Source organism: Callospermophilus lateralis, unplaced genomic scaffold (genome assembly GCF_048772815.1).
Source record: "Callospermophilus lateralis isolate mCalLat2 unplaced genomic scaffold, mCalLat2.hap1 Scaffold_177, whole genome shotgun sequence".
In the NCBI taxonomy this organism is placed as follows: domain Eukaryota; kingdom Metazoa; phylum Chordata; class Mammalia; order Rodentia; family Sciuridae; genus Callospermophilus; species Callospermophilus lateralis.
Window position 1 is genome coordinate 385,935 of NW_027512821.1, and position 226,891 is coordinate 612,825.

Consider the following 226,891-nt stretch of genomic DNA (forward strand, 5'->3'; position numbering starts at 1 on the left):
TAAACCCAATAATACAAAAACCACCTGCATATTTTTTAGAAAATATCAAGATAGATTTTAAGATATATCTCAGTTGATATACTTTCTGATTTTAAGAAACACCACCACCACCCAGCGTCCTATAGGGTGGTCAGAATGGATTTATTGGAGAAATTTTTTCCATAGCTGAAACAATTTCTAATTGGTTCAACAACTTCAAGTTTATTACTGAAATAAAATAAAGCTTTTTCTTTCTATCAAATGTGTGATCATATAGTTTTCTTGCAAACTCTACTTCAGCTTTTTAAAATAATTTGAGACTAAGTACTAAACATTCCTCTCATGCCTATTATTTTCAATAAAATAAGTAGAATAAAATCTAAAGATAACTATTAGACATACTATGCTTATTGGGCATTTATTATTTTAATTAAATTCATTATTATCATAATAATTCCCATTTTTAGATAAATGAATCAAAAGACTGTCATATGGCAGATTATATATAAAGCATATTCTCTGGGAGGATGTATATCTTTTTGTGAGTGTGCTTCCCTTAAAGATATTGTAAATGACAAAGATGGATTCAAAGTCAGGTGTTTCTAAGTTCAAAGGCAATGGACAAACTATTACAAATAATGACTGTCACAAAATTGACAGTATCATGCATACCTTGGGTCTATTTTGAGATCAAATTGTCTTGATTAGTAATAATTTTGGAAAGTGATAGTTATTGATTATAATGTTATCAGGAACCTTGTATCATTATTCATTTAGTGAATATTGATATTCTGTAGTGTTTCAGAGAGGTAAGAATGTCAATTAATTTTACCTATATAAAATGTTACATTTGCATATTTTGCTACATTTGAACAATTTGAATGGCAAAAGTGCACCCATTTTGTAATCTATATTATAGAATGATAACTCAAAATGAAGCGCATTTTAAAACTTTGCAAAAGTTTTTAAAAAATAACAATGCTACCACTTATAAAAGGGTTTTTTTTTGTACTTTGTTAAAAAAAAAATGACTCCCTGGAGTCCTTCATTCAATTTAAAGTGTTTAATCAAATGAGAAAATGGAAACTGTTAATCAAATGGGAAAAATCTAAAGTTTTCCCACTGAGGATGTGCTCAGGGTCCTATTGGTAGAGTTAATGAGATTTGGATACTTGGGTATAAAACCTCTTATTAAGGGGTAAAAATGTGTCAGATCTCTGAAGGATTTTAGTATACATTTAACAAAATCAAGGGCTGCAATAGATAAAAAGCATAATCTTCTATTCTGCATCATCATTTATTTCCAAAAGTAGTCGCTTATTAAAAAATTATCCTGTACATACAGGAATACATATACATGCATGTGTATACACACACACACACACACACACACACACACACACACACACATCTTTCCAGGGAAAAAGTTATTTTTCAAGAGGGCATTACTGAGATTTAAGTGCAATGAAAAGCATGATATAAGTTATATATAAAACAAGTAAGCAATAACCCAAGGCCATAGATATCCACAGCTAGAACTGAATTATACTTATTTTGTGTTACATAAAGCATATTTACTTAAACTTCACATCTTGACTGAGATATGCTCTGATATATGTTCTACTTTTTGAGAACAAAATAATGGTTAGGTCAAAATCTCTAAAATCAATTTAAAAATTAAATTAAAAATTAAAATTAATATTTCATTTTAAGTGTTAAAATACCAATGCCTGCCTATTTGTACAAAGATTTTTTTAAAAATAGGTAATAGGTTCTGAGAGAAGGAACACAGAAAAAAAACATGTAAAAGAATAAATGCAATTTTGTGAAGAACATGTGGAACTTGGAGAAATGTATTTTAAAAGCTAAACAACAGATGCTTTTAGAATGAAACATAAATTAATAAAATTGACATAAATAATAGTTTCAGTTTTATTCAAAGTGATCCAGAATATAGAAAATGTAAAATACTTCCAGTCATTTTACAAAGCTAGCATAACTCAGCACAAATAACATTGCAAATAAATTTTATTTTGAATATATGCCAAAATATAAATAAAATATTATAAAACCCAACCATGCAGAGGTATTTAAATCAAAATGAATCAGGATAAATAGGCTTTATTCCAGGAATGTAGGGTAATCTATCATTAGAAAAACCTATCAGCATTATGTATTATTTTATTATCTATCTTAGAGATGTTTTGTTCTTGTCAATAAGATGTTTGGGAGTTATAAAAGATAAAGAGATGTATTCCCAGTTTGAATAAGAGATGAAAGATCCATGCAAGATGTGGAGAATAAACTAGTTTTCTTTTGTAAAAGATCAAAGCATTTAGAAATATGAGTAAGGTTACAAAGAATTAATCTAAACTTGAAGACAAGAATAAAATGTTGTACAATTTGTCCAAATATAAGTGATAGTATTTTTAAATGTGACCTTTTAAAGAATTTTGAATGAGCTCCCAGAGTTTATTTCATTAAATATAAACTCCCAATTTTGATGGTGTTTCAGGTTAAAAAAAAAAATATTCAGAGTAGCACGTTCATGCTACTATGGGAAATTTTCTTCTATAAAAACACATTTTTTTTACATTTTACTCATAAACACTAGTAATGAGGGGGAAATTATGAATACATGTTAGAATTTTGGTTGTTTCATATCTGATTTTACTAAAGAGGAGCCAACATAGGAAGAGAAAAACTGTAATTCAGAAAAGAAAAAAAAAATTGGCACGTATTTTGCTTGGGTGCCTCCTAGGAAGGGGTCCCTTTGTAGCTCTATTTTAGGAAATTGAAAATGAGTCCTTGAACTCATCATATTCACCCTAGAGAGCCAGAATCACACCCCTGCAGAGTTCTAGCCTCGTGGCAGGTTTTACTTTCTCTGGTGTTCAGAGCTGCATTTCTCTCTGCATTGATTCAGTACCTCCCACAAGCCAGACTTTCTTCTCTATTGTTTTTGTGCAAGTTTAATATTCACTCAGGCATCCTCCTGACAGCTTGTGCTGACTGCCTGGTCTGCCCACATAGTTTCCCAAGGCACCAATTATTGGTTTTGTTAGTGTTATGTTTACATACCTGCATAGGTTTTGGCCAATGACATTTTCCTCCTAAGCCCTGTGACTGTTAGTGGTTATTTTGCAGAATTCAAGGTCTTTCAGGAACATATGTGTTTTATTCAAGGAGATAAGCCATTACTAAGGATAGTGCAGGAAATCCTTCTTCCAGAAAGCAGATATTTTAAAAAATAGACAAGGCATACCTAATGTTAAGGAGCAAATGATAATAGAAAACCCATAGACTGGGCAGATATCATTGAAAACAAAATAGAATAAAAATTAAGATTATCTGGGTTATATTTACAGTCATATTCCATTAGCTTACCTATGCTTTTCATGTGCTTACATAAAAAAAAAACTGCTAACAAGATGAAACAAATATTAAAGCAAGTGATTTTATTAGCATTAGAAACATTTATTACTATATCTCTATTTTTAAATAATTATGTCAGATATTACAGGTTTGCATGTGTCTCTGACCAACCCATAATAAATAATTGTCTGTGTGGAATATATGATTCATAAATATTTTCTCCAATGAAAACATAGAGAAGAATACTTACAGGCAACTGTGAATAAGTCAAGCCTTCCTGGAAAAATATCAGCTATATACTAGAAGCAAAAAGGTTTATGTGCCCTTCATTTAACAACCTACCCCAAAGTGTTAGGTGGACGTAGTATCCATGCCAAATGAAAAGAAGAATCCAATTTCAGAGTTAATGATCTTTCAACCTGTGCACATTTGATTCCGGCTGAATTGCTACATTTTTATGCTGCCTCATTAGATAATACTTAACATCAGTTACCTTGACTATAGTTTATTTCTTCTAAATTTCTAATTTTCACTGGAGTGTCTAAGACAACTCCAGGGGAATTTAAAGGAGATAAAATAAAGGTTATGATTGATTAAAATTTTCCTTCTCAGATCATATCAGATCATATATGGCAAATCATCTGATCAGTTTCTCAATATTTATTTGGATATTTTTTTAACCTTGTGTATTATTCAGCCTTCTCTAGAGGAACAGAACCAACAGGTATATCTCCCAAAAAGAAGCTGGTAAGTGGTATCACAATGGCTGTCCATAGACTTCCTTCTGCAGACCTGGAGGAACCAGTAGCTGTTCAATTAAAGAAGCTGCAGCCTCAGAACAAGAGGGATCAATGATGACACCTCAGTCCAGAACAGAAGCCCTGAAAACTCCTAGAGAGTCACTGGGTAGAGTTTGCTTTGTAAGAGGGAAGAAGCTGAAGTCTTATGTTCTCAGGTGATCCCAGTAGCAACGGAGAACCCATTGGTGAACAATTGAGCTTTTATCTGCTGCTACTTCCTTGTTCTTTTTGTTCCATCCAGGTCTCCAACCTATTAAACTATTCTACCTACAGTTAGGGTGGGTGTCTGCTGTCCCACATGCCAACTGTTTCTAGACATACCCTTACCAAAACAACCAGAAGCCTCCTATTGTTCTGTGTCTCTTAATCCAATTAAGTTAATTCAGATTAACTATCACACATTCTGTTTGAGGCTTTTCTATTCTTTCACATTAATTAAAAGCTATAATCAGGTGAATGACCTCATACTACTACTATCCTTAAGAGCTTGAGTAGAAAGGGCATGAGGATTGTGTTTTAGTATAGAGATAAATTTAAAATAATGTTTTATAGAAATCATATTTAGGGTGTGTGGTTTTTTTCCTGAATGTTTGTAGGTAACCAATTTCAGCTTACTTGAAACAAAGATAATTCACTGCTAGTATTGTCTTTGTAAGCATAAATTTCATCTCAATTATAAATCATATGCAAAACCCAATGATAAAATGACTAAAGTAAGAAACAAAAATTCTTATTTCATTTTATAAATTTCTCAAAATAAAAGCACTTCTGTGGCCCAAATTATGACATATAACTTATAGGCACAGGAACACAAAGTAAATATCAATAACAAAAGCTTGTTATAGTTTGTAGTTTTTCTTTTAGTTTCAAAATTTTACCTTCATAATTTCCACCATCAACTTATTAACCTTCTTGAATTTTGGTATGAACAATAGCAAAAATACATCATTGTCATAATTTGTTATGGGTTGTCTAATCATTTTTTTCTATAAATACTTAGTGAACAGTATCTATATTGAAGTCATGGTAGGCACCAAAGCTGTTGAATTGGTAATGAATACCAATTAAAAAAATTGCATTATTTTTCCTTTTAACTCTGTGCCATTTTTAAAACTGAAGATGCCTTTCTTCATACTATGGGGATTGAGATTCCCAGAAGATAATGAATGAGACAGGGAAAAAGTTTTGGCAGATAATCAACAAAAACAATATTTTTAGAGAAAAAGGGATGGGCAAAAATTCCAAGCTGGCAACTGCTGACTGATTTAGAGTCCTGAAAAGATCAAGGGAGACCACATTTAGAAACATGGCATATGCTGGGGTTTAGAATGATTCATGTCCCTCAATGACTTGTAATTCAAAAAGATCATTCTGGCTGAATAGATTACAGCAGAGTGGAATCAACAGCCTGAGGATTCTAGCCAAACAACACTGAACATGAGCTACAAACTGCTTTTGGCATTTGTTGTTAGTTAGACAATATTGCCATTATAAGGGAAATTTATGGGAAGCATTCATAGAATCTAAGCAACGTATCCCTGAGGTAGGAATAACACGGTTTCTGGGTAAAGAAAGCTAAATGTGATTTAAAGAAAAAAAAAAGAAAGAAAGAAAAGAAGAAAAAGACAAAAGCAGGTCTTGTTATAATGTGATAGATGCAAGTGTTTTCTTGGGTAAAATGATAAAACAGTCTCTGTAAAATATGTTCCATGCACTAAACAAGTTAGAATGCTTGAATTCACTCTGGGATTGTTAAACTAGAGCTTTTGCTGAACTTCAAAACTCTGAATCAGAAAACGGCAATGGTCTCTAACCTTTGTGTAAATATTTTAGAATTTCATGTCTTATAATTTCAGGTAGTTTTCATGTTTTATGAACAAAGTCTCAAGTAATATGCTTCTTACTGTTCTTTTATATAACTGCTAATCATGATCATTTCACACATTCCAATTTATCTTCAAAATAAATGTAGTATCTTTAGATCAACAAATACCCTAGTGGTGATATGAAATGTGCTCCCCCCACCTTTTTTGTTTTAGAAGAGAAGAAAATTCCAGAGACAAATCTGATCTTATTGCTTCACAGCAAAAAGTGGAGCTGTTTTTTCTTTTAAGTTTATACTTACTGGACACTACACAGTAGTTAACAAAGCTGCTGGGATTGGAAAGTAGAAAAAAAATAGCACCACTCATCTTTATTCTACTAAGAAGCAATTGAGAAAGAAGGCTAAATATGGAGTGGGGTGGAAGACTAAATAAGATCTTGGCTATTGGGGAATTTTGAATCAAGAAAGTGGCCAATGAAATTTCTTTTATTGATGCTAATATCTGTATAATTTATCATTCTCAAAATTATATTGCATGAATTCAGTTACTATAGTCAGCTGATATTCATTGAATATTTGTTAGTATAAGACTACTTTTTCTTCCACATTTATTATAATAAATATTATAATCATATAAATATTATAATCATTGTGTGTGTGTGTGTGTGTGTGTGTGTGTAAATCATTCATCAAGTTCTGGGGGGAAACTAGTCAAGCTGAGCAAAGCAAAGAAGCTTCTATTGTACTTATGCCCAATAAACACCTTTAGTCTCTGCATGTGCTTTTTTCATGGGGTCACAGAATGCATCACACATTCCATACACTTTCAATCAATGCTTGATATTCAAGAGCTCACCTTTCAATGCTGTTGAGCCACAGCACTCTTCTCTCCATATCTGTTTCTTACTTCTAGCATACTTTATTTTATAAACAATTTCTAGGCATTTTGTTAACATTCCATCATCAATTAGAACTAATTACCATTAACTTCATCCTGAAAGTCTCTGATTATAATTTGGGAGCCAAAAAATGGGTTAAGGTAAAATTCTGAAAGTCCAATATTCCTATGCAGAGCCAAATAAAATATGAAGAAAAATAGCATTGAATAATAAGTCCATTAGAAAGCTTCTATGACAACCAGTGTTTGATGATTCACAATCCAAGACAGAAGGAAACCAAGTAAGAGATTTTATAATCCTTCAGATGGAGTGAGAATATGAGCAGCAATTTCTAGATGCAGAGAAAAAAAAGAAGAGTGAGAGAGATTTCTTTGACTTTCACTGGCAAGGGAAGAGACCATATTGGTATTTATGACTACTAGGTTAACCAAAATTTGAGCATGCAAAGGTGCCAGAAAACGTGAAGGCCAAAGATAGGAGCAGGAAAAGCAGTTTGTCTGTCTTCCAGCCATTTTGCAATATGTATAAATATTTTTGTGCAGAACAGGGTGTTATAATTCAAGGAGAAAGAATAAAGAAATTCTGTTTTTTTTCCTTTCAATGTGTGTGTGTGTGTGTTATTTTCAGAGTTCAAAAGGAACAGAAATTGGAGTTTAATCCTTTCAAATAAGAATAAATTCAATTATATAGCAATATTAATATTTATTATTCTTAAATATTATAAAACTGAACATAACAGAATCAAAATAGAATGAACTAAAAAAATAGTTTAAAGATTACTTCCTTGGCTTAGGTCAGTATTAATGTGATATTCTTTCAGTTTTTGGTTCCTTCCAGAGAATAGCACTATCCTTCTATGTAGGATAAAAACAAAACTGAAAGTCTTTATAAGTTTCCATATGTAATTTTAATGGTTATTTTTATGTAAAAACTGAATATACTATGGTACCAGATTGTTTGGTCAAATACTAATCCATGTGGTGCTCTGAAGATATTTTTATATGTAATTAATATTGATAATCAGTTAACTTTACATTGAGCAGATTATCTGTAATGATGTGAGTGGACTTCATATCACTTATCTAATCTTTTGAGACCTTCAGAGGAAAAGCAAATTTTTTTCTGGAGAAAAAGGAAATATTATTAAGAGACTAGAAAAACAGCTTTTGCCTGATTTTCCAGCTTGCACACCTACTCTAAAGAACTCAGGTTTGTGAGCATCAACAGGTGCAGGAACCAGTTTCTTAATATTCACCTTCTGCCCCAACTAACTCAAATAATATACCCTCAATTAAAACAAAAGTGATTAGGCATACAAAAAATAAGACAGAATGGACAAAATAATATAAGTAGATGCTGGAACCATAATCCAAGATAAACAACCTACCACAATTAACAAATGTAGATATGAAAATTATTAGGAGTTCTGTGTCCCAAAAGTAAATGATGAATGGAAAATTTAACTCCTAACCAACAAAGAATCAAATGTATATATTTTTTGAATTAAAACTGAGTAATGGTGATTAAAAATAATAGATTATTTGGGCATAATACTGGCCACAGCATGAGCCAGATGCCAGATAAGCAAAAACATTCAGGCTTAAATTCAAATTTAAAAAAGTATGAATAATACAGAAGAGGAAAATAGCATAAATTACATGTGACATATAATCATCAGATTATATATGTATATATTTAGAGTCAAAGAAAAACAACAATGCAACATAGAAACAGAAATAATAATTCAATAGAGATATACTGACAATGTCTGAAGACTTTGATGGGGTAGGTTACCCAAAAGTTTATAAGAATGTTGGGCAAAGAATGCAACTGATTTAATGATTCAGAATACATTTTTTATTTCTTAACTCTGACAAAGAGCCCTCTTTAACTTTTGCCATACACATTTTAATCAAAGAATCCTATGAAAATTTATTAAAGTTACATTGCCCAAATTCAATGATAGTACAAAATGAAAGTAGCAGATAACACAGTTTTCAAAAGGATTTTAAGCACAAAAATGATTGTCTAGAATCAATAAAGTGAGAATTAAATATAAATGTAAGTTTCTTAGTTAAGATAGGAAAACTCAGTTTTAGTAGGAGAAATCACAAACTTTGGATTTGCAAAATTATCCAAGGAAATATTTGGTTCTCTATGAGAACCTGAACACAGTCTGAGCCAATAATATCATAATGCTGCTGACACAGAAACCATGTGCATAAGTTATAACAACATCATAATCAGTCATAAAACAGCAATCATCCTCCTAAATTCATGTTTGAAAATGATATTATGAACTATATATAGCTCTTTAGCAGTACTCTTCTGTGAAATATATTATGCAAGAAATAAGTCAAAGAAAATGTTATGCTTCCTAGGTTGGTATATCAAGAATGTAAAACAGATTATTTCATAATAAAAAATAGTGTTGCATTGATTAAATACTGTGTTTAATGCCATGTTTAGAAATTTTGCCTTACTTGGAGAGAGATAAAGTTGTTGTTGTTGTTGTCGTTGTTGTTTTTTGGGGGGAGGGTTGGTACCAGGGATTGAACTCAGGGGCACTCAATCCCTGAGTCACATCCCCAGCCCTATTTTTTATAATTGATATAAACACAGGGTCTCACTTAGTTGCTTAGCACATTACCAATGCTGAGACTATCTTTGACCTCCTCCTGCCTTAGTCTCCTGAGACATAGAGATCACAGGTGTGCACCACTGAGTTGGCTAGAGGTTGATAATGTTTTAAAGGTTTTTGAATAGAAATTTGCATAATTAGAAAAGTTATCATATAAGTCATTATGTGGAAGAATATGGGATAAATATTTTAGAGGTCATTGTCACTTACAAATATATTAATGGAGTTGAGAATATAAATTCTAAAAGACTGAAATGTGGATAAAATTCAATATTAATGTTTTGATAGTGCATGGAAAGTTCTAAATGGATCTTTAAGATCACAGTGAGAAATAATTTGTATCTATTGCCAATAGTGGTTTTAATAGTGAGAGGATTTATAATAACATGTATTAGATCTGAAAAAAAGGTCAACTTACAGAAATTATGATTTATTTGTTAGTGATTGGAATGGATATTCATTTTTGGAAAACAAATTGCAATACAGAGTACTGTGGACTGGAAGAAATGAGAAGAGAATATGTTGGAAGCAAATGAGAAGTGCAGCAGGAAATTGCAATCAGATGCATATAAATAAATTTTATATGCACCAAGGCAAAAAAACAAAAATATGTAAAAGAAAAATAAGAGGGGAATAATGGGAAAACTGTACAGGTAATTAGTGACCTTGAATGTCAGGATTGATTTATGAAAAATTTGCTTATTTTTTAACTGTGTCTTTAATATGTCCAACAATTCATATCCTCCATTCCACATTTTAATGATAATAATAGGAAGAATTTTTATCTTGAAAAACTTAACACCACTTTCTCAGTGATAAATATAAGAAAGAATATCTAAACTGCTTTTAGTTTTAGTATTGAGATAATAAGGCCCAGAGAAATAGCATTTGTGTTTGTGATAGAAAAGTAAAAGATAATAAAAGGAATATTATAATGCTAGGATCAACACTATTTAGGAGTTAAATAATTTTATTAAAATTAGGTATGCAATGAAAACATGAAGGTTTCAAGACTATGATCTAGAGATATTATAAAAATATTAAAATGAATAATAGTTTCAAGAATAAGATATTGAAAATATTAATTTCATACTGCTCATGCAGAATGTGACTTCCTAAAATGCACAATTCATGGAAAGCGCAACATTCTCTCATACCTCAAGCTGCTGATTGATGAATGGGTTTATTATTATTAGCAACATAAAAATTAGTCTTAAGATAGGGGAATCCTTTTTTGATAAACTATCAGATGAAAAAACCTTGTGAAAGTTCCCCTCATTCTTTTACACATGTGATTTTACTATGCAGATTTTCTTCTTGTTTCGTGAATAGGTAGAGTGCAACTTGCCATTTTGCTTGTGCAGATCAGTGCACCATTGGTATATATGACAGAACTTTAGGCTGGACTCACGCTTTGCACTATGACTTGTCATTTGTGGCTGCTGGGAATCTTCAAATATGGTATGAATGAGCCAGGAGATTATTTCTAGCCATCATATGTCCTATTTGAAGCCATGCTCAATTGTCAGCTTATAACAAGCTCTCCCCTGGAGCAGAACTACTCAGATAACCATAAGTATCCTAAGAGATAGTAAAAGACTTTGTTTTGAAACAATGTATGTTGAGGTTGCTTATTTCACAGAAATTGCTAACAAATATGTAAATTGGGGTCTACAAGTGAGATACTCTCTTAACAAAACCCAAGTGTATGTCCTTGATTTGGGTCCCAAGCACCAGCCTCATACTAGACAAATGATTACAAATACATTTAAAAGTCTAGAACACTGGCAAGGAAAAAGTTAGCAAAAACTAAAAGGTAGTGAGGTAATGAAAAGAAAAGTCTGAAAAAATAACATCTAGATTAAGTAGTAGTAAAATATCTGGCAAAATATTGCTTGCAGTGTCATGCAAAATAGCGCAGATACTAAAAGACCATTTGCTTATTAAAAAAATAGTTGGCTTTTACTAGCTAAATATGATCATTACTGCAAGAGGGAACTAAGCAAAAAGAAAGAATTGTTTAGTTTTAAGGAGTTTATAAAGGCTTTTTCACTTCTGTTATTTCTACTCAACACAATTTCCAAATAGGGAGAGCAAATTTATAATACAACGAATTATAAGCTTGTAACATGCTTGAGGCATTTAAAAGATTTAACATGGTGTGAAGTTGACAAATTTAGCTGGAGGAAAAAAGATTTAAGACTCTAAAAATATCATCTAATTGCAATTAGGCATGTGATCCAAGGTAAAAAATTAAAAAAAAAACTCTGTTTCATTAAAATATGTGAATGTGGCTTTTGATATAGGGAATATACTCAAACATACTTCATAGTTGTTAAGAGATTACCATGAATGGATGTAATGACAAATTGTATTACAAAATACTAATTTGTTTAACTTAAAAATTGAATCTGAGCCCCAAATTTCTACAGAAACTAATTTGGATGGAATATTACCAACTATAATCTTGGGACATTATTATAAAAAGGGAACATCAAATCAGTAGGCAAGTTCAAGATTTTATTTGAATTTAAAGTAAAAAGTAAAAAGTCAGAAGACAATAAACCAGGAATCATGTAGAAGGTAGATGATCATATCCATTGTTTTAAACAAATGTGTATTATGATTATTTGCTTCCAATCTCACTTTCTGTCTTACTTTTGCACGTTGAAAATATGCAAGTTGGATAAATATGACTTTCCTTTCACTGCCTTGAATCAAGAGATAGTGATCATAAGGACTTACATGTAATGAGCTTTATCTGTTCCTGGAACTAATAAAGTACATGAGATTATTAATTATCAGCCCAGTGCCTGAAATGTAAAATAATTTTGATGTTATTGAGAACAGGGTGAATGCATTTTAATGAGGGAGTAACTTACATTGGGTTCCTGGAAATATACTTAACAAAACTCCTAAAGCTCAAAAATAAAACAAAGAATCAACAAGTGGGATGGCATTAAATTAAAAAGCTTCTGCACAGCAGAGGGAACAATTAAGAGCATGAAGACAGAGCCTACAGAATGGGCAAAGAACTTCGCCAGTAGCTCCTCCAATAGGGGATTAATACCACTAATATACAAATAACTCAAAAAAATTAACATCAAAACCACCACTAACAGCAATAAGAAACAACTCAATCAACAAATGGGCAAACAAGATGAACAGAAATTTCTCAAAGAATAAATTCAAGTGGCTAACAAATATATGAAAACCTGTTCAACATCCCTACTAATAAGGAAAATTAAAATCAAAACTACATTAACATTTCATCACACGTCAGTCAGAATGGCAATCATCAAGAATACAAATAATATTAAATGTTGATAGGATGTGCAGAAAAGGGTACACTCATATATTGTAGGTGGGACTACCGCTCTCCTTCAGGTATAAACTGAGGAGTGAGATAATTTGGTCAAATTGTGGTGCCATTCCAAGTTTTCTAATGAATCTCCATACTGCTTTCCAGTGTGATTGCACCAATTTGCAGTTTCACCAGAAATGTATGAGTGAATCTTTTCCCCCACATCCTCAACAATATTTATTGTTACTTGTATTCCTGGTAATTGCCTTTCTGACTGGAGTCAGATGGAATCTCAGTGTAGTTATAATTTGCATTTTCTAATTCCTGGAAGTGTTGAACATCATGTAAATGGCTACTGCCATTGCAAGTTGAATTAGCCACCTTTGTCATGGAACATAATTTCATGTTATGTTATTTAGATGGAATGATGGTTATTTAGATGGGTATTGGAAAAGCTTCTTATTCTTCTTTTTTTCTAAATGAGCAAGATAAACCTGACACTTCTAGGGCAATAATAGTGCTTATTTCCAATGATAAAATTCACACTTCCAAATTAAAATTAAAACCCCCCAAAATTTCTCTGTCACTGTGAACATAACAGCTTTTCAAAATTTGAAGACATTTTCTGATGACTCAGTAATGAAATATTGAAATGAAGAAGTTTGACTTTTTTATTGAGAATTTTGAATAATTCAGTGAACCAATATTTTCCAAATGACCAAAGCCTGATGTTATAAAATCACATAGGGGTAGATGACCCAGCCAAATTACAAAATGGATCAATGGATTTTAATGTAATAGAATCTGAAAAGTTCATTGCTATTATTTCATATTCTACATTGCAACTAACCTTTAAGAAATTACAACTTGTTGGATGTTGGTATGGTAGCAAATCAGAAGGAAGAATGTCAATTCTCTAGAAAGGTCATTAACGTATACATCCCTTTCCTTGTAATTCTCTTTGTTGTGTGATTTCTTCATATACTTCTACAAAAACAAGATAAATGCAGCAGATAGAATGCAGAAGAAAACATATAAAAGTTCAGTGTTTTATCAAGCTGGTTATTGAAAGATTTTAAAAATGTAAATCCAAACTTTTTATTTCTTCATATTTTTTATTTTGGAAAATGCAGTTTTTTCATAAAAGATTTCATATTAAGATACAATGTGTTTGTTGATGTTATGAATGAATTAGTAAACATTTTTTTAAATTTTCTCATCTTCATTCCTTTTATAACAAATAAATACAACCCCCACGTTAAAAAAAAAAAAGAAAAAAGAATAACTAAATAAAATCAGCACACTAGAGTGATTCAGCCACATCGATGATTGTAGGATCATGATTCACAATATCCCAGTCATGGAACCAGTGCAAGTGCCTATGGAAGGATGAATGGGTACATAAAACATGGAATATATACACAATGGCGTTTTACTCAGCCATAAAGAAGAATGAAATTATCATGTTTGCTGGTGAGTGGACGGAACTGCAGAACACTCATGCTAAGTAAAATAGTCAGACTCAGGAGGTCAAGAGTTGAATATTTCCCTCATGAAGAAACTAGAACAAAGCAAGGGAAAAAAAAGAGGAACTCCAGAAAATAGAAGGGATTTCAGTAGAGTATAGGAAGGGATTGAGGGGAAGAAGAAGGGACAGGAAAAGTCAGTAGAATTAAGTTGACCAAATTATGCTAAGTACAGATATGAATATGCCATAGTGAATTACAGCTTTATGTATATCTTTAAAACACCAATTGCAAAAAAAAAAAAAAGAATAAATAGTGGATAAATAGTGGGGAGACATGTAGTAGGAATGAACAGCAAGAGGGAGGGAAAAATTTGGAATTGAATATAAATTGAAATGAATCAATTTATACTCTATAAGTATATTATTATATAAATAAACCCCTGCATTATTTATAATTCCCTTATAAAAGATATTATTATTATTATTATTATTATTATTATTATTATTATTATTATTATAAATTCTTTTGGTACCAGGGATTGAATCTAGGGGCATTTAACCAATGACTCACATATCCAGCCCTTTTAAAAATATTTTGAGACAGGGTCTTGCCAAGTTGCTTAGGGTCTTCTTAAGTTGCTGAGGCTGGCTTTGAAATCAGGATCCTCCTTACTCAGCCTCTGAGTACTGAGCCTAGTGATCCTAATAAAGAAATTATTAAAATAAATTTTTTGCATGCTGTTTATTGAAGAACATTTTCAGAAACTAACCATCAAGGGATTGATGGAAGCCTCCTTCAACAGAGGAAGAATCTGAACTCTAATGAAGTCACAACAAATCCTTCATATTAACAGACAGTACTGGAACAAACATGGACCTTCAAAGTTGAGACATAATATTACAAAGAGGCCAAGGCTCAATACCCAGTATCACCAGATAATTGTTGCCTTCACCGGATCAGAGCAAATATATTAGAGGAAGTAATTCCCAAGATATAAGGACACTTCCTAAAACTAGGTCAAACTTTGAGCTTTTTATAGAAAATTCTCTTGCAGGTAGGGGAAATATTATTTTTGTTTTTACAGGAGAATATAGAGAACAGACAACAGCATCCACTAGAATAAGAAATGTAACTAATTTAATGCCAGGGAACATTATTTGGTAAACAGAAAACGTCAAAAATTTCTTCCATATTTGTGTATCTTTTTTGTTTGAAATGTGATTTAACCACTACTTCTATCAAGAGGAAGTTTCTGATTCTCAAACCTGTAGTTGGTCATAAAACATTCTTTGCTCAGTGAGATGCTTGGAACATGATTTAAAATGCTGATAAGAGATAATTTGGAGAGAGAGCATGAATAACTACATGAAGTGAGAAGCCTAGTTTTCTCACTCTACATTCACCCCAGCTAAAGTCAAAGACATGTGCTTACAGCCATGTTGGACAATCTGCTCTCATAAAGCTGCATACAACCACAACACTGAAGAAAAAATAAATAATGGTTGCATAAAGTCAATAAATTTTGAAGTAATTTTTATACATTTAATTAATAAACACAGCTATTAAGAATAGATATGTGTACATTAACAATTATTTATTTTTTCTACTTTCAAGTAATATCATGTTTTCTATAGTGTAGATTTACATAATATATGTGGATCACATCGACCAGGGGTGAAAAGTGGCTAAGAAGATTCAAGGGTAAAAAATTTATAATTTAGAGAAAAAATTAAAAGATATACTTATTGTATAGTTTGAAAAGTCAAATAATTTGTTGGTAGAATGGTTAATATTTAAAACTAGTAGTAAGTTCCTTCATTATTTTCTATGTGGAGAAACTATAGAAAAAATCTACTTTATATTTTATGTACAATTTTAGTACATACTATTAATCATTTTTTCATAGGTAAAAATAAATGCACATTAGTATAGATGTAAAAATTTTGGAATGTAACAGATGGAATAATTTAAGTAATGTATTTATTATAATAAAGACACAGCAGAGCAAATCAGCAGGATACTTTTTGTGTTTTTTTTTTTTTCATTTTTACATTTAATATTTTAAAATTCATCATTATTATGTACTTTCTTGCATGTTCACCAAGGTATATGACTTTATGGTAGTAAAATATCTTAAAAATAATAACTATAGAATGCATATATAGTAAAAATAGATTTTTGTTTTTAACTTTATGTCAAAAATGACTGCCACAACAAAATATTAATACAGGCTAAGTTAGGTTATACTAAAAAAATCACAGATCTTCTTACTTCATTACTTGGGCTCTTTCCCCATACATCATAAATACAGATATAATGTCCCTCTGATATTTTAACAAAAATAGCCTCTATTTCATTGTTATTATGGAAACTAAATACAGGCTACCATTATATCTGAGAAAAATTTCATTTTTGTTTTATTAAGGTATGTTGAGAAGCAACTGATGACCAAATAGTAATTTTAATTATTCAATGAAATGGACTTAAATGTTTTCAATTATTTTCATTACAGATCTTTCTATAGATCATAAAACACAGAAAGAAATTTAGTTTAAAACTTTTCTGACTATTGTTTTCTACTGTAACAAGGATGTCCATAATTACCACATATTTTTCCTATGCTTCCATATTTTCTATGATTCAGTCTGCTGTATCATCACAGGGGGCAATTCCTTTAGAGACTATTATAAATAGAATTTCATTTTAATTTGATGTCAGTGTATAGGATATATACTTAAAAGCTATTTTCACTAAATATTTCAAACATGATTTTTTCATAAAATATTTGTACAAACAAAAGTATACCAAATTCAACCTTCAAATATTTAGCATGGCTACAATATAAAATATATTTAACAAAATTTTTTTATCAAAAGCTAAAAATTGATTTAGTATTTTGTTATGGTGAGATTGCAATATATTACTGAGTTGATCAGGAGTCGGAAATTTTATTCACCAGCTGGTGGTCTGGATCCACCAACTGCTGGTCCAAAGAGCAGGTGTAGACCCTTTGACCCCCTCCTGGGATTTGTTTATATTTATATTTATTTTGGATTTTATAGTCCAAAACCATATTAATCATAAGTTGTTGTTGCTATCATTCAAAACCATAAACAAATGTCATGAGATGTAAAATCATAAACAGAAGAGGAAGTGGGTCAAAACAACCCTACCTGAGTACAAGTTAAAGAATGGTTACTAATGTCTAGATAGTTAATCTCTAACAAGGTATACTGTTCAAGAAAAATGGGAACAAAAAAAAATAGAATAATTTTTCATTGTGTAAGAATTGCCATTTTGTGTTGCCAAACATGCTATGCTACTTAACTCTTGGTGGGTACGGAGGCAGAATGTTCCCATGGGAGAAGCATTTCTTACATGATATGGAGTCTCAGTGTAAAATGGAGTCTGTTTAGTCACTGCCCTTAAAACCTGGCTCATAACAATTTGCCAAAATATTTTAAATTCTATGTCAAGATACTGAAAACACAGATTTAATGATTGTTAGTTTATATTGTATCAATCATTGTCATGTTTACCTAAATATCTATCCACTCAAAAATTATATAGAGAAAGCATAATACATTATATTCAATAAACTTTTAAAATTTCCTTTAAAAAACATCAATATTTTTTATGGCTGCATAACATACCATGTTTTCTTTATCCATAAATCCACTGAAGGGAATCTTAATTGATATCATAATTTAGCTATTGTGTATAGATCAGTGGATGAATGAATTAAAAATAATGTTGTATGTATTCTTTATAAATTACCCATCCTGTGAAATTCAGATATAGGAAAAGATTGGGTTAGCATTGGATTTCTTTATGATCCAAAAGATTGGATAATAGCATTAATTTCTTTTGGTGTTTCTGAATAATATTTAATTTCATTTGTCTGTATACAGTATCTTATTTTGCTTTGTTCATATACATATTACTATTCAAACATTTAATGCTAATTTATTCAAAATTTCTAATTTTTTCTTGGTGGCTTGTTCTTTTTGTGTCTTAAAAATCTCTTCCCAAATTTAAACTATTATTCAGTGTTTTTCTACACATTTAATATTTTTCCTATACTTTGAAAAACAAAACAAGTTCCAACTTGTTGCATGTATTTCAAACTAAGAAACAATAATTTTTTAAATGATTTACCAATTGTATCAGAATTATTTACTATTTGTAGATATTTGAAACATTAGTTAGACAATTTTAAATATAAAATTGTATGTGTGGGACTGCTTCTAATTTTCTATGATTTCTATTTTACTAGTCATCTTCTTGATTATTGTAAATTCTCAGTAGATCTCGATACATGGTTAGTTATTTTATGTCCTCATATAACTGAGAAATTATTACCTCATCAGTTAATACCCCACTTCTTTTTATAATTCAAATAAATTATATTTACCCCTTACTATATAAAAATACATCAAAACCTTTTTTTATTTATTAGTGCATTTTAGTTATATATAATATTGTTTTTCATTTTGACATCATCATATAAGCATGGAATATAATTCGCTCTATTTCAATTGCCATTTAAAGAGAATTTGAGAGAAGAAAACAAATACAAGCAGAGGCAGTAAACAATCATAGTTAAATATAGAAGCATACAAGTTATTTTTCAATAACCTTTTCAACAAAATATCATAAACATAGCCTTATGTCATGTTATTTAAAATCAAACCACAGTTTTAGAGAGAAACACTAAGTTATAGCTTATATTTGACACATATATTACACAGAATTTGTATATATGCACAACTTTTTCTTTAATCAATTGCTGACCCTAAGACAGTTTAATTCTCATTAATCTGTCTTAGATTAATTCTCATTAATCATAAACACAATTTAATTTTTTAATATACATAAAATCATTTAAAGATATATACCATCAAAGTGGATTTGTTTTTGTTTTTTACCTTCACAATCAACTAAAGGGAGATCTCAATGTGGCTGAAGCAGGAGGCTATGCTGAAGAGGAAGGAGTGGCTCTGAGTAATTTTTTTATCTTCTTGGAGCAGAAATTATTAGTGTGATGTTACTTCTTGTGGCAGCTGACAACATGGAAACTTATGTTAGATCATCTTCACCCAGCTGTGCTTGTGGGTAAGCTGTCAGAAGTACATTTTATGATTCTGCCTTGCAGATGAAAAAATGTCCAAAGTAGACTCTTTCTGGGTGTTGTAGTCTGAGAGAGTGTTGTTATTCTTCAGCTGTTTGAAAATAATCTTACTCTGCTTGTAAGAGGGGGATGCTCTCATTGACTTGGATTTGGGTTCAAAGTTTTGTATGGTTTCTATGGACCTGACCTCAAGGGTGATGGTGGTCCCATCAGGCTCTTCACAGACATCTGTATTTCTGCAGTTGAAAAGAGAAAGCTCAGATAAGATTTTGTGGCAGAAAATTTGGACTACCAAATAAACAAAGTATTTTCTGTTTTTTAGAGCTTTCTCTATAAATGAACATACATAATGTATATATTTGTGTTTATTCAAAACTTATATACATACACTCATATATTTATATCTAATATATTTTTATATATTTGCATGTAAAACATACATATTATATGTAACATACATGTGAAATCATAAGATGAATAGCACATTGATATATCCATAAAAACACTTTAATTTTTAAAAGGCCAGGGTAAGAAAGAAATACATAACAAATATTAAATAATTTAATAGATAAATAAATACACTATAGTTTATATACACGATGGCAAAATATAAAGCTGAAAAACGGACAAATTAAAAAAACAGAGATGCAAGCATGCAAAAGATTTCAAGCACAATTGTAGGGTGATTATATTTTCAAGAAGCTAGAATACTGGCAAGGTGCCAATTGTGAAGGCGTCATTAGTTCATTTTTTAATTTGTTCTTGTCATGACAATATGACATATTATACATACATGGAGTATACATTCCCACTCTTCTAGTTGTACATGATATGGAATTACATTGGTAGTGTACTCATATATGGATATAGGAAAGTAATGTGCAATTCATTCTACTATCTTTCTACTGAGTTAAAAAATTAGCAAATAATTTTTATTTGTTTATCTAATTTTTAAATTTTTAAATTATTTCTATTGGTTCTTCTTAGTTTTACATAACATCACAACAATAGGATTTATTTTGACATAATTATATAATCATGAAATATACTTTATTCTAATTCAGTCCCCAGCACTTCTCCTTTCTCTTTCCTCTCCCCTCACTTATTATCTTTTTCACTGTTCTAACTGCCATTTACTTCTAGCTTTTTTTTTTAATTAATTTCTCGTGGATGTACATTATGGTGAGTTTCACTGTGGGGTATTCATACACATACACAGGAAAGTTTAGATCAGATCCATTCCACTGTCCAAGTGTTTAAGAAGCTGGTGAATGAATCCAGGCCCAACAGCCTGCTAGGCAAGTGCTCTACTCCCGAGGTACATGTTGAACCCAACCACAGTTATTTGGAATTGAGGGAAATGAAATAAAGGGAATTCTAAAAGAGAGAACGAGAGTGGAAATGTTGTGCAGAATAATTTGTGTGATGTTTTCACAGGGAATTTTTGATGTCATAATGGAAATATACTCACAACTTCTTTACTTTTTTCTTTCTCTTTTCTATTTTTTTTTTTTTGTGTGTATATATGTTTCTTGGAATTGAACCTAGATCCTTGCACCTTCTAATCATGTGCTCTATAACTGAGGTCCAATCCTAGCTCCATCTTTTATTTTTAGATAGGGTCTTACTAAATTTCCTAGGCTGGCCTCAAAGTCATGAACCTCCTGCCTTACCTAAACAACTGCCTTAGTTTTCCAAATAGCCAGGATTACATGTGTGCACCATATGTCCAGCTTTTAATTTTTAAAATAATTTATATGAATATTGAACAGTGAAGCATAGCTGCTAAGTTATTCATAGATATTCTAGAAAGAACATTGCACTCGTTCAGTATATAAACATGTCTTGTATGTATTAGCACTAAAATTTAGGTTGAATTGTAACTTTAAGTATTTTAAATAGAAGAATTTAAATTTTGAGTATCATAGAGAAAACCAAGATGACAACAAATGAAAATGAAATTTTACTATAATATTAGAAATTCTAAATATACTCAACCATCACTTAGAAGATAATAGTAGTGTGGATATTTTAGCAACTTTTTATTCAGAGCAACTTAGCAAATAGTAGTTATTAACACTATATAGGAACTTTGAGATTGTTCACCTAATTGTTTACTATTTCCATAACATATGGTGGTTATAGAAATTTCCAGCTAACTGACATGAAATTTTAAGGTTTACTCTGGCTCACAAGTGATAATAAGCAATTGTATAAATTAGCAATGAGTGCATAAATTTTACCTTTAAAGAATAGTACTAATCAGTAAAAAATTGAACATTTTGTATGTTTTGTTTTATTTACAACTAAAATAATAATGAATTAGTTTATTTTATTCATTTATCTGAAGTATGGATACTAAATTGAAAAACATTTTGAAGAAAATCATACATAATAATAAGATAGTCGGTAGAATGATTTCAATTATTTGAATGGTGATTTTCAAGGAACAAATCTTGTATTTTAAAAGATTACGAGTAGATTAGATTCTTTTTATAGTAAACTTTAATAGCTATTTATTTTAGAAAACATTGCAAATACACACTATTTTTTCATTAATTTATACCTGTTTCAGTTCTTCTGTACTGCATTTATTTGTGTAGTAAAGACATTTATTATTAAACTTTACCTAAATATATTTTCTAGTTTTAAAATATTGTGACATTTTAATTTTTCTAATTTTCCATTACAATATGATGACATAATTTATTTAACATTGTTTTTTCTCTCCTTGATTCAGTATTGATCATTTAATAATATACAGAGAAAAAACAATAATTCATTTTGAGAACATCTATTCAAAAAAATTGGTACATCTTTAACTCCTGTGTGTGTGTGTGTGTGTGTGTGTGTGTGTGTATGATATGTAACAAATTAACATATTATAAACATATATAAACACATATATATATATATATATATATATATATATATATATATATATCTCCAATGTAGTGATATTTTCATGTAGTAATATATAGGCTATGCTAAGATAATAAATATTTGTTCCAGGAGGTAATTTGTATGTTTTCTTTTTTTTAAAAAAAAAAATTCCTTTTACTCTATGAACAGTGTGATTCTGCAATCTGTAATTAGAAAAATGAGAAATTATACCCCAATGATTCAAATGTATGAATTTGCCAAGATCATTGTAATGTCATGTGTAGCTAATAAAAAAAAATAAAATTAAAAAAAAATCCCTGGAACAGAGAAGAAAAAAAAATTCCTTTAAAATAATATTATAAGCAAAATACTTCTGTAATTTCTATATCAAAGAAGATTCTGAAATAAGATCAACATGTTATTTTTGAACAAATAGGTATCCTATTGTTGAGGGTAAGGAACAAAATAGCATGCTTGACAACTCTGAATAAAGAAGGCAGAGTTCAAACATTGATATAGATAGAATAAAAAGGAATAAAACATCACTAGCCTTCAGGTTTAATATTTGTATTATTAGGGAGTCTCCAGGGAAAACTAATACATATATATGTGTCGATCATGAATGTATATATGTGTATATATGTATAAATATATATATAGGTTATGAGTATATATTTGTATTATGATGTGCAAATCTGTACATAGATACATGTTTAAATATACAGAAAGAAAAGGAAGAAGAGAAAATTATCATGAAAGTTGGTTCATATAATTATGGAAATGTCACATCCTCTATTCTCTCTCTAAGCTGGAGAACCAAGGGCCCTGTTGGTGTAATTTGATCTGTGTCTGAAATACTGAGAATTCCTCAGAACAATGAACCTCAATGCCTGAAGGCAGAGAAGATAAAAGTCTCAGATCCACTAGAGAAAATTTTTCTGTTCTTTATGTTTTTGTTCTATTCAAACTTTAAATGAATTATATGAAAATGTCCCACAATCATAATAGCATACAATCTTTATCAGTCTATTATTTACTCAGTGTACTAATTTGTCAGATAATCTCTTCCATAAACTTTAGACATACACCCAGAAATGATGTTTTACCAGCTACCTGGACATCCTTTACTCAGTGAATTTGATACATAAAATTAACCATCACAAACCCAACCTCTGTAGCTAGGCACTGCCATACTTAGTATCCAAATAACAACAATACCAAGATCATAATTACTCCTTACCGAACACAAGTATCATACATTCTACTAAAAGAGCACACATTCTTTTCCCCAGAACAAAATGCAATATTCTTTTTTGATGTTTATTTTTCTCAGGATATTACATAAGTTAAGCATGATTATATAATATTAGAAAATTTAAGTACTGAAATAAAGTCAATATATCTTGTGTCACACAGGGTAAATATAGGAAAAATAACACACACACACACACATATATATATATATATATATATATATATATATATATATATATATATATAGTATATATGAAACTTTTATAGTAAATATTATATATGAATATACATATATGTGTAAAATACATCCTTAATAATATAAGAAGGGAATGTGTATGACAGCCCTCTTTTCAAACTGGTCACCTGTTCATACCTAGTATTTATAACTATCTTCTATTGTACATTATGCAATGCCTTCAGCATGCACCTTAGCTAGTTCTTGCTCTTTACCAGAAAGTTTGAGAAATACTTGCACATTAGAAGAGGTCTTTTCATTAACTTATTTTCCAAATTAGTTTGTCATCAGATTTCTTATATTCATTACACATACCTGACTTTCTTGCCTAATCATTTGCCACAGTGCATACATAAATCAATATCTAATCCCACATTTGGTTATTTTTTATTCCCAAAAAACTGTGTAGCTGACATTTAATCACTGAAATTTTCTGTGCTAGATAATTTCTCTTTTCCATTGTCCTTCAGAGATAGGAACCTGATGACTTCCTGAATCATGTAACTTCTGAGTCTTCCTTCCTTTGTGAATTAATTAAAGGCAACTTGTCATGAAACCAAAAGTCCAAGTTGAGCTGGAGAGGGTAATGTAGCAGAAATAGCAATCATGAGCATATTTCCCATATTAATTGTATAGTAGTACCTTCCAGATCTATTTGAGCCCTACTTACTAATTGTAAATCATTTGATGATGGAGGTTGAAGTTGATGATGATATTGTGGACCAAACTCTATGACTTATGGGTAAGATAGGTCAGTTTATGATGGACAGTTCAGGTCACCTGGTGATTTTCTTGACCATGATTAAGTGCTCACTTTCTTCAACAGCTGAATAGCAGGCCAAAATCTCTCCCTAGGAAAGGATAGCAGTTATTTATGAGAATAACAAAGCTTTGCAATTCATGAACAAAGAACCTACATAAAACTACAAAAGGCATCCCTATCTTCCAGTGACAGTAAGCATCATTACATCTATTGTATTGTATGGCACAAGCTGCAGAGCAGCTTTTACAACAGCCTGGGCCAGTTTTGGAACTTCTGCTGTTATGGGTTTACTCAGAATGTGGACTGAAGTAATACACACAAATGAGAAATATGTTGTCTTCAAAACACAAATTGGCCCCCTAGGCCATGTGCCTTTTTCTTGGTTGGAAGAGAAGGGAGAAGCCATTTATATAACAACTTATTCTTCACCTAAAAAGGAATATTTCAAAATGCCTTTCAAATACCTAGACCTCTAAATCTCACTGAAGCAGAAAATCATTGAGGGTTCACTGAGGCGGAACTGAGGTTCACCCTCTCACATGCAAATGTCTTACTAGTAAATCTAGAGTAGTTGCTACTTCTCACATGCAAATGTCTTACTAGTAAATCTAGAGTAGTTGCTACTTCTCATCCTCAAGGTCTCATCAGTTTAATACAACCAACATTAGGCACCAATGTAATATTTTGTGGAAGATAACAATGATCAACCGGAATATCACTACAAAATTAAGTATGACATAAGGCTGGGCTGGACAGTTGATATGACCCTGATGTAGGACAGTGGAAATTCATTTTTGAATTTACTAGCTAAATCCAAGATAAATTCTGGTGGGCTTTATGAACAAGAAAATGGAGCAAAAATGAATCTTTCACATTAATAGTTTAGTACCAGTTAAAACGGGGTGTGACAATTTACTCAAAAAATGAAGTCATATCTTTAACTGAAGCTAAAATTGGAGTCACTACTTGATTTAGTTTAAGATAATCTATTCCAGTATCAGATGTCTTTTTGTCTTCTGCAGAGACTACACAGAAGATGAGTTTAGTGGGAATATAGATGAACTCACTACCCCAGCATCTTTCAAGTTAATTATAAAGGAATTAATCTTTGTTTTCCTTATTCATATGTGATATTTCTGAAGTAGAAGCAGTTCTTTTTTCTCTTCTTTTTTTTGGGGGGGTTGTTTTTTGGGGAAGGAGACCAGAGATTTAACCCATGGGGTGATTGACTACTGACTCACATCCCAAATCCATTTGTTTGTTTGTTTGTTTATCTATCTATCTATCTATCTATCTATCTATCTATCTATCTATCTATCTATTTTGAGGCAAGTTCTCACTAATTGCTTAATGGCCTGGCTAAATTACTGAGGCCAGTCTCAAACTTGTGATCCTGCTGCCTCAGGATCCTCCTGCCTCAGCCTCCCAAGCCTCTGAGATTATAGGTGTGTGCCACTATAACCAGGAAGCAGAGACAGTTCAAACGGCATTCATTGGACTTTGCAATAATATTAGCCCTCACACTACAGGTCAGGAAACAAACATGAGCATTCTCTGTTAACTTTTTTCACTTGTGCATTTTGAGACTGAGAAAATTACTATAGGATAAGTTTCTAATCTCTTGGTACCCACTTGGATATAAACTTGAGCTAAACCCCAATGATTGCTGATCCCTGTAAATTTTATCTTCAATTAGTTGACCATAGTGACTTGGATTTCATGGAGTCAATGTCTGCTTAAAGAATAGAGCTAATTAGTGTCCCAATGATCTCACCATTTTCTTTACCCTCATGCATAGTTCTTTTTTATAGAGCTGGTAGAAAATTAACAGTATAGAGTTGGGCATTTTACTATGGAACTTTCATGAAGGCACTCATTTTTCCATTTATTCAGGTGGTTCTTTGTCTGTAAATTGCATCAGGCCTGGGAACTGATTGAGAGACACTAACTCTTTTTTTTTATGATTAGAGTTAGACTTTTGTTCATTTGGCCTGGCACTTTTCTGCTTATAAAAATGAAACCAGGATATAGTAGATTTCATCCATTTTTTCTTCTAGGAACACCATGACAAACCATAGGACTTTGGAAGTCAGTCTACTCTGATTGCTAGTTTCATTCTGCAATCTATTATAGTAATTATGCTTTCTTAATCCAGTTGCTGTTGTTGTAACAAGAACCTGGATACCACAAGTTTATTTAAAAAGTGAAAGTTTACTTGTCTCCCAGTTTTGGATTTCAGAAAGCACAAGAACATGCTGATGCTATCCTCTGGAGATTCTGTGAGAAAATAAATGTGCTAGGTTGGGCCTCCTCCATCTGCTTATAAAACCCCACCCTCATGACTTCATCTAATCCTAATTACTTCAAAAAACCCTCCCCTCATCTCCAAATATCATTGATATGTGAAATTGAGAATTAAATGGGACTCATGAAATTTGGGGGAGACATAGAAACGACAGCATTTTCACCACAGCCCCAATTTCATGTTTTTATCACATGGAAAATACCTATTTTTTAGCTCCATGTCTGTAAAGTCTTAATTAATTTCAGTGTCAAATAAAAAATCCAAAATTCAGATTATTTTGTGAATCAGGCGCATAAGGCATAAATCATCCTAGGGTAAATTCACTCCAGCTATGAGCTATAAAATTAAAACAAGTATGCTACTTCACAACTTCAATGTTAGAACAGACATAGAACTGACACACATTGCAAAAGGTAGAAATTAGCAAAGTAGGTCCAAATTCAATAATGGAAGCAACATTAAGTCAAGATCTTGCATTATTCAGGCTTGCAGAAATAACAACACAGGGACTCTGCCAAGTTTGATAGCTTGTGTCTTCTAGAGCAATGAGTTGATTTATACATAAGGTCACTTGACTAGCAGTTGGAATAGCAACACCAGAATGCAGGATAAAGAGACTCAGGGTGGTCCAGGGCAGTGATTCCATGGAGAATGTCCTTACTCATCCTACAAAATCATGTTGTCTGCTAGATCACTGGGCCTGTGCTGAAAGTGGTAGCCTTGAAACTACCCTTAAGATTCTCATTATCTTGATGATTGCATTTATTTATACTAATCTCACTAACAAGCAGTTTCTAGTTTACATCCTTAGTTTATTCTCCTAGAATCTTTTATTTTCTACCACATAGACAAACTTAGAATTTTTCATAAGCCTCTGTTTATTTTTAATTACTTTTCTGGTTTAAATCTTCTTTTTGCTTTTTCATTTTATTTAAAACAGTTAAAAGTAGCCATATAAAAGCCTGAATAGTTTGCTGCTTAGTAATTTCTTTTACCAAATGCCTTAGTTTATTGCCCCTAAATCTGCAGTCCTTAATGTGCTAAGCCATGTGCACAATGCAGTCAAGTTCTTTTCTATTTATAACAAAGATGGCCTTAACTACAATTTCCAAAGTCTTATTGCTAGGTTCCATTTGAAACCATATGAAAATGACCTTCACCATTCACATTTTTGTCAACATTCTGGTCACGATCACTTAGATATTCTCTAAGAAGTTTCAGATTTTCCCCATTTACTTCTTTCACAAAGCAATTGCCAGGATCTCCCTTAATGCTCCAATTATGGCAATATAAATGTTTTTCAGTATTCACTTCTAACCTCTATATATACTTCCACATTTTCAGGTACTTTAAGAGAAATAGCCCCACTTCTCAATACCAAATTTCTGTTAATCCATTGCCATGATATTACTAAATACCAGAAAGTGGGTAATTTGTAGGACTAGGAGTTCATTTGGCTCACAGTTCTGCAGCCTGGAAATTCCAGGAACATGGTGCCAGCATCTACTTAGCATCTTGTAAAGGCTTTTTGAAGTACCATAATATGCCAGATGGTACCACCTGGCAAGAAAAATAAATTGTGCTAGCGTGGGTCTCTCTTCTTCTTCCTACAAAGCCACTAATATTATCAATGGATACCCAATCCTCATGAACTTACATTATACTTATGTAATGGCTAATTTGGGTTGAGGTTTGCCTAGAAAATTGGTAAAGCATTCTTCTGAGAGTATCTGTGAGGATATTTCTAGATAACATTGGAATGTGGGTGAGCTGAGAGAGGAAGACTTGCCCTGAATGTAGGTGGCACCATCAAAGAGTCTGGGGGCACATATGGAATGAAAAGGCAGAAAAAAAGGAAAACTCATACAAATTTAACCATACTTGAGTAATTATGAAATATCAGACTCCAAATTCTTCAGCCTTTGAGTGCAAACTTATACCAGTGAACTTATACCAATGGATCTCCAGACATAATTCAGGTCTTCTGCCTCAGATTGGTGCTGCATTATTAGACTTTGTCTCTCTCTCTCTCTCTCTCTCTCTCTCTCTCTCTCTCTCTCTCTCTCTCTTTCTTATTTTGAGGCTTGTGAATTAATTGAATTTATTTGCTACCAAATTTCTCAGCTTCTCAGATTGCAGGCAACCATTGTGGGACTGTTAAGCATGTGATCATGTGAGTCAACTGAAGAAATCTTTATTTCTTATTGGCTCTGTTTCTCTGGGAAACACGAAAATATCTCATACTTCCCAGACTCTCTCAAAATACCACTAACATGAATTGGGGATTTAAGGTCTGAACACACAAAATTTGGAGGAAGACATTCACATATACCATATGCTTAAAATGTCTTTGAAAAATGAGTGTGGTCACTGGTCCCCTCCCACCATAGCATCTTTTAACTCTCCTTGTTTTTAAGCTTTCCAATTAAGTGCCTAATGCTTCTCTGTATGTTTTGATCAGAAGATCAGTTAATTTTGAACTTGAAAAAGATGGTAGGGAAATGCTTATAAATTTTTATATCTCAAAGTACTGGTTAAATATATGTCATGAGTAACTTCCCATTGTAGATGAACATTTCTTGAATGATGAACACAATCCCAGTGTCCAATTTCCATATTCCTTTGAATCTTTCTTCTCCACAATAAACTGACTGAGATTAGCCACTTCAAGTTATAAAAGGGGAAATCATTCATTCTTCTATATCTAATGTGCCAACTCAACTATTGGATCACTTTATACCTGTTGGTTTTGCAACACTATATGCATATTATCTGCTTAATAAAACCATCCTAGCTCAACATTGTGTTCCTTCCCTTACTACATTAAACCTCTAATAGACATTTCCAAATATGGTCTCCAGTTTTCTACTTGTATATACTTGAAAATTCAAGTAATTATTTTGGAACATAGCACTCCTCCTCATGAGTCATATTTTTGATTAATTTATTTATTCATTTTTACAATGCTGGAGATCAAACCCAAGACATCATGCATGGTGGGTAAGAAATCTGTAACAATCTTCTAACTCAATTTTGTGACCAGGAAAGACTTGGGTCTCCTTGCAGTTTTGGGCTGGGTGGGGGTTGGGGAGATGGATAGGTAGTGAAGAAAGTCTGTCTTGCAAGATAGTTGCCTGTGAGAAGGACATTCCCTAGCTTTTCACAATGCAAGGTGAATCCTTTAAAATATAGGTAAAGGAGGATACATCTGTGGATGAGGAGGAGATCATTACTAGGTTTGTATAGACCACCTTTCATGAGAGTGGGGAGTCCAGTTCCATTAAGGATGGGAAGGCTGCTTCTACTGGTTATCAGGTGATTGCTTCCAATGGGGGGAAAATAATCATCAGGTTTTTGAAGCTAAAAATCTATAGCTTTATCACTTTCTTCTGACATGTATCTATTCCATTTAACAGGATTCAGTTCTTTCTACTCAGTGAACTTACTTTAACAGGAGAAACCCAGGAAGGTCGAAAATCTGATGAGCCTTTTTATTCAGCCAATTGCTGGATGAGTTTCTGCATTTGATATTCAGCAATTTTTGTACTGTTAGTACATGAGATCAGGCTATCCTTCAGAGCACACCTAGACATTACTGGGTCCTTTATACAGCCCTATAACTGATCATGTCCTTTTCTTTCATTAATTTTTCTAATAATATTAGAAGCAGCCAGCCAGTGACAAGTATGAATCTGAGCTTTCCAAAAATGTTCAAAATTTATCTAGAGAATCATTTCACTTTTTGCTTCAAATAAGTGGTTGATTAGGATTATTTATAGAAGTCATTTGCATATTTACATTGCCAGAGCATTACATGAACTATCAATGCTCTTTTGAATACGGGAAAAGTTAATTGCAATCTTTATATTGAGTCAGATTAGAAAACCAATTTCAGAAAATCCATTGACAAGTTAAAAAACTCATTCATAAAATTCTCTTCTTCTATCATCTCTCTTGGTAACAAAATCTTTATCATTCAAAGTCCTCCAGTGGAATATAATCATTATATGAAATATAAATATCATAAATATATTACATATGCATTATATATTTGTATATACATATCCTGCAATTATGATGACTGAGAATTGAGAACATTTGTCATTTTTAAGCTGGAGAGCCAGCAAAACTAGCTGTATATAACTCAGTTGGATTCTGAAAACCTTTAAATCCAGTGGTGAAATTCTCATTCTGAGTCTGAACATCTGACACTAGAGATGAACAGAATGGGGTGTTGATGGTACAAGTGACAAAGTGTGGCCTGGGTATTAGAAACTGTGAGCTCTAAGGGCAAGAGAAGATGGATGACTCAGTTCAATTAAGAAGAACTAGCTTTCCCTTTGCAACATTGTTCTTTTCAGACCACAAATGCAGAAGATTTTTCTTAGTTCCATTGTTTAAGTCAGATATTTATTATTCAGTCTACCAATTCAAATGCCAATGCCTTCTAAAAACACCCCTCATGATATACCTATGAACAAAATTTTTGTAGCTTTCTGAGCATCCCTTAACCCAAACAATTTGACACATAAAATGAATCATCACTATAGTCATTGGTGAGTGTTCAGGTCCATAGTTCTGGTTTAATTTGTAATTAATAGACATATGCACTTCCATGAGGATTAAAGGAAAATATTCAGTAAAGATGTGATCAAATGTTGTGACCAGCAAACTGTGTGAAATTTTCCCTCGATAATGTTATAGCACCAGAAATTGCCGCAGTCTCTGGCTGGGCACAAATCACGAGTCTCCACACAGCTTGTAGATTCAAACAACAATTCTTTATTCCCAAACTCACACCGGCCGTCTACAAACACGTTCTGGGGGAATCCATGTTCTCTGCCCAAAATCCACTACTCTGCCCAAATCCACTCTCTGCCCAAATCCACTCCACATGGGCTTCTGTCTCCCAAAATATACTGTCTGACCCTAAGCACTCAAGAGGAACTCAGCAGCAGGATACGCCCTATTCTAAAGGGGGAACACCCTAAACACGGATCCTGCCCTGCTCCTTGAGCAAGGTCACCTTTCAGAAGTCCTTCCACTAGACAGCATGGGAGTAAGCTGGCAAGGAATTTGTCATACCTACTTGGCTGATGGCTCCCAGCATCTCCCCCCTTCTGATTAATTAAACAACAAGTAATGTGGCTTAAGGACCGTGCCTGGTAGGTTGTCCAATTCAACATATGGTTCTTACCCGTCGGAAAACTGACCTTTAGGCAACTGACCTTTAGGCGTCAGCCTCCTGTCTTAGGTTGATACCACTGCAATTGGATCATACCCGTCACTGACTACCGGTCCAGCATATAGCCATTGGCCCCCAAATTTAGACCATCACTAGCAGAAGGGAGGAGGATACAGAAATGCCAGGACACCAAGCCAATTGACAGTTCCTTTGGAAAAATTGCATCATTGGTGACACCATCAGCAAAGATCACTGGTGACACCATTAGCAAAGATATGCCAGCATTACCACAATTTGCTGTACCAAATGATAGTTACATAGTCTAGGCAAGTTCTGTAAGCAGTTCAAAGTGGAGGAATCTATCAATCTGTCCGTCTCCTCCCAAAGTCCGTCTCCTCCCAAAGTAAGTTTACTCCTTGATTGAGCATACTTGTTGAGTTATATTCATTGGGATGAAGATAGGAATTCTGGCAATGATGCTAAAAAGACATTATCCTGAAAAGAATTATTAAATATAATGAAAAGGAAAGGTGAAAGTAAACAAACAGATCTGTTAACCTCCTTAAAAAAACAATCCTTAACAGCTGTTTACCTAATTTAAATTAAGCCATTTAAATCACGTGAATAAATAAAAAAAATAATAATTCGGATCCATTTTCTCATGAGCGCTCCTCATATATGAAATACACACACACAGACATACAACACAAAACACAAATGTGCAAACAAACGTACAACACATAAGATAATAATAAAGGCCTTGTAGCTTTACCTAGGTGAAATCTCCATTGCAATGTTTAAAAACTCCACAGTCAAAAAATAAAACTGATCAGAAAAAACATTAACCTAGGTTTGTATGAGCTCAAAAAATAAAAATAGAACCTTATGATGTGGAAAAATGCAATAATAAAATAGATATTGAAAAAAGCATCCTGGTTAATCACTGTTGCAGATGTAAGAATGGCCAAGCTGGAGTTCTGGATATCAGCTGTTATGGATTTGAGTCAAATCATCTTCTTTTCGATCTGTAGAAATTGTTTTAGTTAGTCTTTCTGAAATCCAAATTGGTTGCTGTTCTCCTGTGGAAAAACAAACAGAATCCCGACTCCAGAAAATCACTGGGTCAGGATCTTTCTATTGTTCTGTTAGAATATCTTTCCAAAGTACTTTAGTCTTATGTACATTTTTTGGATACATATGCCTTTCCACAGCACTAAGTCCTGATGAATCCAAATTTAAAAAGTTTAGAGTAAAAAGGGTTATTTTAAGTTTATCTTTGGGGGATATATACCCCTTTCCAATTTTTAAGATTAAGTAGGCTTCGAATGACGCAATCTTTCCTCTATCATGAAGGCATCTTAACCACCTTCAATTTAACCTTTTAAAGCCTACCAATTATCATCTATACTGTACTTTTAAATGTACTTTTTCACCACCTACAGCTTCACTCTTTTAAGCGAGGCTTAGATTCTGTTTAAATCGCTTAAATGTTAGTTTACATGGCTGCCCTTTAACCAAAGGCCTTTTTTACTCCATTAAGAAGCTTTGTCTCAATCTGCCATGTACAAATACCTTTTTTTTCTTTCTTCCTTTCTCAAACTTTTAAAGTAAGTCTAGTTTCCTCAAAATCTTTTTAAATAGCATTTTACAACTTTTTACTTTACCACATAGAGATTGTCTCATCTAGAAACATTTCTTTTTTTTTAACCTTCCATATTAAAATATATTTTCACATCTTCAATCTTTTAATATTTCTTTTCTAGCCATTAACCCTTTTTATAAATTCACATTCTAAAAAACCCTTATAAAATTTCTGATTTAGACAAATTACTCCACTTTAAGAAGATGAAAGACTTTCATGTTTTTTATGATACTATAATACTGTAATTGAAACCCAACTGAAACTTCTTATACTCTTTGTATATAAATTACACCTGATAGACTCTTAACACTTAGTAACCTTGTTTTAGCAAAGACACAGACCAAAGCAAAATTAAACTTTTTTTCATTCACCAATTTATGAAGACACACATAATGATTAAATATATTACCTTATGGAACTTAATAAGTAAAGAGTACTTGATTTCATATTTAGTGGTTGATATTTTAACACTCTAGTTTTGTAAATTAATCACATGTCTGTAAAAACCAAGATCTTAGACAAGCGTAGTAAACAGAACTAGCCATCTCTTTCTTGTTGAAGAAAAATCCTTCTACAGGATACCATGATGGTCCCATTGATATATTTAATAACTGGTCTTTAAAAAGCCATGGGCTACATTTTTGTATTGTATCAACATATGCCCTAACTGTTCTTGGTCTTACTGGGTTGCCTCCTTCCTCTAACAATTTCTGTTCCTTGGAGGCGAACAACTTCAAACTTTGAGTCAACCATTTTCCCGAGTTTGCCTGAGAAAGTTCTAGGAACAGGCAACTTGAAATAAAAACAAAATAAATCAAAACAAGAACATACTGTTTTTTGAAATGGTCACCCATTCTCTCGCCTTCCCTCAGGGGCGAGCAATTTCACTTACCCCCAAGCTTCAGGCGTTCCGCGTACGAGCCACCAAATGCCGCAGTCTCTGGCTGGGCACAAATCACGAGTCTCCACACAGCTTGTAGATTCAAACAGCAATTCTTTATTCCCGAACTCACACCGGCCGTCTACAAACACATTCTGGGGGAATCCACGTTCTCTGCCCAAATCCACTACTCTGCCCAAATCCACTCCACATGGGCTTCTGTCTCCCAAAATATACTGTCTGACCCTAAGCACTCAAGAGGAACTCAGCAGCAGGATACGCCCTATTCTAAAGGGGGAACACCCTAATCTCCTATTATGCTAAACTGCCCTATTCTAAAGGGGGAACACCCTAAACACGATCCTGCCCTGCTCCTTGAGCAAGGTCACCATTCAGAAGTCCTTCCACTAGACAGCATGGGAGTAAGCTGGCAAGGAATTTGTCATACCTACTTGGCTGATGGCTCCCAGCAAGAAATATATAATAAAATTCAATATTATGAACCATCAGAGAAATACACATTGAATCCACAGTGAAATATCACCTTAGTCTGATTACATTCTGTGTCAACCTGTGAAAACAACCTTGGATTGCTCACATTTTATTTTCTTCCCTTGAGAAATTTAGGTCTATATTCAGATGTGTTAGGTGACTGTACATGAAAGTTATGTTAATTACTTGCCATGTGTTAGACATTAATTCCCAAACACCTGAATTTTAATGTATTAAGCATAAGTATTTTCTTATCATAATCCTATCCTTAAGATTTTTATGTTTCAATTCTATTACTACTAATACAAATATTGTGCTATTTTTACTTTTTCTGTTTTTTCAGTTACATAAAATTAAGCAAGAATATATCCACATATGTTAACCTAATTTGGATAAATCTCAGATTTTCTACATTTTAACTGCACTTCTTCCATGGCCTACATTGAAAGTGGTATATATAAGATAGTTGATGTGAGAACCAAAAAAACATCAATGACATTGCTGGAAATATATTCTTCTGAGTTTCAGTAAAGTGAAGGGTGTACCTTGAGAAAAATATCTTCAGTCATCTTTGTATTAAGCAATCTACCACTCCATCAATCAGAAGATTGCATTGTATCATAGAAATATAGTATAAGAAACTATAATATATGACCCTATATCCATTTGAAGCATACATATTTTTAAGTGTGAATTTCATTATCATGTGTCTTTGGAAAGCAGACAAATAAGTGAGCTTCTCTTTGCAAAATGAAGAAAAACATGTTAATGTGAAAAATAAATGCTTCAAATATTATATCATAAATATTTTACTTGAATGCTCATATAATAGGTTTTAATGAAGTGAATACTTCACTTAGGATGATCTCAACCTGTTATGCTTTTAAGTGGTTTAAGACATATTAGCAATGATGCAAACATTTTGGCACATTAGAAGTCATTAAAATTCACACAACAGATTAAAAAGCAAAACATACATTGCTTTCTTTAAATGTATACTTTATATATATATATATATATATATATATATATATATATATATATGTATATAATGTTTTATATACATGACACCAGTGATATAGAAATATATATATATATATATATATATATATATATATATACATATATATGTATGTGTGTGTGTGTGTTTGTGTGTGTGTGTGTGTGTGTGTGTATTTGTGTGTCACAAAAATATCAATTCATATAGCCAGGCACAGTCGTGCATGCCTGCAATCCTAGTGGCTTGAAAGGCTGAGGCAGGAGGCCAGTATAAGCAATTTATCGAGGCCCTAAGTTACTTAGTGAGACTCTGTATCAAAATAAAATTTTTAAAAAAGGGGGGCTAGGGATGTGGTTCAATGATTCAATCCCCTTTACAAAAGAAAAAAGAAAAAAAGATTAACTTAATAATAAAAGATTCAAACCTATAAATAAGAACATGTTTGACAAAGTATCTTCAAAAATTATTTTGGCAGTAATGTCATTTATTTGTAAATGAAAATAAACCCAATATAAATCTATGTACCAGCTTCATGCACATATAGTGAAATCTCACACACTGATTTATGTTAGGATAGCATAACTCATTGTATAATTTCCTGTAGCTGACAAATATCAATATCATTCCTGTGACTTTTCAGATAAGACTGAGTATTAGGTAGCTTATAATATAATGAAAGAAGCAAAACAAAATAACATGCACATAATTATCATGGTGGTATCACTTATGCATTTCCTGTAATGATAGTTTAATAGTTTTTTAAAATGACCTGCATCATCAGCAAAATCTTAATGTTAGAAAAATCTGACATTGTTGCAATTTAAAATGGTAAAAATATTCATTGTTTTTGATCACTATCGGGTATTAATGTATTAACATCAACTGTTGCCTCCCAGATCAGGTCCATAACAATGGTCAAATGGTGATGGTGATGTTAGGGTCAATATCTCTCTTATTTACAATAACAAAATCAGGGTTTTTAAGTCAGGTGCAGAGCACACCTGTAATGCCAGTAAATCAGGAGGCAGAGGCAAAAATATTCCAAGTTTGAGGCCAGCCACGGCAATTTTGGGAGATGCTGTTTCAAAATCAAAGTGATTGAGACTGTCGCTTAGTGGTAAGAAACCCCTGGGTCAATTCTCAGTATCTCATATGCACATGCATAGAAATCAAGGTTGTTAATGTTATTTATTAAATGTAATTTAGTAACTAATCAATAAAAACATAAAATTATATGTATTAATGTTATAAAATACAATGTTTGAACACATGGATCCATTGTGTAAATCAGGATAAATATATCTATATCTTCAATCATTTATGATCTCCTTATGATAAAATCATTCATGATTATTTCTTATTTATTTATTTGTCTATTTTTGTTGTTTTCTTTTTTGTTTTTTTTTTTTTAAGATCAGGGCATTATTTTTTCTATAGTTACCCAAATATGCAATAGATGATCAGAACTTCTTACTTCTATCTATCTGTAACTTAGTGTTTTAGTCAGCTGTTGCACTGCTGTGAGTAAAAGATTTGACCAGAACAATTGTAGAGGAGAAAAAAATTATTTGGGGGCTCATGGTTCCAGAGGCACAATCCACCCAGAGCAGGCTACATTCTTTGGGGCTCAAATTGAAGCTGAACATCATGGCAGAACAGTATTGCAGAGGGAAGCAACTCACAGGATGATCAGATAGCAGAGAGAGATTCCATTTTCCAGATACAAAATATATAGCCCCTGGCCCACCTGAAATGAACCACTTCCTCCAGCCTCATCCTACTTGCCTCCAGTTACCACCAGTTATCCCCATCAGGGAGTAATCCACTGATTTATTTAAGGTTGTAACACAATCATTTCCTCTTCCAAACCTTCTTACTTGGTCTCATGTGAAGTTTTGGGTGATACTTTATCTAAACCATAACAGTGTCCATTGATAATCTATTCTCCATCCAATCCTATGACCTCTTCTGCAGCAACTAGTAACCACCACTTCTATTTGAATTTATATGAGGATAATTTTTTTTTAATATTCTACATTAATAACATCATGTGGTACTTGTCTTCCTCTGGCTGGCATTTCTATTAGCGTAAATATTACTCTACTTTCATCCATGTCATTCCACAGGATTCTATTGTTCAATGGCTGAATAACATTCCACTGTGCACATGTACCACATTTTCTTCATCCATTCTTCAGTAAATGGACACTTAGGTAGTTCTCATTGTGAACAGTATTACAGTGAAAATGGGAGTGCACTATCTCCTTAAATTTTGATTCCAATTATTTTAGATAATATCTTAGTAGTGGGACTGCTAGATAATACGGCAGTTCTATTTTCTTTTTTTTCTTTTTTTTTTTGCAGACTCTCCATACTATTTTGCATACAGATGTTCTAATTTACATTCCTATTTACATTCTAATTTGCATTCCTTTTCTCCATATGCTCACCAACAATTTTTATCATTAGTTTTTTTTTGTTTTAATTGCCATAATAGTTACAGTGAGTTCATATCTCTCATTGTGGCTTTTCATGTTTTCTGATTTTTTTGATGTTTTCTTCATATTAGTATCATTGAGCATTTATTATAACTATTAACCAGTTTTAGATCTTAATTTGAGAAATGCTTAAAATGTTTTTCTAATTTTTTAAAAGAACTTCTTTTTTTGTATACCTTTATTTTTTTCTTATTTATCTATTTTTTGTGTGGTGCTTAGGATTGAACCCAATGCCTCACAAGTTCTAGGCACTCTACCAATGATTCACAACCCCAGCCTGTAAACTGTATAATATCTATTACACAGTTTTTATTATTCCTATCTTTTCTGAGTACTAATCTCTTTTGGAGAGTGCAGTTTGCAAATATTTTCTCGCATTCTGAGGTGTCTCCTCTTTCAATGATTCTTTTCTTCTGTACAGTTTATAGTTGATATAATGCCATTGTCCACATTTGCTTTTATTTATTTATTATTTTAGTTGGGGAGTTTTTTTTCTAAAAATAAATAAATAAATCCTTTCCCAAATAAATTTTCTGAACCATTTACCTAATGATTTTTCTAATAGTTTCAAAGTTCCAAGTCTTACTTTCAGTATTTAACTTGTTTTGAGTTGGTTTTGTAACTGGTGGAAGATAGTCATTGAATATCATTTGTCTGCATAGGAATATCCATTTTTCCCACCACCATCTGTTGAAAAGAATGTTTTTTTTACAATGCATATTTTAGCAACTTTTTTGAAAATCAGTTGGCTATAGATGCATACTTTTATGTCTGGATTCCTTTTTCCATTTCACTGGTCTGTATGTCTGTTCTTACACTATATTATGCTGTTTTGTTTTCTCTGTCCTATATATATAGTACAATTTGAAGTCAGGTAGTGGAATACCTGTTGCTTTGTTCATTTTTCTCAATGTGTTTTTCACTATTTGGGAATTTTTGTGGTTCCATAGAAATTTTAGGATGTTTTCCCTCTAGATCTATGAAGAATGTCACTGGTATTTTTATAGGTTTTTACAGAATCTATGCATTATTTTGATTAATATGAACATTTCAACAATATTGATTTTACCTATTCATGAACACAAGATGCCTTTCGATTTATATGTATGTGTCTTTTTCAACCTTTTAATTGGTGATTTATGGGTTTTATTGTAAAAATAACTTACCTCTTTTGTGAAATTTATTCCTTGGGAGTTTATTAATTTTTAATTGCTATTACAATTGGAATTTCTTCTTTGCTTTCTATTTCAGATAATTTCCCATTGGTGTTTAGAAGCACTATTGATTTTTTTAAATTGTATATCCTTCTGAGATAATGTATTTTCTAATAGCTAATTTAGGGAGATGAAGTTTGGGGGATTTTCTATGCATAAGATTATATCATGTGCAAATATTTGAAATTTGACTTTTTTTCCAAGTTGGGTCTCCTCTTTTCCAAATTTTCTAGGAGTATATTTTAAAAAGTTGTGAATTGAGAATCCACATCTTATTCCAGATCTTTGAAGAAAATTTTTCAGCTTTACCACATTCAGAATCATATTAGTTGCATGCTTATAATATATGGTCTTTATTATGTTAAGATTAATTTCCTCTATACCCAATTTGTTCCAAATTTTTATCATGAAGTGATGTTGCATATCATCAAAATCATGTTGGACATCTCTTGAAATTATCATATGCTTTTGGTTCTTAAATGTTTATTAAATGTCATAATGTATGCTAATTTGCATGTATTGAATAATGTTTTAGCCCTGCAGTAAATTCCACTTGATCATGGTGAATAAACTTAGTAAAGTGCTATCATTTTCAGTTTGGTAATATTTTGTTGAGGAGTTTTGCATTGCTATATCTCTTCTTCTTGTGTTTCATATGATTAAGCAGTGAAGTCATCTTGTCCTGGGTTTTTCTTTAATGTAATAAAGAATACATTTTTATTTATTTTTACTAATACTTATTTTTAACTTTACCTATTATTAGTCTGGGTTTTCTATTTTATTGTGATTTAATATTTGAAAAGTATGTGTGTGTCCAAGAACTTGTCTATTTATTTTATTGTATCTGGTTGTTGGCAGGCAGTTATTCATAACAGTCTCTAATGATCTCTAGCATATCCGTCGGAATCTACTAGCCTAGCTATTTGACAATTCATCTTTTGAAAATTCAGTCCTTCATCTTTTGATCTCTATTTTATTTATTTCTACTATGATGTTCATTAGTTATTTATTCTACTAAATTTTTGTTTATTTTTTTCAATTTATAATATTTTGATATATAAAAACAAGTATTTTTTTCAATTTTTAATTTGAGATCTTTCTGCTTCTTGATATGAGTATTGATTTCTACCCACTTCCTTATATATGTATCCCTTTTCTCCATCTCTTGGCTTTGTTTAATGCATCTACAATTTTATTTGTTTCAAGACATTTATTCATTACTTTTAATTTCTTCCTTGATCAAATGGTTGTTTAAAGTTATGTGTCAAGTTTCAGAATTAGGTACAAATTTTAACAAATTGATAAAATATTAAGTAGCTAATATTTTTTCTCAACTTATGAATATTAGAGTTCCAACAAACATAATGATTTTCAAAAATTCAAATGAGTATAATTAAAAGTATATTTCTTACCTAGAAGAAGCAAAATCACCTACCAAATAGAGAGCCATGATATTATATGAAATTTTTGTAATAAATATTCTGTTTTCATTTATTTATATAGGTTTACATTTATTTCCATATAATCCAACTTTCTTTTAAAATATTACCAGGGGCTGGGGATGTGGCTCAGCTGTAGAACGCTCACCAAGCATGTGCCAGGTCCTGGGTTCAATCCTCAGCACCTCATAAAAATAAATAAAATACAAGTATCATGTCCAACTACTTCTAAAAATCAAATATTAAAAAAATCCACCTTGCTTAACATAGCTTGCTTTGATGTGTAAACAGGGTTAAATTTAGTAGCATTTCAGTTTAGTCACATGTAATTATATATTGCATTCCCTATATGTAAAGACTTCTAAAAGGATGTAATCAAAGTCTGCTTCCTTATTATTTGAAAAATTCATTAAAATATATTGTAGATTGTTTTTAAACATTTGTTAATAGAGAAGTTTCTTTTTTAAAAAATATTTGCAAGACATTTTTAATACATATTCTTTTTTGGGTGAGGGTTACTGGTGATTGAACTAAGGAGCACTCAACCACTGAACTACATCGCCAGCCCTATTTTGTATTTTATTGAGAGACAGGATCTCTCTAAGTTGCTCAGTGCCTCACTTTTGCTGAGACTGGCTTTGAACTTGAGATCCTCTTGCCTCCACCTCCTGAGTTGCTGGGATTACAGGCATACACAATTGTGCCTGGCCAATTTTTAATATATATTCTTGACTCATGCCACTTTTCAGGTTTCATACAGCTTTCATATGATCCATTTTTTTAAATTTTCATTACAATAAATATCATTGTCTCCTAGCAAATTGATTTTGTATTCTGCATCTATATTATTGAATTTATTGAGCACTTTACACAATCTAAAATTTATTTCTCTATGAACTACAAAAGATCAAAGAAAATAAGATTTCTCTTCCATAATAAATCCTATATAGACACAAAGTCCTGTTAACTCATGATGTTTATTCCTCTTTCCTAGTTAGCCACACTCTTCTCATGTACTTATCAAAAGTCAACTACTTTTTGTCTTAAACCTGGTAAAAATAGTTTTACTACACTTTCAAATTATGTTTATTACTAAATCAAATATACATATAAAATCATTAGAAAAAATGTAATTCTATTAAGAAAATTGAATGCTTTGGAAAGTATAAAAATGAGTCAGAATAATTATTGTCAAGACAGTGTGAGTCAAGTATAATAGGTGATTGAACTAAAGGGATTACAAGTTTCTTAAAGACCAAAGAACTGCTAAAATTCTCTCCTATCTTGGTAAAATAAAAGTGATTACTAAAAATATGTTTGGAGTATATAATAAAGACAGCATGCAATTCCATCAACTAAGGACCTCCATACTCAAATTAAGGCTTTGATCATCATTACAGGAATTGTATGCTTGTACACATTTTCAAGTGAAATAAAATATACAGTTTTTCATTGAAAATAATTTATTTAATCTTTTTGTATTAAGAATTTAACTCTGATTCTCAATCAAAATTATAATTCAAGAAAAACTTCACATTTTTTGACTTGGAAAAAGAAACAAAGTGTAAAGCATGAATAGGTTAAGAAAATCATATTTTACCTTGGAAAATTAACAAAAACAAATACTTTATAAACATTTGCTCTCAGAAAAGGCAAAATCACAACTTTGTTTGTGCTTTCTTTTCTTTGGTATTATCTTTATTTTTGAAAAACAAAATATACAGAAAAGTTTGTATGAAAAAAAATCAAACAGTTTTTATGACTCCATTACCATATGTGTTTATCTCTACAGACCATTGTTCAGTATTTAACCACATAAACACAAATACACAAAGTTTGCCTATCTCACCTGTCACCTTCTTTCTTAATAGCATGAATATGCATATCAGTGTAAAATGTTGTGTATTTATGTTCATGTCTGTATAGACACTTGCATAGATAGATGCACAGAAGGTTATATTTATAACATATAAACTTATAAAATGCATTATGTATTTCTTTATATCATATTATATGTATTATAGGAATACAATTTATACATTGTTTTACCACTATATATAAAAACACTCATGTAAATTATAATTTCATTGATGATGCTTAGGTTTTTTATTATACAAATTTTATATTAAATATTTTTATATGTTACTTTATAAACATGTAATATTACATATGTAACTTTCACTTTCTTACTGATAAGTTTATAGGTGCCATTTTTCACCTTTATGAACAATTCTGTCATACTTGTGCTTTTCCCCAGGTTGGATTACTTCTGTTTTGGATATTCCTAGCATTGGAATTATTGTCGGGATTTTCAAGATGCCTGTATGATTTTTTATAGCCCCATTTTTATCCAGTACATGATCTTGATTCTCCTTCACCAGTGGCTTCAAGTTACCATATTCTATAAGGGTAGAAATATAGCCAGGAAGTGAAGGGATCAGGGAATGGGAACCACAAGATTAGGGGAGCCTACACATTCTCCCCTTCCAATTTCCAACTCATCAATCACTCTCTGCATATAAGAGTACTAGACATATTATTTCTAAACAGCCCCCTCTTTCCACCCAGGTCTTAGCCTCGAGCAGCAAACGTCACATTCAGTTTCAGTCTACATGTTCAATTCCCTCTGAGATCCTCTATTTTATCAATCTGACAAACAAATAAAAAACCACATGCAGATCACACAGCTCCCAATGCTGCAATCCCACTCAGTAGCCTTGCTATGTTGGAAGCAAGGTGCTTTTGACTGATACCTTGGACCACTTCCAAGGATCCTTTGATGTTTCTGCCTCCAGGGAATAACCACCATTTGTAATAAAGCAGCGTTGCTTCACCTTACCCTGCTCATGTGTGCCTTTTAATTAGCCCAGGGTCACACACTCTCTTAGATAACACAGTGCATTTCTCACATTATAAGATGTAAAATTCCAAATTGTGGAATAAGGGAACTAATGATCTTTTGCTGGGAGCCATCAGCCAAGTAGGTATGACAATTTCCTTGCCAGCATACTCCCATGCTGTCTAGTGGAAGGACTCCTGAAAGGTGACCTTGCTCAAGGACCAGGGCGGATCCATGTTTAGGGTGTCCCCGGTTTAGCATAATAGGAGATTAGGGTGTTCCCCGTTTAGAATAGGGCGTATCCTGCTGCCTGAGTTCCTCTTGAGTTCTTAGGGTCAGACAGTGTATTTTGGGAGACAGAAGCCCAGTGGAGTCTGGATTTGGGCAGAGAACGTGGATTTCCCCAGAGCATGTTTGTAGAAGGCCGGTGTGAGATCAGGAATAAAGAATTGCTGTTTGAATCTACAAGCTGTGTGGTGGCTCGTGATTTGTGCCCAGCCAGAGACTGCAGCAATCTTTGAACTAAACAGGCTGGAATTTTTGTTTTGAGAGGATATACCAGTAACCATCTGGGGTTATTTTAAAGCCTTCATCTGTCTTCCCAGCAGCTTCAATTTAACAATATTAATGCCAGCTGGTTCTTATTTTAGTTTCAATCCTATCAAACCAAAAGCAAAGGTTAATTTCTTTTCTGGCCTTTGTGCTTTGGCAAGTGAACACACTGAATATTAAATGAATAAAAATTACTAATCATTGCCGTTCTTTATATATTTAAAGAGATTCACCATGAGAACAAATATTATAACCTTTCTTTTTTGTTCTTTTAATAGAACCATTAATAATAAGGGGTAAATAAAAGTATACAACAATGCAATGTTTTTCCTTCATGCTAATTATTTTGTCAGCTTCCTGTCTGATTATATAACTGGCTGTGGCAGCAGCCCATATCATATTGTGTAAAGGTACTGTGTTTAGTTTGTGTTTATAACGTTCCTGAAAAGAGCACCGGTTTCGTAACAGGATTCATTTCTCAGAAAATTCAGTGTCAAAATGCACCAGTGTAAAATTTCCTGGTCGTGGCTAGCTACAAAACAGGACAAACGTGGGATTTTAAAGTTTAGAAGTAATTATTTTTTTCCGATCTACTCCAGTATTTTTCAAATTTGAGAGCACTTGTGATCAATAATATATATGTATACCTATCTCCATGAGACATTGCCACAAGCATCCTGGGTAGTCATATTTGGTGATTAATTGGTGTCTTAAACACAAGACGACAAAGCTGCAGTTTCCAAGCAGGGCTTCATTCATCATGATCTTATCTATAATTCTACAGAATATATAATTCAAGTATTTATCTCTTTATATGTGTGAGTGTTAAAAGTTGCATAACAAAAATGAAACTATGATATCATATCGAATTCCATTAATTTATATAGATGGCCTTAAGTTCCCTTCAGCTCAACCAAAGTTTAGAAGGTTTTCTTCCTTGCCTAAAGTCTCTAACCTCCTTTTTCTTAGGACACTTACTTTAGAAACATGAAAGTTTTGGTTCTTCACCTGATCTTTTGAGATGTAAATCTTCTACGACCCAGAAATTTTCTCTCACAGTTTTGGGGCAAATCCTTTGACAATTAATTATTAAAAAAAATAAGACCCTGTCTGTGTCCAGGTTTCTATGGAAGGACAGGAACCTAAATCTGTAAAGTGTTACTACACACACAGATAGGCTAATTATGTTGATAAACCCTATGACCACCAAATCTGGCACACCTGCCATTTAAAATATAGTCTTTACCCATGTTGTTATAGTCTTGAATGAAAGCTTACCTGAAGTTTTTGTCCGTTTCTATGTTTTGATATTAGGGATTAAATCCAGGGTTGCTTAACCACTGAACCATATTCCTTTTTTATTTTTTATTTTCAGATAGGGTCTTATTAAGTTTTCTACAGCCTAGCTAAGTTGCTTAACCTGGCTTCGAACTTGCTATCCTCCTGCCTCAGAGGTTGGAATTACATGTATGTAGCAATGCACCAAGCTTAATTGAATTTTTTATCAATTATAAGGTGCCATATAACTATTACTTTTTTTCTTTACTATGAGTTCAGTGCCCTGATACTGGGTCTTTGGAACCAATCAATGACCAGTTCTTACTAATTTTAATAATCTCACTACTTATTTTTAATGATGTGTTTAGAAACATATGACATTTTTTTATTTGATAGAACCTAAAAAAATAGAAAATTTCCATTTCTTTTTACTTTAAGGAATGTTTCTGCCTTATAAATACAAGAGTTACTCTTTGTCTATTCAATCATCAGAAAGATGACCCTGATAAATTTGTTTTCTTCTGATAATTTTAATAGATATATTCTAGATTAGATGATGTATGTAATTCCCTTTTTTCTTTAAAATAATTAATGAACCCATTATAAAGGGGATTAGGTAGAAAATTGATCCTAGGGTTTCATTCTTAATATGTTACTTTTCCTTAATACTGATACAGTTGAATATATATATATATATATATATATATATATATATATATATATATATATATATATAATGACAATTTATGAAGATTTGCAAAGGCATATGTTATTAAACATGTTCATTTTTCATTAATGGATTTAAATTAATTCAAATAATTATATATAAATCTTGGCTTATTACATAAGCAAGTACAGAAGTAGATATCTTTTTTCAATTTCATCTCAAATTTGACTCCAAGAATTAAAAAAATATTTAAAACTCACATCCAAATATAGGCTCACCACATGAAATTGAAATTCATATAGGTCTAATGACAAATGAGTATGAGTTAGACAATTCTTTAATTCTGTAAATAATATAATAGGCATGGCTCTTTTTTAATGTGTATTATATAACCTGACTAACTGGTATATAATCTTATTAGACTCTATGAAAAGCACTTCCTGATAACCCAATTTTTTTATCATCTGACATCAATAACAAAAGGTAGATGTATGTACATGAGGAATAATATATACACTTTACAAAAAATATATTTTGCAAAAAAATTTACTCATGTACATTTTAAATTCTAATAAACATCTCTAATATATAACAATCATTTATAATTATATTAATAAAAAGAAGCCCTGCCAAGATGAAAATCCCAGAGGAAAATTACAAGTAGTAAATTTGAGAAGCCAAGGTAGGAAAGATTGTTAAGTGAAAAGTCAGTGCTATAAAATTACATAGAAAGGTTATATATGAAAACAACTAAAAGTGTCAGTTGTATTTGAAAGACTTATACACCAGTCTCTGAGGATCTGATGTCCTATGCCTGAACCCTACTACAGTAGTTATGATAATGTTACCTATTGGCAGATGCTCCCTTGTCTAAAGCCAAACATGCAGTTTTCCAACAGATACTTATAAACTATTTACAATACTTCCTATTTGGTGAGTAACATAAAGTAGGATAACACAATTTAGCCTGGCTAAATTGCTTTGATTCTGGCTAAGTTGCTAAGGCTGGCCTTGAACTTGTGATTCTACTTCTTCAGCCTCCAGAATCTGAAATTACAGCTGTGTGCCATTGTACCCAGCTGTCAATTTCCCTTATATTATTTTTCTCTTATCAAAGTCAGTCAGTAAATTTCTTATCACTTGAAGGCTGAAATCTCATTGCACATTCTATACTGCATGACTCTGGACTACCTGGCTTCAACCTGTGTCTCTAGTTTTAATCACTATTCCAATCAACTGATTAGAAACTGTTCTAGCATATGGCAGTAGAACACTGCCACAGTCTGGCTGGGCACAGAGCCACTGAAGCAGGAACAAACTTTATTTTTGAACTCCACCAGCAACTCCTCCCAAATGCCACACAGCTCGTCCAGGAAACATCCACCTGAAATATCTCCTGCGGAAATCCCTCCTCCTGCACTTCTTCAACCAATGGGAACTCCCAGGGAATCCCCACAGGAACTCCAAAGTAGCGTGAGAACTCAAAAGTAGCAGCCAAGGCGGAGAGTAATGCCTCGCCTGTCAATCAATACTGTTGGCCAAATGCCAGGGGCCATACAGACTCGGCCATGGCTCTCAGCAGAACACCACTCCCTACTCCTGCTAAGTCATCTCACAGGGTTGATATTCTTTGTCTATATTCTAGGACCATCTATTGCTTATCTATTCAGCATAGTCTCAGTAATTGCTGAAACTAGTAGCTCTTTGCCCAAATACACAAGACAGGACATGTATCTAGACAAGTTCTACCTGAAATATGGAGATACATATTAAATTGGTATTGGAAGTGCACTTGATACTCAGGTTATTAAGTGACACAAAAAGGTAGATGAAAAAAAATAGAAGTTACTCTTTTACAAATTTTTGGTTCTTGGCTATAACAAAACATTTCTTTAACTCCCATTATCTTTTCCCAGTTGAATCAGCCATATTTGTACACTAGAATTTTGAAATTAATTTTTAATGAATGATAAACATTTTCTGGGATCAATAAAATCTTGTTTTTGGTCCCCATATGTATATATACCTCCAAAACTTAATACAGGTATATCAGCAAGCCAAAAGCTCATTGTATACCATGTTGATATCAGGTTCCAATCACACTTTATCTAATTACATTTCTGTAGGTATCCAGTCTTTCCTATACCAAACCATTGAATTGATCTTCAAACATTTTGTGTATAGTATATTTATAAGTAGCTGCATAGTAACACAGTGTTATGATGAGAAACTTAATATAAAAACAAAAGACTACCATGACAGGAATACATTCTCTTTGGATCAGATATTTTCAGTGTTGACATCAACTCTTTTCTTAAATATATACATTCTTCACAGACTTTTCCCTTTTTCATCAATAGCTATAGTTTTATTGCTTTCTTTCATAAGAGTTACAAATATATAAATCATAAAAAAGGATTTATAAAAGAACATCTTCAAATTAGTGAATATTCTCTAAAGTTTGACTGACTCACTGACTTATAACAATAGGGTGTTCCTCATTAATCCTTAATCAGGAAGATTTTTTTTTCCTGTTATCTAAGCTTTGGCTTTAGAAAAAGATATGTTGTGTGTGTGTGTGTGTGTGTGTGTGTGTGTGTGTGTGTGTGTGTGTGTAAATCTTTATTTGGTACTTGTTATGGTTTGAATGTGGGGTGCCCCCAAAAAGCTCACATTTGACACAATGCAAGAGTCTTTAGAGGGGAAATGACTGGGTTGTGAGTGCCTTAATCCAATTAGTAAATTAATCTGATGGGATTAACCAAGTGGTGACTCAAGGAAAGTGGGCTGTGGCTGGAGGAGATGGGCATTAAGGATGTGTAAGGTTGTGACTCTGGGGTACATACTTTGTATCTGGTGAGTGGAGTCTCTCTCTCTGCTTCTCATCATCATAGGAGATACTTCCCACTGCCACACACTTCCACCATTATGTTCTTCCTCACTTTAAGCCCTGCAGAATGGAACTGCCTTATGGATTAAGACCTCTGAAATTGTGATCCATCAAATAAACTTTGATCCTCTACAATTATTCTGCTTTGGTATTTCAGTCAATGCAGCAAAAAAGATGCCTAAAATAATATTCATTTTAAAAATAAATATATAACACTACTGGAAGAAAAAAATTGAAAAGCTTCAATTCAAATCATTAATCAAAATCTATTAGAGTTGTCAATGATATATTTTAGAGTTATACCACTTTTAGCATCCATCATGGGTACAGATATCCTGTGCTTCATTAAGTTATTCATTTAAAGCACATTGTAATTATGTAGTTCTATGTTCTTTTCTTCTCAGATAATCTGAATTTTTCAAGTAGATGAAGAAGGCCTAAAATTTACAAATAATATCCAAGTTATGCTTATTCATGCTTCTTTATGTGGAGACTTAAAATATGTTGTATTGCTGAGCAACTAAATAACCATTCATAAATACTATCAATACTGTTTACTCTTAAATCAATGAAAGTTTTCTAAATATAAAATTTTTAAGGGCATAGAAATATGGAACACAAAATACACAGAAATATGAAACACAAATGGAAAGTAGTTTTCTTTGTTCCAGCTAATAAAGCAGACCTAAAATAGGTATATACAGAACAGGATGGAGATTGCTCAATTTTGTGATTCACTTGACCTCAGTTCATGTGTTCTCTAAACTGATAAGTGAAAGGGACACACATCACTATAAAAGCAGGAAAGTCCAAGTGTTGTTGTATATAAAATTCTGTCTACTTAAAAAAAAGGCAGCTATCTCAGCTCTTAGTGAATTATAATACAATATGTTTCTAACTGTAGTGACCAACTGATATTCTTCCAAGGTGAAGAATATCTTGGTAAAAAACTTCTTTTTGCACCAAGCAAGTTGTAACAGCTTAGAGATTGCAGACATTTGAATTATGCCAGGATTGCACATATCTCACTATAGGCATTCATAAGAGGAACTCATATCCAGGCTTGGCAGTGAACACATGTAATTCCAGCTACTCAGGAGATCTAGGCAGGGGGATCTCAAATTTGAGGGACATCAGCAGCTTAATGATATCCTAAGCAATTTAGTGAGAACCTATTTCAAAATTTAAAAATAAAAAGAACTGGGTGTCTACTTCAATGCCTAAGTACTTCTATTTTCAATCCCAGTACATACACACACACACACACACAGACATACACACACATAAAAGAGGAACTCATAGTGGGTAAAAGTTGAAAGTGAAAACCTCTTGTGCCATATAATACTTAAAGATGCGTGAAGTCAGTGAAAGATGTTTTTAAATAAATCAATTTGAAAAGAAGCCATATTATGTAACCCCAAAGTAGACATAACAAATTACATATTATTACTTGTTTACATATATTTTTTTTAAAACAGGCTTCAATTAAAATCATTCAATAATCATCATCACATGTCCTTAATAATAGTATAAACATCCATCTGGACTTTGGAGTACAGGTCAAGAGGATCTTATGGTGCCTAAAATTAATGAGTTGATTGTTGAACTCTGGAATGCTACTGAGGAAATAAAAAAAGGGTTCAAAACTCTTACTGTCAGAGATAGGATATGTGGACTCAGAAATATGAGGAGCTAACTATTTCCCAAAGGGAAGAAAGTATTTCAATATTTTCAAAACTGGTATAGGTAAGCTTCCACTTGCTGACTGAATATCAGCCCAGTACAAAGGATTTTTAAAAAATAATATACCATAGTGTTCCATGAAGATCTAAATTTGAATCTTAGCTGACTGAATGTATTTGGTTACCTCTTGCTGTCAGGAGCATTTTGAATTCCTAGAAAAAGAGTTATTTTAGAATACCATTAAACAAACTCAGAAAACCGCTGGCTTCTCTGCTGAATGATGCAGTTGGAGAGAAGAGACTAACAAATTTCAAGAGGCAGACAAAGCCCCAGCAGCTAGGCATCACAGTTTTCTCTGCTCCATGATCTTTTCTTTTTTCACTGCATATTCTGCTCAGAATTTCTTTACCCTTAGGATTGTAAAAATAGAATAGTAAGACTTCTAGTCCATTGACAGTTATTTGGATGCCCTAATCACTATTTTTTCAGTTAACAATAAATACCAACAGTAAATGGAGTCATTGTTGCCAATAGAGAAAACTTCTATTTGAACTGATAATTATCATCATGCACTTTATCTCTGCTCTGCTTAGTCAGTCCTGTTTCTCTAGCTTACTTTTGCCTATTTATGTAAATGGTAATAAACTTTGTTTAAAATAGTAGACATTCAATAAGTTCTATCAAAAAGGCTGACATAAATATAGACCTGTTTGTAATTTATCTGTTATATGAAAAAACATATATATTTGGTCTATTTTACTTTAAATTAAAAAAAATCTGTATCAAATTGCACACCACATCTGCTACTAAAAATTTTAAGAGTTTAGAAAATAAATACAAAATTATTACCAAAAGTAATGTTTATGATTTTTATGTATTAGTCTGCAAATAAAATATATATTGTAGTGAATTAATTGATCTTTGATATGTAACATGATATACTCTAATAAATTTAAAGCAACTTTATTTATTCATTGTAATCAGTTATACATAACAGTAGAATGCTCATTAATTCATTGTACACAAATGGATTACAATTCTTCATTTCTCTGGTTGCACCCAAATTACAGTCACACCATTCATGCAGTCATACATGTACCAATGGTAATGATGACCACCTCACTCCAAATATTTTCTATCCCCATGCACCCTCCCATCCTCCCCTTTGCCCCATTCAAAGTTTCTTCACTCATCCTATGCCCCTGTCTCCAGTATTGATAAGCATCAACTTAGAGAATACATCTGGCCTTTGGTTTTGGGGGATTGACTTATTTTGTTTAGCATGATATTCTCTAACTCCATCCATTTGCCTGAAAATGCCATGTTTTCATTCTCTTTTATTGTTGAGTAAAATTCCATTGTGTATATAAACTATAGTTTCTTTATCCATTCATCTATTGAAGGACATCTAGGTTGGTTCCAGAGATTGGCTATTGTAAATTGTGCTCCTATAAACACTGATGTTTATAGGAGAGGGATAGTTGGATTGACTGGTGGTTCCACTCGAAGTTTTCTAAGGAATCTCCATACTATTTTCCAGATTAGCTGCACTAACTTGCAATCTCACTAACAATGTATGAGTGTACCTTTTCCCTCACATCCTTGCCAACATGTATTGTTGTTTGTATTTTTTATAACTGCCATTCCAATTGAAGTGAGATGAAATCTTTGAGTAGTTTTGATTTGCATTTCTCTAATTACTAAGGATATTGAACATTTTTTTTTCATATATTTGTTGATGGATTGTATATATTTTTCTGAGAAGTCTGTTAGCGCCTTAGTCCATTTACTGATTGAATCACTTTTTGTGTTAAGTTTTTTGAGTTCTTTATATATCCTAGAGATTAGTGTTCTATCTGATGCTCATGTGGCAAAAATTTGCTTGCAAAATGCAAGCTCTCTCTTCACCTCATTGATTGTTTCTCTTGCTGAGGTTTGTAGTTTGAATCCATCAATTTATTAATTCTTGATTTTATTTCTTGTCCTTTAGGAGTCTTACTAATGTAGTCAGGGACTAATTTGATGTACTGAAGATTTGGGCTTAATTTTTCTTCTTTTAGGTGCAGGGTCTCTGGTCTAATTCCCAGGTCCTTGATACACTTAGAGTTGAGTTTTGTGTATGCTGAGAGATAGAGACTTAATTTCATTTTGCTGCACATGGATTTCCAGTTTTCCAGCAACATTTGTTGAAAAGGCTTTGTGTGTTTTGGTGCGTTAGTCTAGTATGAAATAACTGTATTCATGTGGGTTTGTTTCTGTTTTCTATTCTTTTTAATATTTATTTATTTATTTTTGCATTACAATTCTTAATACACCATTATATCACAATTTATCATATCTGTGATTATATATAAGGTATGTTGACATCAAATTCTCATCTTCATACATGTATTTTGTATTGTGATGAGGGTCTCCTTTCACCATCCATGCTATACCCCTTCTCCCTTCCTTTTCCTCCCACCCCTATTACCTATCTAGAGGTAATCTTCCTCCCTTGCTCTCCTTCCCAACTCCATTTTGAGTCACCCCCCCTCATAGCAGAGAAGACATTTGCATTTATTTTGGGGGGATTGGCTAACTTCACTTAGCATAATCTTCTCTCATGCAATCCATTTCCCTGCAAATGCCATGATCTTATTCTCTCTTATTGCTGAGTAATATTCCATTGTGTATAAATGCCACATTTTTTTATTCATTCACCCACTGAAGGACATCTAGTTTGGCTCCACAGTTTAGCTACTGTGAATTGTGCTGCTATAAACATTGATGTGGCTGTGTCCCTATAATATGCTGTTTTTAGGTCCTTTGGGTGTAGTCTGAGAAGAGGAATAGCTAGGTCAAATGGTGGTTCCATTCCCAGTTTTCCAAGGAATCTCCATAATGCTTTCCAAATTGACTGCACCGATTTGCAGTTCCACCAACAGTGTATGAGTGTACCTTTTTCCCCCCGCATCGTTGCCAGCACTTGTTGTTGTTTGTATTCATAATGGCTGCCACTCTTACTAGAGTGAGATGGTATCTTAGAGTAGTGTTAATTTGCATTTCTCTGATTGCTAGAGATGATGAGTATTTTTCATATATTGTTGATTGATTGTATATCCTCTACTGAGAAGTGTCTGTTCAGGTCCTTGGCCCATTTATTGATTGGATTATTTGGGGGGTTTTTTGGTGCTTATCTTGTTGAGCTCTTTATATGTCCTAAAGATTAGAGCTCTATCTGATGTGTGAGGGGTGAAAATCTGTTCCCAGGATGTAGGCTCCCTATTCACCTCACATATTATTTCTTTTGCTGAGAAAAAACTTTTTAGTTTGAATCCATCCCATTTGTTGATTCTTGGTTTTAATTCTTGTCTTATAGGTGTTTTATTAAGGAAGTTGGGGCCTAGCCCCACGTGATGGTGATTAAGGCCTACTTTTTCTTCTATTAGACACAGAGTCTCTGGTTTAATCCCTAGATCCTTGATTCATTTTGAGTTAACTTTTGTGCATGGTGAGAGATGGGGATTCAATTTTATTTTGTTACATATGGATTTCCAGTTTTCCCAGCACCATATGTTGAAGATGCTATCCTTTCTCCAGTGCATGCTTTTGGCACCTTTATCTAATATATTTGTATATTTGTGGGTTAGTCTCTGTGTCCCGGGCTACCTTTTTATTTTGGTGCCAGTACCGTGACATTTTTGTAACTATAGCTTTGTGATATAGTTTAAGTTCTGGTAATTATGATGTTCCTTCTTCACTCTTCTTGCTAAGGATTGTTTTGAGTATTCTGGGTCTCTTATTTTTTCACATGAATTTCATGGTTACTTTTTCTATACCTATAAGGAATGACATAGGGATTTTAATTGGAATCACATTGAATCTGTATAGCACTTTGTGTACTAAGGCCATTTTAACAATATTAGTTCTGCTTATCCAGGAGCACGGGAGATCTTCCCGTCTTCTAAGGTTTTCTTCAATTTCTTTCTTTAGTGTTCTGTAGTTTTCATTTTAAAGGTCTTTCACCTGTTTTGTTAAATTTATTCCCCAAGATTTTTTTTTTGAGGCTGTTGTGAATGGAGTAGTTTCCCTAATTCGTCTTTCAGAGGATTCATCACTGATGTGTATAAATATAGAAATGCATTTGATATTGTATCCTGCTACTTTGCTGAATTCATTTATTAATTCTAGAAATTTTGTGGTGGAATTTTTTGGATCCTATAAGTATAAAATCATGTCATCAGCAAATACTGATAATCTGAGTACTTTTCCTATTTGTATCCCTTTCATTTTTTTCATCTTTCTAATTGCTCTAGCTAGAGGTTCATAGCTAGAACTATGTTTAATAGAAGTAGTGAAAGAGGGCATCTCTGTCTTGTTCCAGTTCTTAGAGGGGAAGCTTCCATTATTTTTTTTCCATTTAGAATGATGCTGGCCTTGGATTTTGCATAGATATCTTTTACAATGTTGAGGTATATTCCTACTATCCCTAGTTTCTCTAGTGTTTTGAACATGAAAGTTGCTGTATTTGGTCAAATGCTTTCTCTGCATCAATTGATATAATCATATGCTTCTTACCTTTAAGTCTGTTAATATGATGAATCACATTTATTTATTTCTGTAAGTTGAACAAATCCTATATCCCTGAAATGAATCCCAGTTGATCATGGAGAACAATTTTTTAAATGTGTTTTTGTATGTGATTTGCCAGAATTTTGTTGAGAATTTTTGCATCTATGTTCATCGGGGATATTGGTGTGAAATTTTCTTTCCTTGATGTTTCTCTGACTGGTTTTGGTATGAGGATTATGATGACCTCATAGAATGAGTTTGGAAGGGTTTCCTCCTTTTCTATTTCATGAAATAATTTGAGGAGTATTTGTATTAATTCTTTTTTGTAGGTCTTGTAGAACTTGATCGTGAATTTGTCTAGTCCTGGGCTTTTCTTATTTGATAGGCTTCTTATGGCCTGTTCTACTAGTGTTTAAAATTGATTCATTTAAATTGTGTATATCTTCCTGGTTCAATTTGGTTAGGCTGTATACCTTGATAAATTTGTGGGTGTCTTTGAGGTTTTCTATTTTATTGAACTATCAAATTTCCAAATATTTTCTAATAATTTCTTGTCTTCTACTGCTTTTGGTGTTGATTTGCTCCCCCCCACCCCAGGGCTTTGAGATGTAAGTCAGGTTATTTGTTGACTTTTTCTTCTTTTAATGAGTGAGCTCAACCCAATGAACTTTCCTCTTAGCACTGTCTTCATAGTATTGCAGGGATTTTTGATATGTTGTATCAGATATAAATTGTCTTCTTCCTTATATCCAGTAGGTTTGCAAAAGATGTTACAGTTTGTAGTGGTGAGGAAAAAGAATAAAAAGAGAGATGATCCCATGCAATGCTCCCTGTTGCTTCTTCAACAGGATAGTGACTGTAAGCACAACTAGTAGGCATACCTCTGGTGCTACTGGCCCACAGGGCCAGTAATCTTTCAGGTCCTCATTGTTGTCTCTATATGGCTGTAGCCACATCCCTAGTTGGTAGTGGTATGTAGCATCAAGTCTGTAGATATCTTGCTATTGGTCTTCCAAGACTCAGTCCATGTCCCAAGGTGTAATCTGCCCCTATTGAAGGTGGTGGAGATGGCAAGGGAGGTAACCCAAGATGGCAGTGGAGGTGTCCCAAGATGAATGCAACTGCTTTGAGAGATGAGGTTGGGAGAATGGGCTCTGCAGTGGTGTTAGACAACCTCTTCAGTGATGGCACACATTGGTGTACAGTACAGCAACAGGCAGCTGCCACATGGCCCTGTCCATTGTCCCACATTGGAGAGTACCACATGGACTATGGCAGTGACTGCAGTGTCCCAAGATGGAAGTGGTCTGGATTCAGCCACACTTTGTGGATGGGGAACTGCAGTGTGGTGATCTTCTCCATACCAGGTGCGGTGTTCCTCAGTTTCTGACTCTAGGGGAGGCAGGTTGCATGGGGTTCTGGCCTGGACTCCAAGCATAAAATAATATTTTAATACATCTGAAAAGGTGAATTACCTACATATATATAATTATAAAGTTCTCTTTTGACTGTATTAACATGCTTCATGGATACAAATTGTGTTTGTGTGCATGCTTATCAAAGCATTATTATCTAAAGTACATGTATGAAAACACAAATTGGTGTGAATATACTTTGTATACAACCAGAGATATGAAAAATTATGCTCTATATGTGTAATAAAAATTGTAATGCAATTCACTGTCATATATAAAAAGAAAGAAAGAAAGAAATAGAGTACAGAATTCTTAGACAAAGAATAAAAATTTCCAAAGAGAAGTAAAATGAAAAGTCATGTGAACTTAAAAAAAATCTTAAGTTTTGAGTAGTTCCTATTTGTCACATAGAAATATATACCTTAAAATTTAAGGCTATTATTTTAATTTGTGACAAATGGAGATGAGCTAGTAGGTTTATGTGAGAGAGTTACAAGTAATCAGAACTCCTACATATGTGTGACAATAAAAGTTATGTTTAAATTAATAAAACATTCTATCTTTTACAAGCTGAGTTATTTCCTCCAAAACTTACACACCGAAGTCTCAGTCTCCTAATATCCTGTAGTGTGACTATATTTGAAGATGTAGTCATTAAAGAGGTAATTAAACAAAATGAAGACATCAGAGTGCATTTTCATGCAATATTACTGGTGTTCTCATAAGAAAAGTAAATTTAGAAATAGACATATAGAACAGGAAAATGTCATGAAAACATGAAAATGGCTATCTACGAGCCAAGTTGGAAGTACTCAGAAGAAAGCAACCCTATACATACCTTGATGTAGACATTTAGCCTCCAGAATAATAAGATAATGAAATTCTGATGTTTAAGTCACCCTGTACATGGCATTTTGTGAGGACAGTCCTAGAAGACTAATAGTGTTTGAAGTGCAACTTTGCTTTGGTTGGGGGAATCTCCCAGGAAGAAAAAAACTCTCAAGCTCTGTAGCATAAGAGTATGAAATTCAAATGTATTTTTCCAAAGTAGAGGGCAAGAATCAAATTGAAAGTTATAAGCAAAAAAAAAAATCAAAATCTTGGCAGCCTAAAGAAAATTAACATATTTCTTGTAGAAATATTTCCCATAATCTAGGCACAGAAAGATAATATTTTTTTGCTTGAATGTGGTTATGAATGACAATTGCAGCTATCATAGTCTATTGATCTTATTTGTCTTTAAAGAAATAATTCAATCTTTGCCCCAACACATAAAATAATGTAGAAATGTAAAATAAAATAAAATGTCTATTTGATTTGTTGAAATAAATGAGAAAAGAACAATGAATAATAGGGAAAAACTATTAAACTTAAGTAGCATATTTTAGAAAATAAAGATATACTTTATGAATAAAAGTAAAATGTGTTTATAGGAATATTAATCTTAAGAAGTTATGGCTCTTTATTCTTTTAATATAAGAAACACTCTTAATTTTAATATAGCCATTTGTATCAATCTTTTCCTTTATGATAGCGGTTTTTTGTTTTTGTTTTTGTTTTAAGGAACCTATTGCTACTTCAATGACAGGCTGGTTGTATTCCATTTTATTTTTTTTTAAGAATTATTATTTTAACTGTTATGCCAGGATATAGTTTCTGTATATGTGTTGATAAAAAGATTGCCTGCCTGTCTCCATGATCTTTCCTTCTCTCTTCTTGCCTGGCTGATTTTCTTCATTCCTCATTTTCTCTTAATCTAATCCAAACCACTCCGCAGTATTCTTCGACAAGTAATTCCTATTTTCAATGTTCTTCCTAAAAAGTCAAATGGCCAGTGCAGTCTTTCTGGACTTCTGTACTCTTTGGTTCTACCATGGATCAGAGATGGCAAATGTAGCACGTCTAAGCCACAAAAGTCTCCTATCTATAAGATTTTGTAATCATATTTATATTAATTGGTAAAGGGTACAAAATGCAATACAGAATAGGTTTGAACAGGCACTTCAAAAGAGAGGATGTACAAGGTCATGAAATATCTCAATTACATTAGTCATCAATGTCAATTTAAAACTTCAGTTGTATAACACTACAAGTGAAGCAGACAGACTAAAATTGAAAAAGACTGTCAATAACAAGTATTGTGAAGGAAAAAGAACTCTTATAAGGTTTTGAGGCAGTGTAAATTGGCATACAGTATTTGATAATTTGACATTTATCTACCAAATTTGAAATACTCTTCTTGAAAAACTCAATGTGCTTCAACAATAGAATGAATTCAAGACTAATGATATATTTATAAAATATAGCACTACACAGCAAAGAAAATCAAAAATGGCTTAGGTCAATATGAGGACTATTACCATGTTCAAAATTCTTATTGAACAACAAAACATAAAAATAGATGAAAATAATATTGTTATATAGTATTTAAAGAAGCAAAGATAGTGGTAGCCAGGTGTGGTGGTGCATGCTTGTAATCTCAGCAGTTCCGAAGGCTGAGGCAGGAGGACTGTGAGTTCAAAGACAGCTTCAGGACCTTTGAGGCACTAGCAATTCAGTGAGACCCTGTATCTAAATAAAACCACCCAAAAATTATAGTGTTAAACTTTAGGCAGGAGACAGAAGTGTTTGGGAGAAGCAGGAAGTGGCTAATCATAATATTTTATTTTGTAGCCTGAGTGTTTATTAAGAGATTCTGTTCTTCTATAGTGTTAAATTTCTTTTTTCAAATTATTTATAAATGAACCTGTGGAAAATATACAGGAACATGTATTTTTCTAAAATGTTTGATTACAATTTAATAAGACAATTTTAAAAAGTAAACAGATTTGAACAGTTTGGGGTAATAGAACACAGTGGTAATAATGTAGTTTGTGAATCCACCCAGGAATAAATAAACAAAATAACAAAAATAAACAAAAACAAGATAATACCTAAAAACTAAAAGGAAGATAAAATGAATGAATATAATTTTTTATCAAGTTGTTTACACAATCAAATTAGATAAGGAATTACTCCAAGAGACTTTAAAAGACTTTATTTTTAGTTAATTCTTAGCTGAATATATTTTATAGTCAAATATGCCTACATACATATTTTAAATTTTATTCTGCTATCTTATTGTTCAAAGAAACATTGTTATCATTACTTTGACATTAGACATATATATATATATATATATATATATATATAATGTGTGTGTGTGTGTGTGTGTGTGTGTGTGAGTATATATATGTGTGTATATATATATGTGTGTGGTGTATGTGTGTATGAATGTGAGGAAGTAGATATAAGCATATATATATATATATATATATATATATATATTAGATATATATGAATAAGTAGATATAGCTATAACAGACAAGTAACTATTCTAACATTAGATTTCAGTGTTAGGACAATACAGAACTCAAATAAAAATTGTGAAAATTTTGTAAGAATGCTCTAATATTAGATATACATTCAAAACCTTACTATGAGTTCATTAATTTTTAAATGCATTTTCCTAACTCTATATGGCAAAATGACATTACTAACACATGAACTAAAGCACCCATGATATCTAAGATAAACATAAGCTCATAGTATGAACTCCCCAGTATCAAGACTGGGCTAGTTATTGTGCCTGTGAAAATTCAACCTGTTTGACACAGATAGATGTTAAGCTCTGAATGCTGCATGCGTAATGCTCACAGTGACCAGCATGCCACTTGGGGAAAACTAAATAGCATACTTCCCAACTATCTTTCTGTTTTGTCCCTAGGAAGCCTATAATCTATTAAACATCTTTACAAATCTTTGTTGGTTAGACCTCTTTGATTGACCAGTCATAACAATAATTAATGCCTGACTTCTGTCATTTTGGGCACCCTCATCCAGCTGTGTTGCTGTCTCTCTTACATTATCCATTCTCTACAAAGGAGAGCCTGGTGATACCAATGATCCTTACTTCATGATCTTAATGAATAGTGACTCACCAATCTCTCCCACCAAGCATACAACTTAGAGGGATCTTCTTACCTTATATAATAAGTCCATTCCAGAGAGCCCATATTTCAAACCTTTTTTTTACTTCTTTCTCCTAGGGCAATTCTGATATTCTCCCCTCACTTGTTTCTGGCTGGTTTTGTTTGTTTGCTTGTTTGTTTGTTTGTTTGTTTGTTTCTCACTTTTAAGTGGTCATTGCAGTAGCAAGTTGTGTTTCCTAGCTTTCAGGGGACATTGTAGTAGAAAGTTTTCCCAATATCTTGAAGTCTCTCTTAGGTCATTAAATCCTGTATTTTGGGAATGCATACTCAATTCAATCAATGGTTGGATTTTTGCTCTCATATTTTTGCTGTCTTGTTCAAAAACCCACAAGGAATATGCCCCTGTTTCTTGTCTATTTGCACTGACTTTCCTTCTAGTATATTTGAACTGCTATAAACCTTTGTTATAATGTTTTTTTCCTGTTTTAAGCTCAATATATCCCCATCCATCTTCTCTGGGGTTGATCATTCTAAAAGTCAAGAAATTATGTGGAAACAGTGGGATAGTTTCTAAAGAAAACCCTCTCTGTTTGGGGGTAGAAGCCTCTGCAATGTCTTCTCTTTTTCTTTTTTAAATTTTTTAAATGTATTTGTTGTAATCAGTTATAATGACAGCAGAATGCTCTTTGACTCATTGTACACAAATAGAGCACATTTTTTTTTTACTTCATGGTTGTAAACAAAGTAGGGTCACATCATTCATGCAATCATACATGTATGTAGAGTAATGATGTCCATCTCATTCTACCTTTTTTTCCATTCTCATGGCCCCCTCCTCTCTAACTCAAAATGGATCAAGGACCTAAGAATTAAACCAGATTCTATGCCCTAATAGAAGAAAACATAGTCCCAAATCTTTTTTATGCTGGATTAGGCCCCTACTTACTTAAAAAGACTCCTAAAGTGAAAGAAATAAAATTAAGAATCAATAAAGGGAATGGATTCAAACTAAAATCCTTTTTCTCAGCAAAACAAATCAATGAGGTCATGAGAGAGCTGATAATATGGGAGCAAATTTTTACCACATGCACATCAGATAGAGCACTCATCTCCAGGACATATAAAGAACACAAAAAACTTAATACCAAAAAAACAAACAACCCAACCAATAAATGGACAAAAGAACTTAGCAGACACTTCTCAGAAGAAGATATACAATCAATCCACAAATATATTTTAAAAATGTTTATCATCTCTAGTAATTAGAGAAATACAAATCAAAACTACTCTAAGACTTTATCTCACTCCAGTCAGAATGGCAGTTATGAAGAGTACAAAGAACAATACGAGTTGGCAAAGATGTGAGAGGAAAAGGCATACTCATAAATTGTTGGTGAGACTGCTAATTGGTGCAGCCAATCTGGAAAGTAGTACGTAGATTCCTTCGAAAACATAAATGATACATGATCATGTTGTACATACATATGTTCTTGTTCATCATCATTCTCTTCTTCATCATCACCAATAGCTGTAGACTTCATATTATGAATTTTAAGTAACTGAATAAACCTAAGCACAATATATTCTGTTGTTTCTTTTTGGTACCCCCATTCTACTATTCTAACAATACACACACATATACACACAAACTCTCTCACACAAATAGGAATATCATAGATTGATTCTATTATTTTTTCCATTTTAACCTCCCCAGTCCGTGGCTTTACATCCTTCCTAACGTATGTTAAATTTTATGGGTAATTATTTTTATAACAGTTTTATATTCCTTGCTTCTTAATCACTTGAATATACCCCAACCCTGGTAACATCCTCTTCTCTCCTTACTCCCTACCTATAAACTAGATGGTGAAATGTGGCTGGAAGAAATATGCAGCCATGCTGTTGTCTGCAATGGCCTTATGTTCTCCTCAGCTGCCCCATAACATTGCCCTCCCTCATTTGTTAGAGTCTGTAAACAAGTCTGGATGGCACCTGGCATTTTGCCAGAGGGAGTGGTTTGTGAAGTAACTCCAGCGAGCCATTAAGTGTGGAGATTTCTTATTGGTTGACTGCTGTATCTAGTTTATGTTAATTAGAAAGCAGTGTGGAATGTATAAATACCTCTGTTGTCCTACAATAAATGGCTTCCATTCCTGCTGTATCAATGTACACAAGTTGTTCATCACCCCCTGGTTATTTTTCTGCAGCCAGACTACGGCGCTCATTCACTGAGTCAGTTTCAAGCCTATAATCTTCCCCGTATCTTACACTTCTTCCTCAAACCTTCAACTGTTCCCTTGGGATTTCTCTTGAGGCCATCTCCTATATTCTACAGTACTTGCTATCATTTTTGCTCAGTCAAGGACATCCTTCAAGAAAACCATTTTTTTTTCTTCCAAAATGGATGAAACAAAAGTCATAAGATTTTGCCTTAAGACATCACAGAAATCATTTAATTTGGGGGATTCGCAAAATGTTGTCTCTATAGTCCTGCCCTCAAGAGTTTTATTCATCCCAGTATTTAACCAATAAAGCTGGTACACTTGTAAATGCTGGTTAAATTAGTTGTTGAAATGACATTGACTACAAGATACTTTTGCACAGGGTAAGTTGAGAAAGGGAGAGACCAAAAGAGCATGACAGTCTTTGGAAATTAAAATATCCATTGGTTCTAGTCAATGAGCCAAGGTTTCTTCTCAGAACATCCATCAGAGTTTAGGAAATGAAGAAGTTCATCTTGCTTGTGTAAACTTTGTCTGCAGAACATAAGCCAAGTCAATATGTCATTGAATTGCCCAGAGAAGCTGAAAGTAGGACAGTCTGATTCCCAGGGCATCCGATACCATCCCAAGGTCAGCAGATAGTGTATAAAATTCAATTGCATTTCTCAGTTATGGTCTGCCAGAAGCCCTATAGCTTCCTGAGCAAAAATATGCACAACACATCAAAGTGTCTGACATATGATTTTTTTTCAAAAAAAGGTTACAGATCAATCTGAACTTTCAAGCAAGATGAAAGATTCTAACATCTAAAGAAAGATGACAAGATGTGTATTTTCATGACAAAATATAATTTAAAACCTCTTCAGATCCTCCCCCACAAGATGCCAGAAATCATTTTTTTTTTTACCAAAAGCATATTATTGGAGTCATAATTCACTTCCAAAGAAATGAAATAGAAAGTCAGTAGGATATAACAGTAAGCTTTCAAGTGTCCTACACTCATCTTCTGGTCTGCTGCTGCCAGTTGTGGGGCACAAAGGGGGGCACAGATTCACTCTTGTTAATTAAATATTGAATTTGAGGGAACAATGTCCAATGATATTAAAAGTATTACAATTGAACTTATGAAACAGTTCTTATATCTAAATTAGCTGAAAGAACATAAAAATATGAACATAGAATGTTAAATAAAAAAGAACCAAGTTTGTTACAGTGAGTAAACATTTGGAAATATTTATTATAACTGATAGTTTTCCTTTATGTGATGGCAGTAGCCTCTATTAAAATATTTTGATCCAAAAGTTTTTTTTTTTTTTTTTTTGGCTTTGAAAAAAATACTTTTGTTTTGATGAAAAAAAGATTAATAGTCTGAGTACATTGAGTCATGGCATAAGAACAAGTCACATCATAGCAATATATTTTTGTCAACTGTAATTAGAATTTTATCTTATTTTTTATTTTTTCACTAAAATGATGATTGTTCTGTTTAGTCAAAGGTTTCAGTAATACAATAATTTAGAGAGAACTTGCAAAGCAGATTACTTTAGAGCTAATCTTGTGTATATGATTTTTTAAAACTGTCTTCAATTTTTTAATAAGGGAAACAACTACAAAACACATTTTGATTTGCAGAAAGATTCTGCATGTATTAGTGCAGTGTGGAGCTGGACTTAAAAACATTCGGGATGTGCTTCTCCAATCTTTGCTTCTGCAGTCGTGTTATAACCTTTCTTTCTTCTCATTTATTTTTAAAAATCTTGTTTTATTTATTTGTTCTTTATTTTCAGTTTTGTCATACAGGGCAAAAGGTGCTGAATTCCTGATTAATTTAAGCCGGTTGTATTCCTGTGAAAGAAATACATTGGCCTGGATTATTGTACATTATTGATCTAATCAATTATCTCAACAAGGAAAAGGCTTCAGTCTCTGTGATGATGAGTTTCTAAATAATATAGTTATTTCTTTTGTCAATGTAAAACTCTGAAAACAGATATTCTACATAAAAGGGGGATGCCTTTGACTAATTCTGTTTAATAAGTATTCAAAGCGAAATGTTCACACTGGTTTCAAACTAAAGACATATGAGGAAAAGTTATGAAATCCTTACACTGTCAAGCAGCCAATTGACATCGATGAAGCTGTCCTTCAACTTTCTGAAATAAACACACATGCAAAAATAGGATAGGGATTAATGACAATGGTGAAAATAAAAGATCAAAGTCATTCCTGCCAACTGGTGTTTTTCCTTTGCTGAGCTGGGGATTGAACCTGAGTCCTTGCAGGTAAGTGCTCTACAATCAAGCTGCCTACAAGTTTGTTTTGAGGCTTTCTGGAGGCTAGACAGTACTGCTGGCAGTAAATGAGGTACTGACAGTTCAGCTCATCATCCTCACTCCCACTCATTCTCACTACCTTATTGTGTCTTTCATACTTCATTGAAGAAAAGCATTTGGTAGCTATAATGTTAACTTAGGGTTTTCCTTTTTCAAAGTTTTCCTCACCTACAGAATGATTGGCATTACTACAGTCTGAATGTTCACTCTTTTAAGCAGAAAAATTAGATTAGTACTGAAAGGAAGAAGATAGTCAACTGAATCTTCTCTTAATATCCGTAGCCCTTGACTTCAGTATGCAGACAGTGTAAATCTATGTTATCTTCCCATCAGCAATGCACCTTCAGATTCCAACATTTAGCCATAGGAAATGTGGAAACTTAGATTTGTGGAAACTTAGATGCATTCCTGTCAATCATGATCATAATGTGGAAACTTAGATGCATTCCTGTCAATCATGATCAAACAACAATAAAAGCAACTATGACACAGTCATCTAAAATATTACCCAACACTGTGAGAAATACATTCAGAGAAAACAAGGAACATCGTAATGCCCAAACATTCCACCAAAATATTTATAGGACTTACAAGTTCTCTCTTTTAAGAGCTGCTCAAAGTTATTAAGTAGGATGGCAATGGAATTATCAACTTTTAACAAAAAAAAAGCTTTTCAGGCATGGATATGCTGGAATGGCAGCTGCATCTGTGGATTCACTAAAGAAAGCAAACACAATCTAGCTCACAAAGGACAGCAGCACACAGAAAGGGAACAGTTGTCTTTGGGCACTGATGAGTTGGGAGGAAGCTCATGCCCTGTAGATTTGTTCTGAGAGACAAAACTAGAGCTACTGGCAGGACTTAGAGGATGCTGCTAGCTGCAACTGGGTGGGACTAGGGTTGAAAGTTGTTAAGGGGTGGGGAATCTCAGTTTAATGTAACTAATAATACCTAACACTGAAAAAAGTTCAAAAGAGAGTCTCACCTGTTCAAGTATTCATGTAGACACTGAAAATGCTTCTTGAAAACCTTAAAGGATTCTTGCAATGGGTGCAATTTGAATTACAGTGCTCAGAATGTCCCTTCAAATCTCACAATTCTTCAATACACCTATCATAATTTAGCTGTAGTTTTCAACATATTTGACAAGATTTTGTCACTTCACTGTGATCAAAACATGTTATAATATTGTGCCTTAAAATTTCTCACCTTTAGTATGGAATTTATTGCATTAAAACAATAAGAAAGAATATTAAAAAAACAATGTTGAAATTACAAAATTCAATCTTTGCTTAAATGTTTTGTTTGCATTAACCTGTCAAGTAATGTGTGTGTGTGTGTGTGTGTGTGTGTGTGTATGTGTATGTGTGTGTGTATTTCTGTTTTAATGCCTTTTTTACTATAGCCTATTTAACATATAGGGAAGAATATGATATACACAAGATTTTGGAGGGATTATTAATGTTTAGACTTAGATTGTTATTTTTACAGAGGATTCTAAACATTTTTTTTCCTTTCCTTTGTGTTCTTTGAAAGAATATAAATGGATTTGAAAGAGAAAAGAAGTGATAGGGTGGTGTATAGGTAGGTTTTTTTTTTTTAGTCATCCAAAGAAAGGATATAGCAACAGCATCTAAATATTTATTTTTTTCTAGTAAAGCAATGTGTCTATTCACATAAGTTTGCATTGACTTTATAAGTGAGATCTCTCAACTTGAACTATGTTGCATAACAACATCTTATCTTCTGCTTTTACCTGGGTAGAGTGTTTCTTCCCAGAGAAAGTTAAATTCATTTATTATTACAAAATTCTCCACTATGTATTCTGAGAAAGTTTATAGATAAGCATATTCATCTTCATGTTCAACAGCCTTCTTGGTATGCAGATATAGATTTTGTTGACCATCATTTAGCATTTCCAGAAAAGAAAATATAATTGCAGACTTTAAGAAGTAATGTTCACTTAAAAAACATGTTAAGCCAGATTTTTCATCTTTCCTAAAAGTCAACAATAATTGGTTCTTGGATGCCTGGTACAGAGCCTAGACTCTGAAATTCTATGATAATCTATGAATATTTTATTTTGAATAAAAGTGACATGTACAAATAAACATTTCTAAATAGGTCTCAGTTTTCTAAAAAAATATTTGCATTGGAGCTTCCATAAGCCATTTCAGAACTATAATAATTGGTATCAAAGGTGAAGGTGATAAATAGTTAATTACTCAGAAAGTCAAAATCATAGAGACTTTTCTCTCTATTTTATCAACTTCATTATGCCAATGTTAGGGAGCTGTCAGGTTCAAGATTGCTACCAACAATCTGGCACATGCACATTGCATTAAAATATGTGTTTTTCTCCTTCATTTCTGTTACAATTTGAGATTTGGACATTCAGTCAGTGTGAGCAATGCAGAAAAATGGACATGCTATAATTAGCAGATGACGAAGGAAGGAAAGCTAGCACTTTTACACAGCAAAGGGTTTGGAGTGGCCTTCCATGTGTTTCTTTGATGGCCCACGTGTATCTCACATGGATGTTGTGCATTCTGAAGTCAGTAGAACGCAAAAATTGACAGGACATTATTTGATTTGGTTTGGAGGAAAATTCATAGTGGCATTTCTTCCCTTCCCCAGTCATATCTAAAATGGAAAAATGCGGTGGCATCACTGAGGCACGGAAAAAAAAGAAAGAACGGGCTTTCTTTTTCATTAGGTGATTGGAAATAACCCCAGTCAACCTGTCTATGTCTCAGAGTAGCTGCTTTAACTCAAAAAATACTTAGTGGATGGCCTGGTAATGATCTCTCACACTCCATTCTAACCCCACGATTGGGGTTGGAAAAAAGAGAGTCTATCACTAGCAAAGAACAGATGTAAGACAAATTTTTCTAAAAGAAAGAAACAAGCTTAAATCTGAATAAAGAAAAAAAGAAAGAAAGAAACCTACTTCTCTGGGAATAAAGTAAGTAAACATATGAGTTTTTAATATATGATATATAATATATATATATATATATATATATATATATATATATATATATATATATATATATATATATATCTCATTTCTGAGTTTAAGTCTTAAATTTAGGATAGTGCTGCACAAAAACAGGATATCATGACCTGTGCCTTTTTTATTTCTGTTTATTTTTCTCACATTTGATAAGCGTGAAATTCTCAACAAATACATTGATCAACTTTGTGTCCCTCAAGGACACAATAGAGAAGAGGGATGACAATTTTGATGCTGCAGGGGGTAAGGCTTTCTATGTAAAAGAGGATTCTAAAATGTGAGCAGCAGATGTAAAATTAGCAAACCTCTGTAGTGTGCTAGCAGCTGCTTCAGGGAAGCAGATCTGACTAAACATTCATGATCCTTCTCTCTTTGCCTTCCTACTATTTCTGTTTGATCTAGTTTCTTTCTTAAATACTTTTGGATTGTTGAAGGCTCAGGAAAATGAGATAAAATTGTAGGAGTGAAAGTACACCACAGAATCTGGAACTGGTAACTGTAGCATGCTAATACACCATGTTATTCATCTGAATGGTTTCATAGGCTAAGTTTTAAAAAAGGCTACTTCCACTATGGAGAATATTGGTTGATTTGGAGTTCCAGAGGTATTAAAAGTAACGTATAATTCCCTAAAGCTTCTGATGGAGTCAAAATAATTGATTTTAGAAATAAGCCACTTGTTTTCAGTCAGTGCCTTGTTTATTGTTAATGATAATTTTTTTTACATGTCTACTAGCATGATGTTCTACCAATGCTGGGGAATTTGTCTGCTTTTACTTTATTCACGGATGTAGCTTAAGTATCTGATACAGTACTTTTCATTGTTAGTCTCAATAAATATGTTTTATATAAACGGATGAATAAATAAATACATATATTTTATAATGTCTTAATGTTTTTAAGTCAGTGTATGATGGGTGCTTTCATAATTATATTTAACAAATAATATTATAGCAATTAAAAATGTGTTCTAATGTTAATAAACTTTAAGGGCAATAAGGATATAAAATAAACTGTTCAGTACTTTCCATGTACTTTTTAGGAAATGAACATGAGATTGTTAATTTTAATATTGTCATTAGGAGAAACAACACAGTGGTAGCTGTAGAAATCTTTCTTTCCTTAAATATTTGAAGGGAAGTTATTCAGAAATCCTAACATAAAACTCTTTGACAAGGAAAATGTTTATCAAAGCTTGATCCTCATGTGTGAGGTGTATAATCATCTTTAAGCAGTAAATGCATTATTAATTAAATTTTAATGCATCTAAATGATTCCTCACAGAAAGTGTTGGCTTTAGATTTAATAAATTATGTATTTATCAGTATGTTTCTCCTTTTATCCTCTAGCTAGTTGCTCTTTCAAAGACAGTGGTGACATAAGGTGGTCACAATTAATAATTCAACTGGGTAAAGGCAGAGGACATGGAAACTTGAGGGTCCCTTGTAGAATAGTACAATGAAACAGACATTATTATTACTGTGTGTATATATGTTACTGCATGACCAATAGGATTCTGCAATCTGTACACTAAGAAAAATGAGAAATTATACCCTATATGATTCAAATGTATGATATATCAAAGTCAGTGTGTAACTAATTAAAACAAAAAAAAATTAAAAAGAGAATTTCTATGAAAGAGGGAAAGTAAATAATAAGCTTATAAAATAAAGGTATTTTAAATGAAATTGAGGTATTTACATGTTAGTTTCTGTGTGGAATATGAGAAAGTTTAAATTGTCAAGCAATCAAGACAACAAAAATATAGAATAGGCTATATATAACTGAATCACACATTTGAATGTTTGTATTTTGGTAAAGAATATTTTGTAATTCAGTCAGTTATTTAGGTAATTGTGACAAAAAAACTTTAGCACAAATTATATCAAGAGAACATGATTGAGGAAAGTTGTTCAGATCTGTCAAAGGTTGCTATCATCCCCACATTTAAAAATAAATGAACTTTGGCCAGACAACAACATACTTACTTTAGATTTTTTAAATATTTAGGATTTGTTCTTTCAACAGAATAGAACATTTTAATTTTAAAGTTATTTCCGTGCTCTTATTACTCTGTCTGGGTTTATAATAATTATGTTGTTTTAATGGTGTTTTAGTGGACTTCGGAATGTAAAAGGAAAAATCAGACTTCTCTTAGTACTATGAAGTAAAGTGAATTTTTTTATTTTTCAAACATATAATTTAGTTGGTAGTATATATACTAAAATATCAATAATGAAGAAACAACAAACTAGAATTTAAGAAATATTTTAATTTAAATAATTATGTAATCCCCTGTGAATTAAAATAAATTGCAATATGATAGTATAATTTATACCAAAAATGTTTTCAGTTACTTTAATTGAAAAAGATGGGTTTTCCAACAAAGACACACATATAAATTAATTATTATTTTTAGATATAATTTATATTACAGAGAAATGAAGTTTCTTTAATGCCAGTACACAATTATATGTAAGCAAGAAACTCAACTAAAATAAAATGACATAACATTTTTTAAACTCACCCAGTGTACGTTGAAAATCATTTTGTAATATATTGTATACCAGTTTTATATCAATCTTTATTCTTACTTGTAAATACAACCTAAAAATATTAAATACTTAATACAAACCTAAAGTCAGGCTAGGAATATAGTTCAATGGTAGAGTGCTTGCCTATCATGTGTGTGAGAAAGTTTTTCAATTTATTTTGTTGCAGTGTTGGGGATTGAACCGAGGGCCTTGTGCATACCAGGGAAGAGTTCTACCACTGGGTCACAAACTCAGGCCAAATATTTACTTTTCTGCTGAATTCAAACTAATGTGTTCAAGAACTTATTTATCTCATTGATTGAGGGAGCCAGTAAGATGTTATAACTGTCATTGTAAAGGTAAAATTTCTAAGCTGATTCTAAGCCGCAGAGCCAGAGTTAAAGTGTAAAGGACCAGACATTGTGAAGATTCTAACTGCAGGGCTTGGGTTAAAGAGTAAAAGATTAAGTATTGTTACAATTCCTCTGCTACCCACGGAAACCTGTAATCCCTGTAGCTGTTAGGACAATACCCGAGCTGCCCAGTAAACATTCTCACTGGCTCCTCTGGTTGTCTAATAACCTGGGACTCTGTGTAAAATGGCACGTAGACATTACAAGTCCCAAAACCAATCAGTTTGAATGTGCACCCCACTTAGAAGTAACCAATCACCCCTGTCCAATCTGTTCCCGCCAACAAATGTGCTAACCAGGTCTCAGAGTTGTTGTTCAATTTTCCCGCGCCTCATGATGATTTGTTCTGATGTATGCAAAGCCCCCGGCCCTCTCCAAAAAAAGTGTACTTAAGCTCTCCCTGACCTCTGCTCGGGGCTCTGGGCTGCTCTATCTTCCTGAGTGAGCCTGGAGCCTCAGCATGCTGAATCAATAAAACCCCTTCTGCCAATTGCATGGAGCCGGTCTCTAGTGGTCTCTCCCTCTGACGTTTCGCTGGACCCTTACATCATAAAGTGCCGCAGTCTCCGGCTGGGCACAAATTACGAGCCTCCACACAGCTTGTAGATTCAAAGAGCAATTCTTTATTCCTGAACTCACACAGGCCTTCTACAAACACGTTCTGAGGAAATTCACGTTCTCTGCCCAAAATCACTCCTGGGCTTCTGTCTCCCAAATATATTGTCTGACCCTAAAAACTCAAGAGGAACTCAGGCAGCAGGATACACCCTATTCTAAAGGGGGAACACCCTAATCTCCTATTATGCTAAACCGGGGACACCCTAAACACAGATCTGCCCTGGTCCTTGAGCAAGGTCACCTTTCAGGAGTCCTTCCACTAGACAGCATGGGAGTAGCTGGCAAGGAAATTGTCATACCTACTTGGCTGATGGCTCCCAGCAATAAAGGAGAAATCAAAAAAAGAATTTATATATAGTAAACTAATATTAAAATTATTTAGAAAATATGGTATTGAAGCCAGATTTAAAGTTAGGTAGTCAGTGTAGTTAGGTAAATCGGGTCTAATATTGAGTGAAATCTAAAATGGAGGCCATGCTGGGAATGACTCAGGGAAAACGCAGGACAACTCATGGAATGTTAATGAAGTCCTTAAAAGACCCTAGGCCAAAGTCCACCTCAAAGAAATGTTAATGGAGCTCAGGAAACAGCCCCCAACAGATTTGGAGATAGCCCACCCTAGAGAAATGATAAGCCCATCCCAAAAGGTGATAATTGGGCCCACGTGTGTCCTAAACCCTTCAACCTACATTCCATCATCAAAACTATAAAAAGGGGAAACAACCGCACTTCGATTCCCACCTTTTGGGTCCCCTTCTTCCTCGGGGAGAAGTCTTTTCTGCTGTCCTTTAATAAACTTCTAATTTCTACTCTGACCTTGCCTCGGCATGCTTCTTTGGTGTTATTCTTCAACATTGGGGAAGCAAGAACTCTTCTTTGGTGTTATTCTTCAACATTGGGGAAGCAAGAACTCATCACCGGTCAACAGCAGTTTCAGTATTTCCATGGAACAAGGATCTATTGCATTTAGATAGCCAAAATCAAATTGCATATCTATGGAACAGAGATATTTGCATTGCTATCATTTTTCTAAAAATTAGCTTGTATTTCTATAAATGTTTATAATAGGCTAGCCAGTGACAGTCACACTCCCCATAAGATTAGATAAGCGTTGAGAACTTGAGTATTTCATTGAAAGGGCATTCGGTAAACTATATTGCCTATTACAAACTCTATTTTTTTTTCTTCCTTTCAATATATATTTGTTAGGCTCATCATGCAATATATATATAAACACACGCACGAGGTAAGGTAGTTTGTCCTTGGTGTCTAGAAGTGAATTGGAACCATAAATAGGAACTCCATGAAGATCTAAGAATATAACAAACCAGTTTAACCTATCTTAAAAAGGTTAATTTTAAGGAGTCAGATTTACATAATGACTGGTTCAGACCTTCAATAGATGGCAAATAAAACTTTTCCAAATCATTTTTTTGTTTGTTTCTCTGCTTTAACAGTGAAATTCAAATGAGTCCTCTGCTTTTCTACTGTGAAGCTCATTGCATTAAATAACAATAATGAAAACGCTACCATGATCAATGAGTACCTGCAATAGAATACATAATCAAATTAAAAATCATACAGCAGTATTTGTACAAGCTATCGCTTTCTCATTATCTGCTAACATTTGAAATATGACAGCCTCTTTTTTTCTAAAATTAATCTCCAGGCACAAACAAATGTAGAACATCAAGAAGCCCTTTCCTTTTTCATTACTGTTGAAAAAAGAAGGTTGACATTGATAATTACTTTTGAAATTTTTGTTTTTAAATTATGCTTTTGGTTTATTTTTTTCAGTCAATGAAGATCTAAAGTTTTGGAGCCACATAAAGTTTTAAAATCTTGTGGCATAAATCACATAGGTATATTGTCATTGATTATAGATTTTACTTGGCTAGTTTATCTTATCTTACTTTGTGGACTGACAGAGGGGCTGAGCAGAAAATTTACGTGTTAGGATGAAAATACATATGCCAAATATGCTGCCAGAATCTTGACCCTCTTAATTAAAAATAATAACTTGGCTATTATATAAACATTGCAGTAATGATTACATTCTGTCTCTCTCAGAACATACTCCTCACCTCGTGTTATATGTTCTCCAGTACAAACACACAAGCTTTTTAAGGTAATTTGGCATTGTTGGAAGGCAACGTGTGGGTGTTTTGTAATTATATGAACTTGCATTACAGAATTGTTTGGGCTTTTATTACTTCCATAACCTTGGAAAAACCACATAATCTCTTCCAACCTCAGTCTTCATATTTAGAATGTCAATAACATAATTGTAAATAATAGTATTTTAGGGCTGAGGTTGTTCAGTGGTATAGCACTTGCTTAGCATGTGTGAAGTGCTGGGTTCAATCCTCAGCACCACATAAAAATAAATAAACAAAATAAAGGCATTTTGTGTCCACCTACAACTAAAATAAATAAATTAATAAAAGCAATAGCTTTTACATAATCAGTGAGAGAATATTTTTATGCGTTCACAATGGTTTTAAATAGTAGATGAAAATCTTTTCTGCAAAGCTTGTCATCCTACTGGACATGATAGGGGTTTAAATTTATTGAATATATATGGTCTAAGTATAATCCTTGGAATCTGTTTCATTAAGAATATAGAATAACAAGAGAAAATAAAGAAAAGCTTATAAACATGTATATTTCACATATACATATACAGGAGAGAGAATGAATAGTCCTCAGTGGTGAATTTAATTTCCATTTACATATTATCTTCAATAAAGAGCAGTATATTTTTTTAGAATAGTCACAAGAGAGGCTGCAACTGGAGGGAAAGCAATGAATGGGCTATAAAATCCTGGATAGTAAACATGTCTTTGGTGTCATTGCCAGGCCATGAGCCTCTAACATTGTCTTCATGAGCCTCTAACATTGTCTTCATGAGCCTCTAATATTATTCCTTCCTGGTAGAGAGAGGTCATCATACCTGTTGTCTATACAGTTCCTGCTTTTAGGAAAACCAAGGGAGGCCAGAAAGAGTCTCTGTATGTGCTGCTTCTGGTCTTCAGCTCAGTAACCTTCCATAGTTTGGAATGGCATTTCTTGATCTCTCACAAATAAATTCCTCAATAATTTTCAAAGCAAATATTAAATGAACAATTTTTATTTTATATTTGATATTGTGAGAATATGGGTTATAACAGATGAACTATGCTATAGTTTGGAAGTTAAGTGACTCCAAATTTCCATGTGGTGAAGGCTTGGTCCTCAGTGTGGTACTATTGGGAGGTGGTCCGGCCCGTAAGTCCTAGGGTCTACTATGAGGTCTTAGGTCACTGAGGGTGTGAGTTTGAAGAGGACAGAGGGACCCCTGCCTCCTCCTCTTTCTCTTTGGTTCCCAAGCCATGAAGTGAGGAGTTTTTCCTCCACCATTTTTACACTCCTGTGCCAAGACAGTCTTTCTTGCCACAGGGACAGCGCAACAGTGCCAATGGATCTTGGCCTGAAACCTCCAATGTGAACCTTAACTCTTTATAGTTTCATTATCTCAGGTATTTTCTTATGGTATCCAAAGCTGGATATCACACATTTCTACAAACTGTTTTCTCTAATACTAATGGCTGCTTTCCCCCAAGAGAATAAGATCGTCTTGAGGCTGAAAACAAATGGCTTTTTAGAGGAAGAGACAATGAATTCTGTGCTCACATAATTAGAAAACTGGGATGTTTTGTCAAAAAGAGGGGGCAAATAAAGTCAGAGACTTCCTGGACTGATTGGATTGTCCTTATGTTCAAGGTTAGGCTGTTCCACCAGGAGAGCTAAATGGTCAATGTTGTTATGTGGTCATGAAAGAAGAAGCAGCCATCCCTGAGAATGTTCAGGGACAGAAAATAAATAAGAAGGATGAGAACTTGTCTAATATAAAATATTACTTTCATTTTAAGACACAAATCCCTGCCTTGTTAAGCATTTCAAGCATTATTATTCAACAGAAAAGTCTAAATAAGAAGTACAGTTTTACCTTTGTATTGGCTCACCCATGTGCTTAAGGTTTTTCTTTTCTCTAATGGAAACATATATTAAACACAAGTCAAAGATCAGAGTGGGAGGAGATAATAAGGGAATGCTGACTACAATCCCATTAAATACTGTTCTATTTCAGTGTCTACTTTTAATTTAATATTAATAATATTATTAAGATGATCATTATTTCTTTAAGGGAAAAAACACTTTAAGATGAATGAAGTAGTTTTGCATGCATAAGATACTTTTATAAAAGAAAGAAAAAATCTAAATAATTTGTCTTTCATTTGATATTGACTCAGGAAATCTACTTTTGACAGTTTCTTTCTCTAACTGCATTGGAATGAGCATTAAGATACTTTCCAAAAGTCGAGACAATTTTTTTTTAATTAATATTAGAAAAAGCTCAGGAGATCACCCTCTATTTGTCAGATCCTCATACTTGAGTAGATTCTTATCTTGTTACAATGGCTAAGAAAATATTGTTTGTAAAGGAGTAAATGAAAACATGACTTTTACAGAATATCTAAAATTGAATTGTGTGAAAATGATAAAAATTCATACATTTAAACAACTGTAGTTTTCAAAACTTTATCCTTCTTTTTCAAGCAAAATGTGATGGAATTTATTTCTGTGGAAATGCTCAACCCTCTTCTGATAAAAGAAAAATCCAAGGGAGTTTCATAATATGCAGAAAAACAAAGATTCTCTTTGGTACCCTGTCTGGAACCCAATTCATTGTTTGTTGAAGTAACTATAAATTTTGCGCAGAATCAAAATCTCACTTTTGTTATAATAGCCTTTTTTTAAGAAATTAATTAATCTTAGCATTAATCACATATGTATATAAACTGTTTCATGCACATTAACTAGAGGATGAGTGACACTGGTCCACATTTTGAAAGTGTAATTTCTCACCATTGGGTAAACTGGGTCCTATATCATGAAGGTGCACGTGGACTATCATTCATGACCAAACAGGAAGCCTTTGTTGCTCTCACTGACAGATGACAGAGACACCATTATTCCCCTTTGTAAAGAGTAATGTTAATGAAAAAAAAAATCCTAAATTTCTGAAATATACAATACACTAATGCATGGAAATGAACTAATGTGAAAAACTGAGATGAAATCTCTCAATGCTTTTTGCCTTTTTCTTCAATGCAGTACTCATTGCTCATCTTCTAGATTTAAAACATTGTCAGAGTATACCAAATTGCCATACATAATAAGATTAAAGAACAAGAGGATATCAACAGTTGGGCAGGAATAAGGCTGTTGCACCTGAGGAGCAGGAAACATTTTAGGGAAACATAGAGAAGAACCAGTTATATTCGTAAGAGTTTCCACAGAAACACACCAACAGGATGTGTATGTGGAGAGAGAAAGAGGAATGAGTCACTTAAGGAAAGGAATATGTTATGAGAAACATCCTGGTAGTGATTTTGTTATTGTACAAACCACACAAGGTCTGCTAGCACAAACTAACATGGCTACAGTGTCATTAGATGATGTGATCTTATGGGACTTTGGCCATGCATGTTTTCCATCATTGACTGAATCATTGTTACACATCACATGACTGTATACTTTCATGCAGGTGTCTTGAAGTATCCATATATACACAGAGAATGACTAAGAGAGGGACAGATAGTGATGCAGAGGGGAATAAAGGATTGCTTTATGTGATAATGGGACCTAGTGAACCTGAAATAAATAGAACTTCAGGGAACTAGAAACTCCAGCAGGAGTTGATTCTATAGTTTCAGGTAAAATTTCTTCTTCTCCAGGCAATCTACATTTTTGCTCTTAACTTCAACACTAAAATCATGGAGGAGAATCTCTTTCCCTTAAAGTCAATGGATTATAGATGAGAAACATATCTAAAAAAACCTCTTCAGAGCAATACATAGATTAGTGTCTGATTAAATAACCAGGAACTTCACACTTCCAAAGTGGAGACATAAAATTAACCATCACAACAACTTATTCCAATTTGGGTGAGCTTTTTAGAGTGGTGTTATGTTTTAAATCTGGAATTTTCTCCAAACTTTGTGTGTAGAAAGCTTGGTTCCCTGCAGCAATGTTCACAGGTGCAGCTTTTGTAAATTGATTGGATCATGGAAACTAGCTTCATCAATCGATTCATTGTTTGATGGATTAATAATTTAATGACAATAATGTGACCTGGCAGAAAACTCAGGAGATGGGACCTAGTTTTGGGAAATTGATCACTGTGGGCATACCCTGCAATGGCCTTGGTATTTCTTATCTCTGGCATCTCTCTCTCTCTCTCTCTTGCTCTCTCTCTCTCTCTCTCCCCCCCACCCCAACACCCTCCCTCTCTTCTTACAGATGAGCAGCTCTCTTTCACCACACACTTGCACCACACTGTTCTGCCTCACCACAAGCCAAAATCAATGGAGCCAGTCAACCATGAACTGAAAGATGGAAATAACTGAAACTATGAGCCACAATACATTTTTATACCTTTATGTTCTTTGTCTTAGGTATTTGTCCCATTGATGGAAAGCCGATTAATACAAATGAGCATTTGTTTAAAGAACAGGAAGTTTTTGAAGTGTATGATTAATATAACAAAAGATGAAAATGTAGAAAAATTGTGAGAGATAAAGTGGGCACATTGTACTTTGACAGGCACATTTGGTCAATGCAGAGAGGATGAGGAAGGGCGAAACTCTGGGAAGCTGGGTGAATTCAGCTTGGAAGGATCTGAAAAGCCAGTTTTTGCTTTGTTTGTTTGTTTTTGTTTTTTTTCCCTAAAGGCAACTAATACCAATAGATTTTTCATCAAAATGTAAGATAAAAAGATTTGTCTTTTGGAAAGATAAATTTGATTTTATTGTTTTAGAGCACAAATTGAACAAAAGCCTAGATATTAGAAGAGATTGGGATCAAGGGCTTTATTTTCATTGTAATAAATAACAAGTTAATAATAATTAATGGTAAAAGTAATGCTGAGAGAAGGTAAATATGAGAAAACAAACAAAAATGTTCAGAAATGTACTTTCAAGATCTGACCTAATCACTGAGGAGAAAAACAAAGATTATTATTGAGATTTTTGAAAGAAACACAACAAATAACCTCTCTCATGACTTGACTAAGAATAGATTCAAGAGTAAGAAATTGGAACCAAATTACCACATCCATTTCTAATATGATTTGTTTATGAAAACATAGGTTCTATCAGCAGCTAGGAAGAATTTTTCATATAAGAAATCCCAGGATTAGACAGATATACCCATTAGCAGTGTGGACTATGGAAAGGCCACATCCTAATTCCTCCTCCCTAGCATACCAAGCTGTTCACAGAGGAGCAGGAAACTCACCCTTGCTTCACTACCTGAGGAGGTTAAGTCAAAGGGAGAAATGTGGAGGAAGGTCAGTTCTCAAGAAAAGTACAGAGGAAGAAAAGATACCTCACAGTCCTTCTGCACAGCTTGCCAAAGTTTCTCACAGCTTGAGATATTTCATCAGGCTCCTCCTAGGTGAAGTTTTTGTTTGGTCATTTTGTCTTTTAGTTTTACCTCTCCTTGCAGCCTATAATGTGTAAGAATATATGTTTGAGAGTATGTGTGACTGTTCGTAGTTTAAAGATTGGGGAAAAAATTGATTAGGATAAGAAACATAAAAAAGCCATTCTTCACTAGAGTGAAGAAATAGAAATTAGGCCTTGGTACTTTTGATTAGCAAAAATACAAAGACTACAAAGTATAAGCTCTACTATTTAGTAATAAATATGTGGTTATTTCCACAGTGCCAGTGAATCTAACCTTAATTAATACTTACATTTTTCTTTATTTATCTAACCACTTAATAAATTTTTTGGAACACTTATGAGTGCCATGCATGAGTGATATGAGACAAATAATAATAATTTTTAATAATGAACACTACAACAAAAAATCAGTAGTAATAATTATGACCTTATAATTCTTTTATATGCAAGGAATTCATATCACAATGGTAGACAAGCCATGTACACACGTAAATGTAATCAAATTTGTCTCCTATAAATTTAGCATTTAGTCTTACAGTTGTCTGATACATAGGAATTTAAGATTTAAGTGTCATAATTATTGAAAGGAAGGTCAAAACTTAATCCTGGGAAACAACAGTGATTGAATTCTCATTTGAAATGAAATTCTCAAAGGTAATGGTTTTAGTCCATTACACATGGAATGTGGCACAATGAACCCCATCATTTTGTATAATTATGATGCACCAATAAACTATTTTTATACAAGAAAAGTTTAACTTGTTTCTATTGCACTCTTTTCCTACAAGCTCCATTGAAAGCATCTAGCCTTTGTGTCAAAACTTCAGCAGATCAAGTGAGTCCCATTTGTGGTATTCCAAGGAGGTCCATTGTCAATACTTTTCTTTTGATTCCAATCTTCTCTTTCTTCAAAGGTACGGCCTTATTGAAAGCTAATTAGGAAGAAGAGCATAGTTCATTTCTTCTTTTTCATCCCACCTAACACCCAACTTCTACTAACCAATAGTCTTTTTTTGTCTTTCTGTAGTTGGACCTGTAGTGACAGGTTAAGGAAAAAAGGCGGATTTTTTATGGGTTGCACTCCTGCACTCCCTCCTTTGAACATTTTTCAAGGGTTCTTCAGTACTAATTCCTCTTAACCCTGAACTCTCTAACACACTAGTGGTCTTTCTCAATCTTCCCTAAGTCTTTTTGTTTGTTTGTTTGTTTTTACTTGAGAAAGCAAGAGTGAAGCACTGGTAGTGTCTCTGACTTGGCTGCATTCTGGAATCATCTATGAGCCTTTAAGGCTGACAGGGGCTTGTTGAATCCCACTAACCTTAACTTGGCATTTCAGGTGTAACCTGGGTATCTTTTATGACTCGAGATCAACAGTAGCTTCTCTAAATATGTTCTACCTACTGACATCCATCTCCAAGAACAATCTGTCTCAAGACAACCTGCTAGTAGCTAATGGACCACCTCTAGCAGTTGGGCTTTGGAACTGTCTTTGCTTTAGCTTCTTTTATGAATGTGAGGCATTTGACACTTTTTATTCTCATTTTTGGGATTTAGTCTAAACACTAAGAAAGTAGGAGTTTCATTTGATACCTTGTTGTGGAAGGGTTTATTGAAGTGATCTGACTGAATATAGGGCTGATGGGTAGGATCAAGAGTTTTATAAGCCTTTGCCTACCCGACCCCGGGGGAGGGGGGGAATGTTGCTTATCAATTTTCCAGTCCATTCCTTTTGTATGTATAATTTTGTTTTCACTCAAAGAGCATACTGTGTCCTTGGTTTTGTATATTACATTTACCTTGTTTGACACAAAACAAGGTAAATATAATATTTGTTCAAATGTGTCCAACCTAATAGTCTCAGAAATCACACAGTTTCTTAGTTTTCTCGTGGAATATGTACATACAAATGCATGTACACACATGTATACGTACATATGTATTCTACAATTTTGTAAGTACATTTAAATGAAATCCTTTGTAGAACAATAATGAATACCTGTATTTAAAACATTTTTATATGGTTCCTAAGATGTGTTGTAATATATATATATATATATATATATATATATATATATATATGTATATATATATATATATATATATATATATATGTATATATATATATATATATATATATATATATATATATTTGGAGTTGATATTTTCTGTCTTATTCTCCCTTGACCTTCATGCTAAAAACAGTACAAAAGTGCCCAAACTGATTTATCTTTATAAGACTTAGAGTTTCCTTAGGCAATCTTTTTTCAAGATTTTTAATTGAAATTTTTAAAATAGTTGATATAATAAAGTCATCATGGGCCAAAATTTAGCATAATCACAGAAGTTACAAAATCTTCCATGTGAAAATGTAAAAAATTATTGTGAAACTTAATTGATCTTTAAATTAAACAAGAATGTGTGTCACATGAGATTTAATATTTAATGAATTATATAGCATTATATAAAATAATTTAACTTATATTTTTCAAGCTAAAGAGTAATTGTGATCAAAAGAACAAGTAGAGATATGTTTCCCTTCAAGAAGCACAAATGAAATTTTTTTTAAATGTAGATACAATGAACTATGTCAAGGTTAAAATGTTGTATAGTCTTAGTTTATATTTTTCAAGAATTCTTTATTGTTTTTCATAAATAAATCTGAGTGTTTGAACTTTGATTAATTTAACCATTTTAAATAATTGTTCTATATCTCCTATCATTTGTTTTTTGTAGATTGAACATAAGTACTATATATAAAATTTTATCAATAGGATTGTACTATCATTTAATTTAGTGGCATTTCATCTGTGTAAAACCTAAGCAAAAGTCACTGGTGATTAATAATGATGAAAATTCTAATAAGTACCTTAAAATCAGCAATAAGTACAACCTTCAATTTTTACTTGTAGAATGGTTTTATTTTAATATGATATATTGGGATTTTTATATTTATTTTACTTACTAGAATTAGGTTCTGATTTTAATGAAACTCAACATGTCAACATGTCTCTAAAAACTACTTTCAAAAGATATATATTGTAATAGGCATCAGGAAAGGGAAACAATTACTATCTCTTTGTACAAAGCTGTTAAGGAAAATAAATTTAATACATTTTCAGGTGCAAGTAAAAATACGTATGCTATTTTTTATATTTTGGAACTTAACTTTGCAAATAATTTATTTGAAACATTGCATGGCTTCCTATTAGGGTATTCACTTAACATGCCTAAAACCATTGAAAAATATCTCTAATCAACCTATTGGTGTCACAGACAAATTTGCTGATTGGACTGGTTTTGTTGAATCCTTTAACACTCTTGACCTTTGGAATATTAGTTACTGAAGCCTGTGCAAGTTCATAAAATGAGGGAACTATCAATCACTTTTTCCTAGTGCAGAAAAGGGGTTGAACTTTATTGTAGATAAACCTGCTGAAAGTGGGCTTGTTATAGTTTGTTGCCATTGGTTTAGATTTGGTGGAATACTGTATGTTTTTTTTTTTTTAAACTGCTTTTTCTCTTGAGAAGTATGTTTTCTCACTTTCTCTGTTCCTTTTGCTGTGGGTCACAGCAACATCCTGTAAAGAGGTGAAATATATTTGGCCAATTCACTTTAAGTTCAAAGATGCCCTGCAACTCATGGCAAACTGATCCTCACCAACAGGTTCCATTTCTAGGGCTTAAGTTGAATCTATCTCACAAGAAAGAAACATTTTCTTTCTCCTAAAGTGGCTGATAAAAAATGAGCAAACAGGAACCTGCTGGCAGGTACCTTGTCGCTTCACTGTGGCTGAGGAATAAGGCACCACAGATGAAAACAGACCCATGAGATAAAAAGCATACTTCCTGATGAGATCCTTGGAACCTCTGCATCCAACGTGCTTGAAGTCAGATCTGGCTTTACTTTTTGTTTTGTGAGTCGATAAAGGCCATTTCTCCCTTAAGATACTTTTAAGTTGATTTTCTATCACTTGCAGCCGGGAGAGTTCTGAATAATGCATCTGGAATGCTCTGTCATTTTTCCACATGGTGACTCATTTAGATAAGTAGTGGCTTAGGTGTTAAATGGGGAATGACTGCTAACCATATCCTGTCAATAGTAAAAATAGCTGAGAAGCACAGATTTTTCTAAACTGGAACAATCTAGTTCTGTGTCAGATAACAGCTATTTTCTCTCTGTGACCAAAAGAAATTTCCATTTGACCCCCATGGCATTTGCAGTTCTGTACCAGTCAGATGAATCTTGATATAGGTGGGTCAAGGATAAATACATAAGGCACTTTGATTCCTAAGTTCCAGTCTGTGAAGATGTTATCATCTAGGAGTGAAAGAATGAGAAAATATCAAGAAAAAGACATGCATTTTTTTCCCATGAAAGTAAACTGTCCTATCAATGAGGGGGTTTGCACATGATTCTGTTATTAACATGATGAAATGCAATCGTTTTGAGCAATCCAAAGTGGTTGAATGCTGCAGTCTGGCTGGGCACAAAATAACAGAGCCACCACAAAAACCTTGCAGATTCAAATAGCAACTCTTTATTCCTGAACTCTCACCAACACTCCACACACACTACCTGGGAATACACTCCCTCCACCGGGCTCTGCAGGCTCTGCGTACCAATTCTCTCAGAACTCCTGGAGAACTCAATGGGAACTCCAAAGGAGCGGGTGCCTGAGGCAGCAGCATATGCCCTAATCCCAACAGGATCCGCCCTAATCCTGGAGTCCCCCTATTCCCAGAAGGATCCATCCTAAATCTGGAGCCACCCTATTCCCAGCAGGATTCACCCTAAACCTGGAGCCACCCTAATCCCTGAGCAGGGTCACCTTTTAACCCAAAATACCATGTGTCATTCCTACTTGGCTATGGCTCTCAGCAGGTGAACCAAGACTTTATTGTACTAATTATTCTCTGCTTTATTCTGATTATAACATGGTATTATTCATTACATTCTAACCTATGGAAAAAAATTTGAAGGCCAAGTTTACCAAAAAATGTCTTATCTGTTTCTTTTAGAAATAGTTCAGATTTACCTGTATTGCTCTTACAATTGGCTGCTGTGGGAGGTTTGAGGCAGCCTCTGGTATGGTATGTGTCTTTGGGAGCATTAAACAAGTAGATGAAACACATACAAAATGTGATACTATCCCAGAGGTGTGCATGGATTCCTAACATTGCAAATAATCATCACTAGTGATGCCATAAATCCCAAACCCCAAAGATAGACACAGGAAAGGAGGATGCTGGAGGGTGGTAGCATGAGGGCTTCCTTAGAAACCTGAGCTTTGGTGATGTTCAGACAGCTGCAGTTTAAATTATTAAACAATGGAAGGGGAGTTTTTCTTGATTGTTTTTACTGGTCTATTTATTCTAATGACAAATTTGTTCTATGAAAATGGAGGCACAAGCAGAAGACAAAAGATGATTCTTAAATACTAAGATCCAGAAAACTATTAAGTGGAGAAAACCTAAATAAATACCCTCCCCCTTTTTTTTGACACCCTCATGTATGCCTTGCTTCTACTTGATAAAGATCACAGGGGTAGTTACATTATGCTTCCAAATGCAATGAAGAACAAGAAAAGCCCTTTCTGGAGATGCACTGGCAAAGAAGGGAAGGAGCTCCCAATCTTTTCAGATGTATTGAAGACTAGCACTCCTCATATATTTATTCACTTGGTTGTGTGACTTTGCCAGGCCTCCTATTACATCATAAGGTATTTATCTCCTTGATTTGGGACTTGATGATACGATTTGGGTCTGTGGTATAAAGAGACATGACCCAGCAGAGGCTAGAACTGTATATGTCTATGTAGCCTTGAAATGTTTACTTTTTTGCTTCTACAATTGCCATAGAACTTCTTCCATACAATGGAAACATTTATTATCAACTTCAGCCTCAGAATAAAGAGAAATAAGGAAGTAACTGTGAAGACTGAGACTTATTGAGGGGGTAATGTCATCCTGGGTGTTCAAGGTAGCAGACAAGAATGTCCTAGGCAAATAACCTTTCATTTTCTACAAGGGAACAACCCTAAAAACTGCTACGAATTTTCGAAAATAGTAATTTTTATCAACATCTTGCTCTGGAATGCTATTTCTATCAACATATTGCCCTAAAGGCTCTGCATGACTCTCAGGCTGGAAAAAGAAAGCATGCCACCTGGGATGGAGCTAGGGCAGGAAATCCCAGACACAGATTAATCATATTTTACTTCCAACTTCAAATTGGTTGCAGCAATCATACGCTTTTCTGAAATGTTTTCCATCAGGCTTACGTTGCATGATACAGATTTTCACAGTGCCCACCTGCAGTCCCCTCCCTTTCCCAGCATAGAAACAAATTATATTTTATGTGCTTGCTTTGCAGTTTCATATATACTCATCACTTAAATCCCACCCAGTGCTCTTAAGATTAGTGAGAAATCATCCCCCTGTTCTCCTTTCCTTTCTATCTGGGTCACTGGCTTTGTGCAGCTGCCCACCCCCTATGCATACCCGAGATATCTTTGGCAGAAAGGTTTTCAATTTAACTCTTATCTATTTGGCCTATTTTTTAACCCTTTAATCCTGTTAGCATCTTTCAGCTGTCTGCTATGCTGTAGCAGCACTGCAAGTTTCCTAAGCACATTTTGGGATGTGCTAGAGTTTATACGCTTGGTCTGCCCAATAAATAACAGTATAGAAGTAGCTTGTATTTCTGTTAAGATGGAGCCTGTATTTTGTAATAGCCAGTTTATCACGTTCACTGCTGATTTTCACGGGAAATAGGCTCTATCAAGAGAAAAACTACATCTCTTGCTTCATATTTAAGTAATGGCAGGGTGCATCTGAGAAGAATGGGTGCTCAGAGGTATCTGTTTATAGCTCAAAGTGTTACATCAGATACTGAAGGACATCTGACTTACCTGTAGCCTTGCAAATGGTGGAAGGCAAAGTTCTGGTCAATTTGCCTAAACTCTGATACATAAAATATAACAACCACAGTAGAAAGTATCCTCTCCTTTGGGGAGTTAGGAAGGAAAAAGAAAAAAAGCAAAGGTCACCTGAAAGGTTATATTCAAGTAAATCATGCAAGACAACAATGTCAGGAAGTGACTCATCTGGTGATTATTATTCATCACCTCTTAACACCTTTTTCTTCCCCAAAGAGTAATGTGGAAAGAAGGATTTCAGTGTTGTCTAGATCTTTTTTCTATACCACTTTGTTACACTGTAGCTAATAAGGTGTTGCTGTATTTTAAAGTATGTGTCAAAAGCTCATTATGAGGTACAGGGAGCATTGAAAATTTTATTTATTTATTTATTTTTTAATAAATGTATATAAAAAAAAGTCTGCTCAATAAATAAATATGTCAAGAACCTTGAAAAGAATGGCCAAGGCTATGAAAAACTCTGACCTCTCAGGTTTATGTATCTGTTTTCCTATCTGGATAATATTCTAGTTCAATAATCAATTTTGAGCACTAATTTTTGTTTCTAAAGCTACGTAAAATACCAGTCTTTGATTCTTTTATTGTACAGATGATTGATCCAAGTGAAGCTCTACAGCTGAGCTACATCCCCAGCACTTTGTTTTATCTTGAGACAGGGTCACCTTAAGTTTCTGAGGATGGCCTTGAACTTGGAATTCTTCTGCTTTAACCTCCTGAGTCACTGGTATTTTAAGTGTAATTGCATTCAAGCATTCAACTAAATTAGCAGTCTGTAAAAAATGGTCTAAGTATTGATTAATAATTAGAAGTTAAAATAACGTTTTTGGTTTTTTAGTTTCTTTTTTTTTAATAAAGCAGGACCAGGGGTATAGCACATAGTAGAACATCCCTACATTAAATCCCCACTAAAACACAAACATGTACAAACACACACACAGTGCAGACATGATAAAATAAAAGCTTATTTTTTGCAATCCATCATCTTACTTTCTCCTATGTGATTTTTCTTCTTTCCTCCAGGTATAAGTACTACTGAGCCTCTGGATTAAGTTGGTAGTTTTGTAGGCACCATGAAATTAGAAACAGCCAGAGCACATTTCACTTCCTGCTCCCATACATCTTAGTTTAGGAAACATTGACAATAAACATAAGGATAAATAAGTGCATATCCTATTAAGTTGTCATTAGAATTTCCAGGAAGAAAAAATAGTGAAAGAAGAGAGAATGACCAGGTTTGGGGTGAGGACTTAAAGACAGTGATGGAGGAGATCTCTGCTTAGATGGCATTTTCCCCCAGATTGAAACAAATAAGCCTCTTGGAACACCTGTTTTGACTGTTTCTAGCATTAGAAACAGAAAATATGAATTGTGAAAGACAGTATCGAAGTAGATTGGGGGTGGCATCCGAGGGAAAGTCACAGGGTAAGAAATCACACAAATGGCTTGAATCTTCTGAAAACTCTAAAATCTGGACTTAGAAATCAGAAGGCTGATTTGGTTTTATATTTTCCAATCTGTGCAGAGAAGACAAACTGCAAAGTCAGTGATTTGGGATGTTTTATTTAAAATTGTGTCTAGTGCCTAGGACATTGCCTAGTGGGAAACCAAAAGAAAGTCCTAAATTAAAATTAGGGTATTTTCAAATTGATATGGAAGTATTTTACCATATCTTTATCTGTTTAATACTTAGCTTTTCACTTGTTTTGTCAATTTGTCATTTGCATGAGTTGCCCATTTAAATGTGAATTCATCCAGTCAAGAGGTTCTATAAGACTGAGAGACAAAGGGATCCTCCACCCAACTTGTCTGCTATTCTTCTTCATGTCACCCCTTTTCTCTACTCACTGGTACAGGCTGAGTATCCCTTATCCAAATTTTTGGGATCAGAAGTGTTACAAGATTTGGATTTAAAACATGTATATATTTTGAAGTCATTGCACATACAGAATGAAATATCTTTGTTATGGGACTCAATCTGAACACAAAGCTTAATTGTTTCATATACATTTTATGCAGTGACTTGAGGATAATTTTTTAAAGTGTCTTTTGCACACCTGCATTTTGACTGTGAATTGTCATGAGGTCAGGTGTGAAATATCCTGCTGGTGGCATCTCATTGGCATTCAAAAAGTATGAGATTTTGAAGTTCACATTTTGAGATTAGAAAAGATCAACCTGCATCCACTTAAAAATCTTCTTGAGTACTTTTCTTCCATTTATAAAAAGCAGAGATGAGCCAACATTCAGAACATACATCATCAATTGAATAAAAATCGTGAATTTTGAGGTTATTTGGAGACATGCTGTTATTTATTGTTGATACAGCCTCAGTCTCCCCTCTAGTGTAAGTTGCATCTCAATATATCTTCTATTTTTAAAAATTGTATAGTCTTAATGAAGTTCTCCTTGGGCCTTCTGAACCACACTAATCTAGTTTGATTATTTTGTAGAATTCTAGCACCAAGTGGCAGTGTTTTAATAATTGCTGAGAGCCATAGCCAAGTAGGAAGGAAGCATGGCATTTTTGGTTGAAAGGTGACCCCAGCAAGCCATTGAGATGATAATAATTATGTTAAGATTAGCATTCAGTTGGAGATTAGACCCCTGCTGTCTGCCTAGGCCTGCTACTTTGAAGCTCTTGTGGGACTCCAGGAGAGTTCCCATTCGTTGGGGAAGTGCGGTAGGAGGGAATTCCAGAGGAGAGATTTCCTGTTGGAGTAGTGTGTCCCAGGAGGAGCCAAGTGGTGTGGTTCAGCATTTTTTCTTATCCTTCTGATTACATTTAGGACAGAACCTCTCAGATTTGCAGATGCATATGAACCACTTTTGCATGTGTTTAAACCAAATATTGTGTGTTAATAAACCTAGAAGGGAGTTTGAGTTTCTTCATTTCAAAAAAGACTCACTGTACCATGCTTGAACTGCTGTTCCCAAGGACCACATTTTGAATAACAAGAAACAGAGAAAGGAAAGACTTCATTTTGGTTTAGTAAATGTTTGTATTTGTTTATTATTTATTTTTTTTAAAAAAGATGTACACCTTATAAAAGAATCCTGAAGAAGGTAATAGTATAGTGACAAGATCTACTATCATTGTGTTTGTTTCACAGAATTTTACTACATCTGTGAATTCATGCCTTAATCTGTCCACTTTCTTATTCAATTGATGTATCCTGAGAACTCACTACATGTCAAATATAATTATAACCTCTGTGCATATATGAAAATAATTTTATCATAGGGATCATGTGCTATATAATCACATCATCATGATAATAGTGATATATAGGTAAAACATAATTGTTAGATAAATAATTGAATGACTGAAGTTTTGAAAAATTCACAATGTATATAAAACTGGGGAATGTTTATGCTATTTGCCAGTGCAGATGAACTAAATAAGGAAGAACACTTTGTTGTTTGTGAACTAAGATTTACTGAAAATTCCCTGTAGAGATTGTTGATTGAAATAAGGCTGGAGGCTTGAGGAAGATAGTATATAGAGAGATTGGGGGGATTGCCAAAAGTTTGTGGACAAAACAGGAACATTATTATGAAGGTATGAAATCAGAAAGCACTAAAGCAGAAGTTTCAGAGATACAGATCAAAGGAAATTGAAATATCATTTTATGGTCAGCTGGGAAAATATGTCATAGCACTAAGGTCAATGAGTTTCTGAAAAATAAGAACATTTGAAAATTTCTATTCTGAGGCAATTTATCTAGATTTGAAGAGTTAAAGATTTACATGAGCTCTTATGTTTAACATGAATTTACATGTGGTAGAAATCATATTTTGACATACTTATAAATGGCGTACTTTATCCTCTTTTGCCCACTTTCAGAACTGGATTCTTAATTCGACTAGGTAATATAATTCCTAAATTCCAGGCATCTTTTCTTTAATTTTTTTTTAGTTGTAGATGAACACAATATCTTTACTTATTTATTTTGTTTATTTTTACATGGTGTTGAGGATCGAACCCAGTGCCTCACATGTTTGAGGCAAGTGCTCTACCACTGATCTATAGCACCAGACCCAATTCCAGGTATCTTTTCTTGAAAAAAAATTTTTTTTTCAGTGTTGAACTTTATAAAACCCAAAAATGTTCTTTAAAAAATGACTAAATCTATATTTTACAAAGAATAATGTGCAACATGTACTTCAATATGTACCATTTCAGTAAGCATTTGAAGAAAACCGTGCAGATGCATGAACAATTTCTTCTCTGGCTGAATCTAGATCAATGTGACAATTCCATGTGTGCTGTGATGCTCACTTAATTTCTCGGGGATTTCTCTTCTCTATTTAGGTTTAAAGATAGATATTTGCACCATGCAGCAACCCTTTGCCTCTCTGAATTTTTAAAATCAAGATTGCTTTTCTCACTGTGCTAACTGCTTAGTACTTACTGTCTTTGCCAGTGTTGTGATGATGATGGAGATTTTGAGGAGGCCAATTTCTAATGAAATTTTTAAAGAATGTGTTTTCTGTTCAATGTCCAAATTAGAACTGGATCACCCACAGCAAAGAAACATAAATACTGTGACACTTCCTGTGTATTTGTTTCCTTCAGGGATGTAGCACCCAGGTCACTACCAGCTTTCAGTGATTTTCTGTGATTTGACTAATGAATAGTGACTATAATAACATATTGATAAAACTCACATAACATTACATAAAACATGATATAGCCCTCAGTCTTTTTATATTTAGAATAGCTATTAAATAGTTCAGTATACCTGACCCATACAAGCTCTAAGATTTATGCTACTGTTAGTGTATGCTAGTGTATAGGATTATATATAGTTAATACTGTTATAATAGTAATGTTATTGATATCAGAGTTACTAGCAATTATTGCTAAGAGAGTCCTTTCTTACTGGCTTTTTAAAAAAGATATGACTTTAGTTGTAGATGGACACAATAGTTTTATTTACTGATATGTTGCTGAGAATTGAACCCAGTACCTCACACATGTGAGGCAAGCGCTCTACCACTGAGCTACAGCCCCAGCCCTCTAACTGGCTTTTATATAGCATTCTAACTTGTTTGCTGGTAAATGTTTGGTTAATTACCATCAGACATTCTTTCTTATATATCATTGTCATTTGATCATACCCTAAAAAGCGTTTATTGTTTCCTCCCTCTCTTCCTTCTTTCAATCACTTTTTTCTTTCCTTCTTTTCTTCCTTTCTTTCTCCCACATTTTCCTTCCTATTCCCTTTCTTCCTTCTTTCATTTCTTTCTTCTTTTAAGAGGTGTAAAGAAACAAACAGTATTGTCCAGAATAAATACTGGAATGCACAGACATACACAATTGGATTCATGAACATGTACTTCGTAGAGCTGGTAACAAATAAAGCAGCAACTAAAAGTAGCATATATTAAAATATAATGTATGCAATTAAAATATAAACTAACTTTTATTAAGACTTGTAAGATATTTTCCATTAAATGCCTTATATCATATATCAATAATATTTCACTATGTATCTTTAAACATCATAGTAACACAAACAAAATGTTAAATAATTGCTTGAGGATTATAAAGTTGCCAAAAAATTCTATACTCTTGACCTTTTTTTTTTCATTTTTATCATGGGGATCATGATAATGGCTTTCCTGAGAACAAAAATGGATAATATCACAAATACTAAGTTATGTAATAAACACAGAGCATATAAAATGGCTTTTGACTTGTAGTTTATACAGTTATAATCATCATGTTATCGATATCAAGGTTATTGGTAAGTAAACTGTTAGATAGATTCTCATTTGCTCTTAATGAATTCTATTAAGTTTACTTACAAAGCTTGTTTTCCTAAATTAGAGGAATGCCATGCCACACATGCCTTTTAAATTTCTGATTTGCATTAGAGGTCTTCAAGTATTTAAGATCTTTAAAATTTTAAATGGACTTAAACTGTATGTTTGTTGCTTTTTAACTGTCTACATACTTAATTTTTTAAACAGAGTAAACCTGAAACCTTGAGACTCTAACCTAGTCAACAGCAAGCTCTATAACTATGGACTGGACCTGCTCGCCTTGTGTTGAATTGGACAGCTAATTTTTAAGGTGGAGCTGTGTTATGTTCTTGGAGTGCTATGAGGGATACAAGGCAAATCAGGAAGTCTGTGAACCAGAAAGAACCCAATTGTGCAAATGAGCATCTGGGGACATGCAGTAGTACTTTAATGTGAGTCAGAAACATTGTAGATGCACAGGAGAGAAGAAAGTTAATTCTAGCCAGAAAGATTATTGATGAATACTTGGGGTTATGTTACTTACATTTAGATCATAAGGACAGGTAGACACACAGCCAATGTGAAAGATGGAAGAACTACAGAGCCCCAGTTGGGAAGAAAAGTGTGAAATAAATCATACACATAGAAAGACCACACCATGAAGACCACACTAGGAAACAGAAGTTAGGATTTCCTGAAAGATAAGACAAATTGTGATAGATAATCTGGAAAGGGAATGTAAGCTATGACTACCTTTTCCATTACAAATGTCTTTTTTAAAAAATATTTTTCATTGTAGATGGACAGCTTAATTAATTTATTTATTTTTATGTGATGTTGAGGATGGAACAGAGTGCCACACACATACTAGGCAAGTGCTCTACATCTGAGCCACAACACCAGCCCATAAACATCTTTTTATTTCTCAGATGGAATCTTTTTTGTGATTTGACAAAGAAACTTGCATTTCATGGGTATCATTTTCCCCACAGTTCTTCATGATTTCTTCTCTACGTTCAGCTTGAATTAGTTGTGCATGTATTTCAAGTTTCTTTAACACAATTTAAATTATCTCACCTGAAAGTTTTTCTTTAAGAAATTTTAAATGACATTTAATGGCCCCAAGTATGAATTCCTCCTATAATTTATTCCCAAGGTAAGCCAACCTTTTGATTTATTCTGATGATTTAAGCAGTTGTTGAATATTCAAAATAGTCTTTTTACTACATAAGGTCATGCCTGTCATTAAGAAAGAACATGTCAATTTTATGATGACTTTAATAAAAATATCAGAACCATTATAATATTAAGTGACATATTACCTACTCAATTTTTCTTTATATTTTTAATGATGATGTTTTCTATCATGCAATTATCAACTGTGAACATTTATAATTTTAGTCTCCTGGAAGTAGTTGGATAGATTCCAAATGATGAAAAAGCCTGAAGCATTCTGCAAAAGATAAATTTGAGATTTCATTTAAATGTTTTTCCCATTTTCAAAATGGCCCTGTAAACTATTTTTTGTTACCCTGAGTTTTTGTCATATATGTTATATATGAGGGAAATACTTGTGAAATTTTACTATAAAAAGATTTATTGTAAACATCTATGTACATAATAAGGATGTAATAAATTCATGTGTCTAGGGTTCCCTCAGAGCTGAGGAAAATTCAATCTAAGCTACCCATATATATGACTTTGTGACCCACTCTTTGTTTTATTTTGGGGTAACACAGAAACTTGGTGTCCTATGGGACTGGGTAATGATGTTCTCTAAAAACTTAGGATCGACCATGTTGATAAATTTTCATTCAACATGTATTCTGTGCTTCATTTTCCCTCAGTTACATCATTTTTCCCCATAAAATATTAAGATGTCACCTCCTGAGAGATTTTTTTTGATAAGCAAAATACAACTAAGATCAATGTTACAAATGCCTATAATGTCAATGTTTCCTAGATGTGCACTGCCACATAAAACTTATGTTTTTGATCAATAAATTTTAATTCTTAAATTGATTATAAAAGTTTATCAGATTGGTAGAAAATGAGAAAAAAACAGAATGAATATTAGTCACAGGGTCATCAAAGATTATAATGCTTGTCTATGGTTCTATTTATAATTATTTTTCTATTTCCATATTAAGAAGCTTTTCAATTGATCATATTCTTCTGGCAAGTCCTACTGCAAAAACATACGATGATCCATTCAAACAATATTTTTTTCAAATTTAGTCATCAGTAGTTATTATGATTTTTGGTCACCTTATATTTTCCAAATATTCTGTGGATAAAGAGCAGAGAATTAAACAGCTTTCCTTTTTTGTTTACATTTTTAACTAGGAATACAGTAAATTGAAATTCTATAAGTTTGCTTTAGAAGAATTATACTGACTGCAATTTTAAAAACCAAATAAACCTCAAAAGCTGTATGCTAGGTCAAGTTTAATACCTCATAAATCTATAGCATAATTTTCTGTAGTATTGGATCATGCAGGCTATGAGCAAGATAGCTATTTGTCTAAAATTCAATATTTGCATATGTTTCATACATTTTCATTTAAATGTTAATATCAGATATTTGGCATTTTTAAATTTCAAATAACAAGCTAGGGGTTGGGGTAGAAGCTAAGTGGTAAAATGTTCACTTAGCATGTCCAAAACACTAGGTTCATCACTCAGCACCACACACACACAAACATACACACACACACAAACACACACACACACACACACACACACACACACACCAGTTAGACAATATTTGTTTATACATGAGTTGGGTTGTGGATTGCCTTCAATTAGCCATTGGACACTATACTCATTTATTCACTGTGTGCAGTTATTAGAAGTTCTTATGATACCTGATATTTCATAGATCACCGAAAGAGAAAGGAGGGATTTTCAGAATTGTCAAAACCTGTATTGCATAATGTGTATATCCAGGTTTGTGAAATAGCTCATATACTCAAAAAAATGTGACATCTTTTAGATTTTTAAGAAAGAAAAATTATTTTTTGCTATCTCTAAATTGTGTACTATAAAGAGAGTAGTCTGGAAAGACATTGATATTAAAACACATTGACTGTTTACAACAATTATTAAGTTTTAAAATTCTCCAATGTTACATATATGCATAGATATATATATATATATATATATATATATATATATATATATATATATATATATATCCACACTCTATAAATTACTTTTCTTTTTTCAAAATTAAATGGTTTGAGCAGTGTTTCCTCCTGCCAGGGCAAATATTGGGCATCATTTACATCCAAAGTTCAACATGAAAACCCCACACTATGTCAAGTCAAGGGAGCCAATGTACCTTTTATTTATTCTCCAATTCAAGATTGACAAGTGAAGGTGTTCAGACTGGTTCATAGTTATCCTGCCACTCAGTTTATAACAAACAAACAGATTTTATTGAGGTGATCTCTGAGTGGTGCTGCCATGCTCTATTGGCTCCTGGATATGGGTGATATTTTTATCTGTACCCTCATGCACAATTATTTACAGGAAACATGTCTACCAACATGAGGACTGGTCATACCTAACCACTTTGGCAGGACCTGAATCTCTCTAGGGTGGTGGAATCAGGCTCCAGTTTCTTATCAGCTGCAGTTTTTTTTTTAAGTGAATAATTGATTAGAGAAAAAAATCTTGAATTCTTAGTCTATGGTATAAAGAATTGAAAAAAAATTCATTCTCTAACTATAATAAACAACACAGAGAAAATTTTTACTCATGGATAACTATGTGTTTAAGGATGAAATTCAGTTGGTACACTCCTCTTAGGAATTCTTTACTTTAAACTCCCTGGGGGATTCAAAACCAATGGTAAAGAAAGGTCATATAAATAATTCTAAATATCACACTTGCTTCTATGTTTTAATGCCAGTAGATAAGAAAACATACAGCATCACTTTACGATAATCTTAGGGCCATGGTGACACTCAACTCTAAGTTTTACAGAAAATGTCAAGATGACAAGAATATTTGTAATTCCTATTTCTAAGAAGTTGAATACCTCAAAAATGCTAACTTTACATTATTTTACTGAGAATTCAAGACTGTTAGGTTCAGTTTGTATCACTAAATGTAACCAGCACTATTTATCAAAAGAGAAGATACACAAATAATATGTCTCTAGGTATGTGTATCTTCATAAGGGGTTGTGGCTGGATTTGCTCCATTCTTCTCTTATATAATCATTTTTAAATTCATTATGCAATTCTGGACCTGCTGATGTTCTTTGTTCTCATTCCCTTCAATTTTCCATTTATTGTGGACACTTTTTGCTGAGTTCCTATTAATGTAATTCCCGAATCCTATCTTCAACCCTCAACTATAGCTTAGACTAAATAGTTCTTGCAATTACGCATTAAAATGATCCATCCATGCTTGAAATTTCGCAATTAACTTGAAAGGCAATGATCAAACCTGTTCTGAGTCATTTGTAGTGCAGTGCAAATGAGGATCTGCTAACAGATGTTGATGTCTAAAAGATAGGAACAAGGACAAGATGCAGGGAATGCTGTTACTGTAGGTGCCACAGCAGAGAGGAAGGAACAGGGATGGGAAAAATTGATCTACATAACCCTTTTATCAAGAACAATACCTGTGCAGTATCGCAGGGTTTTTTTTGTTACTCTATTATACCACATTTGTAGATCAAGGGTACCCGAAATATCTTAATTATCATTTTAGAAAACTTATTAAGTTAATAAATAAAGCAGATTTTGTGAGGGTGCAACCAAAGATGGATAACATGATTTTGCTTTTTCTAAATCCAAATCAGGTTCAAGGATCAAAGGCATCATAGATCAAATCCTTGCCAACCACTTTCCATTATTTTCCAAAAGTTTTACCATTATAGATCAATTTATTCTGACACAAACATTGTATATACATTAATATTTAATTGCATGAATTTGAGCAAAAATAAGCATTTTTAACATATGTTATGATGTTTGGTAACAGAAAGAAATTATGTCTTTTGATGCTTGAGTGAATAAAATCAGACTGGAAAAGCAAAGTTGATTTTTTATTATCCAAATTAATCTTTGTTCTAAATAAGTAACTCCATGTGATTGAGAAAATTGAGTAAAGTGACAAAAGTAAAAGCTTCTACTTATTCCCATTGCTATCCTAGAAATCACTATCCACTCCAAATCTTAAGGATTCCTCAAGGGGCAATTTGTTTCATTCCAGGAAGAATAATACACACCGAGACAGCTCAGTACTGTGATTGACAGCCACATTACTCTGAGCCTTGCCAATATCTTTATTATACCCAGCTGTTTATTAACCATTGATTTTCTATTATTAAACACATCTGTGGCATTGCTAACATTATCAATGTTGTCATTTAAAAGTGGTATGCACACGGGGTTGGGGTTATAGCTCAGCAGTACAGCACTTGCCTCACACACATGAGGTACTAGGTTTGATCCTCAACACCACATAAAAATAAATAAAATAAATCAAGTAAAGACATTGTGTCCATATTTTTAAAAAATCTTTTAAAAAAAGTGGTATTCATTTTTTATTCCTTAACTGAATTAATCTTTGGGATCATTCTTATTTATTGAAATAAATTATGAGAAATTAACTATGATTTTAATTTTCTAAAGTCAAAGAAATTGTACTCTGTATGTGTTATATGAATTTGACATAACTTTCATGGACTTTTAAATTTATCAGTTCAGATTTAGAAAAATTTCAATAGAACTCATATTAGTAGCCATCGATTTAAAAAGGAATAGAAATCTTTCCTAGTTTCCACAACCCCTCTCTGTCTTCCATTCCTTCCTTCCTACCTTTCTTCCTTCCTCCCTTTCTTAAAAGTTCTGATTTGACCCAGCCACACATTCATCCCCTTGTTTCGAAATAATTAATAAGGTACATTTAGTAAGGAGAATTAAGTAAAAATAGAAACTGTAACCATGGAATATTGATTTGCTTGTACTAACTCACAGAGATAAATTCAGCTGCTTTGGCCACATCCACACAGAGACGACTTAATCCAGAGATTGACTTTTGATCCTTCTTTAGTCTGCTGATGAGTTTTGTAAAGTAGTATTCCCTATGAAAATGAAACCATAGAAAATGAGATAAAATTTGTTAATTTTGATTGTGCTTGCATCATTTTCCAAGTCACTCAAGGGCCCCCGTGTTTTCTGCTATAAGAAGGATGAAGAAATCAAGATTTTCTTTAAATTTGGGCAGAGAAAAGAATTTGGGCTGAAGCTCAAAGGGGCTCATTTTCTTATACCTGGTGGTACAGTATAGGCTATGCAATATGTAATCAATTAACATTCTATGGCTGTTTTCCTCACATATAAAATGAAGATTAAAAAGCAATTCTTTTTTTGTGGAGGGGGTATCCAGGATTGGATTAAAGGGCACTCCACTACTGAGCCATATCCCCAGTTCTATTTTTTGTATATTATTTAGAAACAGGGTCTCACTGAGTTGTTTAGTTCCTTGCTTTTGATGAGGCTGGATTTGAACTCATGATCCTCTTGCCTCAGCATCCTGAGAGACTGGAAATACTGGCATGAGCCACCACACTGGGCTAGCAATTGAATTTTAAGTAATGTGTTACTCAAACATTGTGAGCTTAAGAAGAAATCAAAGTTAATATTCCTTTGCTGAATTTTCCCAAAATCAGTCTAGGTCTAAATGTTTCACATTAGTAAATTTACTTTGTTCTGTATGAAGAAAATGATTGGAATGTATTATCAAATATCTAAGGACATAGTTTCCTGAACTCTAAACTTCTCAATCCTTCTTTATCTCAAATGTTATGCTGCTGCAAAAGTGATGAAAATCTTTTGTTTAATAGAGAAATATAAATTGCAATTTTGATACAAAAAAAACCAGGATATGACTGATTGTTGTTTCTTTTGAGAAGGAAATCTATAAATACTGGCCCATCAAAATTGGGGTACTTAACATCATCATTTATTGGAATTCTGACAATACTAATATATTCTGTCAAATTATAATGGTGTTTGGATAATTTGGATAACATTGAAAACAGTGTTCAAATGGAAAAAAGTAACAATTTTGTCTCTAAACTTGTTTTCTTACTTTGATATTTCTTTAGATTTTTATTTTTCACTTTTTGTTTTTACTATAGGTAAAACCATTTACATTTACTATAATAAGATATACTTGACACTGTTCTGGTGTTTTACTGCAGTCTTATAAAATCAGCTTTATTGAAGAACTCTGCTTTCAAATACATCCAGAATCACAAACATTCTTGTATTTTATGTACATTTTTGCTAAAAAACCTACAGATGGAAAACCACTCTGTTTCTAAAAGTATGTTTTAAGGAGAGTGGGGTGTATCCATGTTTAGTAATATGCAAATGCAATTAAATATGACACACATAATAATTTTTATTCTCCTCCATTGAGTTTGAGGCCTTGTAGAAGGAAAAATATTAAAATCACATGAGAAATACACTAAGTGAAATCATTTCTTAGCCAAATAACTAGCTGAAAGTAAGGCCACAGTTCTATTTCTTCTTGATTTCTATTAACTATTATAACAAACAACTGATTTAATGCTTCTTGGGTAAAAAAAAAGGAGAGAGAGAGAGAGAGATACAAAACTTAATTCACAAATTCTTGTGAATTATTCAGTCTTTAAGCAGCCATTCATCAAAAGTTTGTGATGCTGTGCTTGGTAGTGGGGAAGAGGAGATGAGTGGGGAAAATGAATGCCAGTAAAGTAAAGTAGATATTTAAGTCCTGAAAACAAATTAATTACATGCTTGCAGCACATATCCCCCACACATATACACACATGTGTATGTGTGTTTACTATATTTTACAAGGGGAAAAATCAAGATTTTTTTTTTTGGATTTGATTCATTTAATTGTCAGTTATTTAAACTTCCTGCCCCTATTTCATGATACAAATAATGAAGCTTTGAGATTTTTATTTTCTTGGTCATAGCTGTAAGAGAAAGTTTCTGACACTATAACTGACGTTTTAACAGATTATGTAGGCGAATCAGACAATGCCAGTGTGTGGTAATTTACAGACTAAGGAAAGAGCTGAGTATGGCCTCTGGTGCTAACACTGAAAGAGATTTACACAAAGGCAGCCATTCTTTATCATCTGTACTAAGAAATTTCCAAAGGCAACAGAGAACAAAGCAGGAGAAAAAAATTAACCAGTCTTTTCAAGACAACTAGAACAGAATATGCCTTTCAGATTTCTTAGTATTGAAGATACTGAAGCCATAGGAATTCTGTGTTATCAAGGTCTCACACATGTGAGTACATAGACTGGAAAGAGGCTTCCTTCCATGAAATATTTTGTTTCACACTCTATCTGTATAAGCAACTTCTGGAGTCTGGCTTCAAAATGTTTAATTGGCTATTTTTTTTTAATAGAAGGCAAAGGCTAAAAAGGCAATGCCAGCTTCTCACTTTATAGGTACAAGCAAGTAGAGCTTTGCAAAAGCTGTGAGGTGGTGACAGGCAGGGAACTTGTTCACAGACCAGGGGGCCTCCTAACCTGAGTTGCAGTGTACCCCTGCAGTGAGCCAGAAACCAAGTCTCCCTTCTTCCCATGTTGTTTTGCTAAATTGTGATAATAATTAAAGGGAAAATAGCCCTTACACATTGTGTAGTTCAGAAATTAAGTCAGTAAATAGTTTTAATGAGCCAATTTTATTTTTTAAAAAGTTTTTGAGAAATTTTTCTCTATCTTTTATTGAAAATCTTTTTCTGAGATAAAAATACAAAAATATCATGTACACGAGGCATGTCGATTTTATATTTTCTTAAGTATGTAAAGTAGTATCTAAGATACAATAATTTTTCTCTCATAAATATATAATAAGATATACTTTTCTATTTTAAATTCTTAGTTCCTGCTTAAAAGTAAATTGATTCTCTAATATGCATTCATTTGTATCTGTAAGAATGTACACTATGCCCTTATAATGGTTAAACCATGTAATAAACCAAAGTCTTACCAGAAAAAAAAAAAATCACAGTTTGGTCTTAGACTTCTTCCCTCCAGAAATGTGAGAACTTTGCTTTCTGTTGTTTAAGCCACCCCAGCCTTTAGTATTTTGTTGTTGTTATTGTTTATCATAGTCTTACTAATGCCACATCCAAATTGGATCTCATATGAATTCTAAATATGATCATTTAGATGTTAGGGAACACTTACTTAGTTCAGTTACTCTCAGTTGGGTTCCCTGATGCATTTTCTTTCTTCATTATTGTATAATACAACTCCATGTTCAATTTTTCTGTTGCTCCTAGTTTTATATGAATATGTTAGGGTTGGCTTAATTATTACTAAAAATACACTATTAAATTTGTAATGATTAGGGCAGTGTAAAGTGAATTTGAAGTGATTTGATACTCTGCCTCAAACATTTTGCACACTATCTGCAACCATTTATAAAGTAATGTTTTGTCTGTGAACTACATTCTCTCTGCACTGCAGTTAGAATGTTGTATTATTGTATTTGAATTTGAGGCATAGGAAATAAATTCCAGGCTGTTGTCAACATATAAGACCCCTCCATTTTCAGTGCAAATCATTGATTAGTATATTATTTCCCTATTGCACACTAAATGCCTTCGCCTCAAATCCACAATCTGTTTCTACTTCCTGGGCATTTAGTAATTAATAATGTTAAGAACAACTGGTGTGCGAGTTTACCACTGAAGAAGGTAGTCTTGCTTAGAAGCATAAATATTCCTTAAATTTAACTGAGAATTATTTTTTAAATTTTTTATGGTTTTAGATGAACAGAATGCCTTTATTTTATTTTATTTTGGGGGGCTGATAATGATCGAACTCAGTGCCTCACACACTCTAGGCAAGCACTCTGCCACTGAGCTACAGACCCAGCCCTCTAACTGAGAATTCTTAACAACATGAAACATGAAACAACATGAAAGTTTTGTTTTTTGTGTTAGTATAGTGAAAAGCATGGGAAAGTTGACATAGCAAGCCAGGACTCACCTATTCTGAAATTGAACAGACAGCTCTTTTTAATAATGTGCTTCAAGTAGAGAAACATGTATTCTTGCTATCATATGACTAATAGGATTGAATGAAAAATCTCTGCTACTTATATGTATTAATGAAGTACTCTCACTCTTTTAAGTGACAAACTTTATAAATGATTCACACAAGATTTTAATATTAGATTTCAAGAAAAAAATTTCTTCAACATGTTTATTGAAAGTTCATATTAACATTAAAAACAGACACCTAAAAAGGAAGACAAGATTATATTTGTATTCCTCTTTGATATTGCATGTGGTATAGGTTTGGCAAACTTTTATTAAATTTATTACTACATATATCTATTTTGTTAAATATTTTTATTTGCTACTTATTAAAAAATGTTTTAAGTTCAAATGTACCTATACAGTAGAACAATTCACACCTCTCAAACTGCAATTTCATATTTAGGATTGGGGTAATATTTAAAATTGATAGGCTTTTCTATAAAACACATGTATGGTAAAGAAATATAGGTAATGAATCTGAGGGTAAAAATCACTGTTGAGGAGAGGAAAATTTATTCTTGATAAAATGTTCATATCTACAACATTGAGCAAAGACCAGTTTTGATGACTCCTTAAGAAAGGAACATAGTGATTCACAGAAGCAAACACTAATCAATAATTAAATTTCGTGTGTGTGTGTGTGTGTGTGTGTGTGTGTGTGTGTAATTATGGTTTCATTATGATTAGTGGTATGATTAATGCAACTATTGATGGCATGGAAATGTTGGTGCTGGTGATGGAAAATACTACTCATCACTCTTATCTACTTAGCAATATATTCCTCCTTTCCTTCTAGAAGTTTCTTGCCCTTGGAAAGGCTGTTATAACATGTTTTTCATTTGTTGATAGAATATACCAAAGCATATTAAGCCAAAGCATTTGATATTGAATATGTACAAAAAGTTGTCATTTATTTTATAATTTTTATTTATTTGTTTATTATTGATTTATTGTTTTGTGGTACAATACCCTCAGCTCTTCTATTTTGTATTTTGAGACAAAGTCTTGCTAAGAGGCAGAGATTGGTTTTGAACTTGGAATCCACCTGCCTCAGCTTCTTACTGAGCTGGGATTTGAAGTACACTCCACTGTGCCCAGGGAAAGTTAGCATTTCTTACTCTAATCTCTAATACTTTACTTTTTTAAAAAATTAATTGTGAAGAGTGGATTCATTCCTTTAGACTTTATAAGACTTAGTTTATTCAAAGTTCAAATTGGTACCAACTTGAGAGAAAAGGCTAAATAAATAACTGAATGGAAAGGGCCAACTGTGCTTTCCCCAAATACAGCAACTACTCTGAATGCCTCCAAGGGATAGAGTGCACAGTAAAACTTAGGATGCACACACACACACACACACACACACACACACTATATATATATATATATATATATATATCCCTGCTCAGCATATACATATGTGTGTGTGTGTATGCTTAGCAGAGATTTCTAATTAAAAGCAAAATATAATTTTTTATAAGCTATGTATGATATCTTTGATTTTTTCTTTACTCATTTAAGAATAACAATGTCGAAGAAGACATTGGGAAGCAGTACTTAAAAAGTTCTTGAAGACTGATTTATGAATGTGCTTAAGTAGATAAGAGAAAAATACAGAAAAATTCTCTCCAACTTCCCTTTAGGACTTAAATAATATTCTCAATTTCAAAAAAAAAAAAAGGAGTAAAGCTGCAGATAATTTGGACTGTCTTCAGTGTTTTTCAATGCCAATGAACCCTCAGTTTAATTTAGTCTTGAGACCAAGAGGTGTTCTGTAGCTATTTGACACTGCAATTAAATATGTTTTTTCAATTTTTCAAGTTTTCTTTTCTAATTAAAGGCTTCCTAATGCGTGTATGCAGTTGCTGATTTGTAACCTGAAATTGCAAATCACTTAACCTCTAAAGTTCAGTAAGCCTCTAAACCTTTTAGCTTAGCTATTGATATTCTAATCATGAAATTAAAGCATTCACAGTAAGCAGATGAGCTAATGTAAGTGGTGTCCATGTTTTCTTTAGTGTAGAAATCAATAATACTATCTTGACAACTTTCAGTTCAATGATCTGTCTACTGGAAATGGACTTAACTTTTAAAATAGATGTCTAAAATATGTGCTATTTGAAGAACAGCTCTATGATCCCACATTGTTAAATTTATTTTAACTCATATGTGAAAATATAGCAATTATATATATTAAGGATATGTTGTGTTATCCTTTGACACATGTAAAAATTGTGAAATGTTTAAATCAAATTAATGAATCTCCTCAAATATTTATTATTTATTTATGATGAAAACCTTAAAAATACTTTTTTCTTGCTTTAAGATGATGCATTATTGTTATCTATAGTCCCCTAGATGCAGTACCACACCAGAGCATCTTGCTCTTCCTCTTGTTACTCAGAATATTCATCAACATTTCCCCTATTCTCCACCACTCTGACTTCCCCAGCCTTTGTGAACCACCATATCACTCTCCACCTTTATAATATCAAATGTTTAGATTCCATACATAGGTGAGATCATGCAATACTTGTCTTTCTGTGCCTGGCTTATTTCATTTAACATAATGATCTATAGTTCCATCCATGCTGCCACAAGGGACAGGGTTTAATTTCTGGGGCAGATTATTATCCTCTTTGTAACATTTTTTTTTAATCTCCTCATCAGTTGAGCAACACTTGGGTTGTTTCCATTTCTTGGCTATTGTGAATAGTGCCACAATGAGCAGAGGAATGCAGATGGACTTCCACACTCTGATTTCATTTTCTTTAGATATATTTCTCTTAGAATCACTGGTTCAAAAAGTTGTTTTGTTATAAGATTTTTGAGGATCTTTCACACTAATTTTCCAAATGGATGTACTAATGTGCATTCCATCAAGCATTGAGCAAGAGTTCTGTTTTTTCCCATCTTCACCAGCTCTTGTTAGCCTCTAAGTCTTTTTGATACTAGCCATTTGTAATAGGGTGATGTGATATCTCACTGTGGTTCTGATGTATTGTTATATGATGTTTTGATGGTAACAGTTAAATTTTCTTCAGTGGCATAATATCTCATGACATCCATGAGAAATGCCAAATTCCAAAGGAAAACAGAGTGCAGCAAATTATAGAAATGGCTTTCAACTCTGTACAGGAAGAAAGCAAGAATCACACTCTCTTATTTTCCAGGTGCATATGTGCTCCAGGTCAAGGCCACGAATGCAGATGACCCGACCTATGGAAACAGTGCCAGAGTTGTTTACAGCATTCTTCAGGGACAACCTTATTTCTCTATTGATTCCAAGACAGGTAAATTTTTTATTAGAGAAAACCTAATCACCACTCCTTCAAATATTTAAACTTTAATTAATTCTTGGCATGGAAATCACCTATTTTAATACAGCAAAAAAAATTCTGTGAGCTTCATACTGAGCAAAGAAACTAGCATCTCACCTATCTGCTATAGATAGTGACTTGTGTAAATCTAAACATTTTCACATATACTTACAACTTCTCTGGTTGTCTTATTTTAAATTTTCAAAAGTCTACTTTTTTTATATCTGGCTAAATAACTTTTCATTCCAGGTTTCTTAGCTGAATTAAATTACATTCCATTTTTAGGCTTATCAGTGCATGGAGAAATCCTAGATCATTTTTGCTGTCTGTATAAGTGTCATAAGTGGGTGGCTAAAGCCAAGAGACACGTTTGTAATAAAGCAAAGGAGAGCGTGACAAACATGAAGACCATTGATTCTGTAGTCTGTGTCTTCAAAGCCATCACACTTCTAAAAAAAAAAAAAAAAACAAAAACAACAACAACCTAACCTAAATTGCAGATTTAAAGGCCAAATATAATATGGATTATGTAGAAAGGGCAGGAACATATGCACCTGAAAGATCTTATATCCCTCCTGCTTTTTTTGTGGTGCAGGGGATTAAACCCAAGATCTCATGCATGTTAGGCAAGTGATCTACCACTGAGAAAACCCTCACCCCTATTTTCCCTGATATATAACATGAGATCTCTGTTCTTCTAAGCAGTCTGTTTTTGAATACTAAATACATTGTTATGGAGAGTCATCCACTCTAACCAGTGAATAAAGAAGGTATTCCATGTCACATCAGAGATAAAGCAGGAACTCCAGGTGATAGCCATTCTATCCCCTCTTATATAGTGCAACTAAATAAGTTGCAAAATAAATTGGGCACTATTATTTATGTTAGCTTAAGATAATGGGATTTTTCAACATATACTAAAATAAACTATCTTTAAAATTTGCAGATCAATTACTCTTGATGAAAAATATTAAATTTATAAATTTTAAGACACATTATATCTATGTATATATATTTGTATACAATTTATTGATATAATCCAAATATATTTCCTAAAAGAGGTATGTGCTGAAATCTGGTATGCCAATGAGATATGTTATTAATAATTAGCCATCTAGTAATGTTGCCTAGAAACAAAGCATATTGTTTTTATACTAAATTGGAAACAAATGCAGGACCTACGAACTTACCATCAATGCTCACTTTTTTCCCTTGTGATGAAGTCAATGGGGGAAACAGAAATTTTGAAGCTGAGAGTAAGATAGTGAATTTTTTCTTTGTCTAGACCCAAAAAAAGAGTTGAGAGTAAAGAGAACACATCTTTCCTTTAAGAATTCCTTTGAGAAGTGTTATAGTTTGGATATGAGGTATTGCTACAAAACTCCTCTGTTAATGAAGCAATGTCCAGAGGTACAGTAATTGGATTGGGAGATCTGAAACCTAAAGTTAATCTTAGTTTGAAAGGACTAGATGGTAACTGTAAGCTGGTTGGGCATGGCTGGAGGAGACATATGACTGGGAATGTGCCCTGCAAGGGTACAACTTCCTTTCCCCACCTTCTGCCTCTTTAGTGCAAGGAGAAGAGCAAGATTCTTTTACCATACCCTTCCCCCCATGATATGCTGCCTCACCTTGGGCCCAGAGCAAGGAATTGGCCATCTATGGACTGAGACCTCTGAAACTGTGAACCTCAAATAAATTTTTCTTTCTTTAAGGTGTTCTTGTTGAGTATTTGTGGGACAGAGATAAAAGGCTAACTAAAACAAGAAGCAATTATAAGGGGAAAAGAATCCAGAAGGTGAAAACCTCCTCTGGTTTAGACAGAGTATTGTAGATTAAAACTCAGACCATGAAATGCTACCAGTGAGTGTGTAATGGGGAAGTAACCTTTAGAAGGTATTTTACAGTAAATATGGCAGTGAATGTAGGAAGATATATGTCAATAACATTATTAAACAACATTTTTGATTATTGTTAACTATGGGAAAAGTTGAGGATGTTGTTCAATGAAGTTTATGTTGACACAAAGTTTCCAAGAAATTACAGAGTTTTGGAAAATGGGCAGAATATATAAAGGATTGATGAAGGGACATCATCTAAAATGTATCCTTTCATTAGATTGGGTCATTAGTTTTTCTTCATATATACATATAAATGTGATTTTCTTAGTTGTAGGTGGACAAAATACCTATATTTAATTATTTTTTTAATGTGGTGATAAGGCTCAAATCCAGTGACTCACATGTACTATGTGAGTACTCTACCACTGAGCTACAACCCCAGCCTTTGGGCTATTTTTTTCTTAAAGAGTTTTAAATCATATCCAAATTTACTTTTATTGAAAATCTGATAAGAAATGAAAATATGAATTACTTCAGTCTCTGAGGAGCACTCCTGAGAGACAAAAGAAAGAAAAAAAAAGTATATAGCAACTTGTGAAGAAAGAGGGTCAGTTTTAGAATACTTTCATGGGTTTGCAATTATGTACTCTGTAGACTGCATGTGTTTATATCCTAAGCAGGGTGGCCAATGAAAGATGAATGACTTCATGCTGTTAAGAAAAACTGTAGGTGATGTGGATATAATTAAAACCTAACTGAAAATAAGAAAAAAAATATACTGAGATAAACTAAATACTTGTGTTAAGAATATACTAGCTATAGTCAAATTAATTCCATACAGATATCAAGTATGTGAGTCAAGACAAATGCTCTCTTTTTGAGTCTACTTGGGCAGTGTTAACTTTAAATAAATTCTAATTCATTTCAAAAGTATTACACTACACCATAATATATGAATACACATTATGACTTTATAATTTCATGTTTATATTTTTGCATAATGCTTATTATATAGAACTAAATGTGAAACAATTCTGGCACAAAGTACATAATAGATTTTTGAAGCATTGATTTTCACTGGAGACAGAAGTCTTCGTAGTAGCCATGCCTCAGACCACTAGACAGGAAAAGAGTGGATGATGAGACACTTCATTAAGAGAATGAAAACTAGTTCTTCATGCACAAAAACCATTAAGAAGACTTTTTGTCAAATTTATCACCTTGTGGTAGATAAGAATAAATCAAAAATCAAGGATAATTGCAATTTCTCAGAAATACTTTCCATTTGTTCCAGCCATATAGCTTCTTTTTATGATTCCTCTTGCTGTTATTGAATAAAATGCATGAAAAGCCAATATTATCTAAAATTTTCCACATTTGAGTGTAGAGAACAGTTTAAAACAATTCTTAAAGGAAGAGTCTCATCAAAACTTCTGGTGCATAAATACTTAGGAAGAGATAAATATTTCTATATTTTATTTATTAGACATGAGAAAATAAAATTGATGTTTGTACTGATATTTCACTTTGATAAGCCTTCCTAACATAACATATCTGAGTAGATATGGCAAGATTTTTTTTCTAAATATAAACACATGACATTAGTATAAATTTATTTATTGAATAAAATAAATCAAGAAAGGGTACTTTTTAAAATTTATTTATTTGATAATTTTTTGTCTTAACCAAGAAATACTTTGCTATAGGCATGTTCATATATATGCCTTAAGTTATAAATCAATAATATTCGTAAAAATCCAAATGTAAATGCATCTATAAAACATGCATTATTTTATTATATTTAATGTTTATAAGACATTGAATTATTTATTATATCATATAATGATATATTATTATATCATAAGCTTTTATCAGCTAATTATGTAAATCATAATGCTTAATTACACTTAATGTTTAAAGAGCAATGAAAAGCCTTTATAAGTTATAAAATATTTTTTAAAAAGCAAAATAATGTAGTATTTTATCTAATGCATGGCATCAGAATACTGCTGAACACAGTAACCTTAATAATAGAGATATTCAAGTTAGAACAAAAAATATTACTCTTAATAACTGAATCTAATGCATTAATTAATGTTTAACATTTTTTAATGCATTTAGGTTTTTTCCAAATGATTCCAAGTAACTAGTCTGCATTAATTAACTAGTGATTTCCACATTGTATATCTACATTGTATATCATATGGTGATGATATTTTGTACTTTTCTAAAATATCTGAGCTTTACTTGAGGAAGCTTATTGATATCAATTTCAATATATTTGTTATTCCATAAACTTTAATTTTGTCTGTATACAAGATATAAAAAAAATCAACATTTTAACTTTTTAAATGCAAATTTTTGCAGTATTATGTATATTTACATTGTTATGCAACCATCAATGGACAGATATATTGTGTAAATAACATGGTATAGATATAAAACTAGTATTCTATATCCAGAAATTTTTGGCCAATTTATTTACATTAAATTTGAAACATGTGTCCTTTCTAAATTCTTTTAGAATTTGTGTATGTATACATCATTTATATAATTTATACCAAAACAGTTAAGGGAAAATGCAGTTGCATGAGCTACTTTGGTTTTTTTGTTGTTGTTGTTCTGATATTCCAGGCTGTGTGACCCTCCTTAGTTCAGTGACCTTACCAAGATTTTTGTTCTTGAGTCTATCATCGTTCATTCAGATATAATAATCTTCAAGTCTATATCCTATGTGTTCTTATGTTTTGACTAAAGCTTTTTTATTTTTAGGTTTTAAAGTGTTTTGGTATTCTAAACTTTATACTAATATTGCAGCATGGACCATACCATATGTTTTGAACCAATACTTTATAAGACCATGCAAATGCCTGTGATATCTTGTGTCTTGAAAATTATTTTCATATTAATTCATAATATAATTTTGTCCAACTTAAATTTCTAATATCTTCATCCTTCAAGGATAAGAGTGCTCACACAAAGTAGCCATTCCTTCAATATGTGTTGGCCAGAGTGAATGAATTGCCAGGAAACATTAAAACAAAGATTTCTTATGGACACAGCAAGGGCAAGAAAATCAATAGATGCAGTACATATTAAGAAGAAAAATGTGTCAAGGAAACACACCATTATTAAGATAAAAAAGCACACATGTTTAGCTATTCTGCAATGTTTTGCATATGTGTAGCAATATTAGCTGGCCACGAATGCATCATAGAAAAAGATCCCCTTGTATTGGGCATTGTCCCTCTTTAAGAGAAGTGTAATTGAGTTCCACTAGCCTTGTTTTAGAATAAGCAGAAAGATCTAAGAATGTTTGGCCTTGAAAAGACAATACTCCAGAGGGATGTAAAATATGCCGGTAGGAATTAGTTTCATTCTGTGTTGCTTTCGAGGAGAAGCTCTCTCAATGGCTTTCTCATCTAAATACACTGTTTGTGTGTGTAAAAAGGGGATGTGTCATAATCTTATGAGCTTGACATCACTGGATTTGGTATCATAGATCAATACCATGACCGGTAATGTGTTTAATTAATAATTTTTTAATGTACATTTATTTATAACCTATGGCCTGGCAGGTTCTTGGCCACTGTGATACTGAGATGAATCAAGTAGATTCCCATCTACTGGGTGGAGCCCATCAAGTCATCAGAAGGTTATATTTGAATTTTGTAAGACACAATTTTCTATGATGAATAATGCTACTAATGGACACTACAGATATAGACTGATTAGAGGGGTGAAATTTCTTGAGGAACATCTCCTGGGGAAAATGACTCCTAAGTCCTATGGAACTGTTAAGGCCTATTATAGTGGGAGTTCCCTGTTAAAAAAAAAAAAACTTGTTAATTCTTCTTATTATCTAAATACATTGTTGACAACATTTACATCTGCATCCATCACTGCATACATGAAGTTCATATAAACTTCATGTATGCAGTGATGGATGCAGAATTTTTACTAATATCTATAATGGCATGGATATGAGGTGTTTCCTGAAAATTCCTGTTTATGCAGGAATATTTAGAGGTAAACTTATTTGGCCATGAGACCTATAAACTTATCTGTCCATCTTAGTTTAAATCACTGGGTAATAACTACAGGCAGGTGGGATGTGGCTGGAGAAGATAGATCACTAAAGGATGTGGCCTGAAAGTGTATCTTCCCTGTGGCCCTTCCTCGCCACATCCTTTCTCTTTCTCTACTTCCTCACCCAGCCACAGGGGAGAAGCTTTCCTTCACCGAACATGTTCCCCCATAATGTGTTGCCTCATTTTGGGCCGAGGGCAATGGAGTCAGTCTGCGATGGACTAGACCTCTGAAATTGTGAGCCGCTAATAAACAGTTCTTCTTCTTATTTGTTCTTGTTGATAAGTTCTGTCAGAGAGATAAAATCAAAACAATATGGTTTAAAAATGCATCATTTTTGGCCAATTAAGTCTAAAAGGAAATGAAACTCAGTATCTTTTCAAATCAACTGAAAACAAAAACCAGATCTCTTATATAGTGTTTTTAATTACTTAGCTGTGAAATTGAAAATGGAAATATATATTATGCTGCTAAAGTTCTTAGTTCTTACACTATTATTATTGTTCCTATCCTGCCATCTATCTTTAATAGGCTTATATATAAAATATATTTTATACTGCTTTCTCCACAATATTACTTGTGTAAAGGTTGATTATTACTTGGTCAATCCTGGAGCCTATGATTTACTTAAAGAGATCACTCTCTGGTCAAAAATAATGTTTATTCAAGATATTTCTCATGATAGAGCAATTATAATACAGCTAAGTCCAAACTAAATCCTTCATCCCATTCAAAATTATATCAGAAATTCTTTTCTGCAAATAGTGACCAGAATTTTTAAAAACACATTAAATAATAATCTCTCTTGAAAAAAAAGTATGTATGCTTTTTTTCCATATGGTAAATTAACTGTTACTTTATTAAAATCTACTTTTTAAAATATTATTTATTAAGTGGCTACTGTATCCTTGACATTATTCTAAGTAAGTATTCTCCAAAAATACAGAGAAAAAAGCTTGCTTTCAGCAACTGATATTTTGTTGGGGACCACAAACCAAAGAGAATAATTAAGAAAAATAAACAGGGTTTTGAATAGCAATAAGAACTAAAGAGAAAATGACAAAGGTCATGAAATGCTGAGGAGTAGTATCTCTCATAGAATAATGACCCAACCCGAGTATTAAAAGTTGTTAATTGCTTGAACTTGCAGATGTGTTATACTATATGCAAAGAAGAGCTAAGTAGCAGGTATAATTTATCCATCAGATAATCTGCTATGGAGATGGGGATCATCCTGTTTCCTTTCAGTGGACCCAAGTAATCCCAAGGGTCTTTCTTAATGAATCAGAGAAGTAAAAAAAATTAAAGATGCTGCTTCTGTTGCTGCCTCAGAAGATGGTGAATGGGGATGAGGATACAGGCAGTTAGGCATCCTCCAGAAGATGAAAATGTTTAGAAAGGAACACAGCACTGCTGACAGCTGGACTTGAGGCTAACAAGACCCTCTAGAATTGATATGGTATCAACCCACTATATTTATGGTAATTGGTGACAGAAGCAATAGGAAACAAATTTAGCATGAGAGTTTGGATCAAATGACCAAGAATGTTTTAAAAGATAACTTTGAGAAAAAAAATCTGAAGGAAGTTGAGAAAATTTTCATGAACCTACAATGGGATAACGTTTGCAGGAGGCAAGAAGAGAAGGTAGAGACCTGCAGTGAGTCAGGAAGGGTGGTAAGGGGAGACAATCAGAGAGCTCAGTGGGAAGGTGGGGATTTTGTGAAAACTTTGAGAGTCCTGCAGTTTCTGAAGACTTCAGAGAGAAGATCTTTGGAAACTCACCATTATAGCTGCTCTAATGAGAACATATTGGTGGCCTTGGGGACTTTTTGGGGGTAGATTACTCAGTGAATGGAGAAGGATGGGATTCATTTGTTGTTCATCTCCCAAACCCAAACTACAATGCTATTCTAAATCTCTAGGACTTGGAGGGAAGTAAATAACCTAATTCCCTTCTGTCTTTGAAAATATTTTCTTCTTCCATGACATGATAAAGATTGATTAAAATATAGCATAGACATTTCTGTCTCGGAATTAAGCTTTAAAGTGACATGAAGATGAATTGGGAAGAATGTAAAAGGCTTTTGCAATGAACCTTATTCTATGTATTTATTTGATATTTATTGCAAAATAAATAGATACACAGGGAAAAGACCATAGTGAATTGCTGAATCAGGGCATTGATATGGGGGATATTGTGTATCTTCCCTGAATAAAAGAAAAGAAAAAAACATGCTTGTATTTTCTGATTTGCAGGCAACAAAACATAAAGGAAAGTGGGGAGTAACACTGGTTCCTCTTCTCTGTATTAAGCTTTCAGCTGGTTCCACTTGATTTTTTAAGTGACTCTTTAATATTAGCCAATGAAAGTGAATACTTCTTCCATCTGTGGCTCCAAATTAAATTTCACATTAAGTCAATACTTTCCAAGGTCATAATCATGAACTATGCTGAGAATTTCTTACCAGGTTATTAAAGCTGTCACTTTCAAAAAACTGATTACCAACCCTGGCTTATTCCAGTTTTCAATTGAAAAACATGAATGACAATAGTTTTAAAGCCATTCATTTTTAATCTCCAGCAATAGTGATCAATTCCCAATATAGTGTTTTTCACAATAACTTTGTGAAGTGTTCTAAAACCTTTCTCAGATACAGGAATGCATTCCTTAGGTAGGAAACTGGTTTTATACTTAGTATGCATAATATTTCCATACAAAATCCATTATGGTCATGTCCAAAGACCATTCATCTCATAACGAGATTTAGTTTTGTGCTGGCAAATAATGCTAAAGCTGAAAACCAATAGCATTTTTTACTTTTTATCAATTCTCCATCAAAATATGAAAGTATTTTTCAAAGTCATATAATTAAGGTTTGAACATAAATATGGCCAATTAAATAATAGTTATATAAAATTCTTTATGGGAACCAAGCATTAAAATATTATGTTTGATATTGTTGACATTGGCTATAAAATGATAAAGTATCACATTCCCAATAGCAATTAAGAAACTTGGAATTGTTTTAATTTCATAAATCTTTCCTTTGTTGAACAAGATTTTTCTATTAAGAAATGTTTAATTTTGCTCAAGCTTATTGTTTATCTCTTATGCAGATGCTGGAATATGGGATGCCATGACATATAAAGTGTTGTTACTGTCATTAAAATACTTTCAAACAAGATGAAAAAATAATCATTTATCCATTTATTCACCAAATGAAGCTCAAAGACATGCTATGTAGGTGGGACAGATAACAAGGTCCTGTCCAAAACCGATGGTGCTCTTAGACAAGACAAGCATAATAAATCACATTTGCTGACATCTATAGTAAAAGAAAATATATTTAAAAATTTCAGCTTTATCTAACCACTGAAAAACATTACTTTTTCAATATTAAAATGTGGTTTACTGAAAACATGTCATATTAGTTGGCTGGTTATGTCTAAATTAAATAACTTATATTTATATTATTTTGATAACATGATAAGGCTACAGCAATAAAACCCTTGAGAATATTTATGATTTTAATAGGTTTTTTAATCCTGAAAATTGTAATAAAAATACTCACTGGATGTAGTACATATTTCTATATAAGGAATTATAATTTTAGAATTAAGGAAAGAAATTGTGACTATAAATGTACCATAAAGATAAACTCTTAATTACTCAAAACAGGATTTCCTTCTTTCTTTATTTCTTTCTTTCTTTCTTTGTTTCTTTCTTTCTTTCCTTTTCTTTTCTTTTATACCAAGGATGAAACTATTTTTTATATTTTATTTAGAGACAAAGTACTCACTGAGTTGCCTAGGGCCTTGCTAAATTGCTGAGACTGGCTTTGAACTTGTGATCTTTCTGCCTCTTCCTTCCCAGCTACTGGGACTATAGGTGTGCACCAACATGCATGGCTTAAAACTGGATTTCTACAATAAAATATAAAAAAGTAACAAAGACATAAGTTGCTATTAGTTCATAAAAGCAATTAAATGTATCATCACTAATATCCTTATTATCCAAACCAGGGGTATTGTTACAGAAGTCAGTTCATAAGTGGACATCTTATAGCTCTGTAACATCTTGGAACACATAAAGATTCTTCAGGTGAAGTGGGGCATGCCAGAGGCTTCAGAGCCTGAGGTATGGAGATTAAGGATTCAAAACCAGCCTCAGCAACTTGATGATGTACTAAGCAACTTATCAAATTAGTGTGACCCTGTCTCTAAGTAAAAATATTTAAAAGGTGGGGGGGATATGACCCAGTGGTTAAGTGTTTCTGGGTTAATTCCCCAGTTAAAAAAAGTATTTACATGGATGTTTATGTTTATATTTGAATACATGAAATCCTAAAAGGAATAAGAAGAGCTAATGAAAGTTCTTTGGAGAAACAATGTTTTCATTTCTCCTTTTTAGGAGAGAAATGTATAGTTCGTGTGTGTGTGTGTGTGTGTGTGTGTGTGTATGCATACACACCCTTTTTTATTTGGTTATTGGCATGAGAGAGTTCCCTTGTTATGCACACTCAGAAGCAACTTCAAAGTCATATGTGTATATATTATTTACTTGGCATAAATCCAATACTCTTAACTAATAAAATGTGAAATCAAAATAGCATAAAGGGGCTAAATTGAAAGAGAAGAAGACTGACACTGGCTTTCAGCATTCAAACTCCTACACAGGAATGTGAAGGTGGAGACATAAATTTTCTATGTTTATAAAAGATAGAATGAGAATAACCACTACCCATTCTGATTTAAATGTACAAGTTACCCTTGGGCATTAATTATAACCTAGTTGAAGTCATAAGTAATAGCTAAAAGCTGATAATTGTGCATGTAGAAAGTGCTTAAAACATAATCACTTTCCCATTAGAGAAGGAGCAAGGATATCATAAGCAGGCAATTGGGATGCCTTGTCATTTATATATGAATTGGGCAATAAAGAAAATAGCTTGACATAGGAATGCTTCATCTTGGAAGGGCTGCAGAGGTGAATGTATCTTGACTTTAATTTGAGGATGTCTGTTGTATGTCTTCAGCATCACAAGGCCTTACATCACACAGCAGAGTTGATGCATGTATAAATGTTTCAATAGCTAAATAGCAGATTGCAAAAAGTCTGCTCATGCTGTTAAAAAATATCACTTGTTTTAGTTTTTAATCGGAATCTGAATTAATGGGCTCCAAAATATATCTACAACATATGAGAAACATGAAAGATATTTTGGATTTATTATTCGAAAATTTCCAACTATAAGTTTCTACTTAATTTTTATTTTTAAGCTATATAGTCCTTAATATCCTATCTGCAGGAGACCTTTGTCAAGCCCCCTCGAATAGAGTATTTTCAAATTGGATATATTGCTTTTCAACATTTCCCCTTTCTTGAATTCATGTTTGATAATGAAGTTCCACTTTAGGTAGCTAGGCACCATTGTTCCAGTTGGGGTCACTGAAAAACTAGATGCTGAGATGGTGTTTTGGGTGCAGGATTTTTTTAATTGTCATCTGTCAAAGTAAAGGAAGAGAAGGATTAAGAAAAGGTAAAATTCAAAGTCCCATGATGGCTGGATGAAGACTCACAGGAAGCCTTGGCTGGTGTGGGACATCAAATATTCCTCAGCTGCTTTTCTCTTTCTTTCCTGTCTTTGGATGCTGGCTGCCATGGGAAGGTGTGACCTTCGGACAAGTTGTCAACCAAGAAGGAGCCCACCTTGAAGGTGATCTACCGGCCCTGCTTGCTGTTGCATCAAGTCCTCCACGGAGGCATCTCCATCACACTCTGCATCCCCCCTCACACGTCACATCCCCCACATGCTCACTCACTATGTCCAATAAATATTAACTATAAATGGTTTTTCTATTTGTTGGGTCCTTTACATCTTAGCTATGGCTGTCTTAATGCTTTTTCTTCATCTTCCTTTTCATTTTCTTTTTTTTCTTTCTTTGCACATTTGTGCCCACTTCCTTTCCTGTTGCCATGTCAGGGAGCCTGAATGGTCTTTTTTCTTGCAGTGCTCAATTGCACAGAAGTTTCTGCTTTCCTTCTAGACAAGGTCCACACCTGCCTTCTTAAACACCTGTTCCTCTGTCTTCCTACAACTTGGACTGCTTTAATTTTCAGTGAGCTATGCTCTTTAACATCTTTGTGCCTTTGTTTGGACTCCTGTTTCTGACACAAACATACAACCCATCATGTCAGCCTGGCAAATGTTCAGTTTCCTGTAAGAATCCTTCTGCCCATCAGCCAATGTATAAAGTTCTTTGAATCATCATCACAAATAGCAAAAACTTCAGCACATGCCAATTTGTATCTTTATTCACCTTAATGCAATGATGGCATGTACAATTCTTCACTAAGTGAAGTACCTGGCACATGTGGACCCTGAGGTTTGATTTGCCCTGTGAACTAAGAACAGAGTGGAGGTGGGGGTGGGGAAGGGAAAAAAAGAGGAAAATAGAAGCAAGAAGAAGGAGGGTGAAGAGAAAGAGGAGATAGAATAGATACCCAAATATCAGTTATTTAAAAAATGAGGTGATTTAGACACAAAGAGATATTTATATAACTTGCTGTGTGACATCAAGGATGTTATTTTACCTTTCTGAGTTTTTTAATAAGTAAAATGTATTTTATGACATCACAAAGATTTAATTATTATTTAATTATTTAATTATTATTTCTAGCACAAAGAAGTACCCTGTTTTCTTACACTATTACTTGATTTGTACAACAATTCCATTTAAATGGTGATAAAAAGGTCACCTTTTACGATAATTTTTGAATCTTGAAAGCAGATCTCTGCTGTACACATTGGCACTAATATGGATTCCACAGCATGCAGTGTCATCTCAATTCACAGCTATACTTAGTAGTTAAATTTAAATTTCCACATACTTTCTTATTTTTATTTCATATTCTTTTGAAGAATAAAATGAAAATGATGTTTCTAAATTTCTATTCTGAGACTGTCACTTTATTAGAAATTTTAGATTGAAGAGTATCACTATGAATCACAGGACAACAGGTGTTTTATCCTCACCCATCTCACCCTCCCTACCTCCCCTACCCACTTGTAATGAAAGGATGGCTAAATTAGTTTGACAAGGTACTACTGGGACACTGCCACCTATAGTGTACTGAACAGCATTACTGTTATTTTTAACTCATTAAGAATGGGCAGGATATATCTCTGAGAGTAATATAATTAGTCTAAAATTATTATCATGGTTGTACATCTGTATAAAGGAACTAAAATCATGTAATTCTACACCTAATGTACACATGTAATACAAATTATGCTAAAAATTCCTGCTCAGGTTCTACCCATGATTTAGAAAAATATGCCTGTTTCAAGATCCTTAACGTGATCATATCTACAAAGTTTATTTTTCACACACTTGATCTTAGCCAAAAGGCCAAGAAGCGATAAAAAGATTACTTTTCTATTTAAGGCTATATTCACAGGTTCCAAGAACTAGGATATGGACATTTTGTAAAGACCATTATTCAGCCCATAACAATGCCCTTAAGTGCATATATTCATAACATAAAAGTCACTTTCTAAATTGAGAAAGGAACTTGATTATGCAATAAGGTATGGACATATTCAATAATGGAAGAGAGGCAAGCCACTTAAGAAACAAAATATTTAGTTTTACACCATAATTCACATGCAATATAAAGGCAGGCTTAGCTAACATATTGAGGATGGAATTAAAATATGGAACCAGTGATGGAGTATTCAGAAAACATTCATTGTTCTGTAAAGTTGTGCAAGCTTATCAGGATAGTAAAGAAAAAAAGAATGCCTGTGTTTCTAAAAAGTCCTAAGAACCCAAAGAACTAGAAGAACCATAAAAACACATGTGTTAAGGATCTACAGACACATTCAGAGTAAAAGTGAATAAGAACTAAATGCAAAATACTAAATGAAAAGTATGGTAGTTGTGAGTGTTTAGAATGCAAGTATGAGTGATCTCCCAGGTCAAACTGATGATCCTTTAATGTTTTGTTGTATAAAATTAAATTGTGAACTACAATATTATGATATACATACATGATGAAGAAATGACAATAGTCCAGTAAAATAAGATAGGATCATTTCACATGGTAAGCTTTTCTTCTTTCTTTTCTTCTTTCTTTTTTTCCCTTCCTTGTTGTAAATTCACCTAAATTCTATTCCCTTAGCAAATGTCCAGTGTTCTACACAATATTATTAACTATAGTCCTTATGCTGGACCGTAGATCTCTCTAGTCTTCTTCATCCTCCAAACCATAGTATTAGATTTAGAATGTTTTAAGCTTGAAGAAGGTCATTAGAGAATTCTCTTTCCAAATGAGAACCTTGATCCAAAGTTTCTGCCAGTCAGTGTTCTTCCAAAATACACAACAAGCTTTTTTTTTATTTAGCTTCTTTTTTATTTAGGGAGAGGGGACCAATTAAAAATTCTATTTTAATGCCCCTCGCTCCCAAGTGCTACCATTAATAAAAAGCAAACAAATAAATATCGAGATTTGAGAACTAATAAACAACAACAAACCCTGGATAAACAAAAGCTAAATACCATTAATCACATAAAGGAGCTTAAAATTTTTCTATCTAATTTAATAATGCCATAGTTTGACATTTTTCTTTTTTGGCATTTTTGAAATTCCCTTTTTATTTCAAGGTAATCTGCCCCATAGCCTCTATGTAATAAAGGAAAAAAATTGATCTTGTTATCCATATGACCACCTTGAGGGCACACTGCAGCTTGCAGAGCACATGGTGACACTTATGGAGTCAATAACAATGTCTAAGTAACACAAGTTTTAATCACAGTCATCTTTTATCATCATGGATGCTCCCTGGGATGTTTTTAATTTGATCATATTGAAATGTGCTGTCCTGATTTTCATGAATTAGGACAAAGTCACCCTTACTCACCATCTGAAGTCTCAGATGTTCCTTCCCATTCAGTAATGAAAATGAAAATGACTTTCCTTGGCAACTCAGACAATTTTCTGGTTAATTATGTGGATGTAATTCTTTGATTATTTGCATATTTTATAGCTAGAAAGCCCCTTTACTTATTGCCAGTTTCTTTTAGTTTTGATTTATAAACATAATATTTAAAATTGTTTATGATGTTTTGCATATTTTTAGAATTTAATAAATATACCTGAAATTCTTTCTGCTGCAAAGTAGACACTGTATACAATGAAATACATCATCTATTTTTTTTAATCCACAATATTTCTAAGTGGTGTTGGTACATTTAAACATGTCTTCACACCTTTTGTGATCATGTAGGGCCATCTTATAAGGTAGAAGTTAAAATTAATAACAATACTTATATTAATTAACTACACTGGCTTTAGAATTAGATATTAATCCCCACCCCCGAAAAATAAGGGTTCATTTGGAAATAAATTATTAGCCAAAATCATATACTTCATATAAAATTTATGTGTATAGAAGTTTACTAACCAAAAGAATTATTTTGAATGAATATATTATTCAATTAATGCACTCTGCAAACATGTTGACTGAATTATTTGAATTATTGTGTTGGCATCCCGTGAAAGAATGGATATTATAGATTTTTACATTCTAAAGTTATTTCTTTTCAGTGGGCAACTCTTCAGACACACACACAATTACTCAGTGTCCCAATTTAAAAATCTTGGAAAAGGTTTATAATATCTAATATCTGCTATTAATTGAGTCTGTAACTTGTTATGGGGCCAAATAGACATCCTTTTATTTATTACTTTAATAATCTTAAATATGTTCATTTTCTGGCAACTTGTAAACTAGGGGAGTCTGCATAACAACACTGATTAAACTACAGAGAACTAAAACCCTGTTCTGACAACATTACACTGATTTCTGTGCTTCCAGAACCTGAACAAATAAACCACATGGGTAGAAGTTTACCAAATAAACATAAATGCCTCCATTTGTGAACACCCATTTCCTATAGAGTAAGAGACACTAGAAGTGAATTTTATATGCCCTGCTATCAGGACCCAGAATTACAGGATAAATAGATTTTTTAAAAGTGTTAATCCATCAGGTATTCATATTCTATAATATCAAGAATGAGAGAAGAACATAAAGGTCAAAAAACAACAAAGAATTTCATGTTTTGCATTGGAATCTGGGCATTGATAACTGCCTTTAAAAGAATACCACAATACTCTGTAGGGCTCTTTATCTTAAATGATAAAGAGGTTGGGTAGTTACAGGGAAAAAATAATCTTGTCTACTTTTTAGTCTCTCTGTTATTAAGTTCTCCTGAGATGTTGGGAAGATAATCAACTTCACTGTTTTGGGTTTGATAAAATACAAATGAGATGAAATAACTGTGGCTTTTTTCATATTAAACTCTTTAGTTTATTTAAATTTTATATAATTAAATGATTCAAGCAAATGTCTGATTCCAGAAAGATATAGTAGATGTGAATTTCCTTATTCTTTCTAAATAACCCTGGGCTTTATACACAATATAATGTTAGAAGACTGTGAAAATTGGAGACAAAAGAGTCAGATAAGCCTCTTTTATTTTATTATCAGACTCCAATGAAACACTCAATAAGTTTTCTTTTTGCTTTATGTGTTCTGGACATGGAGATGAAGAAAGGCCAATGGGTATAGAAAAGTAGCCCTAATTGAATCCTGGAAAGGCCAATGAGTACAGGAAAGTAGCCCTAGTTAAATTCTGTATGCTTTATGCAAAAGACCAGGAAAAGCTCAGTGTAGCAGAACAAGTTTTTATGATAATAACTGTGAGACTCCAAGAAAACATTACACACAGTAAAACCAAGCTGTTGCTTTGTCCCCCCAACAATAGGAAAGAGTGATTGGGGCCCTGGACTTCTATACTTATCAGACTTAACAAAGTGTCCTACCACCTTGTCAAGGTTGCAGCAGAGATAGTCAAGGAAAGAGCAGGAAGGCCATTCTAACCACAGTGTTATGGAGACCACAGGGGAACCAGGGTATCCACTTCTCTAAGAGCAATGATATAATAGTCCCCATCTCTGTTGGGTGAGGTCAGGGGAAGCCTAAGGAAAAGTCTGGATTTTGACTACCTTTGACCTTTTTCCTCCAGGATCTAATCAGTCCCACCCCCATCCCATTTCTGGGCAGGGATAAAGTATTCTATGACCTCCTCAACAAGGTGATATCAGGAAAGCTCTGGTGGCAAGCTGTAACTCACAAGTGTGTCTGAAAACAATAGAGGCGATCCTTCCTCCTGTGTCACTGGGGTAATTCTCTCTTCTTGCATTATTCAATGGCCAAGGAAAATCAACTAAAATTATCTGTAACACTCAAAAGCAGAGAAATCTCCACTTGAATGAAAAAAGAAAAAAATAGGTGTTCACATCAAATCTAAAAGATGATGAGAGAATCATCTGAAAAAAAAATTCAATTTATCCATTATAAAATTTTACAGCAAGCAATCATGAATACATTTGAAACACGTAAAAAGGGATATTCAACAAAGTAACTGTCCTCAAGAAAAAAAAAATTAAAAAGTATAAAGTAAAACCAAATAGAGGTAACAGAATTGAGAGGACAGAAGAAAGCATCAGTGAATTGGAACACAGAAGAGCAATTATACAATCTGAGAAACAAGGAGAAAATAGATTGAAAAAATAATGAACAGGGCCTCAAGGTCCTATGGGGCTCTAATAAAAGATCTGAAATTCATGTCATAAGAGACTCAGAAAGAAAGGAGAGAGCACTCAGAAGAATAATAGCTAAAAACTTTCTAAATTGATAAAGAACATAAATCCACTACTGACCCACTAAACTGCATGAATTTCTAGCTGTATCAACTCAAATCCACAAGAAAAGACATCATAGTCAAGCTTCTAAAAACTACAGACAAAGAAAAACATCTCAATTTAGAAAGACAAAAATGGCATTTCATGCATGTGGGAAAATCAATATGAATGTCAGTGGATTTCCCATCAGAAACTAAAAAGGAAAGTTTAACAATATTTTTCAAGGGATAAGAGAGAAGAACAATTAGCCCAGATTTCTATTTATAATAAAATATATCCCAGGAATTAAAGAAATGTCAAGGTCAATTTAGTGGAATAAAAACTAAATAATTATAATTATAATAAAATCATAAGCAATAAACCTACTCTTTAAGAATAGCTGAAGGCAGAACTCAAACTAGAAAAGACAGTAATAATTTCAGGACATTAAGAACAAACAAGAGAAAAGCAGATGTATGTATAAAGACGTCATATTACCTTTTCCTAATTAGTTTTCTAGATTGTCTTTGATCATTGAAATAAAAATAACAATACTATCTGATGTATTCTGTCTTTTTTAGACATTCATGGACTTTATTTTATTCATTTACTTATATGTGGTGCTGAGAATCAAACCCAGTGCCTCACACATGATAGGCAAATACTCTACCACTGAACCACAATCCCAGCCTTGATGTATTATTAATTATATAGGGATTAATTAAAATATGTCACTAACAGGGTAAGTGAGGGGAACATAAAGGAAGGTAAGATTTTTGTCATTTGAAGTGGTAAGATGTCATACCACTTGAGTGTAATAAGTTATGTGTATATATAATATAAGGCTTAGAGTAAGAAATATAAAGCTGTATCAAGAGAACCACTTAAAGATATTACACATATATCAAAATGAAATTACAAACTATATTTGAGTATTACATCAGAAGTAAAGAAACAGAAACAAAAAAACCAATGATTGCACAGCAGAACACAAAAATAAAATGGCAGCCATAATATATTAATGATACCAAAAAAATGTGTCATCTAAATTAAAGGATGGTTTTTAAAAATGATATGGTTTTGTTGTTGTGAATATTTTTTTTGTTGTTATTAATTTCACTTCACATATGATAATATAGATTGGTTAAAATTAAAAGCATGGAAAAACCTAAAACTTACAAATTGTTATCAAATGAAAAGAGAAATATCTGTAATACTATCAAACAAAGAAGATTATGGAGCAAAAGAAATGTACAAAAGGGAAAAAGGGACATTAAATTCTTATTGATTGATTTGCCTAAGGAGACTATATTGCTATCTGAATTTGTATACAAGAAATGAAGGAAAAGCAAAATGTGAGAAGACAAATCTGATAGAACTAATGAAGAACCAGAAAAATCACCAGTTCACATTAAAAATGTCACATACTCTCCTTGGCCACCAGGAGAATATCTAGATGAAAGACCATCAAGGAAATACAGCACAACACCACCATCAGATGAGAGCATCTTATGACAAGGTATAGATGTGGAAGACAACATTGGCCTGCACAGCATTTTTAAATGCATTCTGGTTTTTTGTTGTTGTTATTTGTTTGTTTGCTTGTGGTACTAGGGATTGAGCCCAGAAATACTCTACCACTGAGCTACATCCCAGCCCTTTTTATTGTTATTATTATTTTTGAGACAGTATCTCACTAAGTTTCTCTGGCTGGCCTCCAACTGATGATCCTCCTGGTTCAGCCTCCCAAGAAAAACACCTCTAAGCAAACAGATGCTAAACAACAGTCCTGCAGCTAATTTAATGTTAAAAAAAGTTAATTCAAAAGTACTTCATCTGAAATAATATGAAATTACTGCATTTGTAACTGATTTGAAATAGCTAAAGCAGCATTGGGAGGGAGATTTATAGCACTTAATGAATACATTTTTTTAAATGTTGAGACATATCCAATTATCTACATTCTTACCTCAAAATTCTAGAAAAAGTAGATAAACCCAAAGTTAGTGGAAGGAACAATATAATTTAAATTGAGGACAGAAATCATTTAAATTGATTGTAGAAAAATATATAGAAAAAAGAATTTTTTTAAAAAATCAATATTGTTAAAAAATCTCTAGCAATATTTACTGAAAAAGAGAACCACAAATTATCAATATCATGAATTAAATGAGTTATCACAAGAGAACTGGTAAACATCAAAGTTATTTTAATGAAATATATAAATAACTTCAGAAAAATATATTTGAAAATTTGTTATGAAATGGGTTACATCTTTGAACAACACACTATACCACATTTTATCCAATATGATACAAATATTTGAATAACCCTCTAAATACTAAGGGGATTGTATAATTTAAAAAATTCTACTAAAAGAAATCTCAAGAACCAGACAGATTCAGTGGATAAATCTAACAAAAATTTAAAAACCTCCAAATTCTATACAATCTGCTTAGAAGTATAAATTCAAAATTATGAATACTAGATCACTGTGTAACTATCAGAGAAACTAAAATAAGTACACTGACTACACAAAATGTTGTCAGGAATCCCAAGAAACATGACCATTCCTACATTGTTTGTGCAAAATATTTCATCAGTTTCTTTTAAAAATAATAAAAACTGATAAAAATTGTAGTTACGATGTGGCCTAGATATTACATCCCTAGACATTTATGCCAGAAAAAGAAAAATGTAAGGTTACACAAAAACCTGTAAGTTAATATTCTTAGTAGCCTACTTGTAACAGGTTGAAACTACAAAAACCCCAGCTGTCCTGCAACAGATGAATCATTAACACAATATAATATATCCACATCATGTAACTATACAGTAAAATCAAAGTGATAAATCATTAATACATAAAACCTTGATGGATCTCCAGAGAAATACAGAAAATAATTTTTTAATTTCAAAAATTTACATTTTTTAGATTTCATTTATGTAATGTTCTTTAACCTTACAATGATGTTAAATTATTGAAATAGAATACAGATTAGAGATTATCAAGTTTAGAGGTGGATTACCAGCTCAGGTGGAAAGTGAGTGTAGTTATAAAAGGGTATCTTGAGGGATCCTCAAGGTGGTGAAAATGTTCAATACCATGTCTATCTTGTTTCACATCAAAATATTTTGGTTACTACATTCATTGTAGTTTCCTAAAATGATACCATTTTCCTAAAATGTTCAATACCATATCTATCTTGTTTCACATCTAAATGGTTACTACATTCATTGTAGTTTCCTAAAATGATACCATCGGTGAACCTGAGTTAGGGAGCCCAGAATATATAATTTCTTTTACCAAATATAAAACTAAAATGATATCAATTAAAAACATTAATTAAATGATAACTCTAGGAAGTGAGATTAAAAATAGTAGCTTCATTTTTTTGTTTTCTTTTATAATATACTAGTTACTGATTAATGTATTCATTCATTTTTATTGAGTCATTCATTTGTTCTCAGAATTTTGAAATTTATTTTCACTCTACTTATGGAAGTATACATTTAAAAAGAAAATTTTGAAATTTTTTTTATTTGACTCATCTTATTCACCATACTTTATTGCTTCAAGTAACTGAAAATGGTAATTATGATGGACTTACATATGATCTCCTGTAAAAAAGTTGATGTATTCTTCTTCATAAATCAGTTACTTTCTACCAAACACTAACATATTTTTTTTCTTTTCATCCAATAAATATGAAATGCATATTCTGTAGCAAATGTTGTTCCTGAGACTAACAATTCTAGGGAATTATAGTCTCTTCCCCTTACATTCAATTGGGTGGGTACAAGGGAAACATGAATATCTTTCCAAATTTCTAAGAGATGCTGTCTACTTTTGCCTTGAACATTCAAGGAAATAGAGAGGGAGGGAGAAAGAGGAGGGTCACAGGAAGTACTAAGGGACAAAATCTACCAATTTATGTAATATCCATGTAAGAACATACCATAGTGAATCATATATTGATAGGTAGGTAGGTAGACAGATAGATATACATATATACATGTAATGCAATAATTGAAATAATAATAATAATGATGATGATGATGATGATGATGATGATGATAGAGGGAAAATCAGTAAAATTGAGCAAGTGGATCAGAGGGAGGGAAAGGGAAAATCCTAAAGAATGAGATTGATTAGATTATGTTATGTGCATAATATGACAGAATATTATGCACATATTATGCACATAACATATTATGAATATGACACAATGAATCCCACTATTACGTACAATTCTACAGCAATAAAAAAAATTGGAAAAAGAAGATACTCCATTTAAAAAATATAAGGGAAGTGAATGGGTTTCATAAAGAAAAATTACAACAAAATATTCTTTATTTGTGCAGTTTACCTCTTAGGACGAGGTTCATCATGACTTCTGTTATATGGATCTGGATGTCAATCTGGTTTGGGAAGCTACACTGTGCATGTTATCAATATGTCAGGCTTCTACCCATCACATGCCAGGAGCATCCACTTTCAGGGTTGTGAAAACCAGAGCTTCCAGGCCTTGCCAAATGTCCCCTGGACAAACAATCAAGAGGAACTATAGTTGCAAAGTAGTGCTCAGGTACTCTTGAAGGGCTTGTTACAGGGACCTCAGTTGGGTATTAAACCTTCCTATCGAGGCAATCTGTTGTGAAGCTAACCTATATGAAGAGAGAAGGTGAAATGATCAAAATTAATTGTCTAAGGCCAAATGAAGAGAAAGAAATTAAAGTCAGAAATGGAGGTCTAGAACTTTAGAGGAATTCTGACTATGACTAGTTGGATGAGTGCCCTCTGGATCCTTTATGAGCACAGGAGTAAGTTTGTATTCATTCCATCCTGGTTTGCCTGGGAATTTTCCATGTTCTTCACCCTAAAAGTGCTGTTTTTGTGAACTCTCAGCCATAGCTAGACCACAGTTATTTAACATAATATGTAAATATTATTTTAATATAATTTAAATGATCATTGTGGTCACCCTAAGTACATATGATAGGGCAGAAAATAATCACAGGTGGAAGATATTCAGAATATTATAGTCATAATCTATTCAAGGGATGAAAGGTTCCTTCTTTGTACCATTTCATTCAATTTTGGAGACACTGAGTTTGAGACATATATTACATGGCAAACTTGAAATGTTAATAGATATTTGGTGCAAATATGAAGCTAAAAAATGGATATAAATTTGGGTATTATCAGTTTTAAAAATATTATATTTTGCCTGAATTTTATTTCATATGTGAAAGTAATAATAAAAATAATGAAATAATATGGAAGAATGGAGAGCCCTACTTTTGTTCACAAAGAAATTGTAAAATGAGATGATACTAATTAGAAAGGTTTAGAAAGGGTTTACAGGGCTGTGAGGTTTTACAGTACTCAGTGGTAGAGAGCTTGCCTAGCAGCATGAGGCACTGGGTTTGATACCAAGCACCACATAAAGTAAATAAATAAATAAAGGTATACAAAAAAAAAAAGAAATAGAAAAAAAGGGGGTTACTAGTGAAAGTAAGTAATTAGAAATGTAGACTATGAATTCTATTGTGATTAAATAAATAATTACATGTTTGGAGCTTGGAGGAAAGTTTGGCACAATAATTTGGGGTATTTTGAGAAAAAAAAATTGTAATACATTTTATGGGAATGTTGGGAGATAGAAGAGAAGTGGGAAAGGATGTGGGATAGTTATAAAGGATGGCTTTTAGGTTTTGTGTTTAAGGAACTGGTGGCTACCTCATCAAATTCCTTTTGAAAACATCATTCGTAAAGTTTTGAAATGAAACTTAGAATTCTTTTTTTTTCAAATTTTATGGAAGATTGCTAATAACAGTCTTACCATATAAAATTAGGGGTAAACTAGTCTCAGAAGCATTCAGCTAAGATAGCATTTTTAACTTCTCTTCTAACCTGGAGTGAAAATGGGACAAATTCCTGACAAGAGACAATGTGCTACCTCTAGACCTTGTTCCTAAAGAATTGGGCTCTGTAGCCACAATGGCCTCACCCTGAAATGAATGGCATGAATGGAGGATGCCAACACTATTATACTATTTTCAATAAATACCAATGAAATAGTAAATATGTTAAGAGAATGTTACAAAAATCTGATTTATATTGTTTTTACATATCCCATAGAATTATGGATAAAAGGTTCAGATATGGAAAGACATTGTTCTATTTCAAAGTGAGTCCTCATATATATATATATATATATATATATATATATATATATATATATATATATATACACACACTCAAAACACACAATAATCTGTTAAAAACAGAAAATTTGCAAAATGATTCACTTGTCTTTTTTGCATTAAAATTTTATGAAAATATTTTAAATTAATTTAATTAAGATCACTTGCTCTAAGGAAATATTTTAGTTTCATTGAATGGCAATGTTATTTAATTTTGTCTGCTTAAGAGAGAGGATGGTTTTTCTAAACATCTAGAGAGTTTTACTGCTAAATTAAAGGATTATTTAAGGCCTTGATACCAACACAGTTCATTATGTGACTGATTTTCTTTAGTTGCTTTTGAATTGAGCAACTGGTTTAAAGATGTACTTCATATTTTTGAGAGTCCAAAATTATATCTGTTTCTATAATTCCCTATGGTCCTAACCCTAGTACTATTTAATCATTTAAAAATATTAAAAAGAGATGAAAGAAGTTATATACAGGAGAAAAATAGCAAAAAGAGACATATAGGATTATATCAAGCTAAAAAAAGATTCTACACAGAAAGGGAAACAATCACCAGAGTGAAGTTACAGTGTTCAAGGTAAGAGAAAATATTTATGATCTATATAACTGACAAGAATCAATATCTACAATAAAAAGGAACTCAGAAAACTCTCAATGGCCAACAAATAAACAAATTAACACATTTAAAGAGGGGAAACTAAATTATGCTTTTTAAAAGAAAACAGAAATACTCAGTATGTAAAACTGCCCAACATCATTAATCAGGGAAATACAAATCAAAATTATATGAGATATCACCTTGTCCCAGTGACAATGGCTATTATGTTTTCATAATTTCTAAACATAACAATACTGGTAAGGGCATGGAGAAAAGGAAATGCTTACAAGCTGTTGATAGGAGTGTAAATTAATACAGCCATCGTGAAAAGCACTATGGATATTCTTCAAAAATTTAAAAATATAATTACTATATGATGTACAAATCCTACTACTGCATACATATCCAAAAGAAACAAAATCATCATGTCAAAAAGACCTCTTATTGCCATACTCACTGTAGCACTATCACAACAGCCAAAAAATGGGAGTGTTCATCATTTGATTGGTGGATAAAGAAAATGTGGCAAATATATCCAATGGAATATAGTGCATCCCTGAAAGAAAGAAATTCTGTCATTCAAGACAATATGGATGGAAATGAAAATCATTCCATTAAGTAAAATAATGGCATGGAAGACTACTACTCCATGATCTCCAACATATTTTGAATTTTTGAAAAGTTGATCTCATACAGGTTGAGGAAAGAATCACTATTACCAAAAGCTGGGACAATAGTTTGCAAGAAGAAATAGGAAGAGGTTGATCTATAGATACTATGTTAGCTTTCCATCAGTGTGATAAAATTTCTGAGATAGTCAACTTTTAAAAAGGAAAGGTTTATCTTGGTTTATCATTTCAGAGTTTAAATCTTGGGCCTGTTGCTCTAAGCTTGTAGTGGCAGAATATATCATAGCGGGAAGAGGTTAGTTCACCTATGGTAGTCAGGATGGGAGAGGCTAAGGCCACATTATCTTCTAATACAGCATATTCCCATTTATCCAACATCCTTCTACTGAGTCACACCTACTAAAGAGTACCATCTCCTTATGTCACCACAGGCTGGGGATCAACCTTCAACACATGGGTCTTTGGAGGACAATTCAGATCCCACGTATAGTAGGTACTAAGTTAAAATTAGGAGTAAAACATTTTGGCTTATTAATGTATAATATAATGATAATACATAACAGTAATGCATGGTACCCTTCCAAAGGATAGAAGAGGGAATTTTGAAAGTTTTCACCACAAAGGATAAGTGTTTGAGAAGATAGATGCATTTTATCTGGTTTTAGTATGCAGGTGTCAAACATTACTATTTTGATAAATACATAAATATTCTCAATTTTAATTTTTTAATTTATCAATTAAAACAAATTTAGATTAAAATGGATGTGATATGTACTGCTGCAAAAATATTGAAAATCATATATTTAGTTCATTTACTAATATGACATATAAATCAGTACAAGAAGAAAAATATATATATAAACAATATGATTGAACTATGGGTAGATAAAATGCTTTGGATTTTAAATGTCCCTAAAATGTTCAATAATGTTGAAGGCTTGAACACTATTGTGAAATGGTAGAACCTTTAGGATGTGGAACCCATTTGGATGAAGGAGGACATTAGGGGTTGGCCTTTGAAGAGTATATTGGGACTCCATCTCCTTTCTCTCTCTTCCTTTGCTTCCCAGTAACCATGAAATACACAAACACTCACCATGATTTTCTGCCTCAGCACAGGCCCAGGGTAATGGATCCAGGCAGCTGTGGGCTGAGACCTCTGAAACTGTGAGCCAGAATGAGTTTTCCACACTTACAAATTGATTGTCAAAGGTGTTTTTGACACAGAGGTAGAAAGCTGAATATAACAATGGTTTCATAATTTATTACTTTTCTTATTTTGGGTAATATTTGGTCTTACTTTTCTTCATTTGAATGTACTAGTACTGAAACATTCTATGTGTCAGAATGGCAAAAAACCTAGTGCTAAACTACTAGAAAATTAATGTGGCATTTTAAAAGTCTTTATTGGTCTATATCACTAAGAATATTAACTATTAAAAGAAAGCCTAAAATATTATATTACAAATGATACTTGCATTTTCTAACTGTAAAATTTATCTATAAATATATTTTGTATATATTTATGTATGCATAATTTTATATACACACACACACACACACATATATATATATATATATAAACACATAAATATTTAAAGAAATTATAATATAGTCATAAACACTAGAAAGACAAAATGATAGAATTTTATACAGTTTCAGTTTTTTAGTAAACTGCAGTTTGTAAAATCCTGCAATTTAGTTGCATATGGTCTATAATTTTAGTTGTTTTAACTTTTAAAAAGCTATATGATCAAGACTAGGGTTGTGGCTCAGAGGTATATTGCTTGTGTAGACATGTAAGGCCCTGGGTTCCATCTTCAGCCCCACATAAAAATAAATAAAATAAAAGTATTGTGTCCAAGTATAACTACAAAATGAATACTAAAAAGTTATATGATGAGAGATTATTTTTACATATTAAAATAGCTACTTTGTAGCTGCAGAAAGTACTCAAAGCATAAGTACGTGAGCAATGGTAGTCTTTATTTTGGGCCAATGAAACACTTATCATACAATTTAAAACAAAAATTAATAAAATAATAATCTGTTTAGAAATAATGTGGCATACACTTATTTTTTGTTTCTAAGCAAATCACAGGGAGTAATAACAGCAACTTTTAACCAGCATTGTTGTTTTGACATACAGAGAAACTCACTTTTTTATTTATTTATTTATTTTATTTATTTATTTATTTATTTATTTTTATTGTTGGTTGTTCAAAACATTACATAGTTCTTGATATATCATATTTCACACTTTGATTCAAGTGGGTTATGAACTCCCATTTTTACCCCGTATACAAATTGCAGAATCACATCAGTTACACTTCCATTGATTTATATATTGCCATACTAGTGTCTGTTGTATTCTCCTGCCTTTCCTATCCTTTACTATCCCCCTCCCCTCCCCTCCCCTCCCCTCTTCTCTCTCTACCCCCTCTACTTCAGTTCATATCTCCCCCTTGTATTATTTTTCCCTTTCCCCTCACTACCTCTTGTATGTAATTTTGTATAACCCTGAGGGTCTCCTTCCATTTCCATGCAATTTCCCTTCTCCCTCCCTTTCCCTCCCACCACTCGTCCCTTTTTAATGTTAATCTTCTTCTCATGCTCTTCGTCCCTACTCTGTTCTTAGTTACTCTCCTTATATCAAAGAAGACATTTGGCATTTGTTTTTTAGGGATTGGCTGGCTTCACTTAGCATAATCTGCTCTAATGCCATCCATTTCCCTCCAAATTCTATGATTTTGTCATTTCTTAATGCAGAGTAATACTCCATTGTGTATAAATGCCACATTTTTTTTTTATCCATTCGTCTATTGAAGGGCATCTAGGTTGGTTCCACAGTCTTGCTATTGTGAATTGTGCTGCTATGAACATCGATGTAGCAGTGTCCCTGTAGCATGCTCTATTTAGGTCTTTAGGGAATAGACTGAGAAGGGGAATAGCTGGGTCAAATGGTGGTTCCATTCCCAGCTTTCCAAGAAATCTCCATACTGCTTTCCAGATTGGCTGCACCAATTTGCAGTCCCACCAACAATGAACAAGTGTACCCTTTTCCCCACATCCTCGCCAGCACTTGTTGTTGTTTGACTTCATAATGGCTGCCAATCTTACTGGAGTGAGATGGTATCTTAGGGTGGTTTTGATTTGCATTTCTCTGACTGCTAGGGATGGTGAGCATTTTTTCATGTACTTGTTGATTGATTGTATGTCCTCCTCTGAGAAGTGTCTGTTCATGTCTTTGGCCCATTTGTTGATTGGGTTATTTGTTATCTTGTTGTCTAATTCTTTGAGTTCTTTATATACTCTGGATATTAGGGCTTTATCTGAAGTGTGAGGAGTAAAGATTTGTTCCCAGGATGTAGGCTCCCTATTTACCTCTCTTATTGTTTCTTTTGCTGAGAAAAAAAAAAACTTTTTAGTTTGAGTAAGTCCCATTTGTTGATTCTAGTTATTAACTGTTGTGCTATGGGTGTCCTATTGAGGAATTTGGAGCCCGACCCCACAGTATGTAGATCGTAGCCGACTTTTTCTTCTATCAGACGCCGTGTCTCTGATTTGATATCAAGCTCCTTGATCCATTTTGAGTTAACTTTTGTGCATGGCGAGAGAAAGGGATTCAGTTTCATTTTGTTGCATATGGATTTCCAGTTTTCCCAGCACCATTTGTTGAAGATGCTATCCTTCCTCCATTGCATGCTTTTAGCCCCTTTATCAAATATAAGATAGTTGTAGTTTTGTGGATTGGTTTCTGTGTCCTCTATTCTGTACCATTGGTCCACCTGCCTGTTTTGGTACCAGTACCATGCTGTTTTTGTTACTATTGCTCTGTAGTATAGTTTGAAGTCTGGTATCGCTATACCGCCTGATTCACCCTTCCTGCTTAGCATTGTTTTTGCTATTCTGGGTCTTTTATTTTTCCATATGAATTTCATGATTGCTTTCTCTATTTCTATAAGAAATGCCATTGGGATTTTGATTGGCATTGCATTAAACCCATAGAGAACTTTTGGTAATATCGTCATTTTGATGATGTTAGTTCTGCCTATCCATGAACAGGGTATATTTTTCTATCTTCTAAGATCTTCTTCTATTTCTCTCTTTAGGGTTCTGTAGTTTTCATTGTATAAGTCTTTCACCTCTTTTGTTAGGTTGAGTCCTAAGTATTTTATTTTGGGGGGGGGATATTGTGAATGGAGTGGTTGTCCTGATTTCCATTTCAGAGGATTTCTCGCTGATATACAGGAATGCCTTTGATTTATACGTGTTGATTTTATATCCTGCCACTTTGCTGAATTCATTTATTAGCTCTAATAGTTTCTTTGTAGACCCTTTTGGGTCTGCTAGGTATAGAATCATGTCATCTGCAAATAGTGATAATTTAAGTTCTTCTTTTCCTATTTTTATGCCTTTAATTTCTTTCGTCTGTCTAATTGCTCTGGCCAGTGTTTCGAGAACTATGTTGAACAGAAGTGGTGAGAGAGGGCATCCCTGTCTTGTTCCAGATTTTAGAGGGAATGCCTTCAATTTTTCTCCATTCAGAATGATGCTAGCCTGAGGCTTAGCATAGATTGCTTTTACAATGTTGAGGTAAGTTCCTGTTATCCCTAGTTTTTCTAGCGTTTTGAACATAAAGGGATGCTGTACTTTGTTGAATGCTTTTTCTGCATCGATCGAGATGATCATATGGTTCTTATTTTTAAGTCTATTGATGTGGTGAATAACATTAATTGATTTCCGTATATTGAACCAGCCTTGCATCCCAGGGATGAATCCTACTTGATCGTGGTGCACAATTTTTTTGATATGTTTTTGAATCCGATTTGCCAGAATTTTATTGAGGATTTTTGCATCTAGGTTCATTAGAGATATTGGTCTGTAGTTTTCTTTCTTTGAAGTGTCTTTGTCTGGTTTAGGAATCAGGGTGATGTTGGCCTCGTAGAATGAATTTGGAAGTTCTCCCTCTTTTTCTATTTCCTGAAATAGCTTGAAAAGTATTGGTATTAGTTCCTCTTTAAAGGTTTTGTAAAACTCTGCTGTATACCCATCCGGTCCTGGGCTTTTCTTAGTTGGTAGTCTTTTGATGGTTTCTTCTATTTCCTCAATTGATATTGGTCTGTTTAAGTTGTCTATATCCTCCTGCTTTAATCTGGGCAGGTCATATGACTTAAGAAATTTATCGATGCCTTCACTATCTTCTATTTTATTGGAGTATAAGGATTCAAAATAGTTTCTGATTATCTTCTGTATTTCTGAAGTGTCTGTTGTGATATTGCCTTTTTCATCCTGTATGCTAGTAATTTGATTTCTCTCTCTTCTTCTCTTCGTTAGCATGGCTAAGGGTCTGTCGATTTTATTTATTTTTTCAAAGAACCAACTTTTAGTTTTGTCAATCTTTTCAATTGTTTCTTTTGCTTCGATTTCATTAATTTCAGCTCTGATTTTAATAATTTCTTGCCTTCTACTTCTTTTGCTGTTGTTTTGCTCTTCTTTTTCTAGGATTTTGAGATGGAGTATGAGATCATTTATTTGTTGGTTTTTTTCTTTTTTTAAGGAATGAACTCCAAGCAATGAATTTTCCTCTTAGAACTGCTTTTAATGTGTCCCATAGATTCCGATATGTTGTGTCTGGGCTTTCATTTATCTCTAAGAATTTTTTAATTTCCTCCTTGATGTCTTCTATAACCCATTGATCATTTAGTAACCAATTGTTCATTCTCCAAGTGATGCATGCTTTTTCCTTCCTTCTTTTATCGTTGATTTTCAGTTTCATTCCATTATGATCAGATAAGATGCATGGTATTATCTCCACTCTTTTATATTGTCTAAGAGTTGCCCTGTGACATAATATATGATCTATTTTTGAGAAGGATCCATGTGCTGCTGAGAAAAAAGTGTAACTGCTTGATGTTGGGTGGTATATTCTATATATATCAATTAAGTCTAGGTTATTAATTGTGTTATTGAGTTCTATAGTTTCCTTATTCAACTTTTGTTTGGAAGATCTGTCTAGTGGTGAGAGAGGTGTGTTGAAGTCTCCCATGATTATTGTATGTTGGTATATTAGACTCTTAAACTTGAGAAGAGTTTGTTTGATGAACATAGCTGCACCATTGTTTGGGGCATATATATTTATGATAGTTATGTCTTGTTGGTGTATAGTATGTAGTGTCCCTCTTTATCCCTTTTGATTAACTTTGGCTTGAAATCTATTTTATTTGATATGAGTATGGACACTCCTGCTTGTTTCCGAAGTCCATATGAGTGATATGATTTTTCCAAACCTTTCACCTTCAGTCTATGTATGTCTTTTCCTATCAATTGCGTCTCCTGTAGGCAGCATATTGTTGGGTCTTGTTTTGTGATCCATTCTACTAGCCTGTGTCTCTTGATTGGTGAGTTTAAGCCATTAACATTTAGGGTTATTATTGAGATATGGGTTGTTCTTCCAGCCATATTTGTTTATTTATGTTACTAAACATGGTTTGTTTTCCTTTTTGATTATTTTTCCCCCCTTTACTGTCCTACCTCCCACTGTTGGTTTTCATTGTTATTTTCCATTTCCTCTTCCTGTAATGTTTTGCCGAGGATGTTTTGAAGACTTGGTTTTCTAGCTGCAAATTCTTTTAACTTTTGTTTATCGTGGAAGGTTTTAATTTCATCTTCCATCCTGAAGCTTAATTTCGCTGGATACATGATTCTTGGTTGGAGCCCATTTTCTTTCAGTTTTTGAAATATGTTATTCCAGGATCTTCTAGCTTTCAGAGTCTGTGTTGAAAGATCAGCTGTTATCCTGATTGGTTTACCCCTAAATGTAATCTGCTTCCTTTCTCTTGTAGCTTTTAAAATTCTCTCCTTATTCTGTATGTTGGGCATCTTCATTATAATGTGTCTAGGTGTGGATCTCTTATGATTTTGCACATTCGGCGTCCTGTATGCTTCTAGGATTTGGGATTCTGTCTCATTCTTCAAGTCTGGGAAGTTTTCTCATATTATTTCATTGAATAGGTGGCTCATCCCTTTGGTTTGGACCTCTATACCTTCGGTCTCTTAATGTTATCCCATATTTCTTGGATGTTCTGCTCATAGTTTCTTAACAGTTTTGATGAGCTGTCTATGTTCTTTTCAAGTTAAAATACTTTGTCTTCATTGTCTGATGTTCTATCTTCTAAGTGTTCTACTCTGCTGGTAGTATTCTCAATTGAGTTTTTAAGTTGGTTTATTGCTTCCTGCATTTCTAGGATTTCTGTTTGTTTGTTTTTTATTACCTCTATCTCCCTGTATAGTTGATCTTTTGCTTCTTGGATTTGTTTATGTAATACATTGTTGAAGTGGTCGAAGTGATCTTTCATTGTCTGATTTTGCTGTCTAATGTCTTCCTTGAGACTCCAGATCATCTGCAGCATGTATATCCTGAATTCTTTATCTGACATTCCATCTGCTGCAGCTATTACCTCTTCTAAAGTTGAGTTGACCTGCATTGCTTGTGGTACTTTCTTTCCTTGTCTTTTCATATTGCTCGTGTTTCTTTCTGCTTGGTGAAACTGTTGTGTTTTTGAAATTTTCCCCCTATATATTTATATTGCTCTTGTATAGTTGAAAAGTCTCCCTTGCAGGGGTGGGCGGCAGCTCTGCTCCTCCTCCAATTGGGGTGATCTGTCTACCACGCTGGCGGGCCGCTGGGCCTGTTCCGCCAGTCTGTCACAGGCCTGCCTATCATGCGGGCTCGGGTGGAGGATCTGCTCTGCCCCTACTCCAATTGGGGTGTCGTGACTACTACGCCGGCAGGTTGCTGGACCTCTTCTGGGCGCGGGTGGCGGCTCTGCTCTGTCCCTGCTCCAATTGGGTTGACGTGACTACGACACTGACGGGCCGCTGGGCCTGCTCCGACCGCGGGCGGAGGCTCTGCTCTTTCCCTACTCCAATTGGGGTGACGAGTGGCATGTCTACCACACCAGCAGGCCGCTGGGCCTGATCCGCCGGTAGGTCGCAGGTCTGCCTACCTAGCAGGCTCAGGAGGTGGCTCTGCTCTGCCCCTCCTCCAATTGGTGTGACGTGTCTACCACACCAGTAGACCGCTGGGCCTGTTCCGCCAGTCGATCGCAAGTCTGTCTACCTTGCAGGCTCTGGCAGCGGCTCTGCTCTGCCCCTACTCCAAATGGGGTGATGTGGCTGCCACGCCGGCGGGCCGTTGGGCCTGATGCGGGCTCGGGGAACGGCTCTGCTCTGCTCTGCCCCTCCCCCAAGTGGTGTGACGTGTCTACCACGCCGGCAGGCCGCTGGGCCTGTTCTGCCAGTCTGTCACAGGCCTGCCTACCTTGCGGGTGCGGGTGGAGGATCTGCTTTGCCCCTACTCCAATTGGGCTGTCTTGACTACTACGCCGGCAGGTCGCTGGACCTGTTCTGGGCGCGGGTGGTGGCTCTGCTCTGTCCCTGCTCCAATTGGGTTGACGTGACTACGACGCGGTCGGGCCGCTGGGTCTTCTCCGACCGCGGGCGAAGGCTCTGCTCTGCCCCTACTCCAATTGGGATGACGGGTGACGTGTCTACCACACCAGCAGGCCGCTGGGCCTGATCCGCCGGTCGGACGCGGGTCTGCCTACCTTGCGGACTCGAGAGGCAGCTCTGCTCTGCCCCTCCTCCAATTTGTGTGACGTGTCTACCACACCAGTAGACCGCTGGGCCTGTTCTGCCGGTCGGTCGCAAGTCTGTCTACCTTGCAGGCTCGGGGGGCGGCTCTGCTCTGCCCCTACTCCAAATGGAGTGATGTGACTGCCACGCTGGCGGGCTTTTGGGCCTGATCCGGGCTCGGGGAGCGGCTCTGCTCTGCCCCTCCCCCAAGTGGTGTGACGTGTCTACCACGCCGGCAGGCCGCTGGGGCTGTTCTGCCAGTCTGTCACAGGCCTGCCTACCTTGCAGACGCGAATGGAGGATCTGCTTTCCCCCTACTCCAATTGGGGTTTCTTGACAACCACGCCGGCAGGTCGCTGGACCTGTTCTGGGCGCGGGCGGCGGCTCTGTTCGGCCCCTGCTCTAGCCGGGGCAACTCGATACCACGCCGGCGGGTCACTGGGCCTGTTCCGGGTTCCGGCGGTGGCTCTGCTCCGCCCCTCTGGCCTCCACAGTATTCAGCAGGACCCGGACCGAGAAACAGTTTCCGCGGGTTCTTTATCCCTGGGCCAGAGCAGTTCCGGGAGCCAGAATTCGGCCTCTCCGGACTCAGTGCTTGCTCCGACAGGAGCAGGCTCCAAGAAGCAGTTTCCGCGGGTTCTATAGCCCTGGGCCAGAGCAGCTCCGGGAGCCGGAGCTCCGCCACTCCGGGCTCGGTGCGTGTTCTGATAGGAGCAGGCTCCAAGAAGCAGTTTCCGCGTGTTATTTAGCACTAAGTCTGAGCAATTTGTCTGCGGGACGCAGACAATTGTCAGCCTGAAATTACCTGTTCTATAGCTGAAAGAGCTGCAATCAGTTGAAAACAAAGATGGTGACGTCAGCTCTCCACGATGGTGGCCGCTGGCTTCCTCCGTGGTCTGACCGGTGTGGAGAACCGAACTGGACCATTTCCTTCCCCCGTCTCCAACCCAGAATTCAGCTCCGAGCTCAGCAAATGCCTAGCTGGCAGGAGCCCGCAGAATCAGCATCGCTGTATCTCTGCGCCACCAGCCCGTCGTTTCCCAGTGCGCACCGCAGACTCCAGCCGCGGGGCGATCTGCCGAACAAGCAGCGCTCCGTACGGACAGATCGCTCTCATTTGAGCCCCTGAAGCTGATCCTCGTGCGATGAAAATCCTTCGACTAGGTTTTGGAGCACCCCAATTTTGCTGGAAATTCCTAACAAGATAGCTTTTAGCCGTTCTAACTCGTCATTTTCCCTCACAGTGACACAGTGCACGGAGTTACCGCACTCCCTTCATGGCCATCTTCCCTCCCCCCTCAAAAACTCACTTTTAATCAATGTGTTTCTCCTACAACTAAACCACAGTGTTTAGAATATTAAGTCCAATAATCATTCAGGCAACTAAGGAGAAGGTTGCATTTTCCAATCCTGCCTTTCCAAGTTCTTATTTCTTCCATCTTAATTTACAAAGTTTGGAACACTTAATAGGAAAGAATGGTTTCAGTGTCTTTGAGGAAATTAAAGAACTGAAATAGTCTTCATTTTGGAAACAATCAGTGGAGTAATTCCTATATGCCAAGTGAAGTGTCAAATCAAATCACTTTAGAAAGTGATCCTCATGTGTCTGAGATTCATTAACCAGTGGGAACAAATGAATTCTTGTTACTAACTACAGCTTTGTTGCTGCTGTTTTAGAGTCTGCAGAGATATCACACAGCACTAATAAACTTGGTCAATTTGCCTTTTTTGAGCAGCCTCTGATATCACGAACTCCTAACTCTGCCTCTTACAATGATTAGCAAACTGCCTTTGCTTACCTACCACTGAGTATCATATGTGCACCCCTGCAATCAAACTGTCAGCTTGGAATCAAAATTCATTATCTCCATGTAAAATGTGTAGGGAAGCTTCCTTACACCTATATGAGTATCATTCATCAAAGTTCCAGTTGAAGATTGCATGGCCTCAAAAGTGTAATGATTCTTTCCCCAAAGAATGCTCACAAAAGTTTAATGTACCTGGATTGAGGCAATCCAAGTGACAGGTGTCATGTTTTATCTAAAGCCAATGCCCTCCTAGTTCTCAGAACATCAGTAGCTCCTCCAGAGCTGATCTTTGCTGAGGGTAGATTTCTTCTTGGGGCCTCTCAGTGCTGACCTTGGAAACTACATTTTGGAAGGAATCCTTAGTCTGTCCTGTCTGTACAAACATGTGTTTGTATATTTAAATGTGAAAGCATATTTCTCAATAGATGAGACTATTTTGATTATTGAAACATTGTGTGAACCAATAATTCAAAGTACATATCTAGTAGGGCAATAATGATTTTATACACTGTGTGTGTGTATTTTGTTTTGGAAAAAATAAATTTAAAAAGCCTTGAAAGTATGTTACTTATGTACTTAATATACTTCAGTATATTACTTATGAATATATTGTGTAAAATGATTCCACACAATCTCAGTTTTCAATGGAAAATGAAATTATTCTTATACGCAATCTGCGTTATGTAGCAATGACGCAGAATCATCAGAACTACTTAGAATTTTAGATTTAAAGCAAATCAGAAACTATGTTAGAGATGCTAATTCAAGACTGAGTTAAATAAAGGAAATGTAAAATAGATGTGTGCTCTAATTATATGAATTAGAATAGAATTAGAATCATCAGTGATACTCTAGAAACAGAAAAGATCGGTAAAGTACAGTGATGCTAAGGGTTCACTGGAAAGCAGGGTGTCAACCAATCTTATTTTTTCCTCAGGAATGGAACAACAGGGCTTCTCAAATACTTTAAGATAAATGTCCTATGTGGGAAAAGGAGGGATAAAGGCAGCTTACTTTACATAGATAGTAGCAATATAATACAGAAATTTAGGTTTTTTCCTACAGCAAATGATAAAGTTGGTTTATGGAATATAGTTGATTTCACAGAGGCCTGTTGACCAGCACTGTTATAACCAACATTACAATGATAAATAGGAATAAGAAAACAAAATAATGACCTTAATTACACAAATGGTAATCAGTTTCACAAACTATGTTTTTTAATTTTTCAGTTTATTTTTCTTTTACAATTGCAATAACTGGATATTAACCAACTTAATAAACCATCACTTTCTTCATTTGGTTACTGTGAGGGTTTATGAGAGAAGCAGGGGTAGTTATAGGGCTGGAGGGAGGAGAAAAAAGGAGAAGGAAAGGGGACATGGGGAGGTAATAGAGCAGAAGGAGAGATTGAGACTTCCTGATACTTTTATCTATTGAGCAATAGGGAGATTTTTTTGAGTCCAAATTCTCGAGGCTACAGACCTCAGCTAAATAAGCTCTTCAGGAATTAAACCCACTTGGGTCTGCCCTTATTTTAACCAAAAAAAGTGTTACAATGAAAAAATGAGAAACATGTACATCAAACAGAATCAGCCAGTACCTGAAAAGAAACTAGACAATATAAATTGATAAAAGCAAAATTGATTATAGGTGATAGGTTTCACATAGGGAATAATTTAAAATTAGTACATATTATAAAAACAATTAAAAGATGTTTCCTATTAGCATGAATTTATTTAATTACCCTGTGTGAGAAAAATTGCAAAAGCATATTCTAGTATATTCAATAGATTATACCTATATCTATATATTTATTCAATGTCATATAAAATATATATACTTATACATAATATATATATATATATATATATATATTTATATATATATATATATATATACACACACACACACATCAATCATTTTAGAAATTGAGTGACTTTTTTATTTAAGAATTCAATAGAGAATTTCATAGAGTAAAGGTCCTTACTTGCTATTTATAGAGGAAAATTATCACATATATTTTAAAACAGAGCATACCTATGTGGCATTCAAATAGACAAGTTCAAGCAAAACCCTAGGAATTAAATTCATGGCACTTACTGAGTATACATGCATTTATTATTTAACTCTATACCAAAGAAACATAAGAATAAAAAATTAATATAGGATCTTCATTTTTTTTTTCAGTATTATTTAGCTCTGGCTAAATTGAACAGTGGTGACTAATGACCCTAACAATCTGTTTACCCAAAATGATTTATTTATCACCAGTCAATGGTCAAAAGTTAGTCTGTTTTTTATTACTCAAACTAACTGCCTGAAGTGCAGTAACATTTCAAAGAAAAGAGGTTAATTCTAGCTCCTAGTTCTGGTGTGATGATGAGGGAGAATATCTGGTGCTAACGGTCTTCCTGTTTTCAGAGTCATCAAGCAGCATGGGTCATCATAGGGCTGGTAGCAGGGAATACTTTTCTGGTCCCCCCCCCCTTCTTTTCTTATGAAGTCATCAGTATTCACTCACTCTACCTTAATGACCCTCTTGATCCAATCAGCTCTAAAGCCCTCACTTCTAAACCCCTTGGTCAGGTTCCCACCCTTTTAAAATCTCACAGTGGGAATGGAATTTCCACACAGGAACTCTTGGGAAACACACTCAAACCATGTGCAAAATCAGCAGCCCTCAAGTATACACTGGGTTCCAAGCTGGCAGAATGGGAGCCAAAACTAAGTCCTGGTCAGTAATTCTTAAAATGGATGGACAGAATATATTTTGAATAATGATACGATGTATCACACTAACTATAAAGAGGACTAGGCAATTGTTGTAAATACTCGCATCACACCTCACAATAACTAGCGCAAAATTAAAAATAAACTAGCATGTTTTGCCTAATGGTGAATATTAAAACAATCCTAATTTTATGAAACTTTAATTTTAATTAAAAGGACACAAAACTAGTCAGGGGCATGAAGTATATTACTGTCTTTCAGAAAAAAAAATAAGTTCAACATTTAAAGCACTGTATTCTTTGCAATTTTACAGTTCAGTGTCATTTTGTTGATCTATAGCTTCACAAATAAAAAATTCTTCTCTTATTTATTTATTTTTCAGTAGCTCAGTGGAGACCTTTTGTTTACATACCCCTCTAGCTAAAGAATAGCAAGCAGCAAACTATCTTTAAAGGAACGGAGCAGCGCAGAGAACCAGTGTGCAAAGGCCACCTGGAGCTCAGGTGCCAGGTGAATACTGCACTCACCATCTAACGCTCAGTCAATCTAATGGCAGTAGTGGATGACATGGTTCCTTGGTTTAGCTCCTTGCTAATGGAGGAAAATATGTTTTGTGTTAGTAGGAAATGTTTTTGCTAGAGGCATTAAAAGAAGGAACTGTGGAGAGAACAAAAGAGGTTGTTCTCTCAGTTTGAGGCTGAAGTCTGGCAGGAGAGGAACTACTGTAAAATTCTAAAATATAATTCTCTGAACTAAGCCTCATGATTATTGACCTTTAGAGGTTTTACCTTATGTCTTCTAGAATCAATATCTTCTTAGAGGCCACACAAACACTATATTTCTCAATTCCTTTTGCTAGATTAAATTTGAAAAATTTACTGAATGTATATGGATTAATCTTAGACATATCTTTAACTAAAAGATTGACACATTATGTAAAACTAACCCCCATTAGGACATTTTTACTAATTTTCAGAAAGCATATGACATGTAGACAGTAACTTCCATCTATTAAATTGTTTGTGAATGTGTTTAACCACTCACTCACAGGGCACATGCTGATTAAGGATCTGCACTCTAGTATTGCTTCTCCCAGGAATTTATTGAACATATACTTATTTTGTTCCAAAATAACCAGAGTTTGTGGTGGGTGGTAAATAGCAGTACAACAGAAGAAACATTTAACTAATGTAATCTTTACATTGTATGTTTACTTACATGGGCAGGGAGCACAGGACCATACTTCCCACTCATGTTCAAAGCTCTACAACTAGTGTACACAAAACTCTAAATCATTAAAAAACTAAGTTCAGCTATTTCAGGAATTTATATTAATGAGTAACATGGGATACTAATTACATGTTGTCTGAATAGATGATCTACAATTGTTTTCTTCAAGGGAAACTAGAGATCTCTCACTAAAGAACCAATTTTGCTAGTCCCAAATTCAAAATATAACCAAATAATAGAAACTTTTCACTCATATAGAGAAGTATAGCGTTCATCAAGATAACAAGTGGATATTTTTACATATAGTATTTATAATGGCTTTTAAATTTGGAAGAAATATGAAACTAAGTAACATTTTTTCTGGTAATTTTATCCATTTCTTCCACAAATACTTATTTAATACCTATGGTGTGCCAAGCTTCACGCTAAGTAGCAAAGATAATAATCATGAACATACTAATGTCTTGTCCTCAAAGAGACTAGTTATAGTGAAAAAGAAAGCCTGAAATATAGTCACAGAGCAGTGTAATTCTCATAAAGGATATTTAACCCAGTTTCTTGAGGAGAGGAGATAAGAAAGTCTCAGAAACCAAAAAAGTATTTGAGGCAGGGAGTACAGTTAATGCAAAGTCTGGAGACAGAGTTCATGTATAATAAACACAGCTAACAGCCTAAATTATATATGATAGATATTTGGATATGCTTGAAACTTCAAACACTATGTGATCTGTAAAGAGAGTTTTGTAAAATAGTTAAAAATAAAATTTTATTTTAAATATGCTGAATCCTCATTAAAGCTGGAAATGCCATGTGCTACTAAAAACTCCATCAAAAAAAGGAAACTAATAGAAAAAATACTTAGTTTAGAAAAGTATTACTTTCTATGCATTCTGCGAAGATGGCTGTAATTTCTTGGGAGAAATAATAAATATTTAGTACATAATTTTAAAAGTTATAACCAGGAATGTTGTCATATCTAGATTATACATCCTGCATTTTGATTAATTTATTTTATATTGCAACAGTTACAAATATTAGTTCAACTTTGGAATGTGGGCAAACTTTCACAATGCCAGTGGCAGGGTGGTACCTAGGTATCTCTGTATTGCATGGATACACACAGTCCCAAACACAGGAGAATGGGACCATGGTACTGAAGTAGCATTGCTTGAGGTTTTTCATGAATTTTGAAATACAGTCCCAACCTAAAACTGCTACAGTCACTAAGTTATTAAGTTTGATTCTGACATCCCACTTTGTGTATGTTTCATGTAATGATTTTATGAAGAAATGCTAATATATTACACTACAGCATTTCCTTTAAAAATAGCAGGCTTTCAGTGTTAAGATTTGGACTGAAGGGTTTCTAATGGGCTCACTCAATGCCTGTACCTAGGAGAACAGAGTCCTTAAGTCCTTCAGGTCTAAGTACTGGGACAGGCAGGCTACTTGGACATATGTTGGTGCACACAATGACACCAATGACATAATTACATTTGAAATCTAAGTATTAAAATAATTGCAGAATTAAAATATATATTATCCTAATATAAAAGGTTAATATTGCATAATCAAACTTAGGCAATAAAGGTTAGTATTGGGGATAAATGTGTATTTTTAAACTTTTGGAAATATATAACACTGGCAGTTTCTCACAACTGACTCAAATTATAGATATTTGCATGAATATTAGACCATTTTAAAGCAATAATGTGTTAACATAATACTCAATATGATTTGTATTTATTTCCATGTATTATGGCTAAGGAAGGAAGAAAGAAGAGATTAATCCCAGTTGTAAAAATTGGTTGTCTGTATAAATTGGCCCCTAAGGGGAATTTTCCAGATTGGTTTCCTTGTTACTTGACAATATCCAGTCAAAATCATATTTGTCTCTTTGTCATGTTACTTTAGCAGGGCAAATTGATTGAATGGAACAGGTGCCCATGTGTATGAATCAGTGATCATGGCAAAGCACTTATTAGCTGTGGCAGGGCACAGGAAGGCATGAGGGATTAGCGGGAGTAGGAGCACCAGGTTATTGATGAAGATAATAACAAGGCTCTTGGGGCTGCATGCACCGAGGCCATAAAGTTTACCAGACAAGCACATCAGGATGTGTAGATACATTGATGGGGAACAAGAACATGAATAAATATGAAGCACAGCTTCTCACTTGGCAGAGTTATTAAAAGTCCACTGTAGGAAGATGAACCATTTAAATATATTAAGCACTCCAGGCTGCTAAGGCAGAGTTGCTGTCACCACCAAGGTCATTGTTTGAGGAGCTTCTGTTGTCTCTGTTTTTAATTCTCTTTCTCCTTTTGGAAATTTGAATTTGTTTTCACTCCAGCCACATCTGAATCTCAGCTCTGTGCACAGGCTTGGAAAAGCAAAGAAGCACAGCCTTTCTGCATGAGCTCAGTTAGCCTCTAATTTCTGGGACTTGCTGATCAACTTGTAAGTCAACAGGGAGCCTGCAGTTAGATGAGCTTACTGTCTTTTAAATATTAATTTGCCTGTCCATTTGTTCTGAGTCCTCTGTACCTAGCTTCACTGAGCTCAAAGCCTTGCCACAGAATTGTATTGGGGGTACTGAGCCTTGAATGGCTCTGTGTGAAAGGAAGACACAGAAGCAGAAATCCAGGCTTAACCGATATAATATGGAGGAAGAATGTGCAATTTTAAATTACCCTGATGTCATTAATTTAGGAGCCACATAATCTGAAAAAAATAATTCTACATTTGCTGGAGTACAAAAAGCTCTAAATTGATATAGGCAACTCTCAATAATTTTGCTTCAGGGTTAAACCTCTTCCTTCTAAGAAAAGATCACTGCATGGTTCAATATTTTAAATCCTACTACAACATAATGACATTTTAGGGAGTGTTTGCAAATGCACACTAAGCTGCCACACTTGAAACAGTATTTTATTTTAGTATCTGAATCAGCCTTCTGCAGAGGCCTAATCTTAAGTGTGACATTTTTCTTGCTATCACCCATAGACTGGCATCAATATGATGACATAATTTGCATGAGGCCTCCTGGAACACTGAAAAAATTCCACAACCTCTTCACTAATAAGATAAAGAAGGAGGTGGTGAAGGGGAAGAAGATGGCAGTCAACATCATGCTGAGCCACATCTTCAACATCCCCAGACCTGGAACTCCATCAACCTGAGGAATTTCTTTGCCCAGTTCCAGGTGCCTATGATTTATGAAGGGAAAGCTCAGCCCTGGCATAGCCTGGGCCTCAGAGAGGAAGAGGTATCAGTTTTCCCCCAATCATCAGTAGCTCTGGTGTGGGTGGTCAGGGTCCCCTGACCTATTAGAGGCATATAGAGACCCTGTGACTAAGTAGGGCAGGTGTAGAGGGGTCAGGAGGGCCTTTCCATCCCTTCGTTTCTGCACCACCTCTTGGAAATTCTCTCCTTATCTCTCCTCCTGATTGCACCCATGAGCCTCATTCCCAGCACCAATTTTGCATTCTTTCTGGGCTTAAGCAGAGTTGAAAGAAAAGGTGGAGCCCATCCTTTCCCCTTCAGCCACACTGTGACTTGGAGACAGAGCTGGCACTCTCTCTCAGTTTGACATTGAGCTATCATGAGCATCCTGGGGCCTTCCAGACCCCCTCACTACACGGTTTGGGACTGAGCATCAATGTGCTCCTGCTGCTTCAAAAGCTAATATTCTGAGAAGGTGGCGAGGTAGGGCAGATGGGGCCTTCCCCAGAGCTCTCTGTCCTCAGGACATTGATCCCCTGCCCAAGGGGCCTTCCAGCCAGGGCATGCACTCCATGGTCATGCCTCTTCTTTTCCCCCTGTGTCAGGTGAAGAAACACTTGTGGGAGTATTTTAAAAAGCAGATAAGATCATTTCTAGAAGAAAAAAGTGGGGATGTCCTGCATGAAGGCTGCCCTGTGTGGAGCAGACTGAGAATGGGACTGATCAGTCTCTTCCTTGGGGAAGATACCAAACTCTGCTTATCGGAGTGTGACCTGACCTCACAGTGCTCCATTCTCTGCCACAGTCCCTGCTCACCAGATGCCCTGCACGGTGACCTCCACCATATCCTGGTAACATCTGAGAGGTATCCCATGTTTTTTTTTTTTGTCAGAGATTTTGTAGGCATTTATCATGATTTCTATCTGATTATAGAGATAAGTGATAGAGAAAGGCTGAGTGCACACTGGGGAAAAATAAAACCACAGTCATGTCACCACTTGCTCCTGTCACTTTGCTGGCATGTATGTCATTGCTAGTGTTGTTAAATTCTGTGTTCTCCTGAATACCCTGACTTCAAAAAGCTTCACAGGACCAGGCACCATGGCAGCACTGTCATCCCAGCTACTTGGGAGGCTGAGGCAGGAGAGTTGCTTGGGCCCAAGAGCTTAAGGCCAGCCTGAGCAACTTAGTGGAACCCCATCTGGAAAAATAAATGAATAATATAAAGTACATGATAGAAGTGCTCCTGGGAGGAACTTCCTCTTCACACTCAGCATGCCTTAGCACTGGGGCCCAGGCCTGCCTGCAGGTGTCACCTAGGTCAGCTGCAGAACCCACAGGGATGCTGTTCTTGCTGGCAGACCTGTGCTGGTGGAAGCACACTGCCCCTGCTGTGTCAGCCGTGGCCTTTTATGTGGTAGGGGAGTCCTCTTCTGACCTGCTGTGCTTGGAGGATCATGGTCTCTTCTGCTTCTGTTTGGTTTGAGCTTGGGTAACATCAGGTGGCCTCTCCTGAACTCTTAGCACCTGTGGGTTTCCTAAGCTTTAAAGACCCAGGCAGTTGCTGTGCCCTGTATGAAAGAGAGACAGTGGTAAGGATATCTACCAACAGCTGTGTATGGGTGTGAGAGAAGGAAGAATTTCTGTGCCCATGGAACACACATCATGTGCCATTCCTTTTAAAAAGTGACTTTGTAGCTGGGCATGGTGACACATGCCTGTAATTCCAGCGACTCAGGAGACTGAGGTGGGAAGATTATAAGTTTGAGCTTCAGCAACTTAGGGAGGCCCTATCTCAAAATAAAAAAAAGATTGGAGATATAGCTTAGTGGTAGAAGGTTTCTGGGTTTAATTCCAGTTTAAAAACAAAAACATTTGTTTTGTGTTTAGGTCCACCATTCTCAGACTGCCTGGTTCAAACCCTAGGCCCTATGTGAATTCCTTAGTCAGAAACCAAGCACCTCAATACCTCAGCTGTATGGTGTGGGTAGAACTGACTCTAGTGGGTGTCTGTTGGCATTTGTGGTATCCTGGTACACTGGGTCGGGGGCCAGGAACTTGTCCCCCTTGCCACCTTGTGCCTCCTGGTCTGGTACTCAGTCCAGGTGTTTATTATGCTCCCTCTGCTAGGTGCAAGTGGCTGTCCCTTCCCTCCTGAGACATCAGACCACAGGCAGTTTGGACATAGCAATCCACAGCTCACAGTAGGTCTTTGTTCCCTTCCAGATGGATTGTTGCAAGGGTCTTTGGCTGGCTTGGCATCCTCCCTGAATTACTATATGCAGCTGGTCCCTCCAAGAAAAGACTCTGTGAGCCAGTCTGAGAACATCTAAGCTGCCCTCAAGGGAACCTCCTTCTCTCAGTTTCAGGAAGAATTGCTAAATGAGTAAGTTGTAAAGCTGCATTAATGTAAATGCATATTGGAATGATATGTCAGCACTTTGTCACGAAGCTACTTCAGTGACTTTAAATTTTTAATTTTTGAAGCTGGGCATGTTTGCACATGCCTGTAATCCCAGGTACTCAGAGGTTGAGGCCAGAGTTCAAAGCCAGCCTCAGCAAAAACAAGGCACTAGGCAACTCAGTGAGATCCTGTCTATAATATAATAAAAATAGGGCTGAGAATGGGGCTCAGTAGATGAGTGCCCCTGAGTTCAATCCCCAGAACCACTCCCCACAAAGAAAAAAATATTTAATTTTTGACATGAGTCTTGCTAAGTTGCCAGGTCTGGGCTTAACTCATGATCTTCCTGTCTCTGAAACAACTGGGATCACTGGCATGGCCAAAGTGCTATGCAGTCTTCCTCTTATGACTATATTAATGTGTGTTTACTCATTTGTGTGACAGACACTTAGCAACTCTGTATATCCCAAGACTCAGCCCTGAGTATCACAAATCACAGTTTCTGATCTCTGACATTGCCTTTTAGCTGAAGTGGTGGGTGATGAGTGCATTTGGTAGGGCTGGAGCAAGCTTCTCCTTCTGCTAGCCATAAAGCTCAGGCCATAGAACTGGCCAGAAAAAGCAGAGGACTTCCACACTCTCTGCTCTCTGATTGTGAAGGCATTGCAGTGACCCATGGGTGGGAAGCTCAGGCCTCCTGGAATGGAAGTCTTGGGTGGGCAAGGGTACAGAGACAATGTCTTGCCCCCACCCCAGGTCTTAAAGGCACAAGTGTATCCAGGTATTGCTAGGCACCCCTGGGTGGGATAGAAGGTGGGCTTGAACACCACTGCCCCCACTGAGAACTGTGCTTCAGCAGGAGAAATGGGACTCCCAGATGCAAAACTCCAAACTAAATACTAAGCAATATGCATTCCATCAATTTAAAAAGCCAGAATAAGGCCAGGGCTGGGGCTGGGGCTTAGTGACAGAGCACTTATCTAGCTTGGCCGAGGCAATGGGTTCCATCCCCAGCACCACCAAAAAGATAAAAGTCAGAGCAAGAGTCACAGAGGACCAGAGAACAAAGGGACCATGTAGGACTAAACCTCAGGGTAGAGAATCCAATCCAATCCCACACAGGAGCCTGAGAGAAGGAGCCAGCAGATCCAGATCTATAGCTCTGTGGAGCCCTGTGCCTCCTCTTCAGTGACTGTAAAACAATTGGCAGGAGAATGAATATGGTACAGATGTTGGGAAGAAAGCTGGAGGCCCAGATGGCACCCAGGGGCTCTGGCACCCTGCATGCCAGGAAACATACCCTTCTCAGGTATGCCCGTGAGCACATGCAACAAGACAGGCTGCATTCTGAGCTGAACCACTCTCAGTACCCTGAAGGTGCTGCTGTTCAAGAGTGCATGTCCCTAACCACAGCTGAGCAGAAGGCTCTCTGAAAAATCCTTACATGCCTTGATGTGTTAACAGCATGCTTCTAAATAAGGTCATCTTGGAGTGAGGAAAGATTCTTCAGAGAAGACTTGGAAAGCACAACTACATAAAAAAAATCAAAGGGAGCTGGGCTGTGCTCAGTGACAAAGGTCTGCCTGGCATGGGCGAGGCCCTGGGTTGTCTCCCCAACACCATAAAAAAACTTTTTAAAATCCGATTTAAGTATAAAACTTAAAATAATCCTGAATTAAACATGAAAACATCACTGTATTCACACACAGATAATTTTCATGTGTGGAATAACCTGTCCCCTTGCCCACTCCATCCACTGGGATTCAGTGCCATCATTAGGAATAAAGGTAGTTAGCTCAATTGTTCCCATCTCTCATCTAGTTTTGGAACCTTTTGAAATGAAGGTTTCAAAATGGAAATGTTTTTTTTTTTTAATTCATTATTTTAGTGTCAGGGATTGAAACGAGGGGTGCTCAAACATGGAGCCACATCCTTAGTCCATTTTTAATGTTTTTTTTTTCTTTTGAAACAGGGCCTCACTAAATTGCTGAGTGTGGCCTTGAACTTTTGATCCCCCTGTCTCAGCCTTCTGAGTTGCTGGGATCACAGGTGTGCCATGCATTTGGCTATTTTGTTCAGTTTTCATTTGATTCACTCCATATGTCTGTTTCCATGATGCATTGATATCTACGTTAAGATCTTAGAATTCTGGACCTTCCCAGTCTTGCTTTTTCTTGTCTTGAGTCTGTTCAGTGCTCTCACTGCTGCCCTGGTCTCTGTCCCAGTTTCTTCCTTCAAGAACCAGTTTCTTGACTTCACAGAGAGCAGGAAGCAGTTGCTGTGTGTGGATGAGTATGTCTTTCGATCCTGGTTAAGTATGCTATCTCTGGGAAGCCTCATTCCATATATGGAAAACTCCACATAATACTTGAGTCTCATGCCTGCTTGGGTCCTGGACTGTTTTCTAGGGGCTCACAACAGGCTGCAATGGCTTCAGAAGATCTCTAAGATTCAGAAGATGTCTTGGAGGTTTGTGGTTGGAAGTAGATCGTCAGGTCCTTGCTTAGCAAAAGCAGGTAACACGCTGAATATTGAATGCTTGTGGGTCTTCTGTCCTGAAGTGCAGATTGGGGGAAGTGCTAAGAATTGCTGAAATAAGAAGTCATTATTTCTTAGGGTTAAAGTTTGACTTCCCAGAGTTGATTCTGGTCTAGTATACAGAGCACAAAGGAACATAGCCGCTTGTTAATTATGAGTCTTAGAAGGCTCTGTGAACATCGCATGTGTCATAGTTGCTGTTTTTCCCTTGATGCTTTTTGGGGTAAAGAAAATGAGGTAACGAAAATGGTATAAAATGGTATAAGGGCTGGGAAGAAAGCCCTGGTATTGATCTCCAGCCCCCAAAAAACAAAAGACAATAAAAATAACACCAACCAAAAAAAAATGAAAATGGTACAAATTTTACCAGTGGAAAATAAAGATTGGCTCTTGAGCCCTTGAAGTCTAATGTGCAGGGAGAAAAAGACAAGTCCCCATGCCCTACTCTCTTCTAAGCATGAACACCTGTTTTCTGGTTGATAGTTTCATATTTCCTTTTTTCTTCCTTGCCTTAGCATGTTGGGTAGGTTTTCAAAATGCTCATTTACCTTGTGAACATCTATAATGTCATGTAAGTAGATCAGCCAATTACTGCAAGGCTCCTATGTTGTGTGAGCCACCTCCTGTCAAAGGGGGAAGGTGGCACACCAGCAAGTGCCCTAGTGTACTCTGCAGTTGTGAATACAGCCATCCAGGTTTTAATTTCTTCTTTTTCTTAAAGGAAATGAATTGGGCTTTGGATGCAGCTCAGGGGTTGAGCGCTTCCCTAGCATGTGAAAGGCCTGGGTGCAGTCTCCAGGACTAAAAACAAACAAACAAAAAAGCCAATCATAGCTCTTGGGTGCTGAGATTTTGCTTAATTCCCATCCAACATTTTGGCCTTTGTGTTTTCTTTATTTTTAAATGATCATTTTCAGAATGAAAATGTATGTGTCCTGCATTTTTTTTAAATGTTTGCTTCTATGGTTTTTGTAAGTTGCATGAGTTTAAAACAAAAATCAAAGGTTGCCTTGCAGAATCATTTACTCCCGCACCTGTGCATGACCTTTGCCACCTGGAGAAACAGCACAGGAAACACAGAACAGGAATGTTCATCAGGGGCCCAGGTGTTCATGGAGCCTCTCAGCACTGCTGGTTTCCCTCCTCTGAGCCCCTGGGATGTCTGGACGTGGGGCACAGCACATGGTCTCCCTGCATGACAAGTCTTTGGGACTTTGCAGGGTTCTTTCTTGTATCACCAGGCTGTCAGTTAGTAAATGTAATACCCGTTCACACCAGGTGGAAAAAATTCCATACACAGTGCACACTCTTCTTCTAGCACCCTCCCTCCCTCCCTCCTATATCTCTCTGATTTTTTTCTTAAGTTATGTTTAAATTATTAGAAAGAGTCACTCTTAGCTATTTTTTCAAAGAAGGGAATGTATTTGAAAATATTTTAACTTGGTTTTTATAGAGTTCCAACTGCTAAGTTAAGTCAAAAGGACTGTGTTCCCTTATTATCACAGTCACAGCTTTAAGGCTCATTGTAATGGTAGCCTGGAGGAGATCAAGTAAATGCCTTACTTGTGGTCATTTATTTTATTTTAAATAATTAATTTATTTGCAGTACTGGGTATTGAACCCAGAGGCTCTCACCACTGAGCCACACTCCAGCCCTTTTTGTTTCTTATTTTGAGATAAGGTCTTGCTAATTTGCTGAGGCTAACCTTGAATTGGGCCATTCTCCTGCCTCAGCCTCCTGAGGAGCTGTGAGTACAGGTATACTTGTACATCTCAAAAAGGAGAAGGGACTGGTAATTGATAATTGGTATTGTTTTCTCATTTCCCAATGACTTCAATGATCTCTCTGGACTCCTGGTGGTGGTTATATTCTTCAGAAGACCTCATGAGAATCCTCTTGACTGTGGGCTTGAAGTTCCATGAAGCTGTCTGCAGGATCACCAAACACCTGAGGTTTTATGAGATCCCTGCCTCATCTTCTGAGTTCATTTGCACAATCGTTGGACTTAGACCTCCAGTGGTGAGTGGGATTTATGGACCAAATGTTATACCCAGGAGAGGTCTGAGATTCCACGCAGCCTGATTTGGAAGGGAACTTGGGGTATTTGGGGAAGCCTGGATGAGACAGAGTGGTCAAGTCAGCTGTCATGTATTTATTTGGCACCTCCTAGATGCTGGGTTCTGTTTTGTGCAGACTACACACTTCACTCTTAGCCTCATGAAAAACATGACCCATTCCTTGTCCTTAATTCTATTGTTCACAGAAAACTAGGACCTGTTTCCCCCTAAAAAAGCACATGTCTATGCCTCATCTTCCCCACCAGAACCTTTCTCTTCATGTCGCAACACAACATGGCAGCGGAGCCCGAGTCCTGCCGCACTGCTCAGGTCCCTATGCCCCTCAGCCTGCAGTCATCCTTGCCCTCGTGCCCCAGAGGGAACCTGACTTGATTTATGCCTCTGAAGATGCATTGCCCTTGGCCTTCACACTCATTTCTCTCAGCTGTGTCTAGGGCAGCATTCCTGCTGCTGAGTGGAGAGCTCCATGTTGCTCTGGAGCTTCTCCACTGTGGGTACTGAGTTTCTGCTGTGAGTGATGCAGAGTGACATCTTGGGGTGACTCTCTTTTTAAACTTTTTACACTTCAGAACTGTGACATAGGAATGGAGATGGTTAAGTCTATGTTTTCACCTTATTCCTTTCAGCCTTTATTCTTTAAAATACCACCCATTAACTATTTTTTTATGCCAGGGTTGAACCCTGGGGTGCTTAACCACCGGCCACATTCCCAGCCATTTTTTTTATTTGATTTAGAGACAAGGTCTTACTGAGTTGCTTAGAGCCATACTAAGTTTCTGAGGCTGGCTTTGAACTTAGGATCCTCCTGCCTTGGCCTTCTGAGTGACTGGGATTATAGGCACCAAGAATGATTGTTGATAAGGTGTCTGCTTTCTCCAGGTGGTACTATTTTATCCATCCCAGGTTGGTGCCAGTTTCCAATAGATGGTGCTTTGGAAGTTTGTCAATTATTTAGGATTTACTTTTCTGCAGAAGGAAATGTCCTCATTTGTTTTTTTGGGTCCCAGATCTGTGGTCTCAAATGCTCTCCTTGGGCTATAAAAACAAAATTTGCAGTACTAAAATTGACCAAAACAGAAACATGCTAGGGCATGTGTGAGCCTCTTGTCAGGTCAGGTGGTCATCTGGGCAGCTACCATGAGGATCAGAGCACAGTTCAGGGCCCTGCTGCTTGTTCAGCCTCAGGGTTGTTCCTGCAGTTCATTTATTGACCACCTCTGTACAGCCCTGGATGACACCAGGATGGGTCAGTATGGGACTAGGGCCACTTTTGGAGTTGGTGGAATGCCTGAGGCCTAGCACAAGGGAAATGCATGCCCTGCTGAGGCATCCAGATTGTCCTGAAAGGTGCTGTGCTGTTCAATGAAATTATGCAAGCGCCTTTGTTTCAGTTTCTCTTGAGACCCCTCAGTGCTCTCCTGCCCTGCTCTCCCCTGTGACCTGTGTTCTAGTTACCCTGCCTGGAGCCTTGTTGTTGGTATGTCTCCCCAGCTCTTTGTGTTTCTCCATCTTGATGCTTACTGTGGCTGATGACCATGCTCTTCCTGCTGTCTGAATGGGTCTTCCACTCTGGTTGGTTCCTTACTGCAGAAATGGCATCTGCTTGGTCACCTCATCAGTTTGCCCATATGGAGGCCCCAGGGTGGTTCTTTGAGCCTCAAGGGGGGCAGGAATTGACAGACCCAGGTTTTGTGGGTTCTGTAAAAGAACAAGTTGTGCAGCCCTCAGGGGCTCAGGAGAGGCCTCTCTAAAGAGGGGCCTGAACTAGTGTTACATGTGGTCACTGGCATATACCTCTGGAGTACAAAGAGGGGCTGAGGGAGGGTCAGAGGCCTTGAGCCCCCAAAGGGGGTGGTTCGTTTGTGTGGTGGTGGAGGAGAGGAGTAGAGAAAGTGGCTGTCTGCACAGAGTTGCCAAGGGAAGAGGACTGGCTGGCCTTCAGGCCATATCCCTGAGGAGAAGGTGCCAGGAGTTTGCATGGCACCCTGGCTCAGGGTTCTCTGGAAGGTCTCTGCTCATGGGCCCATTCTTCTCAACTGTACTTGACTGTTGATCTGTTTTCCATCTCCAGGACTAGGCATGGCAGATCTCTGTCAGCTGGAGATCTAGTCTTTGAGCTCTAGGGAGTTCTCATGAATTGGTTTATTGTGGTTTCCTTCTTGCTGGGTTCACATCAGCAGCTGCTGGACCTCCTGAAATGGTTGTCTGATTCTCATAACATCTCTCCTGTTTAGGCTATGCTTTCTGAGCCTTCTCCTCAAATTTCTTGTGCAGCCTGGGCATTGAACTCTTCATATCAGCTCTCACATATATTTAATTTGAAGGTGCTCCTTTTTTCTTTTTTTTTTTCCTTTTCCTTCTCCTTCTCCTTCTTTTTTGTAACAGGTATTGATACCAAAACCCTCTGAACTCTGAACTCAAGTGCACTTAAACACCGAGCCACATCCCCAGCCCTATTTTATATTTTATTTATTTAGAAATAAAGAAATAAAAAAATAAAAGTAATAAAATATTTCTTTTTTATTGGTTCTTTTTAGTTATACATAGAAATAGAATATGCTGGCATAATTATAAAAGCATGGAAAATAATTTGTTCTAATTCAGTCCCCAGTATTTTTCTTTACCTTAATTTCCTTCCACTCCCTGTTTCTTTCCCTCTACTGATCATTTTGCTATTTACATAAGCGTCTTTTAAAATTAGTATCATGTGGATATACAGGATGGTGAGATTCAGTGTGTACATTCATGGTATATTCACACAGGTATATAGGAAAGTTAAGTTGCATTCATTACACTGACTTTTCCTATCCCTTTCCCCCCCCCCCATATTCATTCACTTTCATCTACTCTTCTGATCTTACTTTGATTATTTTTAATGCCCCCCCCTTATTTTGAAGTAGTATCCACATGTCAGACATAATATTCAACCTTTAACATTTGGGCTGTGGCTTATTTAACTTATGATAATCTCCATTTCCATCCATTAACCAAAAAAAACATAAAATAATTTTTCATAATAACAAAGTAGTTGTAACAGTCCATTCTGTAAAATTGCCACATTTTCTTTATTCCTTTGTCCAAGGGCACTGAGGTTGGCTCCATTGCTTATCTATTGTGAATTGAGCTGCTATAAACATTGATGTGGTTGAATCACTGTAGTATGCTGAATTTTTGGGGATTGCATTTTGTTGGTTCTTTTTAGTTACAAATGGCAGTTGAATTCACTTTGATGTAATTTTATAAGCATGGATTATATCTTTTTTTGGTGGACTGAGTAATTTCTTTTTTATTATTATATTTATTTTTTATTTATTCTACTTAGTTGTACATGATAGCAGAATTTATTTCAATTTATCATACACAACTAGAACACAACATTTCAATTCTCTGGTTGTACATTGTGTAGAGATGCATCATTTGTGCAATCATATATGTACCTAGGGTAATGATGTCCATCTCATTCCACCATGTTTTCTACCCTCATAACCCCTACCCAACCTCCCCTTTTCCCAATCCAAAGATCTTTCATTCTTCCCATCCTCCCCCCATCATAGATCAGAATCCCCTTAAGGGAGAAAACATTCCACCTTTAGTTTTTGGGGATTGGCTTACTTTGCTTAGCATTATATTCTTAAACTCCATCCATTTACCTACAAATGTTACAATTTTACTCTCTTTTAATGCTGAGTAATATTCCATTGTGTGTGTGTGTATGTGTGCGTTTGTGTGTGTGTGTTTGTGTATATATGTATACCACAGCTTCTTTTTTCACTCATCTTTTGATGGGCCTCTAGGTGGGTTCCACAGTTTAGCTATTGTGACTTCAGCTGCTGTAAACATCTGTGTGCTTATGTCACTATACTATGCTGATTCTAAGTCCTTTGGTATAGATTGAGGAATAGAATAGCTGGGTCAAATGGTGGTTACATTCCAAATTTTCAAAGAAATCTCCTTACTGCTTTCCAAAGTTGACACACCAATTTGCAGTCCCACCAGCAATGTATGAGTGTACCTTTTTCCCCACCTCCTCACCAATACTCATTATTGCTTGTATTCTTGATAACTGTCATTCTGATTGGGGTAAGATGAAATCTTAGAGTAGTTTTGATTTGCATTTTTCTAATTACTAAAGATGTTGAACAGTATATATATATATATATATATATATATATATATATATATATATATATATATATATATATTTGTTGATTTATTGTATATCTTCTTCTGAGAAGTGTCTGTTCAGTTCCTTATTCCATTTATTGACTGGGTTGTTTAGTTTAGTTTTTTTTTTCTTTTTTTGGTATTGAGGTTTTTTAATTCTTTCTATATCCTGAAAATTAGCACTCTATCTGACATGTGTGGGAAAATTTTGCTCCCATACCTCACTGATTGTTTCTTTTGCTGAGAACAAGCTTTTGAGTTTGAATCCATTTCATTCATCGATTCTTTATTTCATTTCTCATACCTTAAGGGTCTTGTTAAGAAATTCAGGGCCTAGTCTGACATGATGAAGATTTGGATCTACTTTTTATTCTGTTAGGTACAGTGTCTCTGGTATAATTTCTAGGTCCTTTATCCACTATGAGTTGAGTTTTGTGCATGGTAAGAAATAGAAGTTTAATTTCATTTGCTACAGAGGATTTCCAGCATTCCCAGCACCATTTGTTGAAGAGGCTATCCTTTCTCCAGTGTATGTGTTTGGCACCTTTGTCTAGTATGAAAAACCTGTATTTGTGTGGGTTGGTCTCTGTATCTTCTATTCTGTACCATTGGTCTACATATCTATTTTGGTGCCAGTACTAAACTGTTTTGTTATTATTGTTCTGCAGTATAGTTTAAGGTCTGGTATAGTGTTGCCCCCTGTTTCACTTTTCTTGCTAAGGATTGCTTTGGCTATTCTGGGTCTCTTATTTTTTCAAATAAATTTTATGATTTTTTTTTAGTTCTATGAAGAATTTTAATGGGATTTTAATAGAAAGTTCACTAAAACTGTGTAACAATTTGAGTAGTATGCCCTTTTGATTATATTAACTCTGCCTATCCAAGAGCATGGGAGATCTATCCATCTTCTAAGGTCTTTTACAATTTTCTTCTTTAGTGTTCTGTAGTTTTCAGGTCTTTCACCTCTTTTGTTAGGTCAATTCCCAAGTATTTTATATTTTTGAGGCTATTTTGAATGGGGTAGTTTTTCTAATTTCTCTTTAAATGGATTAATCACTTATGTATAGAAATGCATTTGATGTATGGGTATTGATTTTATATTCTGAAACTTTGCTGAATTAATTTATTAGCTCTAGAAGTTTTCTGGTGGAATTTTTGGATCTTCTATATATATCATGTTGTCAGCAAATAGTGATAGTTTACGTTCTTCTTTTCTTGTGCATATCCCTTTAATTTCCTGTTTTTCTGATTGTTCTGGCTAGAATTTTGAGGACTATGTTTAATAGATGTGGTAAAAGAGGGCATCCCTGTCCTGTTCCAGTTTTTAGAGGTAATGCTTTGAATTTTTTTTTTCATTTAAAATGATGCTGGCCTTGAGATTAACATACATAGCTTTTACAATGTTGAGGTCTGATACTAATATTCCCAGTTTTTCTAGTGTTTTGAACATGAAGGTGTGCTGTATTTTGTCAAATGCTTTTTCTGCATCTATTGAGATGACCATATGAATCTTGTCTTTAAGTCTATTGATGTGATGTATTACATTTACTGATTCCATAATGTTGAAACAACCTTACATCCCTGGGGTGAACCCCATTTGATCGTGGTGTACTCTTTTTAATATGTTTTTGTATGTGATTGGCCAGGATTTTATTGAGAATTTTTGTGTCTGTTCATTAGAGATATTGGTCTGAAGATTTCTTTCCTTAATGTGTCTTTGTCTGGTTTTGGTATTAGGGTGATGATAGCCTCCTAGAATGAGTTTGGAAGGGATTCCTCCCTTTCTGAATAATTTGAAGAGTACTAGTATTTGTTCTTCTTAGAAAGTATTGTAGAACTCAACTGAAAATTTATCTGGTCCTGGGCTTTTCTTTGTTGGTAGGCTGTTGATGATGTCTTCTATTTCCTTGATTGAAATTGATTTAAATTGTGTAACTCCTCCTGATTCAGATAGAATAGATCATATGTTTCTGTAGTAAGCCATTGTTGTAAATTGTGGACGCCATTAGAAGATGGCGCCGGCTTCCACTGTGGCCTGTGATAAATCAAATTCCTTTGTGGAGAGTTGGCACGCTATCTCTTGCCACCCTATAAGAAAGACCCACGCGGCGGTTTAAGATTGGTACGTGGGAGGCTTTATTAGGCTGTGCTTGGGCCCTCGGGAGAGAGGAGAAAGGAAGAAGAAGAAAGAAAGGGAGTCACTAAAAGATACTTAAATCAAGGCCTGAATAAACTGCTGAAAGAAGATTCCTGAGTTGCGTCTTCCTTGCGGGCAAGGGGTCGCGACAAGTGGTGCCGAGACCCGGGAACCAGAACTTTCAGCAGTCAGGGGTGGTGCACCAATTAGTCCCAGGTAAGGTGGGACCCGCAGGTAAAGCGGAGATTAGTCCCAGATTAATTGGGACCCGCTGTTAAAGCGGAGATTAGTCCTAGGTAATTAGGACTCGCTGTCAAGGCGGCAGCTCCTCTGTAAAGCCAGAGAGAGCATTAAATCTTATTGCAGCTGCACTGTGTACTTTTGCTCTTACTTTCACTCTTGTTTGTTGTGTGTCTTTTGTTGTGTCATGGGTGCCGTATCTTCAAGTCCGCTTCTCCTGGCCCTAGATAACCTGTTACGTTCCAAGGGCCTAGAAGTGAAACGTAGTACTTTACAGAGATTTTTACAGAAGACAGATATTGCTGCATCATGGTTTCCGTTCTGGGGCAGCTTTACTCTGCCTAGCTGGGATAAGTTAGGCACAGACCTTGACTTTGCTTCTGAGCAGGGCATATTAGAGGGTGGGGTGATACCCCTTTGGAAGATGATTCGTAGTTGCCTCACAGATAGCAGATGTCAGGAAGCACTTACTAAAGGACAAGAAGTTTTAGAGCAGTTACATGAAGAAAAATCAGAAATGGCAGGCAGTGAGGTATTTCAGGAGGGTGGGAGTGTGCGGAGCGAGAAACAGGGGAGGAAACAATTATCTCCGGCAGGCAGTGACGTATTTCAGGAGGATGGCAGTGTGCGAAGCGAGAAACAGGGGAGGAGGCGATTGTCTCTGGCACGGAGTGAAATATTTCAGGAGGAGGGGAATGTGCAGAGCGAGAAACGGGGGAGGAAACGCTTGTATCCAGATCTCAGTACACTGCGCACACTCCCATGCAAAAGTGGGTCAGAAGAGGAGGAGGATGAACAGGAGGAGCTCGGGAGACTGTCTCGGCAGCTAGGGAGTTTAACTATGGGAGAAGGAAACAAAAATAAACAGGAGCTCAAGAAAAATGATCCTCCGGACCCGCCGCCGTACGGTGAGGGTGTTTCGAGGAGAGCTTTCCATGCCCAAACATGGAGGGCTGTTAATGCTGAGATGGGTCTTGCTTATCCAGTTTTCCAGGATGACAATAGGGGAAGATTCCATGAGCCCTTAGATTTCAAAATTGTGAAGACCCTGGCAGAGTCTGTGCGTACTTATGGGGTGGATGCCGCCTTCACATTAACTCAGGTGGAGAGTCTGTCTAGATACTGTATGACTCCCTCTGATTGGGCTAGCCTTGTTCGGGCTTGTGTTTCTCCAGGCAAATATTTGGACTGGAGAGCCTTTATGCTAGAGGGTGCTGTAGAGCAGGCTGCCCAAAACTATGCGGCGGGACACCCCCATTGGGACAAGGAAATGCTTTTGGGACAAGGCAGATTTGCTAATCAACAAACAGGATACCCCCCTGAGGTATATGAACAGATCAATAACATTTGTATTCGTGCATGGAAATCACTCCCAAATAGAGGAGAAGTGTCTGGCAATTTAACAAAAATCATGCAAGGCCCCACAGAACCTTTCTCGGATTTTGTTGCTAGGATGGTGGATGCCGCAGGAAAAATCTTTGGTGACCCTGATAGAGCAATGCCCTTGATTAAACAACTTGTTTTTGAGCAATGCACCAAAGAATGTAAAGCAGCAATCGCTCCTTATAAAAACAAGGGCATAGAAGCTTGGATGAAAGTGTGTAGAGAGCTTGGAGGACCTTTAACTAATGCAGGTCTTGCAGCTGCTGTCCTTCGGATTGCAAAAGGGGGCGGTCCTGGTGCCGGAGCATGCTTCCATTGTGGTCAATCCGGCCATTTCAAACGTGACTGTCCCAAAAAAGGCAATTTTACTGGACCTCCTCGCGGTGGCCCTTCTAATGGCCCTCGTCAACCGGGGCTGTGTCCAAAATGCAAAAAGGGGAAGCATTGGGCAAGAGAGTGTAGATCAGTGAGGGACATCCATGGACAGCCTATTTCAGCTGGGCCAAAAAACGGCCGAAGGGGCCCCCTACCCCAGGGCCCACGAATATATGGGGCAATGGAGAATGTCACACCCGAACCCGAGACATGGCCTTCTCTGCGCCATCCCACGAGATGCGGAGAGCCACTACAGGTGCCGCGGGATTGGACCTCTGTTCCACCTCCAGACTCGTATTAACACCTAAGATGGGAGTCCAATTGGTGGAAACTGAGTTCAAAGGGCCTTTACCCCCTGGCACTGTAGGTTTGTTAATTGGACGTGCATCCTCTATCCTACAAGGTCTTCATGTTTTCCCCGGAGTTGTAAACCCTGATACTGTAGGGGCAATAAAGGTTATGGTGGAAGCCCCAAGGGGCATTGTGTCTATCTCCCCAGGGGATCGGATTGCTCAATTGCTAATTTTGCCTAGTTTGCATAATCACTTCCCTGCTGACTCAAGGTCACGGACAGGAAATCAGATTGGTACCACCGGAGGAAATTGTGCCTATTTGTCACTGGATATGAGCAATCGCCCCACTTTGGAATTAAGCATAGAGGGTAAATCTATTGTGGGATTGCTGGACACAGGAGCAGATCGTAGTATCATAGCCCTTAAGGACTGGTCTAGGGGATGGCCAGTGCAGGCTTCTGATCAATCCTTAAGAGGACTTGGATATGCCCAAGCCCCTCAAATCAGCTGTAGACATCTATCTTGGAAGGACTCGGAAGGACACGATGGTACCTTTCAGCCTTATGTACTTGATTTACCTATTTCTTTATGGGGCCGTGATCTGATGAAAGACATGGGGTTCACTCTTAGTAATGACTATTCCCCAGTGTCTCAACATATCATGCAAAATATGGGGTATAAGCCAGGTCTAGGACTGGGAAGGCACCTACAGGGACGTAAGCATCCTGTGCAAGGTCATCAAAAGCTTAACAGGTTTGGTCTGGGTTTTTCCTAGGGGCCACTGGGGCTCAAATACCCATAACATGGCTCACCGAGGAGCCTGTTTGGGTGCCTCAGTGGCCTCTTCCCTCGGTTAAACTGGCAGCAGCCCATGATCTAGTCAAAGAACAACTTGATTTGGGTCACATCCAACCTTCTACTTCTCCATGGAATACTCCCATATTTGTCATTAAGAAAAAATCAGGGAAGTGGCGCCTACTGCATGATCTACGAGCAGTTAATGCTCAGATGCAGCTTATGGGGCCCATTCAAAGAGGGCTGCCTCTGCTCTCCTCTGTTCCTCAAGGCTGGCATATAATTGTTATTGACATTAAAGACTGTTTCTTTTCCATTCCTTTGCATCCTAAAGATTCCCAACGTTTTGCTTTCACCCTTCCCTCGTGTAATCACGAGGAACCAGATCAAAGGTTTGAGTGGGTGGTGTTGCCACAGGGGATGGCTAACAGTCCCACGATGTGCCAGATGTATGTGGGAAAGGCACTCGCACCTCTCAGACGTAAGTATTCCTCCACCAAGATCATTCACTATATGGATGATGTGTTATTGGCCGCAAAATTAGAACAGACAGTTTATGAGGCTTATAAAGAACTAGTGATGCTGTTGGCTCAACATGAACTGCACATCGCACCTGAAAAGGTTCAAACGGGGGATTCTATCAGGTTCTTGGGAGCGACAATTGGGTATGACAAATTAAAACCACAAAAAATTACCATCAGGACTCAAGATCTCCGAACTTTAAATGATTTTCAAAAAATTGCTGGGAGATATTAATTGGATAAGAGGATATTTACATATTCCTAATATTGTGCTCCAGCCTTTGTATGCTACTCTTAAGGGTGATCCAGATCTTGCTTCCCCTCGTAGCCTCACTACTGAGGCTAGAGCGGCCCTTATAAAAGTAGAACAAGCTATACAGCATGCCACTCTATGCAGGCTCCAGAGTGATAAACCTTTCCAGTTATGTGTGCTTGCCACTATGCGGCAGCCTACTGGAGTACTGTGGCAAGATGGGCCTTTACTATGGATCCACCCACATGTATCCCCAGGAAAATCCTTAGAATATTATCCTGATGCTGTTGCAGCATTGGCACTTAAAGGGATTCAACAAAGCATTCAATTTTTCGGCCAATCACTTTCTTCTCTTATCATACCCTACACTAAACCTCAACTTAATGTTTTATGTGCTACTCTAGACAACTGGGCTATCCTGTGTTGCTCGTTTCAAGGGGGTATTGATAATCACTACCCTTCTCATCCATTACTCCATTTTGTTAAAGAACATCCCATCATTTTCCCTAAGGTAACTTCATCCAGTCCAATTCCGGGGGCTGTTAACATTTTTACTGATGGTTCCAAGTCTGGAATGGGAGCCTACGTAATTAATGACTCTCCCCCTATCCAGCATCAATTTGCTCCTGGAAATCCACAATGGGTAGAACTACAAATTGTTATTGAAGTTTTTAAACAGTGTTCTTTTCCTTTTAATCTTATTTCGGACTCCAGCTATGTGGTACAAGCACTGAAAGTCCTGGAGGCCGTGGGAACTATTAGTGATGCCCACAATGTGTCTGTTTACTTTACTCAGCTTCAACAGCTTATCTCTAACCGCACTGCTTCCTTTTATCCAATGCACATCAGGGCTCACACCTCTCTTCCTGGTCCGTTATCCCAAGGTAATGCCTATGCGGACTTAGCCACTAGAAGTCAATTGATATGCTTGGCTTCCTCCTTAGAGGGGGCTAAGTTGTTTCACCAAAACTTCCATGTTAATGCATTAACATTGCGCAGGTGTTTTTCCATTTCAAGAGCGGATGCTCGGCAGATAGTATTGCAATGTCCCCATTGTGTCACATTTCTTCATCCCCCTAATTATGGAGTAAACCCACGGGGATTAAAGCCATTGGTTGTTTGGCAAATGGATGTGACACATATACCTGACTTTGGTAACCTTAAGTATGTGCATGTTTCCGTTGATACGTGCTCTGGAATTATCCATGCTTCTGCTTTATCGGGAGAAAAGGCACGTAATGTCATTACTCACTGTTTGGAGGCATGGGCAGCATGGGGTGCACCTGCATCCCTTAAGACTGATAATGGACCTGCTTATACTGGCAGACAATTTACAGCTTTTTGTTCTACTATGGGAGTGCAACTTACTCATGGTTTACCTTATAATCCTCAAGGACAAGGCATTGTTGAGCGTGCTCATCGCACCTTAAAGGAAACTTTACAAAAACAAAAAGGGGGAATAGGAGCTGAACACACTCCTAAAGAACGCCTGTCCTTAGCTCTCTTTACCATTAATTTTTTGAATTTGGATATTCATGGTCGCTCTGCGGCCGACAGACATGTGTCCCCTCAGCCCTCTGTGATTGGCTATGTTAAGTGGAAGGATGTTCTTAGGGGCCAATGGAATGGCCCTGACCCCGTGCTGACATGGGCACGAGGATCTGTATGTGTTTTTCCCCAGGATCGTACGGAACCGTTGTGGGTCCCTGAACGCTTGACAAGAAGAGTCTCGACATCAGCTGACCAGCAACAAGAGATACCACAACAATCCTGTGATGAAGATCTTCATTCTGCTAAGTGCTCTGGCTCTGGTGCTGGTGCCGATGGCACAGGCGACACCAATGCGGTGGTGGGCAGTGACACGGGCATGGCCAATGCCGATGCCGGTTCATGGTAATTCTAGTGTCCTCTCCACTCTTTTTTCTACCTCATGTGAGATGTCTGCTCCCTGTGCCTCTCCTAGAGGGGACATGGAGAGAATTTTTAATCAATCTCACAGGAGTTTTTTGTTTCAGCCTTAGAAACGCTAATTGCATTAGCCTTAAGACCAAAAATTTGACTAACTGGGAGGAGCCATTACAGTCCAATCAGGTCTCAGGAAGCATTATCAGTGCTGTATTGAGCAAAGTAGCTTCAGGGAAGCAATCAGGCTCAGGGACCCCCGCAAACAGCAGCTCTGCTCTTAACATAACTACCTTGGCTATTATCTCCGAGGTACTAATTCCAGTGCCTCCTTCTTCTAGTAGTATTTATAATGCCACTCATTTTAAGGCCTCTCCTTACTGTTCCCCTAATCTTGGTTTCCCCCCAACATTTACGCCTTGTCAGGATCATTCTTGGGAGAAACATCAAGTTGCTAAAGGTTTCTCCCTTTCCCCCTCTCTTAAGAGGTATGTTTATAACTTTAACAATAGTGCCAGCTCCTCTACAGGAGTAGGTTGGTCCTGGTTTCAGTGGCTGATTTCCAATGAAAAGGGAGCTTCAGCCGATATTTCTGCATTGGCTCAGTTGCTAGGAGCCAAAAGTTGGCTGGCTAATATTTCTGGTACTGTTAGGGAAAGTGAACAAGGTAATAGACTTACATCTGTTTCATTCAACTCTCTGTTGTATAATGCCACATTGCCTCCTGCAATGGTCTGGGTCCAATCCCCCTTCTTATTCCTTTTGGCTGAGGCCACCTCATCGGGGATGCTGGATTGTTCTCATACTACCTGTCTCTTATCTGAGTGTTGGAATGGTTCCTGGACTGTAGCAGTGATTATGAAAATTCCAACTTTCGTCCCAATCCCGGTCACTGCGGATCCTGATAAATTCCCTATTGTTGAGCTACTTAGAGTCCGCAGAGATTTTGGAATCACAGCGGCTATAGTGACAGCCGTGGTGATATCTGCTGCTGCAGCGGTTACGGCGGGAATGGCTATGGCCAATCAAGTACAAACTGCTGCCACCATTAATCAAGTTGTCCAACAAACTTCCACTATACTTGAATCCCAAAATACAATTAATCAACATATTTTGTCAGGGATTTTAGCTGCCAACCAAAGAATAGATTTACTCCAAGCTCAGGTAGAAGAATTGGCTGACTTAGTACTTTTGGGTTGTGTTGACCAACGTGCACATTTATGCATAACCTCTGTCAGATTTAATGATTCCAGGAATGCTTCCCGCATCATTGGCGAATATTTGGCTGGAAATTGGTCCATGGAAGCGGAAGACATGATCCAGTCTCAACTAACCCAGATAGCTGTCTTGAATAACACCTGTGTTGATCCCATGACTTTGGGTCAATTCACCGATTGGATATCTTCTGCTTTTTCCTTTTTTAAAGAGTGGGTGGGGGTAGGCATTTTTGGTGCAATGTGTTGCTTCGGTATGTTTCTCTGTTTGTGGTTTCTCTGTCGCCTCAAGGCCCGCAATGCTCACGATAAGGCTATGATCATCCAAGCTCTTGCAGCTTTAGAAAATGGCAATTCACCTCAAGTCTGGCTTGCGCAGCTTAACCAGTAAATCTTTGACATGGCCATTGCACCCCAAGTTATTATAACATTGCACTGGGATCGGCATGTCTTTCCTCATTATTCTCTTGGTGTTGGAAAGCCCTTGCACTCTGCCGGTCTTGCTGCCATTGCACGCAGGTGGGTTTCCACACTAATGCTTCTCTATCGCCTTAAAGTCCGTGCCTTTCTTTCAGGGTGCTGTCAACTCGTTTGTCGTTGTGTGCAGCCACAGTTCAGCCTTAGCTGTCCCCCTTCGTCCACCTTCATCACGATGCAGGATGCGAGGCAAAGCACTGCACTTGAGTGATCCCTCAACGGACCTCAAGGAAAGCATGTCCTATTGCATGCGGGTTTGACGTCCACACCCCCGCCCTACGAAAAAAGGCGTCGGCTGATATGGGGTCAGGTCTGGGGAAGGCGCCTCCTTAGGACTGAACCATACATTGCAGCCACTTCTGCACAGTAGGATAGGACCTCTACTTTCGCCTGCATTGTTTTATAAATTAGAAGGGGGAACTGTAGTAAGCCATTGTTGTAAATTGTGGACGCCATTAGAAGATGGCGCCGGGCTTCCACTGTGGCCTGTGATAAATCAAATTCCTTTGTGGAGAGTTGGCACGCTATCTCTTGCCACCCTATAAGAAAGACCCACGCGGCGGTTTAAGATTGGTACGTGGGAGGCTTTATTAGGCTGTGCTTGGGCCCTCGGGAGAGAGGAGAAAGGAAGAAGAAGAAAGAAAGGGAGTCACTAAAAGATACTTAAATCAAGGCCTGAATAAACTGCTGAAAGAAGATTCCTGAGTTGCGTCTTCCTTGCGGGCAAGGGGTCGCGACATGTTTCTAGAAATTTGTTGATGTCATCAAGATCTTCTATTTTATTGGAGTATAAATTTCAAAACAGTTTCTAATAATCTTCTGTATTTTAGTAATATCCATCATGATATTTCCTTTTTCATCATGAATTTTAGTAATTTGAATTTTCTCACTCCTTCTCTTTGTTAGCCTGGCTAATGGTTTATTAATTTTATTTATATTTTCAAAAAAACAACATTTTATTTTGTCAACTTTCTGAATTGTCTCTTTTGTTTTAATTTTATTGTTTTCTGATCTGATTTTAATTATTTCATGTCTTCTACTACTTTTGGTCTTGATTTGTTCTTCTTTTTAATGGCTTGTGATGTAATGTGAGGTCATTTATTTGACTTTTTATTCTTTTTAACGAATGACCTTACTGCAATCAACTTTCCTCTTAGCACTGCCTTTATAGTGTCCCAGAGATTTTGGTATGATGTGTTGATATTCTCATTTACCTCTAAGAATTCTTTTAAATGCTCCTTGATGTCTTCTGCTACTCATTTCTCTTTTAATATCATATTATTTAGTCTCCAGGTATTGGAGAAGCTTTTATTTTTTATTTTATCATTGATTTCTACTTTCATTTCCTTATGCTATGATAGAATACAGGGTAGTATCTCTATTTTTGAATTTGCTGATAGCTTCTTTGTGGCCTAATATATGGTCTATTTTAGAGAAGGATCCATGTATTCCTGAGAAGAAGATGTATTTACTCGATGATAGGTGAAATACTCGATATATGTCTTACATATAAATCATTAATTATATTAATGAGTTCTGTAGTTTCTTTGTTTAGTTTTTGTTGGTGAGACAGGTGTGCTAAAGTCATGCAGTATGATTCTGTTGTGATCAATTTCTTCTTGAAATTGAGAAGGGTTTTTTTTGATATACATAGAACCTCCAATGTTTGGAGCATACATATTTATGCTTGTTATGTTTTGTTGATGTATGGTTCCCTTAAGTTGTATCAAATGTCCTTCTTTACCTCTTCTTACTAACTTTGGTTTGATGTCCATTTTATCCATTAGTAGATGGAAACTCCTGCTTGTTTACATGGCCTATGTGAGTGGTATGTTTGTTCCTCCATCCTTTCACTTTTACCTTCAGTATGTGAATGTCTTTTGCTATGAGATGAGTCTCTTGAAAGCAGCATATTTTGGGATTTTTTAAAAATCCAATCTGTAAATCTATATCTTTTGAATAATGAGTTTAGACCATTCACACTCAGGATTATTATTGAGACATTGTTTGTATTCCCAGTCATTTTGGTTTATTTTTGGTTTTTAACTTGACTTGGTTTCTCCTTTGAGTGAATTTTCCTTTAGTGTAGTTCCTCCTTTTACTGATTTTCATTGTTATTTTTTTTATTTCCTCCTCATGTAACATTTTGTCAAGAATATTCTGTGGTGCAGATTTTTTTCATTGTAAATTCTTTTAATTTTTATCATGGAAGATTTTTATTCTGTCATCAAATCTGAGGCTTAATTTTGATGCATACAAGATTCTTGGTTGGCATCCATTTTCTTTCAGAGCTTGATATATGTTGTTCCAGGATCTCTTAGCTTTGAAGGTCTCAGCTGAGAAATCTACTAAGATCCAAAATGGTCTATCCCTACATGTAATCTGAAAATTTAATCTTGTGGTTTTTAAAATTCTATCCTTTTTCTATATGCTAGGCATTTTCATTATAATGTGCTTTGTTGTGGATTTGTTGTAATTTTGTATATTTGCTTTCCTAAAAGCCTTTTGTTTTTAATTTTCCAATTCATTCTTCATGCTTGGGAGATTTCCTATTATTACTTCATTGAAGAGATTGTGCATTCATTTGGTTTGTATCTCAGTGTGTTCCCCTATCGCAGTAATTCTTATATTTGGTCTTTCATGTTTTCCCATAATTCGTGAAGGTTCTGTTTATAGTTTCTCACCATCTTCACTGTGTGGTCAACTTTATTTTCAAGATTATATATTTTGTCTTCATTGCCTAAGGTTCTGTTTTCCAAGTATCTAGTCTACTGTTGATGATTTCCTATTAATTTCTGTATTTGGTTTATTGTTTCCTTAATTTCAAGGATTTCTGTTTTTTTTTCCACAGTCTCTATGTTTTTCTTGAAGTAACCTTCTGTTACCTGTATTTCCTCTCATATCTCTTTGGTGGAACAGTCAATTGTTGCCTGTATTTGCTCTTTTAATTTATTCTTTGATCTGCAGATCATTTTAATTATGTACGTTTGGAATGGAATGTCAATGGAATCTATTATTGTATCAGCTTGGTGTGTTTCAAGCACTTTCCTCCCTTGTTTCTTCATGTCATCCATGTGTCTTCCTCTCTGGCAGTGTGGATTTGAGGTATTATAGTTTCCAACTTATAATCATGTAGTGACTCTGCATATTACCAATACCTTGCCTGTAGGAACCTGGAAGATGGTCTTGTTGGTCCTGCCTGTTGTCACTAAATGGAAGCCAGGGGAAAGCCACCCCATGCATCAGTAGATGGGGCCATAGCATGGTCATTCTCCTCCTACCGTGGAGTGGGCTGGAATCGCTGTTGTCTGCTCCACCTCCTTCTGTGTGGCAGGAAGGCTGAAGTCACTGTCATCTGCTCCTTGTATTTTATTTAGAGACAGAATCTCACTGAGTTGCTTAGCATCTCGCTTTTGTTGAAGCTGAGTTTATACTTGTGATTCTCCTGCCTCAGCCTCTCAAACTACTGTAATTACAGGCATATGCCACCACACCAGCACCTTTTTTCTATTTTTTTTTTAGTTTTAAATGAACACAATACTTTAATTATTTATCTTTATGTATTTCTGAGCTTCAAATCAAGTGCCTCACTTGCTAGGTGAGCTTTCTACCATTGAGCCACAACTGCATCCCCTCCCTTTTTGCTTTAAAGATCCATTTATATACTATGTTGTTGTCATGGATCATGTGTGAAGTAGCTTATATTTTGAGGATTATAGGTATTTTTAAAGATTTTTCTTTTCCTTGCATAGTTTTCCACTTCATCAAATTTGCTTCTTTCCATTGGCTTTTCCTCCTTTCTTTTCTATACTGCACACTGAGGATGAAATCTAGGCTTTTTCTTTTTTATGATGCACTGAGCATCAAACCCCATGACTCACACATGGTAGGCAAACATTCTACCACTGAGCTACATAAGCCCTATTTTGGGTTTTTGGTATGTTCCCTATGCTAAAGCTTTTTCTATTCTGGTTGGAGATTTTTGTTTGTGTCTATAAAGACAGTCACCACAAATGGATTGATAGGCTAAGGGCTTCTGGTCCCTGGCCCTTGAGGCTCTGTGGCTACCCTTGAATTGATCTGGCTCTCGAGGGCTTCTCTTTAAGGCTGGTCACTTTTGCAGCCCCCTGCCTGCTGCCAGGTTTCTGGATCTAAGAGGGAGAGTAGGAGGGTGAGCTCCTCTACTCCAGTTTCTTGCCCTGGTGGCTGTGTGGTCCTCTTCATCCTTAAATTGAATACACCCTGTCCTTTGTAACTACCCAAGACAGGTATATGTCTAGAAGTGGCCTCCAGGCCTGAGAGCCCTTCAGGTGGTCCTTCCTGTCCCTTGACAGACAGAGGGCAGCCTCCATGGTGGAGTGAACTCTCACCAACTGCTTCTTTAACAGACTTTGAACACACTTCCTGTTCACTTTCTGCCTCCCTCAGTCTAGGGTGACCTTAGAAACTAGTGTCCTTTATTACCAGGTGCTTGTGCTTGGCCTGGCTGAGCTTATGTGTACTGTGGCCTCAGGGTCTGTGTTTTTAGGCCCCTGGAGTATCACTTGCCACTGGCGTGGTCATCTTTCTACTTCCCAGTGTGTGTTCCTATTGGGCTCCTTTTCTACTCTCCTCATTTCTGCTGGTTATGATCTTTTAAAAAGCAATTTCTAGTCTGTCACTGGAGTTGGGTTTGGGAGGAAAGGAGATGGATATGTGTTTCCAACTGTCCTTTTCACAAAAGAGCTTACAGTCTGTTATTTATCATGAAAACTGATGAATGAGCCCACAGCAGGGTAGAGGGAAGAAAGAATGAATTCTTCCTGTGACAAAAATCCCAGCAATGGTGTTCACTTAGTTTTCTTAAGGCAGTGATTAGAAGTACTCATAAAGTAAAATAAGAAGCTATCATGACTAGCAGTTTAACTTCCATGCTTCCTTGTGGTTTCCAAAGTGGATTTTGGAGAGATTGAAGCAAGACACCTAGAAGACCTGAATTGCAAAAGACTGAATGAAACCATGAGTGTGAGCCAGCTGGAGTCCTCATCCTGTAAACAGATGACACACTACAACCTAGGCCCTGAGGTCCAGGAAATGGCTGAAAGGATAGACTCACTGACAGACAGCAACATCTTCCAGATCTTCTGGGAAGAAGCTGCAGAGTTATTGAATGATCCCAAAAGGGAATGTGAAAGGTGACCTCTTGCACTTACAGAGGCCTATGAATATTTATACTCACCTTGTTATCAAAGGTTCATGAAGCTATATTAGGATCTGAAGTTAAGAGATGTCACCTTGGCAGAAATTGATGTCATCTTCAAAGACTTTGTAGATAAATACAATGACCTGACTTTGGATCGCCAGATCATGTGTGAAGTACAACCTCAGGCCCCGAGGGGCTGGATATCAGAGCATGTTGAGCAGATCAAGGAGTACCATAGCATTCACCAGGCAATCAGCTCAGCCAAGGTTATCTGCAAGGTCTAAAAGGATTTTGGTTTGACTGGTGACTTCAGTGTTCTTTACACTTTAATAAGCTTTTTTAGTTATTTGCTGGGGACTCCTCTGAGGTGGGGGCCAACCTCAGACTCCTTGGAAGCCCCAGGGATTCTGGGATCGGCAGTGTGGCAACCCCTTGAAAGGCTCTGTTTGGGCTGCACTGAGGCTAGAACATTCCATGGCCTGCATTTTTACCTTTGTTTGAGATAGTGTGACTGTTCCTTAACTAGTGAGTTTTCTTGGGTCGATATGAGAACCAAAAATTCAGGAGAGAGAAACCATCCTCTTTCCAGAGGAATCTTATTTTATTAGGTTATAAAAGCACAGAAGAAAATATTTTGTCAATTGTCCAGGTACCTTTCCTAGTTCCAACAGGAAGTACCAAATGGTACACTGCTCCCTTCATAGGTCAGGCCTGAGTTTCTCCCTCCTGTTTCTTAGCCTCACATTTTTAAGGTGTGTGTGGCCTATGTTTAGTAGAGACAGGCACGATAGTGTTTAAAATTTAGCAGAGTGTGGAATAGTCCATACCTAATCTTGAAACTTTCAGCAAGTCTGTAACTCTCATAAACAGAGAAACCTGGATCTGGCAGGGCTGCTGTGCAGAACAGGTTTCAAAGTCCTTGAAGGCTTCATCATGTCACTTAGGTACTGTGGACAGTAGCTTCCGTAGCATAGCAAAGAGGGCCATGGAGGTCATACTATTTTTGGTGCAAGAGTGTGTCACACTCTTGCTGTAGCATCTTCTTGTCCAGGCTTGTGGGAAGGCAGGCATGGGTGATCTCTGCAATAGCCCTCAGCAGAGCTTCATCTTGCAGACTGATGATTTTGAGGCCACCTGCCATGAGAGACTGGATCAGATCAGCTTGCAGCTCATCTAGGCCAAGAAGCTGCTACAAGACATCGGTGAGCCCCACTGCCAGTGTCTGGAGAAGCTGGCCCTGCAGAAGGAGCTGGTCAGCTGGCTGCATGAGATTCTGGGAGGTACAGGGGTAGCTAATCTTCAGGTGTTTGCCAAGTTTTGTTCCTGAACTTGAGGACATCCCCCCTCAAACACATGAGTGTGTTAGTTGGAGGGCAGTGTCTGCTTCCAGTAGTTTGCATCAGGACAGCTTTTCAGAGTTCTCATTAAAACTCTTTTCTTTGCTGCTCTCTCCATCTTTGGATGCTGGCATCATTTTCTTCAGTATCTTGACTCCTTTTCTGCTTTACAACTCATTCTTCTAGAGGACAAGGCAAGCTCTTGCACACAGGGGAATGTTGCTGCAGCAAGCTTGCAGAATCTGTGCATTTCTCTCCCAGTCCAGGGCTGGACAGCCTATATGGTTGTATAGATTAGATAGAGGGTGGTGGAGGGGAGGTAAGAAAGGCCAAACAGATGGAGCAGGAGCAGCACTGATGCACCACAGAGGCCTGGCAGGATACCTTCTGCTAGCACTGAGGCTGTGCTGGCTCCAGCTCTCATCCAGATCTGTGCTGCTTGTACTCCTGAGTCTGCTTTGATGTATAATCTTTGGTAATTAACTCAGAAGAATTATCTCAATTTCTAAAAAAATAACTAATTATACACATATTATTTACCAACTTAACCTGTTTTTGTTTAAGTGATGATGTTTGTGAATTAAAGAAAATAAGGTGCACACAAGCCTAGTACAGTGCCTGGGAATTATTTGGTAGAGGTTAGATGTTGATCAGTGGTGTCATCATATCCTGCAAAAGACAAGGTATCCTGGAGTCCTAACTGAAGGAAGGAAGTGGGAGTAGGCCCTAGATGTTTACTTAGTGTCTATTGATGGCCTTGCCTCACTAAAGATCATGCCCCAGGTATGAGTTGTGCAACATCCTGAAGTGGTCCTCTGCAAGTCCCCTTTCTGTCCCAGGCATCATTGAGCTCCAGGTGTTTGTGGACCTTGCCTTCATCTTGGCTGAAGAAAATGACATTGATGTGGACTGGGTGGTCTGCTTCCATGATGCTGTGCAGGGCTATGCGTTCCTGCTGTATAAGCTGGACAAGAAGGCAAGCTTCGGTGAGTTCATGGAACTGCTGAAAGAACTCTGGAAGGCTCTGCAAAATGATCCTCACCTTCCCAGTAAGCTGGTGAGTCTTGTTCCTTGTTCCAATACATGGTGATCTTGCAACCCTGGGGAACTTCTGTGCTTTGAGGCCACACAGGCAGCCATTTAAACTGATGTTGAAAACCAGCTTTTCTTCATGAATGGAAATGCTTTCTTTGTCTTGGGTTGGAAGAGAGCTATGGAACTGCATATCAAGAGCAGTCTCCACCCTACAATACAAGTGTGAAAACAGCACAATAGGAAGTTTAAAAGAGGGTTACAGTGGTTCTCTGAATGGTAGTAATTGTCTTTTATTTCATTACTTTTGGGTATTTTTAACAATTGATATTGACTAATTTTTTATCAGAAAAATATGAACATTTAAGTAAATTGTCTATACCAGAGTCTGAGTTAATCTTCACTCCGTAACTCACCCAATGAGCAAAGATGTCCAGAGACCTGCACTGGCCTTGAGACAGCTGGTCCTGCATGTGGTTGAAGGGTAGGGAGATGGACAGAGAGAGCAATTTGCAGTTTGCCTGCTAGAAGCTCATATTCTCTTAAAATTTTTCTAAGTTTTTTGGTCATACTCAGGGACCATGGCAGGACATTAAGAACTTAGGGATCCTGTTCAGTCAGGCTTTTCTCCTCAGAGGGTTTTTGTTCTGGGAACCCAGGAGGATGGTGGCCTGCCACCAGAGGGCATAGCCTGTAGTCATCTAACCAATCATCCATAAGTACAGGCCATGTGCATTCCAGTGTCAGCTAGGAACCTGGCACCATTTCAGTCACAATGAGTGGTCAGTGTCCTGGGGTACCAGAAAGGGGTACCTGAGGCAACCTCAGGAAATGGGCAAGAAGTTATGCCTAGAGTCCTGGAAGAGGGTGGCTGGAGTTTGCCCAGCAGGGGCATGAGGAGGACAGGAAGGAAGACAGTCATTCAAACTTTGGTCCATGTTCTCTGCTTTTGTCCCAAGAGTGAGATTCTGCCAGAAACTTGGATTGGCTGAAGACAGTGAAGGAAAGCCATGGGTCCATCAAGCTCTCTTCCCTGTCCCTGGCCACAGTAATCAACAGAAGAGGCATCAATGAGATCAGGGCATCCACAGGCAACCAGAAGGTGAGCCCTCCCAGATTCTAGGTATGGTGTTGGTGGCGCGCACTGGCCTGTTGCAGAGTCAGGGTTTCAGCCACCAGAAAATTGCTTCTAAACATGTTCTGCATCCTAGATCTCCCCAGATGCCATCCTGCACCTGATCCTCCCTGGGGGTCACAGTGGCCTGGAGCCAGATCGCTCCTATACATTGGAAGACCTGAAGGATTTTTTAAATAAGCTGATGCTGATGTCTGGAAAGAAAGACCACAAGAGAATGGAAGTGAAGAGGTTTTCTGAGGTGAGCAGGTGCCCCTGTTGCCTCAGGCTGGGCATGCTCACTGCCCCACTGCCTGCAAAAGGAAACAGGCAGGGGTTGGCCTCTGGTGGACAGGGTGGCTCCAGAGAGTGTAGCTCATGGGTCTGCAGGGTGCACCTTGCCTGGAGCCATATCTGAGGTGGGACAGACCTTGGAGGCATCAGCTCCTCCTTAACAGCATCAGAAAGATCTCATTACTGTTGGTCAATCCACTGCATTTAACAGGAGGTGATCAGGTAGATACTCCTTAAGAAAAAGTATGAATGGCTTCATTTACTCTGTAAATTTGTAAAATCAAACATCTCAAGATTCTAATGGGCACTCTTCATCAAAACTAAAGTAAACAAGCCAGGTGTCATGGCACATTCCTGTAACTCCAGCAACTCAGGAGGTTGACACAGGAGGATTGCAAGTTAAAGGCCAGCCTCAGCAACTTAGTGAGATCTTGTCTCAAAATAAAAAGGGCTGGAAACATAGCTCAGTGGTAGACTACCCTGGATTCAATCTCCAGTACTAAAAAAACTGAAGTAAACGTTGACACAGGTTATTGATTTATATAATAGTCTCTATCTCATGTAATGGTTCTTTTCTTACAGTTTATTTGCACTTTACAATTGACATTTTTTCCCCAGTGCTGGATAGAAAACCAGGGCCTAGCACATACTAAGCAAGTGCTCTACCACTGAGCATAGCCCAGCCCACAGTCTACATTCTTATCTGCTACCTGATCTCTTCCTGAAGGTGGCTGCCCTCTCCCTAGGCTCATCATGTTTCCCAGTGACCCTATGGGAGGAGTGAACCCAAGCCGCTTGAAGTAGAACTCCTGTGTGTCTAGATTGGTATGTCCCCCTGCAGTAGCTCACTGTGACATCTGCCTTATACCTCTGTTCCCCCCAGTTATTCTGCCATGTGCAGTGGCTTGTGCAAACCTTCCTGAACCTATATTCTGTGAGAAACTTGCTGTTCCAAACCTGGACTGCCGAGGTCTACTGCTGCCCCAGGAATGGCATCTCCATCTGCATGGACTTCCACTTGGAATTGGTAAGCCAGCTGACAGAGAGTGGGGATGTCACCCAGCTGCTGGAAGCCCTCTGTAGGCAGATGGAGCACTTCCTGGATGACTGGAAGGAGCTAGTGAGCAGGAATTACAGGGAGCACTTCTACCTCAACTTCTACATGGCTGAGCGGCTGGTCCACCTGAGCACGGAGCTCAGGAAGCAGAGTCCCAGCAAAGCTGCCCTCATGATTCTGTCCTTCATCAAAGACAACTGCACCCCAGCTGACATCATAAGGAACATTGAGGGGTTCAAGGAGGCCACCAGACACTGTGTGAGGACAGTGATGGAAGAATTACCACCATTGCAATCCTCTAAGATCAGCCTGGTGACCAAGCTGAGGGCTATCATGGAACAGTTCTTGGAAAGCATGAGAGTCTTTCTGCCTGGCTACCTGGACCTGGAGGCCCTGGGCTATTGTCTGGCTCACCTGGCCAGGATGGGTGGGCCTCCCATGGAGCGGTCTCTCCCTGAGGGCCTTCAGGCTGGCCAGCCCAACCTTGTCATGTGTGGCCCCTCTGAGGTGCTGTTGGCTGCCCTGGCCATCTACATGCAGGCCCCAGTCCATCACCTGCCCCACCTTCAATGAGGTGCTACTCTGTACCCCAGGGACCATGTTTGAGGAGGTGGCCCTGCTCTTGCACCATGGCCTGGCTCCAGTTTCCTGAGGGCAAAAGATCTGCAGCCTGTTATTCACAGACTAGTTGGGCTACAAAATGGCCTGCCAGGCAAAGGCCCTATTCCATAGCCTGTGCACACAGTGTCCCTGGGAGGACTACCAGCTGGTGATGGTATGTGACATCACAGGAGTGCTGTTCCCTGCCCTCAGCTTTCAGCCAGCACAAAGTCCACCTCATCCCCCAAGCACCCTTCTGTGCCATCCAGGCCTACTTGGCACATCACTACCAGGTCCCAGTACAGACCTTGTTAGTGGCAGCTGTGTTCAGAGACCAGATGTGTGTGGGGATTGTGGCCTTGGAGAGAGCAGGAATAATGAGAGCCCTGGGGTGGGCAGGCAGTTTCTCAGGGCTTCCAAGTGACCCCTGCTTCTGTAGCAGTGGGCACCTCAGATGACACCCCTCTGCAGGTGGGAAAGTGAGTCTCAGGAGGGTCTGACTCCCTGCAATCAGTGCATCCCCTAGATTTTTTCTCCACCCAGGTTGCAATTCCTGGGTGCCCTGCTCCTCTCCTTGTGTGGACTTCTCTACACTTTTTCCCTGCATAACCTCCTTTGACCTTTTCCAGGTTGTGTTGAAAAACCAGCTCTATCTCAGAGCAAAGCCTGTCCAAGGAAGGGACATGACCTTTGTCCTTGGAAAGACCCACAGAGCGCTCCTAGGCACATTCCCACCCTGCTAAGTGGTTTATCTACAAATAACAGGAGAGATCTGCTGTGCCAGGTTTCCCTGACTCAGTCAGGCTGAGACCCATAGTAACCTCCAGGTGGAGACCCATAGTAACCTCCTAGCAGCCACCAATCAGCATGAAACAGGGAAATACCTGGGGTGCCAGATGACCCTCCCAGTAGTTTATGGTGTTGGAAAACCATGAAATTCAGCATGAACACCCCTCTTGGCTTAAACCAATCAGTTCAAATGAATCCCCCTTTTGTAGTTACCAATCACCCCTACCCAACTTGTTCCTGCCAGTGAATGTGCTAATCATGTTTTAGAGTTGTTATTTGATTTTCCCACGGTGTGTGATGATTTGCTAAGAGATGCTATGATGTACGTGGGGGTCCCTGCCTTCTCCAAAGAATGTATAAAACTGCTGCAAACCCTGGGCTTGGGGCCTTTCAGTGTCACCAGTTGCTGTGTACATGCAGAGGACCGAGCTAGCTCGCAATAAACACCTCTTTGCTGTTTATATCGATCTTGGTCTCTGGTGGTTTTTGGGGGGTCCTAAATTCGAGCATAACAGTGTTGGTGTGAGCAGAAGAGGCACAGCTGCTCTGGCTCCAGGAGAAGAGTGCCTTTGTACCTTCCCTTTAGTCACTGTTATGTTTCCTTGGAAAGACATGGTGACTTCCATTCTGTTGACTTCAACCTGTGAGCATCACTGTGCCCTTTCCATACACAACCTGATCTCTCGTCCCCCAAGGAACATGCCTATGCTTTTACTTTATTACACTTCCATCACTGTCATCATGGAGAATGTGAGGATGCTGGGTGGGTGACAGCTCGGGACTCTGGCTTCATGGTGGAGTTGTTCTCTAATATGATGTTCTGTTGCATCAGTTTTAAATTTTATACAGAGAAGTAACTTTTTAAAAAATTTTTAACTGGGGATTAACCCCAGAGGTGCTCTACCCCAGCCTTTTTTATTTTATATTTTGAGATATGGTCTCACTAAGTTGTTTGCGGCCTTACTAGGTTACTGAGGCTGGCCTTGAACTTATAATGATCCTATCTTGGCATCCCAAGCTCCTGGGATTATACGCATGTGCCACTGCTCTTGGCAGAGAAGTAAGTTCTAATATATCTGAATCTATTCTTCTTGGATCCAGAGGCTTAGGATCTAATTTCCTTGTTTTAACATTACATGGAAATCTCTCTATGTGAAGAGACTGCATGAAAAACTGAAAAAGAAATTCATCAGTGAAAAGGTGCCTTTAAAGATTGTTCAGTTGACTGACTCTCAGGTGGATGAGGGCCAGGTCCTGGTCTCCCTGCTTTCTTTCTGGGATGCTCAGTATTGGAAAACACCCATGATATTCCACTTTGATGTGACTGCTTTGGTAAGTGCCCACATTGCAACTGAATGGCTACATCAGAAGTCTCACATTCCCAGGGCCCCATCTGCTTCTCCTTGTATGAAGAGTCCCTTCCTTCTTCACTTGCCTGTAGTCAGTACCCTTCTCTCAAGGAAGAAGACAGGAGGGTGCTGGGGTTTGGGAAGAATGGTTGGCAATTGTGTATTTTCAAACCCATGCTTCTATGTCTTTAGGAACAGACTGGAACTTGGGTCTTGCTTTTCAAAATCCTCATTTTGCAATACCTAATGGATATAAGTGAAAAAATGTGGCTTCAGAACCCATTCCATTTATATATCATTGAAATTCCAGAAGGAAACTCAGTACTGCCAAAAAGGTCTACAAAGCTGGTATTTACACAAGGCATTTGATTCTGTGGCCTGTAGCCTGGGTTGACACATCTTGATTGTTTTCCACTTTCACCTTAGGGGAGCTATGAGTACATGTAAGGGAAAATGCATGCTTGGACTTAAATCTTAATGATATCTATAATGATGATACTCTCGTGTTGATTGATAGTATCTTGGATTTGTCTGGATTTGTCAGATTGGTCCTATGTCTGCGTTGAATCCCAGGCATTCTGAGTGTGGGAAATTCCTCTGTTGATGGCCACTGTCTCTCTTACTGCTAGTGAAGATGGCATTGAGACTTCATTTATGGAAATCTGTTAGCTGAGACTGCATGAAAACTTGAAAAATATAGTTCAACTGTGAAAATGTGCCTTTTGTTGCACATGTGTTCATGCATGGTGGAGAGATGAAGCCACAGGATGGGAAATAGCTTTCTGGTTCATAATGCAGCTGCCATAGTTGAGCTTCTGTAATGCTCTAACATGCAGATGCCAGCCTCTGTGAACAAGAGGCTGCAGAAAGCCACATGTATTCAAGTGACTGTTTTCATAAAGGCCTATCCACAGGAGACCACATGGAGGGTTAACACATATGGGCGTCTTTCAGGAAAACAAATTGTAACTTCTATTTATGTCTCTTCTTTGCAGAATCCACATGTCCCTCAGTTCAGTTTTTTTGACATCTTCCCCAGAGTTACCTGCAAACCTCCAAAGAAGTGACAGCTATGGAGCTGAGCCTGGAGAGGAGCTTCATAGAGCCTGGAATAGATGAGAGAAAGTTCTGCAGTGCTACTTCCCAAAGACCTTTCCAATATTTAAAAAGATTCCATCAAAACAAAACCTAGACACATTTCAATATCAAGAAGACTCAGCGGAGTGCCTCCAGCACCTTCTAATATATTGTGGGGTCATAAACCCCTCCTGGTCTGAGCTCCAGAACTTTGTTTGGTTCCTCAACTCTCAGCTCAAGGACTGTGAGGCCTCTGTGTTCTGCAATGCAGACTTTACTGGAGATATACTACAGGGCTTCAAGAACTTTGTGGTTCCCTTTATGATTGTCATGGCAAGAGACTTTGCTACACCAACACTTCATACTTCTGACCAAAGCCAAGGGAAGCACACAATCACCATGGATGGGGTTGATGAAGAAGAACTTGCCCCATTCACTCTCTGGAGGAGGTGGGAGTCAGAGCCTCACCCATATGTGTTCTTCAATGGTGACCATGAGACCATGACATTCATAGGTACCATCTCTGGCCCAATGAGAATGGCAACATTGATGCCATCAACCATCTCAATGGGGAGATAATCAGGAAAGATGCCATGACAGAAGAACTGTACAGGGGGTTGTTACTTCAGGGGGTTTCCTTCAATGTTGACTTTGATAACCTACTCAGACATGAGAAACTCTTGAGACTCCTGCCAGCTACTAGGAATTCCTCAGTCCCTTATCCCTGATGAAGCATATGATCTTACAATGGACAACAGGCTCAAGATTCTGGCCACTTTAATGCGGTTCTGGTGTGGGATCCCAGCTATCATCATGGGAGAAACTGGCTGTGGGAAAACCAGGCTCATTAAACTCCTTAATGATCTGCAGCATGCTGATGCCTGGGCTAAGACCATAAAACGGGTCAAGGTCCATGGAGGAACAACTGCAGCTTTGATTCACTCCAAAGACTTAGAGGCTGAGAAAACTTCCTTATCCAATAAGAACCAACAGCAGTTAGACTCCATCTTGTTTATTGACAAAGCCAACACAACAGAAGCCATAAGCTGTATTAAGGAAGTCTTGTGTGACTAGACTGTGGATGGCCAGTCCCTGGAGGAGGACTCAGGCTTGCACATACATCATAGCTGCCTGCAATTCTTACAGGAAGCACTCCCAGTAGACCATCTGCCATTTGGACTCAGGTGGTTTGGGATACAGGGTCAGTTCAGAGAAGACAGCAGACAGGCTGTGCTCTATTCCCCTCAGACAGCTGGTGTACCATGTCCACGCCCTGCCCCTGAGGATGATTCCTCTAGTGTGAAATTTCGGGCAGCTAAATAGCACTGCTGAAAAGCTCTACATCCAGCAGATGGTGCAGAGACTGTTGGACTACATCAGGATCATTGAGGATGAGACTCATGTGATCACAGAAGTGCTCTCTGCCTCTCAGAGGTTCATGAGCAACACTGAAAGTAAGTGCAGTTTTGTCAGCCTCTGGAATGTGGAGTGCTGTGTGAAGGTGTTCACTTGGTTTCATGGCTGCAGCGAAATGCTATTGGTGAAGCTGAACACCTTTATCTGTGAGATCAGTGTCAGCAAAAATAACTTCAGGAGAGACCCCATCTTCTGGTCTCTGGTGCTGGATGTGGGGGTCTGTTACCATGAATCCATAAAGAAGAAGGAATCCTACTGCAGAGCCATTTGCAGGTATTTTCCACAACCATATGATGACAGAAGGGTCATCCTGAATGAGATCAGGCATGCACAGGATCTTTTCCTGAGTGAGATGCTTCTGCGAAAAACCATAGCCAGGAACCTGGCTCTGAAGGAGAACTTCTTCATGATGATCATCTGCACTGAGCTAAAGATACCCCTCTTCCTGGTGGGAACGCCTGGCAGCTCCAAATCTTTTGCCAAGACCATCATGGCAGATACCATACAGGGCAAGGCCTCACACTCCACTCTATTCCACAGCCTGAAGCAGGTCCACCTGGTGTCATTCCAGTGTAGCCCCCACTGCACCCCACAGGGCATCATGAACACCTTCAAGCAGTGTGCTCACTTTCAGCAGGGGAAGGACCTGCAGCAGTATGTGTCTGTGGTGGTGTTGGATGAGGTTGGCTTGGCAGAAGATTCCCCAAAAATGCCCCTGAAGGCTGTGCACCCACTGCTGGAAGATGGGTGCATTGAAGGTGACCCTAACCCCCACCAAAAAGTTGGCTTCATAGGTATTTCCAACTGGGCCCTTGACCCTGCCAAGATGAACCAGGGTAGTTTGTGTCCCACGGCAGCCCCAGTGAGAAGGAGCTCATAGAGAGTGCCAGAGGGATCTGCTCTTCAGACAGCCTGGTGCAGGACAGGGTCCAAGAGTACTTTGCTCCTTTTGCCAAAGCCTATGAAACAGTGTGCAGCAGGCATAACAAGAAATTCTTTGGGCTTCACAACTATTATAGCCTCATCAAGATGGTCTTTTCCACTGCCAGAGCATCTAACAAGAAGCCTTATCCACAGGATATAGCACAGGCAGTCCTTCAGAACTTCAGGGGCAAAGGTGACATCCCTGCTTTGGACATCTTCATGGCCAATTTACCTGCGGCCGGGTGCGTTGGAGAGGTCAGTCAGCACCCTGGAACTCAGCAAACAGAGTTGGGGAACTGGAAGAAGCTGAATCCCGCTACTTGCTCATACTGACCAAAAACTACATGGCCCTGCAGATCCTGCAGATGTCATTCTTCAGTGAGGACCAGTAGCCTGAGATCATCTTTGGTTCCAGTTTTCCCTGGGATCAGGAGTACACCCAGATCTGAAGAAACATCAACCAGGTGAAGATCTGCATGAAGACAGGAAAGATGGTGGTGCTGCTGAACCTGCAGCACCTCTAGGAGAGCCTGTACGATGCGCTCAACCAGTACTACATCTACCTCGGGGATCAGAAGTATGTGGACCTTGGGCTTGCCACCCATCATGTCAAGTGTCGGGTCCACCCTGACTTCCACCTGCTTGTCATTGAGGAGAAAAATATGGTGTACGATCAGTTCCCCATGCCCCTCATGAACCGGCACTACCTGGACCTCAGCTCAGTGCTGCAGGGGTGGCAAAAGAACATCATGCAGGAGCTCATGCAGTAGGCAGAGCAGTTTGCTGATGTGAAGGCCCATCAATTCCTTGCTGGGCACAAGTACAGCCCTGCTGATGTCTTTATCAGCTTCCATTCCGATGCCTATGCCTCCATGGTACTGCAGGCTGTGAAGAGGCAGGGCCCTGGGGACCTGATGGAGGAGATGAACCACAGGGTGTCTGAGGAGACCAAGCTGATTTTACTGTACTGTGCCACACCAGATGCTGTGGTGCAGCTTAGCACCTCCACTCTGGGCTCATTTGTGGTGCAGGCACTGTCACACAAATACTGAAACAAGCAGCAGCACCACTCTTTTGCAGATTTCCTCCAGGCCCATCTTCACAATGTGGACCTGGAGCACCATGCCATCTTCACAGAGGTGACTACCCCACAGCCTTTCCTTTTTCTCTTTCACCCATGAGCCCTCTATCTCCAGTGCCAGAAGGTCTCAACTCTGTTTAAGGCACTGTTCAGTTTGGGAAACCCATATGTCCTTCCATGTTAGGCACAATGAGGATAAGTCCATTTTGGCCTCTCTCACATGTTTGTGAGCAGAGCTCTATTCTGAGAGCAGCACAAAGCACAACGTTCAGTTCCCAGAATACTGGGCCCACCTGGGATATAAGTGATTGGCCTGCTTCTCATCCTTGGACAGCCTAAGAGTAAAGGATGAGTATGCCTCCCATTCAGATGCCCTTAGTCTCATAGGTTAAAGCTGTGCAGCCAGGTGGGGGAATACATCATAGTCGGTTCTCCTTAAAAGACATCTCCTTGCCATGAGGGCTGGCTGGGTAGATGTCAGAGGCAGAGGCCTCCTTGATGCACAGGTGTTGAGTCTGAATCTGCATCTGTGCAGGAGTCTAGGAAGGGACCGCTGACAGAGCTTGAAATTCAGGCTGTGAGTGCCAGGTTGTGGAGATGGGACAGGTGGAGAGACATGTGGAGGGGCTTGTGGACAGCCTTGAGCTTGATCTTGACTGCACAGAGAGGAGCTATGAAGGAAAGTGTATGTAGACATGCCCTAATGGCTGGTGATGAAAAGACAGTGGCGTAAGAGAGTGACATTGAGAGGAGGGATCTGTCAGGAAGCTTCTGGCATGGTGCAAACTGCAAATGGTTAGAAGGCAGTGTGGCTGGGCTAATCATCAATTCCATGGAGGTGTGGCAGGAGGTGGAGGACAGCCTTCCTGAGCTCATTGCAGCTTTGTGCAATCATCATGGAGACCCCAAGAAGGAGCAATGTGTTTGGGAGACAGTGGTAATATCTGTTTTGGATAGGTTTGGATGTCTGCTGTGTGGTTGGATGTAGGAATGGTAAGCTTGTCAGTAAGGTCAGGTCCAGAGAAGGGGTCTGGAGCCAGGCAGAGTGGCACATACCTGTAATCCCAGTGGATTGGGAGGTTGATGCAAGAGGATTGAGAGTTCAAATCCATCCTCACAACTTATGGAGGCCCTAAGTATCTTAGCAAGACCCTGTCTCAAAATAAAAATTAAAAGGAAGGGCTGGGTTATTGCTCAGTGGTTTAACCCCTGCATTGTTACCTGGTACCAAAAAAAATGGGGTCTGGATAGCTGAGGTCCTATGTGCCTGGGAATGTCTGGGTTTTCACCATGGGATATGGTCCATGGCAGAGAATGAAAAACTACTGAGGGGAAGGAGAGTTGCCAGTGGCTAACTCCATTTGATAGCATGAAGTCAGATTACAAGATGTAATGGCATTGCTCTGGGCCCTAAAGGGTCAGAAGGCTCTCAGGTAGGGTCCAAAGCTGGAAGAGAGACATTGGAATCTCAGAAGGAGATAAAGGCTTCTTTTATTTAGGGCAAGTCTTCTTTCTGCCATCTATTGGCCCTGGAGGTCCTGCTTGCCTCAGCCACTCCTTGTATATAAAAACTGCTCTGGGTTGGGCTTCTTCCTGTCTGAGTGCCCACTGGCCCTTGGTTCTGACCTGGTGCTCTGTGCCCTTACTTGAATTCCAGCTGATGATTTGTGTTCCCATGTTGCATGCCCATGTTCAGATGCCCTTAGTGTCATAGGTGAAAGCTGCGCAGCCAGGTGGGGGCATGGATCATAGTTGGTTCTCTTTAAAAGACACCTCCTGGGCTGGCCTTCTCCAGACTGCTGATGAGCCATGACTGCTAGGCCCTATGGGTAGAAGTGAAGGGCTTGGCCCTGAAACTTGTGATCTTGTCACTGCAGCAGTTTGACACTGAGTACTCATTCCTCAAGGAAGTTTGGTGAGGTGTCATACCTGCCCATTACCCTTGGCCCCTGCCCTGTGAATGTAGTGTGGCATGCCAGAGTGTGGTAACCACTAGTAAGGAACTCTGATTACTATGAGAGGGTCATTGCTCAGCCTCCTGATATGTGAATACTTACCAGTGACTTCAATTTTTAAAAATTTTCAAGACAGTTCCATTTCTTTATTTTTCATGGAACACTCTATTATTAGATATTTTATTAAACTTATGAGTAGACTTTAAGATCATGAATAGGGTATGAAAACATAAGGGAGAGTAAAACAGTAATATTAGAAAATTGATATACTTCAAATATCATGTACTTATCTGCTTGTGCATAACAATGAAAAAATTCAGTTAATTTCAACATCTACTTAGTATCATCATGTAAATCAATCATAGGTAATGCATTTTTTTCTTAAACTTCTGACATTCTAAAAGAGGGAAAATAATGGACACATGCACAAAAGTGGCACAATGAATGATCTAGAAAATACCCAGATAAGGAATGTAGAGGCAGAAGAGAGCAATGCATTTAAATGATATTTCACAAAAGAGATAAAGGATTAATTATACCTTGATGGTAGTGGATTGCTGGAGAAAAAGTGCAAGATAAAGAGAATGAATCCAAAGTTTGGACAGGAGCAAAAAGCTGACTTCTGGGAAGTTGGGCTGACTTAGGTCTGGATTTATACTGGAGTATGGGGAGAAAAGGTCAGACTGATAAAGGTTGGGATCGTATTACAGGATTGTTTAAAACACTTGTGAAATTCTGATATCAAGTCATAGACCCAAGATACATATCAAACTGTGTTAGATGGTAGGCATACTTACTTCAATCCCACCATTCTAGGAGACACAGTTGGCACAGAGTATAAGTGAAAATGTTTTTAAGTTACCCTCTTTAATAAAATGGTAAGTAAAGAACTTCCCAATTTTATGGTTTATTTTTCATTGTTTCTTTTTACTTGTATATGACAGCAGAATCCATTTTGATACAATTATACAAGCATGGAGTATATCATAGTCTAATTAGAGTTCCATTATTAGGTATTTGGTGGTGAAATTCACTGTGTTGTTTTCATATATGTACGTGGAAACCTATGTCAGATTAATTCCAATGTCTTTACTTCTCTTATTCCCCTTCCCATAACAAAATTCCCCATTTTCAAATCTACTGCACTCCTATTCTTCCTTTACTACCCCCTAATTGTGGGTTAGCTTCCACCTATCAGAGTAAACATATAAACTTCAATGTAGAAACACCTACTATATAAAAGTAAATTTTCAAACCTTTTAAAATTAGTTAAACATAATATATTTTATGGCCTTCAAGTATGCATCATTCTTGAATATTTCAATACAGATATATTATTTTTTGAACGAATAGCATTTCCTTGGAAACCATTTACATAATAGATGAAATTAATAATATCTTTAACAATTAAAACTATAGGCCATCAATAACACTGAAGTTATGTGTATACAGATTATGAAGACCTTATTAATTTGGACCCTTAAGTAATCTCTACTGCAGATCTAAACTAAAATTTCAAGTAAATTTAATAAAATTAATTCAAACAAGATTCAATTGTCAAGAGATTGTTAAATTTATTGAGCGTTACCATAGATTTAAACCAATTCATTCAATTAATATTAGTTATTTTTAAAGAAGGAACATCTTATTATGTTATAATCACCTCCATAAATGGGGATTAGAGCCACTGTAGAATATTTATTTATGGATTTTTAATGTAACTATCCTGTTTATTGCAAGGAGCTGTTAACCAAAATTAATAACCCTAATTATATGCAACACCTGCAAATGTATCATTAAATAAAATTATACATGCACTTTAAAAATATATTTTTGAAGGATGTAGAGTTATAATTTACTGTAGTTAAACAAAATCATATTTTGCCTTATATTAAGTTTTATGTAAAAATGATGTTTTACTTGGGGGCTAAAGAACATTGTCATTTTTGAGAAAGAATTTATCTGTGATCTCACATTTTCATCTTCATATATAATGAGCTTTTTGGCTATGGTCTATGATTAAAAAGAGGAAATTATTTTTATAGGATGATCACATATAATTTAACATCATTATCAGGTATTGTAGTTATAAAGTCAATGAAATTGATTGTAGTATTTGGAATTACTATCAAACTATGCTTAGTATTTCTAGAAAATAAATAAACTTGTTTTATACTCATTATAACTGCTTAATATTTGCCTGTTGTTCTCATAAACTACAAGATTCACAAGGTTTATTTTTTAAAAATAATCTTTAGTCAAGACCACAAAAAGTAAGGAATTTGATTCTGAACAAAATAAAGTTATATATTTCTATCATATGGTAGTTGAATATGTATTATGATGTATTCTAAAATAAATATAACTTTGAATTAAAATAATGCATTAAAAAGCATTCAGTGATCAAGCTTTTCTCATTCCAGGAATGGAGGCAAGATACAGGGACCCAATTTTGAAATGATGAAAACATCCTTAAAGCATTTGTAATGTAAATGGATATGAATTCTATAATATTTTCCATAAGGTAGTTATTAATTGATTATCTTATTTCTAGAGTAAGAGAAGTTTTATTGTATGCGAATTGAAAGTTGGTTGAAATGTAAACACCAACATTTCAGTAATGTGAAAGAGAGAAGACAGGTTTTTTTTATAAACATATCTTTATTTACATAAAAATAAATAATATAGGCAAATATTCTAATAACATTTAAATTATTATCCCTAAAAGTTAGGGATAATAATTTAAATGTGAATTATTTCATGAATTTTTCAATACAATAAATTTGTATTATGTTTATAATTAGCAAATAATCTTGTAAAAGGAAGACAGAGATGTACAATTCAAAGATAGCTAAATATATTTGTAATGGGGAAATGAGAAATAGTTTCAATATGTCTATCACAGGCCGATCCTCAAAGAGTCCTGCCATCATAGTGACAAACTATCAAGAGAAATCAATCCTAAAACATCTTTTTCTCATAGGCATATAGGGTAAATGCCTATGGGTAAATAGGAACAAAAACAGAGTTGGCATATTAAGAAAGAAGACTCCTGAACTCTCAGATCCCCCATTTTATTAAACTTTCCTTTGATTCCCTCAGGAACCAGCAGATTTTGCATATTTGGGCTCTATATATTTATTTTAGGTTAGTGCTGGTTAAAACTGATTTTTTGTCCTTTGCAATCATATACATACTCAAATCAATGAATAAAGCAGAGTAATATATACATTGGTATACAATATTGATGATGTTAATTCTAATATATCATTATACAAAATTAAATAATAAAAATCATGTTTGTTTATTCAAATTACATGTTGTTATTTATTCATTTTTTTCTCTTTTCCCAGTACTGGGTTTTAAACCCTCTCATGTTCTATAGTAGATACATAAAACGCTACATTCTCAGTCTTCCTTCCTCCCTCCCTCCCTCCCTCCCTCCTTCCTTTCTTTCTTTCTTTTCCTTCTTTCCTTCTTTTTTTCTTTCTTTCTTTTCTTTTCTTTCTTTCTTTCTTTTCTTTTCTTTCTATTTTGAGAGAGTATCTCATTAACTTTTCCAGGCTGGGCTCAAACTTGTGATTCTTCCGCTTCAGCTTTCCAAGTCCCTGGAATTTCAGGAATGTCTCTCCACATTTACTATATGTTTTCATTTAAAGATGGAAAAAGGACCTCTAAAACATACATAAGAGTTTTGTAATTCATAATACTGTACCAGTAGTTTTTTATGTTTTAGAATACATCTTCCATTCTATTTTAGTATCATAATCCAGTTTATCTCTGTGATCCTATTTTGTTTCTATGACAATGTTTTACATAATTATTAATACCTATGTTTCTTATGGATATTTATGATGTAGCCACCATGAGTCAAATGCTGTATTTGGACCATATGCCAAACTCATATTTTATCATTAAGTATTTCATACAAATCTAGATAAAGTTTTACAAAAACAAATTAATAAGCGTCTTTTATGGTAGAGATTTTATAAAGGGAAACTTTTCAAATAGACCTGCATTATAGCTGTAAGGCACAAAGAACATATCCTACTGATAGAATTATATCCAAGAGTATCTTACTCTATACATAACACACAAACTGATAGCATTATTTAATTCATGATTTCACTTACTTTTAGACAAGAATCTAAAAGTATTACCAAATGAACCCATTAGATTTAATGATAAATTACTCTTTCAATTCTCCATATTTATTCTGTTAATACAGTTCTTTGCTTTGACCATATAAATAGTGTACCCTAAAAGTTCCTATTTTTGAAGAAACTGAAGGTTTCCTGAGATTGCAGTCTTATAAGAAGTAATAAGTCTAACTGTGCTAAATGTATTTCTGGTGGTCTTTGGCTGATGAACATTGACAACAATTCATATTCACATTTTATAGAAAAAGGAAAGCAAATTTAAGAGAGAATTTTATGCTTATAAAAGAGCTCATTAATGTTAGATCTTCAAGAAATATGTTAAATAATCTAGATAACCTAATCAATTAATAGATGAGACAACTGATAAAGGAGAGGGATAAATGACTTGATTGTTGTACAGATATTATTAATATTAAAATTGGAATATAAAGTATTTTCTCTTAATTATAATTCTACTTATTGTAATAAAAATTCTGATGTCACAACAAATGTAACATAATATCAGTGATTATGACTGAAAAAACTTCAATTTAATGATAGTAAAATAAATTTTTCATGAAAAATTTTAACTTATAATTTTTTTAATTTCTCAGAATAGAATTGTCCCTTACACAATGTATTTATGAACTTACCAAAGATTAGTCTCTTTTTTAAAGACCTTTAGATTCAATCTGCAGCATTAAATCTTCCCTACATATCCCACCTTCTGGTTTAGGGGTTGTATTCTATGTTATGGAAGGAGTGCTACAAGAAGAGGACAATTAGAAAAAATCAACTTGAAGATGTGCTGTTTTTGTAAAGATCTGAAATACATAATGGAGTTAGTCATGGAAAGTTTTTTATTCATTTTACTTGGTTTATTTTAGTCATGCATAATGTTAGAATTTATTTTGACATAATTGTAAAAAGCATAGAATATGATTTGCTCTAATTTAGTCCCCAGTAGTCTGCTTTCCTTTCCTTCTCCCTCCCCTGTTCCTTCCCTCTACTCTTGTTATCTTTCTGATGTTTATAGTTGATTTTTGTTTGTTTGTTTTTAATTAGCATCTTGTGAATATATTTGATGGTGAGATTCATAGGAGGTTTGGAGAAAGCATTTTCAGGTCAGAGAAATAAAAATAGAAAGTCCCTTGTAAGGTATATTGAGGAATGGCAAAGGGCCACTGTGAATTAACAAAAAGATACTACATAAAATTGAGAAAATAGGTTCAGAGAGGAAAGCAGCCAAGGGCTTTATAATAACATACCCCATCTTAAGTATGTGGCTGTTGGCAATTATCCATGCAGAAGGTAAAATTAGATGTCAGTTCTTGTTCCACAGTTCTGTGAAAGGAACAAGAGCTGGAAACTCTGATACTTATCCTTTTCTCAATGATCGATCAACCAGTTAAACAGATAACCACAGAAGTGGAGAGGTGAACTCAAGAGTACAAGAATCAACATTCAAGATGGCTGAAGAGGAAAAATGAAAGGGATTTCTGCTTGTGTCTCAAAGTTTTAGGTCTTGAACAAATTGCAAATATTTCCATGTAACCTGAATTTTAGCTTTACTGAGAGGGAAAAGTATGTGACAAAAGGTACTGTGTAAGGTGGGAAGAAACCATGCCTGATTAATGCACAGAGTCTGCAGACAGTGTTATCTACACATTTTTCTTTATTCAGACATACTGCCTAGCTAAATCTGAAAATACCTCATGTGGTATGAAGAATGATGTGTGATGGAAACTGAAAATGCTGGTACTCCAAAAATCCTAATTACATTTAAAATGCTGTTTTGAAATCAAAATAGAAACTTAGTCTTAAAAATCTGTAGATAATAAAAATGCTTAAAACTAATTATGACTAATTATATTATTTCAATCATGTATTCCATCCATAAATATATAACATCTGAACATACATGTCTCTATTATATGAATATATGTATGTATGTGTGTGTCTGTGTGTATACCTATATTGAGAGAAAATCCATGGGAAAAAATTTTTCTTCAATACATTGAATTGAAAAAGCACATTTTTCCCCCCAAGGTAGGAGAAATCCTCACTTGCTATTGTTGGAAAGATCAGTCTTGACAGCAGGAGGTACACCTTAAACTTAAAATGTGTCATTGTTGCATACAAGGTACAGGTTAAAAGATGTTGTAATCAAACTAGACTTGTGTCATTTCTGAAATCAATGTATCATTGACCCAAAAATCATAGTCCATAACATTACCTTGGGTCAAGGTGATTCACAGTGCCATACTTAAAATTCTTATTCATAGAATGAAATATGTTGTGCCACTGACTCAAGTTGAAAATTGTCTTTTACCTACTTCAGTAAATATTTTAATTTTGCTTTTCTTTGGAGATTCAGAATATCAAAAGATTTAGAGGAGTAATTATATAATAAGGAAAATTTAATTGTGCATTAGAAACCGGAGAATATTTATACTGTAGTATATACTGAAATGTTTTCTTTTTGGTGGATTAAAACACATGGTGTAAGATAACTTCATCAGATTTGGTAAATGTGAAAAAGAAAGTGAGGGTGAAATAAGATGTAAGTAGAATATTTTACATATACTATATATCTATCTACACATATGTATACATATATATTTCTTTATATATTTGTAAACATACAAATAAGTATAAATATTTATTTATTCTATATATATACTTTCTTTTATATTTAAATTATTCTAATTACCTGAGTGTTTATTATCATTAGATAGGCTTAGGAAGTTAATGGGTATTCAGCAAGTACATAGAAGAGCTGGAAAATTTATTGAGATGTTGGACTATATAAAAACAACAACAAAACTAACCAATAAATCAATACACACACCACAAAAGAATATATATAGTAATAATAATAATGATGATGATGACAAACCTCTGGCTGCTCTACCACTTCCATTATTATACCTTTTTATCATTTGATAATTGCTTCAGACTAATCAATCCTTAGCATCTTCTGCTTTAGAACCTATAAGCCGCACAGTAATACATAAATATGCCATATCCATTCCTCAAGGAGCTCAGAGACTTTGTGCACAGGCATGCATGCATGCATGTGTGGATTGAGGAAGGCTAGGGCTGGACAATAAGACTACAATATGTTAATGTTTAAAATAATTTCAGATATATAACTCTGTAGGGACAGAAGGAAATTTATCTAGCCACATTCTCAGATAGAAAGGATTTTAGGAGAGAAATCTATTCTAAATTTACTTAGAGGAGCAGGAGTTTTTCTAGGAAAATATGGGAATCAATTCTCACCTCCTTCAGAGATGAGGAAGGATGTTCAGAGAGTACATTCTAAATTTGGTTGGATTAACAGAATTTTTCTAGGAAAAAAATAGGAATTCTATGGGAGTTTTGAGAATTTTAGAGCTGTGAAAAAGACAAGCAGATTTAAAATTAGGTAAGTAATTTGTGCCCATTCTGTGTGTGTATATATATGTAAATATATATAAGTGTGTGTGTGTGTGTGTGTATATATATATATATATATATATATATATATATATATATATATATTTATGAATATAAATAATAAACTTAGAGTTCATATGTTTCTGCAAGAATGTATTTTTTTTCTTATTTCCAATATTTGTACGCAAAATACACCAAATAAGAAATAGTGATATTTGGACACCATGGGTTCAGAAAAAGGTATAGCTACAAATTAAGAGTTTCAAGTTAAAAATGTCACATAAAAACGTGAATTATCTACCACTCTGTTCAAATAATCCTAAATACTTTACTGTGAGTGTGTTCACCAAGAGAGGAGACTGAAGAGGTGGCAGCTTCTACTGTACTTAGTCAACCATGTCAATACTTGATTTCCACATTTCCAAGTTTACTAGTTTCAAAGGAGTTTAGTGCAGTTTTCATTTAGGGTAATTCTCAGTGCTCAACTCATTAGACTTGGTACATCCCATTATCCAAAAGAAGAAGAAGAAGAAGAAGAAGAAAAGAATGGTGAAGAAATAGTGCAAAAGAGCAAAAATCTTCCGAAGAATGATTCTCCTCCACTCTCTCTTACCAACTACTGCCCAGACATTTTCCTCCTTAAGAGAAGGAGAAAAGATGTAACACCTCCCTTGTGTTATACCAATATATAATATATGTTTATTTATAAACTGTTGTTCACTTAACCTATTTTCTGTGGCACCAGTTTAGATTTTTTTGATTGTCATTTTTCTCATTAGAATTGTTGAGATGTTATTTTATTTTGGTACTTCTCATTTAGGATCAGGATTTGAGGGACAAGTAAATTGTAATGAAGAGTTAGATATGAGAGTTAGTTGAGCTTAACTTTATTTATATTATTTGAATGACTTATTTTAATTTTCCAATGACTATGATAGAACATTTATTTGTTGTCTCTCTGTGAGTGTCTATGTATGAGTTTTTTTTCTGTGAAATGCCTGTTTATTTGATTTTTGCCCTTTCCCCAGTACTAGAAATTCAAGAAAGAAAGGTGTTTTTCTTTCTCAATTTTGAAGAAATTCTTGAATTTAAAAAAACCATTATTTTTATGAGCTTCACAGATATTTTCTCAACTAGTTGTTTTCCCCGTGTTTATGTTGATTTGCAATGATATATTAACTATGTTCTTTTATGAGTCTCATTACATATTTAGAAAACAAGTCACAACTCCAACATTTAAAGACAAATGTGCATTTTATTTAGTTTTCTGTTTTTGATTTTGTTGGCTATGATTATTAATGTTGCTTAGGGCTTGCAACATTTTCAAGCTTGCTGTTACCTCAACATTTTTACAGTAATATAGAGTTAGATTCCATACTATGGAGGCCTTTCCCACGGGAACGTGCCCTTCCAGTAAGGAAGAGAGAATTTGCAGTCATTATAAGTACATGCATCTCTAAAAGGAAATGAAAAAAGAGCTGTCACTCCTCAGTCCTCTCGCTTCTCAAGTCATTCTACTTTACCTTTGAATTATTTCAGCTCCATGAAATAGTTGACCAGCATACCTTCTCAAACAATTTAACAGATTATGGGAGCAATAAGTGAATTTAATTATTTAAACATAATGTGTTTATCACTGATCAAGGGAAATATATTTCTAAGAGGCAATATTTATCTCCTTCAAATGTCTCTATTTCTATTTTTATTGGTGAAGTGAGGCTACTTTTAATCAGCATGTAAACAACAATCTCTACCACTAATTCAATTTCAAAGATTAAGTGATTTTAATCATTCTCTAGATACCTTACATTTCATCAGATTTTGTTGAATTTAAATAATTTAGTTGGATGTCATCTTCCCAAGAAAATTAAAGGGTAAAAATAAAGTACTTCAGAAGATACCTTTATACTGTTCTATTTTTTATAAAATTTTCTTAATTAATAATATATCTTTCAAATGTTAAGAGTGGTCATTAAAATACAATTTTTATTAGAACCAACAATATATTGTGAAACAAGAATGTGTTTACAAACTGAGTCAGGATGCCATAGCAGCTTTTCCATCATTAAAATAATATAGAAAACTTATTGTGTGGATGCTAAAACCCTGTTATGGAATTTTGAGTTTTGTCTTGTTGTTTCTGATTTTTCCTTTTTTTTTGTACTGGAAATTGAACCCCAGGAGTTTTACCATTGATAGCCATTCCCAGAGATTTTTTTTTTTCCATTTTGTAATAGTCTTGCTAATTTTTGTGGCTGGCCTTGAATTTAAAGTCCTCCTGCATCAGTCTCCTTATTTGCTGGGATTATAGGCATGTGTCACCACATTCAGTGGATTTATGTTTTTCAATGATTTCTGTTTGCTTCAATCCTCAAGGAAGTTTATCCAATTAAATTTCTCTCTACCTTGGGATCTAAGTGTAGTTGCTCTTTCTGGAACACCACTTTGATGTTTTTCAAAGACTTATACTTCAGAAACACTAAGTAGAAATTCAGGAATGGCTGTCTCCTAACTATTTATATTTAAATATGTTTCAGACATATGGGAGAAAATATTTTCACTATAAACAAGTACTTTTCACAAGGGATATTTCTTATGTTTGACAAGTACTTAAGTGGAAATTTAACTCATGTGTATCTTGTTGCATAAACTAATAGAAAATATGCAAAATAATAATTTTAAAAATTCTGAGTCACCCATTTGATAAGACAAATAAATTAAACATTAAAAAACATTATTAAAACTTAATGTAATTATTAATCCTATAATTGAAGATGGCAATCTTTTCATCTTTATAACTTCCATGATTCATACAGAATTTGGGTCCTTGTTGCTAGTAAATAATTAATACATTTTCAATAAATTATTATACTTAAATACTGAAAATTCATCTGCTGTGTGACATGTTATCAACAGTTGTTGCTCTCTGTTTTTCAAATTTATTAAATGAGCCAATCTTCTTATTGATAATACTGTTTTTTAGCTTTTACAATGTGTGATCTGTGGAGAAATGCATGCTTATAATTTTTATAAAAAGACATCCTGTATAATTTTGGTAGGAATATTTGTTTTCATAATTTGTAAGTCATAATTAGAACAGTAATGGGAATAGCTTACTGGGAACTTAAACACAATCACTATTGACACAATAGGACTTTGTGGGCAAAAGCAAACAGTGTAAATTTCTTTATTCCCCAAAATCGTCTTTCTTCACTATAAATGTAACAAAATATGAAAAGAATGAGTATTTGTATAAACTATTCATGATCAGGATCAGTCAGCTGATTTTTCAAATCCATGATTTATTACATTTTAAAATTTTATTTTGGGGTCTCTATAATATAAAGTATGTATTCCAATTCTGAATAATATTATACAAAGTATTTCTCAAAAAAAAGAAAAGAAAAAGAGAACATGAAAATCTTGATTTTTCTTAGCAAATCTTTGTTGCTTAGAACTGTAATCGGAAGCATGGTGGGTTTCAATCTCATTAATCATTCTAAAGATTAACTATATTTACATGGCCTGGAATCAATACAAATTTTCTGTTTCAGCAGCAGGAATTGAGGCTGGAAAATGAGTAAGGCACAGAGTTAGTGTAATTTATATAATGAGGTTTTTCAATGCATCTTCTTTCTCTTTCTGGTCTCTCTTTCCTTCTTTGGCTCTGCTGTTACCAACTCGACACTCCCCAAGTTTCCTACTACCACTGGACTCTCCCTTTCTCATTTCATCCCTTGTACTGACCTATTTTCCTTCATTTTAAACTCCAACCCATAATTGGAAAGCTTTGTTAGCTATTATTCTCAGCAGCAATGGGCAGCTTTCCTTTGGAAATAAGTCCATTAATAGACTCTGCACTCTTTAGGCCAGAGTAATTGAACCTATTAATTTTCCCACTTCTTAGGCCAGAATGCATTTTCTGGGGAAGACTGGTGAGGCAAGAGTGTCTGGCTTCTATCAATAGTCTTGAAGAGCAGACATTGGGGGAAATGAGGATGGCTTCTTTAAAAGATTGTATTTTAAAAATGTTGGGGTTTTTGTAACTTGACATTCTTATACATGATCTAGTTGACTTATTCACTGAGGACATAAATTTTGAATATTACTGGATAACAGCCTCCAATGAAATTAAAAATTTAGGAATTGTCCTTGCTTGTCTCTTTGTACCCTATACTCAATTACATAAATGTGAAAATCATAAATAGGATTTGATGGAGCATTGTGTGTCAATTAAATATTAGAGGTCACATTTTAAGTTTTCACAGTGAAGTAAAAAAGTCAATTTTGGAATAATAGTTCAAAAAATTGAGTACTAGCTTCTAGTCACTAATTCTGTGTGTTTATCTCCAATATTAACTTATCTTAAAAAGAAAATGTAAGTAAATCATTTCAATTTTCAGAAATGAAAGAAAAACAAATTGCTGTAGATATAAATACCATTTTATTGTGCCTCAGAAATATATATACACATACACACACATTTGGCTAATGTGTAATATAGTCCAAAAATTAAATTAAATATTGGTAATTTCAATGTCATAGAAAAAATGGCTAGGGGCTAGTTTTTTAAGATTCTAAGTTCAAAATTAGACATATTTTGAACTTCTTAAATTATATATATATATATATATATATATATATATATATATGCATATTTATATATATATATATAATAGAAATTATATATGTATAATTTCTATTCTATTTATAAATACATGGGACATTATCTAAGTGAATTCTATTCAAAAATTGAGGCAAAGCTGTGCATAAATAGAGATTAATGGAAATTAATTCAGCACATCAGAACTTTGCTGAGGGCTGGGGTAGTGGTAGAGCACTTGTCTGGCATGTGTGAAACAATGGGTTCGATTCTTAGCACCACATATAAATAAATAAAATAAAGAATCTATCAACAACTAAGAAAATACTTTAAAAAAAGAATTTTGCTGACTATCTAAATTCAGTAAAATTCTATGATTCACAGAAAATGGGTTTTCTCAGGTAAATGAGCAAAAATTCATAATATCAATATAACATTTCTATTGTTGTAAAACTATCAACTCATACCTCTAATGAGTAAAGGTAGATGATTTCATTCTAGAAATTATCTTGGAAAACATGCAATGTGAACTTGTTGTTACTTTCATTATTATTAATTTAAGGTTAGAAATTCATACAAATGTGCACAATTAATAAAGGAAAGATAAGCTAAAATAGATAAAACAAAGGAAAGAAGCATCCATGGTAAACAGCGCTAATCCAAATGAAAGACATTTTCAGACAATTTATGAAAGAATGTGAAGCAAGTGACTTCTTTCATACCATGACTAGACAATGAGTTGGGTCTCAAGTATCATTTGAATAAGGAAGATATGAGCCTACAATGAGACCTAAATCATCTACTGTGTTCGCACTCTTTACTTAACATTTGCCCAGCAGAATGAGACAGGTTCTTTAGTGATAATTTGCTTTCAAAGATTTTAATGTAAGCATTATGTACTTAAGTGTCTCTTACTGTAAGGGTTCCTCCTATTGTGTATTTTTATAAAGAATCCCTGATTATTTTTCTTAAGATATTTGCATCAAGAGACAAACTATTGTATACTTTATAATGCAATTTATATAAGTTTTAAAAAGTATAACAACTAATGCATAGTATCATGAGGAAAGTTGTGGTCATATTTGGGAAAGGTATAGTGACTGGAGATGGAGCACGAACATAAAGTTGTTTTGGTAATTGTATTGTATTTCTGCACTAGGGTGTTGAATACAGTAAATTCACTATGCAATTAAAAATGAATAAAAATATATTTTATATTTACTAAAGTTATATTTTCATTTAGTTCCACTCATCTAAATATATTCAACTTACCATTTGTTTTATTTACAATTATTTTGGTTGACAGTATATGTACATATTTTTGGAATACAGTATGACATTTTAATAGAGGTACATAAAATATTTAATGATCAATTTAAGGCAAATATTAATAATCTGTTTGGGAACATTGAAAATTAATTTTTTCAATTTATTTCAGAATATATGATAAAATATTCTTGCCAGGCATTATGGTGCATGCCTGTAATCACAGCTGCTCAGGAAGCTGAGGGAGGAGGAACATAAATTAGAGGGCCACCTGGACAACTTAGGCAGACCCTATATGGAAAAATAAATGAGTTAGGGGTATAGGTCAGAGAGAGAGAATGATCTGGCTTTGATCCTAATACCCACCCAACCCCCCCAAAAAAAACTTCATATACAGAAACATTATATACACATATGTGGATATAGTCACACTCATCAATATAACTATAGTCACTCTATTGTTCTGTATTAAAGTGTACTTGTATATTCATTCAACAACTTTTATCTCCCTTTTCCTAACACCCTTCCACCTCTCTGGTAATCACTATTCTACTGAGTGCTTTGTACTTGTAGGAGATCAATTTATTTAGCTTTCACAAATGGATGAGAACATTTGGTAGTAATCTTTATGTGCTTATTTTTGGCTTTTTCACTTAATATAATGTATTTAAGGCTCATTGATGTTTCCAAAAATTATGTGATTCTATTTGTTTTATGACTGCTTAAAATTCTGTTGCGTACATAGTCACATTTTTTTTTCTGTTCATATATTGACGGACACTTGGCTATTGTGAATAGTTCTGCAATAAACATGAGACTACAGACATGTTGGTGCTATACCAAAAAGCACATTTTCAGTTTCAGAATCTTGGCAGGCAGCAATGACCAATTTAAAATTTAAAATAAAATTCCAATGTGTTTATTGGAAGTACGACTTTTTTTATATGTTAAAACATATTCAGTTTATATTCACAGTATTGTTCTAAAGTTAGTTCTAAAAGTTTTTCTTAAAGTAAATTTTAAAGTGGTTTAAGTAAATAAAGATTAGTGTACATTATGTGAAAAACTGACGTATTAGAAAAATTTCCTATTGTTGTGCAATAGAAATTAATTTTGATATTTGTCTTTTCTGCACTTCCAATGACAAATAAAATACATGGGTTTCCATGCCCCTTCTCACTTTCACATCCCTTTCACACACGTATGCCCAGACAGGCACACTGATTCTGCTCCTTTTATCCTTCTCATGTTTACCCACTGTAAGAACACTTGATGGAGGAGTTTCTCATTATTGCTTCAGGATGGCTCATTCTTCTTAAATTTATTTTCTATCTCTTTGGAAAATCATTTAATTCTCAAGAGTCAGTCCGTGGTTGTCATAATTCAAAGGAGTTCAATTCATCTTTTGAATTTTGTATTTATAGGAGATGTTGATGACAGGCTATGCACATTCTTGATTCTCATCTAGACCACTACTATTGAAATTCACTCTGTAAAGTCGACTATTTTCTACCATTTCTGGTCAAATGAAGAAATATTTTTCTAACATTTTTGATTAACAGAATCTCAGAGAAAATATTCTCAATATATTATTACTTATTTTCTCTTGATAAGAGCATACATTTTGTTGATAACAGGATATTATATTTGGAGAAGGCTTAAACCATACCATGAAAATCAGTCATTAATATTTCTGAGGTAGCTTTGAGCAAAACAAGAGTCTTATAATAAAATAATTGCTTAATATATGTTATGCATATATAAAAAATTTTAATTGAGAAAAATGCATGAGATTTACATATATATATATATAGTCAACTATATTTTATTTTCTGAAGGTATTGAATAATTTACTCAACATTTGTGAAAAGAATTCCATTTTTTTAATAATACAGAATGTTAGCCATGTTTTCTATAAAAGACCAGATGGTAAATATTTTTGGCTGTGTGTGCTATGAAATCTCTTCTGTAACTATTTAACTCCATGTGCTTGTCTTGTGAAAACAGTTTTGGGTGCTACATAAACAAATATTTGTGTTTGTGTTTTATGTATACTTCATTTCAAAAGTATTCCATATTTTCAATTTAGTCCACAAATCACAGTTTGTTAATAACTACTCAGCAGGGAAAGAAAATATGATTACTTGTGCATTTTCAAGGGTCATTAGGAAGATATGACAATGTATAATGCCTATTCTCCCAGAGGACTAGGTTATTGTGGCAGATGAATGTATCTTTATCAACAAAATGTCTTCATGATTGCACTAGTTGCAAGGCTCAAGTACTATCCTATACAAGTTTAGAAGAAGAAATTATGAAAAAGTTCAGAAATTATATGTATTGTTCCTGAAAGATTGAAATTTATTATAAGGTCTTTCAGGCTTTACCTGAAGAGAAAATCTTCCATTTTGCATCACACAAATAATACACATACTATACCAAAGAGTTAACACAGCAGCCTCATGTTTCTATTTTCAAAATAACCCATTTGGAACTGGCCCTTAGCTGGTATCATGGAACATGTCTTTTCTCCTAACCTGGATGCTGAATACCTGCTCTACTTCTTAAAATATGGAATTTCAAAAGTGTAGCTACTTGTTACTCTTATATGACCAACCCCCAATATAACCTTGGACTCTGAGTCTCAAGTAGGCTTTCCTGGGTACAACAATTGCACACATAGTGTAGGTTGCAGGTGGAGGACACTGTGTGCCCATGTGTGTATAAGTATTAGGGAAAGGTTGGAGCAGAACATAAGATGTTTCTTCCTGGGTCCCTTGAAACTCAGCTTATTGCATTAATAGGTTACAGCTGTGAGTACAACTATGGCAGGTACTAAGCAGATCACTGAGTATGTACATGCTCTTAGGACACACCCTCACACAACACACACACACACTCCCACACATACACACACAGCTAATAATTGCAAAAACAAGTAGATAGTTTGTATTATTATCTATTATTTTATTTTCTTGCATTTTATTTCATTAGTTCTGTAACATTCTACTCTAATTCCAGTTTAATTCACTATCCTCCATTACATATAAATTTAAAGATGTTTGTTTCACACAATTCAAATACAGTTTGCATTAATGTGACACTCTTCCAGGTACCTACTGAACTGTTGCTTTAACTTCTCTGCCTTATACAGTTTCCTATCATCTGCAGAAAAGCACACAGAAAGTATTTTAAAAGGATTTTAGTGGTAATCATTACCAAAAATACCACATATAGTAGTGGTATTTTTGGTAATGGTTATCTGGGGCAACATAACAAATTATTATAAAATTTATTCACTATAACAATAAATATTTCTTATTATATCATTTCTAAGGGTGCTTCTCTCTCAGGAACCCCCGATAGGCTGAGATCAAGGCATTACATCTGGCTACAGACATTTTGATTTTCATCTGGACTATTAGTTCACAAATGCATTCATAATGGTTGTTAACATATATTTACTGACTGTTGTCTGGGGAAATTATTTTCCATGGAATTATACCTATACCCATAATATGATTGCTGGCTTCCCTCAGCAGGCAGAAAAAAAAAGGAAGGCAAAAAGATATAAGCCAATGTATGCTTTGTAACTTAATTGCAGAAATTACACACCAATGCTTTTGCTATAGTGCATTTAGTAGAGATGAGGAATTTCAGTCATACCCATGGGATGGATGTCACCCAGGGCATCAACAGCAGCAAATACAGGTCTTTGAGGGCCAACTTATTATGATCTACATTCCAGGATCACAAAGATATAAGGAAAACAAGATATAAGGAAAACAACATCAGAGGAGAGGCCGTGTTAGCTGGAAGAGAGGCGTGGGCCCAATCAGAATCCAGGCGCCACACATGAGTCACTTTTCCTGGATACCCACTCCATATTATCTCCCCAAAGGGCATCACCTTAATTTGCATATTTCAAGAATCATTCCTTTCCTGATTTTATTCTGCCAAATTCTCCAGTTCAAGTTCTAGGAGTGAATACATTTATATTTATTTAAAATATCACACAGGTATAATCATGGTATTTGTTGAAAGGTTGACACCTAGCATGTCAAGGGTGAGCTAGACAAAATCCAAAACCAGTAACAAACACACAGATAACTTCAACATGAAACTGACTTCAAGGAACCTGAGGACTCATTTGAATGCTAGTTTTTTTCTCGCCACAAATAAGGAAAACGTTGATAGATACATGAATTAAATATGTCTGGACTTTTAAATAACATAAACACATCAGAGCATAATACAACCTCAGTAATCTTCCTCCTGTAACTCCATCTTTCCTGCCAAAGGAGCACTGCTGTATAGTCCACCCAATGAGAGGATCCAAGGCTTATTAAAGACTCAGTGCCCCCTAAAGTCAAAGAGACCTTGATTCAACCAGATAAAACCAACCAAGAAGGGTAAGAAGGATTTCAACCATGAGCATTTGTTTCAAAGTCATGTCTGTGTTCACTTCATAGCTGACGATGGCAGGGTTATGCCTTCCATCCTCTGTGTCCCATTGAGGCACCTTATTTCCATTTTGTTACTTTTTTTTTTTTTTATGTGGGGAGCATACCAGTGATTAAACTCAGAGGAACTTGACCACCAAGCCACATCCGCAGGCCTATTTTGCGTTTTATTTAGAGACAGGGTCTCACTGAGTTGCTTAGCATCTTCCTTTTGCTGAGGCTGGCTTTGAACTCTCCATCTTCCTGCATCAGCCTCCCTTGCAGTTGGGATTACAGGTATGTACCACCATACCTGGATCCATCTCATTACTCTTGTAGTGTATTTTATAGGAAGCTGCAGCTGTGTTGTCTGCAAAGAGCTCACTGCTGCCCCTCTCCAGAGAACATGAAGCCAACAGACCTGAGAGGTTTAGTACTACCCTCCCAGGGTGGTCGACAGTCAGGGTTGGGCTGGTAAGTGGGCAAAAGGCTGCCACTTTGCCGTAGATGGAGAATTCTATGGTCTCATGTACCTTTAGAACACCCAGATTACCTCGAGCTAGGGTCACATTCTTGCTCCCACCCTATATCCCTCATCCTACTTTTCTGCTCTTGACTCTCCTAAGACCCCCCCTCTCAGGCCTACTTTTAGGGAGTTTGGTACCAGGTAGAGATCACTTGTCATCTTTAATACCTGGAATCCTCCATCTGCCAATTGTCTCTCCTTTGGAAGCCTGGCTTTCCCCTTCATTCTGTAGAAGACCAAATTCCTCTGATAATCTCTTTTCTGTTCTTAGTTACTTAGGATTGACAGTTTCTTGCTTGCAATCACAGAACTTTAACAACTTTATGCCTGTATCTATCAGGGTCAGATCAGGAGAGAGAAACTGTACAGCACATGAACATTTAATAGAGAATGGTTAACTGTAATAGGAGATTGGAGTAAAGCAGTACCTTCTAGTAAGATGTAAAGAGAGAAAAGAACTAGAGGAATTGTAGGTAAAAGGAGCAAATATAAGGAGACAGATCCTGAAGGAAAAGACTCCCAGGGTTGAGGTCCAGACATTGTTGGAGAGGTCATCACTGTAGCTCAGTGGATGACAGAGAGGGGGCCCTGTGGTGCTGCACCCATGGAATTCACCAGACATCTGCCATCCAAGCTGCTGGGGAAATGGAGATGTTTCACTGGGAAGTCACTCCACTAGAAAACCACCCAAGGAAGGTGATGGGGGGGGACTGCTTGTCACTAGGTGCTACTGATTGCAATGAACTATAGGGTATAAGAAGTAAGGGCGCCAACTACACAGCAGAAGTCAAAAACTGAGGAAAACCATTTGTGCTGAATGAGTCTGGAGATGGAGGAGCCATGTCCATTGCAAAGAGCTGGGCACTAAAGACATTGCCATGCTACAGGAACTGGGAACTAGAGAAACCAGTCATGCTGCAGGGACCTGCCTGCACAGGCCAATTTCCTTTGTCTCTCCTGACAAAACTTACTGCCATTGGCAAAGAAAATATGTTTATAGGGCCCAGATCTATTTTCATGAAACAGGCAATTAAAGATGAATTCAGAACTGAGAAATAATAAATTGATAACTGGAGCAGTGTCTTATTTCCTCTCATGATGCACTGACAGGAACTCTTACCTGGTCACACATATGATAGGGTGTCTGTGTTAAATACACAATGGAATTACAAAAGAGGGGGACATTCAAGGAGATAAGTTATAACTCTTAAAAAGGGAAGTGGCTGGGGCTACATCTCAATGGTGGGCTGCATGCTTAGCATGCACAAGGACCTAGATGTCATCCCTAACCCAAGAAGGAATGCAAGGGAGGTGTGGATGGAAGAAACAAGAAAGGAAAAAAAAAAAACCATGAAAACATTTACCTTGGAACTCTAATAAGAGCATTTTATATATTCAAAGCAGCTTAATCTCTCCCTTTGCCAATCTCTAAGACTTCTGAGATAGATGACACCTAGTGGTCTGGATGCCATATACCACTGTTTTCCAGCAAACACAGTTCAGGTATGGCTGCTGAAACTCCTACCTTGAAGTTGAACATTATTTCTCCACCTATCAAATAGATCTCCCCAGAGAAATAACTGAGAGGAGGAACACTCATTCTTTGCATCAAATCATTTTGCCCTTGTTCTTATTTTTTTAACTTGCAGGTCTGTATTATGAAGTGGCTAACTAGGTGCAGGGTGCCTTAAGCCATGGGTCTGCTTACAGAACCCTTAAGCAGCTTGATGCTTTTTAACAATGAGTCATATCTCTGAGTTTAAATTTGACACATGAGACACTTGGCCCAAACATTCACACAGTTGGGAAAGCACTGGACTTGGAGGGAGGTGATAGCCTCACTTCTCAGCTGGGGCACCCTGGAAAGCCACTTGTTTTCAACTTTTTTATTGTTGCATTCATAAAATGAGTGAGTTGTATTAAAAAATATAAGGTATCATGTGTTTCCATAGTTTGTATATCAAGAACTTGTACACTATTAGAAAGCCTAGTGTAAGATTCAAAACTGCATATACCACCACTCATTCACTCTCTGTGCATACATGTCTGTAAGTATAGAAGGGAAAAGCTGGTAGGGTATAGAGGAAATGTTAACTGAAGTTATTCCAGGATGTAGGGTTATGTAGGATTTAAATTTCCATCTGTATACCTTACCAAATCTTCCAAATGTTACATAATCTGGATGCATTACAATTATGAAAAGAAAAGTAGAACTGATCTACAAGTAATAGTCACCTCATCACATTGTAGAGCATATCTACTCACGTTAAAACTTGTACAAAAATCAATAGCCTTGATCATCCATACTCACTGGTAGAATCCAAACAGAAAACTTGCAACAGGGCCTGTAGATCTGTCCTTTCTCCATATAACGTTTTGTTTTCTAGAAAGAAGCCTCTTTCAAATATTCTCCATTGTTTATTATCCCATTGGTAATTCCATCATTCCCATGGGAAGATGATACAGGCTGTCCTTCCAAAGAGAAGCAGAAAAAGTGAGTTAACAGAAGGAGAAAGAGTGTTTTAAGTGTGTTATGAAAAGCAAGCAAATTAAGGAGGAAGAGTGGCTATCCAGTATCCTTGGATGGGACTCATCCCCCAAGTGAGGAAAGGTGTCTTAGTTTTCTCTATTTCTACTGTTATGAAAAAATAACTAAGACCAGATAATTTAAAGAATAGAAACTTATTTATCTCCTGGTCTGGAAGCTGGAAAGTCCAAGAGCATGGCATGGCATCAGATGAAGGCCTTCTTGCTGCATCATGACATAGCAGAGGGTATCTCGTGATCAAACAAAGTAAGCATGCAAGCTTGGATCTCTCTTCCTTTTTCTTGTAAATCCACTAATGCTATCATGGGAATCCCACTCTCATGACCTAATCCAACCCTAATTACCTCTCAAAAGTCCCACCTTCAAACACTGTCAACATATGAATTGGGGGTATTAAGTTTTCAACACACATATTTTGGAGGAATATATTAAAAACATAGCCAAAGGAAAGTGTACAGTTTTTACTAATGTCACTTATCTGCACAGCAAAGCATTTTGCAACACTCTGAATGTAGCTCAGAACTTTCCTTTTGTTTTTAGTGTTATAAAAAAAGGAGACAGAAAATCATTTAGGAATATTGCTTCTCATTGGTAAGATGTGCATTTGGTATAGAGCACAGGTTGTTCTGGAACACTGTCAAGTGGTATGGCCTGCTGTTCATTTGTGACTATTTTATCATTCAGAACTCATTCCATGTCATACTTTCTTCTACTCAATCAGACTCATTCTATAACATGAGTGAGTTTTTAAATATATTTTTTGCATTCATAAAATTTCTTCTCCTGCATCTTTGGAAATGGAATCATGCTTGATATCAAGAATCTGAAGAACATTTATTCAGTTAACATCCTTGCCCTTTCTTACTTTAGAGTTTAAAGTGAAGGATTTGATGAAATATTAAGGTTTATTATCATGGGTATTCAGTCATGTACCACATATGTCACATGCAACATATGACTGGATGTGGTCTCATGGTGATATTGAAGCCCTTCTTAGCTTCAGTAACAGCTTAGATATTTACACAATGAGAAGATGTACCCAACAAAGCATTTCTAAAAATATGTCTCCATTAGGGCATGACTATAAATGAAAATGTCAGAATCTGTTTCTGCTTGACCTTAAGTAAGCAGTGACTTTAGAGGTATCTGGGAAGCCAGACATGGAAAGAACTGGCATGGTGTATTTATTTAATAACTAACACTATTTGGAATAAACCACTAAAGTAAATGTCTCAATGATGGATGGCCATATTTTATTCTGAGTGTTTTAGAAACTACTGCTCATTTGACTTCATTGTGTTCTAACATAGACCCTCCTAGCTGCCCACAACTGGCTAAGCCAGCTCCACTTTCCAAATGCAAACAGAACTGCAAGTTCCTTTTCCACCTAAGGCTCTTCCATAGCACCAGAGAATTGCTTGGCTGCTTCATTGTAATTCTTCCATCTCACTAACTTCAAAGAAGTCTGATCTTGCATTCAGTGTATGTGCTGTTTATCAGAGTCTGGGCTCCCTTGTATCCTAGGCAACCATTTGGAGCAGGGATAACCTAGAGTGAGAGGTCTCCTGTGCGTTTATGTCATAACCCTAGTTTCTTGGTAGTGACTGTGTTGATATTGTCATTGTGACCTTTAGGATCCAAAGATGCCAGTACTCAGTGGTGTTTAGTGGCATTGTATTGCACATGGAGACCAAAGTGGGACATTTATACACTCTTATCAGTCCTACCCCTTCTCCTCTCTTCCTTTTATCTAGTCCTGTGGCCCCAAACTGCAGCAAGGCGAGGTTGAGAGGGTACTGTGGTAATTCTGTAGTGACTGATGTCCTTCCCTCCTCTCTGCCTTACTGTCTTCACTGGTGAATATACCAGTGATGTGGCAAACTCAAGTGCTCCTAGTTAGGGAAGCCATTTTACAGTCCTGATATGGTACTCTAGCTTGAAAAATAGTCTGATTTTCAATGCCATGCCCCCAAATGGTATTGCTCGTCATTAACTGGGACAATCTGCAAGCTATGGGAAGGACAAACACAAGAACACTGCCAGCAGTTCTAATCCTCTTCTGGGTTTAGAACGGTTGAAGTGGACTTTTCTGTCTCCATAATAAGGCAATATGAACTCTAATTTTGCTGAAGACCTGTTTTCCAGAGATGTCAAAGATGTCATGTGTGCAATTAGATATAAATATTTACTCTGAGTTTGAGTTGTTCAGATGCTACCTTCTCAAAGTGTGTCTTAGAGCTTGTACATTTTACTCAGGAGTTCTGATACTAATTTTCTGGTGAATAGTAATGACTTTACTCTTTCATGGATTTGGGAATAAGGAAAAACAGTCTTGACACCTCCTCCCAGGCTGTAAGATTCATGCAAGTGAAAACCTCACTGATTCTTCTATCCACTGCCCAGCCTCAGGGTATGAATGAAAAATTGGGTCATGTCCTACTAAATCAGGACAGCATTTAAGCCATAAACAAAACTGGACCTTAGTTCATACTTCGTTGTTTTCTCATCCTACCTTTTGAAGTAGGAACCTGTTATAGCAGTCTTCTCCATTATGCTATTTGGAAGCTCTCTACTTCTCCTTGTCTAGGCCTCTGAAGGATGGGTGCTATCTTCCTAAGTCCTTTTCCATCTAAAAACTCTGATCTGCAAGGAAACACATTAGTTGTTTTTTTATTCTGTGAAAATAATTTTACTCTGTCTGGACCCATTGTAATTTTTAATATCATGAAGTAGAAAACTTTGTCTTTATCATGTATCTCTGAAACACTCTCCTCATTCTTTGAAACTCATTTCCAACACCTGCATATTCATCTTATTCTAGGAGTCTGCAGGGCATTCAAAATAGTCCCAAATATCACTGTTCTCAGAGGACATTTTCATGTCATTTAACATCAGACTTTGGGAATCCTTTTAATTAGGGTGTAATAAATAGATCCAAAAGTGTACAGTGGTAAAAACAACAGAAGTCTCTTTCTTGCTGAAGTCACATTTTAGTGAACAACAGATCAATGGTGCAGCAGTACAACCAACTGACATTGCAGGAGGCTTTTGATGTTTTCCTTGGTGTTGTTTCAATGCCAGGCCACCACAAAGGAAAAAGTGGAATTTGCAAGGGGTGTTCTGGGTCAGGCAAGAGCCACACCTCTCTTCCACCAATGGACTCACCCAACTGCAAGGCTGTCTTAGAAGTCAATTCCTAAGGACAACCATACTCAGTGGATTGAGAAACATAAACTTCTGATGAGTCTTTGGCCATCACTATAATAGTTCCATTTCTGGCCAACAAATATCAGACACAGCACAAGAACATTCCTAAACTGATTATCACATTCTTGTTCAGTACTTCTTCCAGCTCAAGGCCCAAGCTGCTGGGAAATTTGTCCAGTCTGATGTGACTCATTCCTAGAAGTTTATGACTCCAAGCACATCCATCCAATATGCCATGGGGCAGAAGAGACAGTTTATCTCTAAAAACTACTTTGTGGAAAAGAAAGGACAGACACGCACACAACCTTCAGGAATCTGTCCTCATGAGACATGAAGTATCTCTGCCCTGAAAAAGAGAAAGCCCCCAATATAGGTCTGCTTCTAGGAGATTGTCCTCATCCAAAGTCTTGACTGAGATCCTTCACAACCTCCAGTGAGGTGACATTGGCAACAAGCCTCCTTAGAGCTGGTACAATGTGGTATAAGCTGGTACAATGTGCTTCTGCTAGGTGGTGGCTGTGAAAGCCATTCAAAACAGAAGCTTGATTTAAAGATGTCACCTCACCTGATCTTTTAAAAAGTTCTAGTTATTGTGTTTGAGAATTCTTAATGAGCTTTTGTATTGCAGTCATTTACATTTTTAGTTCACATCTGTGTCTCTAGAAGCAGTTAATTTTACTGTCCCCAAAGGTCTCACATTCCTAGATTCCCTTTGTCTTCAACATTTATTTCTGCTTTTGTGCTATATTTGAAGGAACTCACCTTGCAAACTAGTATATTGCTGCTGTTTAATAATATTAGCACCAGCTTGGTAGTTTAAGAAAACACCTGCTTATTAATTCAATACCTGAGGGCCGTTCAAGCACTGCTGTGTTCTGTACTCTGCAAGGCTGAGTTCAAGGTGAGAGCCAGGGCTGAGTTTCATCTGAAGCCTCCACTGAGAACTGATCTAGTGACAAACCCAGGTGACATATCCTGATGTGACTCCTCTCAGGCTATGGCAATAGCTTCTTGGCCAGTATCTGCTACCTGGACCTCTCAGAAAGGCTGTGTCCTCAGAGGCCCCAAGGGAAAGAGTGTCCCAGCAAGACAAACATTGTAATCAGTCACTGCAGTGGTATTCTGTTACTCTATGTATGTTTCTGCTTAAAAAAAAGGTCTCAGATCCTGCCCATACTATAGGGAAAGGACTACAAAAGATAGGCAGACCAGCAAGTGGATGGATGTAACTTCTGGCCAGCCTGGAGCCTTTACTTATTTATTATTTGTTAAAATTTTTAATTTGTTTTAGTTAGTTATACATAACAGTAGAATGCATTCATATACTTTGATATATCATACATAGTTTGGGATATAATTTCTAATTTTTCTGAGTGTACATGTTGAAGAATCATATTGGTCATGCAGTTACATATATACATACAGTAGTAATAATGTCTGTTTCGTTCGACTATCTTTCCTATACCCACATCCCTGTACCTCCCCTCCCATCACTTCCCTCTACCTAATCTAAGGTAATGCTATTCTTCCCTAGTGCCTCTCCCGGCCTTATTATGAATTAGCATCTGCATATTAGAGAAAACATTCAGCCTTTGGTTTTGTGGGGATTGGCTTATTTCCCTTAGCATGATATTCTCCAGCTCCACCCATTTACTGGCAAATGCTCCATTTCACTCTTCTTTAAATCTAAGTAATATTCCACTGAGTATATATACCACATTTTCATTACCATTCATCTATTGAGGGATACCTAGGTTGATTTCATAGTCTAGCTATTGTGAATTGAGCTGCTATAAACATTGATGTGGCTGCAATAACTATAGTATGCTAATTTTAAGTCCTTTGGGTATAAACCAAGGAGTGGGATAGCTGGGTCAAATGGTGGTTCCATTCCAATTTTCTGAGAAATATCCATACTATTTTCCATAGTCATTGTACCAATTTTAAGTTCCACCAGCAATAAATGAGTGTACCTTTTTCACCACATCCTTGTCAACATTTTTTGTTGCCTATATTCTTGATGATTGCCATTCTGACAGGAGTAAGATGAAATCTGAGAGTAGTTTTGATTTACATTTCTCTGATTGCTAGAGGTGTTGAATACTTTTTTCATATATTTGTTGCTCAATTGTATTTCTTCTTCTACGAAGTGTCTGTTCAATTCCTTAGCCCATTTATTGATTGTTGTTTTTTTTTTGGTGTTAAGTTTTTTGAGTTCTTTATATATCCTAGAGATTAATGTTTTATAGGAAATGCAAGTGGTAAAGATATTTTCCCAGTCTGTAGGCTCTCTCCTCACATTATTGAATGTTTCCTTTCCTAAGAAGAAGCTTTTTAATTTAAATCCATCCCATTTATTGATTCTTGAAGTTACTTCTTGCACTTTATAGTCTTTTTAAGGAAGTCAGATCCTACTGTGTTTGAGAATTCTTAATGAGCTTTTGTATTGCAGTCATTTACATTTTTAGTTCACATCTGTGTCTCTAGAAGTGAAGATTTGGGCCTATTTTTTCTTCTACTAGGCATAGAATCTCTGTTCTGGTACCTAAGTATTTGATCCACTTTGAGTTGATTTTTGTGCGGGGTGAAAGATAGAGGTTTAATTTCATTTTACTCCCTGTGTATTTCCAGTTTTGCTAGCACCATTTGTTAATAGGCTATATTTTCTCCAGTGAATGTTTTTGGCACCCTTGTCTAGTATGGGATAACCGTATTTATGTGGGTTTGTCTCTGTGTTCTGTATTCTGTACTATTGGTTTACAAGTCTATTTTGTGCCAATATAATGCCATTTTTGTTACTGTAGCTCTTTAGTATAGTTTAAGGTCTGGTATTGTGATGCCTCCTGCTTCACTTTCCTTGCTAAGGATTGCTTTAGCTATTCTGGTGTCTTATTTTTCCAAATAAACTTCATAATTGTTTTTTCTATTTCTATGAAGAATGTCATTGGATCTTAATAGGAAATGCATTAAATATGTATAATGCTTTTGTTAGTATGGTCATTTTGACAATCATAATTCTGCCTATCCAGGAGCAGATCTTTCCATCTTCTAAGGTTTTCTTCAATTTCTATCTTTAGTGTTCTGTAGTTTTCATTATAGAGGTCTTTCACTTCTTTTGTTAGATTGATTCCCAGGTATTTTATTTTTCTTGAGGCTATTGTGAATGGAGTCGTTTTCCAATTTCTCTTTCAGTGGATTCATCATTGATATATAGGAATGTGTTTGATTTATGGGTGTTGATGTTATATCTTGCTACTTTGCTGAATTAATTTGTTCTAGAAGTTTTCTGGTGAAAATTTTTTTTGGATCTTTTACATATAGAATTATATTATCAGCAAATAGTGATAGTTTGAGCTCCTCTTTACCTATTTGTATCCCTTTAATTTTAATTTCTTTTTTCTAATTGTTCTGGTTAGAGTTTCAAGGATGATGTAGAATAGAAGAGGTGAAGGAGGACATCCTTGTCTTGTTCCAGTTTTTTCTCCATTTAGAATGATGATGGCCTTGGGTTAAGCATATATAGCTTTTACAATATTGAGATATGTTCCCACTATCCCTAGTTTTCCTAGTGTTTTGAACATGAAAGGGTGCTGTATTTTGTGAAATGCTTTTTCTGCATCTATTGATCTGATCATATGATTCTTGTTTTTAAGTTTATTGGAACCTTTATTGATAACGTACTATGTGTGACCATTTACATTGGCATTTACTTTCTATGACAAAATTTGGAACAACCATTATTATTTTTATCTCATAGATAAGAAAAATTAAAGTTAATATTGTTTAGTATCTTGTGTAGCTGGGGTTCCAATTTAGAATTTAGTGTAACACATTCAAGTGTGTGTGTGTGTGTTTAGTAATTGGGAGGGAACAGGTAGAAACTGAGTACAAGGAGGTGAAGCTGAAAAGAACTGGGGTTGTTTTGTAGAGAATTTCACACTGAGGCTTTATTCCAAAGCACCTGAAAAAGCTGTTGTGTTTGAAGGAGTGAATATTTGCCCCCTCAATCAGTTTTAAGTGATAATCATAGTCACATCTCACAACTTATATTCAAGTCGAGGTAGAAGAAAATTTTTGCTATATACCAGTGTATGAGTCTGAAATGATCAACTTCAAGTGAAATATGAACATTATTTTTAAAACATTTTTTAAACAATTTGCTTAACTATCAGTTATTTTTTTCTCATTTGTTTGGAGGGTGTAACTAACTATTGATACTTCAGGTTATATGAAAATTATTTTACAAATAAGTTTATCTTTTTTGAGCAAATCATCTCTTGTAGTGGGATAGGTTTGTGTCAATTTTAAAGGGTATAAAAACTTGTAAAAATCATTTTACTTGCAAATTCTTAAGTGCACAGGCTCTACATTGAAGGATGCATCAACAGGGAAAAAAATTGAAATCTTGTTTATTTTGCAGCCCAGCATCAAAGGCAATGTCTACCACATCATAGGCATTCAATGCTGGCTCATGGAAGAAATAAGTTATTTAATGCATCCTCAGTCAAGCACAAAAATGAAGGCAGTCCCCAGGAACAGAAAGCTTTGGGCAGCCAGCAGAGAACGTTTTTTCGTGGTGTCTGCATAAGAAATCCGTTCTGTCCTCTGAATAATTCATTAGATCGAATAAGTGAAATAATCCAAAAACAAAGGAAGTAAGCTAGAAAAATAGTCAAAGTCATATAATTTGAACAGTTTTTTAAAAGTCACATAATAAGGAAATGTGAGCTTTATTAGTCAGTGGATCTCCAAGTCATATTTTTGAGGAAAATTAAATGTGCTGTAGAAGTGCTATGTTGCCTTCTCAGTGGGGATGATATTTGTGCTTGAAGGACAAGTTTCTCATCAGATCTTGGAAAGTGTGAGAGATTCCATGATAGTAACCATAGTATGAAGGTCCTGATGATGGGAACTGTGGCCCAGATGCATCTGTACCTGTTCTACTAGGTGCTAGTGCCTTGATTCAGGAAATGAGACTCATAGAGTGGAAGTGCTCTTAGTGTTTGCTCAGCATGTACAGTTTTAGGTGTCCCTATGCTATGTCTTACAGATCTTCTTACCCAATCCTTTGCCAGAGGCCAAAAATACCTACCTTAAATCCTGGGTGTGCTAGGAAATCCTGGGTGTGCTAGAAACTTGGGGTGCTAATGAATATATGGAAGGGCCTTTGATGATGGGATTGAATTAACCATCTTTAGATCATCCTGGATTATGTGTGGGCCCTAAATCCAATGGCAAGTATGCTTATAAAGATCTGAAGCCCATAGGAAAGGAGAATGTGACTGTAGAGCTTGGAGTTATGTGTCTGTCAGTCAAGAAATGCCAACAGTCACCAGAAGCTGGGAAAAGACAGGGACAGTCTTGCCCTAGAGGCTTTTGGACAAGTATGGCCTTGCCAACAACTTCATGGAGGACCTAGTCTCATAACTATGAGGGAGAAAAAAGCTTCTATTACTCTTAGCCATCAAATATGTGGTATTTTATTATGGCAACCACAGAAAGCTAATACATCTTCCTTATTGAAAAATGGAGAAACTGGTTTTAGAGAGCTCAGGTGACCTGCCTCAACCTGAGGCCTCCCTCTGGGTAGCCCATAAATAGGCCTATGAGTTTAGGTTCTGTAATTCTGCCAAAATTCCACTGTCTTGTGTATCTTCCTTTTCAACTTTCCGGACTAGGCCATCCATTGAGGCCAATCAGTGGGCAGTCTTTGCAAGACAGTGGCTTGAAGTTGGTGGAACAGCATCTGCTGGAGAGGTGCAGTATGCAGCCTGCTTCTGCCTCTCAAGCCTCAGAAGGCAGGCACTGTGCTGCAGACGTGTTTGGTGGATGCTTCATCTTCTGTCTGGTTCCAGTTGGCCTAGCATCTCTCTGTTTCATGAGGTCTTTATTTTAAAGACAATTAGTGATAACAGGCCCACATGCATCCATGTGCCCGAGGAACCACACACTGGCTTATTAGGATCCTTTCAGTCTGCTTCATTTTCCTGGTGAGCTGGCCTCTTATTCTCTCATTATTTTTTTTTCTATTCTGTTCTATTCTGGGGTACATTATCTTTAGACATGCCAAGACAAATGGGGATTAATTTGCAAATGCCCCTTACAGCTTAATTGATTGCTTCCTGCACTGACCTTTGTGGGGAAGAGCAGCCAGCAGGAAAATGAACATCCTCCTCCTCAGGTCTCTGCAAGACTTCTTCCCTGTCACCCTGTCAGTTTCCAGGATATCTTGAGGAAATTGGGTAAAAATGAAAGAAAACCATATTCTGGGATGGCAAGTGATTTTCCAGGCTTTGTAACGGTCACCCCATCACTCCTCCTATTTAGCTGTGGGTCACCCTGGAAATCAAAAGAAGGACTTTTGCTCTGGTCTCCTAAACAATGCTTAAGGCTGAGTCTTGCAAGAAACAGCCAGAAAGACAGCACTCAGAGTGAAGCACTCTGGAGGGCAGTCCTGAGCATCACCCTCCCAGCAGGTCCTACAAGTATTTTTGTTTTCTTCCCTCTACTATCCTCTGATATAAAATGTGCTGATGATAGTCATTTTACATCTCACTATTTAAGTTACCAGACAGCAAGGTATAAGAACGCATATCACCCCAAATCTGCATTCCCAGAATGGGGGAAATGTTAGCATATTTTTTGTTGTATTTAGGTTAGTTGCATCATGTTAAGTAGAAATATGACTTTGTTATGGTCTTTATTTGGAGACAAAGTATAGTTTAAGGAGATACGTATGGTGTCACATTGACAAGGGGTGAACTATAGTGGCATTTTTATATGTCAAATGACTAGGCTACAGTCCACAATTACTCCATCAAACACTGATCTAGATGGTGTCATGAAGGGATTTTTGCAGACATAATTAAATTCTCTGATCTGGTGACTTTAAATTGGAAAGATTATCCTCAGTAGACCTAATTTAATCAATTGGAAAAACTTAAAAGCAAGAATGAGGCGAGAGAGAATGTGTGTTCCAGCCAGCTCCTGATCATCTCTTCCTGATGACTTCCCTGATGACAGGCTTTGGACTTGCTTAGCCAGCCCTCACATTAGGGAAGCAATTACATATCTGTATCCATCGTCTATATCCATATGTCTCCTACTGATTCTGCTTCTCTAGTTTTGCTCCCGGTGAATATAAAAGCATGAATTATCACACATATGGAGTGTGCTATTAATTCAAGCAGCAAGTTAGGAGGGTCACAAAACAGAATGTGCTTCCTCGCACAGACAATGCCCAGGAATCAGGAAGAAGAATGGGTTCACATGAGGAGAGAGCCTACAGATTGGGAGAAAATCTTGATCACATGCACCTCTGATAAAGCATTAAACTGTAGGTTATCTAAAGAACTCAAAAAACTTAACATCAAAAAAATAAAAAGAAGAAAACAAATGACCCAATCAATAAATGGGCTAAGAAGTTGAACAGACACTTCACAGAAGAAGAAATACAGTTGATCAACAAATATATGAAAAAGTGTTCAACATCTCTAGCAGTTAGAGAAATGTAAATCAAAACTACTCTGATTTCATCTCACACCTGTTAGAATGGCAATCACCAAGAATAAGGACAACAATAAATGTCGGCAAGCAAGTGGTGAAAAAGGTACACTCATACATTGCTGGTGGGACTGCAAATTGGTGCAACCACAATGGAAAGCAGTATGGAGATTCCTCAGAAAATTGGGAATGGAACCACCCTTTGACCCAGCTATCCCACTCCTTGGTTTATACCCAAAGGACTTAAAACTCAGCATACTATAGTGATGCAGCAACATTAATGTTTATAGCAGCTCAGTTAACAATAGTTAGACTATGGAATCAACCTAGGTGTCCCTCAACAGATGAATGGTAAAGAAAATGTGGTATATATACTTGATGGAATATTACTCAGCTTTAAAGAAGAATGAAATATGGCATATGCCAGTAAATGGTTGGAGTTGGAGAATATCATGATAAGTGAAATAAGCCAATCCCACAAAACCAAAATCTGAATGTTTTATCTAATATGTGAATGCTAATTCACAATAAGGTTGGGGGGGGCACTAGGGAAGAATAGCATTACCTTAGATTAGGTAGAGGGAAGTGATGGGAGGGGAGGTATGAGGTTGTGGGGATAGGAAAGATAGTAAATATATGTAATCTCTGACCTAAGTCTTTGATCCACTTTGAGTTGATTTTTAAGCAGGGTGAGAGAGATTTAATTTTATTTTGCTACATGTGTATTTCCAGTTTTGCCAGCACCATTTGTTGAATAGGCTATCTTTTCTCCAGTGAAAGGTTTTTGGCACCTTTGTCTTTATGAGCATATTCCTGGTGATCTCTCTGCAAGTAGGAGCAGCATTGAGATCTTGGGACTGCGTATCTGTTTTTAATTGTTATGTTTTCAGATATATGAATGGTTTAATCATTTTTAAATGTTCCTCTTTGTCTCTAGTAGTATTTTTGTGTACTAAAGTTATTTTTTTCTTATATTGGTGTAACCATTCTAGAACTCTTGGGGTTACTGTCTTCGTGCTATATCTTTTTAGTCTTTCGACCTAAAGCTATTCATGTCTTTGAAGTTAAAAATGTGTCTCTTATTGACAGCAAGCAGATAGTTAATTCCACCCCCCCCTTTTTAATTCAGTGTAACAATCTCTGTCATTTATATGGTTGAGTTTATAACAGCCATTTTGCTACTCATTTTCTAAAGGTCTTTCATTTTCTTTATCTATGATTTTCTATTTTTTGGCCTTATTTTTATTTAAAGTTTTATTTCCCTTTAACTCATTTCTTGTCTTCTAGGACTCTAACTATATACTGCTGGTTTATGTGATAGTGTTACATCAGTCTTTTATGCTGTTGATTTATTTTTCCATTCTTCTCTAATTTCTGTTTCTCAGATTGAGTAATACCTATCAACTTATTTTCAAGTTTGCTACCTCTTTATTCTCCCTGCTCAAATCTGAGACTCTCTAGTCAATTTTTCATTTTAGTTATTATACTTCTAACCTCAGAATTTCTATTGGGTCCTTTTTAAAAACTGATTTTGATCTCTTCTCTCCATTTGCTAATTAATTTTCATTGTGCTTTTCTTTACTACTTTAAACATAGTTTTTTTACTTCTCTGAATGTATCCCTGATAACTGATTATATATATATATATATATATATATATATATATATATATGTTAAATCCAACATCTCAACACCAAAAGGGCCAGTTTCCTTTGATTGTTTTATTTCTGTGTACAGGTCACACTTATCTATTTCTTTGCCTGTTTCCTAATATTTTCTGTAAACTGGACACACTACACATATATTTTAAAAGATTAAAATCTAAACGTTCTCCCCCTGAATATTTATTGCTGATCCCCTCTACTTTTCCTCCTTCCTTCCTTCCTTCCTTTCTTTTTTTCTGTATTTTTCATAGGGCTTGTTTCTTATTTTTTCCAGTAACTTTCCTGGACCCATTCTATAGTATTTTCATTCCACTGTATTGAGGTACTTTTAAATTTTAACTCTCATTTTTATTTTCTATTCTGGCTGTGTACAGATTACCTTCACTTCATGTCAGCTTAATATAAAAATTAAGGTTCGGCAAATGATTTGACACCGTATTTCCTTGAGTGCTTTATGTTAGCAAGTTTCTCATACTTTGTTATGAGAATCAATATGTGGTTTGTAGCATATCTTCGAAGTTCAGATAATCAGCACTTTTTTGGACACTTTCTTGACTGTACACATATCAGTGTACATGCACACAGGCTTGCAGATTCTCAGGAGCATGTCAGAAGTTTCGATAGCCTCTATGGACTAGATCTGATTCCCTAGATATTTCTTTTACCATTATGGTTGACTTCTTTTTTGCCCCAACTTGTATCACTGCCTTGGGAAGCTGTATCGACCTCCTCTAATTGATGCTGTTGTACTCAACAATGCCTTGGGAATAAGATAATTCCATAGAGCTCCAAGTCATGACAAACAGTGGCAAGTCTCTGGGAATGAAACTTTTTATAGAATTCCAAATTAAATCAGCTCCCTCTGGTGGCAGCAAGATTGCTGGTCTTCATGGTACCATATCAAGGTCAGGAGGTGTGAGTAAAATAATTTGGTAGTTATTTTCACCAAACACTTAAAATTCAGAATTATAATTTTACATTTATAATTTTATAATTTGTCGTATGTTATTTGTCATATTTTAAGAATTCTGAAATGACTGCTTTGGATTATTTTTCCAGTTTTTAAAACTTTTGACAGGGAGAGGACTACTAAGAACCTCAGTTCACAATTACAAAAGTCTCACATCTAGATGATAAATTTACATGGCCACCCCACATAAAGGATCACACCATTATTCAAATCCAGACAGTTGTCACCACATGGTATTGTATTGCCAGAATTTTTAGGTCAACGATAGTTAAGTTTATAAAATATATGAAATTTCCATTTTGCAACTCATAAGAAAAAAATTTCCTTGCATAGGATATGACCACTATGGAAATCCCTACATGAAGGAGTTTCATCAACTTAAGTCTACCCACTTTACAGTATTCATTCCTTTAGTCTGTCCATCTTCACTGAACACTTAACAGTGAGCTGCTAAAGAGATGGTGGGAACAACATGAAGAATGTAGAATTAGTATATTCTGTATGAGATCAGTTAGAACTCATTACAAATTTTACTTTCTAAGATATCACTTTGCAATATATACTGTTTGATACTTGGTTTTGCCTTTCAATTTGAATGCAGAAGAGCTATGTAATCCTATTTCTTCAGAGGTTTTTTTCTGAGTATGTCTTCAGAATTTTATTTCAGAAATTTTGAAGATAATTTGTGTGTGTGTGTGTGTGTGTGTGTGTGTGTGTGTGTGTGGTTCTGGGGATCATAACCAGTGCCTTGAACATGCTAGGCAAGCATTCTACCACTAAGCTACCTCCCCAGCCCAGAAAATTTTTTTTGAAGCCAAATTTCCATAAAGACCCCATGCTTACTTCAAAATAGGCTATCTAGAGCCTTTGAGTTGAGGGTTGATAAGACTATTGAAAATGACAATGACAAACAGATAATCATGCAAATCTTTGATGAAATGAACCTTTTTGCACACTTCAAAAAGCTCTCCCTTTCATCCCTGCAAACCTGGTAAGTAATTGCTATGATCAGAGTAATTCATATTCAAATACTCACCATGTTTGCTCAGGGCATTGATTGTCCCAGATGTGCTACCATTGTAAAAAAAAAATACATTAAGACTAATTTTTAAATATTTAAAACATTGTTTTCACAGAGTAAACTGTGCCATTTCCAATTTTCCAAGGAAATGGTTCTTTTTAATGTGAAGCTAGTTCTTACAATGAAGGCTAATGTTGATTAAAGACTCAGTGTCATATATAGTTATGGTTTCTACTTGAGGTAGATCATTCCTTACTCAACCACTATAATCATTCTTATGAGTTCTCTGGAAGGAGCAATCTCATGAAAATACTTGGCTTCAGTCAGTGCATTTCCCCCATGCCCCCTCTCTGATGGGTAGAGGAATGTTACCCAAACTTATGACCATTCCATCAAGATCTGTTTCTAAGATCACAGAAACACAAATTTTATCCAAGAAAGGACAGATTTAAACATCATGTTTTCAGTATTAAAAGAAATTCTTTGGGGCATTTTTTTTAATGTAGTACCGGGATTGAATTCAGGTACTTGTACACTTAGCTCCAGCCCATTTTAATTTTTGAGACAAGGATCTCATTAAGGTATTCATTCTGGCCTCAAACTTATGCTCTTTCTACCTCAGCCTCCCAGGAATCTGGGATTTATAGGAGTGTGCCTCCAAGATGCTACCACTCTCTTAACAGAGTTTTCAAACAGGTCTTGAAGCAAAATTTTTCATTTTAGGTTACAATTTTGCTCAACACCAGCAACATTGTAGAAGCAATTGCATGGTGTTATGAACCGAGACTTAGGAACTCAGAAGTGGAATTGAGACCTCCATTTTTTTCCTAGTTTCTGATACAATTTTGAGCCCATTCATTTTCCTCCTTGGGTTACAGTATCCCAATTTATAAAGCAGAGATTTCCAATTTAATGAACCTACTTCACATAACATGTCCCATGAGAGACATACAGCACTCAGCACTATATCTAAGTCAATAACATGACAAATAGATGAGAAGATTTATAATATCCCTACCAATCTTTGACAGAGAGCATTTGCAGTACTATTTTAGTTTCTCCAAAGCATTTAAACCCAATTATTGAATGCAAACCAGAACAAGTTTATCCAAGGTTTTCCTGAGATGGACCTGTCGATTTCTAAGAAAGTACAGAATTAATTCTGATTATGGACTTGATATCTTCTATTTGAGGCGATATCAAAAGGGATGTTTGAATACCCTCGTTCTAAAAGTAGGGCATTATAATTTATAATTACTTTCTGAAAATTTTATTTCTTTCCCTGTTATCATTTCCCCCAAGCTTATTCTTTATTATGTTCTAATTAAAAATAACAAACCCTGAAATATCTGCAATACAAAATCAGAGACCTGAAAAGGAATATGCTCTTTTTTCACTAAATGTTTAACAGTTTAAATTTTCAGCAGCATGTAATACAGGAAGCATAATTCTAAACTGAAGCTCAGCAAGGGTTTTCTGTAATAAAAGTTAGAACATGTAAAAAAAATCACAACTTGATAAGGAAGACATCCCATCCCATCAGGACTGAAATAGTCAAGATGTACATTTGGTTGTAACTTACAGTATCTTTTCTCCAAACTGCTTTACAAAACTGCAGTTAAAGAACATGTAAGAGAAATATAACAATGACAAATGAAAACAGGAACTTCATATTGAGCTTCAGGTTTTCTGTTTTTGTGACTTTTATGTTGTAATGTAATAGAAAGCACACACACTATCCTAAAAAAATCATCACTTGTAATAGGGAAATGCTTTTTATGGGAGCACTGAAAAGCATCCTTTCTGTTAGCATATTATTTGTGAAATCCTAAAACCAGTTATCCATGAGGTGATGGAATATTTGCATATTTAAAGAACCAGGGCATGTGATCCATTTAGACAGGCCTGCTTTTATATTGTTGGTTAGTAGTCGTAACTCCATTTTTAAGAATCTGGAATTCCAAGTAAGCCATGGAAGGGGCATGCCTGTTGATACTTATTCACACAGTAAGGAGAAGGTCCAATTGTAGTACTCTGCTGAGTGTTCACAGACTGCTAAAGGAAAGTGCAGAGCTAAGACCAGCAGTCACTAGACCCACAGAAAACACAATGGAAACACGCTGCAGGAAGCCTCCATCAAATAGAGGCCTAAGGGGCACTGCATCACTGAGATGTAACAGGAGAGACTATCTGGCTGTACCTATGTGCCCTCACTATGGTCTACTCAAGTTTTCTCTCCAAGTCCTACTCCACAGAATTAGGTTGGAGCAGGGGGTAGTGGTAAGTTTTAGTTTCTTTTATTTTTTTTCCCTAAGTAATTTCATGATAGGTTTCTTGTACATTGTTTTAAGGAAATTAGTTCACTTAAATGTGAGGTTCTTTTTTTTAAAAAAAAGGATGTATGCCCAAAAGATCAGTTCATTTGTTGTTTTTTAATGAACATTGAAGATTCATATACAAAAGCTAACAGCAGTAAGTCAATCATGAAATACATACAAGGAAGTATAATGGAAAATAACTCAAGTTACAATTTCTCACCACTGAAGCACTACACGCTGATGGCAGCGGGTGGTCAATATTCTGGAGACTGTGAACATGTGGGTCAAGGCCAAGAATGTCATCAAACCTCTTTTTGTTTTAATATCTCCTTTTCTTTCTTGATCATTGTTCAGTTAGTGGAGGGGTTAAAGTGGGGTGGGAAATAAATTTCTTCCCTCCCCACAACACACACACACACAAAAAAAGAATTTTTAAGCCTAACTGCTTAGAAATTTTCCTTGGGGAAATATTTGGTAGGCTAATCTAGTATACTATATATTTCTGTTATTAAATTTCTCTGCATAAATGTTTGCCTATTCTATTTCATAATGTCAGATCATGCAGTACTTTTTCAAATTTCAGAATAGTAAGAATTATCAAAGGCAATTGATTTTTGGACATAAATGTCCACTGTTTCCCTTTTAATGAAAAATGTGCTCTCTGTGATCTTTGTCTCTTGCAATAGTTGGTCAAGTAACAATCATG

The 226,891-nt window shown here is 35.6% G+C and overlaps 1 pseudogene; it reads left to right on the forward strand.

The window, feature by feature from the left end:
* The first annotated feature begins 56,820 nt into the window (after positions 1 to 56,820).
* On the forward strand, positions 56,821 to 188,501 carry LOC143388266 (E3 ubiquitin-protein ligase RNF213-like; annotated as a pseudogene).
* The last annotated feature ends 38,390 nt before the right edge of the window (positions 188,502 to 226,891 follow it).